Source organism: Cyanistes caeruleus, chromosome 8, assembly GCF_971803275.1.
Source record: "Cyanistes caeruleus chromosome 8, bCyaCae1.hap1.1, whole genome shotgun sequence".
Classification (NCBI taxonomy): Eukaryota; Metazoa; Chordata; class Aves; order Passeriformes; family Paridae; genus Cyanistes; species Cyanistes caeruleus.
The window spans coordinates 16242856-16465701 of NC_141708.1; the positions used below are offsets into that span (position 1 = coordinate 16242856).

The 222846-nt window shown below is 37.6% G+C and overlaps 4 protein-coding genes across 11 annotated transcripts; 2 read left to right on the forward strand and 2 right to left on the reverse strand.

Moving 5' to 3' along the window:
* The first annotated feature begins 280 nt into the window (after positions 1-280).
* PLCE1 (phospholipase C epsilon 1) lies at positions 281-139856 on the forward strand. 2 transcript variants are annotated; one of them, XM_086900675.1, is made up of 35 exons: positions 281-411; positions 23807-23976; positions 24265-25404; positions 63494-63785; positions 87911-88227; positions 97388-97533; positions 99292-99550; positions 100236-100444; positions 104660-105326; positions 105818-106000; positions 106849-106966; positions 107344-107503; positions 110675-110797; positions 110883-111019; positions 111921-112159; positions 113132-113193; positions 113389-113554; positions 115364-115471; positions 115882-115998; positions 116081-116239; positions 117273-117396; positions 118730-118771; positions 119553-119677; positions 120325-120442; positions 124652-124783; positions 125913-126203; positions 126965-127128; positions 128050-128311; positions 129186-129304; positions 130457-130585; positions 131327-131536; positions 133309-133470; positions 133626-133844; positions 134584-134794; positions 135880-139840. In XM_086900675.1, exons 2-34 carry the CDS (start codon positions 23851-23853, stop codon positions 134761-134763), a joined length of 7005 nt encoding a protein of 2334 aa, XP_086756801.1. In that variant the 5' UTR covers positions 281-411; positions 23807-23850; the 3' UTR covers positions 134764-134794; positions 135880-139840. The 2 variants fall into 2 exon arrangements, with proteins under 2 accessions (XP_086756801.1, XP_023785399.2); XM_023929631.2 differs by lacking the exons at positions 281-411; positions 23807-23976; positions 118730-118771 and adding an exon at positions 102975-103016 and having other exon boundaries at positions 24003-25404; positions 135880-139856.
* Positions 139857-140729: 873 nt separating this feature from the next.
* On the reverse strand, positions 140730-156843 carry NOC3L (NOC3 like DNA replication regulator). 4 transcript variants are annotated; one of them, XM_086900676.1, is made up of 21 exons: positions 156715-156843; positions 155332-155539; positions 154819-154945; positions 152973-153130; positions 152807-152863; positions 151716-151846; positions 151104-151265; positions 150266-150359; positions 149884-150059; positions 149541-149669; positions 148951-149082; positions 148495-148575; positions 147859-147959; positions 147321-147393; positions 147185-147248; positions 147026-147097; positions 145877-146058; positions 145514-145642; positions 144796-144893; positions 142971-143055; positions 140730-141237 (listed from the first exon to the last, which is right to left on the reverse strand). In XM_086900676.1, exons 1-21 carry the CDS (start codon positions 156721-156723, stop codon positions 141106-141108), a joined length of 2400 nt encoding a protein of 799 aa, XP_086756802.1. In that variant the 5' UTR covers positions 156724-156843; the 3' UTR covers positions 140730-141105. The 4 variants fall into 4 exon arrangements, with proteins under 4 accessions (XP_086756802.1, XP_086756803.1, XP_086756804.1 ...); XM_086900677.1 differs by having other exon boundaries at positions 156615-156721; XM_086900678.1 differs by having other exon boundaries at positions 156606-156721.
* A 33-nt stretch (positions 156844-156876) lies between these two features.
* Positions 156877-198443, reverse strand: TBC1D12 (TBC1 domain family member 12). Of its 4 annotated transcripts, XM_023929237.2 has the most exons (14): positions 197617-198443; positions 181159-181282; positions 174338-174394; positions 169462-169577; positions 167764-167846; positions 166037-166154; positions 165591-165697; positions 164906-164986; positions 163294-163388; positions 162553-162624; positions 160561-160689; positions 160136-160245; positions 158763-159021; positions 156877-158540 (listed from the first exon to the last, which is right to left on the reverse strand). In XM_023929237.2, exons 1-14 carry the CDS (start codon positions 198426-198428, stop codon positions 158472-158474), a joined length of 2232 nt encoding a protein of 743 aa, XP_023785005.2. In that variant the 5' UTR covers positions 198429-198443; the 3' UTR covers positions 156877-158471. The 4 variants fall into 4 exon arrangements, with proteins under 4 accessions (XP_023785005.2, XP_086756807.1, XP_086756808.1 ...); XM_086900681.1 differs by lacking the exon at positions 174338-174394; XM_086900682.1 differs by lacking the exon at positions 160561-160689.
* Positions 198444-209552: 11109 nt separating this feature from the next.
* On the forward strand, positions 209553-211244 carry LOC111930919 (D(1) dopamine receptor-like). The gene has a single exon (XM_023929236.2). It carries the CDS (start codon positions 209553-209555, stop codon positions 210924-210926), a length of 1374 nt encoding a protein of 457 aa, XP_023785004.2. The 3' UTR covers positions 210927-211244.
* Positions 211245-222846: the final 11602 nt, after the last annotated feature.

Here is a 222846-nt window from a genome sequence, read left to right on the forward strand (position 1 = left end):
TCTGCCTCGTGTCCAGGGGATGTTCCTAGCGACCCGTCCCGAGGGCAGCCATCCGGTGGGAGAAACTCGCTCTCCGCCACCGAATAGGGGCGGTCCCGGGGCAACCCTCCCGGGCGGCCCCCCGCCCGCTGCCCGCGGCTGACTCAGCCGGCGGCGCTGCCCCGCGGCCCCTCCCCGGCTCTCCCCGTCCCTCCCGGGCCCGGCGGGGCGGTGCGCGCCCGCAGCCCCCGCCCCCGGCCCGCCGGGGAAGGCGCCTCGCTCGCTCCGCCGCCCCGGGCAGCGGCGGCCGTGGAGCCCTGGCGAGGCGGGGGCGGCCCCGTCCCGCAGAGCGCTCCGCTGCCGCGGCCCCGCCGCCGCTGGAGTCACCGCCGACCCGAGGAGAAGGACAAGATGCCGAGGGGACGCTGAAAGGTGCGTCCCCTGCACATCCCGCCCGCTCTCACGGGCTCTTTCCCTGACTCCCGTGGCTGGCTCTCCTCTGGGGGCTCTCTGGGGCCGGGTCCCGACCCCCAGGGCTCTCGGGGGGCTGCCGAGGGCTGCCCGCTGCGGCCGTGCCCGGGGGCGGGCGGGGGCCCCGCTTTCGGCCATGTTCCGCAGCCCCCGCGCCCTCCCGGCCTGACCTTCATCTTACGGGCTCTCCCCCTTCCTCTGGGAGGGCTCAAGAAAACCCCAAATGCAAAGGAAAATTGGGGTGGGCTGCCGTCATCCCACATGCTAGAAACTCTTCTAAATTCATCCCTCGCTTTCTCCCGCTGTGTTTGTACAATCAATTGTAATTTTTACGTTAAAGTTTAGCAAAATTTAGTCCAGGATTGGTGCAGCGCATGGGGGATGTGGCGCTGGAAGGAGCCTGTGGCTGTAAGCGACAGGGGTGCTGTCCCTCTCTCCCCCCTCGGTGGGTCTCTGCTCTTTGGGGGTGCTGCAGGCCCTGACAGCCAGGCGTGAAGGGGTAATGCATTCCTCCCAGCTCCAGACTTCTCTTTGCCCCACTTGGTGAAGTGTTGTTGAGTTAGAAGGACTCGAAGTCTGCAAACACTTACAGCAGTAGTTTTGCTAAAGTGTTTGTAGGATCAGGACCAAAGTGTCTAGGTGTGATTCTTATCTGTTCTGTTGCACCCTCTTGGGATGCCACTAGCACAGGTGATAAAGGGAAGAGCCTATACAGGTGACTGTGAACTGGCTTCTTGTGATAAAGGAAATGAAAGAGCTGGATTGAAAGTGGTAGAGAAATGCCTGAAGGATCAGCTGTACTTCAAGGAACAGTAAAATATTTTGTTTCATAGTGAGGCATTTGTATGAAGAGCGGAATTTGCCTTCTTATTGTATTTATTATGCTAAAAGTTTGATAAAGTTTTCCAGATATTTCCATCCTCTATGTTAGTATGACAGAAGTTTGCTAAATATTTCAATTCTTTATGTTTGTATATTTGAAGGAAGATCAGAGAACCTGCCACTATGCCATTATGGAGCAGCCACTTAGTAGTCATTGCAGAGCAGTGACTATTATGTAGTTTAAGAAGTCATATTTTTCCAGCTACAAATAATCATCTTTGATCTGTGGTATCACATCCCTTAAAAAGTCAGTGGCAAACAAGCAGCATTTGTGATCATTACAAAAACACCAAAACAAATATGTGAGCAGTGAAACATACAGAATGAAAACAGAAACAGACACACTATGTTTTGTGTATTTGGAAGTGCTCAAGAGAAATTCCCAAGACATAAAAGAGTATGTCTAGTCTGCATAAATTTGCAGAGGATTACTAGAAGTCTTGCTTTCTTAGTCATCTACATAAAATTCATTCTTGCCATATTGAGGTAGTAATCTCAGATACTGTAATGAGTTCATTTGTGTTTTCATACATGGTAAAAAGTTTGTTATTAAGTTTGTTTTTTGTGACTGTAGATGAGGCAGTGCGGTTCCTGTCCTCTCAGTTAACGTTAATTTCATGTGGTACATTTTATGCAATAAAAGTGTGATGTTCAAACCAGAGTTACAAGACATTATGGAGGAAAAGAAATGCCACAAGGTAAAACTTTTAGATCAAGAAACATGAAAACCCTACTGCAGAATAAAAGATTTCTCAAAACTGTGTTTACTGGAGATCATAGAGCAAGTTCATGGAGATGATAAGTTAATTTGAGATTTGGGAGATTTGTAATATGAGAAAAAGAAATTCTCTGTATTTAGGTTATCCGAAAGAATGGAATGAAACAATTTGAGCACCATTTGTAAATATCCATAGAAATGAGTATTCCTTTTATCAAAAGGCTGTTTTGTTTAAGAGAAATATGAGTGTTAAGATCTACTAGTGACTAGAACCTGCATGGAAATCCAATATAGGAGCAAGGCACGTACTGAAAAGTGACAGTTGTGAGTGTTCATGAAAGATAGTAGATTTATAACCACTGGAAACATTTTGCTTAAGTTACCAGCTCTTCCTTCTTTTTTTGGAGAAGAGCAGCTATAATTTAGCAACAGTTCTTGGATTTGAAAGGAGAATTAGTTCAAGGAAAACTTCAGTTATTAAGGAGGTAAAAAGTAATTAATCTATTATTTCATCAGGAGCCCATGATTTGCATAGGGATTTTTAAATCTGACATTTAACTAAGAGATTTTTTTAGTGATCATCTTAATTTATGTGCATATTTACAAAAGCATTTCTTTAGGAGTGTTTTCTTTTAAAGCACTGATGACAGCACTTCAGAACATGGGTTGTCATTTTGCTTCCTGTTTCTACAGCACTTTGTGCAAAATGGATTTTGGGTCCTGACTATGACTCTTAAGTTTTATAAATGACAATGATACATGTTATTAGCAGTAATTCACATCTTTTTTGTTTATTTTATAAACTTCTTGAAAATAGCAGTAACTGAAACGCTGGAATGAATCATGCAGCTCCAGCATGGACAGACTTACTCTCATGTCTGTTCACAATGCAGCCATTGATGGTTTCATTGAGCAATGACTGTCATTTGATGGTGCAGACAACAGGTTAACAGCTGTCTGTACCTTTGATATGCAGTCTGATTCATTTGTAAATCAGGCTTTTCATCATGTCTCTGTTTTAGAAAGCTATGCTAGCATGAAATCCATGTTTTTCCCTAATTCTGTCCCTTCCTGAGCTGCCTTAATAGTTTAGAAGAGAGGTGCTGCTCATGTACTTGAGGACCTACATGGCTAAGTATGTATTATGTGAGAGCAGTCCAGCTTACTCTGCATACTGCTTTATTTGTCTTGACAAACCTATATATACATACATATATATGTGTGTATATATATATATTTATGTATATCTGTCTATCTATCTATATCTGCTTATGGGTGGGGTTTTGCGTAGTCATGGTACTGCCAGATATTGGTCATACTTCACTCCTTGATTTTTTTAGAGCAAAACATCCATCTTCTAAAACAAGACTTGTGTTTAAGAGCTGAGGATAAGGTGCTGACAGACTTTCTATGAATATCCTATATTGGGAGGTCTCTAATATTTTTATTCTGCTTTAAGGCACAGAATTTTGGTTTTACTAGAAACACAGAAGTTTGTAAGTATGTCAATATGGGACCAATCTGATCCTCTGGTCTCACATACTCCATCATGCTAACATGTCTGTGTAAGAGAATTAATGTCACTGATTTTAAACTAGGCCATCCTCAATACTTTCTTCTTAACTGCCCAGTCATTCATAAATAATCCAACATGTTCAAGCAAGAGCTTGATGTGGCAGCACTTAATGAAACCTGGTAACAAGAGCTTAGAGAAATGAGCTCAACTCTCCACCAGAATTATCCTCCTTTGAGAGCCTGCTACAGTGCTCCCATTTATCAAGTGTCAGTGACGGTGGCACAGGTAATACCAGCTCTTTCAGTAAATCATTTAGAGCAGCAGGAACACAAACCTTCTCGGGTATGTGACGTGCCCCATGGAGCTGCCTCCTGCATTCTTTATGTCTGAAACTTGTGTGTAGTTGGCTTAGCATTGGATCTTGAGACAGTGCAGGCTTGGGTCTTGTACAAGGAAGCGTATTCTGTGGGCCAGTGTATTTACTGGGGCAAGGAGTCCAAGGCATATCATAACAGTTAAATAGGCTGTCCACTGTGGGATACTTTTTATTTTACATTGCTATCAGTAAGTAATATTTAACAACTTGTTACAACATTTTCAGTAGTGCCTCCTCATTAAAGGAAAATTGAGTTTGCTATTGTATTTGTCATTTGTAACATTTCATAAGTAGTTAAAAAATTAAGTGCTCAGATATTTTCAGTGGTTTTTATGTTACTTATTTCAATGTTTTAAATGAGATACAAAAAGTAGAAACAGAGTGAAGTTGAAGCTACCATTTGAAAATATTTATTTTTGGGGTAATGGTTTTATCCTATTAGTATGCACAAGTGCTGCATAACTTGCATCTAATAATAGTGTGTTTTCTTAAACAGATGACTCTCCAGTTGCGTTGACCTTGCCTTGTGTAGTAGGACCTTGCTGTCTGCTGTTTCAGACAATGCTCTGATGTGAAATCTCTCCTCCCACAGTATTTTTCTCTGTCTGTGCTACAGCATACAGCAAGAATGCTGCTGCAGTGATCTTTGGTATTTGAGGTTTTTGTTACACTGCATCTTCTTTCAAACATTTTCATAATGCATTCCTTTACTCCAAGTACAAAACTCTTTTGCTTGGATTAGGTTAATTTCTTTCTGTAGAAGTACAAATACCTTTCAGCAGTGTTTTGGGGAAAACCAATGTGGTTTCCCTTTGGAATTTAGCAAGATAAAAAGGGGTCATCCCAGACCAGCTACTGCTTTGTGCACTACCAACAGTTCACATCAAAGAACAGCCTGTAGATTTCTTCTTGAGGAACTTTCTTGATGTGAATGCCTCCTTTTTAATTCCTTTAGGGTTTTTGATTTTTAGCTATGTATCAAATTGCAAGGGAAAAAGAAAACCCAGTGTTGTAATATCCAGTCTGTGTTGTGTTTTGAAGATGGTACTCTGCTTCTGTTCTAATTTTAGGTAATTTTCATACTCTGTTTTTCAAAGATGTATTTTCAACCGGTTAGTTATTGTTCAGTTTGGACAAGTATGTTAAAATGCATTTATAATCAGATTGCCGCATTGGTGAGCAGAGATTTCTAGTAATTGCTTGGTATTTTTCTAACTTCTTATAGAAAAAGTCACACTTCCAGTGACTCTCAAGTGTATCAGTGAGTACATGCATTGTTTCTACTGAAAGCTGTGGGAAAATAACCTCATTGCAGGTATTTCTTGTGAAAGCTTTACATTTCTGATCACTCAGTGTGCACCCATTTTATTTCAGCACACTTACTGGAAGCAGTAAACATAGAGGAGTATCTCTGCAAGGCTGGAAGCCCCTGAATTTCTGACTGCAGGAGGGGCTGGCAAACAGGCTGAGTCCCTGCTCAGTTCTGGAGTTAGTGTTCACTCCTTAGCTGTGCCACAGGCCATGGCTTTGTAACATATTCAGTGGCAGTGGTGTCAAAGAAGACCAGGCAGATAATACTTCTTGAAATCTTTTGTGTTATGGCACTTCTGCGTTTTTTAGGTGAAGAATATTTCTTCATAGGGCTCCTTTAGAGCCTTTGAAGATTTTCAGTGTAGCATATGAATAGTCTGTTGTTTGTATTTTTATGCCCAAACAACGTACAAAAAGGGGAGAATCTTGCATAGTTACCTTTGTTTTGTTATGATTGCACCTTTTTTGTTTTTTTCTTAATAATCAATTTATGGAATAGACAACAAAAATAGAAACAATAAAATCAAACAGTTGGATACCTGTTGGAAATATTTGTATTTTGAGAGCCACTCAGAAAGTTGCTGTCATTATTGATTTGAGTATACATGTCTTCTCATTCTCTGCTTTTATTTGGAAAAGTGTCAAGAAGAAGTTCAACTTCAGCGGTGGTGTTCACTCCATAGACTTAGAAATGAAATAGGGAGAAACAACATAAAAATAGATGGTTTCATATGTGTGTCATTTACTAAAACCTCCTTGACAATCCCACTTAGAGGCATTCCTTCTATCATTAACCTGGGTAATTTAAGTACAATTATAGGGTTTTCTTAATTTTGATTTTCTGTTAGATGGATTTAGAAAGTAGTTATCAGTATTCCATCATGTCATGAAATTATATTAGTTTAGGTTAAGCCCATGTAGCATTGGGTGCTTTTGTTTTCATTGTGGTACCTGCTATGCCTTTGTCCCCCTACTTAAAACAGATTTCAGAGAGTGTAGGACAAGATTCCAATACATGGTTAAACTAACCTGCAATATGAAACAGAATTGTTTATTATTTGGTTTTATTTTCTAATTATTTTTTTTAGATTTGTCGGGTTGAAGAAGAAGGTGTTTTTATTTAGCCAAACTAGCCTTCTTGGTACTTGAGCAGAAAACATTTGTAGATAAAGGTCTAAAGTTGAAAGTTGTTTGGAAATACAGTTGAACCCCCAAAATGCACTGTTCTGTTGTTTCCATTCTCAGCTAACTTTTCTAAAAGAAAATAAAATTTAAGTGTATACATTTTACACTGGTGTAGGAATGCTGTGATCATTAAAAATCTAGCTTTAGTAGTCAGTTTCACTGTGGAAAAGAGTATAATATTAATATTGTTCATACTTGTTTGTGTTGATACCATCAACTACCAATCTATATGTGCAGATAAAATTTGTTTATATATAGTTACAGAAACAATTTGGGTTTGCTATAAAGAAAGAATATTCTTGTAGAATGTTAATTTAGGCCCATGACTAAGAAGGCATTTATGAGTCTCTCAAATTATTCAATGCCTTTTTTTCTGTTCTTAGTGGTCAGCTGAAATTTTTTCTTGTTACAGCAAATTCTGAGCTTTGGTAAATGTTTTTCGCTGGATCTGTGTCACTCAATTATGAACACTTTTTGGAAGAATGTTTTGCTTGCTCTCATTACGTTTGTATAGCAAATTCTGGAACTCTGTCTTAAAACTTCTTATTTCTTTGTAGTAGGAGATACGAGACTTGAGTGGTCAGGGAAAATAGAGTCTTGTTTAAAATTTTGTAGATTTGTTTGTATAAAGCAGTATGTATTATTTTGTATAAAATACCTTAGAAGTCAGCAATATTTTGGGTTGTAAATGGTCCTTCTGCTTTACCAAGACAAGGAAATAGTAAAATTTTAGATTAACTTCAGGGAAAATTAGAAAAATTATGTGGTAATTTATGATATTAATAAATGGATAATGTCTACATTAAGATGTATTTTCACTATTTTGTCTAGTCATTCCAATCCATTCTTGGGACATGCCAACAAACTGATTTTGTTATGAAAAATGTGTTATTACCACCGTTTAGAGCATCAAATTCCAAAACCTCATTTTCTTTCTGTGGAACCTTCCTTTTTGTCTTAGAATTATTAAACCATTATTGTTCCCATTTTCATTTGGTTTTTACAAATAAAGGTTCTGTTTTTAAGGTTCAGATTATGAATAATTATATTACTAATACAGCTAGTACAGCTAGGGCTTCTGGAAAAACAGTGCCTCTCTGAATACATGACTGTTAGAATTGGCAATACTGGGAATCCTCTTCAGAAATTAATTCTTTATGCTTTGTGAACTGTGATTCTAGATTTGCAAGCCAGGTTCAGTAGTGGTGTGTAGAAATAAACAGTTCCCTAGACAGCAGGCTATAAAACAGGTCAGTGTTAAAATATGCAGTAACATCTTTCAAATGTCTGTATAGTATTAGACTACTATGCCTCCCTGAATTCTCTTTCAGGATTCAGATCATAACATTTGTTTGGAGTTTTGTTACCTGATAGGTGTAGGAATGGTAGAGATGCAGAGACAGTAAAGGGTTTTCTGGAGGTCTTTACTTCCACCCTTCCAGAAGAAGGAAGTTTGTGTATTTTCTTAAAATTTGTGAGTATCATTCTACTTTGCCCAAAGCTTAACTTCACGTTTGTGTCATCCCCTTATTTTGTTCCACATATTCTTTATCCTGCTATGCAGGTTGATAGTGTTTATCCTTAACAGTCAGTTGTCTTGTTGGCTAGGTACAGAAAGCTGGTAATGAGGCTGAAATTTCTGATTTTAGCCTCAAAAGATACTGTACCACAGCTACAAAAGTACAGCATAATATTATCCAGTGTAACAGCTTCAGTGCACCCCTGAACTTCATTTCAACTGTGGTGCTTTACAGAAAGCTGCATAGAATTGACTTATGAGTTAGTGGGAGAGCTGTAAAAATATTTGAGGAAGGTGTGTGCACAGATTTAAAGCAAAGAAAATTGTTTGGTATGACAGCATTGGAGCTCTGAGATTGCTCTTGAGCAGAATGGAAAGCCCTGGACAAAAGAAAAAAAATACAACCTTCACTTGCTGCTTCTTGCTTTAATTTACATTAAGCAAAATTCTCCCATACATTTTCTGTGCATTTGAGTGAAAGAAATCAGTGGATAATTAAAAATATTTAGGAAAAAAAAGCCTTTGTGTCCTGGTTTTCCTGCCTTACCCATTTTGCTTACAATAAAGCTCTATTCTGTGAGCAACTATATGCATCCCAATAAAGGTTTTAAAGTTTGAATTGAGACAGAGACTGTCTCAGCTTTTGGCCAGCAAATGCAAAGAAAGTTGGCCATGTTCCCTCTATTTGCCAGAAAAGCATGAAAGCTGGGGCCTCTCCTCTGTCAGAGAAAAAGGGAAGCTCTGATCTTTCTGCATACAGATTTTTGGGAGTATTGAGTCCTTGACATATTCTTGGTATGACTCGCTTGTCTCTTGCTTGCTAGATGTGACCCAAAGTCTCCAAGAACAGACCTCTCGTTTACAATGAGCTTGTATAGATTAACCTAGGCTCTTTCCTCCAATTATCAGTTTGGTGGTACCTTTTCCCCCCTCTAGTTTCAGTCCTAAATATCCACAATTAATTCCACATCCACAGAACTAGTTTTTTTGTGCATGTGGCTTGTCTCCCATACTACTAAATCTAAAGACTTAATTGCTTACTTTTTCAATATTTGATGTACATGTGAGTGTGTAATTAAAAAAGAATGGATATTGTACTATTTATTGCATGTTTGTGTGTAGACACTTCTAGTACTTGGTATTCTATTCAGGGCTTTAAAACTTCCAGTATGCAGATAATCTGACAATCCCTTGAATGATGTATGACTATATAAAATGAGAATATTAAGTTATGAAGGAGATTATCCATAAAATTTAGACTTATTTTTAATGTGCTCTGGCATGGTTCAAAAATAATTAATTATTTTCAAATATTTGAACTTAAAGTACTTAAAGTCAGAATATGGGTTTTAGAATTACATAATAATCTCTTGCACATTCTTTTTACCATAACTGTACCTAAGATTATGTAAATGTTGCTGTGTAATTTTTTTTCTGGTGAGTGAATAATGAAAACTAAGCAAGTGCTTTGGTTTTTATGGTTATTATAGGCAATAATTATGCACACCTGGATTATGTACAACTATTACTAAGTTATATAAACAATGTACACCCAAACTGCTGGCTTTTACTCTATAGTTACAACATATTTTCTGTAGTGGGTATAATTTTTATTTTTCAGAGAGGTCATATGTAAGATTGGAAGTGCTGCAATACATACATTGTATTTTCAGAAATATGTTGAAATGTTGTACTACTGGCCTTATTACTTCTGTAGCTGTTTCTACTTTTATAAAAGCATTAGAACACTTAAATAAAACAAACCAGCATTAATGAACAAGTAATACACCAGAAAACTATATAGACTTCTTGAATACTTCAGTGTGAAGAGTGTGCTCTCTGTTTCTAATTTAATTTGTTCTCAGATTACTCTCATGAACTGTTCTAAATTCGTCAAATACTTTGTGAGGTCTAAGGTAGATTTTGGGTTTGATGGTAGAGCTTGCTTTTCTTAGACTAAATTTCATTCTACTGATTTTATTTTTCTTAAAGGTGGGTATAAAGGGAAAGCAGATAATTTTGGAAATCAGTAAGAGGGTATATTGAATACAGTGGGTCTGAGTGAGACACAGTCCCCCCACTAAATTAACAGGAACAGGTCTATAAGGAGATACAAGATTGCGAGATTAGCTCATAATAAAATAAGAGGAGTATTGATAAAAAATTAAAGAACCAAGAAAAGAAAAGTCTAGAACTTGAAGGAAAAGATGGAAATGAAAAAGATCTGCAGGAGCAGCTAACTGTTTTGAGGTGTGGCAGTAGCATGCTTAAGAAGACGGATGAACAATATTTAATTTGAAATCTCAAAGGACAGGTTAGTCTGCATTCATTTGCGTGTACTGGTTTTATATGCTCTTTCTTCAGAGGTCATCTACTGTTATCCTTGAACTTTATGCTAGATGTACAGGTACATCTTTATACCTCATCACCACATTTCTCACACAACCTCGTGAAAAACTGACTTTTCCTTGCTGGGTTTCTATCAACCAGAAAAGCAGTACCCTCCACATCAGAAACTGTTAGTGTTTAAACAGATCTCTGTAGAGTATGCAAGATATTCTTTGGGAAAAGGGAGAGCTGCAGCCTGCCTCTTGCACCTTGTGAGTGCTGGTACAGGTCACACCCTCACTGAGCTACCATTTGTAAACACTTTCTCTTGATATCTTCAATGAACTTGACCAGTCGTGGCAAGTCACTGATAGGTATCACCTTGCAAACTGTTCTGAAGCAGATTTTTGGTTTTGTACCATTTTGGAGCATTACATAGGTTTTTGTTGCAAGCAGAGCACTGTTGCCAGCATCAGCCGTTGTTTTGTTCAGAACTGTGTAGACTGTGCAGACCATTAGTTTTTCTTGCTGCTTTGCCTCCCTTCAGGGATCTTTTCTTGTGCCAGGTATTACTTCATAACACACTCAGCTGCCTGCTGGGGTCATCACTGGTTTGAACGGTCTGTCCTGCAGGTGAGCCTCCTCCTGCACTGGTCTGTAGGGTTTTCCCCTCAGCAGAATGAAGTCATTGTTGTCATCTTGCCCAAGAGAAGTCTGATTACAAGGCCTTGGACTGCTCCTTATCTTTCAGTTTGCTGCTTCAGTACTGGCCTGATAGTGTTTGATTCAGTGTTTCAGAGTAACTTCATCCCTGCTCTCGGCGACATCGAAAAGTCCATATTCATAGCACTCTTTGAGTGTTAGTTGATAATTAGTTTCCCTCAACTTCTTTTTATCATTTGTGGTTGTGCCTGATGGTGAGACCAATGACCTCTCATGCTGGGGAGTTGCACGAGGGGTCAGGGGGAGGACAAGCCAAAGGCTTAGACTCTGCTGCAGTCCACCTGGGTCAAGAAAGGCACCAGTGGGTGAGCTGGGTCCTGATTCTGATCTGACAAATCTCATCAAATGGTCAGGAGCAGCAGAGTTTGGGGCCTGAGCCCAGAGATGTCAAGAACATAGCTCAGCCAGAGCTGGGGGCAGTCCTGAGGTAAAATGGCTCCTGGGTCTGCTGTAGGGGGGTGCAGCTGGAGCTGGTTATGGTATTTAAGGAGTTGGCATTCTCACAGCCTTGACAGTGCCTCTGATAAATACCCACATTGATCCCATCCTGGGTTAGCATCATGGGGTGCTGTGCTAGTTGCCGCATTTGTTCGATGTTATCATGCCCAAGTACGTTACAGAAAACAGAGTGGTTTGATCTTAAACTGTTACAGCAGAAATAACCTTGAGCATTTCAACATGCATTTGCTGGCTCATTATCTTTTACAGTCATTTTGTGTTCTTTGGCTTTGTTTAATTGTGGCACCAACTGTGCCACAGCTCTCTGGAGCTGTCCCTTCTCTGCTCAAGTTTAGAGCATGGATCAGGCATATGTGCACACCTCTTCCCGTCTAGGACCTTTTTGACCTAAATACAAGCAGAGTTGTATTGAGTTAATCTGTTAGCAGCAGGGGTGCATTATCAAATGGATGCAAACAAATCTTTCTGCTTGATTGAGAAAGTATATATGTAACACCCATTTTTACATAATATGTTATTACAGAGGCATATGAATATAAGAATGTATCCTAGGGTAAAAGAACCAAGATGATTTCCGAGCAGCGTTTTAAGGTTTTAATGAAAGAGTTTTGTTTGGATACTAGCAGACTCTGGCACAGATTGCTAGTTAAGTCAAAAAAGAAAAAAAGGTGTTCTGGAGAAGGAAGTGTCATTTTCCAAATTATGACTGCAGTTTTTAGCCTGGTTTCTTATGGAAATGACTTTGCAAAGCACACTACGTGTCTAGATATTTTCTTCCAGCTTTTAACTTGGCCTGTAGCAATTTGGTTTATTACAAAGTGCAGATCTTGAAAATGCTAGACTCAATAAATTTCATGCAGATGTTACTCAGGTACAGAAGAGAAGTTCTGTAAATCATTTTGGTGTGAATAGGTTGCAGATTAGTTGAGGGTCCATATATGAGAAAGTCCTTAGTAATACTAATACCTCATCTCTAAGAAAAGCTTTAGTTGCAAATGGCATCACGATTATTTCAAATTTATTTCTTTTAGGAGTAACTAAGGTATGTAATGCTTGATTATCGTGCATTCTCTTGTTTTAGATAGTACCTTTAGCTACTCTGTACGAACCTTAAATATCCTCTGAGATACTGTCCATCTATTTTACCAACAACTTAACTGGGTTAAAATTCCATCTATTCAGCTGAACGTACAAGAACTTTTAAGAAATGTAACAAACTTTGAATAAGTTATTGTTCATGTTAGATAATACAGAATCGGCTTTTGCCACACATTCTAATCCTAATTAACAGTATTATGTGGACTGAAGTAGACCTAATTCTGGCATAAAGTCTCATCTCATCAAGGGAGGAGATTTTCATGTTTAGAATTCTATATTACTACTCTTGAAGCAAGGAACTTGACTGGACTACCCATGAGTAACCTGTTTTATGATGACTAAACTTAAATTGAATACTTGGTGACAGTTGTCTTTTTATCCTAAAATAATGAGTGAAGTACAAATGCACCTTTATAAGCCACAGATTTTTACAAGTAGTTAGAAATATTTAATGGACTACTTTTTTAGAGTGTCTGAAAGATAACTAGGAAAAGCAAATAAATATCTCCTCAGCAAGGATGTAGGTGTTCACTACAATGATTTTAAAGGTTCTCAAATGAAAGATCACCTAAATATGTCAATCATTAATGAAGACATGCTATGTTAATCTTCAGGCATGTTTCTCCTTCAAATAGGTTAAGTTATTAAAGAAATGCAACTGGAGCTTAAGGAACATGGAATTTATTGTGTATTCATTGTGTTTGACTCCTTTATCTTGGAAGATGTGACAGTATATTGTAAAAGCAACTTTGTAATTTTGATCATGGGTATATTTCTGTCCTATTTTTTAATAGAGTGATTGAATAAATAGTATTTATTATTTGAATCACAATGAGGCCTAAAGGGGTTTAAAAGTATTAAAACATTTAATTTGAAATGATCACTGAAGGGGTCTTTCCGAGCATAATCAATTCTCTGTTAACATAATGAACGTATTGCAACATCCTGAAAAATAATTTTTAATTGTTAATAATAATTTAATAATAATATTTTAATTGCTAATAATAATTTAACTGTTGTGTGGTGACTTGCTGCTTGCACATTTAAAATGTGGCAAGAGCCAACATCTTAGAGATTGCTTCATGGCTTGAATTAGATGTCAGGGTGGGCTTTCTCCTAGAGAATGATATGACTGATAAAACCGTCATAGGAAAAAAATTAATGTAGTCTTGATTTGCTGAGCAAATATTATTTGCTATATTTGAGTAGAGCTGTTTTCAGTGTCACACTGCTTAATATCTAGGAATGTTAGAACAGTAATAGTAATAGTAGAATAATACAGAATAATAATAGTAGAAATTGTTTAATGTATTTTCAGGGCTGCTCAATCAATAGTTTTCTGAAAATTCCACATTTTTAAAGCAGATAATTAATCACAATCTAAGGAAATGGGTTGTTTGCTTTTGCCTTGTTTTGCTCTTACCCTGTTTTTTACTCTTACATTCTCTCTTAGGCCTAATAATATGCACAGGACATAGCAGATGTTAAAAAGAGAAAGAATAAGACATTAAATATTAAGATTCTTGAATGAATGGCATGAATAGATCAGGAGTGGTATACAAAGAAAATGTATTTTGAGAAAGGGGAATAGTAGTGCAGTAATTTAATAATGTCGGTTTTCAGCATTTTGAAATATATTTATTTGCTATTCTTTAGCTAAAGTGTAAATGCATAAATTGACAAATGACTGAACTATTGTCCTCCTACAGATTAACATTTAATTTTTATTTGAAACATATTACCAGGGTTTCAAACTCAATCTTGTTGTAGTTATGACAGCTGAATAGTAACATAAGTTATTCCATAAGTAATGTTTTAAATAGGACTACTGTGGCTTAGTTAGTGAGTGAATGTGTTAGCTTGGGTTTACAGAAGATAAACTGTAGTGATATATGCACCTTTAACGTAGCCTCAGACATTTTAGTGCTCAGAAATATTTTTATTACAGGCTTGTTCTGTTCTCACTAGTGTGGCTTGAATTACAGCTAATACAGGACAGCGAGAGAGAGGGAAATGAGAGAAGACTTGGCTGCTCACATGAGAAAAATGCTGTAAGGAAGAGCAAACAAGACAACTGAAGTGTTCTTGTTGCTTATTGTGTTATGCCTGGATTGGAGTAATTTTAAAACTTCAGCAGCTGTTGATTTGAAAGATTGTTTTCTCAAGGTGACAGCTTCTTATGACAAGTGCAGTTGCTGTTTATTGAAATGTATGTCAGTGTGGCACATTAAGTCCCTTGGAGCAATGGTTTCACGCTGGGTAGAAATGCTAGTGAACACACATGGGAAGACTACAGTCAGTAGCACTTTGCTGTTAAGCCTAACTAGGTGAGAAAGAGGATTACCAGGCCTATAGATTCCTGCTGGACGTGGAGTTTTGCTTTGTGATGTGAACCTCTCTGGTATTGCTTTGGGAAAAAGGAGAATTAGAGATAATGGTGTTTAGATATTTGGTAAATGGTTCATTACCTCAAGGCTGAACTGTCATTGTGTTACCAGTGTCCAGGCAAATAAACCTGCTGCTGTAGAAACTGATGTGCTGGTTTCTATCACTGTTGAAGTGTGGATCCCAGTACAGGGGGTGAAACTTTGCTGGGAGGCATGGGTGGTGCTCCAGGCAGGGTGTGCTGTGATACCTGAGCCCTGTCTGCTACTCCGAAAGGGTCAGCCTGCTGTAGGGCTTGGCCAATGGCTGGCTGACCTCTGAAGGCTTGGAGCAATTGACTCAGACAAATGTATCCTCTAGCTAAGGCAGCATCTCCAAAAAGGCATTTTTCACAGGTGTGGTAGGAAGAGAATGGGATCAGGGCATGAAACAGTTAATTCTGTCATTAGTGTGCCATTGTGAATCTGTGATTGGATGTTTTTGACAAGTGAAGGCCAGCAAGCCATTTCCTACTTACTTTCCCTTCACATTTAAGAATTCATCTGGCTTTCATCTGGCTTTCTGTAATTTTTCCTGCTCATGTACTTAGTTTGCATGCCTAATTTGCCTTTACTAATGACTGAAGAGAGTTTGATAAAAACTAGGATGGATATGGTATACCTTGTTTACAAATTACTACTACATTAGTATGTTGTCCCAGATTACTGTTGACTCTTTAGAGTCATAAACAGTTCATATTTTCAAGTGGCAGATTTTGAATGTGATCACCAAGTTCTCAGTGAAGTATTTGTCTATAAGCCTTCTATTTTGTATTAATGTTTTAAGGCCACAGAAGTGATTGGCAAATAAGTACATACTGTCATTTCCCCCATATTTAATCATGGCATTTTGATGACAACAATTATTTTCATTAATATTTTAACAAACATTATTTGCAATATTTAAAAAAAAATTGAAATCAAGATGTGATGTGCACATCTTTCTTTTCAATTCTTCATCTTCACTTCCATTTGATGGACTTAGAGCCTTGATCAGTAGAAAGGTCTCCTGTAATTTTTCAACATATTTAGTACTGGGTGGCCTTAATGAAGGGACTTAATGTGCTTTATGAGCTGAGGAGAAATGGCATCATTTGACTAAAGTGAAACCACACAATTAAGGGGGGGGCGGTGTGTAGAAGTTTAGAATTTTTTTAAGGGTAAAATGAAGATATGAATGATGGCATTGAGTTCAGGGGAACAATAACGTGTTCAAAGGTGGACAAAGCCTTGAAATAGGATGATGGCTGAAATATTTTAAAGTCTGAAGCTCTAGGTGTTTCAGAGGATCTGAATGACTGATGGATGGTACTCAAACACACACTCAATGTGTGGGCAGTGCTGTGAATGTGTTTCTTGATGTTCACTGCAGATTATGTGAATAATTCCAGTGAAGCAAAGGATAACATCAGAATTTTGAATAATGATCATTTCAGCTAGTACCAGTCTTGCTGTTTCTTAATGCATTTAAGTGATGGAACTGCCTTGTGGTCTTTGATTTGTTTTGGTGTGCCTTATTTTTTAGTTGTAGCTTGTGTTGCTTGAACCTCTCAGATTTTTATACTTACATGTCTATAATCCTATAGATTAATTTTTAGAATGTATCTGATGATTTATTTAAGCTGTCACAGTATGAGATGCTGCAGATGCATTTCTGCTTTGGCCTTGGATTCTCCCTTAGTCTCCACCCTGCTTTATGCTTATGCTGTCTCTGTCAATGTATGTGACTGAATTGTGAGCAGCATCAGGTAATTCTACCTGAAGACTCTCTTCCATTCTCAGTTAGTTTTCCTCTGGGTGAGTTGGTTCTTCTCCCTGCAGGACCTCCTATTCAGGAGATACCTCATTGAGAGTGACAGGGAACGAGTGATCAGCTGTTTTGGCTGGAGCCTGCCAGTAGGTTGGCTTAAAACTCAAACCCCATTTTTAATTGTGTTTATATTTTTGCATGGTTTTGCATTGTATGATTATTTTTTAAATCTTCAGATCTTAAAATAAATCCTGATGCACTAGTGCATTTTTTACATGCTTTTAAACAAAATTTTATTTTACTTCTCACTGCATTTCTTATTTTTCTTCTGTATAAGCATTATTTATCCTTGTCTCTTGTATAATATAGTTTATTAATTGTCAGTCATTTTATTTTCCTTCATATTTTGTCTAATCTTTCTGAGATCTACTTACCAGTGACAAGGCTGTTGAATTCTGTGCCCTGAAGATTTTTGTTTTCAATTGTGCTGTACTTTGTTCTCCTGTGAATGACTCAGTGTTTGAAAATCTTATTTGTGCATTTAAGAATATTTTCACGTTCCTCAAAAAATTAAGAAAAGTTATTCCAAAAGCACTTGTTCAAAGATGGAGAAGAATTATTCTGCCTTTATCAGCTGGAGTTGTCATGGATCTCAGGCAGAGGGACTTGCTAGTCCAAGTGTCGATGATGGAATTACAGCTTCCAGATAAGGTCAGTTAGCATGAAATTCGAGTAGCCACTAAAGAGAAAGTTTATTTAAACAGCTTATTGTAGATCAGATCTAGAAAGAAATACAGAACTGATCCTGAAAGTAAGATAAATGCAGTTTTGGCTTCTCTCTGTGCATCTCCTTGTGCAGGAAAGGAATTTCTGTAGAGAAATGAAGAGAGGAACTGGTATCTGGCAGAAGCTTCACATTCTCCCTGATGCAGTGATGAATGATGAGGCAATTGAGAGGGGTCACCATCTGGCAGACATTTGCATAGTTTGAGACATCTAATACACAATCATGTTTAGATAAGTATTCTAGAAATTAGAAAAAAGACTCTAACTTGACAGGACATATAAATACTGCAGTTCTTTGAGATTTTTTTGTTGTTGAAACACAGATGCTGGTGGTAAATCTGAGGTTCTGCATGATGCTCTATGCCAAATCAAATGTTGTTATAACTTGCTTCCAACTGTTCAAATAGGATTTGTGCACATCTTGAGTGATTCTTAAGAGTCTAGCTATTTCCTCCTTACTGTTTGCCCCTGGTTCCCTAGGGAGATGTGAGGTTTAGAAAATGGTGATGACATGTTGGGACCCTGTTCTTGTACTAGTATCTCCTGCTTGTTTCTGACATAAAACACTGTAATGGAAAACTAATAGTGTGCATGATACAGCATAAATTAAAGTGGACTTAATAAATGTGGTTTCTTACTCTGTTCAAGGAGCTGGTCTGGAATAAACTATGGCTTATCTACTAAAAAATAAAGCTTATTATTTTTATTTATTATTATTATTATTTATTATGATTATTATTCTTTTTTAATTTTAAATGGATAGTTCTAATATACAAAACATTTTCCTCATAAATCAGTTTTCTCCTTAAGATCTTGAATTGGGATTATAGTTGTCTTGCATTGTTTTGGGATTATGTGACCAAGATGATCCATAGTTTTATATCCACTTACCATGCCAAATTATTTCTGTAATTTGCTGTTTCCCAGGAATCTCTCACCAACTGGTTGCTTATGCCTTAGATACTATATAAATACATAGTAATTTGAAGTAATTAATAAAATTATTTGGTTGGTGGTGGGTTTTTTGTGCCAAAATATCTTTTGCTTAGGCTAGATAGTTACCTTGTATATGTAGCATACCATGTAGGATGAAGGTTGAAGAAAAGGTTAGAAATGTCCCAGTGTAGCCAGGGTAGAGGGGAGGATTGTCAGGGTGCTTGCATTTGCCCTTTATATGTTTTGAATTACTGTCTGTCCCAGTCCAATAGCAGTTCGCCCATGGAAACCACAGTATGTGTTTAGTAATGTCATATCTCTTTCAGTCCCCCTTATTCTCTGCATTCATAATCCTGGCCCTACCAGGCATTCACTGAATTTCCTGTGCATCACACATCATCCATACAGAATTGCATCTGGCATCACTGACAGCACCCAGCGTCCCTAAACAGTCCCCATGTTCACCTTGACACCCATCCCTTACTCGCCCCTCATACAGTTGCTACTTGTTTCCGCAGTCCAGACAGCATCCTCAAATATTGAGGATCATAAAACATAATCATCTTTTCCTTTGACAATTTAGAATTGAAAGGCTTTCTAACTTACCACATCATGGGATGGTTCTGATCCTTCATATGCCTTTCCTAAGACTAAATAATGCTCCTAAGTTCAACATACTGTATTTTGTTTTCACTGAAGCAGAATTCTGGCTGATTTCATAAGGAAATTAGGTTGAATAATGACTTATAGGTTAAACTGATAGTAAATTAATACAGTTTTGTAGTCTTTGATTATGTTGGATGTTTTACCTAGACTGTTGTAGACTTCAGTTCCAGATATCTGGGGAATAAGAAATCATTAAATGTTGATATTAATTGTTATTAATACTAATTAGAACCAGCTTGTACTTGAAGTCTTAAAGTGTATGCAATCAGTGTAAATGAAAAAAAAAGTAGACAAATTACTTTTGTGTCACATGTTTTCAGACTTAATACATTCTGTGAATGCGTGTGCTGAATGGTTGCCAGGTTGTTTATTTTAATTACTCATTTGTCTTTGTTGGCTGACCTCTGCATCCACAATGATTTGCTAATGCTGGATTTAGTTTCTTATATTTTTTTTACTTTCCTTTACTGATAGAAGGAGCACATTACATTTCTGACATAACTTAGGCCTTGTAAAATGAACCAGTGTAGTTATTAATGGATTTCATCAGCTAATCTAGTAGCTTTAGAAAATGTCAGCATATTTTGAATACAGTGCAGGCTTTGCTGTCTACTTCATATGCTTTTATGTTCAGATTTAACTGTAAGCCTAAATCAGTGTGGATATACAATGGGAAGAGTATGCTTTTGAATAATTTCAGCATTTTTATATGCAAGTGCATGTATATATTTGTTTGAGGATTTTATATGACGATCTAGGTTTTGGCCACCCATGTACAGACAGGCAAGTAATGGAAGCTGCAGGGAGTGATAATTCTGCAATTCTACAGTAACATGCAAAATACAGTTTTATTGGTTGAGCTTGTGAGTTTTATACTTGATAGCATTTATAACACTGTGTTAACACACTTCATAGCATGTGTAATGAATTCCATCAGTTTCAGGAATTTGCTGAATTGAAATCTGTTGATCGCAGTGGAAAGCAGACACTGAGAAGAGTATAACTTAGGACACATGAAACCCATGTCATCTGTTCAGCAGAGCCACAGCTTCAGATATTTTTGCAGTTGTCTGTAGATCAGAGGCTCTACCATAGTTGTTTTTACTTGCTATCTCATGAGGTTTTGCATCATACACTAGACATACCAGACTAAAGGAAAATTTGGGGTGCATTTAGACATCCTAGTAAACATGATCTAAAATTGAAGCTTCTGCTGAGACATATGGTCCCTACCAGACATTCCTAGTATTTTCTTTTCATGGAATATAGTGATCATGTGACCACCAAGTGTGTCAGTTTGTTTGGATGAAAAAAAAAATAGTTTTGTGACTTATCAGCCAGGTGATTCAGTTTAACTCTGTGGACTCATGATTTCCAGATGAGTGAGGTGGAAGGGATGGGGACGAAAAGAGAAGAGTGAGAGGAGTAGAACTACCAGTTTTGGTGGCAGCTAGATTGACATTGCTGAAACATCAAATTATGTTTGCAAATTGCAGGAATGTGTAAACCACATTTCCTTCCCTTCCCTGTGCTGCTTTTTTTTTCCCTTGTGCTGTTGTAGCACATTAGTGCAACCATAGGACAAACTAGATTGGGAAAATGTTTTAGCTGCGAGGTAACTTGAGTAAAAAGATTCTTGAGATGGATCACATTTGCATTGCAGTCACATTGCAGTGATCACAAGAGGATGGGAACAGCTGGACATGCAGTGGGAGCTTCTTATGCAGACATTATTCTTGATGAATTGGATTTCAGACAGGCACAGATACAGAGGAGTGATACTGGTAGAGAGAAATGGGCAGGTGTATGGCCTCAGCAGCTGAGAAAAGAGGTGAACCAACATAACCAGTGTTGTGGGAGATACGAGATAATTTCGAAAGAAAAGAAAAAGATCTGAGAGAAGCTGTTTGGGGAGGATGTGTGTAAACACTTTGGTGTAAGAGAGAAATGGGAAAACTGTGTAGTAGGAAGGAGGACTGTGAAAGATCAGTTGTAGTCTCTGAGTGAGCCCTGTGGATAGTCAGGGACATAAATGGGATTCTGGTTTTAGCAAGTTTCTGCTTACAGAAGCAAATCATGTGTGATTATTTTTCTTTTTTAAAGTTTCTTCATAAAAAAACAATGTGAGTTAACGTACATGGTCAATTTCATGATCTTAAAACCATTGTGAGTTGTTAAAGTTGCATAATAATGTTGTCTTTTTTGCACATTAGAGTGATATTTTATAAAAGTTTCATTTAGCAACAGTGTAACAAAAGGTATAATATTTGCAATGACAAACAATCCATACATTTTTATTATTGACTTAGCAATAATACAGGGAGTACATTTATGAATATGTTATGGTGGCAGGAAAGATTAATCAGTAGGCTAGGACATTTTGATAGATCACAGAATTCCTTGAAAAATCAATGCTGAAGACAACTACTAATACATATACATCTTTTATACCTTTTACAAAGAATTATTCTTACTTGATATAACAAGAAAAACTAAAGAGATTAAGAAAAAAAATAGCTGCTTCTCCTTCCTAATCTTTCTCCTTTGATCAACATCATCATATGTAGATTTGGACTGAAAGGCCAGTGGTAACGAGAAAAAATGAGATAGGATCCATCAAGTGTGTAGTGTCAAAAATTTATGTAAGCTGTCATTTGTGGATCTGAAGAGGAAGGACAGGGAAGAGGAATAGGAAATGGTAGAGTAAGAAAATTGCTGAAGTGCTTTTCTTTTTTGGGGTGTGTTTGTCATAGTATGGGATTTTTTCTTTCTTTTTAAAGTGATATAGGTGAGGTTGAAGAAAGTGGATTAAATTAAATTTCAGGGTACAATTTAAAGGTAGAGGGACTACCAGAGAATGTAGATTTAGAGAATTGTTTGAGTGTTGTCTTTTCATTTTATGTGCTCTACAGTTGAGCTGTTGCAGTATGTCACAGGGTGCTCTGTGAGCTGTGTTGCTAACATAACTCTGTTTTAAGACCCAATCTCACCACTCCATTGAAGTACTGCTATCTCCTTCTAAACAACTTTTGTATGAACTGGAGCTGTTATTTTCCTTTCTGGTGCTAAATCTCTCTAGTACAGGATCTGAGTTTACCACCTGGACTCTGCTCTGGCTGATCTGGCATGCACATGCGGTTTGTAATGGGTGGAGAATGTAAAACTGGTGTCTCTTTGCTCTCTCTGTCACTTTCCTTTGTGACCCTCCCTGTTGTTAAACCAGTAAAACTGAAATCTTGACTGGAGTATGAAATTGCATTTTTTTCCATGTGCTTGTGGTAGCTACTGTAGGAAGAAACTGTGCTGTTTGTGGCCTAGAAAACTTTTAAGCCACAGATTTGTAGCAAACTGTAACTTCTCTTAAATTTGCAATTATTTTTTTTTATATTTTTTTTGTGACACTTCACCCACCCTGGCAAAATTGATATATTTAGTTACACTTATGAATTTAATTGTGTGGAAAAGTAGCATGTCAAATATCCTGTGAACTAATGAGTGTGTTTACCTTTTGATCTATGTCATACTGCTTTTGGATGAAGGTTAGTAATCAGTCAAAATGAAAGCCAACACTCTAAAATGGATTAAAATAAAATTGTTGATCATAGTTACTTGAGAAGAGTATCAAAATAGATTTTACACTTCAAATTAATTATTGAGTTTTCCTGCTTTTTATCCCTCCCATAATTTCTAATTCTATCCAGTATGGATGATTTCATTATTATGTGTAGCTGAAACAATGATTTCATCATTTGCCTTAGTTTTCTGCTGTTTTTTGCTGTTGAAGCTTTAAAGTTATATTTCTTTTGCTTCTTTATGTTGAATTTAGACTGTTCTAGTAAATGTAGGCCTTAATATAACTGCCTACATTTTCCATGTTTTTAATAATACACTTTATGTTTTCCACTGGTAAATGTGATAAATTGAGGTATAAGTGCATTTGTTTAATTCACCATGATTTATCTAGGCATGTCTCTTTTAGTCTTCTCTATCCTTTGTTTGAGCTGTCTGTAACCTCGTATTTTCTGATTCCAAGATTTACTTCTACCATGCTGCTTGCAGGAAAGAAACTGAGAATTAATGACAATGCTGAAAGGCAGGTTAACTTTTTAGCTTAAGGCATACAAGTAAAAGAGTCAGAAGATTATTTGTATTTCAGTCTTACTATAATCTGTCTTCATGCTTTTTCAGTTGTAAACTTGTTTTCTTCATGATTTCATGGTAACAGCATACAGTTTAAGGAAAGCAAAAACCATGTAACACGAAAACAATTGTAGTTGTATTTCTGAAAAGGAAAGAATTATTTTAAAAGATGGTGGAGATTTAAAATTGATTGTGTTCTTCAAAATGTTTTATCCTATCTATGAGTCAGAAAAAGTATGGAAAATACATTTTCTTTTTTCTCTTTTTTATTTATATGTTCAATTTCATTGTTATAGCTTCACAATAATTAGTTTTCTGCAGTCATGTGGCTTTCAATAGGGAAGTGGAGAAAGCTATTTAAATATATAAAACATGACTCTGATGTTCCAAAACTCCTCTGTGAAATTTTAAGACAGATTTAAATGTGTATTTTGGAATTCTCTAAGTCTCAGTACTTGCATTGTTGTGTTTGTAGTTGTGATGGTGTATTTTGTGCTATGGACACTCTTAAAAATATCTATATATGTCTTTTCTTTACAGAAAACCAACTTTTTGGGTGCCCTGTGAGGAGATGCATCTGTGACATGGAGTTCATGTTTGGCTATCTACAATCTGAAGCAACAGTGTGTGTGCTATATATGACGGAAGAGTTAATTGTGGAAAGAGTCCAGCTGAATGGCTACCTCATAGTAAGGAACTGGTTTAAAAATGTTAGTGTCTCATTCCAGTAAGCCAAGTTTGGGAAAGCCTAGCAGCCCAACAGTAAAAAAAATTACTTTTTTGTAAAAGCCAGTTCAAAAAGAACAAGCAGTCGATATATATTTCAGCATGTGTTCCCTGATTCTCTAGCACTGAGTCTTTCATTACACTGAAATCATGGTATGAGGATTGGTGGAGAAGGTCCTCCCCCCAACCCCAGTACACATTCAGCAACTAAAGACTGTGTCAAGATGACCTCTGAGGAGATGACAGCGTCTGTTCTCCTCTCTGTGGTACAGGGTAAAGTGATAGCTGCCCAGTCAGCTGGAGATGAAAATACTGAAAATGCTTTGGACACCAGTGTTATAAGAACACATACTGCTGGTTCGGGAAGGCACACCACACACAATCTGTCTTACTTACACAGACTTGAAGAAGAAAGTCTTCAGGGCTCAGTGCCCAAAATATTCCCTCTGGCCAAAGAACAACTGACTAACGACAAGAGTAATGAAAACTTCTGGGAGAGGAACAGCTCCATCTCTGATTCAGTGGAATTTCTTAACATTAACTGTAACATTGTACAGAAGAACTACAAGAGCAATATCCCATGCAGCCAGCTGTATCAATCTTGTGCTCCTTTAGCAGGGGAAGAGGCGTGCCTGGAAACTGGAATTCCTGTTTCACTGGAAAGAGCCATGCTTGCTGAAATTCAGTTGAAAATGAATGGACCTTCATTAAGAAGCCAGACAGCAATAAATAAGAATGACTGCAGTGATCCTGATAAAGTGGCCTTTTTTCACTTACATTGTGCTAGTGAAAGGAATATATCAAAGGCTTTGTGTGGTTTACACAACAGCTTCATTTTGGATGACTGCTTGCAGCCCGTGGGTGATGGTGATGGTAACACCACTGGTTCCCCAGGCTGCACTTGCAGCATAATGCAGTTGACAAATAATTGTGAGAATGAAAATGGGCAGCAGTTGTATGACGATGCTTTACGGAATAAGTACTTATGTCTGGAAAGAGCACCACGGAAGGTTAAAGTGGCGTGCTCAGGTCACAACGTCTGTGGAAATAACTTTACTGGAAGAATGCCCTCAAAGCCCTTTCTGAGCCATTTTGAGGACTGTAATGATAACTGTGAAGAAGAGTTGGAAGAGGATTTTTTTAGAAACAAAAAGGAACGTTCTACTCTATTAATAAGACGTTTCTGTAAAAATGATAAAGAGGTTAAAAAATCAGTTTATACTGGAACAAGAGCAATTTTTAGGACTTTACCATCTGGGCATATAGGAACTGTTGCTTGGAATTATGTTGAGCAAAGGAGAAACAACAGTGGCATGAAGCTTTCTAGGATTACAACAGAACAGCTAACTATAATTCAGTCCCTAATAAAATGGAAATTTAATTCCTGTCTTGAGAAGTCTTTATGGTATGAGGTAAGCTTTTCATAGTGTTTTTTGGGGTTTTTTGTTTGATTCTTTTTTTGTTTCTTTGTTTGTTTTGATAATGTAATGATCTTTCCATTAAAAAATGACTTCAACTAGTAAATACTTAGTAACACTGTTGGGATATTTCACTTACCTACCTTGAACGACCCTATGCTGAACACTACTTTTAGAAAAATGTATTGTCATCTTCTAAAATTCCTTTGGTTTAAAATAGACACGTGGTAAATATGTCTATCACTATATGTGTATAAAATTTATCTCTATATATGTGTGTGTGTGTGTATATATATCTGTATAAAACATATATAAGTAAATATTTATACTTATTTATATGTAAATTTATTTATTGGAAAATATTTGCATATAAGAATATAACATACCTATATGCAAATTGGAAAGATATATGCATCTTATAGATATTTATATTTTAAATAAAAAGGAATATAATTTTTCTATGTATATTTGATAGGTGTATCAATATATATTATAGCTCTACACATTTTAATATATGTAGCATATATGTATCTATAAACATTTGATGGATATATTAATGATATAATTGTTCCATAAATATAACAACAACATTATTTGTCAGAGTATTAGATTACAGTGAAAAATTTGTTGCTCAGGAAAAGAAAACACAGTATTTCCCCAAGTTACAGGTATTTCTATTTCTTCTACACCTATTTTACAATAATAAAACAAGTAATACTTGAATAATATACATTAATGTGCTGATACTGCCCTGATTTGTGTTCTCTTAAGTTACATAATGCAAGGAATTCTAAGTTTAGAATGAAATCATGAATGCATAAATTATTATTATAGAAATTACATAGCACATTCTTAATATATTATTTTAAGTAGTAAAAGATTTTCTTTGCTGGTAGAAATTAAATAGTTGTTGATGTAATTTGACCACTGATTACTGAGCTTAGCAAAAAAAGGGAACTGTAGTTTTGCTCTGTTAAAATGTATGAAGAAGGTCTAGGGAGGTAAAGGTGTGTTGTCATATAAGTCACAGCTACACTATGCTTATAAATTGGTCCTGAAAAAATGGAAATATCTTCTGCTAAAAGAAATTTGTAGCACTTACTGCCCAGAGTTTTCATCAACTTTCAGTGTGACTGAAATGGATATACTTACATATATGGAATCACAGAATCATCTATCATTTACATTTATGTAAGATCTCAGAATCCTATGGTAATAATGATCCAATATGAAATTTTGTCAGTGATAAAGGAAGAGAGGACTCTCTGACTCCATGACTGTTGTGCCCTCCTGTAATATCCTCATAGAAATTATTATTTTTCCATTAAAAGAGTTAATTGAAGAGTTCTATGAAGACGTGTATGTCAGGTTTTTTACCAGGTTGCAGAGCTTTGTGGTACTGTTGATTATTGTGAAATTCACTACACTGGTCAGTGGAAGTACAGACTTGCTGGGACAGCAGATGCAGTGCAGAGTGCATGATCATTCTCCCATGAAGGGGTGAATATAATTCTGTGGGTTTACTTAACATGGTGTATGTGTGGTACATTTAAATATCATTGTAAGTTTTATGAGAGAGAGACAGGACAATCTTTTGTAGCTGAGATAGGTGAAGGGTGTGTTTGTATTTCTTGATTGGACATTTTTGATTTGACCTGAGTTTCTTAGCTTTAATCATGCTTGCCTGTTTAACTACTTTCCACCACCACTGTATAAGACTGAACATACAGCATTTTGGGGTGGGAGAGCTTTAATTTGAAGATTTCTTTTGTAGTCTATATATATGAACTCAGGAAAAAAGTTATAAGTATTCACTGAATAATTATTTAAATAGAAAAGGTTCTGTCTACAAGTCAGCAAAAGATAAACAGGCACTGTAAATCACTTTGCATAACTACAATGCACAGAATGTTTTCCTCATGGTCAGAAAAAGCTTAAAACCACATGTTTCTTTCTTCATCCAAACAGACACTGTTTTTCTTCTTATCAACCTCTGTATATAGACTCCTTATGTACATGCCAAATATTGTTTCTGCAATAATATTTGAATGTACTTATGGCTTATATTATTAGCATTACAGATGGATTTACACAAACATAGAAATTAACTTAATGGACGTGACAAATATATGGACCTGTTGAATGTATGCATTGGGTTAAAATAATTTAATAAATTATGGGTATTTGTAGGAATCTTTCATGCTAATAATCAAAGGAAGAAAGAAAAAGTAGTAAATGAATGTGGTAATTTGTTCTTCCTTTCCCCTTATCTCACCCTTTGAGCATGCATTCTGTTTGGAACAGCTAAGTGAACAGTAGTTCTGTTCTTCAAGAGGAAAAAAAATTGGAGAAATCAAGTTTTCATAGCAGTACTGGTGTAACATGGAACAATAGAGACCTTTATGTTTTAAAGTAGGAAAATCTGTGTCTCATTTCTTATATCCCTTACATAAAAATTCTAGCACTAATAAAGGAAAGACACTGAACTGTTGTCTTGTTGAGTGATTTTTTTCTTTTTTCTTCCTCTACATAGGGATGTGGGACTAAGGATTTGCTCTATATAGAAAATGCATGATGTTATATTTTTCTTCATGTAGCATATTATTACTGTGGATAGGTATTTCATAGGCAGATTTAAACTCCTCTGGATTTAATGTATGTGTTGTATGAAGAGAGAAGATTTTTATATAGAATATTTTTTCTAATTTTGCACTTAAGTTTTTGTAGCTAATATACAGTGCAGCATTTACCCTTATCAGACAGGTGTGTGTAACATGGCTGTTGTTCCTGTTCAGGAGACATTTGCTTGGCTCTGCTGGAACAGTACAAGCCCCTCACATGAGTACATGTTAAGGAAGTCACAAGCGCAAAGAATTTGCTGTAGAAACAGATCATGAGAGTGCAGGCTCTGGTGCTGGTTTTGCTTGGCCAGGTATCTACCGCTTGTGTTCAGCTCAGCTGCACCATGTTAGCAGTCTGACTAACCCCCATAGTCAGAGTTTCTGGGACCTTTGAGATGTAAGGTTCAAATACACTTTGTTTTTTCCTGATATGATGGTGGTTTTGCTGTGGTGATAAAGTAATGTGACAAAAGTAATGCTGTCCACCATTGACTAAGATATGAAATCTGGGCAGCTCACTAGATTTTCACAAAGTGATTCTCTCAAGCCACGTAAGTGACCTCAAGATCTGCAGATGGCAGCTGCAACAACATAGTTGCTGAATTCTTTAGTTAAGCTTATTTTGTAGGCGTCAGTACTATCTTTGCTGTGTCATTGCATTCCTGGTGCCAGTAGTTTGAGCTTTAAGAAGCAAGAACTCTGCTGCCTTGCTCAACTCTGCTCAGATAGAAGTTAGCACTCTAATATACCTGACATTCTTCATAGTTGTTAAGGCACTATTAAAATGCCAAATACTAATTAGGCAACAATTAAAGAAAATATTAATTGCTCCCACATCTGTTCCCAGGTAGTGATTCTATAATAGATTTATCTTGTGGGAGTGTTTCATAATTCATGTAATGATTTCATATAGTTGTTCAGCATTTGTTAGCATCAGGGTTTTGATTTTATTCCCTGTAGCATCTGTGGTGTTTTTATGGCTCCTGTGTTAAATGAATGTAACGCAAGGATTTATGATATGCATAACTAATGTAGTAGTCCTATGTTAAGATTTCTTTGTTTCCATAAAAGCTATAGTCAATTGTCTGTTAACAAAAAGTTAAGGAGAGAAAAAATATTTGGAGGTAAAAAAATTCTTACATTTTTATAAAAAATTAATAAAAAAATTATATTTTTAAATTTTTATTAATGTGGAATCTAAAATAGTAATCTTGGATAATATTTTTTTAAAAACAGAACTAGACACAAATTGTTATCTGTTTAACAGATAGTATTTTAAATTTTTTGTTGTTTATAATTGATTTTTAATTTTTAATATATTCTTAACTACAATAAATATTTTGTAATTAATATAAATATTGATTTTCATTTTGAACCTGTAGAGCGCACAGTTCCCTCCCTCTGCTGCCCTCCTCCCCTCCAGAGCTGTATCAGCAATTCTAGTCAGTGCATGCTTTTGTGGCATTTCTGAAAATACAGATAGATGATTTCACTATCAGTCACGGAAATAATGTCTGCTTAGGCTGTTTCAACAACAGTTGCACTAACCAAATGCAGCACCTCATTACTGCAATTGCTAGCACAGTATGAGCAAAGGGAGGGTTAGTAATGCTGTGTGTGTGTAAGAACATTTCTTGGTTGTTTTTCTCAGGTGTTGGGTTAATTGTGACCTTTAATTGTCAATATTTTGTCAGAATGAAGTGTAATCCTCTCCTATATCTAGTATCTTGGATGATAAACTTTTCCAATGTATTGAAAACATAATTTATATAATTAAGAAGCCCCTGTTGATTCTTAAGAAGCGGAAGAAAAACTTGAAAGCATCTGATTACCCTCTGTGCTGGTAGTAATAAGCAGCATGAGAGTCCCTGTTTATGTGCTGTGTTTCATTCAGATGACTAATCTGATTTATTAGACAGAAAGCTTGTAGAGCGTCCACATGAAATCACCTGGACATAAAGTCTTATTGGTAAAGTTATTCTACCAAACTCTGTGATATTCGCAACCACAAAGTAGCCTAAAAACATTACATTATTACTGACTTTCACTTCTGGGTTGTTTTTAATTGTTTCTGTAGCAATTTCAGGTCTGGATTTGCTGTCATATCGTCTTTCTGTTAGAATTATGTGTTTTTCTCATAGATTTTTACTTCTTGCTGCATATTTTAAAAGATGGAATTATTAAAATGGACTTTTACTCTCTTCCCTCACAGTTTTCCCTGGATACCTGAAATGTAACACTGCTCTTCAGGCTAAAGTTTATGCTGTACTTTAACAAAAGGAAAGGCTTTAACAAAAAAAGGCTACTTTGTCATTCTATGGTGTGGACTGCAGGCGGATTTGAGATTTGTTGGCTTTCCATTTTGAAATAAAATTTCTAGTCTAGCATGCTGAAAGGAATTTACAGGAAATAATGACATAAAGCAAATAATCTGCAAGTGGTTGGAGTGTTTCTCCACTCCAGCAATAATTTTTTTATCTGACTGTGCATGAGTATTTTGCCTGTTAAAATGCCATTGTGCTTTTTAGACAATAAAGGTTTATTTACTTATGGTAAAGTAGTTGGTAGGTAAGGACAAGCAAGTTTTTATTCTACATGGACCCTGTATTTCTTGTTTCTTTGTTTGAAGAAAAAAGTTAATGAGCAGAATTGACTATTTGGAAAAAAATCAGGGAAGCAGGAGAGAAGCCAAATAGGCATGAAATTATGTTTTCCCTTCAGTAAGTGCTGTAAAAATAAATTGAACTTTTTAAAATGAAGCTCTATACTTATATTTTCTTTGGGTTGAGTTACTCCAGTTTTAAAGGCTAGTTTTAAAAACAGAAAATTTACCCTGTCTGTAGAAGAAGTCATTTTACCACCATAATGTGATAGGGTTTGAGCTAAATAGCTTAATGCTTTGTATTATTTTACAATTGCCTTATACCTTTAACAACATTGGGCCAAATTATGAACAATAAGTTTTAGCTGTGAGCACACTTTGGTATTTAGAGCCAATAGTGTGGGAGTCTTGGCAAGAGCATTATATTATGCCTTCAGTTTTTCCACATTTTCTGACTTTTTTTCTAGTGACTGTTCATTAACTGTAAAGAAGCATGAAGGTCTGGTTTAAAAAAATCTCCCTGCAGCACATTAAAGTGTTCATTTCACAGTGTTAGAATTGGACACTTTTCTAAATTCTTTCTCAGTCAAAACTAAGTTATCTCCATTACCTGTATGAACTGCTGAAAAGTTGGATTGTTTACTCTGGTGTAAGTTAATAAAAACTGTGCCATGTAAAGATCACTCTGTTGGTGAGTGAATAACTAAAATCTGAATTTATGAGATTTCATTTACATTTTAATTTATCTTGCTTTTTCCACAATCTTTCCTAATCTTTTAAAAATAAATTATTCTACAATAGAATAAGCTTGGCTTGACAGCAATTTGTAGGCATATACCTTACCAGTATGATATTTCAAGAACAGTTTAGAGGAAAAATGTCTGCTGGAAAATTTTACTTGCTGCATATCTAAGGAATCTTCCATGAGATATGAGGCTATTTGATTCCTCTATGTGTGAAAAGTGACTGGATGATGTACAGTTATGAACCCTCTGGTCATGAAATTTTCCTGAAAATATGGACTGGTGACAACCTAAGAATCAAAATAACAATTGAACACAATACAGCCATTAAATGCCATCCAAGGATGTATGAGCTGGACAGTCAAGTGACAGGGGGCTCTGAGGGTGCTCCCACACCAATCAAAGCTAATGACACCAATGCAGCTCTGGAACCAGTGTGACAGCACACAGCCTTCATCAGGAATGTTGTAAGTGGGGCAGGGCTGGAAACAAGCATTTAGCCTTGCATTTGTAGCCACTTTTTTATTTTCTCTTTTTTAAAAATTTTTGTTCTCCTAATAATTTCACTAGACAATGATAGACGCTATAGACAATGCTTCTATTGTCCTGCAAATCATGTGAAAATAAAAATTTATTATTTTCAACTGTAACCAGATACATTAATTTTGGAATTGAAATTGAAGATATACGTGCTTTTAGTATAGAAAATATTGGAAGGTGGAGACCTACAGAGAAGGTTGCTGTGATAGTACAGAAGCATGCAACAGCATTGAAGAAGTTTATTTTTGTCTTGAAATCAGCACCTGTACTTGTTGCAAGACTCTGAATATACTAAAGAAGTCTTGTGAAAGTAGGGTTTTTTTCTCTTAGCTTTTCCAGTAACTAATGCCTATTGAGGGTTGCTACTGTTTGGACTTTGAATCCACAGCAAAATAATGTGAGCTTCTTTTAAGGTGATTAAAAGTGATTGTTATGTACTGGTTATTTGCATGCTAGTCTCTTAATACTGCAAAAATTTTTTTCAAGCAATCAGAATGGACCAACCTTCATTAGTAAAATGTGGGCAAAACAAAGAATGTATTATTTGCTGCTCTAGTTTCATGTTACAGCAGTCACAGTTCTTAGAGTGTTTAGGAATTCCCTTCAAGTATTAGAGAATCGGTGAAATCCTGGTCATACCATAATCTGTTTAAAATCTCCTATTGGGATAATGTTACTTGGAGGGAGAAAAAGAAGCATGTGCAGAATGAAGCTATTGGGTTCATGTGAACCCTAGTTTTATGTCAAATGTTTTAAGAGATAGACATGTGCCAAACTTAGATTAAGCATTTTTAAAACTATAGTTTTAGACTAAAAATTTTCCCAATATAAATATATGTCATATATATTCCCTGTATACATATATGTAATGAATTGTAATATCCAGGTGGATAATAATAATAGTAGCCAGGTGGATAGTGATAACTCAAGCGGGATCATTTATTTAATAAATAAAACTTCCCGCAGTCTCCATCAGTTGCTTATGCTGGTTTTTACTGTTCATGTTATCACACTGCTTGGAAGCCCTGCTTCTGGACTGGAATCTGTGTCCTAGCTGTTTTACAAACAACTAATGATCTCATCTGTTCTCTAGACTTAGAGGCAGTTAGTTGCTAGTGAGCTCACTCAGAGCTTGGAGAAGATAAACTTCTCCCAAACACTCTCCATATGCTGTGGCTAGATTTCCTTTTATTCTCAGCAAGCTCAGTAGTTGTGTGCTGCACTGCAGTCTGCAGAAGAGACATGTCCTCTAAGTTTCCAGTGAAGAGGACGGGGTGGAAGCCCACCTTCAAATTTATTTACCTACCAGTTCCAAATGCTAATATCAGGGAATTTTAGAGTTATGAGCATAAGAGCAAAGAAAAACCCTAAGTTTTTAATAAAAAATGTATATAACCAATCAACTATGAACTAGCCTGAATAAAGGTCTGAATGATAATTCTGAATGGTTTGTCCTTCAGCAAAAGCAAAAGAATGTATTGGAGGCCTGGAGAATTGTTCTAAAATTGATTTTGTGTCGGATCAAGAAAAATACTCCTGAGAGCAAACTGTCCTCAATCTCCTGTTTTAAATTAGGAATTTCTCTTGAGTAGCTTTGCAGGCTTAGAGCATCCTGCAGCATGCTTGAGGCCATTATAGATTTGACCCTTGCATATGTGAGATTTTTTTACTTTATATAAGCACATTACTGTTGTCGTGGGAGCTGTAACATTGAACTTCCTGTCTGTTGTTTGCAATCTTGGGATTGCACTGGTGGCTTGTGTATGTCAATGTATGTGTTTTCAAGGGAAAACATGTTATTTCATGAGCACTCAGAGTATTTCCTTTTTAGGAAAGTAATTTGTATTCTGGGTTACATATGTGTCCTTTTGAAACTTACCTTACTTAAAATACAGTCAGGGAGAACTACAAGAGTGCAAAACTTTTTGCTGTGTGAATGTTTCATAGATGCAGTGATTTGCCATCAGCATAAAGGAAGCTTTGGTCTATTCACACCAAGTCACTCAGCAAGGTCAGGGCTGCAGAAAAGGTAGAGGTTATCTGTAAGTATGAAGTATAACATGAACCATATTTAACCACAGTATATTAGTTTTCTTATTTTCTGTAAGTCTACAAATAGAAGGATTTTGTTTCTTTTTGTTTTTATTGTTTTCCTTAACCAACAGATTGTGGATAGATATTTATTGTAGTTCGAATGCATTTGAGCAACAAAGTTCTTTCATTGTTACTGGGCATTTGTGAATCATTGCATATGTAATTTAGCTTGTACAGTGTTTCTTTACAATTGGTTTGTAAAAGCTGCAAATCCAGCCTTTGTAAATGATGATCACTTTTGAGTCATATTTTTTCTAGTTTTGAATAAATTTCTCATCACACGTTGGTTTTGACCAGCTGTTTCCTGTTTTTCCTCACAGTGGTTCAGCTGCTGAGGAGATAAATGCATCAATGGTTTGCTCCAGAATTAAATTACCTTTATAAAATGATGGAAGAGTACAATAAATATGTTAGACACCATTACATATATGAAGTTATGCTGAAATTCAAGAGATTAAGTACTGTTTGCTATACCTTGATGTTTCATATACTACAGAGCTTTTGCTACACTACTAACTCACTTGATACAGAGGAATTAATCCAGCATCGGAAACACCAGGGTGAAGCTTTGTGTGGGGAATTTGGGTGTGCGTGATGGAATTTTTCAAGCAGTTCCAAGTTTTTGTGTTTGCAGGAGCATATTTTGATTTATCTGATATATGATCTACATAATTACCTGGCCATTACATCATATTTGTCCTGTTCTGCCACCCCCCAGGTTTTGGACTGCTTTGGATACATATGTTCTATATGTAATACTAATTACTTTGCAACTTTAGAACTGAGTTCAATATACATTTTCAGAATAAAGCAAGGCTGGTGTATCAGAGAAGAGAGGGAATACTTGGTAGATTACCTGTCTATTAGGACTTGCTTGTGCAGTGCACTTTGTTTCTGTTTAGTCCACGGTGAACTGACTCAATATCCATGTAGAGAGCAGCTGTGTTTTGTCCTTGCTTCAGACGTCTTTCTTTGCCACCTTTAAATGTTACTAACCCAAAAGGTGTTTATATATATAATAATGAAAATATTGCCCCCTATCTTCAGATTTGAGGTTATTTCTGTGAAGGATTGTGTAAGGATCACCTGTTGCCCTAGGTTTTTTTGTTCTAGAGTAGCAGGCTGTTCTGTGGCATCCAGCTGCACCTGTCCCTTGCGCTGTTTTAGTCCTCCCTGGAAAGCTGAGTGGTCAGACTTTATTTAATCTGCACCCTCTGGCAGATAGAAAAGCACACGGACAATTGGTAATATGTTCTCCCATCATCAGTCCCCTGGATTGAGGGCTTTAAATATTCCTTACCTGTTAGGTCACTGAGCTTCTTATCAGTGAGTAGCAGAGAAAGAGCTGGGTCTGTAGTGAAGGTCCCAGCACCAGAACCTCAGAACATGCATTTACTCCCCTGGAGAAGGTACCTCAGCTATTTTATTTGCCCATTTTTAGGCCTTATTTCATACCATTTTAAAGGTGCTGCAATCTTCTACTCATGCTAGCCCTAATAGTATTTACCTTAGGATATGATCCAGCTATTGCTATTTGGAAAAGACTGACCACTGCAGCTTGCACTCTTCATTTCTGTATGGTTTTCCAGGCTCCTTCTCCCCAGGTTCCTTTTGGTGGCTGACTCCAAGATGTGCTCTCTCTTTCAAGGCTTCCTCACCTTGGAAGTCTCCATGGGAATTCTGATTAAATTCAGTGATAGGAAGGGGAAAGCATTTTTCTCTCTCCCTTGAAAATTCTAGTTATTTTTAACTCCTCCTAACTAGCTTTGCTGTTTTTACTTCAAGCCTACCAAGTAGCTGTCTGATCTTGTCTTCCAGTGCTATTCTTGAACTTACACTCAACATGTTTACTGTTCCCTACACTGGTGGTCTTTATGGAGTCTTTCATTCTTCACTTTTTTTATAGAGAGAAAGAATTTCCCAATATATTTTCCTTTAATTCTCTACTATTAGATAGTACTTTTTTATAATATTTGCAATCTACATTCAGCCAAGTCTAGTATTTGAGGCTGAAATTCCTTCTTCATGCAATTGTGAGGTCTTAATGGCATTCCTAATTATGTAAGTCCAGCTTTGTAGAGCTCAAATTCCTATGTGGCATCTGTCCCATTTTTAGCTATTATATTTCAGTTTAAAATTTTCTTTTGTCCTCTTTCTTTTCATATTCTTCTTAGGCATTTTTTTGATATGAAGTTTAATTAACAACATTCAAATTTTACACTGGGTGATTGATATACAAATGTTTGTACTGTTACACTCTAGAACTGCAATTTGCTTTCCAGAAGAGCTGGTATTTTTGGCCAAAGTTGAATCCTATGAAAGCTATGATAGAGCATAGTACATTTGTAAGTACGTTTTTTTTCCTACTGTACTCATCAGGAAATAAGTATATGCTAATTAATATTTATTAGGCATTGATGACTAGATTCCTCTGATCCTTGCTGAATTTAAGTTTCTCCAGTCTGCAAAAAACCACAAGGAAAACAACAGCCAAGATGAAAGCAGATTCCCAGGACATACCCATGTAGTTGTGACTCAGTGGATCTAAGAGAACAAAACTTGAAAACCCCTTTTTTTCATTAAGTGAAAGACATGGAAATTGATTTAACAGTAGTGGGCGAATTTGCTAATGGGATATGAAGAGCAGTTAACTGAAAGAACTAATGAAAAGGAGATAGTGTTCTATGAAAAATTTGGAAGGAAAATAAAAGATAGTTGACAAAGCATCCTTTGAGTTTTGGGACTTGAAAAATGTAGACAGCAAAAGCTGACTAAATCTTGTTATCAAACCTAACCAGAACAAAGAGATTGGCTGGTTTTCTGTGGACTTATGACAGATGTAAACCAGTGCTAGTTGCTGTCATGATAGTTATGTACAGAGCTTGTACTTTCAAGTAGAAATATAGAGAAAATTAGTAGAATTTGGAGAGAGATTACCAGTCACTATTTGATTTTTTAAATCACGGTGAATCGAGACACTTTGGCAAGGCTTGATGTGACAAGGCCAAGCATGTGTGGCAAGGCTCAGTAGGTGGGCAATTTTACTACCTTCTTGGGTTTTTGATTAGATGAGATTTTATAGGATTTTTTTTCTCAACAACATTTCTGCTATGAAAAGTATTTGATCAAATTGATCATTTTAAAAATGGTTGTTAGTTTTAAAAAAACAGATCTTCAAGAAGAGTTAGAGTCTCAAGTTCGATAAAAATGGGTTTCAAATTCTTACCTGGTCAACAAATGAAATTAAATAATGAAATAGAATGACATGGAATTTTAGAAAGCTTAGAATAACAAAGTTTCTTAGAAGACTAAGATGTGAGTGGACTGAGGGCATTGAATCCCAGGGTCCAATGCCACTAAACCTGTGGTTTACTGAAACCTTACTGAGCTGGGGAGTTACTGCAGGGCCTTCCTCACACACCCTCCACATTCACCATTTAATGTTCACATTTAAATGTGGTGAAGAAAATGCTGTTCCCCCTGTTAGCATATCTTATCTCTTAGTCTTGTCCTGAATCACATCATAGAGCTTCCCTTTGTGCCTGTGTCAGTTCCAGCTGCCTGGGAGGGAATCCCACTGCTGTACCAGGGACCTGGAGCAGCTGCTAGGTGAGCAGGGGCTGGATAGCACAGCATGTCTGCAGGATTATCAAACAAGTTTCAAGGTTTACAGATATTTTTTTATAAAAACCTTGCCATGATGTTAGGCCAAGATGTTAAGATATTTAAGTCTTCAATACCCATTAAGACTGGGGAAAAAACTTCTTAATGACTTGTGAAGATTACCATTATAGGCTAACAGAGTGTTTGGGGCATTCATCATTTTGTAACGTGGAAACCCATATTATATTTTCTTCTACATATTTGCCTCATTATGATTTTTTTTTTCATTGAGAAACATTCATAAAATTGATTAAGCATTGACAAAATATTAACTGGAAATTTGAAAACACATTGTTTTTGAAAGACGCCAGTTTTGTTGCCACTGAGCATTCTGCAGTTTTAATTTTTGTACTATTCTAATTTTTGACTTCTTTATGCAAGCAAGCACTATAGGCAACTCACTGGTACCAGTTTTTTCTCTTGCACAGGAGAGAAGTACTTATTAAAACACTTTACCTGATTTTCTCTTCTATATGATCAGTAGTTAGAAGATCTCCTTATTACTACATCCATTAACATGGTCCAGTGGTCCAGCAGTTGATCCTCTGCATTTATTGACATATGGCTTAGGTAAGAATGAAGGGCGTAAAAGAAATTATATTTTATATGCCCTGCCTGAATCGGGTTTTATCATAGGATTTGCTTGGATTGAATACCTGTAGGACCATTAGACTTTGTACATCCCTGGTTCAACAGATGTTTGCATTTTGCTAATTGTTGCAAGTTGCTCCTGTCCAGCCAACTGTTATCATGTTGTCCAGCATAGTGCTTTTAATTTAGCCTAATCCATGGACAGATGACCAACTGGGCAGACTGACATCAGCCAAGGAAAGCACATGAAGGTTCAAACTATTCTAGAGTTGAGTCGTGAGAACAAGAGGGAGATGGTCTGAGAAAGTTTTGTTTATACAGTAATTCTCATTATACTTCTATGAAGTTAGTAATTCACCCTTTGGTACTATTCAGAAAAATTGCAGTCAACATTGTGTATTTAAATTAGACATACAAATTTCCTATTAGTCTACTGGATAAAATTACCATGATTTTCAAGATACTGTATGCCCTGTGTTCCTCATAATCAGACCAGCAACAGTTAGAAGTCCTAAGGGATTCACAAGTTTGATTTTTCGGAATCCAGTGAAAATTTGGGCTTTAGTTCCACTGAATCACTCTTTGAAAGTATTGACAAGACTGCTGCATCGTTGTCATCACTGATTTCCATTTACGCCTGGTTTGGGTGTATATATACATGCACATACATATATACTCAGGAGTAACTGTGAGTATGTAGTTACAGGTGTAACTTTCCTAATAGAACTGTGTTAGCATCTCTTTGCTAGGAGAGCAAAGACTGTTTCAAAAGAGATTTGTAGATAGACTGTGTGTATTTTTAAGTGTGGAAATTATCTCATTTTTCCCTACTGTGGTTACAGCACACATATTTTCATTATTTACAGTTGAAACTGTATAAATACTAAAATATAATTGAAATTAGTACATTAGAAGAAAAAGAAATAAGAAAAATCTGATCTTTGCACCTGTCATTGAATTAGTACTATGTTTGAAGTAAAATGTGAGGCATATGCCATCTGGTGGATAGAATAATTCATACAGTTTTATTGCTAATCTTGATCTATTTTCTCTGCTATATTATCACTTTTAATTGGCTTTGGTGGGTATTTCTTTAGTCAGAAGTAAAGGGGAAAAAATCTGAAAACTGAACTTGAGGCAAAACAGAATTCCAAGCTTGGCCCTGGTGTTTGATCAAATCAGACAACTGGATGCTTGGAAGAAAAACCCCAAAGCCCAAATGGTAATGAAACCATTTTCCCCCACTTCAAATACTAATTCTAAAGGTTTAAAATTGTGTACCAACTAGTGAAAGATCATACCTGATAGACCTTTCTCCATCCTCTGGTTTATTGCAGATTATGAGGGGTTTGCCATGATCTTTGCAGACAGATTGGCTGTTGCTCTGTGTCTGCACTGACACAGCAAGTGAGGCTGGGGCACTCTTTCTGAGCTGTATGCCCATGTCCTACAGTAGCATTCAGGTGCCTTTGCCTGCAGATCAGAATTACATTTTTCCACACATTTGGAGCACATTTTCATTAAATACCATTTTCTGCAGAAAGCCATGCTTCTCAAAGTGTTGGATTGCTAGTTGGTGTGAATGCAGAGGCGACTTGACTATTTTAAAAGCCTAGATTAGGCAGGTACAGTAAAGAGTGTGGCTACTGTTAAATATTTCTCTTTGCACACAGTGCTACTTGGGGGCATGACTTCATGGTACACATCTCAGGATGGTTTCTGGAGTAGACATAATAGGGGATAACAATGGGGCAATCAATGTCTATTGACAGAATTTCTGTTATGTTGGTGACTCGTTTTTATTCTTTGCTCTTTTATGGACAGAAAGGAATCTAACATTCTGTTATGTACTGGAAGATTGATATACAGCTCCCTTGTTTTTTTCAGACTAACCAAATATCAAAAATTATTTTTTTCAAAATTTACTATTAGCATATTAGAAAATAATGGAAGAAGTACTTCATAATGTCTTTCATACTGTCATTTACTACAGATTTGATTTAATAAAAGCAAGTTTGTGCATATAGTCTGAAAAGGAAGAAATTATTCAAATACATTGTAATCGATGCACGTGTGAAATGAAATTGTCATCACCAGGTTATGTCATTGTTCCACTAGCTAATGAAAAGGCAAGGAAAGAGCTGAAATACAATACAATGGAAAAAACAAATTATGCTATTGCTTCCACATGCTCCGGTTTTCCTAATTCACACTAGTTGAGGTGTGTGTACTGTGCTGCACATTCCCAGTTCTGGAGGTTTATTAGTTCAGTCATGGTGCACAAACAAGAGGGAGATTTAATTGCACATGGAAGCATTCATGGTTTGTTTTATTACTGGAAGTAACTGACTATTTAGAAATATTTTTAAAGGTTCTTCTTGACAGTAAACTTGCTTAGAGTAGACTCAAGAGACTTAGTATATGTGACTCCAAACTTCATGGCTCTGTTACTCTTCTTGTAACTAATTTATTTCTCAACATTCAAAGATAAATAAGGTTTAAAAATACAGCAGAACAAGTGTTCAGCTTATTTGCAAAAATTAGAGTTGAAATGTTACTTGCAGTGTGGTATATAAGAGCTTTTTTCTGAACTAAGGTGCTTCAGCACTTTTTTTGTGTCAAATATTTGGTGAAGAAAGAGCATTTACAATCTTACCTGCCTTTTGACTGTTTCACTGGTCAGCGAAACACATACTCAGTAGAACACTGCTAAAATGTGTACTAGTTTATACTTCATATGGTCTGCACTCTTGCAGAAACATATATATGCTATACTCAGAGTAAATTCTTTGGTTTGTGCTATGAATCTTATTGTGTCTAAAATGTTTTGTATGATTATTTACCCTCAGAAAGGCCACAGCACTTCAAAAGGTTCAAAAAACATTGGTGTCCAAAGTTGCTTTGAAAAGATCCTTTCCCATAATTTTTTAAGCATTTTTCACACTGCTGTTTTCTCCTCCTGAAATTCTGAATGACTTCTATCATATTTTTTTTTAAAAAAAGTATTCTTCCCATCCTGATTGAATGATGGTCAGCCAAAGGAGGAGCCCAAAAAAGATCATGAAAAAAAAGGGGCTTGTGTGTAGGTATATTTTCCTAATGATTGTTGAGATGAGTGTTTTTATGATATTTAAAGGGTATTCAAGGATTCCTTCAGGCAATTTGCAGTGAAGCCTTCTTCCACTCTCCCAACTTAAGAGTGCAGTTAGAGAGGCAGGTCTTCTTCCATCCTGTGGCACCAAGTAGCAGAGTCAGGTCTTTTCACAGGTTTTGTGATGTCATGTAGGTCACTTGGCCTAGATTCCATGTTTTTTTAGGACGATAAGGTCAATGATGTATATGTCAAACCTTTGTTTTCTGAGATCCATCCCTTTACCAGCTTGGGAATCCTCAGAAAATGGTTAAGGTTTAGTTTTAGTGTTTTTCTGACTTTCTTCTACAAACCAGACAAAATAATCTTTTCCTGAGGTGAAATTGCCCATCACGGAGCCAACTTTTCTGGCTTTTTGTGCTTATATGGCTTGAACAGAGATCATATTTTCTCTTGGGTAGTCTTATGCCATGACACTTAGGTTTATATGAATATAAACAAAAAGAAGTTTAATTTTGAGCAAATTATTGTAATATAAAAGATTTATTCAGTTTGCTTTTTGTTGTTGATTAAAATGACCTTTGTGTTCATATATGTATTTAAAAACATTTAAAAATATGTGTCTAGTAAAATGTTGCTCTTGGCAAAATGATGAAAAGAAACATTTTTTTCATGTAAAGAGCAGTACAAAACACTAAATAGAATAGATTGTATAAAAGAACAATTTAAAATTATTTTTTTTTCAGTCTTCAATATTATATATTTCAAACAAGTTTAGGATTTAAAGTTAGTCAAGCCTCAATACAGCCTGTGAATTTTAAAAAAAATGGAGTGTCACTCCTTCAACACTTTACTAGCAAATTTAAAATTAGATTCTTTGTTGAAAAAACCAATTATCCATTTTACTCTCTATTACTTGAATAAAATTGTGGGCAAAGGTTTTTTCTTGTTTATATCATTGTCAAGGTTATAGAAAACAATTTTCCTACCAGTAGGTGGAATCAGATGAAAATCTTAATTATTAAACTCAGCATGTAGCTATATTTTCTGATCCAGCCAAAAGAAGTCATCTGAGTAGCTCCAGTTTTGAAGTTCAAAAATAATAGCAGCTTTCTAAAAAAATATTTAGCTCATAAGAATACAAATTAGATTAATAGAAAGTTTATTTTTATATTTAAGAATAGTATGACTTTGACACTGATTCCTTACATGCAGTTTTGGAGAGTACTCCTGGATAGGTTAAAAATGTTGTGTGAAAGAAAGTTCTGTTACTAGTTAACCTCTATAGCTGTTCAGTAGGCCCTTATTCTTCTGGCAACTTTTTCATAAAACTTTAGAATTAAAATCTTCAAATTACAAATGCAAGTATATGATACAAAAATAATGTGGTGCCAAAAACTTATAAACATCTGGATTTCATAGACATTATTTTAGAAAATAATTTTGGTCACCTTTGTAATTTTTATGTATTAGATTTAGTCATAGACCTTTGCCTCTCAAAACTTGGCAGTATAATTTCTTCTATATGTCTTACAAGCATTCAGAAGAAAAGAGGAAATAAAGGTTTCCTGGTTGTATAGTGTGTATAAAGTTTTTTGGCAGTGTTAACTTTAGTTTTACATATAATTAAGGTAATAGGGTTGTCAAATATAACTCTTCTGAAAAATATGAGCTTGTGCACAAAAGTAACTAAGAGTGACTGATTCATACACCAGTTTATCTTCACCCAGCTGACTGAAAGAGGTATGAAATCCTTTGGGAAGCTGAAGCAGTAGAAAAAGGGCTGTTCAGCCAAATAATCATGGCAGTTGAGTGAGAGTTGGTCAGCAAAGAGCAAGACACTGAAGTTAGATGTTATAGATTTTCCTTCTGATTCTTCCTCTGAGTACTTTTCAGTTTAGAAATGTTATTTATGTACTTATTTTTCCCATGGGTTCTGTATTTGTAAACCAAGAGTAGTATTATGTACTGGTTTTGGGGTATAGTTTTTCCTCCAGGGTGTTTTGGAAAGTAAGTGAAAATACTCACCCACCCAGTACTTGTAAATTTTTTTAATAAACTTCAGAAACTAGGAATTATACTGGAAAGAAAATGTTAAGGTCTTTAGTGATGGAGAATGCAAATTTTCCAGCTGGTCTTTGGCGGGTATAAGAAGTGCAAGTTAGGCTTCAGTCTGTTTTTTAAAATTCTGCTAAAATGGTCTCCTGCATTCTTGCCTTTCGTCCTTCTTTACTGGTGTAATTTTATGTGCTGGAGAGTTCCCATGTATGTTCTTGGAGGAAATAATTTTTCATGGGAATGTTTTTCTCCTTTCACCAAGGAGAAGCTTTCCAGGGATGGGTTGGATCAAATCATACAGAATATTTGTGATGAAAAGCATAATTTACTGGAGCTCAAAATGCAGCTCACACTTTCTCAGTGAAAGGACCGGGGTGTTTAATGTATTGCAAATGCATGTCTTGGTATGGACACAGGTTCCAAAATATTTAAAAAACAGAAGCCTTTTGGGACAACCTACACAGACAGACTCATGGAAGGTATGTGGGACAACACCAGAGTTCTGCATCTGGGGTTTCAGCTTTGGGACAGACTTGGCAAGCAGACCAAAGGGAATATGTTGGCTGTTGTCATCTTTTTTTCTTTCCCAGGCTGTATACTGTAGTACAATTCCTTTCAGATACGTGCTCTCGCCACTTCCATTCAGATAGAGAAGCAGAAAGCTAGTGAGTTATGTATTTAAAGATTTGTAGGAAATAAGGAGTTTGCCTCTGTTCTATAGCACAAAGTTTCTGCTCTTTGTGGAATGTCGAAGAAGGTCACTCTGAAATTAAATCTATTTTAGAATTGACAACTCTTAATTAAGAGGTCATATAGTCAGTGTTCTGCAGAGATGGATTGTTCTCTTTAGAAGGAAAACAAAGCTGAGTAATAGAGCACCTTCACCTTTTTGTCAAGAAAATCCTGCAGCTGGGGACAATGTCACCTTCTCTAAAAACAGGTCACACCATATATGACTCATGCTGGCTCAATAAACTCTAAACTCTCATCCCTCAGGCACTTTGTAGTGGTTTGTTTACCTAAGATTCCTTGACATTATTGAGACAACATTGCTTTTCTTCCTTGGACTGAAAGAACAACAAACTCCAAAAAAGCTGTTGATGTGGGTTGGAGGGAACAGTGTTGTTCATCTCTTGGATTCCACCGATGAATGGAATCTCTTGTAAATGCTATTAGATCCATATGTTAAGACACTGAAAAATACATGAAAAGTGTATTTGACAGGAAAAGCATTTGTTTTTCTTGATGACCCTGTGCTAAGATGAAGAGAGCAAGGATGTCTTACCGTGCCTGACTCCTGACTGTTTTAGTCATGTCAGTACTTACCTCATGTCCTTCATGTGATACTGGAGTTCCTGATGGAAGCTTAGAAACATCTCAGAACTGATAATTTTAATGAATGTGGACTTGTCAGCTGCCTCCTCTGTCTCCCTACTTTGTGTGTGTGTGTGTGTGTGTGTGTGTGTGTGTGTGTGTGTATGTGCAGGGATGCACTTCAGAATGCTGTCTGTTTAGTTACATTGACAAGCCTTTGTGTAAAAACAAATATGTTCCAGACCATAGGGACATGATGATCTTAAATTCAACTGATAGAGAGCATTACCAGACTATACATGGAATTTAGATAGTGTTATGTTTTTCTACACAAACCCTAAGTCCCCAAAGAGGAGAGAGAATTTCATTGTTTATCTGCCAGAAGTGCACTTAAATTGTATTTGAATAAATCTGTTAGACTGTTGTTTTGTGGAGTCTGCCAAGAACGGATTGGCTGTCTTGAAGTATTTGCATAGTGGATCATGCTGCACATTAAAGAAGCTTAAAAGAGGAAAGCAGTTTCTGTGCTAGATGGTATCAGGGTTCATGCTTTGGATAATGATGTGGTGGTAGGCACTTAGAATGAAGATTTTATTATGGACACCAGGAGTTAGGAACTTTCAGTTCAAATGACATCTTTTGTTCAGCTGATTAGTTCTAAATTCTCAAAGAACGTTTCTGCAGCATTTGTGGAGTAGTAGCTATGAAAGACTGTGAGCCTTAGCAGCACACAGTGTATAGGTAAAGCAACAGATTATAGAGCTGCTTAGCTAAATCCATTGCATGTTTTTAAACTTTTTTTTTTTCAGTTACCTTCTTTCAAAACCCTTTTGCTAAGAAATCATTAATGTCTCCTTTAAAATGTCCATATACATGAAAGCATCAATACATTATGAACTAAATGCACATAGATGCCTTACAGCAAACTTCAGATTTATCTTGGAATAAATGTCCTTGTAATTAAGAAAAACGATTACAACTATTTGTCTGAACTTTATCATATTCATTCATTATAATAAGTTATTTTTTCATTCAGAACAATAATTGTTCCCCTACTTCACAGTGGAAGTAGAAGCTGCCACTGAGATTGGAGTGAATATAGTAAAGATGACTATATTTTCATTGATAATCTCCTATAAAAATAGTGCCACCTGTTATGCAGAAAGTGGTTTTGAAACAGGCTTGTCATCTGAGATGTAATTTTTTTAAGAATATTAGCAGGTAGAACATCTATTGATTTTTCTCTCTGTTTCCAGTATAACATTTGGCAGGCCACCTAAAGGAGAATAGCTGGGTTTTGTGACTTGTAGTTTAAAAACATGTATAATAATGATAAGGGATTTCTTTGAGGAGCTAATCTGTGTTGCATACCTCAGCATGGTTAGAAGTGTATCCACTGTATGTTTTCTGTAGGAGAGGTGTCTTTAAATATTTGTATGATATGCCTCAGTCAAAGACTCTAGATTTTGACAGATGCATTTCAGCCAGACTTAATCATGGGCAAGAAAGCAGAAAACTGTGTGTACCTCGTATGTTGTCATGCTGTGCAGAAACACTCGTTACTGGTTATAAAATAGGCAAGAAGAGACTACTGCTATTCTTCTCACTCATTAACCATATGGACTCTCCTTCCAGCTTTGTTTTACTGTTGCCCTTTTGCTCAAAATAATCGATCTGTCTCTGTCTCCAAAAGATGAAATTAAATTGGTATTTATGGGAGAGGTGTTTACCCTGTTCTTTTCAAGCTTGGGAATTCCAAGGGGTTGTTTTCTAGACACAAACCTGTATGAAAACAATGAACCAAATTTTAGAAGATCCTAAAATCATCATGCCGTGTCAATCAAAAATACATTTTCCCTGAATATAACCTCTAAAATATTCCAGCTTCTACCGCTTGAGAAAATAAACTGCAAATTGGTGTTAGGGAATTTGGATACTGAAGCATGTGTTAAAATATCAAGACAATACCAGAAGATCAGTTATTAAACAAATTATTTTTTTCTTAAGAAAAGTCCTTCACATGTAGTTTCTGTATGATGTTTCATTATTTTTAGAGGAAGGAAAGATTCTGTAGGAAAGTATATCATATGTATTCTAGGAAGTTTTATTCAACAAAAGCATGCCTGTGAAATTGTTCCTGCTTCAGTTTTGGAAGAATGAGAAAACTGTATTGTAATGCCAGAGCCTACAATACTTAAAATGGTTTAATGTACTGATCTTTGTAGTGTTTAATGACAAGAATTAAGAAGTTTTATAATTTTTTTTTTTATAGACTCAAACTACTTCCTGCTATTTTTGCATTACTTGTCTAAATGATGTTGTATTTAAAATTGATTGTCCTGATAAATACAATAATATTAAAACACTTGTTATGGTTTTTTTTCGGAAATCATTATATCTCTTTTCTTTGTACATAATGCTCTCTGCCATGTATCTTTTTTATACACTTGTTGCTGTTAATTATTGTAAGAGAATACTGAATGAAGCCATCATGTTTTACTAATAGTTGCATGTTTTTCATGCTTTGTACTTTCCCAGCATCCTAGCATGCAACTGTATCATATCTTTTAAAAGAGATTTTTTTCTGTGTTTTTCCATAACTTAAGGAAGGTATCTTAAGGACAGTGAGTGATGTGTCTTGTTATTTAAAAAGAATTCAGAAGATATGCAGGTCTCACATTTACTTCACACCTTCTACTACTCAGTGGTTGTTCAAAACTCCTGCTAGTCAGTGGCTTTCCTACTTTTACCTTTGTCATCATTACCTTTATTGCATACTTTGTTTTTTTTTTCTTTTCCATAACTTGTTATTCTCACCTATAATCTTTTTTCAATCAATGTTTGTCCACAGATCGAGTTACTGAGGAGCAATATTTGAGGGTTAACTAAATAGTAACAAGGCCCACTTCTGAGATAAAGTTACGCAGGTTACCTGATACAGAATTATTCATGTTTATTTGAAGTGGGACCCACTTTAAGGATCCTCTCTGAGAAAAGCCACAAAATACCCAGTGTGCTGTAGTATTTTCATGTTGGCTCTATGTATCTTTAATCACCAAAAAAAAATATGGATTTTTAAAGCTGCTTATTTCAGTTCCTGCACTAGCAAAAATTCTCCTTCATCAACTTTGTGTTCCTCTATGACCCTCTTAAAGTAGCATACAGTTGTCCATGGAATTTTTAGGCTTGCAAAAATGACTTGTGAACCAGGCCTTTCCTTTCTAAATTGTGCCCCCTTGTGAAGAGATTTGGTGGGTCAGTAGGAAGAGACACTGCAGCATGAGAGAACAGCAGTGTGCTTGGGAGCTGGTTCAAGAGGACTGTAATAAGAAATAATCGTCTTCTGATCATATAATTTGTCTCAAAGGTGTTTTTTTTTCCTATTAATCTGTGTATTTTCTGCAGTACTATAATTGCATTAGTAGCTTAGCGGTGAGAAATGTAATGTGGGAAGAATTATTTTACTTTCACTTACCATGAGTTTATATCATGCTAGTGACCTTATTTTTTGTATTTATAAATACATTTTAGAAATTGCTCAATGCCTGGCATTGCCAATTAATTTTTTTCTATAAATTCATACAATACTGAGAGTCCAAGGCAGTGCTTTCAGATAAATTTAGCATTGCATCATTTCATTTGCAGTAATGTAAACACAAACTCCAGTAGGTCTGCAAAATTAAACATTAAATGTATCAGATTTTATTATCTGTGTGTCTGTGATCACATTGAAATGCTTATGGAGTTCTTACAAGGAAAGAATTTCCACAGACTGTTGGGAAGTAAACTTGTAGGAGCTGCAGAGGTGAGGCAGCACCATGTGAATGCAGCAATGGGATTAAGATTTGGCAACACACTTCTTTTCTCTGCAAGCTCTTAGGCAGTCTCTGTAGACGGGAACAGGCTGTCATCTTGTGTTGCCGAAAGCCAACCTGCAGTTTCTGCTTGTGTTGGCTTGTTTAAATCTCTGTACCATTTTGTCATTTTTCCTGCCAGTTGATATGATATGGATATGGTGAAACACAAGGGAAAAAGGTATGGTTCATGCAATATAAGATGTTAAAAAGTTTTTCTTACTGCAGGGATAATAGGAAAGCTTTCCTTCGTCAGAAAGAATGCAGTGCTGGAAAAAAATATAGTCTTGCTTTATTAAGCAAGATATTTCTTTCTGGAACAACTTTCTTTTCAGTCAATACCCTGTAGATGTAAACAGTAATTTTGAAAAGTCTGTCTTGTTTCCTTTTTATTTAAAATAGACATACTGCATGTGAATGTTTACTAGTTTATTGTCTTTGATTGTAAAGCTACTTACAGAATTTTAGCACATAAAGTTATAAAAGTACAATTTTTCCTTAGTATTGGGTTCTAACTCTATAAATAAACTAATGAATTACTAATTACAGACTTCTATTTTTCTGGCTTTATTGTTTTGATAAAATACTTAGATGCAGTTAATGAAGTTGACATTAAAGCCCAGCAATGAATTTCTGACTCTTACTGTGACTTGATGAAGGAATATTGCATGTACAGTAAGGATTTATAGAAAACACTTGTTATTTTTTGTAAATTATATTAGAGTCATAAATGAAATATGTAAGACTTGTTTTTTTGACTATGCAGTAGTGAAAAAAAATTCTGTAGCTACTGCTTCACCCAGTGTAATCAATAAAAAACTGTTCAGTAGAAATGAAGTCAGGGTAACATTTGTTTATTATGTATATTTTTATAATTGCTAAAAATACTGTTTTGTCTTATTTTCCCATCATGAGCATGTGAAGCTAAAATTACACTACCCACTAGTGATGATAGAGAATTGTTTCCTTTTCTCAAACATATGTTGTGCTTTTAAATAGTCTAGGAAACTTGGAAATTGTCTGATGTTTAAATGTACTGGACTGGTCTTCCAGTAAAGCAGTATTCAGGAATTTAAACTGAACAGTGCTTTTGACTTGGGGCAAGCAATTTATTGTGTAGGTTGTTTAATGAGGGATCCAAGTACCTACTTGTAAAAAATAACACAATACTGTTCTTTTTTGTACATAAACTCTGATGATTAATGAGACTACGTTGTGATGGTTACACTTAATGAACATGAACTCTGTATCTCTGTGACAACTTGTCTTACTTTCACTTAAATAGCAGGAGTTTTACCTTTGTGATAACTTTGTAGTTTGGTTAGCTTTATTATGTTCAAAGCAAAGGACCTGGGAACATTATGGCAAAGCTTTGAGGTTTTCAGTAAAGGGTCCAAATGTCAATTTTTTTCTTTGTGCTGCTACAAAATCATAACACACAGCAGAACTAAAGGTTGATGCATTGCAAATAATGTTAAGTCATATATACCATGATAATGTCTGGCAGCATTAGGTTGTGGGACTTACTCTCCAAGAAGCAGAATAAATGCATAGGAAGATAAAAGTTCTTGTTTTAAAGTGTGTACACAGTGATAAAAAAGGTGAGTTGTGTCATATACAGATACGACATTTTACTAAATGACCAAACTGCTAAGTAGCATGTGAGTGTGGGTTTTTGCTTATATATTAGTAAGTCCAGGGCATTAATACCCTGTAAATGAATAAAATATACAGTCAGCCAGTCAGAAGCTTAAAAAAAAGAATGAGTTGCAGTTGAATTGCAGTCACACATTTGTCAAGCACATATTGAGGGTGCAATTAGCAAAACCATTCTTAGTTTATGGAATTGTTTTTGTTGCCATCTTTATTCGTTCTTACCTCTCTATTAATTTAGAGAGGATAGTGCCCAAGCTTTATATCTTACATTTTCATAAGTAGCTAGACCTCCATTGTTGCTTCATTTTGTTTTCATGTGGTCTTTACATTTTCATAAGCAGATTTCATTGTAGAAGAATGTTAGTACGGTTTGTAGAGTAATTTACAGAATATAAAGACTCAGTTTTAAAGTAGGTTTTAGAAGTACGTGTCCCAAATGGAAATTACTTTTTTTCACTCTGTGATTGTCCTTTTCAGCACCAGTATTGCAACTGGTTTATATATTTAATGTAGATTCAGCATTTGATGAGATTTCTGTTATAAAATGCATATGTAAACTTTACCCTCAAGAGAATAGATTGTCCTTGATGTGACTCTCAGAAAACAGGGGCCTGGAAATTATCTCTGCTTGTTTATTCTGTACTACAGTAAAGATCCATTAGATCTATATAATCTTTTAAAAGTACTATTTTTCCCTGTTTTTTTGTCCCCATGTTGCCTCAAGTTTTTATCGTAGCACTGTTTGAACAAGTCTTCCTGCTTATTCTCAGAAAGATGATGCTGTGACAAAACTGCCCTCTAAAGATCTTAAGAATGTATTTGTCAAATTGAAAGTATTTGGGACTTGAATAGAATGTTAAGCTACTGCTAGAGTTTCATGGAAACATGAAATACTTTCATCTTTTTTCATCTTTCTATAATAATTATTTAAATCAAGAGCAAACAACTATTTTTGCTTAATAGTTAACTGAAACATCCATTACAGATTTTCCTCCCTCAAGTACGTGAATAGTTTGTTACGTACATGAAAACTTGCTGCAGTTAATTCAAAACAAATCTGTACTCAGCTCTCCCAAAGCTGTTGAAGAGCACTATTTCTCATTAAGGTGAAGCTTTTGAAGTTTAAAGAATCCTAAATTTGGCGTATGTACTTACAGATAAATAAGTCAAAGTGTTTTCAGAACTGGTGTGATAGTGTGAAAGAAGCTTGTAATAGGAATCTAGGTTTTATCCTTCATTTTGTGAGGCTAAGCATACACACAGGTCACTTATGCATGTAATTCAGTGTAATATAATTGCAATTTATAAAAATGATTACACTGAGCAGAGTGGCTTATGAATTTTGGTAAGGAAGCTGTTGTATATACAAAGTTTAGTTGAAGCTAATGCTAAAGTAAAATAAATCTCATGGATGACTAAACTCTAGTCCCTGGGTTTGTAACAATCCCCAGAGAATAAGGAAAGTTAATTTAAAATATTTTTGTTCATCTGGTCTTAAGCCAGATGCCTTAAATTCTGAAAATCAAGCCTGCAGTGACATTCCACTCCAGTGGGAAAAGAAAGGAGAACATATACTCTGGTCCTGCACAAACTTAGTTCATCAACAATTAAGAAGTGCAATTTAAATACTGAACTAATGTGCTTTTATTCCTTCTCCCTTGTTCAGTCACTCTACTTTGTCACTCATACTCATTCTCTTTAAAACAAGGATATTTACCTTAAAAAACATGTTTTAAATGTGATATAGGAATTAGAACTTTTGAAAATTGCAAAATATTAGATTATCTATTTTGTGATTTTCACTCAAGTTAAACTGAACTGGAAATAAAATTAATGAATCCATGCCCTGTGTTTAGGTCTTGGGCTTAGCTTCAAAAGCTCCAATTGGAGACAGCATCAATTTTAACTTAATCATAATATTACCATCCTTTCATCATTTTAGCAGATTCGGATGATAGTCAAGAACTCTTTCAGTAACAATTACTTCCATACATTCAGTTTTATTCTAGTATACAGTTGTCTTAATGTGAGTATGGCTATCAGTGTATATTAGGTATCTATCATCAAAGTTGTGTCATAAACTAAAAATGTGATATGAAAATTGGATGTACAGTGTTCTGCAGGACAATTATTTAAAGGCAGCAGCTGAACACCCAGTTGGAAACAAGGAAAACAGGAACTTATTTCTTTAGGTTACTGCATTGTGTATTAGCTGTTCACAGTGTCTTCACATGTTTAGCTTTCCTACACTTAGAGATGCAGCAAAGTCTTCCTTAGTAGCTATTGACTGGGGAAGATGAATAGTGTTGAAGGTACTGTGTTCTTGATTCAAGAAACCAACATAAGTAAAATGTCTTCATTGTACCATGAGGGATTATTGTGATCACTTAGTTTTAGGCGAAATTTTTATTCTAAAAATTTACAAGATAGCCCTTTTTTATTCTTACCTTTTTGTGGGGTTGTTGTTTAATGTTCATTGTGAGCAGTGATGAATGAAGGCCCCCTTTTTTTCAGTAAATTACGATTAAACATGTAATTTAATAGCCAAGTTCGAAGTATCAATATTCTGCTGTGACTTTGGGCAAGGAATTGTGCCATTTCTATTTCTGGGTAATTTTTTAAAAAACCCCTTTAAGTGGAAAATGCCTCTTTATAGAACAAAGTTATTTTGTTTCATGAAATCATGTTCTGTATCCTGACCTAAAAGTCTATCAAACAATTCAGTCATGAAAACTCTGAGAATTTCCTGGCCCCTAAGTACTATCCAAAATAATCTTATAATTATTCATGTGACCCTATGAACCCAACAGCTGAAGTACAAGCAAACAAATAGGCATGGATTCAGTGTCTATAAAATTAGAAAATGAGAACTAGATTTCCTGTGCTAAGGAAAACTTGCTCTTTTATTAGCTGTATGCCATGGGTAGGATGCATAAATTGTAGAGCTGTAGTAATCTGCCTACAAGTATTTTACCGTAATATTAGTTAAAATTAGTTATAAATGAAAATATTTCAGGATACAGCAAGGTTCTGTTGCACTTTACATTTATTTAAACCTTAGGTTTCTGACTACAGATCTGAACTATAGACTGTTTCTGATAGATTAGAAAAAATCCACCTTTCAGTGTAAGTTCAGAATGTAAAGGACAATAAAATCCAATTATGAGCCTTTTTTGATATAAATAAAAATAGTGATCGTATAAAGACAGTTTTATTACATGTACTTTGTATCTGAGCTTTGGCACATTTACTGTGAGCTTGAGACCTTCTTAAGCAATTCTGAGCAGTTTCTCTGCTCGCAGGGATGCAGCATCACACCGATTAAAAAGAGAATTAGCCAGTTCTAAGATCTTTAACCCTTACTACTGGCTATCTTACGAATTTTAGCATGAGCGACATGGGAATGGGATAGACTGCTTCCTGAATCAGTTATGTAAGTATGCATATTAACATAATATTTTTGAAGAACATGTAAGGCTAGAGTTTGGCATAAGCAGCTATATTGAACTTTGACAAATAGATGAGACTGTAGAAAGACGTTGAGAAACCTCATGAGTTGAGACATGGTCTTCAACAGCAATAAATTTTAGGTTTTTCTGTTTCGTTCTAAGATGATCAAGTTGACAGGAGATCTCAAGTGTTTTTTTCTGTACTGTATGTTACCCCTAAGCCTTATTGTCAGGTTATAGTTCAGGGATATGCAACTAAGCTCATCTTTCAAAGTTGTTTAAATAATCAAGTTCACATGAGTGGGGATACAGCTATTTTTAAATGTGTGAGTTCTGTGGAAGCCTTTCCTCCAATGAGAGGAATACAGTTGATACTAAGGTACAAACCCATATATATTTCTGCTTGTATCTGATGCGTGTCTGGGGGTTTTGTTTGTTTTTTAGTGAAAATCTAGACTTGCACAGAATAATAAGTAAACAAAAGACACAGGAAGGGGGCTGTTGGGTTCCTCTGCTTTGAGTGCTTAGTATTCACCTGATTTGAATGTACCCGTCACACATCAGTGTTTTGGAAATTAAAAATATGAATGTCATGCCTGTTTGAAACCTTCAGTGAACTAATTGAATTAATTTTCTTTTTTCTACCTTTGAAGAAAACAGTCTTTCAAGGATGTATTAAATAGATTTTTCAGTGTCTTCTATTAGAATTTCCTAAAATTTCTTACTTGCATTTGGAAGATTTAGTGATCCATTGTAATAGTAGCATCCCATTATGGTTTGATGTACGAAAGACCTTTCTCCTACAATGAAAGGAGGAATTTAAAATGAAAATGTTCATCTGTCTTGAATTGAAATTATTTAATCATGACACATTTAATATTCTAACATCTAAATGGTTTGAGTGAATTATTTCAGTCTTTCTGACAGTTTTAAGCATAATTAGCCTATTTTAGATAATGCTCTTAGCTACATTAAAACTTCTGAATCAAATACTGAATCAAAAATTCGAGTCATCTTGTTTTAAATACTTTTTATAACGCACCTGTTACGTTTTATATGAATGCTTTTTTTATCAGTAAGGTGTATCAAAAGTCATTATTAAAATGTGTTTTTGAAAAGTGGCTATGTGTGTGGTACATATGTTAACATATTTTTATGTTAAAAACATAGTAGGTAATTTTGAAAGCTGATAAGCCAAGAAATTCCAGTCCACTCTATCAGGTGTTCAAAGGCATGACCCACTTCAGACTAGTAAAACTAGCAGCTTTTCAGGGAAAATAAACAAAGGTGTGCATTAGTTAGGTGGAGATTACAGAGATGTTTATTTAAAAGAGTAATTTAATTTATTTAGTTACTAAGGCAGCATATTGTTTGTAAATTATATCATTGGTAAAAGTTTGGAGGAAGTATATAAGCACTCAGGAAATAAGAATAATACCGGCTGCATGTAAAATTGACAAGAGTAGAACAGTAAACTGCTAAAAGTTATAAGTTGCAAAGTACTAGAAAAAGGTAAAAAAATATTTTAAACTAAGAAGTTAGCAAGTGAACTTGGTAAAACAAAAGTGTAAATAACTGACCCAGCTGAAGGTATTTTTGGGCTTTTTTGACTAAGATTACAGAGAGAAGTTTCTCTCACTGGCAAGGGCATTGTTCCACATTGCGGAAAAGCGATGCGAAGAACTCCTATGTTGTGTTCGGTGTCATCCTTCCATTTTCTCTGTAATCAACTTGAAATTTCAAGTGTTTATGAAAAAACTTTTAAATGACATTTAGTTAATGCCTTTGATCAGCCTCTGTTTTATATCTTAAGTTGATTCTTCTTTAGTAGTTATTTGAATCTGAAGTATAATACCTGCCATGAAAAGCAGGACTTTTTCAGGGTGGAGATACTGTTTTAAATCAGTGTCCCAATTGGATCACACTGCTTTTTTTTTTTCCATCTTCTAAATCTGTGAAGTGTGTTTTTCCTTTGTAAAGGGCTATTTAATATTGTTACCTTACAGAAATGGAAAATAAGTATGTAATAGCAACCAAGTTTTATCAAAATTGAAAATCATGACTTGCTGGAAGTTTAGACCTGCTGTTACAATTTCTGGTCATAAATCCAAATCTCAAATTAATTTTTTTTAAAATTGCATCATCATTTCCTGGTGATAACAAATGAAGAAAATTCTCCTTAATTACTAAAGGAGTAATTAAGTAATTAATTACTTAACTAAAGATACTTGTCAGATACCAGAACTGAATAGTCATGGCTAATAATATTTCTGAAGAATGTTGAACTGTATTTAAGGATTGCCTGTGCAAGATACATTGATCCTCATTAAATTCCGTTTCTGTTCTTGAACTTGTTTCATCCTTAACAGGATGCAATTCATAAGAAATATTGGCTGGTGAGGTAATGCACAGTCTGTAACTGCAGTCAAAGCTATAGAAAGTTCACAGAATATCACTTAATGAATATTAGTGTTTGGGCACATCTGTGCTTGATCGCTCTTTTGGCAGCCTTCCAGCTGCCATCGACAGTGATTTCCATGTTCCCAGGGTCAACTCATCTGTTTTCTGTGTGTCCTTTACTGCTATGTGCCATGTTACCCAGTTAAAACTTACTGTGTAGAGCTGAACACTCAATAAAACTTGCTGTTGAGTAAGTGAGTATTGTTGCTCTGTAGCATGGTACTGTTGTCTTGTGCTCTGTCCTGACAATCTATCCACGCCTTCCCAATCCTTGAATAGAGCACAAAAGTTGGAAAGGTTTTTGAGAGCAGACATTGTAAAAAGGATATTGGCAAGACAGCTGCTGGAAGGGTCACCACAGTGTTTCTTCTAAATTGCTAGAACCTGAAGATCATTTGCAGAAAAGGAAAATATCTGGGTCTCCCAAAGTGACTGTATCACCGAACATTAGAAAAGCTATGTGAGTATGCTGGAACAAGCATTGACTCCTATGATGAAGAGATGCCTGAAGACCTTTATTTCTTTCCTGTGATGTGTTCTTTCCTTCAGATGTGTAAGGGGGACTGGACAGACTCCAATGCACCTCCTCTGCCAGTTGTACATGTCCTACCCCAGGGAGGGCAACTTTTCTTTAAATTGGGAGATTCATTCCCACTGTAAGGAGAAAGTGATAGTATATGCTAGGCTGTATCTTGGCATTATGTCCCCTCCTCCCACCCCTCACCAGTTCCTGGGCAGTGGAGGGCGTAAAGTATGGTATTTGCTTTTACTCACTGCTGCAATTGCAAATGATGCAGGGTGCTGCTGCAGCAAACAAATCTTGCTGGTTTTGCATTCTCAAAGCAGTTCCTGTTTTTTCTTCTTTATAATGTCCCAGATGAATAACACCTGTGATCAATGCCACCCACACATGCCTTACAGCAGATAGCACGTTTGTCAAGTTCTGGGTGAAATTGTAGTGGTACATATTATGTATATGTATGTATTTTGAGGAATGCTTTCTCCCTGCCTCTGCCCCCCAGTCCCCAAGACAACATAGCATTCCTCATATGTTATGAAGTACATTTAGAATTATACCATGGCACTGTATCCTCTTCTTTTCTAGGCAGTTTTTTAAAATACAGAACAGTGTTTCAGCAGTCAAGGGATATTTTAAGGAACTTTTCCATTACAAAATCTAGCATCTCAGCAGGCAAGTTATTACATTTAAGCACCATGTGAAAATACACAGAAAGATATGATCAAGATAAAGAGAACACTGCTAATCCATGCCATTCTTTCAGTTTTTGCTGAATTGCATATATTTCACTGTCAGTATCTTTTGACAGCTCCAGCTTTTTTGCTGATTAGTTGTCAAAACAGCCCTTTACTGCTATTTCTTGAGCACAAATGCAAACTTGCACCAAATGGCTGTGTCTCAGCAAAATCTTCAGGTGGTGGTAGTTCTTGTTCTCCTGTTGGTAAAGCTGCAGGCAGGCAGGTGGCAATTGCCATTGCTTAATCTGCTGTCAGTTCTGCTTGGCAGGGCAGTTGTTGGCTTGCAAAGCTTCCTGAAGGGTGACGTTCAAATACATCTCCAAAAGCTGTTGAGTATGAAGAAAGGCATCATAATATGTAACCCTTTATTTAATTGTATTTTACTTTAATCTGGGATGGCTGCTCATACTTTGAGAATGTTGCCTGTTAGCCAAAAATGTTGGATCATGAGATGCTGGGAGAGGATCTGAGGGAATTTGTGAGTTTGATGCCAGCTTGCAAAAGTGCCAGATAGTTGTTTTTGTGTTTGCCACTGGGAGAAACTGCAACAGTGTCATGACAAACAACAGATCAGAGAAGCTTGGGAGAAGTAGTCCTGATTTCAGGTAGGGTAGAGCTTTCTTCTTAGTAGATATTACACTGCTGTTTTGTATTTGGAGTGAAAATATTGTTTCATCTTCTGCTGGGCTGGACAGTTGTCAGTCTGTCACAAATTTCAGTGGTGCTACAATTTAGAAAAGCTTACAGTTGAGTATTTGTAGTCATCCACGTCATCTGGAACAATAAGTTGGGAATTGAATTTAATTGAACACAGTTTTTATCATAAACTTTGCCCAACTTGTTATTGTAAAATACCAGAACTCAGTAAGACACATAACCAAAAATTTCATCAGCTTTTATTTGGTTACAGGCTGCTGAGTACCACCAAGAAGATAATGTTCTAGCACTCCAAATGTCTGGCGTTTGTACTCCAAAGACTGAAATCACTTACTAAAATGTTTGATTTCTTAAAAGGATTTCTGAAAGCCTCACCTATTTGATTGCTGAAGTGAACAAGACCTGTCAGTGAACACAGCTAAGAAATAGTCCTGACAGAGCAGATCTTTCAGCTGTTCACAGCATCCTGTTTGTCAAACACAGTAAAATCCCTTGGCTTTGAGCAACCTGCGCAACTGTTTGAGACATGGGCTCTGGCATGCCCTCTTGAGAATGACACATACACAGTAGGAAGAAAGACAAACATACACACTATTCTAGTGATAAAAACTGCATTCAGTGTTTAATGTATTTCAGTTGAAGTAGTTACAAGATTTTAGATTTTGAATTAAAGATTTGTACTTTAGCCATGATCTTGAAATATCATTAAGTAATCAGAGGGGGTATGGTCATAACCTGAATGAGATAAAGCTGAGAAAATCCAAAGTACTTCAGAAAATTAACTATCAGCATTACCTCTTTTTACATTTTTATTAATATATACTCCAAAGTATTATGCTGGAATGCCATTTTGGAAGGCATAAAACTGAAATATAGACCAATTGTGCATTAATGCCTCATTCACCCAAGTTCACTTTGCCTATTAATTTCTTTCTGCCAAAGGTGGTTTTATTTTCATAGCGGACTGTGCTTGTATTCCATGCTATAGATATCCAAATTAAAAGGTAGAATAAATACATGGAAAAGCTATTGGAATGGTCCTTGGTCATGACTTCCAAGAGATCACTGTCAGCTTCATTTGATCAGTGTTAGTAAGGGTTTTCTCCTGAAAAATATGGAGGGCCAAAATGAAAAATCACCATCAGAATTTCCTCATTTTAATGTAATTTTTCTTGGAACAAAACAAATTTGAAAAGAGCAGCATTTCCTGTGCTGTTAATTGTGTTTAGGCTTGTATGCTCTGTAAAACCTTTGTGTTTTCAAAGGAGATACTTAAGTGATCTTGAACACATACTGTCCTGGGAGTTATTACTTGTTAATATACCATTATGGCTTACAGGCATTTAAAAATACTTTAAAAGCATGCAACAAATGAAGGTAGGCTGCTGTCAGCAGCCCTACATCATAGAAACGCTCTGTAGTTCAACAGCCATGAAATCAGACTGAAATGTGTTGTACCTACTGAACACATACATACTCATCCTACATTTCAGTATTTCAACTTGATCATTCAGGATATCTTGATAGATGTGATAGAGAGGATTTGGGCAGATGCAGTGAAGTATTAAAACCTCATTACGCCCTATTTTCTCATATTTTTATAGTGTAGTAGCAATAAGCATAATTTTTCATTACTATTCTTTGCAATGAAATTCTTGGGTATACATATTGGTCATTATTTTAATAAAGTTAGAGAAATTAAACCTGCTGCCTAATAATGGGACATTTTTAGCCTGTTCATAATTCCAGTTTCTGGGGTTCAAAAGCACAGCAGCTGCTAGATGTTTGGCAATATAATATCATGCCTCCAAGTTCTAAGCTTAATACCTGAGGCAGAAGAAATATGAAAAGAGAAGCAAAAAAAGACTGCAGTAAGAGATATATGTAAGTTTAAGTAAGAAATGACAATTATTTTTTATGAACTGCTCTATCTGATATTTCCAGTACAGCAGCACCCATGAACTCCATCTTCATTTTGGGAGAATGTGTGTTAAAAACTGGGCAAAAAATGGCTGCAGTGTTTAGGAGTCTACAATTTCTACACAGTAAAGCTATAGTAATGTTGTGGAGAAAAGGGTATATTGCAGTTTGAAATTGTGTGATGATTAAAAGAAAAAACAGATTGAAAGAAAAAAATAAGGCTGCCATAAGCTGCTTGTTCTTATAGTTGTTTTTAAAGATAGTTTTAATATCTTGACAAAATATGTCTGTTGTCACTGTAAGAAAGTTTTATTGCCTGAAGGTTATCAATAAGTTAACTTGCAGATACCATTTTAAGTTACTAGAAACAAAACTGAGAGGCTTTTAAAAGTAAAGTTTTGATGATTTATTGCATACATTATTAAGAGCAGAATAATCTATTTTGTTTTCATGCATTTTCCAAATATGGACTTGATTATAAAGCTACAAGGATGGAATTCTGTCTGAATTTAATCTTTATTTTAATGCTGATTTTCATTTTTGAGTTGGAGGACAATTTTCTCTTGTAGAAATCAGAAATATTGTACTTTGCAAGTAATTTTTCTTTTCCTTTTTCTTTTCCTTTAAAATCTTAAAAAAAGAGGGGAAAGTGAAAACTATTGAAGTCATAGTATACTTTTATTGGAATACTGGTGTATTAGTATATGGAGCTTCCTGTTTCATCTCATTTCTTATTTTTAAAGTGTTGTGTGTTCATTATGGAATGTTTAATATTGCAGCATTTTTAGAGTCAGATACTGTCCTGAGTTTCTTCTGACTTACTGCTTTATACGCAGTAAGTGAGACTTGGCAGCATCAGGCTGCAGATGCTTTTGAAATCTTCAATTTGATATGTAAGGCAAAAGTGAGGCTTTGGTTTTTGATGGGCAGCTTTCAGTTTAGTGCTGCATTTTACTCTTTTTGGTTCACATTAATTTTTAATTACATTAGTCATTCTTTGGTATTGGATGGATCAATAGATCTGGATTCTGCCAGGATGAACTGTAAACCCTGGCTTGGAATAAACTTCTTTGTCTCCCAGGCAAGATTAAGTTTCCCTAATTGTCTGGTGCAATCTATCTCAAAGGTGGTTTCCCTTATCAGTTACCTGAGGGATTTGTTGCTATCCTGATTGTTTCAGTTCTCTTCATGGGCTGATAAGTCTGTATTTTTTTGTAACCTCATCTATGTGCAGCAGAGGTAACATGGTTAGAACTTTAACACATCAAAATAAACAGAATTTGGAAATGTTGTGTGATGTGCAAAATCTTTGGAGACAGCTAGTGCCCCAAAGTCTACTTTACACAGAAGAGATTAACACCATTATTCTATGTGTAATCTCTCCAGCAAAACACTGTCGCCTATTTCTGTCAACAAATGGTTTCTTTGCTTTGGCAGCTGAAAGAAATTTTAGTTGTGTAGGCAACAGAACATGCCTTTATAAGTTGCAGAACCCAATTTTAAAAATATTTTGGATGGTAACTGCAGTTTTGAGAAGTTAAATTATATTCATTAACTAAATATTTTTTTTTAACAAGCTAAAAAGACTTAATTATGTCTGCTGTGTGTGACACACTTGTAATCCAAAGGTTTACTATTTCACAGTACACCTTTGAAAAGGTACTTGCAGACAATTAGCTAAATAAAAGGTCTACATGCATCTTGTCCAGGTTGAAGAGCAACTTGAAGAGCACTTTTTCTTTCTGAATTAAGGTGATGATGTGTCTGTACTGACAGTCTAAAAGTCCATAAAAATGACAGGTAGCAAAGAAAAGAAGATGCAGGTGTAATATTTCTAGAAACTTCAGACCAAACACATTTCGGAAAATATGCAGGGAGAGGGGGGAAAAAGGTAGGTGCCTCAGCATTTCATGCTGTAGTAGTGCAGTATAGTGTAGTATTAGTATAGTAGTGCATTAATAGTGTAGTGCATCATGGTGTAGTGCATCACAGAAGATATATTTCAATGGAATTGAGCTATATATAACCATAGTCAACATGTGAAAGGTTTTTTTTTTATGTTAATAAATATGTCAGTGTTCTTTTTCAGATCTCTGAATTACTAGTTAATGAATTATTATATTTTTAATATAAAATTTTACTGTTTTCCTCCAAACATGGTTATTACAAAAATTAAAGCTAACAAATATCTATCTAATATGTTGGGTTGTATTTGATTTTCTGCAATTTGTTTACACAGATGAAAGAACCATGTCATTGTTCATCTCTTCTGTTAGTAGAGGGTCAGATCCTTCATGGAACTGGGAGTTGGATCCCTCCTCACTTACCTGGCAGGGTAAATTCCAGTCTCAGGGCAGAAGTGGAGGGGTGTGAGATCCCTGTAACGGGAGCTGCTTGGATCCCTCCTCGGATCAGTGGCGGGGCACGTGTGTGTCCTGTGGGCAGGGTGCGGGTGCCTCTGACATGTGGCGTGCACAGGCTGTGCAAACAGTTTCTTATCGTTTGACTGAGCACATGTGTGCTTGCTTTGTAGGACTGGCTGCAGTTTCTGCCATGTTGATGGATAGCTGTATTTTGTTTATATGTGGGAAAGGATGGCAACAAGACATGAGGCGTTAATGGAAAAAAACTGTCATGAAGCCATCATCTCGTTTCTTCTGCACATCTAAGACTGGTTGGGAACAACCTCATGAAAATGGTCTCAGCACCTGTCTTGGTGACAGTTATTCTGACCTTTCCCTGTGTTAATTTTTAGTTTACACTTGTAATTAAGAAGCACAGATCATTGAAACAAATTATTAATGTTAATCAGTAAGTCAGCATACAAGAATGCAAAGAATCAAGTCTCCCCTTATATACTAAATGAAGAAATTTCTTCCAGATTCTTGCTTTGATCATTAGACTCTTTTAAATAAGCAAACATTACTTAGTTGCTAAGCCACAGACTGAAGTTCATTAGTGTGTTATCACAAATACTGGAAAAAAAGTACTGAACCAATATAAGATAGAGGACCTGTGCGTAGGCTGGAAGTAATGCAATAAACGTGACACCCAGAACATTTTGAAAGAGGGTTCAAAGTGATTAAAAGCATTTCTATTTGCAAACCCCCACCCACTCAGCACGAAAAAGTGCCAACCCTGAGTTGATCTGGTTTTTCTGCTACTGATACCTCTTAAGGTTTTCTGGAAGTACAGCAGACCTAATAGTATTATAAACAATTTTGTGCATATTCTGTATTTTAAATGTTGATGAGGTGTATTGATGGGGGGTTGTTTTAGTCTCATGGTTATCTTTAGAATGCTTTTTAACACAGATTGAAAGCCAGAATGACTTCTTACTTAAATATCCTGTTTGGGAGCCTAACCCAAAATCCTAACAAACCAGTTTTGGATAAGTAGATATTACAGGTCATTGAACTTCACAAGAAGTTGTGGTCGTTTGGAATTGTTTTATATTCTGTGTGTTATCCTATGCAAATGAGCTAACAGTCCGTGCTTTTGCATTCTCCACAGATCTTCAGTGCAGTGAGAGAAGAAGAGGAAGGAGCAGAAGATATTTTTGAATATATTCCTCATCTTCTGCGAAAGCTCCCAACATCCGTTACAGACTGTGTATACAAAGGAGATGGTTTTTGTGTAAAACCATGTGTAACAGGTGCTTACTGTCAATATCGTGCCACTCTGCAGAGGACTGCACTCTCTAACTACATAACTGGTGCTTTACTAGAAGCAACTACATCATTAGGAGCAAGAAGTGGTCTTTTAAATATCTTTGGAGGATCAACTGGAAGAACAATGCTTAAAGGTAATGAAGTTGGTTTTTTTTTAATCTCTGTCCACTTTAAGTATAGGATAAGTTGCAAAATTATTAATACTATATGGTATTCTATAGTTTATATAGTCATCCATGAAGTTAACAGATAAAAAGGGTTTTAAGTTTTCAAATATTTTCCTTTGTGGTCACTATGTGTCATAATGAATAGCTATCTTAGTTTAATAAAGTAAAAATGCAGCTAAACTGAAAAGCATCCTATTACAAAACAAATGCCTTTTCGGGTTTTTTTTCTCATTGGAATCTTTTGTGCTTGCATCCAAATTTAATGCCTAAGTAATTGTGTTTAGGGTGTTTCTGTGTGTAATATTTGTCATTTACCAAGTGCTCCTGCTCATGGGCTGACTTGATTCAGAGCTAGAGAAAGGAGTGAAAGGTGGCTCTACTTGGTTATTATTGTTGTCATTATAATGTAATGTGTCCAGTTTTGGTAGGGTTTTCAGTTTTCTTTTGTTTGGTTTTTATTTGTTCTTGGGACACAAGTGCTTAAAAAAAATTAACAGGGACATTCCTGTGACAGCTCAGAAAGCAAGGTTAGAAGAACTGAGCCATGTGCTTCAGAGCTGAGTTCTGAAACTGAAGCAGCAGCAATAGTTAGCTCAGGCTCATCAAGCTGCTGATACAGCTACATCGTTTTATGGAGCCTGAGCTAGTGAGTGCACATGTGTGCTCTGTGTACTCCATGTTCCAGCACACTTTGCACTAGACTGGGGGTATCTTATGGCGACAGTATTACGTGGTGTGGTTGGATTCTGAGCCGAGGGATGTAAGACATTAAAAAAAAGCCAAGATTTTGAACTAATTTTGGAATTCCACTGGTAGCCTGTGTAGACAATGGGGATTGGATTTACTGTAGTGGTCTAGGCATGATTTACTGTGCTGGTCTCTGGTGAGGAAGAGGTGTGCTGCAGCTTTAGGATATTGACATTTTCTGGATGTGGAAGCTTCCTGTTAATTTATATTGTGGTGATGTATTATATCTGAGAAATGGTAAGAGTCCTCTCTAAAATCATTTATATAGTGTTACCTAGTGATGCGGCCAAGTCATTTGCATTAGCAAGGAACCCAACTGTATTCTGTATTCAGAGCTCTGGTCATCATTCATAGGTGTGTACCTTTTTAGAAATAGTCCTGTCCATACAGATTGATAAAGAGTTTATTTTCATTTGTCAGCATCATCTGTATGGCTGGATTTAACCTCAATAAGCTAACCTTATCTAAACCTGAGAAATTTTAATTCACATCAATAACTCTGTCATCAAATGTGATGGAGGATGTATCACAGGATGCAGAATGTCATGGGAACACTTCACTCAGTTGTTTGGAGGCATTGAAAAGGGAATATATTGATCCTGTGTGCTTTAATAGCTGCTGTTGTCTAACCCTGGTAGGTGGCACCCTCTTGCCACTCATTCCCCTACAATGAGATGGGAGGAGAATCAGAAGGGTAACAGTGCAACAATTCATTGAAAAATTCAGTTGAAGAGAGTTTAATAGATAAAATAAAAGCTGTGTGTGCAAGCAAAGCAAAAGAAAGAAGTAATTCAATACCTGCAGTCAGCAGGCAGGTGTTTAGCCCTTTCCATGAAAGTAGAGCTCTGTCACATATAATGACTTCTTGGGAAGACAGGCACTGTAACTGCAAATCAGTTGTCAACTAAAGAGTAAGTATTACTGCACTTCACATGATTTTCACGACAATTCTTAAAAAGCTTCCAAAGCAGAAGTAAATTTGTTTAATAGGACCAGTCTATATCATGAAGTTTTGAAAAGATCTCAAGGGCTGTTGAATTTGTGTTTGGAGAACCTTTTCTGGACTAGACAGCATTCCACACCTTTTTCTTTCAAAATGTTTGCAATTTTTGGAGACAAAGTTCAGCACTCTCTTGCACAGTGTGTTTAAAGACAAGCCCACTACTTTAATGGGGGAGTGCCTACATGAATTCAAAAGGAAGACTTCTCAAAAAATTAATGTCTTTAGTTAGGGTTTTTATATAATAGGGAATGAATATGTAATTCAGGAAATAGGGATTCTGCAAACAGCAAGTCCCTAATACTGGGACAGCCAAACCAGGATAGCCTCTTGTGTCTGTGAATGCCCAGCACCAAGCATTTTGTGAGTTCTTTGTGTTCAGTTTTTCAGGGGTTATTTAGTGACCTGAGCAATGAACCTTGCAGTCACAAGCTCCCAACTCCAGGGAATACTTTCTAAGGTTTTGCTTGGTAGCTAAGGACCTTAAATGCTCTGAGTCCCCAGGGCTAGGATGGTTTTGTGGGCAGATCAGCTAGTGTTGTTAGTTCCACAGAAGGCTTCCAAACATACCAGACCTTCTAAGCCAGAATTCCCAGTCACATGGATCTGAGACTGGGAGTTTTCAAAAAGTCATGTAGGGCCTGCTGTGTAGGAGAGTCATGTCTTGGGCCTGGAACAGGGTGCCTGCAAGCCCTGCTCTCTCAGATGGCTCACAGAGCTGTCAGACCCCCGACTGAGGGGCTGCGACTCTGGTCCTGGTAGCACAGGGACAGTCTGAGACTGGACTCCCGGGAACCACAGATGCCTGGAGTTCCCACAGCTGGTTAGTGACATTCACATCCTTGTCAGCATCTTTGTTCTTACAGAGAACATAATTTTCACATATGAACTCTGAAGACATTTAGGCTGCACTGTTTTAGTACCTCTGTATGTAACTCAGAGTTTTTGGTTAGTAAAAATTTTAAGTGTGTCTTTCAATGGGTTTTGGATTGAAGCCAGGTTTTTTTCATGTAGAAAGGAAATTCTGCTTCTTAGCCTGTTCTGTTTCTTACAAATTGATTGTTACAGAAGTTTGCTCACAGTTGTGAATGGGCCAAAACTTTAACTGGAATCATATTTGAAGGGCCAGTCATTGTCATTGTTCATATGGTGTTGACATTTTTATGCAGAAAGTGAAAAAGAATCATGTCTTTCATAAAGAAGGAACTAGTAGGAGTATGTGAAAATGTTTGTACTTTACATTTGATAGAGTTATCATTTGAAAGAAATGTACCCTCCACCCCAATTCTGTTTGTAAACTAAGATAAAGGGAAGGAAAGTGAGAAAGAGGTGCCTGAAGATGGAGCAGACTGCAAACATTTTATATCAGTATTCTTTTCACTTTAGCATCTTCTAAAATGGATGAGTCTGATGCCACTCTCTGTGGTATAAATTGGACTACATCTTCCAGAGAAAGCTTAACCAGAGTCATTAGACAGACAACAGCAGGTTTTAACCAAGAACATAAGGAAACAAATTTGTCATGAATGTGGAGGCAGACTGCATTGATCTTAAGAAAACCTGCATCATTCATCCCACAGAATTTAGTGATTACCCTTTTTTTACGATCAGACTTTGCCATCTGCAAGGCTGCACAGCAAACAGGTGCCCAAGTCACTGTGGCTTTTCTCACTGCTAATTCTTGTACCATTTGCACAAAGTGTGTTGTTACAATATTGGGAAAATTCCAGGATCCCTGAAGTTGGAGCAGTTGTCTGATAGCTGTATGTCAGAGTTGTGGGTGATAACAAGCTTGATGTGCATAGATTTAGAAAGTCCAGCATAATTTAGCTGGTGGGTTGTGTGTGTGTGTGTGTTTGTATATGTTTGGGCCCAAAGGTTAAGACCATCTAGAATGAGAGATAAAGCCAAATGAGCTGAAATTGAGACCTGAAAAGACAAAAATGTGTCTTAGGCTGACAGTCTGTGGTAAGATGTGTCAGGCAATGCACTATAGGAGAGGAAATCAGATACTGCAGACAGGTCCATCTGTATGTAGATAATGTGTCTTGAGGCAAGGGTGTGAGTCAGGAAGCAAGGATTTCATGCCTGCTGTGTTGCCTCCGGGATGTAGGTCAGGAAGAGCAGGAACAAGTGCGGGTAGTCTGGTTAGGAACAGAAAGAAGAGTGACATGGCAGGAAGCACAGATCAAGGCTGAGACATCAGAAAGGAGGAGGAAGATTGTGGAGGACAGCTGTAAGTCTAGGGACACATGGGACTGTCTGGAGCTGGCTGCAATGATTGTCCCTGCAAACTGTCAGAAGGGAAAGATTACTGAGGTCAGTCTCTGGACCTGCCATCATCTGGCCAGGCCTGGTTGCAGCCAAATTGGTCACACCAAGGGTAGTGGGAGAAGGGCTTAATGAGGATCCTTTACAACATTAATTTAAGAAAAACGTTCTTTAATCCAACATGTTTAATATATTACAGGGACAAAGATTTAAGTTCTTCCAGCTTAGCTTGTCTTGTCCTTACAGTTCTGTTTCCAGGAACAGTAAGGCATATTAGACACAAAATTAAACCAGGCAGAAGATTGAAGTTAAACAGTGTGAGTAGTCTTTTATTAAAAAGTATTGAAAGTATGATATTTAAGTATTAAAAGAATTTAAAATATTTTCATCTGTAAAATTGCACCTTTGGATATAATAGATATCATACTCCAGGTTCATGTCTGTATGGATCTGGATATCCTAACCTGTGTACAGGGCTAAGCCATTAAGCAACAGAACTGAGTTTCAGCTGATTTTATATAGATTTTGGTTCCAATAATACTGTGTGACAATTTTGTTATGCTGTTCATCCTTTAACCTGTGTATCTGAGTCTCAGCATTTAGCAATATTTTTGTTGGGAGTCTATACCTGTTACTTCCATCACACGAAAAAAAGAAGCGTTTGAATACATAAAATGAGTCTGTGTTGTTAGAGGTTTCTTGTGAGGAAGGTAATAAAGGACATGCTGGTGTCTATGAATGAAGGGCGAGAGAGCAGAAGTTTGTGCAAAGTGATGTCATTTTTATAATCAAATTTTTTGGTTTTTGATGACTACTCTTCAGAAAAAAATCAAATGGGATTCTGAATGCAGATAGTTAATCCCTGAACTGCTTATTATTGTTTGTTATTTCAAAGGTCTGAACATTTGTTTGAATGGACCTTGTAAAAGTAGTGTCCATGGGAACTTTTAAAGTGTAGAATGAAACTTTTTTGGTATGTTTATGTTAGCATGTCAATCATGAGCAGAAAACCCCAAGGACTAAAGCAACAAGATGACTCAAAAGTCATCTTTTGAAGCTTTGGTTTTAGGAAAAAAACTAGGAGAGAAAATCGAGTTATGTAGGGCAATGCTGTTCTATTTCTCTCCAAACACTTTTTTTTTTTGCTAAATTCTTAAGAAATAGTGTACAGTTTAATTAGCAGATCAAAGACATTCAGGTTTTTTTCCTTCGGGTTTTCAGATATTTGCTTTTATAACTAGTGAAAAATACTTTAGTATTGACCCTATAATGATGAGAAATGTTTAATTGATGGTTCATTTTGTATATTTGTAGTGAAATAGCATTAATAAAATTTCTATTTATAAATAAAATGAATTTTAAAGTTTTCTATTGCATCTTCATGGGCATCCTTATGTTATCATATTTAGCATGAATTTTTTTGGAAATCTAAGTGTCCTAGTTTCAAGCTGGAAGTTGGAAACAACACTAAATTGTCATTCTTCCAGTTAAGAAAGAATATGCTTGTGTTGTCAATAAAAAAATAATGGTGTGTTGGCCAGGTCCCATGGTCGTTATTCAGCAGAGATTTTTCAGACAAGACGTATATTCACCGTATAAACAAAGTGTCTCTGAGTGTACTGCTCACATTCCAGTTCTGCACAGACCTCTCTCAGACTTCCTGGGGAAATGGAGAAAGCTTTCTTGTTGCAGCATATTGCTTTTCAGTCTTGTGTACTCTAGCAAATTTCATGACTAACTTTTCAGTGATTTAGTGCTGCTGCTTGTAAAAAGTGGTGTAAACTGTGTGTAGACAAGGGTAAGGATAGAATAAGGAAAAGGAGTGATAAAAGTACCAAAGTCAGGTACTGACTATGGGGTAAAGGGTTTGGTTTCTACTTAATTTCTGAATATAGATGCAATCTGTGAGCTATGCTGTCTTTTTAATTCCCCCTATTTGTAATTTCTTCATAGTTAATCACATTTCTGGAAGCCTCAGGGAGGTTTTCCTCTACTTTGACTCTCAAACATTTTTTGGATGGTTGCCTAAGTCACAGCCCTTTTTCCCATTAAAACTAATGCTATTGCCTTTTACTAGTTATCAGCGCGGGGAGCATAATAGCTGTAAAGGTAGAGCATTTGTTAATAAAGAAACCCACATTGTGGTTTTTGTAATGCTTCAGATGAAGTTTCCTAAAACAAAGTAATTCCATTACTTTTGGCCTGTTTAAACAGCATTGATATAAATATAACTTGTACAAAAGCCTGAGTGTAGGGTAACTTATTTCTTAATATATTTAAAGACAAAAATCCAGCAGAATTAAAATCACTCTTGTTTATAACTCTGCTGTCAAAATCAAATGCTTTTAGTCTTAGCAGGATGTATGCTCATCCTTAATTTCTAAACTTCCTTCCATTTGAATCCGAGTGTTTCAGCTTTTATCTGGGGAGGTGGGAAACCTGACCTTTCAGTGAGCCAGCCAAATGCATGTCTTCTTCATGGCTTACACAAGGCATGTCAGTTATGCATTTTGCCACAGTTTGTAGCTTTAAACTGAGCAGCTGTTGCCTGACTGTTAGTTTGGACAAGTGCAGCGTAGAGACTTTTTGTGGTACTGAAAGTACCTGCTCTTCTGGCATTTTAAGAGGAATCTAAGATTCAATGGAAGGCACATTTGCTGGTAAGATTTGCTCTTCTGTGGCCAGTAGTACCGAGTTCTGATTACATACAGGAAGTTAAATCAAAGTGATAGTTTTATTTCCAGAGAAGTAAACTGGGTGACAGTTTTCTAATCATATGTTAGATCTATAATGGCTGCATTTAATAGTAGTGCTGTAAGGACACAAAACTGTTTCTAGGTGGAAAATGAAGGAAGGATTTAATATAAGCAATATGAAATAATGTCATAACTGTGTATTTTGTATTTCAGTGTATTTGAAATGGAATGCAGTATTTCAAGTAATTTAGGCAAATTGCTTTACATTTATTTGGTTCACATTGCAACTATTTCGACGTTAAATTATGTTCTGGGACATTCCTTTGTATCTTATTCTACAAAAAAAAAGTATCTGTTACAAAATTGCTGGACAAAATAGGAATTTTAGTACTTTAAGAAGTACTATAAAAAGGTAAGTATTTTTTTTCCTAAAGTATGTAAATTACTCAAATGTTACAAGTTAGTAATACGTTTTTGATTGTAAATGCATTGCTGCTTTTTTCTTTAGTGAGCTTTTCTTCCTGGATCTTCAGTATACAAAAGTTTATAACTTGCAACTAATATTTTTTTTGTGGTTGCTTAAGGGAGTTTACTCTTTTTTTTCCTTTCTGAATGTCATATATGTATAGCAGCATGTAAAAGCAATGTTTTACTCCTAACTGGTCATAAAGAAACACCTATATTTTCATGTTTTTTTTTAAAGTGGCATCTATAACTTGAATGAAGATTCATAATATTTTACTCTGTGAAAGGAATGTCTTTTATGTGCTAACTCTCCCATTTCTCTAATCTGGCTGTTAGCCAAAGGCTATGACAATCATTCACTGTTCAATGTGATAGCACCCCATTGCAATAGGAAGGTTGTCTTGGCTGTCAGCACCATTATTCTCACCTCAGTGATTTGGACAGCACAGAAAAAAAGCACCCTGATATCAAGTGTATCTGTTTTAATTGCAAAATGGTGGTGGTTTTGATGTCTCTGTTCAGTCAGTGATAACACATCTGAGATACCTACAAGTATTACAAGAAAGGGAGTGAAATTTATTTTAGTTAATTTCAGCTCAGACCCTGCCTTTTGGATGTTTTGTAATGTTTTTAGCTTTGATTTGAGGCAGAATGGTGTAAGCATTTTTCTAAAAATTAAGCTGATATGAGGATTTTTCTTAGGGCATAATTAGTTTAGCTTTCAAGAGGATTCATATTGACATTGTTTTCAAATGTTTAATATTTGCTTTTGAAATACTAGTTATGTATATAAAAGCATTGCTACATATTTTAGTAATTCTGAAATAAGTAATTTGCCAGGAAGATTTATCAAGCACAAACTGAAAATTTTTCAAAGCAACGTTTCAAAGCAACAGTAGAAGAACTAGGTTACAATATGATGCTAAAAGTACCAGTGAGTTTTTCTTGAGCTTGATTTTAAGGTCTTTGCACAACTCTACAGTAATTGTATATTTTTATCTACATTTCCCACGGACTCAGTGTGACAGATTTCATGCGCACTTTCCATTTTCCTTTTAAGTGTTGAGATCTTCTAGGAAAGGGATAGATCTGATGTTGTTGCATTAGGTCTCCTCTCTTTGCCCCTATCCACGGGCTGGAGTGGTGTCTTCTGAGAGCATTTTTTTTTTGAGGGGGGAAAAAGAATTCTCAATCTGGAAAAGCTATTGCTTCAAATGCCTTTTATTATATTAGCCTTAGAGAAGATTTGATCTGGAGTTGTTCACCTGTATTTCCTCGTTCAAATTTAAGTTTCAAAGCTTCGCCGAGAAACACAGCAAAAGGTGCTGTGGAGGGCCAGAAGTTGGACTGGATGATCCTTGTTGTTCTCTCCAACTCAGCAAGTGATTCTGTGAAAAATTTCTTTAACATGCAGAGTAGTTATTGAGGTATCATAAATATGCATAACATATTCTAAAACAGATACAATCTTTTTGAATAAATTGCTCTTGTTATGAGTTTCTAGAATTTTCAAGTTGGAATTCAGAAGAATTCAGATTTGAAACATCATTAATCTTTGGGACTTGATTCTGAAAATAGCTATACCTGAAAAGAATGCATTTGCCATATTTGCTGAAAAGAGTTAGGTCTGTTCTTGTGTTGGTGTAGGCACCTGGCTGATAAAATGTAATTAACATTTTAGAAACTTACTTGTGGTATCATACTTGAAAGCACCATGAAATAGTTCTGTTATTATTTAAGTGTCTTGAATTTGGAAAAAAAAAGGAACCTTAAAAATAGAATTTTCTTCTAGGCTTTAGGTCTTCATAATATGCAGTTCTGTAATTGCCATGAAGTAGAAGGAATCAAATTAAATCATATAGTTCATGTCTACTTCATAAGTACAGTATTTGTGAATATAAAATCTCCTAATAGCTACTAACAAACCTTTTAAATATGCACTGAGCACAAAAAAGAAGAGATGCTGCTTCAGGTACTATCTTGAAGATGGTGGTAGGATTTGCTTACAAGGTCAGTGTTTGGGAGAAAAGTTTTCAGGTGTTTTCCATAACCATATGTAGAATGAATTTCCCTAAAAAAGACATAAAGGAAAAATGAAAAGTAGATGTTGAATTCTTGTTTGCAAAGATAGAGCTAGAACTGTGTCAGTAAGCAGGATTTCTGTTTGCTTCCAAACCCACAAAATATTATATTTCCTTTTGTTCAAAAGAAACCGAGAGATCCTTCAAAAACCAAAACTTTTTTTGAACGTCAAATATTGGAAAATATTTCAGAAAGCTTGAGAAGGAAAAAAAGGTTTAGTGGATGGATGATGGTGAATCAAATTTGAGAACAGGAGGGCAGTAACAACATGTTTGGGAAAGTAAGAAAGCTCATAGAATTGCAAAGCCTAATGTCAGTAGAGACATTTAACTGGTCTGACATCCTTCTAAGTTGTCTCTATTCTAAGCTCAGTAGTCGAAAGGCAGCTGTGCTACTACAGCCTTCTGAAGAAGCCTGAGAACTATCATGCACATGCACAGCTTTTCCCAGTGGTCACTGACACTCTTAGACAAAGAAGGGTGGCACTTCTACTTCGTTTTTGTCTGTCATCAAGGACCAACCATTTGTTCATGTTATGCATTTTTTCTGCTGGATTTAATTATTTGAAATCTGGTATATTTCCCCTGTTGGAATGTGATTACATATCTACTACAGTCAAGCCTCCTCTCAATTTCACTTTATTGAAGTTATGCATTTCTGATCTAAATCTCTGGGTCTCTCTATTCAGGCCTGGAATGGTTTTATAGCTCTCTTTGCATACTCTGTGGTTTGTCTGTGTCTTTAAAAAATACAGGAAAGATAACTGTGTATTATTTGTGTCATCCATGGTCTATGCAGGAGGGCCTGTTTATACCAGCACCACCTCCTAAAAGCTCATAGAAAAAATTTCATTTTAGCATGCCATTGTATTTCTTCAGAAGCATGCCATTAACTTTAGGAAAGCAAAACTCCTTTTCATTTGCAGGATTTACAGTTCTTATGTCTAGAATATTTCCTATTTCAAATAGCTCTATAATGTATACTCTAGCTTGACTACTTGCTTTTCTGTTTAAGTCAGGTTTGATGGTAAAATGCTTAACTGCCATGTAACAGTTTTGGGATAATTTGGGTTGGTAGGGACTGTACTGGTCTTGAAGACAAATGTGCTTTATTTTCCCAGCTGTCTTATTTTCTTGCTATATAAATAATATTGTTGACACGGTTGGCCCTAACTCCTTTTAAAACCTTAGTTGCATTACAGGTAACAGTAGCACCAAAAGGAAGGAGGAGAAGTGTTAATTTTTGCTCTGTACTTTTACAGAAGGAATTAATTGCATTTGAAGTCTTCAGCTTAAGAGAGATTTCTTAAAATCTGAGGAAAGTACTAATTTGAGTTTGTTTTCAGATGGTAAAATTACTAGCTTTCAAAGTTTTCCTGTTAGGAAAAGACTGCAAACACCCTTTCTAATATAATCTTCTAAAGCTTAATGACAAAGACACAATTCATTAAGGAGTCTTGTGACTGTTTAGAACAGCTTTTATGTAGCAAGTGTACTAATCTTGTGAAAGCCAAATGTAATAAATACTTTCATTTTTTTACAAGATAGCTAGTTTCAGCAGTATAATACATACAGCTATACTCTGTTTGCTTGAACACAATCTTGTATAAAGGTATCTTTGTTAATTTACCTTATGATGCTCAAATGACTTAAATTAAACAAAAAGAATTATAGAAAATAGTTGCTTATAGAAGGGCTTAGTCTAAGCAGAATTATAGCAATTTACTAGTGAAGTTGTAAAAAAGCTTGCAAAGATGAATAAGTACTTAGAGATTTATATTTGAGGTAGGAAGAAGTAAGTAATATTGAGGCAAGTCACAGATGTTGAGATTGTTTAGATCTCTATTATGAAGTTAAGTTTGATTTAATACTTTGTGTAGTCTATTGTTTTACTTCTTTTGCCTTCCAGACATGCGCCTGCCCTGTTCTCTGCTGTCTGCTGTATTCCACTAATCCCTCTCTGGTTTAAACTCCTGCGTTGTAGAACAGATTACAGTTCTAAGGCCAAATCACACAGGCTCCTCCACTCTGTAATTTAAAAACATATGAAAGAATCAAAAATCTTTTCAGGTTTGACTTTTTTGGCAATTCTTGCTATTGTGATGAGATTTTTTCATTAAGCTACATAATCTTTTTGCTGTCTCAGTACTGCAGATTCTTAGACTTAAGAGTTTTATTAAGGTTATCAGCATTTCCTCTGCTAGCTCACCTGGCCATGTCTGTACTGCATAGCAAGCTGGGCTCTCTCTAAAATGGTGAGGTAGCCCATGATGCTGTTGGTCCTTCAGTCCTTGGTGTAGCCACTGAAAGTATATGACTCTGCATTTGTTCTGTTCTGTATGTCTGTGGAAGGACTTTGATTATATTGACCTGAGTTTTGCTGTATATTTCTCTTTACCACTTTAAAATGCCTCTCAGCATCCTTTGAGTTGTGCTTCTGGCAACAGCCTTTGTGATTCCAGAAACCTTGCTAAGAATAGTGGGCTAGTAGCAATACTTTCTTAAAAGAAAAATTGGCATGATATAATACTTATGTAACATCATGATCATCCCACTTACTATGATGGGAAGTTGTAAATTCATGTTAATCCCTTATAAAAATAGCATATGAATTTTCCTTAGCTTCCCATCAGCTTCCTCATGAGAAAAATCAGCTTGTTAAGGATGCAGGCTGTTTACATCCCTTCTGAAAATTTTCTGGTAATTGGCATAATTAGGTGTTTGCATTGAAAGATACCTTTCAAAATTACCTTTTAAAATTTGGAAATTGCATTCTAGAGTGAGGAATAGCTTCTTTCATTTAATTCTGTAAACTCATTACAGAATCCTTTCCTTCACTCAGTAAATTTAGTAGTGGTAATTGGACTTTGCCAAACATGTATTGTACTACACTGGAAACTTGCATTCAAATTGCAAATAAGGAAAAAATGTGAGACTAAGAGGATTGCTGCTATTCTAGGTAGAAAGATTGTTTTTACTCTTCCTGAATTATGAGGGGAAGTAATTTGCAGAAGAAAGAGCTGAATTACTTCCCTTCTGAAGAAAAAAAAAAAAAAAGCAAAAAGAACCAAAACAACAATATGGCAATAATTTTACTTTGTTTCTCTGTAGTTAAAGACTTTCCTTTTTTCTGGCTGGCTTCCTCAGTTGTATTTTAACCCTACAGGAAAAATGCTAATTTGACATATTGTGCATTTACAATACATATTCACCAACGAAGAACTTGAGAAAAGATTGTGTCTGAGGGAAGAGAAAAAGAACATAAACTAACACACACTAAAGTGAGCAATAAACATGTATTAGGAGAGCCATCTGTGTTTTGCCTGCATGGATCTCTTTGCATGTTGTGCATTGTAGTTTCTATCCATGAAGCACTTTCCAAATGAATTTAACTACCTACATTGGCTGACTCGTCTAGAGGTTCCCGCAGCTTTCGTCTGCTGCGTGTCTCCAACTGTTTGTTTCTTTCATATTGGAGAATCTGTGTGGAAGAAACATGATACTATGAATTTTTTTCCTTCCTTTAAAGTATCTGTTAAGTAGCATACCTTTTGTCCTGAGAGCACTCAACCCAGGATACTTACCCCATAGTACTGTATTTCTCAGAAATGGTTATTAATACTAGCTTTGAAGATAGTACACTTATAATTAAAACCACAAGGAAAAAAATGTAAATAATATGTAGAATACAGCAGTCCAAAACAGTTCAGTTAAAAGGGACCTACAGATCATCTAGTCCAACTGCAATAGCTAGCCTTAATTCTTTTAAACTAAAATTTAATAGTTTGTGCTTATTTTTATCCAGGAATACACATAAGGATTACAGCAAGGATGTCAGCTATGATTTTACCCCTGTGTTTGTGTGTGGTATAAACAGGACACAGGTGATATTTTTGTAGGCAGATGCCTAAGGAGGAGTAGCACAACTCTGGCTGTGTTGGGGTAGAGTGGAGATAGCTGACCACTGTGACTGCTCTGCAGGATGTGTGAGAAGAGCCATGGATTTGCAGCACAGAATTCCCAGTGGCTGCAAGTTACTGATCAGGTCTGTAAGCCATTAATGTCATCACCATAATATGTCATCATCAGTTAATGGCATCTTCATTTTCACATCTGAAATATCTCTCTCTCTTTTTGACCCAGTTTCAGTGAATACTTTTAGTATGTCTTAAAATACTTTTAAGCAATTTCTTTGATAATTAAGTGTGAGTGCTGAATGGTTGTGAATTATGAGTATTGGCTTTGCCCTTCACTGTGTTATGTAATCCATCAATGTATTTCCAGTTCATAATTTTCCTCCATTTTTGGCATCTTTTTCAATTAATGTCCTTGGTTCACTCATTTATTCTTGTGTGAGAGAATTTTTTCATATTTTCCTCTACATTGTGAATTTTGAACTAGGAAATAGAATTACTGCAGTATTTCATTTTAGCAGGATAGAACTCACTGTTCTTATTAACTGTTTGTTAAGTATCTATAAATGATGGTGCTGTCTTTAACAGCACTTTGAAAGGCCATATTGTTCTTATTAGATTCTTCCTGCTGTACACTGCTAACAAAAAACTACTATCACAGTAGTTTTTTGGTGTTCCATTACAGGTTTTTCACTGATGCCTTAATAAATCATGCAGTTTTCTCTAATGTGTCTTAGGGAATTTCTATGTGTATGTTTTTGTTTAAATACAGGTGTATTTCCTCGATTTTGTTTTTGTTAAAAATCCAAAAGTCTTAGATATCAAATAAATTGTAACTACTAGAATGAATCTCCTATTTATGAAATGTTATCATCAGGGAATATTCAGAGCACACAGCAGAGTCACTAATAGAATCCTCACCAAAACTAGGTGGTGAAGGTGTAGATTCTGTAAGTGCTTCAGTTATGTAGTGGTTGAATTTATATTATTCAAAATGAAATATAAAGTAAGTGAAAAAGGTTCCTTAGCAGATCGAACAAAGGTATTTTGTACACAGGTGCACAGTCGACAGTACCTGCTGTTAGTGGTTCTATTCTCTATCCATTTTCTGTGAAATAGTTATGTGGAGGACAGGTCTCGAACAAACTAGTGTTAGGAGCAGATTCTGTTTAGGTAAGTGCTGAAAGCAGACCAGAATGATGAAAACTCTGAACGTTTTTCAAGTGTATTACATTAATTTAAAATTCTTTCATGGCTAAGCTTCAGGGATTAAATCAGGAACATCTAATCAAGTGTGTTTTTTACTGGATGTGGCTTGGATTAATTTTGTTCCAACAATCAGTAAGAATAATAACCAAGACACCTTATGCAGCAGATTTCCCTGCTCTACTCTTTGGTCTGTGTGGAAAATCTGGTAGCATTTCTCATGCACCGGATTGTCTTTCCTTTGAAGATTCAAAGGGCAAGAAAAATGAATTTTAAGTATTGTACACTTATCAGATCTTACTTAATTCTCATGTTATTCTTTGACATAATTATACTTAAAATTAAGTTCTCATATGGTATTGCTAACACCAATGGCAGTTTTAGTTCTTTCCTTCACTTGATATGACACTGAACCCATAGGTAACTTGAAGGACTATATTTAATGATTGTTTTCCAGTTGAAATAGTTTTCATTTGAATAGTTATTTGAACTTGGGCATTCCTGTGCAGTATTTGGGAAACTGGACCAGATGGGAGCAGACCATTCCTCTTTCCCACCTATCCTTGAAGACTCACTGTCACATATAACATGGTCTTCAGGATAAGACCAAAGTAAGGAAGATGATGCTTTTTACAAATTGTATTTCTGAGGATCTTAAAGATAAAAATGAGTTTTAATTTGCACTTGTGATAATTTTTAAAAGTTGTGCAGCAAGGTGCAAACTGGAACAGATCTTTAATTAAATGCAGGGATTGCTGATGTCCAGTGCACTCAGGCTAGAAAGGAATGCCTCGAGGCTGAGGCTCTGAAACACTAAAAATACCTGTTTTTGCAGTTTTACAGTTATTTATATTATGAATGGTGTATTTTGCTGCAGCTACAGTTTATACAGTCTTTGAAAGTTAAGAAGTTCCTTAAACAACAAAGAAGAAAATATAGAAAATCAGAATCATAAGCCCTTGCTTTAATGGCTACCTAACTTTACATCTTTTTTTTAACATTCTTCTTTTCCATAGACACTTTTGTTTGCATTTTCTTCCATACTCACTGATTTATAAGAGAGTTCTTTCATTCTTAAAATTGAAAAGCTTCTGCATTACATAAATGGAAAAAACTAGAAATAGGATTTATTTTTACTGTCTTGATCAAAATACTCAAATATTGGCGCTTGTCTTGAGATTCTTGCACTCTGTGTAATCACTGGATATTTCTCCATTGCAGCATTGACTCAAAGTTGTATGCATTGTAATTTAATTTTGAACAGGAGCTCCTGCTTTGATTTTGGACATGCTTTATATCAGTTTTGGGAGGTGAGGTTAAAACATGAGTTCTGCTTTAACTCTAGCAGTAACAAATTCACTTTGCAGTGAGACTTGTACAGTTCTTTTTCTACAACACTATTTTCTTCCAAAGTAAACTCATAAATCCTCCCTTTTGACCATTTTGTTCTTATGGGCTGGAATTTATCTGGTAATTTACATGTACATTTGTTTAACATTTGAACTTAACATTCCATATGCTATGCTGTATTTATATCCAGATCTTAAAAGGTCTTGAGTACAGATAGTGCACAGAGAACCCTCCTGCTGGTGTGTCACTCAAGTCAAAGTCCTGTTAGTCTACCACTACGACAGCCTTTACAAGAAACATCTATGAAATTTATGTGAAAGGAATATTTCTGAAATCATTCAGGAGTGTTTCAGAGGAGGGGATTCGTTAGATGGGATTTCATTGGAGGAAAATAATGAAAAACCTGAAAACACTTAAACAGCAAGTTTCATGGTGTCATATTAACCTCTTTCCATCCTTTTCACGTGTCTGTTACACTGTGATATAAAGGTGTAGATTTAGAAGATCAGTCATTATGGCCCAGAATCCCTTTACCCAGCCTTCCTGGCAATATTTGCTTTAGAGGCAACAAAATCTTGTGTCTGGTCTTGCACAGTGCATGCTGCAGCATGCCACAGCAAGACAGATGGCTTATTGGTATCAAACAGCTTTTGCGAACTAATTTTCAACCAATCAACCAGACATTCACAGGCTATCTACCAAATTATAATTAAACCTTCTTCTGGCAGGTGTTCTGAAATCAGGATATAGTTTCATGAGTTACAGAGGTAGGTGAAGGTCCCCTAAAATAACACATTGCAAGTGGCACGTTGCCACACGTGTAGACTGGAAGCAATGAAGCTGTTTCCTGACTAAACATGTAGATGGCAGATCTCTTCAGACTTCTGGCAGCACTGCTGATTCATCTCTCCATAGTACTTAGATGTTTATGTTCAGCTAAACCCTGTGTAACACGGGGTACACTTTGTAGCTGAGCTATCCATTTGCTACCCTGCTAGCCTCGGGGTCATTTGTTAAGGCACTGCCTTCAAAGCCTATTACTTCAGGTGCAGAAGAAGTGTTTAATTGCTGGGGTTAACACACAAAAACCGCATTGATTCTAATGCAGATATTCTGGAGCCATTGCTAGCTGTACTTCTCTGCATGAGGATGCAGTCTCAGCTCTTTTCTAGCTGCCCTGAAAATGGAAAGGAATTGGAAAATCAGCATCAAATTGGATAAATTGTGTCCTGAAATCTTCTGATTTTGTAAAGTCAAAATTAATGTTACACATCCTACTCATTGAATCTTTTTTCTTGGGAGTTAACAGCCAGACGAAAACCCAGTGGATGTATTTATTATGGACAGGTCTGTGATTCTTTTTATCAGATGTAGCCAACCTGCATACAGAGGGGAAATGTTTGGTTAAATGTGTTGACAGTATATGGTAATTCAGAGAAAAGCAGCCAAGTTCTCTTGAATGCTCCAAAATATTTCCATGAATGACTCAGGCTAGTGGAGTGGTAAAAGCCTTTGGATACACTTCCAGAAATCTGAGCAGCAGTGTGGATGTAATTACACAGGGCAGTGTAGCTGTGCACTAGGGATGATGGGATGCAGGCATGACAGTTCAGGTGTGCTGAAATCATGGTGGTGCTTTGAATTCCCTTCATGTATTATGTCAGTGCTTGTATTTCATGGAGATTTCACAGCATATTCTGAGTTGGAAGGGACCTGGCAGGATCATTGAGTCCAGCTCTTAAGTGAATGGCCTATACAGGGATTGAGCACACGACTTTGGTGTTAATAGCACATGCTCCAGCCAACTGAGCTAGTATCAGTATATCTAGCCTAAAACCAGGATCTTCTAATCCAGCCATAAACAGAGTTTTACTAGGTTTTCAAGCTCATACTTATGGGTAGGAACTTCTGAAAAATGCAAGGAATGCTATGTAATTGTTAAGTCAAAGTTAATATATTATCTACTTCATGATAATCTCTAAATCAACTTTACGATCTTAATGAATGTTTTGTTGTGCACAGGTTTTACCCTGTGAAAATGTTTACTCAACTTTTGCAGTTAAAGAGAAAAAAATTCTTTCCCATGCATGAAATGAAAAGCACATTTCATGCTTTTCTATGCATGAAATGTGCATCTCAACTGTCCTAATAATTATGTCACTTTTTTAGACAACTTAAATTTGTTTCAAGTCAGAAATTATATAGGTAGGTTGTATCTCTAACTTCACAGTAACTTTTCAGGGTTTTTTTTCGGGGATTTCACATGATTGGTGCTATGATTGCAAAATGTAAAAAGTGTGTTCAGAGTCTGGTTTTCAAAACTGAACTCTTTGTCAGTTCCTAAAGCAATAAGTGATTTTAGGAGTTAGTGACTGTTGTTATAATCATTCCATATCTTTCTTTTTACTGAATTTCACTATTCAGTCAGTTAATGAGTGAGGATTTTGTCTATATAATGTAATTTAATTCAGTTACACTTCAACATGCTAGTTACCTTTTTAAAAAATCCTCTCCAAAGGTTTCATCAATCTGTTCAACAATAAAATCTCAGCCTCAGTAGAAATATCTGTGTGGTACATTTTTAGGGTGTTCTATTTCCAGCACAATTTTTTTCTAGAGGTGATTTCTACTTTTTTCCTTTTCTCTTTGTCCTGTAGAAACTATTGCTTTTTTCACCTGGCCCAATGTGGTAACTTGCTGCTGCTCCTGAAGAGATCACCTTCTCCAAAGTCTTGCTATTACTATGATTGAATTAAACTCAAAGCAGGAATTCTTGAACTAGCTGTGCAGTTTGCTGTTTCTGTTCCAAACCTGAAAAGGATCCTGTGCCCTCAGAGTGTATCAATAATCTTACTTGTTCCAATAAAAAAATATAATTTTCTCTACAGGCCCTAGCTCATCTTCCTCAGGTTATGTCTGTTTTCAGCTTGCTGATGCTTAGGTTATAATGAACTCTGGTTTTATTTAGTGCAGGTACCCTATAGATCAGAGCTCCCCTGCTAATAATACTTTCCCATGTGTGCTGATAGGCTGTTTTAGGAGGTATCCCATATTGCTAGAGTTAGGTATATGGAGAGAACCTGTGAGTCTTCTCATTCTTTGATCACTTGACTCATAAGCAAATTTAAAGACGAAACGGATCTATTGATTTTCAGTGGTTTCTACAGTGAAATTGAACTTGACCCTGTTCTATGTCAAGCTTCTCAGTAAGTTAAATATCAGGCTCTTTAATATTGGAGTGAGTTGTTTGCAGTCAAAATTGGTAGCAGTGAATTCATTAAGGGAGAGAGAGAGATATTTTTAATTAGATAGAAGAGAACAGGAAATTAACAAAAGCTTGTTGGTTTGGTTATTACGGTACCAAGGTACGTTGCATCCAAGGGACAGCAAAGCAATTCTGTTGCAGTTTTGCTGATCTTTACTGGAAGCTGATGTTCAATTAAACTGTTGTATATTGCATAGGTGGCTTCTGCTTGGGAGAGTTTTATTGTATTTTTCCTCCTTTTTGAACAGAACAGTTCTACATTTTATATATTGACAGCTGTTCATCTGTGGCTATTTCTTAACTGTTTTTTCTGTGATCAGTTTTTATTTTCTCACTATACACATAATCCAGATGTTCTCTTAAAGCATATGAGCAATTTGGAGGATATCCGTAGCATAGCTTACTAAAAAGGCTTCTATTATAATCCATTTATTGCAAGTATTTTTATACCAGCAGAAAAAAATAACCCTCTAAGATTTTTTTATACTTTCAGTTACATTAGTATAATATCATGGAAGCAAAGTCTATTATCAAAAAACCATCTAAGTTAAAAGATGTTATAATAGGTTGAATCATTAATTTTTTTGTTACAGCTATTGAAATCCATCTTTTGCTTTAGAACACAGTTTGTCATGATGTCAGTATCTTCACCAATAGTCTTATAAAGAGTTAGCATGTTGTTAGTGATCATAATTTTCACTTTTCTGCTTTATAACTGTTTTTTGAATGCAGAGAGAGAACACTTTTTTATCAAAGTAAGTGTAGAAAGAAAAGGACCGAGAAATAAAACTAAGACAGAAATCCAGTTATTGAATCTTGCAGTTCATCAAACTTTGTTGAAAGCAGATTTTCATATTCTAGGCAGGCTTACTCTATTGAGATTGCATTTGTTTAAAAAAAATGTAGTGACTTTTCCTTGGCACTCTTTATTTTTCTTAAAAAGATTATTCTTTTGTTAGAGAAGAAGAGACCTCTTTGTTCCCATGGGCATCAGCAATGATTAAGTCAGTCCACAAGTCCTTTGTTAAAGCTAAGCAGAGGTTATCTTGTTTTGATTAATAAAAGCAATACTTGCTATGTTAAAGATTATCTGCTTCAGCTGTTTATCAGCGGGATAAGCAAAGCTATTAATTTCAGCTTTAGGCAACCCACAAATGAATAGTCTGAGTCCTCATTTTCTTGCAGTATTTTTAGCATTAACTTGATGTGGTAGAACACAAAAACCCAGTATCATTTACTGCAACAGCAGCTAATTTTGTGGAGGATTGTATCTTGCCTTAACTGTAAAAAAACTACTGTGATTTTGGTCTGAAAGCAGTTCCATTCTGCAAGTTACTCTAAGGACCTGGCCATTCTTTGAAGTGCAGAAAGATATTATCTGTTTCTTGAAGAACATTAACTGAAAACACAAAGCTGGAGGATTTGTGTATGAGCCAGGATAAGGAATTTTATAGCAGAAACAGATCTGTTCCTGGAGTGAAAAATGGTAGAAGTCTGAAGCATAGACATAGAAAAAGGAAAAAAGATAGTCCAGGAAAAAAAACTAGTTTAATGCAGGCAAAGAGACAGAAAAAGGAATAGACTTTCATGCAGCATGTAAATCATGGGAGGTGGTGAAGTTGAGAGTAAGGATCCTGGGTTTTCTGTGATAAAATGCAGAAGACTGGAATGAGCAAAGAGAAAATATCTGAATCTGGAGAGGTAAATTATGCCAACAACCAAGACTTGCAAAGATGTGAATTATGGAAGAATTAAATATTTATAGGTGTAGAAAAAGTCAACAGAAATGAGTTATTCTACTTACTTAAATAAGTTATTTCTACTCCTTCAGTATTTATAGCCATACTTTAGCCATGAGCTGTGTGCCTTCAGATTTCTATTTAGCCTGTGTTCCTCTCCTTGGATTTCAGCTGCATTTTTGCTTCAGCAGCCTGTTCCATGGACTCTCACATTACAGAGAGAATTTACATAAAGTTCTTCCAGTTTAATGAAGTATTGAGAAATGCTAGTTTGAAATTCAGTGTTTTGAATCAGGAAGTGTTTTATTTATTTTCAATCTTTTTCCAAATCCAGCAATACTAGTGGCTGCTCTTGAATAATCTTGGCTTAGATTCCATGAAAAGATTTTGACAGCTTCATTTTTCTGTTAGAGTGAAGCTGGGTGGTGAAGATTTCATTATGAAAGGTGATAGTTCCATTAAAGGTAGTTTCATTAAAGGTATTCAAAATCCCTGCACTAGCTTTCTGCTGGATTTGATCAATGGGCAGTCAGTCTAGTGAAATCCAGTTCTAAAGAGATTTTTTACTCCTGATGGTTTCTGGCAGTATAGAGATATGCTTTAGAGCCAGCCTTTGCTGTGGTCACTTCATGGTGTTGAGCCTTGGTCTTAGATGGGATTGTATTAAGTGGAGCCTGAAGGGTGATTGTACTTGGACAAGGTAATGTGCAAAGGATCATGATCAGTGCTCTAGCCTATTGCAAATTCAGTGTCAACTTTTGCCAGACTTTGAGGTCTTTGTGCATAGAGTAGTTGGTACTGTGATGGAGAAGGTGAATTATTAGGAATGCACCTTTGAACCTCATCAGCAAGCAGTGTGTTACGGAACAGCTCATCTTCACTCTTACGTTATCTCTCTTTCATCAGTCAGTAGGCACTCCTTACAGAGTTGTATCTTCCTTTCCTGCCATATTGACAACTATAAGGTGTTGACAACTGTATTTACCAAATAATGCTGGATTTGCAAAGCACCAGTATCACTGTGGCATTGCTCTGTCCATAGTGCTTGCTCTCTGTCTCCTGTGGTATGTTATCACCTGCAGCTGAGCCATGATCTGAGCTGTCTGGGCCAACTACATACTCCAAAGACTGGATGTTTTTCTGACAGCTTCAGCTTTTTACCAGTTGGGATGTGTTAGTTGCCATCTAGGAGTGCATCTTCTTGTGCAGTTTTGTCTGAAAAGGATCCACTTGTTTTGCACTAAGACAAAAGTAAAGCACAGTAAGTGGGGATGCTTGGGAGATTCACTTCAGAACTCTATTTGTAATCTAAAATAAATGTACAACATAGACACAACCAAACAGCCTCAGTTTCAGTGGTGAGACACAGAGGAGGCTGGTGCAGGCTGTACTTTCTCTGTCTTTAGTGGGAAGAGCTGTCATGCATGCGGAGTCAGTGAGGCATTGTGACTTCTAGGGAGCAAATAGGTATTGGTGGGTTTTTGTGTCATACCTTCCATACCATCCTGTGGCAGTTCAGTCCACATGTGTAAAGCATGTATAAATACACAATCCTTCTAATATGGAATGAACATTGTATTTTGCATTGTTTTCATTTTGGCATAAACTTGTGTTCTGTTGCAAAGTCAAGAAAAGTGCACATGAGCTTTTAGTGCTTTTTAGTATGAAACCTCTCAGAACAGTTCTGTGCAGATGGAAGCAGGAAACAGAATTGAGATCTCACATAGAATTGAAGCAAAGGACGACTGAAAGGGAGCCCAGAAGCTCACTGCACTCCACCTGTTCCCCAAACTAGCAGTGGCATATCAGTGGTGTTCTAACTGGCTTTTCCCCCTCAGTCTTTCCTGCAGGTGTTTCAGTGACAGAGATTTCTCAGTATCTACAGATATTGTGCAGCACTTCTACATTATGACCCAAGTTATATATGTTCCCCACTATATAACCAAGATACAGCTTGTTTCAAATTAGGCCCATTGCTTTTTTTGCTTGCTAGTCTAGACAGAAACAATTTGTCTTTCTTCTTTCAGAAGTCTTTTCTGTATTTGAACATTTCTCCATAGGCTCTGTTAGCCCAAAGACTTTATTTAGGGCTACTGCAATTTATCATCATTTGGTTTTCAGTAGAATATATTAAGAAAAGCCGATTTTCTGTCTTTTTAACTTTCCACTGATTAATATTGATTTGCACAAAATGTCTAAGAGTGGAAAACCCATGTAGCATATTTTATGTTTATTATAAGGGACTAAATTTTAATCAGTCATTATAAAATTGTGTTTTTCTTTTTTAGAGAAAAAAAAGGACATTTGCTCCCTCTATCAATATCAATAATATCAATATGAATAATATCAATATCAATAATATATATATATATTAAAAAATTGGGTAAGAGCTAGATCTAGGGTGTACCTCCATTATGTGTAGAAAAAATCTCTGAAGATATTTCATGAAGCAATGCAAAAAAATAAACTATGTTTTCTGAGAATGATGAAGGGTATGTAATGTATGGCTGTGAATGTTTTTACATTTAAGTAATTCTTGAAAAATTGTTCAGAGAACCCATTCTAAACTTATCTAGTAAGAAGACTCACTCACTATTTTGGAATCATTGTGTTGATGTTTCATGCTTCCCGCACGATCTTAGAAAGCTTGCCTTCTTCCTTCTTAGGAAAAGTTTTATTTTTCAAGAGATATCACTGCTGGGGTATTATAAAACTTACATGAATGTTTTGTATTAACGGATAAATCATGCATACTCCCAAATATATGCATTTTCTGAGAGGAATTAAAAATGTTTTGTAGCCTTGGACGTTTGGTTTCACGAGGCAGCAAGCTCAGATACAATTTATCTTTATAGCAAGTGGATTATGATGAAAAATTCTGACCCACATGGGTTTTAAATTATCATTATACATTATTTCTTGGGGGAATAGGGTCTCAGTGCCCCAGTCAAGGCCTCAAACTGCTTTGCACCATGGCTGTTACATGGAGGCAAAGCAGAGGCACACTCTGCCAGGTGACCTTTTATTTGAGGCTGTGACAAGGCCATGGGTGCTGGAAGAAGGTGTTTGGATGTCTCTGGGAGCAAGTGTGTTTTAGCAGGTGGCTTTACAATCTTCTAACATTAGTTGCCCTCTATCTTGCAAATACCAGATATAAAGACACGCAGGAAAAAAAAACTGTGTGAAAGAACATACTAGGTTGTTTAAATAGAAAGAAAGTATTTAGAGTACTGCATACTGCTGAGTAAATGAATGAACAGTTTAACAAAACCAAAATACCAAGTTGTCTTGCTTTTGCACAGCACAGTCCAAGAATTAAAGGCAAAGCCTAATGAATTTTTCATTTGTTTTGTTTTAGAACGCCAAGCGTGTACATCTATGGCTGGATCCAGCGTCCTTCCCTCCAGCGCGGCCGGTATCAGCAAGGAGCTGATCGAACTGCAGCACCTCATCCAGTTCCCAGAGGAGGTTGCCAGCATTCTGACTGAGCAGGAGCAGCAGCTCTACCGCAAAGTCTTACCCATCGACTACCTCTGCTTTCTAACCAGGGATTTGGGTAATGCTGAGTGTCAAAGCAAGCTGCCATCTATTAAAGCTTCCATATCTGCTACTATTCTTTCTTCTCCCAATGGCGAACATAATGCTGTAGAAGATCTTGTGACAAGGTTTAATGAGGTAAAACAAAACTTTTAAATTGCTTTTCATAAGGGTTATTACCTGATGTGTGGGTTAGTTATTTCTACTTTATCTCTCAGAGCTGAATTTAGCTGTAACAACAGATTTTTAAAATACGAGTTAAGATGACCAGGGATTTAGCTAAATAACTTACACTGAATTTCATAGGAGCTATGTGACCAATTTGCTCTGTGAAGCTGGGAAACAGTGGCCTTTTTCTTGCACATTATAAAGTAAACATGAAGAAAAAAAATTACAGTTTTCTAATTCTTTGTGTGCATACTGACAGTATGGGGTACAGTTCCAGTCAGTTTATTATTTAGTTTAGGCGCTGGAGTTCTATTTATTTTTTTTTTGGATTATATAGGCTAAGCATTATCTTAGGAGTCAGCACAGAAATATTGTAAACTAGAATTTTCTGTATTTTTTGTAATATAACTACACTAATCTGCACTATTTATTTATTTAATCACTGTGTGTGCCTTGAGCATTGTTATACAAAAAAAGTGTCACTTGGCATGACATTTTCACAAGCCAAATGTTGAGTTCTTTAGTTAGATTTTATTTTTAGGAAGATGGTCTTCTGACAAGTTTAATAGAAAATTGATTAAGGCTTGAGAAAATGGTAAAAAAAATCCACCCAAAATCCCAACCCAAATCAAAATCAAACCACCTAAATAAAATCTCATGTTTTAGATACAGAAACATGGAACGGTTGTTTCTTCTTTTTTTTGGGGGGGGGAGGGGGGTGAGGAGAGGGCGGTGCAATGCTATCAGTTAGCAGTTTCTAGAATTGTAGAAGTGGAATAAAGTGAAAATATAGTTGATTAGTGCTTTTTTAGTTTGCCATCCACTGCATTCTTACAGTGGGTGAGATGAAAATCATACAGGTAGCAAAAAAAACAGGATAAAATTAAGTAAATATAGAAGAATGTGTATTAACCCCCAGTGAACATTCTCTGTGTTAGGCAAAGAAGAATCAGTGAGTGAATATTTAACATGTTTCAAAGTGTTCCTTATTCTTGCATGTTAGTGAAATTTAGGACCTAAATTGGGGTAAATACATTGGGTTCTCTCACCTCATTTAATTATGGGAACATACATAAGAGTTACAACTACAATATCCAGTCTTTAAACAGAGCCTGAAAATAGTTTGAATTAGGACAGTAGCAGTACTCAAGAAGACTGTGGCTGGTGTGTGTGGAGAGGACTGTAGGTGATGACCCAGCTGGGCCCTCCTTCCCATGGAGCTTCTCTCACAGTGATCACCAGGCTGAGGCCAAGGGAGATGAGGTGCACTGGCCAAGCTGTGCTAAAACCTGGTGAAGCACAATACCAGGGCAGTTTCTTGAGGTTTTGTTGTCATCAGCTGCACAAATTAGACTGACTGTGATTGTGTTCTGACATTGAAGCGTCACAGGATTGGAAAGCAAGTAGGTCCTGAAGAAGTCTTGTCAGAAATGACTGAGTCTGTTCCATACCAATGAAAACTTTAGAATTAAAGTTGCCTTGTGATAAAATACTCAGCATTATTTTTTTAGTCTTAGAGGTTTGTGACTTTGCAGTTTTTGTTGTCTAGCGTTCCTTGTTTGGTAATGGTACAGGATAGTTTTTGATATAATTTGAATTAATTCCCAAATATTCAGTGCACAGATTCTTTGGTATTTAGTGCAATAGATTATTTGAAGTATAAGCTGGAATAACTTTTTAAAAACATAGATGTTATATGTTTAAATGGAGTTATTGTACAATATTTACTGCTTGTAATAAATCACTGTTTTGCTATACACTTTATCTTATGGTGGAGTATATCAGTTGCCATAGCCAATCATGAGCGTGAACTCTCAAAATGTCTTTGTTTATAAATGGAAAGAAAATTCTTGTATGAAGAGTCATGATTTTGTTGGCAAAACTTAGTGAGCACTTGCTGATTTTTTTGGCATTGCCTATAGAAATACTGAAGTGTATTTATAATGTGGGAGCCAAAATTACTTTTAGGATGACAGACTTCTGATACATGATGGGGGGAAAACAATTTCATGTCATTGTTCTGCTAAATTACAATTATATTATTTAGAGTATTTTTCATAAAGCAAAATATTTTAGTATTTTTTTCTGACAATATATATTAAGGAGGACTACTTTATAATACTTGTGTAAAATGCCAGTTAATCCTGAAGATTTTGGGCTACATCCACCATGTATCATGAGCTATAAATATAGCCTGTAGTCTTTCAGGTTTGATTAAAAATGTAATTGCATGATAGTGGAGCCTTGGGCACAGCACGTACTCAACGGTGAGACACAGCTCATACTTCATTTGCTGCTAATAATATCCAATTGATCTTAAAGTCTCGTCAGAGCAAGACTGTAGACCAAGCTAAAGACAGATATTCTTTCCTGTTACTAAATGTAATTAAAAACTGATTTTGAATTAGTGGCTAGTGTGAGAGGATTAGAGTAAAACACAGTAACATTTACCTTTACAAAACTACTGGCTCTAAGTCTCTAAGACTGTGCACTTAATAGTAATATATTTTTCTGCTCTGGTGGAGCTCTGACTATAAGACGTTTAGTTTTCAAGGATGTAAAACTGTAGGAAGAAACTGCTGAGATTCTGCAGAGCCCTGGCAGCTGGCAAGTTAGGAAATGGTACTTAAGTGTGCTTTAGGACCCTAACCACTGTAACATACTTTTTTACCATCTCTCCTTGTTGCCTACTGTGCCTTTCTCTTCTTCATTTAGTTATTTTTTCTCTAATTCTTGTATGACATGAGTTCACCCTGCTTCTTTACATGGAATGACCTGTGCTCCTTCTTCAGTGTCGTATGCCACTGTCTTCCCGGGATTCTGTTTCTTTTTCTGTCTCTTTACTCCCCAGGCTCTTGCACCTTTATGACTGACTCCCAACCACTCTTTTGCCTGTCACCAGCAAAGCAACCACAGAGACACAAGCACAATGTACATGTTTTAAACATTTATATTTATGTAAACATTTAAAATTATTTCAGTCATTGCTTTATATAAACATGAGAAGAGTATCTTGTAACTTGATCTTTCTGGCTTAAGCTTCAAGTAAAAGAAAACCAATAAAACTTTAAACAAACTGAAACATTTAATTTTCCATGCTGAGATATGCATACAGAGCAATTGTGAGTTCTTAGATTGAAAGTTGCACCAGACTGGAAGATCATTCAGATCATTCAGATAGCTGACTGAAGGTAGTCCCACTACTGAACTGAAAATGCAAAATAATAAGTCAAATGCATAAGGTGATTTTCTTGAAAGATATGGTTGCCAAAAAATAAACTAGAAAGGTAAAAAAGTTTGAACACTGCCCTGCGTACTGGAGTGGGTTCATCACTCACTAAATCATTCTTAAATCAGTAAAGTTAATTAAAATACGGTTATTTAGGACACTTGGTGATGTTAGTTTCATTTCTAATTGTTAAATTTTGTAAGGTTTTTTCATTGTTCATTCAAAATACAGATTTAAACCTCACTAGCAAAACAGAGACATATCATTTAACTGAAATAATGGAATGTAAATAAATATTGCACTCTGTCTCTTAGTTCAGCATTTTTTTGCAATGCCTAAATGGGTTTGCATAATGCTTTTAAAAAGATTGTGTTTGTACAAATATCAAACTCTTTCCAGTCCTTGTTTGGAATAGTGTTTAATCAGATTTAAAATGGTAAATGTTCTCTGTAAGGTTATATAATTTCACCCAAGTATGTAAAGTAAACCATCTGTTCATAAGATATGCAATTTAAAATATTCAGATTTTAAAAATTCATGTGAAAATTATTTTGCATATTATACCAGGAGCCAAAAATAATTAATAATTAGACCTGAGTGAAACCCATGTAAAAAATTCCAATTCTGTTTTATACACAGAACTGTGTATAAATATATACACAGATATTCATCAATATGATCTGACAAGTTTGTGCACAGTTAGCAGTGCAGAGGAACTTACTGCAGCCAGCTATTAGTGCTTTTGCTGCATACTGCTAGTGTTTTTTAATTACTGCTTTTAAAGGGAGGCATTGGACTCTCCTGATACACTAAGAATTCTGCTTTTTAAGAAGATGTTTTTCCCTCTTGCTATAATTACTGTGTGATATCTGATGAAATTATGTTTCGTGTTCTTCAGATTTTACTCAAATTTCTTGGTCTTTATCAAACAAAATTGCAAAAATCAGAATGACTTTGTTAAATGGGTTATATATTGCCATGCTTATCCTTTGGATACTATAAAAATAATTTTCCTGTTTTGTATGCAGAGACTTTTCATCTACATACTTTATTTCATCAGTATTAAAGTTTCTTGCTTTCTTGCTCCAGTGTAGTTAGTATTTAAATCAGGTACAATTTGTTATAGAAAGATATCCATGGCTAATGAATGGTATGTACTGTAATCTTATCTTGTGGTAAAGCAGAAGATTTTGTTTTACTTTCTAGCAACAGTAATTGTTAAACTTCAGCCAGGCAGCTGTGTTTGGTAATTTCACCTCTGCAAGCTGCATCTCTCAAGTATTATGAAGTGCCTAAAAATGTAATATAAATATAGAAGGCATCATTTCTTCCATGTAGCATCACCCACTGAAGTACGTCTCTTGGGAGTTGCTGTAAAAGTTTTACAAACTGAAGCGCTGGCGAAATGAGTGTAAAACACTGCAGATGATAAAACACTGCACATTGCAGGTGGAAATTGGTAATCATTTCCTCCCTCAATAGCATCACTACATTTACAGTCTCTCTAAAATATAAAAATAAGTTAATTCCCATTTTAAAAAAATCACATAATACATTCTGTGAGAGCTATATAGAGGACAGTAAAGAATTTATCTGTATATAAATATAAATGAATATATATATTCATATATATGTGAATTATTGTAATATTGAGTATTAGAAGACTAAAATAAGAGAATGAGTGAAGAAAATCCATGGCAAATTTAAGGATACAGTAATAATTCTACATGCATTTAATGCTGTTCCTTCCTGTGTACTACATGGAGTGAGGTTCCCATAGAGTGAATGATTAGCAGTCCTGTAGGTTGCACTTGTACGGAGATTTAAGGTCATGTACCATAACTTGAGGATCAAGTTCCATCAGGGGTGTCTCTTTCACGTCCTTTTTTTATTAGTAAAAAAGGCTGAGCCTCAGTAATAAGCTATGTCCTGCCCCTAACCAATCAGGAGATTTTTGCCTGCATATAGATTTGACTTGAAATCAGTGATAGTTTAAATAATTAGGTTATCAAAAACAGGTTCATTTTACATTTTTAGTGTCTGATATATATCTCACATGTTTAAAAGTAAAAAAATAAATGTAACACTGAGTAAAAATATGCCTTTTTCAAAAGCATTAGCAATAGCTCACCTGAATTTACTTGAAGTCTTTGGTCTAAGTGAGATAAGCCAGAAAAACTTGTTAAAAAATTAGTTATTGAATACAACAGATTTTGGTGCAATTAAAGTAGTAGAGGTGATATAAAAAGGTAATTTCAGAAAACCTGAAACTCTACAGATCTTTTTGTACTAAATTGTAGTACATACTGCTCAGTATAGCTTGCATTGCCAAGACATCTGGTGCAGGTCTTTTGGGCTCAGATTCAGATTTTAAGGAGACTTTTCAAATGAGGCTACTTTCTATGTATCTGAACTTAATCTGGCTCGATGTTGTTAGTGCTTCTATTAGGGCACCAGAAAATATTTAAATCTTACACAAACATCTACTCCATTTTGCTTGTTTAGTACTTCATATTAGTGTCCAGTAATCCTGAAAGACAGTTATTTTTTATCCATCTGAATGAAAAGACTGATGTTGCATCAACTTGTTTAAGTGGATTGTGTGTTAATGTATTACTTTTCTTGTGTCTTGCAATCATGTGGGTTATCGTAAGGAAGCCAGGATACATTTTCTCATGCTTTTCAGACTCATCAGCAGTGCAGCGGAAATCTAATAATAGGTTTGCTGTGATGATTCCTGTTCTGAAGGGAGCTTAAAATGAGTTACATAAACAGAACTATGTAAGTCAAGTGTGAAAAAAAAAAAAGGTCAACTAAGGAAATAATGATTACTTTGTTGATACGTAGATTGTGATCTGATGTTAAAGTGCTCTCCAACACAAAAACTTAGTCCAAAAAGCTTTACTGCTCATTCTGACAAATACTTGCAATGTATTTTGATCTCCTTGGCAAGGCTACTCCTGTGCACTCTTTGGCTGGGATGTGCTGTGTGTGTTCAGGCACTGCCTGAGTCCTGAAGCTCTCGTGCTGCTGTCCTGGCAGCTTGGCACCGAGACAGCTGATGGTGCTTCATCCTCAGGTCAGGTGTTCTGGCTGGAAGGTGGAAGGTGGATCTGCAGGCCAGCCAAGAGGGAAGTGCTGCAAGAGGAGGGGCTGTTCTGTGTCCACTTGGCTGGGGTGTCCAGAAGTCAGAGCTTGCCAGGGTGGCGCTTCCCTTTGCTCTCTTGCCCCACTAGAAAATCCCTGGGTTTAGCGACAGAGAAATTGTGCCACATCAGAGTACTGGCTGTGCTACTTGCTTGCCAAAGTGGAAAAAACAGAATTCTGAATTCAGCTTCCAGGTGAATTCCATAGCCACCAAGAAATAAGTAAAGTTCTCTGCTTTTCCTTTGTGTGAGGTGCATCTAGCTCAGCTGTACATGAATAGCATCTGAGGAAACCCACTTCTGAACTTCCATTTCAATGAAAATTTGATAAGTTTGTTATTTCTTGAATAACAGTCTACCATCTGTTCCTGATTTCCAGGAAAAATTAAAATACCAACATTTCTAAAGCAGGCATGTTCATTATTTCTCAGGAGTGGTTTATATTTTAGATGCTCACTTCTGTCCCCTGATTCTGCCCAATCTATTTGCCTTTGCCCATTCTATTTTAAAAGATTCAGACACTTTATTTTACTTCTTATTTAGTGAAAGATGTTTTAAATGTTTTCTACTCCTCTATTGTTGCCCTGCAAGAGGAGTGAGCATGAACTTCATGGTGCCTTTTGTACCCTTCTTTTGCTCTTACATGTTAGACAGTATCTCAAGGCTGCAAAGGCCCACCCATGCTGCCCTTTATATTTTTTTTTGTGTTTACAGATCATAAAAGTTCATCATACTGTTTATTGTGGTCTTAAACTCTCTATTAAATAGAATTTCAGCAAGTGGCTGCCTTAGTTTTAAAGGTTTTCTCTTAATGGAGAGCCTGAAGTCAGTTGCCTTTTTAGACATTCTTTCTCAATTTTGATACTGTTTTCTCCTGATCATTACCTCTTTCCTATCTTAGAATAAAATGTATCTGTTTAAAATTATATGATTCTTTAAAATTTCTAAAACCATATTAATCAAATCATTACTACATTTGGTATCTCATAGCAAACAAATGGTAATTTTTTTGTGAGATTGCATATTTAGCAGTTGCATTCCCTAACAGCCATTTTGGGAAAATGAGAATAGTATCCAAAAATAATATGTCACTTTATTCTAGAATACAAAAACAAATCTGTGCCACAGATCTGACTGTTCTGTTTCACAGTTTCTGATTTTTTAGTGAATTGATTTTATTACCTTTTTTTCTGGTTTTGCCCTCTTTGACTCCCATGCCATGCAGTGCTATGGTGGTTTGTATTTTCCATACCTTCCATATTTTTCATACACTTCTTTGTTGATTGAGTTTTTATATTTTAAGAGTAAGTAACTGATCTCATTAAATAAAATTTTAGCTGAATTCAGATTCTCATTCTGAGCTGCTGCGGTGGTTAATGTGCTGCCCCTGATGCTCACAATGTGTAAGAGCATCTCCATAGTCATTGTCCTCACTCCTGAGTATGTTCCCAGTGAAGGAATTTCTTCAAGAATTCAGTCCTAAAAGTATGATTTTTTGCATATAGGGAGTATGACTTTTCTTCTCATCTGGACATTTCTCATTTATTATTCTTGATTGATGTGGCCATCAGACAGGTTAAATAGCAACTTAGATTCTTCATACTCTTTGACTGTCCTCCCTCAGGAGTGGGTGGCTTGGAACAGCACCTCATGAGTCTGTATAGACTTGCATAAATAGAAGCCCTACATATATTCAGTGGGGTTATTTTCCTGTTAGTACAAATGCATTTACATTGTATTTCACATGCTTGGTTTTTAAAATAAATGTCTATGGCCCCTGAGGGGTGAACTAGCATTTTCCAATGTTTATAAGTCTCTCATCACAGTGGTATTATCTGTAAAGACTTGAGTCCTTCAGGACCAAAGAATGGAACACAGTGTCAGTAAACAATTCACGTTTATTGCCTCCTAAGTGTTTACACAATGACAAAAACCAAGCCTCCAGGGAGTCATATTGTAAAAAGAAACAGTTGGTTTAAATTAGCTTTCCATGTGAAATATAGCTACTTTTTATGGATGTTGTGGGAACATAACTGAAAGAAAAATCTGCACACTGATAATTTGTGTTGATTTTTATTTGTGTAAATACAAAGAGAATTGTGTACTAAGTTGATTTCTGATTCCGGCATTAATTAATTACCAAAAATAGGTTGGTAGTATGGGTGTACTTTGGAAGATGGGATTTCTTTTTATTTAATTTGTGACCTTACAAACAGATATTGCAAACTAGCTGAAATGTTCAATGCATATAGGAATTAACAGAATTGTGCATTAAATGCATCTAGTTTTATGAAATGAACCAAAACAAAAAAATTCCAATTTATCACCTTTCACTGTTCCTATTGTTAACAAGGGTTATTTACTGTGGGGCTGAGATCTATAAGGCATGTTAATGAGAATTTATATTGCAGATCTCTTCAGCAGCTTTAGAAATTAGTGCCAGCTGAAACTGTCCATTTTCTTCTGTGACATTAATGCATATTCAAAATATTTTATATTAAGAGGCAGTAGTTTTTTTGTTTAATGAAAGTTTTCCTGGACTAGTTAATGATTTAACTGATGTGTTGTGAATATGTCACTGTGTAAGTTGTGTTTGCAATGCATATGTGATTTGGCTATGAGTGTTTACATGGAATTTTGACTGATACCCTCCTGATGGAAGAAAGGAAACCAACCCACATTATCTGTCAAGTGTGCGTGAATGCTCCAAGTGACATTGCTTTGGCTGACCCAGTTGTCTGTTTGGTTTTACAAGGTAAGCTCATGGGTTACCTGGCTGATCCTGACTGCAGGTTCTATGGAGGAGAAACGAGAAGTCTTCTCATACTTAGTACATGTAGCAAAATGCTGCTGGAATATGGGCAACTACAATGCTGTAATGGAATTCCTGGCAGGACTAAGGTACTGGCAACTCTTTTTTTTTAAATGGCTTTTCAGTGATAGGTTACACTGCAGCTTCTGTTAAGCAGATGTCTCTGGAGGACAATGAAGCTAAACAAAAATCCATGGGTAAGCCACATCATCTCATGCTGTGACTTTCTGGTAATCCTTTTTGGAAAAAGGAAGCATGCTAAACCCTTTTATTTTCTCAAAATGCTCTGAAGACTATCTGTTTTCCTGGTAAATGCTGAATATGTTGCGTTAGAAAACTTTTCTTTTTTTTTTTTTAACCTGAAACTTTTTAAAAGTGTAAAAAGAAGGTAGGAAAGCAGTTGTGGTTTATCTAGTGAGCTATGACTAATGTAGCTTGGTATTGGAGTCTCCAGAACATAAATGAAACATAATGATGGTGATGCTCTAAAGGGATCAGTCTTAACTGTGAAAAGGAAACTACCCCAAAATGACAAAGAACCCCCAAAAAGACCAAAAAGCCAAATCTGGTTTTTAACTCCTCTGATTTACTTATACAGAGTGACATTGGGATCTCAAGCTATCATGGTCTTAGGTAGAAGGACCTGCATTATCTCAAGGATGAGAGAGCAGGGGCTCAAAGACAGCTCATTGTGTGCTTTCCTCTGGAATGACAGGTTCGTGTAGGGCCAGGGGAGCAGGAAGGCAGTGCATTAGTACTGGCAGTTCAGAGGGCAGCAAATGGGACTGAACAGGGAAGAGTTAAGATCAAGTTTTCCATCTCTTGGCTTTGACCCTCATTGTATAACATGTTTGTGTAACAAAGCTCTACAGTGTTTGCATTGCTGTTCTTTGTGGTTTAGTAAGGATCTCATTGAGCTATTTGTTTATGGTTTTGGTATATAAAGCTCATTTGAAGCACTCATAGGCATGGGGAGTATATTTCAGCAGAATACGTCCACAGTCTCTAAGCCACGTAAGTTATTAGGGAAAATGCAAAGCCAATTAAGGGCTCAATTTTGTCTCTAATGCATCCACACAGCACAAGAGAGGTGAGGAAGGCTGATGAGCAGCACTTCCAGGACAGGGATGGCAAGTGGTGTTAAGGACAGTCTGTTGTGAGTGTATCTTTGGATCTTTTGGTATGTCTGAGGCCAGGGGTAGGAAGAAAGGCCATATGATTACATGGACATACAGCTCAGACGGTAATAGAACTCCCAGAGGTACTCATAGTCCTTGGGGCTATTTCTGTTGGAAATCAGAATTTCTTTTTAGCTACAGCTGTGCACTGGTGCCTGAGAGCTTGAACATGGTTCTGACTTCTTTATTTCTGTGAAAGTAAATATTTTGTGAACAAATTGGGGAATAAATCAATGTAATTTTTTAGTAGTAAATTTAATTAAAACCTCCCAAGTTTTTCTAGCTTTATGGATTGTTCATAATACAGCTGAAGGAATTTGTAAGAAACACTCTGGTTTATCTTTATGCTGTTTCCTTAATCTTTTCGTATTTCTTTATGGGCCCCTAGAAGTTTTATGCAATGACACAATAAAAATGTTAGAAAGCCTGATGGTATGTTTTATGCAGCTGGGCTTTTATTAAAATGTGAAATACTGCTCCAGTAGATCAGACTTCTAGTTTTTCATTTTTAGTTTTGTTCTTCGATAATTCAAAGGGGGGAATTTTCATGAAAATAATTGCCTTGATTTCATTATAATTTCCTCTACTACATATATGCTGTGGGTGTTGGACTTGAAGGTAAATTGTTGAAATTTTTTTAATAAATGTTGTGATCTCTTCTTGCAATAGGTCAAGAAAAGTTTTAAAAATGTGGCAATTTATGGACCAGTCTGATATTGAAACCATGCGAAGTCTGAAGGATGCTATGGCACAACATGAGTCATCATCTGAATACAGAAAAGTGGTCAACCGGGCACTCAATATTCCAGGCTGTAAAGTTGTTCCTTTCTGTGGTGTATTTTTAAAAGAGCTCTGTGAAGTTCTGGATGGAGCATCAAGCCTCATCAGACTCTGTCCCCGATATAATTCCCAGTATGAAACATTAGAGGTAAATGAGATGAATATTCTAAGATGTTATGTTCTTAGCCAATGCTTTATTTTATATAATCTTGCACAAAGGCATGATCTAATTAATACTTTCTAAACCAGACTTTTACTAGACAGGTCAGTTATGTGAACCTCAATTTAATTCTCATAGTTCCTTAGCAATTTAGATTTGGTTGTTTCTATGTAGTTCAGTATCAGAGTAATGAGAAATCAGCATTAGTAATAAAGGATCTTGTTTGTACTTTGGACTAAGTATGTAAAGCCTGAAATGTGTAATTATTTTCTGCTTAATACTCTGACCTTCTACTTAATTCACTGGGAATTGGAAGTGTTCAGTTCCTTAAAAACAGAATTTCGAAGCTCAGCAGATCAAGCTTTACCTTTGTGGAATGAAACAATTCTTTTAAGTTTTATTACTGTAGTTTTGGTAGAAAAATGCCCCTGTTAGATAAAAAATTAAAGACTGAGGTTTTTTAAAGTTTTCAGGAGTTACTTTAACTTGTGTTACTTGATTTATGAAATTTTTTGGTCTGTTTTGGGTTACAAGTAGGCACAAAAATCCCATGGGAAGCAAGCATGTAAGAAATATGCACTAGATATTCTTAATAGTAAAAATTTCTACAGTGAGAAGTAGGTGACACAATGTTCTATTTGTATCTCTACTAATCTTTTAAATATCTCTGTAGTTTGTTTCAGATTACAGTGGACAAGATAACTTCTTACAACGAGTAGGCCAAGATGGTTTGAATAATCCAGAAAAAGAATCAACAACAAACAATATCTTTCAAACTATTCGGAGCTGCAATCGCAGTTTGGATTCAGAAGAGGGTGAAGATAATGTTAGTGAAGGGAGTGATTCAAGGAAAAACTCTTTGAAGGACAAAAACCGGTACCAGTAGGTCTTATTTTATTTACTGTCATCACGTGTACATATAGTGGTTTTGATCTTCTTTTACCAAGGCTTGCTTTTAGAAATAAGAGCAATTTCAACATCTTCCCTTGTATTTATACATTTCCAGTCCAGAACTTTTCTCCCCTGATACTCAACTACTTGGAAACTCTTCTGTATAGCTATATTTTCCTCATGATGTAATTACTTCCTCTTATGATAAGGGTAAATCCTTTTTGTCTTACATAGAGAGCTTTAAAAATCCACAGTTACAATTACAATTTTGATCTCTAGTGACAGGAATAGCACCAGGACATATTTGTTATCAGAGCTCAGAACATTATATTCTGCATGCTCAGGCAGTGTTCTGGCCCTTTCAAAAAAAAAGGTTATTTATTATCCTTCAAAAGACTTCTTCTTTTAAGGACATGTTAGTTTGAGGGGTTTCAACTTTGTCCAGAAAACATTCATGTGTGAGAACACGCTTTGAATTTTCAGGTTGCTGTAGTCCTGCTGTTTTGCAAGGAAGTTTACTTCATTGTGCCCTGTGTAAAAAGCCGAGTGTTCAGTAATCTGACTTCACTTTGAAGACCACTCTTGAAGACTGTACCAGTCACCAGCAGGAAACAGCAATTGCAAAGTTTAGGACATCACATGATCATCTATAATGTTGGTTTGCAGAGAAGTTTCATTGTAAAGCCCATATAGACATAGGTGGGTCAGGTCAGCTTTCAACTAAGTAACTGTTAGACTAATTTCAGATTAAATACCAGGATTGTACTGCACTGAGGTGAGGCACTGTAAAATTATGTGAGGGCTGCATAATAAAGAACTATGCTTAAGTCACTGCTTGAGTTATTTTACTGATAGTGTGTGTCAAACATATCAATATGTTCAGAACTATCCAACTTATTTCAGCTACTTAAACATTAAATCTAATAAGTGACTGCCTGAGACTGCAACTACTGCAACTACTATCTTCCTGTTTAAAATGCATTTATTTCATTAACATGTAATTCTAAATTTCATTTCAAATAAATAATCATTATTTCCTGAAAGAACAGTTTCTAATAGAATTATTCACATCTGGCTTTAGTTGCTTCTGGGAAGTGGTGCACTAGATTAAGCCAGGAAGGACAGATCCACTTCTCTGCCCACATGTGTTATCTCTTGACTTACTTCAGTCCTAATACTTTCTTCCAGGAATTATTTTTTGTTAATTAATATGCCTTAAAATCAACTTGAAATCACAGTTCAAATGGCAAATAAGCTAAGCATGTGAACATTTCACTTGGATGAACAAAATAGAAATTAAACTGATTCCCTTTTTTTATGTGTTTATGAAATAATTTCTTGGTAAATTACTCATGCTTTATTCATAAACATAATCTAGTAAGTTGCACTCTGTTTTAAAGTAGGAATTCAGATTTTTAAAAATCCCAGTGTGAATCTGAAATGAAAATTTAAAATTTAAATGAAAAAACCGGGGATAGGTAATTAAAGTTATGTTTCCTGATTCAGGCTACTAACTACTCAGTTATGAGTATCTGTACTTCTGATGCAGTAAATACTGATTTTAACAGTAAAATACTTGTAGAACACTTCTGAAAGTACTGATTTAACTCAAGTATCTCACAGGCTTTGGAAATTCCTTATTCACTTGCCATGTCTTTCCTGGGCAGGAACAGAGCTGGGTGAGGCGCAGGAGCAAATTGCTGCAGAGGCAGAAGGACCACGTTCTGTTGTACTTGGATGGAGGCCGTGTTTGGTTTCTTTTTATTGCTATGAACAGCTAAAGGGTTCTAAGGAAGAAATTTAGTCTTTTTTGGTTTGAGACCTGCCATATTTGCATACAGTGTTATAAAATCCAAATTATATCTTAGTTATGCATTATCTGGTAATTGTAGTGTTGTGGTCATAAAGGCAAAGAAATACACTGCATAACATGTTTCTCATTACTTTATAATTGTAAGAAAGATTTTCAATTAGTTTTTCTTTTGATGATTTGGATTAGTATTGTGGAACATGGATGCACCAAAGCTGGTAGGTTAATTTGATTTGAAGAAAATGAAAGGCATCTAATAGAATCAGTGGGCAATGGGTATAATTACTTTCCTAGTTATGTTAGCAAATAAGCTCTATCACTCTGTAGTCAGTGACCCATCTAACTGCCCTGGATTTCTGTGCATGTCAGATAAATACCAAACATTAATCTTTCTTAGAACTCTATTCTGACAATTAATAATTTTTTTTAAAATAAAGGTAGGCAAGAAAATGAAAGAAAGAAACAAACAAATTTGAAATATAGTTTTTATGGAATTGTTAATTATTGAGTGACCAGTCAAGATACTCCTGACTTTGAATCATTGCTTCATTAGCCTGATCTTACCTTCACTTTTAAGCTTTTCCAGTTACAGTAAATAACATGTAAAATAATAGGGGAAAACCTCCACTCTTTTTGTTTTTGTATACCCTGCAATTTTCTCCTCTAAATCTGTCACTGTTTCCTTTATCTTTTCTTTTCCTTGCCTCTCAGTGCAGCAAATGTAAAGAAAGCCCCTGGTCCAGCCCAGGCTCTGTAAGTGCTCTCAGTAATTGGCAGCGGTGTTGCTTTTGGCAGCTCATGTCAGAGGCTCCATTTCTGTGTGTGGTTACCTGTGTGTGCTTGGCTTACCTGCTTCTTGTACATTTTAATCTGCACCATGCTACATGTGGAACAAGGCATAAACAAAGCTCTGCCATTTCTGTCTGTGCTATATTAGACTCCTCCAGACATGCACAGCTACTCTCTGAATACAATTGTTTGATTGTTTTAAGGGCATAGGGGAGAAAGAGCTGCTTCAGTTGTTTGTTTAATTTTAAAACGTTAATTTTATGTAATACAGGTAAATGTTTCAATTTACATGTGTCTGGTGAGACTCTAGTAAGACATTTATATCAGCTCAGTTAAAATATATGACCTTATTTGTAGGAATATTTCTTAAAGAAACAAATCTACACTGAAGACTGATGCAGTTATTTTGTCAATCCCTTCACCACAAACAATAAAACTTCAACCTATTTGCCATTTTTTTATAGATTTGAAGAAGAGGCAGAGATCTCACCAATTAATAAATTTGTAGAGGAATCATTGCTGTATGGAATAAGGGAAAAATTCAGATTAATTTGCCCAGGTAGAGGGGAGTTTAAGGAAAAGCTGATGGTCATCTGTGCTGTTCAGCACTGAGGGAGATGGTGTATGTGACTTGGAAACACGAGTCAGCTTTGGCTTAATTGGTAGGTAAGGGGCAGGAACTGGACTGTGGTGATAGGAAGGGGATGCAAAGAGGGTATTAGGACAAGGTGTCTTGAAGGATATGTAGCGGAAGATGGTTTGGATTTTATTGTCTGGATATCCTTAGGAAAATGTGCTTTGTTAGTTCTGTTGTACACAGAACAGTTTGTCCTTTTTTATGTTCACTGAAGTACCCAAATATTGAACACTTGTGCATTCATACACGTTAGAAGCTTCTGCAGGGAAGATGTTTCGTTTAAACTACCTCTTCTATTAGCTCAGTACTGTTGCTCTGTGTCTATTGTTTCTAATTCTGCCAAAGTCTTTCAGAAATTTTAGTTGCTGCATACAAGTTTTACGTTAATACTTTCCTTAAGTAAAATAAAATTTCTTATTGAAAGTATCTGATAAAATTCCTTATGCATTCTTACGAGGAAGGTATGTATTTTAACCTGTATTTTACTAATTTTAATCAAAATTTTCTATAATATGAAAGGTCTGCACATTAAATCAGTAATAGAACAGAGATTAGAAGTGAAGTCCTGTCTGAAATGCACAACATCCTGCTATCAATTTCCACATATGGTACTTAATATTTCAGCTGAAGCAATCTTGCACAGCAGATTTAGAAACTGGAATCACTTGGCTTTAAGAAACAATCAGACACTTATTATTATTAATGCAAAGTTTGGAAAGGTCTAGGAAAATATAAGCATATTGTTTCAAGAGTTAGAAGTAATTGTAGCAGCATCTCTTAATAGATACAAAATTGCAATAACATAAATCGTAGTACTTCAAAAACTACACAAGTTCCTGTAAGTCCCAATTATATAGTGATGATAGTGTTCCATTTATTTAAACTACAGCAGAAAAAATACTCATCAAGCGTAGCATAAATCAGCACATGTATCACTAAATATAAATCTCTCATCTTTGCTCAAATGCAGATTTCTCATCGGAGATCTTTCAGATTCGGAAAGTGACATATTTGAGCAGTTGAAAGAATGGGACGCAAGTTCAACGGAAGAGCAGCAAAAGGCTTTCTGCCATGGGATAGAACTCATTCCCTGGTACGTGTTGTCCATCAGGGCTGATGTCCATCAGTTCATGCAGCAAGGGGCAACCGTCATTCATTATGACCAGGAGACACATCTCTCAGCTCGTTGCTTTCTTCAGCTCCAGCCTGACAATAGTACTTTGACTTGGACAAAACCCACTACAGTTTGCCCTGCAAATGCTAAGGCAAAGCTGAGTGTGCTGGGCAATGCTGCTGAGCTTGGTAAATACCAGTTTCTTGGTAATACGGGACTGGTGGAAGGCTTTTTGGACTTGTTTTCAGCCAAGGCTGTCTATATGGGACACTCGGGCATTGATATGCACACTGTGTGTGTTCAAAATAAACTTTGCAATATGTCCCTCGAAGAAAATGGTATAACACTACTTTATGGACTTCAGACTACTGATAATAAGTTGCTGCACTTTGTTGCTCCAAAGTACACTGCCAGAATGCTGTATGATGGATTGCTGGAATTGACTAAAGCTGTAAGAAAAATGAGGAGATTCCCTGATCAAAGACTACAGTGGCTACGGAAACAGTATGTCAGCCTTTACCAGGTAAAAAATGCTGTGATTCTCTGTAAAAAAGTTCAAAGATACCAACAGTTTAATGTAATACAATTAGTTTCTATTATAAGTAAGATTAGATTAAAGGTTAACAGTAAAGCTCCAACTTTGTAACATGGCTTCAGCAGCAAGATCTGATTCTCCACACAGTGTTATCTCAAACCTTGCAAGTTTTCAATACACTGAGGTTAAATTTTTTTCCTTACAAAGCTCTTCATGTGTTTGAAGTTTTGGAATAAGTATTTTATCAAAGAAAAAAGCAAGGACTGTACTTAGAAAGGGCACCAAAATAATGAGTGATAATACTTAGGGCCAAAACATCCCCAGAGCAGCAAACAAAGTAGCCTTGGGGAATTCACTCAGTAATCAAAAATTTCCTCCTCTTGATGTTTCTTTCCTTGGCTCCTCAGAAATGTCTATATTATTGCTTTAAAAATGTGTCCTTATTATCCTTGTTTTGTTAATGCTGAGAATCTTTGTAGGAAGATGGAAGGTTTGAAGGCCCAACCTTGGCTCAGGCTGTTGAGCTGTTCGGAGGCAGACGGTGGAGCGCAAGAAGCACAGGCACGGGATCTCTCACCAAAAGCACTGAGAAGCCAAATGTGCAGAGAAACAACACCCTGGGAATCAGCACAGCTAAGAAAAAGAAGAAAGTACTCATCAGGGTAGAATATTTTGTCATTCATGTGTTTTGTTTCCTTCCTTTCTGCAGTCACTGTGTAGCTGTGTTCTGAACCAGAGAAAAGAAGTTAGATGATGATTTAAGACTGTTTATTGTAGTTTCAGGTTTGAGGGTTATTGTTTCCCAATAGTTTGTTCTTTTCTCATGCTTGCAGCATTGCTAGGACCGTAGGTGCCAAGGCTAGCAGAATGGGACAGAATCTTCTTACAAACTTTAGGTGCTACTTCAGTATAAAGACAAAATACTGGTGGTAATAAAAATCTTAACATGCAAAGTGGTGTCTGGAAGTTGGTGTAATTTTTTTTAATCCCTTTTGTTTTCATGTTTTGAAAACACTACCATAGTTGTTCCACATCGCATTAGCACCCATTTTATCTTGTGTGGGTGACAAAAACATGACCTAGTGTGGAAGTCTCCTCTCTTTTCCTGGACAAAAATGCTTTCAACAGTGGGCAGGAGAGAGGAAAATGCAGGACCAGCACCTCTACACTACCCACATTTTCTAGAACTACTTTCTAGGTAGAATGGTTCTCAAATGACAAGATCCATTCTCTGTAGGGCTCCAGTGCAGCAGTGAAACAGCGTAAAAGCAGCTGCAACATTCTAGAGGGGCACAATCATTGTGGTATTCTGTGTGATGTCAAACTGAGGTGATGCCTAATGGTCCCTCGCTTGACTGTGTATCAGTTTAACTTTTTCTGCTGGTATTGGCCTCATAGATCTGTTTCACAAAGAATTCCTGATTTATGTCATGGTTTTGTTATAGATTGTGCTGAAATGAAATGGAAATAGTGGGTTTGGGATGTTTATTATGGTGCTCATTATTCCTAGGGTGAAAGCGGAGAGGCCACTGATGATGAAATGGCAACTCGGAAGGCAAAAAGCTGTAAGGAGTGTCGTAATAGAAGTGGTTCAGATCCTCAAGATATTGATGAACAAGAAGAGCCAGGTAAAGAATTGCTTCAGTACTTACAAATCTGTCAGGGTTTTGCTCAAAGCCTTCTTATGCAGACATTATTCGTAGTGTTAAAAATAAACTTATAAAGCTACTTTTGCCATTGAAACTCCAAATCTGTGAACTCTGAAATTAATTTCTTTAGTTGTTTGTGATTGTTCTTTCATTTAGTTTCAGTAGCATTCCCTTTCTATTCAGATAAAATTAATTTGTAAGTGTCATTCAATATGTACTTCTTTGACTGTGTCGGGACAAATCTAGAATTGTGCTACTGTCTTACTATGTTTTAATGGATTTTCATATAGATCTCCTGGACAAAAGCATTTTCATTGGGACAGATGTTGTGATGAAAACTTTTGTTTTCTCCTTAGATCAAAATACTATTATTAATGCTTCTCCATCTAACAACCTGCCATCAAGAAGAGCTCACTCTCTGACAGCATCTGGATCTCCCAACTTAGGAGCTACATCATCTTCACCAGCAAGACCAGTCTCCTCTCCTGTAATACCATCAAGCAAAACTCAGTCTAGGTAAGGTCAAAATCCGTGCTTTGGTTTAAAAGGAAAAGAACTACTATTACTTACTTACTATCAAATGTGGGGTTTGTGCCAAACTGGCAAAATCTGACAAAAACAGTGCCAGAAATGTCATTAGCCTTTTTCTGGGTATCTAAAACACATTGTAGAACAACACAAGACATTTAAGCTGAAATGCCATGAATCTGAGGATGGCTTTGTAGCAAGTCCCTGAGCAGCATATTTCAATTTATATCTGTTACAGAAGCAGATTGGAATGCTGTTCCAAAACTACACAAATACAGAGTTTAACTCTTTCTCCAGATCTTCTCCAAAACATAGTTATAGGCATTTTCTGTATAGTGAAAATCAACAGAAGTGTTATAGATGTGTGAACTGAGTTCTGAGGTTTCTCAGCATAAATAATTTCTACCTGGGGGAGTAATAATTTTGCTAACATTCCTGGTGATGACTGCAGTACTGTCTTGGGAACTGGAGGAACCAATTTGGAATCTTTCTCTTACAGGCCTCTTTTTCTTGAACATCCATCATTTTTGTGCTGCTTAGGCAGTGTAAAAGGTTATGCTGTTGCAATATGTCAGTAACAAAGTGCAGTTTTATATTAATTCTGTAAATACTAATGGTGATGGTAGTAGTAATTACAGTAGGAATAATATGTCAGGGATATGGACAGTACTTTATGACATACAAGAAGACAGTCTCAACAGAGGCTTTCCAGTGCCTTTCTGGAGAAGGAATGCTGAATATTATTATGAGTATGAATCTTGGGGGTTCCATGAGAGCAACAGTAAACAATAAAAGATTACTGCTGCTGATAGAACATTATATTTGAAGAGACATGTCTTGTGCAATAGTTCCTGTTGTGTATTTGTTGGGGATTGTATTTATACTTAAAATAGTTGGATTTGGCAACAGGTGTGAGCAGTAGAGCCAGCTGTGAACGTGTGGTTGGGTTAACACTGCTTTGTGAGCCCCTGTGTATTGTCATTCACAAACTTGGATTTGTCTTGGTAAGCTAGTTTTGTTATTTTTTGTAAGGGCGAGAACAACTTTCTGTTACATTGAACTGAAGAAATACTGCTTTACTATCTCTGGAAAAAGATTCTGTGTTTTGCAAATCTGCTTTTTGCTCTTTATGCCAGAATAGTAGTTGTCTCTAAATGAGATTAAAAGGCTCAATGGAGAACTTGCATTTCCTGGAAAAGGCCAGCTGATGTTCCTTTAAATCCTCTCAGGACCGGGTTTCTGCATGGATCTGTGTGTAGCTGAGCACTGTGGACCTCCCCCAGTTATTCCAGGTTTTCCCTGGCAAAGTTGTCTGGCAGCTCCAGAGCATTGCTTTGCAGAGCAGTCCCAAATTTGCTATGATCCTTCTTGCGCTAGAACTTCCTCAGGATGTAGCTTATGGCTGTTTCATCTGTCCTGAAGAAGTCTTCTCAGAACAGATTTACATGTTTTTACCCATTATCTTGACCCAGTTCTCATGAGCCATTAAGAAATTTGGAGCACTGGAGAGAATTTTATTCTGAGTTACAGGTATCTTGCAGCTGCTATTGTCATTCCTTCAAAGTAGATGGGCATCTGATGAACTTCCAAGTTCCTTGGAAATCTAGTGCTGCTTGTAGGGTGGAGGAAGCAGGAGGATGGTGCTGCTGGGACACAGAGCAGGATACAGAAAACTAGAGATGGGGGATTTTTGGGAAGGGAGAGTAAACCTCCTGTCTCATTAACTATCTACAGGTGTAATCCAGACTGCTACTAATTGCAGTTTTGGTTGTTGGTGATGGTGGGGTTTTTTTGGGGGTTTTGGCTTTTTTTTAAAAAACCTTTTTGTTCGTATTTATTTCCATTACTCTGGAAGATAATCTTTAGTGATCAAATTGGGTGAAATGCTGAGCATTTTCTTCTGCCCTTGTTCTCCCATTTGGTACTCTGCAGTTCCAATCTGCCTTCTGGAATCTAGAGACTTTCCTCATCATGGTTTATTTTTCCTGTCTGATAAAAATGCTAGGAATTATTTTAGCTAAAAAAATTTATATGCAGTATGTCAGTACTTGCCATAGTGAAGTCAAACAAATTGAATGTTATCAACTGAAGTAGATGATATTTTTTAATACTTCTAAATCACATTTTGTTTTCAATTGCATGCATCCATCCCGTGTCAGGAGTAAACTCAGGGATCTGGTCCAGCATATTTGTGTAGAAGGTCACCTGCTTGCAGGCATGTCTTTAGGGACACTGAAAAACAAGCTAGTCCTGTTTTTCCATCACAGCTGTCAGAACTATTTGTTCTGACTCTGATGGCAAAATCAATAAAAGAATGGATCTGTATATTTGAACATCACAGAGCAATAAAATCTGACACGTGGTCTGATATTTTGAAGGAAATACTGTAACTTGTGCAATTAATTATGATTTAAACTGGACAGTTCTTGATATTTGTGTTGTTGCTTAGATCCTGCCTTTTTCAGGATACTGTTGCTGACAGATCCCATTCCTGTAATGTGTGTTCATTGGTGTTTAGGTCTAGGAAGGGGCTCAAGAGCTCAGCTCCTCATTTCAAGTTACTCTATGTAGTTCACTAAGGACTTGTTCATACTGTTCAAGTCACGGCCTAGCTGTACTTATTAGTGTAAATCCTCTTGAAGCCTAAAGATTTTGGGATGTGACTTTTGGAAATGTGCTGGTTCTACTTCAAAAAACTTGTTCAACTGCACAACTTAGATTAATGATTGCAGTTACAGAACAATCTATTTTATTACTTCATCTTCAATGAACCTTAGACACAGCCTGCATTAAAAGAATCCTGGCATTGTGGTTTTTAAAGGGAAAATAAGTGCTTCCATTTGTGCCATGTGTATCAGGCCTTTTTCCACATGAAAGTTTTAAATTGTATAATATACATTATTCATTCTGACAAAGTTTGCCATTGTCTTGAAGAAAAAAAAATAGCTGCTATAAGAAGGTAAGAAACATCACTATGCATCTTAAAAGGTGGTGCTTTATTTGCTTCTTCCAGATACTGGTAATAAATACATTAAGGAGAGCACAAATAAACTGTTGATTCACTAATGCATAATGTATCAGTTAAGTATAATGTAAGTTTACATTATAAATACTAAGTTTAATGTAGCCAAACTACAGCAGTCTATTTTTTTGATTTAGCACATGGAGCAGCAGTAGCTGGCATGGCCGTGTCAAAGGAGGAATGAAGGGATTTCAGAACTTCATGGTGTCTGATAGTAACATGACTTTTGTGGAATTTGTAGAGCTTTTCAAATCTTTCAGGTAAAATATATTCTTTTTCTGTACTAATTTTGTTCATCCAGGTTCATAAAAGAGCAAAAATTGAACTTCTCCCCTCTTTTTGCAGTGTCCGTAGCCGCAAGGATCTGAAAGATCTTTTTGATATTTATGCTGTGCCTTGCAATCGATCAGGCTTAGAGCCCACTCCACTTTATACTAATTTGAAGATTGATGAAAATAGCAACGGATTCCAGCCTGATTTAGGTTTGTTAAAGAAAAAAATGCAACTGAACAACTTCGGTTATTTGCTTTAATAAAATGTGTCTCAGTCAGTCTCATTATCAGTTATAAGTTTGAGTAGAGGACTGCTGCCATGTCTCCACTAACACTTAGTTAGCAGGATGTAAGACAAAAATGAAGGAAAGGAAAAGTATTCCAGCTTTTCATTAGCCAGATACATTTGTAACTGGTAATAGCAGAGGAATAAACTTGTTGCTTAATGGCTGAGCCCAGGGAGCTGTACAGGTTGCAGGAGCTCTGGAAGGGCTAAAACACTGAGCAAGTATTGGGAGGAGAAATGAGGAGGATGTGCCCTGTGTCTCATTTGGCTGTTTTTTCTTATCTAGTTTCCTAGTGGATCTGCTTTATGTGGGATAAAGGGGAAGGAACCCTCTGTCCTCCTTTACATTCCTCAGTTACTATTAAGTCTGGGACTTTGGCCACATGTAAAGAAAACAGTCTTTCTGCCAAGCAGCTTGTGGGGAAGGTGCAGAACAATCGGCCTATGAAACTGGAAGAAGATAAAGGGTGATTGAACAGGAAGGGTGTGGGGTTGCACACAGTGAAGGAAAGGCTTTTAGGCTGTTTGTGGTGCTGAGAAGGGAGCAGGAGAGTCCTGGGTTTGTAGGAGGCTGTGGATCCATGTTATAGGTTCCAGGATTTCATTCAGAGTAACTGGACACCTGTAATCCACTCACGTGCATACTTAATGCTCTTTCTTTTATTAGTGGATAGAAACAAAATGGTTTTCTTCTAATTTACTGTGTCAGTGCTAAAGCACCCAGTGAGATAATTGTGTATTGTATAGTACATTATATTCTATACAGGATATGTAATGGACATGATTGTTTAGCTTATATTTTTATTTCCTCATTTTTCTTTTAAGATTTGTTGACTAGAAATGTTTCAGACCTTGGTTTGTTCATTAAGAGCAGGCAGCAGCTATCAGACAACCAGAGGCAAATATCTGATGCTATTGCTGCTGCCAGCATCGTAACCAATGGTACTGGAGTTGAAAGCACATCACTGGGAGTATTTGGAGTTGGAATCCAGCAGCTTAATGACTTCCTAGTGAATTGCCAAGGAGAACACTGCACCTATGATGAAATCCTCAGTATTATCCAGGTCTGTAATAGAAATATCTTGCATTTCCTTTTTAATAGAACTCCTATTACTTCCATTTTCTCCATTAACATTGTATGCTGTTTAGAATAGCATCTGTGTTGGCATTTCCTTTCACACTGATGTTGTCTCTATAGTTTACTTGAATTTAAAATTTAATACTATCTTTATTTTCGGCTAGAAAATTGTATGGATGCCCATAAATATATCCATTAAAAAATGCAAATAGTTTTATTAGCTATGTGTACTTTAACAGGGAAAGGATGTTACCACCTAGGAAAAGTGTTCATGACAATTCTTTTATTTCTCTTTGTCTGGGACCACGTTTGATTGAACATAATCTTACTTGGGAACTTTAAAAAGCACCATTTCCACATATTTTTATTTTATTGTAAAAAAAATTACCAGAGCAAGTGTGGACATTTTATTCCCTTATGTACTATGGCTGAAGATTCTAGAAAGTGTGTAGAAAAACTTTTCTTCCTCCAAACATGTGTAATTAATGTACTCCAAAACTAAGCCCCAGTTTAGCCATCAACAAAGGCTAAAAACTATCTGTAACTATCAATATATAAGATAGGATTGCAGAGTTTAAAAGACAGAAATTATAAAGAAACTTCAAGTTGGAGTACCACAACTCTCATTGAGATGGTGGTATGTTGTATTAAGCACAAGAGTAGGACACCTGATCATAAATCTTTCTTAATTTCAATTTAATTGCTATCTCAGCTTTGAACAGGAAGTTGGATTAGGTGATCTCCCAACACTCCTTTTGACCTAAATGGTTCTTTTGATTTATTATTATGATCTTAGTGTTTTGTGAAAACACATTTTGCAGGCATCTGATTGCTTTATCCACAAAAAGACTGTTTACATACTAACTCTTTAGTCCTGTGAGCTACATACATATAATAGCAATTCTTAGAAATATGTCTTTATCATGTTTTTCTATCTTTGATTTCTTCCTCCTTGTAGAAATTTGAACCTAGTGTGAACATGTGCCAGCAGGGGCTGCTATCTTTTGAAGGATTTGCAAGGTATTTACTTATGTGCTAATTTATATATGTGTATATAAACATGTATATATATATATATGTATGTATGTATGTGTATATATATATGTATATTAAAAGTATATCTATAAAAAGATGATACCAGTGTATTGGTGTTTCTCAGAAAGTCACAAAATTCTCAGCACAGCATAAAATTTCCTCACTTCTTCTCACTTCCAGATTTTTAATGGATAAAGACAACTTTGCCTCCAAAAATGATGAATCACAGGAGAATGCTGAGGACTTGCACTTTCCTCTCTCATATTACTACATAGAATCCTCACACAATACTTACCTTACTGGCCATCAGCTTAAAGGGGAGTCCTCAGTGGAGCTCTACAGCCAGGTATGCAGGATTGGATTGTTGTGTAGTTTTCAACATGGACTTGTTTGTTTTACTGGCAAGTTTCAGGAGCATGACCTTTTTGCTTTGAAAATCTAGATGTCCTAAACCCCTGCTTGCAAAATGTTGGAAAACATGATGTGTGGGAAAGCTGCCTGTAAGCACAGTTGTGCTCAAATGCCTTTTCTAAGGCAAAAAATGGGTTTAGTTTGAGATTCATAGCATTTAGACACCAGTCGGTCTGACCCAACCTACTAAAATTAGACTTTCCCACAGGAAAGACCGATCTAATATTTTAGTTCATTCAGATGTCAAAGACACTAGTGAAATACTGTACATTGCACTGCAAAGACAAATTTCAAATAGAGCTATAACTTCTAAAAACATTACTTCTAGGAATATTCTACAGTTTTTAGACCTTATGCCTGATTGGTGGTGATCAGGGAAGGAACAATTTCTCCCTTGGGCTTTCAGTTCTGTGTTTGTTTGTATATATGTATATATTTGTATGTCTGTGTGTTTACAAAATGCTGGAGAAAGCATCAAACTTCCTGTCAGTAGTGGTTTTGTTATGCTGAGAGTTAATGACTCACCACTGAGAAGGGACTCATCTGGTGTCCCATGTGCTCCTTCACCTGGTGCTATAGACAAAGAGGTGAGGCTGTGTTAGGAAATCCTGAATAACATAAATTCACTGAGTAATGCAGTTGCAGAGGTTCCTGTAGTAGCACTGCACAGTGATGCTAGTATTGTGTTGGTAATAGATGGGAAGTGAGATAGACAACAACAACTGCCTTCAAAGTCTGCATGATTAAGAAAAGCCTTTTCCTGTCCCTCAAGTAATGTTTCCAGCTGAAGGGGTACTTGGTTCTGGTTCAGTGTGTCTGGCTCTCACAGAAGTGGTGGAGTGACAGCTTTGGACACAACTGTCTGAAATCAAGTTATTCCATTTTTGAGTAGACATAATTATTTCTTTGTTCATGAATGGTTTTCCTGGAAATGGGTTTGATTGTTGAGATCTTTCTATTCAGTAAAATACTAAATTGTAGTACAGATGACAGGCATGGTAAATACTGATAGCAATAATAAGCTGATCTACCAAAAGATGGGTTAGCTAATCTCTTCCTTCATCCTTTTCTTTGCTTCCTTCATTGGTTTTTATAGCAATGGTTTTCTGAAATAAATAAATAAATGAATAATTAAAACATTGATTAATGAATTGATGGCTGTAAATTAACTTAATATTTTATCAAGATGGCCTGGCACATTTCCATTTTAACTATCCCCATAGAGGTTTCTTAAGACTTCATTTTCAGACTATCTTTTATTTATAAAACTAACAAAAATTAAAAAAAAAACAGAAAACAAACTGCAAGTGCTTTCCTCATATGATGTCATGGGAGCAAGCTGAAATAAATTGCCATGTTGCTTTATAGCTGTTTTTGCAGGTAGAAATACAGGAATGTTTCTCTCAGAAAATTAAGCTATTTAGTAAGAACCACCTTACTCGAACAGATTCCATGTGTCCTGTACAATGCCATGAATTTCAAAGCTTTGTGGTAATTCTCCTGAAGAACATACATGCTTTGCTTTATTTTCCCAGTCTTTTTCAATGGGAAATAGGAGTTCAGTTAGGGAATGCAGTTAGCTGGGGACTGTACCCTCTATGGACTTTTTACTTCATAGACATTGCCCTTTCCAGCAGTTTTGTTGAATCAGTGGGCTTTCATTCAGCTCTGCAATGTCTGCCTTCTGCTTTGATGGCATGATACTGTGGCTTAGATGTGCTTACACAGTTCAGTTGCATTGCAGGTTCTTCTACAAGGCTGCAGAAGCGTAGAATTGGACTGCTGGGATGGTGATGATGGGATGCCTATCATTTATCACGGCCACACTCTTACTACAAAGATCTCTTTTAAGGTATGCTGGTAATTGCACATGGAAACAAAAAAATGAGAAGTTATTTTTTTCTGTAACAAAGGGAAAAAATAATTGCCTACTAGAAAAATACAAATTCTAATGGGCTAAATTCTAATAGAATATAAACTATAGATTATGTCAGACATGAAATTCTCAGTGGTAAATATGCTTTCAAATTAGTTTTTGTAGCATATGTAGTGCAATTTTCTGTCTTTTTTTACATAAATAACAAAAGTAGGTGTTACCACTTGTGTTGTAACAAGATGCCAGCTTGCTTTGAAGGCACTGTGGCCTCTTCCCTCTCACAGAGGAAAGCAGGTGTCCCCCCTCTCAGCTAGCAGTAGGTTAACTGAAAGCTGCAGAATGCTCCCATGTTCTTTCAGTGGGCTCTGTCTCTCTCTCTCTTGCAGGAGGTGGTGGAAGCCATCGATCGCAACGCGTTCATCACCTCCGACATGCCGGTCATCATCTCCATAGAAAACCACTGCTCGCTGCCCCAGCAGCGCAAGATGGCCGAGATTTTCAAGGTAGGCCAGCAGCTGCAGTGAATTATTACAAGCATGTGCTGTGGGATTTTCCATTATACATCACCTGTTCTTGATATTTCAGAATGTATTTGGAGATAAGTTGGTGACAAAGTTTTTATTTGAGAGTGACTTTTCTGATGATCCCATGCTGCCTTCCCCTGGCCAACTGAGAAGAAAAATCCTGCTTAAAAACAAGAAGCTGAAAGCCCATCAAACACCAGTGGATATATTGAAACAAAAGGTAAAGTCCTTCCTTTAGCAGCAAGCAGTGAGAACTACTTGAAAGTGAGAACTTTCTAACTTGTTAGAAATAGTTAATTTGTGTTTGAAGTTTTTGCTAATCCCATGTGTACAGCAGAATAATGCAATGCACATTCATGCTTGGAAAACTCACAGTAGATTGCAGTGCTGTCAAGTAAGTAGACAACACATATACTAAATTATAGCTAAAGCTTAACTAAATTTTAGTGTATATTAATTTTATAAACTTCATAATATTATGATTAACATCACATGTCCTGTGTGACAAACATAAATGAATCTTTTTCTCTGAGGCTATAGCATTTACTATTCATGTTTATTGAGAAGCAGTGATATGCATTCTGTATGTATGTGTATTTACAGTACGTAGTAATTTTTGGTAGAGTTCTGCTTTGTTTCTTTTTTCAGTTTCAAACCAGGCAAATAGTTGATTTTTTATTGACTTTTTGTGAGGGACTCTGCTACTCAAATAGTGTTTATTCCCATGTGAGATTTTTTTTTTTATTTCAAATAATTAGGGCTACATCTTAAGTAGCCTCCATCTAATAATGTCTATGGTTAGTTAGCAGTTCAATTAAGTCCTTGAAAACTAATTGCCATTACCCAAAATGTAAACACAATTGCATTCGACTTAAATTCTTGTCATCAGATAAGTAAATCACACTGATCATACCAGTATATGGATATTCTCCATCTTCTGAAAAGTATTTAACTGTTTCTGAAACAGTGTACCTCAGACTGGAAAAAGGCAGTCTTAAATGATGTTCAACTTGGACATTTTCCCATAATTAATTAGGTTTCATATCTTATTAAGTGTTTTCCTTGCAATACAAGTTCTCTTTACATTCAAACCCCTAAAGTGGTATTTTAGCTTGCTCTTAACAATCTTACTTATTTCTCACTTAATATATTCAGTGCTTTCATATAAACAAAATGAGATGCAAACAGTGATGAAAACTGTTTTTCTTTTTAAAATTACTTAGCAATAAAGTGTGTGTGTGTTTCTGTTGTAGGCTCACCAGCTGGCACACTTGCAAGCACAGGCTAGCAATGGTGCTAGCAACCCCACGCCTACCAATGAAGAGGAAGAAGATGAAGAGGATGAATATGACTATGACTATGAATCTCTCTCTGATGGTAACTATGTTTGTTTGTTTGTTTGTTAGTTACAGTGCTTTTGTTAGAACTGTATTAATAATACATGAATATTCTAGTTCAGGAATGAGCTGGGTAAGCAGTGTCCTTGCACAAGTGTGAAAAGGCTGAAATTCTTCAGCTAGTAGAGAAGAGGGACTGAGGGGTGAATTGGGAACAGGTTTACTAAGTCATGAAGTGGTGGATTAAGAGAAGCACAGAATGTTACTTATTAGATCTAGCAGGTGCTCAGTGAAACAAGTGGAAGTTCACTCTAAAACAGGTAAAATATTTGTTTGTGCAGCTGGTAGTAATTCCAGTATTCCACATTCTGGAATGTGCTGGAATGCACTTCTGGAATGGGAAATTGCAGAGACAAATGGCACCAGCATATTAAAAAAAAAAAAAAAAAAAATTGGACAAATTCCTGGACAGATTTATAAGCAGATGTTATAGGTAGCAGTATTTGGTCCAACATCCCTATTTTTCAGTGATTGTGGTTGTTGGGGTGTTGATTACTGGCTGGTTGCTCTCTTGGCACTGTTAGAAAGATTATACTGGGCTAAATGGACAACTTGTCTGACACAGCTGGGGATGTTCTGCTGAATGAACAGTGAAGTACTTCACTTTCATTCTGGTGGGGACCCATTTAAGTTGTATGTGCCATGTTCAGAGAGGTGTAAGGCTCAAGCATGTCCTGCAGCACAGGACTTCTTTCCAGGTGGTCTCTTGTTTACATTAATTGCTTCTGTGTTTAGTGATTTAAAAAACAGTCACAAGATTAATGCAGTTCAAGACTTGACACTGCTTCTGGAATAGCAAGGTTATTTATGAGTTTGATGTCAGTGTTACCTTCAGTTGTGTTTTGCCTGAAAGTTGGCCTAGCTGGCTACTTGAGTATACTCTGTGAAGAACGAGATAGTGTAGATGTAAATTGCTGTGAAAACTCAAATCTTTGCTAACAGACTTGCCAAGAAGATTTTGCAAACTGATTACAGTAAGTGATTTTTGAGCACTGCTTTAGTTAAGAGAAGGTTTTAGAAACCTGAAGCTAGCAAGAAACATTCACATCTTCCAGCATATGAAGGAACCTGCAGCATGGTTTACTACTTTATTACAATGATTATTCTTTGAAATCTTTAATTATGTTAATATTTTGTTAAAACTAATCTGAATTAGTTTTACTAGATTATTAGATTCAGTTTTATTTTTCTTATCAATACATATTTTTTGCATAAGGCTAATAGTTTTACAACTGACACTTATTTTTCATTTCTCTGGCTCTAAATCTTAATTCCCTTTACTCTTATTCCCTCTCTCACTCATTTCCCTATAGCTGATGTCCTTAATGCTTCTCCTGCTCCTAACAGCCAGGAAGGTAAAAGCCACTTGGATGAGCATTTTAACTGCATGAAATCAGCACTGCATTAATCTGTTGTTCTGACAATTCAACTGCCTGTTCAATGTGACAGTGTGAATATATAGTTTCTACTTCATATTATAAATGCAAGCAGATATTCTTATATGGCATTGTAAACTGGTCAGGGACTGTTAGAAGCCTGCATGTGTGACACTTGTTATGCATAAAAAGAATATGGTCAAAGCATCAGGAATATCAGGAATAAATTGAAACCATTTCTTTTGTGACAAGTGCAGTATTTTGGTCCCGAAAGACCACATCATTATTAGGCATACTATTCTCTGAAAAATATGTAGCTTTATAGAGGTATTTCTATAGGTGTAAAAAAATACTTGTGCATGGTGAAAATAAGGAGAGGAAAGCAAAAACTTGTTGTACAAAATGTGTACATATTTGATGGGGTCAATTGTGCTTGGACTTCGGCATATTTTTGTCATTCGGGAATATCAGTTGTTTTCAGATGGCAAACTTAATTCATTAGATGGTTTGGTTTTAAAGATCTTCTGAGCACAAAAGGATGGCCTTTAAAAGAAGGGCCAATATCTTAACCAAACCCAAGCATTAAATTTTTAAACAGGTTATTACTAGAGGATGATGCTTTGACCAGTAAATGCATTATTTTAGCATCTGATTATTCATATAAGATTCACAGCACTGTCCACAAATATTGTTAATTCAGATTAAATTTCCAGTTGAAATGGTTTGGCTTTATGTTTATTAAAATCCCATTAATTTTTAGATAATATTCTTGACGACCGACCTGAGAATAAATTATCAAGTGATAAACTGCAGTTTGAATATAATGAAGAGACTGCCAAACGACTAAAGAAGGCTGATTGTGCTACTTACAATAATAAAGGAAAGGTAGTTCTGCTATTTCCCCCTTCTTCTCAGCTGCACTTTGATATGTAACCAGCTTCAAAAGGATTTGGACAGTTTAGGTAACTGAGACATCAGATAGCAAATGTGCTTTAATGAAGAGAAGCAATAGAAAGCATGGAAGGACACCAGAGAAAATAGCCTAAGTAGAACAAGTGCTCAACATACTGTTCAAGAAAAGTCCTCAGAGGTTATAGTGTATATATAGGCTGCTTGGCTGAAAATTTATATTGATGATACTGAAGATCTAATCTGAAACTTCAGCATCTTTGTATTTCAAGATAAGTTTAAAATACCACACTCTTACAGTGTGGTAATACAGCACCTCTTATTAAGTCATCTGAAAAAGGAACCAGTGTGTTGCTGTTTAATGTATTGTAGATTCTTCTCAACATGGATGTGTTTTGTCCAAATGTTTGTAGGACTGGCTCTGAATAAGACCTTTACACACTACTCCAGAATCAGCAACAGGTATTGATCAGAAATGTGCACACAGGAGGGAGGTTTGTTAGGGTAACAGAAACCATATAGGAAGAAAGAGATAAAATATTTCAAAGACTTAAGTAAGATACGCAAATGTTCTTCTACATTCAGTAATGCTATTATTAAATGTTCTTGGTGTTGCCACTCAGGTTTATGACATGGAGCTGGGTGAAGAATTCTATCTTCCACAAAATAAGAAGGAAAGCAGACAAATAGCCCCAGAGCTATCAGATCTTGTCATTTACTGTCAAGCTGTAAAGTTCCCGGGTAAGTACACTGCCCTGTTTTATTGCTTTAAGCTTTCTAATTCCTGGAGACATTATGTTTATGTTTTGAATTAGTTTGAAGTAGTCGAGGAGGTTCGTTCTTCATGATTTGGTAGTCTTCATAATAGCAGCTCCTGGCTGAGAAGTAGTGCTCATAAATTATGTGAATACACACTGTTTGTCATATTAAAATGTTTACAAAAGTGAAATTTGCCAGTCTTCACAACTTAGACAACTGCTTCATGCCAAATGCCAGTTGACAGAAAGCTTTATCTTAAGTGCTTTGAGTTTCCATGTAAGGACCTACTGAATTAAGAAGGAAAATACTCTTTAGACCTTGAAGGTAGAGTGTGTCACACATCTTTAAGTGACCTCTGTTTAGTGTATTGCACCTTTGCCTACAGCTGCATTTTCTGTTCCTTCCCAAGTGGACAGGAGAGGACCCATTTGTCAAGGGGCAAAACACCTTTCCATGGGGTAGGTGAGGGCAGCTGCTTGCACACTCAATCTTCATGGAAACAGTTACAGAAAATCTTCTGTACAGTAGGAAGAATAACTTTTGCAGAGAAAAGGAGAGGGAGAAACTGAAGAGATCACTGATAGGCACTTGTTCAGTACTGAAATATGATGTTGGGTATATTTTGGCTCATACTGTGTACATAAATACTTTTAAATTGAGAATTTATTGTTTATTGATATGTTTAATGTTTTGAATGAAAAATCTGCTCTTTAGTGGAATGGTTCTCTGTGGAAAAGTTAACAATTCTGCCAAATCATGATCTTATACAAACAGAACTATAATCAGATTAGAGAAGCTAACCAAACATAAAATAGTGTCAAATAGGCAAGATAAACATACTGAAAAATGGACAGACATTCTTTCATAATCTTTTATAACTTTAAAAATTGTAGGTCTCACTTGTAAAAATAATGACTTCTAAAAATTCAAATCTGATACTCTTTTTAATGAAATCAGAAATGAGATATCTTTCAAGTAAAATATTTCTTTTAAAGAAAGATATTCAAGATTAAACAGGGATAGTTTGGGTTGTTCCAAGCATTTTGACACATAAAAAAATTCTGATGTTCTAAGACAACTGTGAGATACTTAATTTTTAATGCAATACTGGCTATTAAAGAAATACCTGCTTTCCTTCTCAAAGGTCTTTCTCTTGCTTTAAAGGGATCATGAATAGAACAGTTAAGAAAATTATCTCCTTTGATAGAAGAACACATAAAGCTGTAGAAATTACTTTTCCAACAAACTTTGTGTCCTTTGAGACAAATGCTGCCTCTTCTGAGGTAATGTAAGCTCCCATGGCCACCAAGCCACTGGTTGGATTCCTCTGCTGGGCTGGAGGGCACAGACGTGGTGCAGTGCCCAGTATTGTCCATTCATGATGGGAACAAGCTGGTAGATCCATGACCCTGCAGCTGTAGTGCCTGTGTTCCTAACCACCTCAGAAAATGCAAGAGTTTTGGAAATAGGGAGGGCAGGATTCATGTCAGTGTCTGATCAATGGTGTAAATACTTTATTTCTCCTGTCTTCATATGTTTGTGTTCTGTGTTTACACTTGCCTACGTCCCTGAATGTTAATCACTGATTTGTAACTATAAAAAAGGACAAGGACCATAATGTTCACTAACCTACTGGGTAACACAGACTTCCCTAAGTGTTCCCTGGTCAAAACAGAATTTATCATGTGAAGAAAATAACATTTATTATTTATAAAACCTCTGGAACCCGCCATGGCACTTGTTGTTTCTGTGCCCTTTGACCTTACAGTCCTTGCTTAACTTGAATTTCAGTGTGTTGGATATCATTACACCATTATCTGAGAGGCTGAAGGTCTGTTCTTTGGGGTCACCCAAGCTGAGGGCAGTGGAGCACCCCTGAGCACTGCTCCTTGCACATGGCTCGTCACCTTGGTGTTGAGATCCTTACACAGTGAGCAGAGAAATTGAGTACATAAAAGCAAGATTTGCACAAACAAGTGGTGGGAGCAGGGAGTCACCTGAGCTCATGACCATGAAATTTGGTTGCCATCTCCATCACATCAGATTATCTGCCCCTATGGTATCACTTTTCAAGAAATTAAAGTGAACATAAAAAGAGGCACCCTACGAACAAAAATGCTGTAAATTCCCTTTTAAAGTCTGCAAACCTACAGGCTTTCTGCTGGTCTGAGACACATGGTGTGGTGAGAAGGTGGCAATTACAGTTTAGCCTGTTATGTTAGTATGGTGAGAAGGGTAAGGAAGCTTGCAATCCTCTGGATTAAGTCTAGGAGCAGTGAAGCAGTGTGCTTATATCTAACACATGAGATGGGCACTAAAATCTGTATCTCAAAGAACATGGCACAGGGCTTGTAGGGAAACAAACAATTTACTCTGACACTGTGGTAGTACAATAGGATTTATGTACAGAATGGTGGGATCTAAGCTGGTCCTACTTTGACCAGAGAGTTGGACCAGGTGATTTCCATATCCTTGTCAATCTCTATGATTTTGTGAATTGATGATTCTGTGAATTGGTAGAGCTATATTTTGAAGTGAAATGTAAATCAGAGTGAAAAATGAAGCTTGCCTGTGGGAAGAGATGTGTAAATGCAAAGCATGGGAAAGACTGAGAGGAAACTCCCAGCTGCAGTGTACCCTGTGGCCATCACGCTGGGTTCAGCCAGCCCTAGGGCTCTGCACTGCACTTCCTGGTGATTTATGGGGTTAGTTTGTTTCCTCAGTGACTGTCTCCACAACAGGACTTTGAAACCTGGATCTTACTTGCCAAATCCATTTGATCCATTGAAAACTGGGTTTAAATAGTGCTGGAAGCACACAGTGCAAAACACTTTATTCTTCTAGTCAATTCATATTCCTTGATCCCAGTTTCTACCATCTTCTGTGGTTTATGTGTATGTTTTGGCCCAAAGAGACAATACATCTCCAACGTGGAAAACATTTATGTATATTCTGGATTTTACTAACCCAAGCAGTTCCATTGAAACTGTGTGCATAATTTTAGTGAGTACATGTACTTGTGCCATAAAGACTGAGAGCTGAAAATTTGCAGCTGTGGGCAGACTTCAGTCAGAAAGAGGCCAATATATCCTATTTGTGATTTACATTTGTATTTGAAATATTACTATTAAATTCAGAACTGTCTTTAGGGAGGTGTGAATTAATGTGGAACGTTTTAGGAGTCACAGTTAGGCATATAATAGGTTTTTGTTCACAAACTTGTATCACAAATACATCTTGGGTCTCTGAGAGCATCCCACATCTCACTACTGTGGGTGTCGGAATAATTATTGTGCACTTTAATTTTGATCTTTAATTTTGATTTGTGTGCTCTCTCCAAGCCAAAAGAAAGAAATTGACCTTAAGTGGGATTAAGTCTGTTTACTTCACCAGGACTCATGTCAAGATTCTAATGATTATGTTTCTAGAATGCACAAGTTTGAATAATAGCTATACTAGAGCTTTCCAGCTCCACTCCTACTACATATTGGCCGTTGAATGTGTAATGGATTTTGCACACCTAACTGTATTTCCCAACACTGAAATACAAATAAATAGAAGAAGATGCCTCTGAAAACATTTTGAAGTTAAACTGTTTAACCAACAGCATTTGGACATTGTTATATTAATTATATTTATTATATATATTATATTAATTATATCTTTAAATCATAATAGTGCATTTATTTATGTAGGTATGGTAACCTAGATGAATTCCATGATATTCACTACTGTACAGATTTATTGCTTCTGTAGAAAGTATTTTTTTTAATCCTAGGATGAATACATTGGACTCTTACTGCAGATTTTTTTAGTATCAGTTTGGACCATTTAGTAATTTGAGAAAGAACCTTTAGTTTCCTCAAGCCATAGAGTAAAATGAAGAAAAGTTATATCACAGAGAGAGAACTGTATATTGTATTGTTTTATATGGGTTTCTATATACATTATATAAATGTGTATATATATTTATGCATTATATATAAAATCATACATAATATATAGACATACAAAAATATGTATATATGTAAAGATGTTAAAATTAAATTGTGGAGAAAAATACACTGCTTGTCCTGTGTGCTATATAACAGGAGCATTCATGCCTTCCAAAATAGTGTAAAATATGGTGGAAAATGTCATGCCCTCTTGGTCATGTTTTTTGGCTCATTTCTTTTACATTTATGGGAACAGGCTTGTCAACACTAAACCCATCTGGCTCTAGCAGAGGAAAAGAAAGAAAAAGCAGGAAGTCCATTTTTGGCAACAATCCTGGCAGGCTGAGCCCTGGGGAGTCAGCTGCTCTTGCCAAAGCATCTGGAAAAGGTAAAGTTAGCATCTTCTTTCTCCAGTCACGTGGAATGACAGTGTAATCCAACACATGTACCAGACCAAGTCATTAAAGATCAAATGCTTTGTAATGTGTAAAACATTAAGCTTTGGAACGGTTTTTCATTAGCACAGCAGCTATTACAGTAACACTATTACAACTGAAGTGGTGAGTATGGAATATTAGGATTACTTGGTCAGAAATATGATGGCCCTAATTCATAAACAATTCAAAACTAATGTACATTTAAAGTATCTTAAAGTTTATATTTTTAAAGATATAAGTGAATATTTTCAAAGTACAAATGAAAGCCAGGACTTTTGGGCTGGTCCAGAAAATAATATTTATTGTCTGAAATAGAATTTAGCAGCCTAAAATTCAGCCAAGTCTGAACGTGTAATGGTGCAAATTAGACTCTGAACAATGCAGAGTGATTCAGTTTGTGAACCTGGAAATTGTGACTCTGCCTATGAAGAGATGTAAAGAAACACAAAGAAAGTACAGGAAAGTTTCTGGTGCAGGAATAAGACCCAGATCCCCTGCCTTTCAAGTGATTACCATAAACAGATATTTTGAACTCATTTTCTCCTTCAGGGAGGGTTGTATTTCTTGCAGCCCAAGGGCATGACTGCAGCAGACAGGAAAGATTTCCTTCTAGAGGCCTGTGTCTTAAAAGTGAAGAAGTGTGATGCCTAATTCTAAAGCATATAAGTATTTTGCTGCCTTTTCCCCCTAACTTTTGCAGTCTCTGTAGATTGTCTGTTTGGAAAATTAGCAGTTGGCTTTCAGTCTTGCCTCTCTTCCTCATGTAAAATATATAAATGAGAAGAAGGGAATTTTATTCCAGTATTTTATTCAGGCAAATGCCAGTTAGGTATTTATTAATGAAAGTGCTTGTTAGCACATCTAATCATGGTATTATTTCAGTACTTGGACATTGTGTTTCCTCTCATGGATTATTATTACTGTGTGAGAAGGATTGTGACACTTGGCCTGAGTAGTGGCATTTTCCAGGATCACCTTCTTCTACCGTAACCAAAGCACACAACGTACTCCACTAGAAAACTGAATTTTTGGAGTCTCTGGACCTGTGGCTGTACCTTGAGGGCACTGTTTATTTTCCAGGCCCTTTTGATGCGATGCGGCAGACCTGGGAAGATCCTTGCTCTCCTTACAACTCTCCAGCTTCCCTCAGTGCCATCATAAGGACACCTAAATGCTATCACATCTCGTCCCTGAACGAGAACGCTGCCAAGCGGCTCTGCAGGCGCTATTCCCAGAAACTGATCCAGCACACCACCTGCCAGCTCCTGAGGACCTACCCCGCTGCCACGCGCATCGACTCCTCCAATCCCCACCCCCTCATCTTCTGGCTCCATGGTGTACAGCTCGTGGCTCTGAACTACCAAACGGATGGTAAGGTTACACAGACACAGGTTTCAATATGTTTGAAGTGTGATAGAAGATCTTAAGCCATGAATTTGTATTTTTCCTGTTTACTTTTCCCTGCTCTCCCGAGGGGACCTTCCTGTATCTGCACCCAGCACAAGCAGGTTCATACCACAACAGTCTGGTCCTTGTGAGCAGAGTCCAGGAGCTTTATGCCAATGAACCAGGTCCCCTGATAACCCAGACATGCCTGGACAGCAACACTTCCATTTTTATATTTATTTTATTGCTGAAGGTTGTTTTTTTTCCCCACTTCAGTTAACTGTTATCCCTTTCTGATTTCAAACATAAAAATGTACTGAACTATTTTTCACTTGGAAGTGCTGCCTTGGGTGCTGGTTTAATGTTGATCAAAACATTTTTGGAATATTTGGTGTTCTATCTTGTGTTCCCTCACATTTTTGGTGAGGAGTCCTTTAGGTCATCTACAATGCTCTTTCATTCCGCAGTTCAGGGCACATTCCTAGAAACTTCTCAGAGAACTGGTGTAGGCAAGCCCTACAGTTCAATAAAGACAATGAAAAGGAAAAGAATGAACTGTTCTTAGAATTTTGTGTAATTACTGGATAGATTGGACACATAAATCACAGCTACTTCTGAAAACCAGGAATAGTACGCAACTAAAATATTTTTTAAAAAGATACTTCAACCATGACTTTGTCTTCACTGTTACAGTTTTTCCATTGTACCATTGCTCTCTGTCAGTTTTGGCTGCCTTAATTTCACAGATCTTCCTCTGCAACTCAATGCAGCAATGTTTGAGGCTAACGGTGGCTGTGGATATGTTTTGAAACCTCCGGTTCTGTGGGATAAAAACTGTTCAATGTACCAGCAGTTTTGTCCATTGGAAAGAGATCTCGATAATAAGGAGCCAGCTATATATTCTTTAACAGTAAGTACATGAAAAGGGAATTTCATACAGGCAAACAGATAGAAGTAGACAATGTCTAACTACAATCTAACTACAGTCTTTAACCAGCATTACAGTCATGCTTCTAAATTAAAAGATTGAATCTTTAAATGTTGCTTCCAAAGGTCAGCCAAACTAATAGAAATTGGAGAGGAAAGGAACAAAGATTTGTCTTTATTTTATTGTATTGGCTGATTTGTATCCATAGTTACTTCCCCTGTTTCCTTCACAGTATTTGTTGAAACTCAGTCCTGAAAGCATTTCCCTGGGACTACACTACTGTGTAAAATTACACATGTGCATTGATGTTTTACACATTTGTGAACACTTGAAAAGCTGCACAAAAGCCATTCTGAAAAGCTGTACTGAATCTTGAAAAAATACATTTTGTAAGTTATATAACAAGGTGTATAATTCATGGATTTGTAGCCAAAAAAATGTACTCTCAGAAGCTAGTCCTTTCCAGGAAATGTGTCAGAAAAGTGAGATTCATAAGAATCAGGATTCTCCCAGCTGTGGTAATTGCACACTTAATTCTTGTGTTGTGTGTGCCAAAGTAAGCCAGAGCTCAGTGCCATCACCCCCGAGTAATGGAGAAGCAAATGTGATCCATTTTGACTACATTACTGGTACATTATTTCTGGATTAATGTTCAGATGACTTGAACAGTTGTATAGTGTATTTTTTCAGGGGAAATATACCATAGCAATGGTGTTGGGGGCGGGAGGGTCGAGTGAGCTCTGCTTTTGAACTTACTGCCCTGGCAATCACAAAAGTGAGCGTTGCAATTAATTCAGCATGTTAACAAATTGTGCTTAGGAGTGTGCTGAGCAGTGTTTAGCTCAGGATCCTGATGGCATAGGGCTTTCTCCACTAACTGTTCTCTGTATTCCTCGGCTGCAGATCGTGTCTGGCCAGAACGTTTGCCCCAGCAATAGCACAGGCAGCCCCTGCATCGAGATCGACGTGCTGGGGATGCCCCTGGACAGCTGCCACTTCCGCACGAAGCCCATCCACCGCAATACTCTCAACCCCATGTGGAACGAGCAGTTCCTGTTCCGGGTTCACTTCGAAGATTTGGTCTTTCTCCGGTTCGCAGTTGTTGAAAATAACAGCTCAGCTGTAACAGCTCAGAGAATCATCCCCCTAAAAGCGCTCAAGAGAGGTACAGTATAGTTTGTGGCGGCTCCCTAAGCCAGAACGGTCCAGCAGATTCCTGTGCTGAATCCTCCCAGAGGGAAATTTTTAATCCATTGCATTTTTCTAGAGGAGACAGGGAGCAAATACCAGACAACACACCACGGCCTGGCAGTACAATGCCAATCTAAGGCTCCCTGGGAGCTGGCAGCTGCCCCAGTGACTTGTAAAAAGTCCGATCCTGTGCTGTTGTGGAGGCAGGGGCATGTGGTACACATCTGCTCAGATCCTGAGGGTGCTCCTGGGGCTCTGTTCACCAGAGCTGCTCCCTTAGGAAGCTTGGAGTGATTTCACTCCTGCCTTGTCCTTTGCCCAAGAAACTGCTGTAACAGCTCATCACTGCAAAGGGGAATTGCACTTCTTGCAGCCATGGCTGAAGGGGAGTTGAAGAAAGGGTGAATTAAAGTGCAAGATCAGGAAACATCACTAATTGTGCGACATGTGGGAGTGCGAGTTTCTGTGCTGCCAGTAGCTCTTTGACACTTGGCTTTGTGCCACCGTGACATCACACAACTGTCTGGGTTGGCATGTGAGGGGATTTGGCCATACACATGCATTTTCCAATGAGAATTTGACCTTACTTTATTCATATTCTGATATTTAGATGTTTTACGTATGACTATATTGAATATTATGGTAAAACAAAGGTAGGTTGCTCCATGAGCCACTCAGCAGTAGGATTTGTGTTACACTCTTGAGAGTGTTAATGCAGTGTAGAGTGCTTCAGATCCTAACTGTGTGGCAAAGTGTAGCTATAAATATGGCAAATTTGAGCTTTTCATCTATGAGACTTGTATCCTAGGATGTGGCAAAGAATTTACAGAAAGATTTTTCCTCTTTAGGCTACAGACATGTTCAGCTCCATAACCTACACAATGAAACATTAGAAATTTCCAGTTTGTTCATAAACAGTCGGAGAATGGAAGAAAGTCCCTCTGGAAACACCCTGCCTGCATCTATGGTAATTTAATTTTTGTTTGTATGCAAGTTACCTGTATTCTTAGTTTAATAACTACTATGATGTGAAGATTTATAGGGCCAGAGTGTTCAAAGATGTTAGCCCTCAAACCTGCACATTCTTCAGACATAACCTTGATGCCTACTTTTTTTTTTTTCTTTGGTAGAAGTAAGGTTATCCCACCTGGATAAAACTGTGGGAAGGTAAATCTTTTCAAAGTCTGGCTCCTCTGCTTTATTTAGGTATAGAACAAGAAATGTGCTCCACAACTGGGTGAATGTGGATGAGCAGTCAGGTTCAATGCAGCCTCATGCATTCCTTTGTGCATGAATTGTAAGCAAAGCATTTGAGACCAAAAAAAAAGAGGAAGATGCAAATTACCAGCACCTTTGAAATAATGAGAGTAAAATTGATTTCTATTACAAGAAAAGATGAACTCTGTAGTTCCATAAATATATACAGATTTATGTATGTGCGTGCACATCCATATGTTTGTACGTGCAAATATGTATACATACAAATAGATATTTGTATCTCTAAAAATATGCATACATAGGTGTGATTTTTGTTTGAAAGCCTTTACTGTTAGGTTACCTGGGTTACCTGTGCTTTGGCAACTTTAAACATACATTTTTGTCACTTTGCTGACTCCTGGAGTGTTAGATAAAACCTTCTGAGCACCCGGGTGTGCAGCAGATGTGTTGCAGATATTACCTCCTGTGAATACATGCCAAACTTGTATCTTGGTAAAATACTAGGGTAGAAAGGAAGAACAAATAGTTTGGAGGTTAAAACAAAGCTATAGCTTTACAACCAGTAATCTGTATGCTGAATCTAAATATCTGAGCTCAGCTAGAATGGGGAATGAGTGATGGAGGTTGACCCTTTGTCCAGTGGTAGTTGATGTATTCCCACTGGAAAACTTCCTTTTTCTTCTTTCTCTTCAGCTTCAAGATACTATAGAGGCTTTTGGAGGGTCTGTTGGGGGGTTTTTAGATGCTTCGATCTGTAGTGTAAGAAAGAGCCATGCATGACCTGAACAGCTTTGCTTTGTCAAGGCCCTTACAACTTGTGTGTACAGTTTCTTTTAAGCAACCTAGAAATAACATGCCTGTGTAAAAACGTCCAGTAACCTGCTGAATGTTGTCTGAACAGTTGTTTAGCCTGGGAGAAAGGAAAGCTGCTGTGACTTACAAAGTGACAGTTCATGGAATTCCAGGCCCGGAGCCTTTCACTGTTTTCAGTGTAAGTGCAGGGACCACAGCTGCACAGCTGCTCCATCAGGTGAGCTTCCTGCTGAATTGCAGGCTCTTCATTGCCAGCATCCCCACTAACATCCTTCTGGATCCCTGTCTCCCTGCGCTTCTCACACACAGGGTCATTGTAGTTCATTCATCACAGCAAGTTAGAAATGCACTGCTGTGGAATTAATTACACGGCAAATACAGAATATAATCAGTGGATTTTTTCCAATCTTGGCTTCAGAGAATGGGTTTATAATCTTAGAACATATTCCCTGTTAGTATTTTAATATTTGGGTATATGCAGATGAGAAAAACAATCTCTCTAGTCAATGGGGGCAGTGGTTTCTCCTTACAACAAAGGCAAACATTTCCACACAATTCTTTGAACTGAAGCACCGTAGGAACAGAGAGTAAAAGTTAGAGGGCTAAGTTCATGAGCAGAAAAACCAGTTAACTCAGCAGGGATTGTTATTCTAGCAGTGGGAAAGGACTGTACTGTCCTGGGATTATGAATAAATTTTCTGGCCAGCCAAAAAGGACCAAAATAAGCTTAAATAGTACTGCCTTGTCTGGAATAGTTGAACTGCTTGGCTGGGCTAAAGAGAACAGGACATTACCCTGGAGTAAAATATCTGAATAATAAATAGCACATCAGAAATCCTGCCTGCACTGTCAGAATAGTTACAGATTCTGAAAGCTTCCTTATTCATTCTCATTTATAACTACTAATTATGCAGTGTTTATATTTAGCATTCTAATTGTTGTGTGTTGTCTGTCTTAGCTCTTGGCTACCATAAAAGGCACAGAGTCATGCGCTGCAGACTATTTTCTGATGGAAGAGAAAAGTTTTATATCTAAAGAAAAGAGTGAATGCAGAAAACCACCATTCCAAAGAGTGATTGGTCCTGAAGAAGGGCTAGTGCAGCTTTTAAACAGTTGGTTCCCAGAAGAAGGATATGTCGGAAGAATCATCTTTAAAACTCGAGAGGAAGTAAGTCTGTTTCAGATAAATTATTATTTACAAAGGTAGCTAAAAATAGCTCTTATAACCACAAAAACAAAAGGATCCAGTATTTGTTTCACTACTTGGTGAGTAATGTCAATGCTGTGTGCATTATTTAAAAACAAACATAACTCTTGAGTGAGAAGCACAACTGGACTTTATACACCTGTGTGACACCAACTGGACCTCCCTCAGCTCCAGTATCAGCTGTGTGGTGTTTATTCATTATGGTTCAGTGACTCTGTTAGGAGTGATAGTTCTAATTTAATGCAAATATAGATTATGCCATGATAGAAAATTAATAGAAAGACAATAGTTAATACCAAAGGATCACAGATAACAGAACTCCAGAAAACCACCATCAATTCAGATGGCAGCAACTTCTCATCTGTCAAAAAGATTTAGAAATAATTTTGATATTAAAAAGTCTTAAAAAGCCTCAAAGGATAATTAAATTATCAATTATAGACTTAAATAATGACTTAAGTGATTTCTTTTAATTTAAAGGAGGAAGATGACTTCAGTTTACACTAAGAGCAAAGCATCTAGAGCTTAAAATATGTTAGTGCCTAGGCTTGTGAGACAGAGACAAAAAAGCAGGAATAAAACACTTAATAATCCCATTTTCAGAGGCACTTTCTTTGGTCAGTTTAGCAAATAAAAACACTTGCTTAGTAAACAAATTTTACATATATGACAGAGTTCCTCTGGTATTCTTTAAACTGAAAAACATCTATTTTGCATATTTTGAGAGAACTTTTGACAAAGCTTCAATTTGACAAATTGCTATTATATTACACAAGTCCACATTTTGGTTTCCTTTATATCTACTATTTGGAACAAAAATGACAAGGTAGAAATTTGTTCATGGAAATAGTGGCCTCCTGAATTCCACTGACTGCAGCACTGCCTCTGTCAGTGTGTGCTGCCACACGTATCCTGCCAAGCCCCATTCCTTCAGAAAATGGGTTAAAATCTGCCTGAGCACATGTGAAAATTATGCTGTTACTCTGTCCTGTGATGTGAGTACCTCAAAGCACTGTCCATAAATTTGAGCCTTTCTGCAGACAGCAGCACCTCAGAGCTTGGAGCTGGAAATGAAGCTGCAAATCTGACTGGAAAAACAAGGTTCAGGTCCAGTGACAGGGTGAAATACACAGCCCATATTTACAGTTTATAATCCAAGGTGTGTTCTAAGTGTTCCAAGGCGTTGGACAGAATTGCATTCTCTGAGAGAAGGCTCAAGGAGGAATTTTGTCTAAAATCTGCAGCAGTTATTGAAAAAGGAGAGAGAAACGCGCAGCCTTTCTCTTGTTCCACACTACAGGAAAATGCTTGTTCACATTCTGGCTCTCTAAATTCTTTTGGCTTTAGTGCAGGGACAGGAAAGAAAAGAACCCTCTCCACCATCTCCCGTTGTACTGGCACCATTACATGACAAAACATAATTTTGTATACATAAGGGAAGGATTTAGGGGGTCATTTTTGTAAAATATGATGCTATGCAAATATCTCCATTCCTCGCCTACTTTGAAAGGTATTTCAGATATTGATTTTAGAAAATATGGGTATTTACCAGCATTATTATTATTATTTATTAGCAATAGTGGCTTGTCAAAACTCTCTTATAATGCATTTAACAAAATGGAGCTGAGGCAACCGCAGAGCCTCCAATTTCCATGTAATAAAACCCTTGTGTGACCACCAGCTATTAGTTACCTCACTAAAGTAAATGAATTTGTCTGTCATTTTCTCTGTAGAATTTAAATGAGAGAAATGTCTTTCATGAAGCAAAGGAAGAAGCAGCCATCAGCTCTGAGGATGACAGCTTCTTTGTTCAGGTACACGATGTCTCCCCAGAGCAACCACGCACCGTGATCAAAGCTCCACGGTTCAGCACAGCTCAGGATGTCATACAGCAGGTAAGGGCACGTGCCCACCTCAACATGTGGGCTGGAAGTTGGTCTCAAACAAGCTAAGGTGGAGTTTGTTCCCAGCACTAGCTGATGAATTGGTTTAGTAATGTGAATCTGAGGGAATGATTTGTTTTTTGTTTTGTTTTTCTGCTTTTAAACAGACTCTCTGCAAAGCCAAATACTCCTACAGCATTTTGAGCAATCCAAACCCAAGTGATTATGTGCTCTTGGAAGAGGTGACAAAAGAGCCAGCAAACAAAAAGTCTTCAACATCTAAACCATCTCAGAGGATTCTCTCCGATCAAGAGTGTGTGTTTCAGGCCCAAAGCAAGTGGAAGGGAGCAGGAAAATTTATCCTTAAGCTCAAAGAACAGGTTCAGGTAAAAGATGCAAGACTTTACAGTAGGTGTTACAGATGGTGTGTGATCAGCTTAATGGGAACCTGCTTTCCATGCAAAGGAGACACGACTGGCATGAGGGGAGGTGGAAAGGACAGACTACAGCAAAAAGCAGATTTCCTCTTTTCTCTGAACCTCCCTTATTTTTTCCTTTGCAAAACTGCATCAGTTACATCCAGAAAAACTATTTTCTCACAGCCTGCAAATCCACAACCACCTTTATCTACTACCAGCTTTCTGTTCCTCAAAACCTTCTGGCTGTGCATGCTATGTTCCCTGTAATAACAAAGGACTGTTCAAATGGGCAGAACTTAAAAGCTACTGGAATAAAGTCCCCTTTATTCCTGCCCAGTGAAAAAGTTGTTCTGTTGCTTTATCTCAGGCTTGGAAAAATGGCAAGAATGAAGTACATGCTTGCTGGGAGAAGGAGCTGTGTTCTCCTTTCCAGCAAACACCACCAACCCACAGCTGCTGTTGCTTTAAAGTACCTGTATTACAAGCACAGATTACCAGATTTGCTAAACATATCTTTAACAGTGCATAGTTTAAATTGATTTATTCAGAACAATCAGAAGGAAGTGTCTGGATGAAAGCACAGCCGTACTGAATTCCTAAAGGGAAGCCGCTTAGCAGCATGTTAGGTGTTTTCGTACTCGTTCCTTACCTCCCAGCAAACAAGCAGCTGTTAAACCACCTCTATGATCTTTTTTAATTTTTACAGGCAGCACGAGATGACAAGAGAAAAGGCATCTCCTTCACCAGTGAACTGAAGAAGTTGACCAAGTCGAGTAAGCAGTACCGGGGCTTCGTGTCGCCGCCGCTGCAGGTCCTGTCGGACAGTCCCCAGGGCAGGGACGAGAGAGCCGCGTGCGCCTTGGCCTTCAGTGACATCATGGAATAGTCCGGGCTGCTGCCACACAAGGCCTGCTCAGGTATGAGACACTGACCCGAGCACTGAGCAGGCATTCAGTGCAGCATTCACAGAGCAGTCCTGCTACCAGGCTGTAGCTGATCAAACCAAGTGAGGTACAAGGACTGACAGAGTGAGCCATAAAAGCCTCATACACTGTTGTGCACAGCCACGATGACATCAGGAAGGTCTCCAAGTGAATCAGAATGGTGGAGTTTTACCCACTTTCCCTGTCCATTTAATGCAAAAATGTTGCATCCCGGTTGATTTTGCAGTACTCATTTTTATCAACAGCTGTGCTTAAGCAGTGATGTTCTGTTACTCTTTTGCTCTGGGCCGTGGCAAATGGAAGTGAGCAGTAGAGATTTTATTTTATTATATCTAGATAATAAAATCATCAGGATTGGTGATCTCTTTTTCAGCTAGAACAAGTTTATAGTGTTAACTTCTGTCCGTGGAAATTTTGCCAGACATGTTTAAACATTTACACTACCCTTTCTGTATCTCTTCAATTTCTTCCATCTTGCTTGACTTCAAACAACTGAAATACACAACAAAGACCATCCTGTTTATATGGAGATAGTAAGTGCCACTTGCCCAGCACTGTACACTAACCAGACACTTGCTACTACAGCACTGTGACAGCAGCTGGGAAGTTGCAGCTCATTGCAAATGAAGAAATCTTTCTCAGTGTTGATAATCCCACCTCACAGATGGCAAATTTAAGATTACATTTCTTGTTCTGTATGCATCTAATTCTTAAAGCATTATTTGACATGCATTGTAATGCTGCTAAGTCACTAATTTAACAGAATTCAAGCACTGTTTCCATTTGCAAGGTATTTCAAATGGGAAAGGATGAATTTGATAGCTTATTTCGAGGCTGCTATAAACCCTCTCCAATGCATTAAAACAATCTGAATTCAGGGAAAGCAAAGTAAATTATGGGAAAATCAGAGTCACTTTCCCTCTTCCTCATTTGGTTGGGTTTTTGTTTTGCTGGGGTTTTGTTTTGTTGGATATTCTTGTTTGGTTGGTTGGTTGTTTTTTTAACTTTCTTTTCCTAAAACTCAAACCTGGAATTTACATGACTGAATCCTTCTGCAGTGCCTCTGAAGGATCCTGCTGCGGACTGAACTGGTCAGCAACTCTGTGCCCTGTGCTACAGATGTTAATGCTGGATTAGCATCCAGAATCTGGGAATCCTAAATGGGATGCTGTAGATGGGAAAGATGCCTGTTAGCTCTTGGAAGATTCCTCTCTTCCTGTACCATCACATCTGCAGATTCTCCATAGGCGGATGGAGTTTTCTTGGACTGTGTGTTGTAAACAAACACGTGTCATCACCCTCCCGTTTTTAAACAAAAGATAATTTTAGCTTGTTGCCTTTAAGGAATCTGAAGGCAGAGAACCAGAGTGTTCTTTTATGTGTATTATATTAAAATAACGCACTTTTACCTGAGGATTACTGTTAAACACTGTGTTAAGTGATTGTAAAGAGATTTAAATATACTGTAACTTCCTTTGCATATCTGTTTAACTTTGGTGAATATACACAAAACCCTCAAAATAATTTATGATTTATCTTCATTAACAAAATAATGTACAATAGCTGAAAACACCTTACTGGTAGTGAGACCTTGGCAAAGAACAACATTTTCTTCTTAAAAATTTTAGTTTTCCAGGCATGTGTTTAAAAAAAATATTTATTATCATGTTTCAAAGTACATGCCAGTGTATAGTATATTTATCCAATACTACTTTTTAGAAAATTAAGACTTTTTTATCTTTCTCTGGATTTAGAGGAAAAAAATATTAGAACTTTTCTGGTTTCTTTTCAGCACAAGGTGTATAATACCCAGTACTGACCAAAGTCAAAACAATGCATTGATAAGTGTAATTAATATTTCAAAATTTTGAATTCAAACCACATTTTTCCCTATAGTCAAGAACTGTCCTTCTACTTGTCTGTTAAACCCAGAGAGTATAAAGAACTTTATAACTCTTGACAATTCTGTTTACATAGAAACACTGTTGGGAAGTTTTACATGTCCTGAATTCATCTTTTGTTATCTGAATTAGTTGTGGTAGTCTCTTTTTTTTCCCTCCACAGGAGTTACTGATGTGTTTAGTTATTTAAAATAATCCATTACAGGGGCACAAATTACACAACTGCTGCAATCAGACATCCCTTTGATCTCCCACAAGAAATGTGTCTGTAGGGAACAAACTGCTCAGCACATGTTTTTGTTTCACTAGTGCAAACCATAAACAGAGGAAAGAAGTTACAGGCAGTAGTCTCAGGACAGCTAATGCCCCCCCTATGAATAAGAAAGTGAAATAAAAGTAAACCAAGTAATTAACTGGCATATAAACAAGCAGACAGAACATACATTCTGTCACCAGAAACTGATGTCTTTCAGTGTCTTTCTATACACTACAGAAAATGCCTATGAAATAGCCATTTACCAAAGCAAAAAAGTGCCCTCTTGAGGTCACTTTCAGCTTTCAGGAAAAATAACCACAGACATTCAGGAAAGTCAAATTTCTCAGTGGCATATCCTCAGAGAGGCCATGCACTTCCCACTGCTTATCTTTAACAAAAGTTTTGAACTTTGTGTACCAAAGCAGCATTTTGTAAATCAGCAGCATGACCCAACTCAAGCCCCCAGCCAGCTCAGCCCATCACTAATTACCAATTCCAACAGCAGCCCCTGTGAGGGACATGTGCTCCCTCCCCCCCCTGCCCAAGGCAAAAACTGATCCCAAGCAAAATGTTAAGAAGTGGCAATTTACATATCATTTTATATGTACAGTTTGCTTTGGAATGCTTAGGAATTACTGGGAAATACATCAACCTGCTTCACAATTCAACTAATGCAACCATTATTTTTAAATGTTAGCTTCGTTCTCTCTGTTATTTTAACACAGTAGCAGTTTGACCTCACTGAGAATTTTTTCATTTTGGTGTTTTTGTGGCATTTTAAACAATGCTTAATGTCCTTCAGTTTGCCCTTACCTGTTTTCTTATTTGTTGGTGTGGTTTTTTTGGGTTTGGGGTTTTTTTTTATCTTTAGCAGCTCTGAAAATTATTAATATCACCTGTAATATCACAGTAGGCTACCAGACACCCTTGCTAATTAATTGGATTCAACATAGAAAGTTCTTATATCCATGTTGTCATCCACTAGTGCTTTTTTATCACACAGATGTAAAAACAAAGAACAATCATGGAGAAGCAAAGGGGACATCAGTAGTCATGTCATATTGTGCACCACAGGCATAGCACAAGCCTGAAGTCTTGTGGCCATTTAAATCAGCAGTTTTGTACTATTTCTAACACAATTTTTCTAACTGTGGGAATAGCTTACTAGTGTATCTTTATCATCAGTCACAGTCAAAACCCCCTTCTGCTGCTATCACAGTGAAAGAGAACAGCAAAATAATTTGGCTTTTTATTTAAAAACCCTAACATTGTAAGCCTAGAGACATCTGTAACTGTGTAAGGCTAATGAACCTGTTCCAGTATTTTCATTAATGTACATGCAGTCACTTAGTTTAAAGTTCAGGTATTGGTAAATACCCAGGTAAACTTTTCTTGGTGAAACATGATACACTTTGGGGTGAATTTGGGAAAGAATTGCAGTGCCCTTCCTCTTGCTGGTTCCAAGTAGTGGAAATACAATACCACTTGAAGCATTAAACAGCAAGAGGGAGTTGTTAGCTTTTATGAAAGCCCAGTTTCATGTGCTAAGTTATTATGCTAATAGGAATGTTTATTCTGTTTAGCCACAGATTTTATTTCTGCAGGAATCTGTCCACACATTCCTATGACAAAACTGACAAAATAACTGACAAAATGACTTTGTCCTTTTCCATGCTTTTGGCGGAGTATGGACATCAGTTAGGAAAATACATTCATTTTTACATTACAAACTATTTACAGGAAGCAGCTTCCAGGATAAAGTCTGAAAGAAAGGAATGTAAATAATCAACATCTTCCACAAACATGCAGTCTCTGAGCAGTAGCAGGCCTTGCACTGCACACTTCACAGGTGGAAATCTCTTGCTTCTCCTGCGCTGTTGCTTATTGGCAAAAACACAAAAGTATTTTGTTCTGTACTATTTAAAAACTGCTACTTTTCTACCAATTTCTTACCCTTTCCCTGTGCAGCATGTGCTGCTTGCAGAGTGTGACTGTATGGGCCAAAAGCTGGGCAGTCCCAGCTCCTGTGTGCGTGCACAACCGCTCTGCTTGTCAGAACTGGGGCACTCCAGGAGCTGCTTCCTCTACTGCCCAAAGGGCTTCCTGTTTCTGTCTTGCTCACCCCAGCAAGAGCAGTCAGAACACTAAAAAAAACTCTCTCAGTTTTCATTTTTTTAATCCTAGTGACATTTTCTTTCTTGCTTACAAATATTACTAGGTGAGGTGTCTGAATAGCTGCTTTTAGAAAGGTGTTTGCTTCTAGAACTCACAGGCTTTCGAGAATTAAACACTTCAACACGGAAATATCCAAATATTTCAAGAACACTTTCTTAACATTCATAGTTTATTTTCAAAAAGAGAAGACCCTGCTGGTAGCTTTACAGGCCAAGTCTGAAGCTTCTGAAACACGACTGCCTGATCTTCTCTTCAAATGCTTCAATTAACACCTGTTTTTTAATCACTGTCTGTTACCGTTCCACTAAGAAACTGAGTTTACTCTTAGGGTAGCCCACTAAATGTACCAGTGGTGGCAATTTTTTCCTGTCTGTGATAAATATTTTGTAACTTAAATAGTGATAGACATTTGGCAGAGTTAGCAAATTAAATACAAAAATAAATAGCAGTAAATAGATTTTGCTCCAATAGATGTATAAGCTCTTTCAGAATGACTTGTACAGTTGTCTTCTTCTGCCTCTTCAAGCATGTCAGAATATTCTGACAATGCAACATCACTATGTGCCAGTCTTTATATGTTTGGAAACTATGTAAAATGAACAATTTTAAAAATTACTTTTCCACCTGGACTGTTTTCTCTCTGCTGACTTGAATAAACTGTATTTGTATATGTTGTAAAAAAATAAATGGTTTAAGATGTTGACTCTTTTGTTCTTGCCTTCCTGAACTGACAAAGGTATTGACAAATGGCTCCCTTGGAATTTTGCAGAATTTAAATCACATCTCTATTTGCACACACTTTACAACTAAACTAGAAAGAACTACTCAGAATCTATGGCAACGACAGCCTAAGCAGACAGAAACACTTGTATAACCACCAGTATTATTAACAGGTTTGCAGTCTACATAGTAAATATAATACATAGGTAATTTATATGTATAATATAATACATAGGTATTTTCTAATCCCTTAATACACATGTCCTAAAAATGTTTGTAAATTTATGTTTAATTACTTGGAAGTTGGTGAACTAGTGTGATCAATACTGAAAACATGTATTAAAAGAGAAATAAATTAATTGTAAGACTATCTAAGAACCATAAATCAGGATAAAGGTCTAGAGAGAAAAATACCTAAATACCCTAGAGAAAAAAAGATATTTTCTGACTTAAAGGAAGGCTTTGCAAAACACACACACACGTACCATTATCACAGATTAAGCACCACAGAAGTGCATTAGCTGGCAGCTAATGGGACAGCCCACTACATTCCCCTGTACAATGGAATTCACATTAAAAAAACCCCATCAACATTCTTACCTTGTTTTTGTCCAGCATTCTTGACAGCAGTGCTTTATTAAAGATACTGCAGTAGAGTATTCAATCATGACGATAATTTAGAACTGAAATTCAATATTCTTAATTTGGCAATATCAAGGTTCATCAGAGGGGAAAAAACCACCAAATATAAAATGAATTCAAGATGAGATAAATTGTTAGAAGATAAAAAGAGAAACAGGAAAAATGCAATTCATATTCCAAATGTCTGGGTAACTTAAACATCAAAAAGTCAGTATTATGTTAATATTTTCAAAATATTTATTAAGTTATCAACACAGCCGAGTGAGCTCGCAGAAATACATATGTCAATATTCTGTTATAAAAATTAGAAAAATACATAAACAAAAATACAATTGTGCATGGTTGCAAACAATTCTTAAATTACTTAGGTTTCTATGTTTTTATGAGAGTTCACTGATTTCCCCAGCCCCCTGAACAGGGGCTGCGTGGTTGGGGGACAGGCCTGTAATTGTGAAAAACTGTTACATTTTTTTGCGTTTCTACATTCACACAAAAGCCTACTTGTATACCTTTTATGATGACTGGTGATTTCTTTCACCCAATCTTTCTTTGTAATTAAGAATCCAAATGAACTTGATTGATAGGTACATTTATGCCAAGGATGATTCCTTCAAGTGCTTAGCAAAATCCAAGGGTGTGTGAGCAACAGTCTCACTGATGTGTTGTTGAAGCTGTTTGTTTAGTTCTTCATCTACAAATGAATCCATTTGCAAGAAGGTATCCTGAAAATTACAAAATATGAGTTGTATTACTGAACAAGGCCATGTTTTCTATGCCTACCTTAGTTTAGCCAGTCTTGTTTCTCTCCTGTGGTCCCAGTCTAGACCAGACCTGTTCAACTGGCAGCTCACTGCTCCTGGCCTGGAGGAAACCTCCCTTGGCTGCAAGCAAACATCATGTCAGGCAGTCCTTCATAAGCTCATGGTTTTGGTGAGGCTTTTTTGGTTTGTGGTAAGCTGGGCTTTAGAAGTAGGGCTTTTACCTACTACACACAGCCACGGCTTTAAACTGTGTGGGGGTTCACACACTGCCTCCTGTTCAACACACAAATACAAATCAAGCACAGCACAGGTGACAGCACACATTTATAAATCAAGCACCTCTGACCAAAAGGCCAATGAAAGCAACAATGCTTACAGCACAGGTTTTAAGTCAGAAAGGAATCCCCTGACCCTTCTGCCTCCAGCCACACCTGGAGCCCTGCATTTTTCTGGTACTTAAATGAAGAATGATTATGCACAAGATTTAAACTTCCCTGTGAAAGTCTTACAATTCCCAGAGTCAAGTACTTTGTGCAGTCACAGAGAAATGGGAGCCTCTCTTTAGTGGTACACAGGTGCTCCAGTTTGGAGCTCCTGTCGAGAGCAGAGAGATGCTGACAGATTGGCAGCCTGGCACACACAGGATATGCAGGACACAGAGGGTAAAACTCAGATACTGCCAAAATCTGTTAAATAAGCCAAACAACCATAGAGCAGGCAAGACCCCAAGGCAATTTTCCCAGTTAGGTCCATTACAGCCATCTATGGACACTTCGTGATCTTGCTGTTCCACTGTTTCTGCTCCCTAAAGGAGCTTGTGCATTTCCTTTTTCAACCCAAATTTCTCTCCCATCTGCTGTTTTTCGGCCTTGCTCTCTCAGAGCTGCTCATGTAGCTCCATAGCAGGACACACGTATCAAGGGGTCATTATAAAACAACTGAGTAAGTTAAGTACAAACACATTTTCAGAAGTTGCTTCTCTAAAATGGAAAAAATAAAATTGTGCTCCCAAGGCTTTAACTGATATTACTGAGTTACAAAGTGGAGCACTGACAAGCTTAATAGGTTATAATGTTTGCATTACAAACAAGGACAGTTATCACTTTTTAAAGGACACACCACTCACTGGACATTTAATGGAGGCTGGCATCTGGAACACATCCAATGCTGAAGATAAAAACACACTTCCACCATTATCTCCTCTTTTTACATTAACTCTTTGTTCCCCTCAAATTTCCACTTTAAAGCTGTAGTGACACTAACAGGGATCAGTATTCCCTCAACACACTGAATCAAATGCTCTGGAAATCCAGCTGTCTTGGCAACTACCCACTATGGGGAAAGAGCTGGCTTTTTATTATTGCTTTTTGAACAAACATTAGTTCATCATTACAGAAAAGAGCCAAGAAAACTGCACTGAACCACTGCAAAGTGCAAAATAACAGCTACTGTATTAATCTTGCTGTTAACTGATGCTGTGGGAGGTAGGATTATTTATACAGCTATTTTTTCCTTCCTTATACTCAGTCCTATCTTATGCCACTAAAAAAAATATACTTGATGCCAAAAGTACAGAAACCAGAATGCCACACTGAGTGTGCCAAAGCCTGGGCACTGCACAGTGAGCTAGCAGATACAGGTTATATTGTTGTGACACATGGTTAGAAAAGGACACAGAGAGACAAGAACAGTACCTTTCTTCTGGGTGTTACTGATGCAACAGGAGGATTAAAGGTCATTTCTTTCATACAGTATGTCTCAAAAAGTTCTGTAGCAGACCTACAGTAAATAAACAATGAAAGAAAAATGGCATTAGTTAAATACAACTTCAGCTGATCTATCACCAATCTGAGAGCAGCATCTCACAGGAACTCCACAATCCCCCTCCATCACACTTTAGGGGAACCCAGAGAAATGAGCATCACCTGGAAAAGATCAGGAGCCAACGGCTGGGAAATACTGCAAGTCAAAGAAAGTAAAATACGTCTAAACAAACACAAGAAAACTGTTGTCTGCCCAGAGCTCTGATCTGTAGGTATTTGAAAAAGGCAGGGGGAAAGGTAGGTTAAGATGGTCTAGCTGACACAATCTGCCAGAATTCCCAATTCCTTGCCAAAAGGACATCCATGGGCAAACAGGGAGGAACATCACAGAAAAAAACTGGTTAAAAGACAGGAAACAGAGGACAGTAGTCTGTGATCATTTTTTGCAATGACGGGAAGACACTGAACTTCCACAAGGTCTTTTCCAGGACCTGCACTTTTCTACATGCTCAAAAAAGAGCTGGAGAATACCAAGTGCTTTGTAGTAGTAAGAATGAGCTGCCTGTAGAGAACTGCTGACAGACTGTATGAGATGATCAGCAAAATGGCAAATGAAATTTAGTGTTGGAAAAAGCAATTCTACATTAAAACAGTAGTCTGTGAGCAGGTCACTATCACTTAGAGAAAAATATCTTCTTGTTATGACAGCTACTTTTATGGGATTGTGACTTCAGTGCTGTTTGGAGTTGAAAAGAAGCAAAACACAATAAAAATTAGTTACATCAGTGTATAAATCCATAGATCATCCACACCTCAAATATTGCAACTGAGTCTCCAATTTCATCTTGATATGCATAAATTGGTAAAAGGTCAGGAACATGCAATAAATTGTATGGCAAATATGGAACAGCTCCTGTGTGAGGTGGACCCCTCCATCCAGGAGAGAGAGTAGATTGAAGTATGATATGATTGAGGTCTGCCAAGTCCTGTGAAGGACAGAAAGTGTGATTGAGCAGGCTGTGCACTTCAGCTCCCAGAGCAAGAACCAGGGGCTGTTAAATGAGGCAAACTGGCACCAAAATGAAAGAAAGCAGATCTTACCATGGGGAGCTGTGGATGCACAGAACCCCTACTGCATTGCTGCATTTGCAAAATGTGTGCTGATTCAAGGCACATTGAACAGTTTTGAAAATAACTCCATGGAGAGGTACTAACAGAAAATGGTATCAGGTTCAGGAAATCCACCAGGCTGAAACCTGTCAGAGGCTTGCTCAGAACACGTTTTATGTGTATGCCCTGGTTTTACTTTTCACAGGGCACCTGCTGCCAGCCACTGCCAAAGACAGGGTGCTGAATTAGATCTTGTCTGAGCCTGGATGGCTGTTCTCATGTTTCAACCTACTACTACACACCTTACACTGCAACTTGGGTTCTAGTTTCCACTGGACAGCCCCAATTCAGTGATCCTGATTCATACTCAGATCAGGGCTGCTACTGAAGATATTTTTCTCCTGGGGGAAGAAAACACACTGTATTTTGAAATGTTTACCCTTGTCACAGCCTGGCAACAAGTCTCAAAAGGGAAAAGAAAAAAGAAATGAAAAGGCAGCCAGATTTCTACGTTCTGTACTGGCAGAAGAACATAGACAGTTTGAAGAACAGAATCTTTAATTTTATAGATAATTGTTTTTAGGCATTCCTTTAATGTAGTATAAGCAACAGTATTTAGAAAAAAAGGAACTCTTTGGTAACTCACCTTTGGCTCAAATCAAGCGGAAGAGCACCTGAGCCCTCAGCTGGAGCTCCAGCAATAAGGTGAGATGCAAATCTTTGCACTGTTGGATGATAATGTCTCTGAAAGAAAGGAAGAATGAAGGCAGTAGACAGACAGTAAGGGATAACGTATTTATCTATAGAATTTCATATTTATTTCCATTTCTGTACAATGGAAGGTCTGCTTTTATTTTAGAAACTGAGTACCTCAAAATCAGTCAATTTGTGGGATTAAGTGAATGAGAACTCCCAGTCATGCATTTATTCCCTCCTATCATGCTGTGAGCATGACTCTCCACAGTTAGATAATTCCCATTCCCAGAAAAAAGGGACAAAGGGCAGAGGAAGCCCTCTCCAAACCTTGACTGGAATGACAGATCAAGGTGTCAGTTACTCTTGGAACAAGGACTGGACTGCAAGGGAACTCAACATATCTAGAAAGTCTCCAAAGGAATCTAATAAGGCAACCTGCAGTAAGAACCAGTGTGGTATTGTAATAGGGGATGTGTAACACCCCCTTCTGAGCTCATCCCTCCATACCACTGTGTGGGTCTTCTCCTTCCACTCTGGTGGAATAGGCTCATGTGGGCCAAGATTTGACAGATAAGCCTGAAGACTTCTGTTCTCTATTTGTAAAGCACCTAAACATTGAGCAGCTACTTACTGCTGTCACTTTCCAAATCCCTGAGTTACTCACAAACCTGCAGTAGATGCAGCTCCCACAGGGCTGTGTTCTGGGCATTGCAATGCTCTGGTTCATCTAATTCTGGGAGATAAACTCCACTGCCTTGAGATTCGTTGTCTAGTAAGAGGTCCATCCTTGGGAATGTCTACAACACAACAAAACCGGAAACTGCATTGTTTATACTACCAACCAATTATAACATGGTTAAGTCAGTTTCAGGATTCATTCCACTTCATTCAGTTTAAGCAGCATTTAAGCATATTTTGTTCTCATCATTCTTGCTAAAGATACTTTAAAAAAATTTGCACAAAATCATTTTTATCAAAAAATTCAATAACCTTTAGCCAGTAAGCTAAAAATTTGAACAAGTAAAACTTACTTGCATGAACACCCTGTTTGTTGCCAAGATCCCAACACTGGAATTTGGAAGCACATGAAGAGCAAGGATGGAAAGTCTCTTTAGGAAAGCAAGAGCTCGTTGCTGGGAGATTTGCTTTCTCCTCTTGGCAAACATGACATCCAGGCACTGCAGCACAATCCCTATGTCTTCATTGGTGCCACCTCAAAAGCAGAATTCCATACAGAGAGTAAAGAACCACATCAAGGACATACAGCTGGACACTGGAACTGAGAACAGCATGAAAGCTGGGAAGCTCAGACAACTCTCATATGATACAGACATTAAGCATCCACCCTTTTTTGGTCAAAATAGTCCAGCTTTGAACAGAAAAAAATGTACCATTGTTTCTGTGCTCCTTTCCAAGAAAATACTTGTTCCATCTAAAATATCTAATCATTGAACATAGGTACTGTTTTAATCCTAAATGCATTCATTGTATCATTTTCTATCAATTATTAAACAGTGAAAAGATCTAGTGTTTTACCCATGCAGAACTGCAGAATGTTTACTCTTAATCCTAGAGAATCTACATTTCTGAAGTTAATTAAAATTATGTTAATTTCAAATTTTATACATCTCTTCTTTTATCAATTATTCAACTTCTCAAAATTACTGGAAAACTTAGACTAGAACATAAAAATGTTATCATTATAAAAATCAGAAATATATACTAGAAAATTTTAAAAAACAGAATTTAAATTTAAGTTATTTTTAGAATTATATTGGGAAAATCAGGTGGTTTTTCTTTACTGGAGTGAGAATTAGAGAAAAACGACAAGAATTTTTAAATTGCCACTGAAAGAAATAATTATAAGGATGTAAAAAAATTTAAACTGAGGACAAGCTAAATGCTTATCCAAGATCAAATACTTGGCATTTCCTAATGAAATGACATGATTAGACCCTGTTACCATGTATTGGAATAATAATTCAAGTATTTGTATTGTAGTAATGCAATGTGCAACTCGAGAAAAAAACAGTAGATTAAACCAGACAGTAATCTCAGAAATTAGATACCTTTAAAAAAGTGTATATTAATGTTTATTAATTCTACATAAAGGCTTTGATAGCAAAGAAACAGAATAAACATTATCTAGGTGAACAGTGAAAAAAAAGATCTGGAATTACCTGCATGTAGGCTGAAGAGTGTCTTGTACAGATGTGTGTAAAATTTCATTGGATCAATGTTAAGAACATCACCTATAAACATAATCCCAAATAAACACGTTTACTCCATTCATTTATCAGGCAATATTGAACAAAAGTTTGGTTTTAAAAATCTCCTACCTTGACCAGAGAGTATATGAAAAGCACTTAGAATGCAATGAAGACTCTCACGATAGCTCAAATCCTAAGAATACAAAACTGATTAAGTACCCAAAAGAAAGTAATTTTAAGAAAACTCTAATAAAACTCAACTTACCCCAGATGCAATAAGTGAATGAAGGACAATCAATAGGTCATCAAAAAATTCCACATTTATGAGATGAGCAAACCTTGAATCAAAGAGATTTGCATTTTTTAATTATAGACATTATCTGTAAACTCAGTTCAAAGTGCTCTGAATTGCCAAGATCCACACCTTAAAAGCAGGCTAAATTAAATGGTGAACATTTATTATCTTCACAGGAAAAGAATAATTCAGCCCCCAACATGCTAATCATGGCTTTTCTAGAGCATTAACAACATACTTGTGTCCTTTAGCAATTAATCAGACAAAATAATGGAATCACATTAACACATCCTGTGGCATTTGCACCACATCAATTCTATCATGGGAAATTTGAAATCACATTGAAATGGTTTTGGAAATAGCAGAAAACTTCAGCGGATAAATAGAAGAATTTCAACTAATTTGTCAGGGACTATCTTTGCTCACTCTTTAATTCTCTTTCAGAGACAAAAATTTCTTTAGTGCTTTATGTACTTTCCAACACACACAAAAGGCGTTCAGCTCTTACTTTGCAAGACCTTCTAGCACAGCTGGCAAAAGTGGAGACTTCTGAGCTTTCTTCAAGATCCTGAAGTAAGTTACAAATACGATATTCAAGGTCTCTGTGTGCTGAAGGAAAGAAAACAAAATTAAATACTTAATCCTGTAAAACAGACATTTCTATTTCACTTAAACTCAACTGAAATGCTTTTCTCTGTCCAAGCCTGCACTCAGGCCTTCCAAAACAGTCCTGGCACTGCCATCTGTGCTCATACAATGAAAAGCTAAAGTCTTGCCATGCTCTCCTGCCCCTGGCTCTCTCCTGGCTGCAGGCACACTCCTCCTTTGCCTAAAGGCCACTCTGAGAGGCTGTAACACCCACTACACAGTGTCCTATGGAACAGGGCACCTGGAGGACATTTGTCAATGGGTTCAATACCATTCTGAGCAGGCAGCAAAAGGGAACAGGAACGGTTACATTGGCCTTCCTGGCTGAACTGAGAGCATGGTTTACTAAAACCTAGATCTCTGCCATAGGCAGAGTGTTTGTATCCCCAGTCTAGAGATATGGAATGCTGACAAGTTGGGATGGAGGGAAGACAATTACAAAAGGTTAGGAGCTGCCACTCTGCTAAAATAGGGAAATAATCTCTAAATTACTTACCAACTTGAGTTTCTTTTCTTTACTTTCTGATGCTTCTGCTTCCAGGAGCTCTCGTTCCAGTTTCTCTTCTGCTTTTCTCCACTGAAAATATAAGGTTGATTTTAAGACAACAGATTCAATGTTTCCAACCAGTCTGGATATCAAGGTTGAAAAGATACCAAGAGAACAAAATGTCCATGCTTGGTGAGTTGCTTAAGTCACCCTGTGATTCTACAGGGTAACCCTCATCCTATCAGAAACAACCAATCAAAAGCATTATCAACACAGGAAAAAGGAAAAAATAGGAAGATAATTAAATTCCCTGTAGAACCTTATAAATGTTCAAGTACAATGCAAAAACTGATCACCGATGCTGAGAATTAACAATAGCAACAGCAGATGTGCAATCATTCCTAGAACAAATTGCTACATAAAGTAACAGAAGTAGAGCATGAGAAAGACACAGATTCGTCATACCTTTCTTTGCATCCTGGAAAGATTTTTTCTTTTCTCTTTGTAAGTCATGAACTTTTTCTTTGGTGCAATGTCTTCAGAATCTTTTTGTAATTCTACTTCCTTAATTCTTAAGTGAAGAAATACTTTTAATACCTATTGTAAAATAAAATAAATACAATGAAAGGTCATCTATAACCTGATAGGAACTAAGGGTAAGAAATCCTGAATTCCATTACAGCTAGTGGGCTTTGCTAGTCAAAGGTTCTCATTTACTCCTCTCCTGTTCCTTCACACCTGTATCTCTTGATCCCTGCTCCCAGTTCCTTCCCCAGCACTGTCCATTTCTATCCATTCTTCCATTTACCTCTCACTTCAAGTCTCCCTGCCTGACTTAAGCCATGTCTCTGGCAGAATCTGATCTCCACCTCCCAGCCTCCTTCCCTTGTCCCATACCTCTCTAATTCTCTGTCTCAGCCTAATGCTGAACTGTGTCTGACAGAGTGAGGAAATTCTGCCTGTCTGCAGCCAGCAGGTGCCGTAACTTTAACATTTGGGGTTTTTTGAAATTTTTGACCTAAGAATACTGTTAGGTACAACAGAAAGACTCTTACCTCAGGTCTGACATCATAATTTCTACCCCTCACAAGGCCAGAAATTACTTTAACTACACCAAGTGAGGCATAGCCCAACTTGTCCTGCTTGAAGAGCTTCTTAACTGCCTCAACACACAGTTCAGAAATCTGAAAAGCAAAAGACAGAAATTGTTCTGTAAAGCCACATCCACAAGAACAGCTAGTAACAGATTATTTAATGGTATTTACTAATTATAAAGTGTCCACACCCTGTAAAACAGTGAAAAGATATAGCCAAAAGATCTAGATATTGTGGAATATAGCTCAGAAATTATTTTTCACACAAAACAAGAACTCTTTCTCTTATCAGAAAATCACTTACCATTTTTGATGGATCATTCATGAGCGGAACAATGAGAACAATAATGTTATTGTGGAAATTGAAGTGAGGTAGGGCCACAAGGAGCTCACACAGACACTTCACTGCTACCTCTGCTAGGCCTTTATATGCCTTTAATGAGATGACATTGCTTTTCTTCAACTTCCTTTGCTTCCAATCTGCACAAAATATTTTTAGTGATTACTCTTCAGAATGATGGTCATCTTATAAATATTAAAATTTTTACTGATTGCAGGCATAATTCATGCAAGTGCTATCTCAAAGACAGAAGGTACCATTCATTCAGAGGAGGTTTGCTGCATTCAGAGGAATTGCTGCAAACAATTTTGCCTTTACTACAAAAAATGGGAAGTGTTAACTGTACCTTTAATTGCTTGTTCCAGATTTTCCAAGTAAAATTTATACTGACTTACAAGGCCTTCTTCAAATTCTCTCAGTTTCTGTGTTTCTTTTTTAACCTGTAAACATAATTGAAATGAAATTTTATTTGGAGAGCTAAATAACTGAAATTAGCCAATGGTGAAAAAAAAGTTTTAAAACAAATATCAGATATCTAAGTAGTTTTTTCTTCTAGACAGACATTCCTAGAAATGTATTAAAAATAAAATATTTCTGCATTTTTCTATAGACATGTTCAGATGGCCTTTTCCAACTAGGCTTATTTAATTTACAGAGCTTGAAGTAACTTTATCAACTAGATGTTATTTTAAAACCATGACTCTAAACTGCACTAAACCTACATCCAAAAATCCTTCTAAGAAACTGGTTAAGAACAAGCTCCAGAAAACCAATTACTCAGCATTTGTTCTGCAAATTGTTGAACACATTTCAAAGAAATCTACGCCAGTTAGGTGACAACATCGCATAATTTGCCTTCTTTATAACTCTTCAGTGCAGGAGCTTATTCCAAGGTTTATGAAGAAGTCACCCAGGTTTGGTATACCACTTTCAAACACTACTTTTTCCCTCCATTACCACCTGCATGCCATCTACCTATTGAAGGAAGAATGTAATTAAAGGCTCAAAACCAAAACCTCTCTTCCTGAAAGTATCACAGCTTCAGAACTTCCACAAGTATTTGTGTCTTTGTCCCCTTTGCTCAAAACCATAAATTCATATTGAACAAATCAGTGTTAGTATCTGGCATACCTGAAAACATTCTTAACTACTCACATACACTATAAATAGATTTGGTATTTCACCTTGGTAGCCTTTTCTGCTTCGGTCAGAGGCCGAATTTTGTACGAAGGTGCAATATCTTTGAATATCTCCATCAAAGACACCATGACCAGCTTCCTAACAATCACAGCCACATTAGGATCCTGTTCCATCAGCATGGCACGCAGCTCCTTCAGCTTCTTAATCTGATTGAAGAAAACAGGCAGACATCAGATGAAGAACAATTGCAAACCAAGAGACAAACACAATGTACATTAACTCAGCAGTTACTCAGACTCTACTTAGTGCTGCACAACGACCAAGGAAATGACAGATAACCCAACAAAATTTCAGTCTCAGGAATATCAAAATATCCTGCTGTTACAAATTTGCACAAAATTACAAAAAATTATTAGTGTATCCTGAAGCATTGGGAACTATCAGACACAACCCTGAAACGAGAGCTTACATAAGGGTCATGCTTATGGAATAAGGCAGCTTGTACAGAAAATAACTAAAGTGATACAACACTGACCTTTTCTTAGTTCCACTCATATATTATTGTGGTTTTGCTGCTGTTAGCTCATTCAGATCTTTGTTTCTTGACTTAGTGCACAACAGACACACATACATGCAGGTTAAGTAAATGTACCTACATTGCTGTCTGGCTCTGAGAGAATGGCAGATGCTAAGGCAGCTATGTGCATCTTCCTCTCCTGCAGCTTTTGTCTCCTTTGAGCAGCCATTTCCTCAGGACTGAGAACAGGCAAGGGTTCCTCATTAACGTCTGTCACAGATGTGAGAGTTAGAAAAGTGGGGAAGCCACTTACAGATACTGCATTTCAAACAGGTACCCTGGTAAGGTCACACAAGAGTAACACAAGAAGTTCCACAAAGAAGCTTTAAAAATTACTTTGGTAGATCTTACATTAACCCACAGATTCATTTTTGCTCCACTTCAAAATCTTTTGCTTGCAACAAGAAGTGGACTAAATGTTTTTGAATCTGCCCATGATGTTCTTTGAGTACAGTAGCAATATATCAACTCCACATATTACCCCAACCATGCCAAGAAACTGCAATGCTCTGCAATTTGTATCAAATTATTCATCATTCACTTTTCCTTTTAAAAATACAATTGTTTTTGTTAGTGCTTTCTGAGTATTATTTTGCTACAAGTATCTTCTTCCTCAACTTCAGATTATATTTAGACAGTAAGGGCCCAGAAGTTACTTGAAAATGACCATTAACTCAACAGCCAACTGCAAATGAAAATCTCCGTTTCCTGGTATTGGTGTTTTAAATAAAAAAAATTTAAGACAAAGACAGACACTTAAAGCCTACAAAAGTTTGTGTCCTGAACTGCATTTCAAAATGATCTGGGAGTAATCAAAACAGAACCACACAGATACTCCTTATGTAAGACCAGTATTTCCTTCTTACTAGCAAATACAACAGAAAGGATAAAAGCAACTTCATGCAAGCAGTAGTTCCAGGTGAAAAATCAAAATAATTTTGAAGAAAGAAAATCTGAAGCCAGCCATTCCTGAGATTCTAACAGGTAAGAGTGCAAGCTTTGAATAATGGTTATGCTTTGATGGCAACATGGTAATGAACATATTCAAAAACATCCTGAACAAAATACACTTCAACTGCAAGCTCCCTTGGGTAACAGCAAAACACTTTTCAGGTGTGCCAGTGATTTGAAAAAAAAACCCAACAAAAAGCAAACAAAATGTTTTATTACCCTCTGCTTCCTCCATATCTTCTGTGTCCTCTTCTTCCTCATGTGCATCATTGAGAACTGCAAAAACAATGCTTAGTGTCAAGCACGTAATAAACACTGTGAAATTTTAAACAAATAAATTATATACTTCTTGGTTATTAGACCAGTTCCAGAATCTGTGCCTTACCTGGCTTTTCCACAGCTTGAGGAATTATGCCACTCTTGTCTTTGATGGGGAGCAGATGGATAAGCTCTTTTTCTGGCTCTGTTTGCAAACGTCTTGGCACCTTCTCATACTTCTCAATCACACTTTCATGTTTTCGTTTTTTGATGTGAACAGGTTCACTGAAAAATACAAGGCAAACTAAATGAACCAGCCATTTAATTAGACAAGAGCTATGCCTGACCAGCTGAATTAAGTGTCTGCCTCTCACCCAGGCCACGGTGCTGTGTCCTTCCTCCCCTTCTGTGCTTTACCACAGCAGAGCAGCTGCCCTGGCAGGGCTCAGACCCGTTAAACCACCCCAAGCAGCCCTGCCATAAAGGACTCCACCAGCGACCAGCAGCACTAGGATCCTCTCACTGGGCAAACAGTCCAGAGCCTTCCTTAACATGTCCCACAGCCTCTCCCTCCCTCACTGTGTTTTGACCTTCCAGGTGAGGCTTAACTAGGATGTGACAATGAGTGAGTCAGTGACCATTTTTATCTATCCTACTCCATGGCTGCTTTTCACCACTATTAATGTCACTCTTCTACTCTGCCCACTGGCAAAGCCTGTGTCACACACCACTCTCCAATGAGAACAGCAATAACACAGCATAGTGTGCCACTCATACACTCACAGGTATGCTCCTGAGCTACACATAAGTGTACAAGAGGGTAAATATTTAGTCTGTGCTAATATGAATATCTGACAAGTTTTTAAGACAAATTGCAGCTGACCAAAGTAAAGCAGATTGAAATGACAAGTTCTCGAATTTAAGGGAGCACTATGAAAGGAATTAAAAGCCAGGAACAGTAAAACAGGTAAAAGAGCTACCACTTCCACCATTTTCCTTCCATTCTAAAAAGCCTCTGGCATAATGAGTGTAATACTCATTCTATCTAAGTTCTATGTAAGACACAGAACTACATTTTGCAAAATATCTCTAAATAAAACCACACAATAAACTTTGAGTTTTGCAAGACTTTAAACTTATGTCACACCCAGTTAATTTCAGGAAAGGGGAAGGTTTAAAACAAAATTCTTCTAATTCAAGAACTTGCAGTGTAACTACAAGAGGCCATGCAGCATAACTGCAACTTTGTAAATAAAAGTCATTTACTACTTTCCTTCAAAACTAAATTATTAATTACTGAGCAGAATCAGCATTACCAAATTAACACCACCCTACAGCAGCTAGGCATTGAGAGTCTTTTCACAACCTTCAAAAAAGGCAAGCTAAGATTTGCAATCATGTAACCAGACAATTCTGTCAAAGTGTATTTGTGAAGACTATTCTACAGCTAGGAGCACTACCTTTCTGCATACATCACTGGGAAGTCTACCCAATGCCTTGGTCCACAAAACCGGTAACAAATTTTTTTGTGTGAGTATTTTGGTGTTGCATGTGTTGCAGACATGGCTTACAGAACTCATCTTTTTTCCAGCAATTTGCAGTACAATATGTATAGTGGTCCACAGTCCAGGGAATGTCTTGAATACTCTGTATAGAAAAAAACCCCTTTGTTTACAGTTTAAAGCATTTATTTCAGTTTGAGGGATTCTACTCATCTCGCAACCAAGGACTTCCCAGGAAGGAACACTGCAGAAGGAGTATCCTGAAGGTCAGGCAGAGCAGTAAAGGGAATGTACGGATACACATCAATACATTAATACTGAAGTACTGACATGCTGAGGAAACACTAAAGTGGAGCTGCAAAGAAACAGCTGACTGAAAGAGGCCTCCTGATAAATGCATTATTTTAGGTATTAATTACTTATTAACCACACAAGGCTGAATTAGTATGAAAAGGAGACACTGCAACTCACTTAGAAGAAAGATCTCTGGTTAAAAAAGATGCCTTTTGAGCCAGATCCTCCATTAATTTTAAGTCATCTTCATCCATCATGTCCAGTGGAAGAGCATCTTCTTCTTCTTTTTCCTCCCATTTTCTAGCTATTTTAGAAGAATATGTTTACAGGTTAATATCCCATATGTATAGTCACCCTTGAAAACCTAACCCTGCCTACACTTTTGAGACCATTTTATGCCGTACTTTTACCTGGAGCTCACTGACCTTCATGCATGTGAGTTTTGTTATCCCAGAAAACTGGCCCTTTACTATGACATCCAATAATGATCACTGCAAACACATTTCTACCATCTTTAACTGACAGTTCTAGGTTCCAGAATGGCTACATTATGTATTTTTTACAAGTCTCCCACTCTTTCAACAGGAACAGCAACTATTTGTATACAGAAAATAAAGTGTTGTTTTCTCAAATTTTACAACAGGAAGCAGCAGCATATTCAGTAACCCCCATACCTGAGCAAACACTTACCAACTTGTTTCTTCTTGCATTCCTCCAAAGGAAAAGGCTTTCTAGAAATAGCATCTCTGACAGCCTCCCTTAGCTTCTTCTGCTCTTTACGATACTTCTTAGCAGCACTCTTCTGCTTGTACTGTTTATTCTTTAATTTATTGTCAAGTTTTATTTGACTAGTTCTCAGTAACTTGCGAAAACTTGGAACTCGCTTTGTGTTTTTTCTCTAGAAAACAAACAGAGCTACAAGTCACTGACATGTTAACAGCCTTTGCAAAATTTATTCCACTGTTTAAAATCTCCGAGTTCCTATTTCTATCAGGACTGAACCATACGTTTCCTGCTAACAGTAACATCAGTTAGGCTCTATTTTACACAACTGTGTTACACCTTTGAGAAGAGAGCACTGTGACAAATGTTTTACGGAAATATTCTCTAACAAACTTTTTTATTAAACCCTATGTCCATCACTTTTAGACACATGGACACTCAAGGTATGGTACACAGCTAGTTTGGGTGCAGTTCTTTGTGTGCCCCCACCCCCTATGTTTTTCTCAGGGTTCTGCCGTTTCCCAGCACACAGTAAATTACCTCGGGGGCTTTAACATCCAAGGGCACAGCCTCGGGCAAATGTCCTCCTTGTAGGACACCTCCCCAAGCTGAGCTTTGGTTTTCTCCTGCCTGAAATTCTCCCTTCCCAGCAGCTGCAGGGCCCTGGCGAGGCTGCCTGCGGCAAGGCTCACACGAGCAGCTGAACCCGAACAGGGTTAGCGGGCCCGAGCTCGGGGGCACGGCCGGCTGAGAAAGCGGGCTCGGGGAAAGCCGGAGGCGCGGCTCAGTACCTGCGCTCCGTGCCAAACCTGCAAAGCAATCCCGAGGGTGCTCGGGACGGGAACGGACACGGCCAGGACCACCCGAGGGGCATGGGAAGGCAAGGCTGTGCAGAGAAACCGAGCATCGAAGCGCTGTTAGGGCTGATGTGTCCCTTTACAAAGGGAACAAGTGGATCAGTGTGGGGTTCCCCGAATCCTTATCTCAGCTGGTTGGAGCATCGTGCTAATAACAGCAAGATTGTGGGATAGCTCCCTGTACGGCCAGTCACTGCAGGCCTGGGCTCCACGATCCTGCGGGCCCCTTCCAACCGACAACATGCCGCGAATCTGTGAATCCGGGATTTTTGTCAGCCCAACTTAAGCTTCCCTTTCTATGCTAGATTATGGGGAGGACGCTGAAAGGTTAGCGTTTGTCTCGGGGTGAGAGAGACGAGCCCGCGCTGCGCCGCCGCTGCCCACCCAAAGCACCCGCACTGTTCTGCCGTTCCCGGAGCCCCGGTGGCACCGTCCGCTACCGGGCACGGCTCCCCTCCCGCGCCGCCCGGCCCGCTCCCCTCACGGCCCTTACCGGCTTCATGGCGGCGGCCCGCGCGTGCTGGCCGGCGGCGGAAGCGCGCCCCGCGGCGCGCCCACAGCGGCCCCTGGCGGCGGAGGCCGAAGGCGCCGTGGCTGGGGCCGGGCCCGCGGGGAGCGGCCCGGCCACAGGAACGGAAAGGAAGCACAGCCCGCATCTGCTGTAAGTTTTATTTACACAGGAATTGTTACTAGTGGTCTTAAAGGAAGGTTTGATCCTTCTATTTACAGTTATATACAGATTTATAGTTGAAAAGTAAGAAAACTGTACAAGATAACACAAAAATATAAGACAAATTGGATCCAATTAAAGTAGTGAATACATAAGTTAAGAAAAATCTGACATTTACATTTCAAATTTTAATGTTATGAGTAGCATATATGTAGTTTTTAAACCAGATAGCAACGCAAGTTACACCACACTAAATCTTTACCCCGATTATGCAGACTGTTTTTAAAACACCAGACAACTGGAAGCCTCCTGCACTTAAAAATACATAATGGTAATTTTTACTTGATTTCCAGAGGGACCAGTTACAAAAACCCACATGTAAGGAATTTATTTACATTAAATATTAGCAAAAGAATGGATCAAGAAGAGTGCAAGTGTTCCTCACCTGCAGTGCTATCCATTTTAAATTTCTGTCCCCTACAACCACAGGTTGTTGTACAGCATCTTCAAGAACACGAAATGTTTGAAAATATTTGCCGTGACACATACAGTATGACTTTATGTCTCACAGTTAAAAGATGTTAAAGAATTAAGTATCACTAAACCAGATGCTTTTTGGATTTCAGTATTGCACACTAATAAAAAGACAGTTTCAAAAACAATTCTGTGTCTGCATTATTTCCAAGTGTTAAAAGTGGCTACTTCTTTGAGAACACAAAAGCCTTTAGATAGCCTTGTCATTTTCTAGTGTTCACCATTACATACAAGTATTTTTTTAGTTGGAAATGGCTCGACAATAAAAACCTTCTGGTGGCAAAACCCTTTCACAGAATACCCACTCCATTTACTCCACAACCAATACACCAAAACAAATGCTTAAACACCACTTGCTTTGAAAGCTGTACAGTGAAAATAGCAGCCCTGTTCTTACCAGAATTCAAATTATTTTTGCTCTAGGTTTGGGCACAATACGTCTACAGTTCCTGAGTTAATTACATTTGCCCAGACTGAAGAATGAAGCTGCAACTTAAAAAAACCAAACAAGTAAATAAGACAATACACCTTCCCAAATCTTAACCACCTTGCACATAAACATACCAAACCACCTTATTTGGTCCTCAATACTTGCAATTTGTTAATTTTGGAGGTAATGTATGTACCAAAGCATTTGGTTTGGATAGCAGTTTTGGGGCCCTAAGATTTAGCATTTCCCTCATCCCCTCCAAAAAGTGCCTTTGTGGTATTTGTAAAAACAGTTATGCCTCAAAAATTTGTTTAAAGTACCAACAGAAGTTATTACAAATGTTTATTGCATTGAGCTGATTCTTTTAAAGTATTAAATATGAACTCCCCGCTTCTCAGTTTCATAGGTTTTAGTATTCTCTGTGAAATCAGATCTTCCCATGGCAAAAACTAATACTGGCAAAAGGGTGAAGATTTCATCAGTTCATAACTCCACTGAGAGCTGTGTCTTTTTCCATTTCATTTTCACATTTTCTATAGTGCTTATTCCACATAGAAGTGATGTGAAGACTTCTTTGTCATCAAGTGGTTTTCCATATTTCCAACAGACCTCAACATTAGCTTTTCGGTGCTGGGCTATGGTTCTTGTCCCCTTCTTTGTTGTCCTTCATCAGTGACGCAAACACCTGGAAAAGTAAATTATTTCATGAATATGAAGAGTGCCAGTGTGATATCAATATTAACCACCACAAAATTAGCATGGAGATTAATTTCTAGAATGAGACACTAGAAAGGAAGTGCCCATTGCTCAGGAGTCAGACAAGCAGCTTAAATAATCATGAAGAGAAGTGCCCCATATATTCATGTGCTGACTTGTATGATTTGATACACACCTCCAAGAAACTCACCTGTGCCCATTTTTTGTTACTATTCTGCATCTGAATAGCTGCAATACAACTAAAAAGCTTTTCTGATGTAATATCTTCTGGAAGTTTTGTTAGAAACTGTGCTATATGAATGAAGTCCATCTGTAGGAGAATATCTTCATATAACCGAAGGATTCCTAATCCTGTCCTAAACAAAAATTCTTCTCCATCTCTGCAGAAAACATCCCAGACACGACAGGCTAGATCAAGTGGTAATGACTTGCTGTAGAGTGTAAAAATCCTACAGATGAGTCAAAAACAAACAAAAAGGAAGAGTTACAGCTCATTTCAGAAAAATTAAAAGACAACTTCCTTTAAATCTCAGTTACTTTAGTTCAGAGAAAGCAGATGACAAGTTGTTTTATATACTCTTATTTTTTCCCCCATTTCAATGATCCACAAGACTCCAGTTCTTGAAGTCAGAACTTGTACTCTGAAATCCATCTCTTTTTATGCCACAGGAAATCTTCCCATTTGAATGCCATCTCCTTTAGAAAGCTTTGGCTAAAGAAGTGACAAATATTTTCCTACTCAGAGTATAATACACACATAAGAACTTAAGCAACAAAGATCACAACTATGTAACTTAACCTTTCCCATTTAAGCCATACAGTTTAACAGCTCTGTTCATCATTGTTTCCTAAACTAAATCTAAAGCCACAACTCATCTCAATTGAGGGCCACCCCACTAACGTACTAAATCAATAGCTACATTTTTGTGATACATTTTTGAATTTGTTCACATTAAAATCACAAAAATCTAATAATAATTCTAAATGAAGCTCCCAGTTATGCACACAGATAGTCTGCTTTTGACAGCACTACCACACTTCAAGGGTGCCAGCACTACTGCTTTCCATTGCAGACACACAGAGCTTGCTACTCTCAGCTTTAGAACATTTGTTACTTAAAATCGTTCACTGTATTTTAAAGTTGATCCCTTTTCAAACCAGGTCCTAAATTTAATCCTCCCTCTGCTTCAAAGTCTCTATTCCTATAGTCACACTTCCTTCAGTAGCTGACTGTGCCCATTTCATCAAGTCACAATCACAATACACCATACTACTAACAGTGTAGGAGCTTCCTCTCCCCTACTTACATCACACAACTGCAGCAACAAGAAAATGAACACACAGAACTCCTGTTTGTCTCATTTTTTAACTGAATACATGCCTTTTAATAAAGCTTGAAGCCTGCCAGAGCAACTGCAGTTACACAAAACTGTTCATCATGATTTCACAAGACCTACTGAATGCCTTTTTTTATGCTTTATTTCCAGTGCTGAAAGACCTATAGCAAAATAGAAAGTGTTCCAACAGTTCTAAGGTTAGGTTTTCTATGTTCTACGAACTCACCAGTCTATCAAATATATGTCTGGAGTAAGACTGTATGATTTGAAATGAAGAAACAATTTAGGAAGATTTTCTTCAAAAAACACTTCAAAGGCTGCAAAGTATTTCAGCATCTGTAGGGATAGTAAAGCACATCATAAGCAGTCATCAAAAGAATGTTTGATTGTTAACCAACACAAACCCCACTAAGAACTGAGGATGTCAACACAGCACAATATGACTCCTTAGGACAAGTAAAATGATTAAATGTTTCTAGAGGAGAAATCACAACATGAGAATGCGTTCTGTGGATTAGTACCTGGTATTCTCAGTTTTGTAATCACAAAGTTCTCCACTATTCAATAGGACAGAAGGAAGTCATCAATAAAACAATTATGCTTCAAGTCAAAAGAACTTTACGGTCCAAAACCAGAAAACTCTGTGCATACCATGCTGTGATCCACACGGAAAAAGGCCAGCTGGCATGGCTTGTTTAGAAGGTTAGCAAAGGCAATGAAGGCATCTGCCTCCTCCAGATTGAGAATGAGCACAGCAGCAATGAAGGACATCCCTTGTACCTTCAAGTGGGAAAAGCATTGGGCAAATATAGGTGAGTAGGTTCAGTACATCTTACATCTTTGGAAATGGAAATATTTACAGTTTGCAATTTATCAAGTACCATTGCATAACATTTCCAGATGAATAGAAACAATGTGGATACATTATTTTTATGCATGCAATCAATTTGATTTCAGCAGCTCAGATGCTCTGGGAGGTCTCATGATCACAAGTTCTCAGGAATTGAAATACAAGAAGTTAAAACCACACAGGGTGAATGCAGAGCTCATGAGAAACAAAACCTGGCCTCAAGTTCATTGTTAAACTATGGGAAAAGCAGTCATGGAGAAAAAACTTCACATATGGGACAGTTTAGACCCAGACAGATACATTGGAACTGAGACAAATTTCTGTTTCAGAACAGTCAATACATGTCTTTCCACTTGCCAAACCGTATTTTTTTCACATATATAAAATTACTTCTAGGTGGTTAGCTGCAATGCAAGTTCACATTTTTTCACTATTACTCTCCCAAAAAACACTTTAGCCTGCAATAAAAGTGAAGAGCACGATTCTTGTAAAGTGATGATCTTGTAAAGTGATGATCTGATCTCGTTATGCTAACAATAATTTTACCAATTTCAATTGCAATCATCTTTATTCCACTGTCTCTAAACATTCGTGCTTTCTGTTCTCATTAAAAAAAAACATGCACTCGGCATTTTACCCAACTAGGAAAAAGAGTATTGATATGCATCAGAAACAGTCTATCAGCTTTCCATTTCTGGGGGATAACTAGGTGTGGAAATAAGGTTACATTACATTTACTACCATATAAACTTTAGAAAAATGTGATAAGAAGTATCAAGACTAGCTGTATTTCTAATGGGAAAGAGAAGAATTATCCATTAAATTACTTATTTGCCTTTTCAAACTCCACCCTGGGAACAAGCAGTCTCAGAACCTGCAGAGTTTGTAATCTCACTTAAAAAATATGGGAGAGTCTCCAAAAATGAGGTCACAGATGACAGAATTCAGGCTTAAAAACATTTGAACTTGAAAAACTGACTAGTTATTTATGCAGAGTCCCAAGCATATCTGATTTAGAGAGGAAGACACACCCTGTGCTAAATAATGCTTTGTTGCATGGATGAGATTTAAAACTTTTCAAGTGTTTTTGAGCCCCAAAGCATTAAAGCTTGTGAAATATGTTCCTAGATACCCCCAGGAACAAAAAAGAAAAAAAACCCTTCTCTTCATTATTGTTCATTATTTAACTGCTTCTGTAAGCTAACACCATTCAGAGGGATGTTAGTTTTAGTTGGATTGTTCAGTGGGTTTTGACAGTTTTTTTAATGGGGTTTTTTTTGCTTGCTTTTTAATACTGCAATGTTTGCTGAAAACTGTCTTATCTTCACTGTACTCAGAGGGTGTGATTATTCTGTGCCAGCAAGATATGAAGAAGGAGTTTCTGGATTTTAGGACGTGCACCAGTTAGGCAGGAAGTATCACTATGGAAATGGTAACAGGGGAAGCAACACCAAGGCAGAACAGGTGACATGCTAAGTGGAAGTCCACTAACATCTTCTGGATTTTTTCCTGTGGATACTCTGTCAGAACTGTAATGTCTTGTGAACACACCCATTTAAAATTTTCCATGCAATCCAGATACTCAACACTGACATTCAGTACATTTTCAGCTATTTAATTGTCTCTAAGAACTACCATCATTGTGACTGCTATGAAAGAACTGCCAAAGTTTAATTCTTTTTTTAAGTGCTAGTAGCATAAAGTTAAGAACACCTATTTATTTAATATACTTTAATACATGACATCTTAAGCTAATTTGCCATGTTATAAAAAAATTCACAGCAAATACTTACATATCCCACATCTGGTCTGTAACATGTATATGCTCCTAAAACACTATGCAGGAGATCATGATAAGGACCACCCTAGTAAGAGGAGAGGGCAGAAAGAGAAAAAAAAATATTTATTTTCAAAAAAATACAGGAAAGGAACAAGCTGATATTTTAAGATGCAAGTGAGCCAGTGAATTGTTGCTGTATTCATATCCAGAATAATACCATTTCTTACTGCAAGCATTACAACAAATGTTTTTGAGATGTTAAAAGAAAAGTAACAATAATCCTATGAAATAATTAATCAGAAATCAGTACATAATAGAAAATAAGGATATCTGACACATATCCAAGGCTGGTCTTTCCTTTTCAGAGACAATGGCTATTTTAATTCTTAGTAGCACAAATTACAGTATCATAATATTTCATGTTATTTTATACACATGTATGTACATATCATAGCTATATAAAAATCATAAAGCCTGAAAAGGTGTACCAGGATGTATCAAGATTGCTGTAGCAGTGGGAACACTCTCATTTCTGCCTGTAGCTTCATAATCATTAATAGGAATCTCACACAATTTTTCAAGGAGAAAAAAAACCTCATAGTCCATCACTGAGTGTCTCTACTTTATTCTCATTTTAAAACATTTTAGAAGTCCAAACAACTTCCAAAAACTGTTCCATATTTGGCCAGTAATGTTTCTTGTTTAACTATTCAGAATTTTAAAGCTATTGTAACTAAAGTTAAAGGCATCTCACCTTCTGGAAAATATAGAGGGATGGAAATGTGCGTGATATATCCAACTTAATTAGCTCCAGACTGGCCTCACGATCAGCAACAGATGCACCTGCATCTGCAAGCAAAACCAACACTTATTAAAGCTGATAAATTCTATAAAATTCAGAACAAAACTTCTGTAGGCACATAAAGACAAGGACGGCAGGATTCACCCAAGAGCCTCCAGAAGAAATTCTGCTAGCCCTTGAACTATCTCTGTCCAATCTTCTCCACAGGGACATGATAAAAACACTAGTGAAAATGTAGGAAAGAAGACAGCACTTGGGGAAAAGTCTCTTTCAGAGGGCTTAAATTAGACAAGATTTCCAACTGGAAAGCAGAAGATGACAACTTGATAAACAGGCTAAACAGAACCTGCTCTGCTGAAGCTTTGAAAGCAGCATTTCATTCCAGTCTTCCTAAAACTATGATAGAAGGTCTTTCAGACTCTGCTACCAAAGATTAGTAATAAGCACTGTCAGCTTGCTGGCTTTTTAACATGAAAATTCTATCACTCTTCAGTTTTCCTTTATTACTACATTTCCCAGGACATCTGGCACAATTAAAACAGCTCCTTCTCCCTTCATTCCCCTCCAGAACTATTACCTCTCAAAAAAACAAATTACCTAAGCTTTCCTCCACAGACAGCCCACACCCCCACAACAAAAGAAAAAGCAAACCATCACTCCACAGACCAAGGGGCATTGCAAACATGTTTTCCTAGGATAAGCATATTTACAGTCATGTACACACAAAATTTTTTATAAATTGTTTGTCTCAAGACAACCTTCAGATGAGTCACAGGGCTATCCCTAAGGAAGAACCAAATAATTTGCAGTCAAAGTAAGCAAGTAAGTCAGGACTGGCTGTGGCAAGTGCAAACAACTAAAGTAATGGAAAAGACACCATCACAGGACAGCATTTTAAAAAATATCAATCAACAGCACAAAGAGTTCACCTTTATAACAAGGATACATCTAACATTAAAAAACATCACTGATACTATTTTTAACAGAACATCCACAGGAGACAGCAATATGCCAGTGAAAAAACTGCATTCTTCAAAAGAGTGCTAGCATCCCTGCTTAATAGATCTGGGAGGAAGGGCCACCTGGGCAGGCAAGGAAATACAAGTGGGATCTGAAATGTATCATGCTTCATATTTTTCACCTCTCAGTTTCAGAACTAAAAAACAGAGGATATTCTTTTTTCTTTCCCAAAATCATGGAAGGGACACCAACTAAGGAGAAGCCATCTAAGAAGAGCTAAGCAAGCGCATGTACTGTAATTTCATTTCCTATTTCTTCTCTTTGTATTTCATCTAATATTTTCACGAGAGCCAAGTCTTCATATTTTAGAGGAAACATTCATTTGAAAGTAGCACATGCAATATTTTAATCTGTCTTTTATTGATACAGTAAGTACTGCCAAGCCCCTCGCTCACTGACTTGTTATAAGACAGCAAACATTTAAGTAGGGAATGACTTTCAGAACTTTTAACAAGTATTCTTAATGCTAAAATTGCAGAGGAACTTGTGGGACTTCCTGGGTTTGTAAAAGTGAATAGGAAGTTGTTGAACATTCAGATCTCACCTTCTATGTCATTTTCAGAACTTGTCTCACTGAAGCTTTTCCATCGTTCCTTAGCTCTCGACAAGAAGATTTCATAAAGTTCTGCAAGAAAGCAAAACAAAACCAATAACCAAAAAGGAAGGAGTAAGAAAAGCACCCATCCAAGACAAAAGCATGCTAAGCATTCTTGACTTTGGTTACTTGGTTTCATCACTGGGGGCAGTGATGTTAGATGGTTACCATTATACAAAGTTTATTGCGTGCACTGTATTGTGCTTTCCGCTGCAGTGAACATGCAAATTATGACAAGGAAATCATGTCTTACATAATTCAGATTTGTATTTTTGTGAATAGAATGCTTACAATTCATCAACCATTAGTTATAAAATAAAGCAATTCCCTTTTTCACCCCCTTAAGAAAGCAAAGCTACAAATTCTCAATTTTAAACAATTATTTTCTGGGGGACAGCACTACCTTTATTCTTAAAATACTAAATGTTTTTGTAAGCAGGTTTTGAACCTTGTTTCCATAATTTATGAGGCTACAATGTCTAATTGTAAAACACAATTGCTCCTAACCTTACAAAATACATTTCCTTAGAAAGAAATGTACCCTGATTTATATTTTTTTTAACAAAAAGTTACATTCTTCATTGAAAATAACCAACTTAATTTAGCATTAACATGTGATCTGTTAGGAACATACCAGGAGTGATGTTTAATTCATTTCCCACAGCTAGACTCCAAACCTTCCCACGTACACTTGGGGGCAATCCCTGCCACCACAGCTCTCGAACTCTTCGGGTAGCACGCCTAATATATAGAAGTAAGGAGAAGGAAAAAAAAAAGGGGCACATATTGCACATCTTGTTTTCTAAAATCACTAGGCAATTTACAAGCAAAATAACATACTGTTTACCAAATCAATATTCAAAGATCTCTGTTGATGCTAAAGTCCCATTAAAAACCCCAAAACATTCAGCTCCCAGAAAGCACATTTCATGTTGCTCTGTAATGACCTCACACTATATCATGGCAACAAAAACTGACTTCTTGACAACACAGAAAAGGAAAATAAGGTATGTGGGTCCTCAGTTTCCAGAGGAGAAACAAGCCACGCTTGCCTCATTTACACAGTAGAACTTTACTTACATGCCTTCCCAGTTAGGTAGTATTTCATTGACCCAAATCACCATAGCACTAGCGATATTCTCTTCTTGCTTGAAACGCTCTCTCATTATTTTTTTCCTTTTATGTGCTTCTTTAATTTCTGTTAGGCATAACATGTTAATAATTCTGTATTAGTGTATAAAAATTATTAGGTAAATTATTCAGCTACTACCCAAGTATTTAGATGTCTAAAAGATCGAGGATAAATTACAGTTGCATGTACTATTTCTGTTGATTGTAGGTGTATTTCTCTGGACATTTTTTAATTTAAGCTAAGTTGTTCAAATACAGTCATTTAGACAAGCAAAAATCAGGCTAGAAAACTCAGAAAATTCTCTTCTGCAGTACACAGTATAACGAATAAGTGAGCACATCATCAGCGCTGTTTTTCCTCTCACGATTTTCATACCATATTCTATCTGAGCCTTATTTTTTCATTAGATTAATCAGCAAGATTTATGGATGATTTTATTATTTAAAAGTGCAATTCTACATCCATTTTAAAAGTATTCAAATTTTACTGAAGCTTCCACCTAAAAGGATTCTGTATTTTCTTTTCTGGAAACAGGACCTAAAGACCTAAGACAAAGTCACAATGCTGAACAAGAGAACAATGTCCTGCCTTCTGTGAAAAAAAAAGATCATTTGTAGATTCCTCTTAGTAAAAAGACTAAAAGAAGGACAGAGCAGTGCTCTCCCGACATCACTCAGAACCAGTGTGAAATTGCAAGACATTTTCTATTTAAGCATGCACTGGACACATCAAGAGAATAAACATGCCCTCCCTGATAAACAGAAATGGCTGACCAGCTTCATCAAGTTTTTACTGAAGCTTTGGGGGTGTAGCAACAGTTAATAAACCAGGGCACACACATGAAAACACCACACACGGCTGAATTTCCAAAGATGCTGGTACTAAAAATAACACAGACCACAGATCACAACTTACAAGACATACACCACAAGAGCAGAGTGAAATGCATTGTCAAATGTCTTGGATTTCTTACTGCATCTCTCAAAGTAAGCTGCCACAGATCCATAGAGGATCAGTCAGTTCAGAAGCTTGTATCTCTGACAACAGCCCAAGTAAAACATGCAGCACAGATTCTTAAAATAGCCTATTCCCTGAATACTAGGCACAAGACTACAAAAGTCCTTTCAACAACTATTCATAGATTGACACATGACCAGATGCTACAGATCTGTTTTTTTAAAATAATTATGTCTAATGGGAGTAAGAAGGTTCACACAGGTAACAGCTGACTGGAAAATAACCCCAAAGTTTTCATCTCTCTTCGCACTGAAATTGATCTGAAATTCTTAAGAAATCAGATCTTTAAACAGTCAGCTTTATTATACTTCAGCTCTTAGTGGCAACTGCAGAAACACAGCTTGAAAAAAGAGTCCAAGTACCCAGAAATCTTCTAGGTGACCACAATACACAAGTATCTTTAAAAAATTAAGTTTTTCCTTAAAAAGTAAATTGCAAAAATAAGGAAAGGTTAAGTTGCATTCTGACTAGCTACATTCACTGTAGCAGAATAACAATTTGACAACGGAGTTCTGTTTTAAACTGCGTTCCCCTATGCACCAGAGAATAACCCAGATATTAAACAAGAAGTTCTTTAATGTGGCCTATAAACCAGGGTTTAATTTATTTTTGCAGCATAGTTGAGAGGAATTAAAGTTATTGTTGGCAGTAGACATACCTCGTTTTTTTGCTTCTGCCACCATCTCGTCATATTCTTGTCGATGACGTAAAGCCTCCTCCACCGATTTGGCAGGAAGATTTCTGAAAACAAGTTGTTCCTGAATTCAATACACACAAATGACATTCTGGACCATTTCAGAACAGGATTAAATTTGGTTTCTCCCTTAGGTAATCTTTAGGGTTACCATACTGCCAGTGCTCCAGTAACAACAGTAGAGAACTACTATATGTTTGCTGCTCCTGTTTTTAAGTTCTCCTAGAGCTTCCCCCAAAGTAAGTTTATTAAATTTTTTTAACACCTGAAATGATGCTCAAGTGAGTGACAAAAGGGAAATGTTGATATACTATCTAGTTAGTTAATGCATTGCATTTCTGCCCATGAGTATTTTAATCATATGTTCATATGAAATCTATGGTGATGTGTTTTCAATAAAAGGTAAAAATTCATTGTAGTTAGCCCTTTAAAACTCTCACCAAAGAAGGTAAGTTTCCCAAAGGAAGAAAGGATAGATGGCCACTGATGTCAGAGCTAAGCCTAAGGAAACTTGGTGCAGCCTAAAAGTTCACCAGATAAAAATGTGTTTGTTTTTTGGCTGCATAATGATCCCCTAATTGCCAAACATACCTCCTCTTGACCAAGGAGACTCACTTCAAAGCAAATTAAAACACAATGCTTCATCTCAACTTCTTACCTAATCGCTAGTCTATTTTGGTCCAAAATAAAAACAGTTTTATCATTTTAATATAAAAAAAAAAAATTCCTGTCTCCTCTCATACAAGCAGACAAATCGCTTATTAATATTTTCAATGAAAGTGAGAGCAGAATATACTTTCAAAGTTTAGACTGTGGGAACACACTTGGGATGGCACTCCAATTTGAAATGTCATTTGCAAAAGCATATTTATCCTAGCTTGTGAATTGTAATACTATTATAGCAAAGAAACATCAGCAATCCAGTTATTACACACCTTACCCTGTACCATACAGTAAAAGAAATAATGTATTCATGAAAACAAATACCTATAGTAATCCATAATTCCATTCAGGATATTTCTGTCTTGGCACAGAATGAGCTTATATACTCCTAGAGAGACTATCCAAACAAACACTAATACGTTCTATTTTCCATTTCCTAATTGGAAGTAATTAGAGAAAAGATGTAACGGTGCTATCACAAGCTTCATCATGGTGCAATTTTAAATCATTGCTCCATTTGTTTTCCTCAAGCTCATGTTACTAGTCAGCAGGTCTTTTCTCTTTCCTTCAAGTTGCTGTGGGTTATTTTACATCTTCATCTGCTGTTTCCTTGCCTTCAGCTGCACTTTGAGATATTACCTATCTAATATGTTTTTAAGTTTCCAAAATAGGGGAAAGCAGGAAAAGGAAGAAGGAACTGTACACTGAGAAAGCAGTGAAGAAATCAATCAAGAAAATTCCTGAAGACTTTGAGGATGCCCAGAGCATAGTCACAGACAGCTGTGAGATACAGCAGATTACAGACTGGTGACTCCATTACAGTGAGAAAGATTTCCTCATATAGACTGTGATACACTTAAAAGCTCTTCTGGAAGTATTTGTAAGGCTATTATGTGGGACAGAATAATCCAATTCGTTCATATAAGACTGGTGAACTTCAGCTCTTCAGAAATGTATCTAAAATTCAGTCCTTCAGTTGCACAGCAGAATCATACTTACGCTGGTCGATCCTCCAGAATCAAAGCAGTAGTTGAAAGTGGTTCAAACTCAATATTTTTACGTCTTGCTGATGGGGGTGGAGGTTTATACATTCTTCCTGTCCGTGCTTCATATTCCTAAACAACATTTTTGATAAAAATTAAACTTCCACTTTCAGCCTCACTCCAAATTAGAAAGCATTATATTACTTAATGCATAAATAATTTCATGTTTTAACATTACTTAATAAGACAGCAGGCACCTAACACTACAAGTTGAAATTGCTGATAGCAACAGTGCAGCTTTCCAGGATAGCTAAGTATATGATTTATTCTAGTTCAATATTTTAACTGAACATCTCAGAATCAGGTATTAAAGAAATCTACCTAATCTACCCAGCCTAGCTAGTGCACAAGTATATTTAAATAATATGTGAAGCTGACAATAAAAAACCCATAACTAACAAAGACCACTAATCAAGAACAGGTGTCTCTTTCCATTTCTTCCTCTTGATTCCAGCCCCCCTTATGATCCAGTACACCTCACATTCCTGAGGCCTTTAACACCACCATCACATCCACATTAACCAGAACCACCTACACTACACTGAGTGGCAGTACACCAGTATTTATCATTACAAGCCTGTTTCATATAATTTCCTTCCTCCAAGGTTAAAACATGCAATCTACTTAGAAATATTTAACTGCCTTTAATACACACAAGATTCTGAAAAAGAAAGAATTCTAATCTTTTTAGCACAGTAGCAACTCAATAAAACAGAAATATGACACAATCCTTAGGAAGAAACTAAAACCTCAAATCTCACGTCCCCTTCTTCTTTGCCACTGTAAATAAACATTTATTGCCAAGTTAATGGAATACTATGCATGAACACCACTCAGCACATTGAAACAAGTATCTTGAACAACAGGACACAGGATTGGTAGAATTTTGTTGTAATTTACACAAACACAAGAAAAAACAAAAAAATCAATGCTCACCATATGAATGAATACATATATTCTCAAGCCTAAAATTATTTCATTCCACTTAAAAACAGAAACAACATCACTACTCCTGTCATGCTATACACCTCAAGACATTCCAGTACATTTGTAAATTCGGAATGCATCCTGTGATAACAGAGATCAACATCCAAGCTGCAGTACAATAGCAATGCCATCCCTCCTATTCTTGGCAGAAGTCCTGATTTACTTCCATATTCTCCCTTGTAACAAAAGTCACCAAATCAAGTTCATTTATTGGTCAGAGATGAGGAAGCTCAAACACCAGCAACCTTTTCAACATCTCTACATATCTAACTTGTATGCAAGTTAAAAAAAATAGGAAAAAAAAGATAAAAAAGCACTGCAAGATGTACATCCAAAATGAAGCTGCTCTTACCTTTTTTAATACAAGCAATACATGTGAACAATGCTAGTGCTCCCGGCTATCACCTGTGCTAAGAACTGATACACTATTTCCAAGGCAACAGAGAAAGAAAAAACAAAAATTAAAAATTCTTCAACAGAGATTTTCACAAAAGGCAGACCTCATCATCCACCCGTGCTTCTGAAAGTAAGTATACATCATGAACAGTTGGGTTTTGTAAAGAGAGATCACATGGGCAAAGAATGAAAACTATAATTGTTACCAGAACGAGTCAAAACAGACACCAAAATAGCCTCAGGCTCAAACTGTCATGGCTGGACATTCCCCAAATTGATATACATTCCAAACTATCAGAACCTTTCAAAGGAAGAGGCTTTTTCCTCAAGAAGCCTGTGCTCTAGAAAACCTATCTGAAGATTAGATCCCACAACCATCAGATATGTAGAAAACTTGTGCAAATAAAGTATCCATTTTTTTCTGGAATACTTTGTAAGACTAGATGTAAAGACTCCAATATCCTTAACTGTGCATTTGATGAAGAATCTAAAAAGATTGAGCTGACAAAAAATTTCACTTTGAAAGATGTGAGCTAATATTCTCCCATAACAAGGTAAAAATACAATTTATAAATCAAATTTTTTGTCAGATGCTTAACATGCAGGGCATGTGCCAGAAGACAGAATAGTTGACAGCTAAATGTAAAACCTGTATATGTAAAAAAAAAATATTTTGGAGGTGTCACATGTATGATTTCACAAGCTTAGAGAAGGTTATTTTAAAAAATCTTTATTGCAACATATCGGGCATTTATTGAAAATTCCAGAATACTTCATAATTCCAAAATAAAGAAAAACAAAACTCAGCTTTTATAAAAAGTAAAACCAGTTATCTTCTTACTAAGTCTGGAACTGCATCCTGTTATCCACTGCCAATAATTAACCCAGTTAGAAGCTAAAAGCACGTTTTTCCTGAAAAACACTGACAATATACTTAAGAGTGCTTCGATATGTGGAGGGACTTGCATTTCTGGTATTTATTCCTGCAGAGACACAGATAAGCCTATTAGCCTACAGACAGGTAACTGAGGCTGGGAAAACATCTTTAGCTTATAAACTGCATTTGTTTAAGAAGATAGAGATATCTCAAATACTATCTTCTTATAACAACAAAAAACCCCACCCAAAAACCAGAAACCCAAACCCAAAAAACCCCACCCCCTACCACCCCAGCAAAGAACACCAAAAAAATGCCCTGGTGTTCTAAATAATAATGGAAAAAAAGTGAATAAACCCACAGAGGTCTTTATTGCTTGCACCTTTTTGTTATCTGTTATCTATCACGGAAAGCTTGCAAGCCTGAAGTTTCCTTCATCCTCCTGCTGTAGTACCATAAAGAACAGTCAGACCTTGAGAGTTAAACCACTGAGAGTAATTTTTGACACTTCTAAACAGTACTGGATTGCTCTGTGTAACATACAACTGCTCACAGCTTCTTCTTTCAGTACTTAAGCCAACAACCTTACAGAAAGAAAAAACAGCTGCATTGCAGCATTCCAAAAGCATTAGTAGACCTGAAGTAGGGTATGCTTGTGGGGATAAAGTATTTAGCTAAGTGTGAACAGAGATTCAGTATTAGAAGACAAATTTGCACCTACACAGCCCAAACTATACAGCTGTAAAGGAATAAACACCAACCATAAAATTCAACATGAATCTGGAAATAAGTTTGATCTACTTATGATCCAACAACAAAAGGTGAACTCCTGGGAATGAGTGATAAATGCCTTTGGTTACAAGGACTATGGAAGTTCTCACAGTACCAATTATACAGACAAAACACCACACATCCAATTATGTTGTAGGTATGCTGGGGGAGAAAGGCATCCGATGTGTAGAGAATTTATGCAACTGAATAAACTTCCCCTATCTTAAGGACTGCCTCTATTTTAAGCAGATGTCAAGGCATACTAATAGTCCAATTAAACATCCTGTGTATGACAGTTTCTTCTAACAAGCTTTCTCCTCTCTAAAGCTAAGTCTGACACTAAAACAGATTTTATTCAATTAACTGACTTTGCTGAGGAAACAGAATAGGGATTGTCGCATATTGTGCAAATGGTTTTAGACCTCTCTCCCTTCTACATACACGTGACTGGAGCAGATGGGTCTATGAAACATCTATATGATTATCTTCATGATGTTGTTCAGCTAACTAGATATATCATCAGAAAAATTATATGCTTTTATTTGAATCAGAGCTGGTCATCCAAGAATAGAAGCATTAATAGAATCACCTAGGAGTGCATCCATGTAAGAAGAATTTTTGCTAATGAATAATCCTACATCAGCATGCATGTTGCCTCCAGGTTAAATGTTAAAATTGCTGAGCTAGCACTGGCTACAAGGTGATTATAAACAAAGAAGTGTTTATAGCAAGAGTAGATGTCATTGAAAAATTCTGAGTCATAAACTAGACATTTTCCCAGAAATAAGGATTCCAGATGCTGTCAGGACAGGCAGAACAGTACATTCTTGCCTAATTTGCAGGTGAAATAGAAAGAACAGATGTATTGATGGAGAAGAAATACTAATCTTCACAGAGTACAAAAGGACAACCGAACAGACACTCAAGAGTTTCTAGGTCAATCTTCCAAAGTTAACGCCATCCACCTCCAATTCTTTGTTTGCTGTATTTTTTGCTCAATTGGATATTTAATAAGGTGCTTCAAGTTTCATCTTCTTTTGTTTACAAGAAGTGACTGGCCCAGGGCCCAATGAAGACATGACAAGAGTGGCCAGGCCATGTAATGTGAACCACAGGCATCAGAATCAACCAGCAGTTTACATGACTGCTCTGTTCCACAGTTCCACAGAACTAAAATGCCAATGTGTATTATTCATGTTTAACACTGAGTGCAGAAGTACATAAAAAGTTTACAAAGTAACGGGCTTGCACAATTTCAGAAGGAAGCTAGTCACAGCAAACGGATCATGTAAAATGTAACAAAAGTTTCAATAGCTACACTTTTCTAGGTTTCCAATTTCACACTGGAAATAATGATTAAAATCATCCCGAGTTCTGAAGTGCCACTGTTAATAGCATGTGTGGCTCAGTGACAAAGACGATTCTAGTATATCAATTTTCAAATTTAATAAGGTGTTCAAAAATATTACAAATTAAGCCTTTCAATGATGTTTACCATTAAGCAATGAGGCACAGCAAACACAGAAATTAAATTATTGTCAAGCTCTATGATTACCTATTTCTTGCTATTCAAGAACATGCAATATAAACAACAAACAATAATACTCTATCATTTCAAGTTGTTAGTGAGATTCACGTGTGAAACTTATTTTACTAATGGCTTTTGATGAGTTGATGGTTAGTGCCATAAAATATTCATGCTACTGTGAAAATGTGATGCTTGTACTATTTTAATGAGTGCTACACAGTCCCATGCATGGCATCAAATACAACTAAAAAAAGTATATATTAAATTTCATACCCCTGCGTTTAATAGACTGAGAGCAGATATTGACGCAAGACTGCCAGAACTGTCATCCTAATAAGAAAAACAGAAGCAGAACCTTAGTGAATAAATGAAGGAAAAATATCATTACAAAATAGCAACATTCAAGCCAAAATTTAAATACACATATAGAGTATTTATCTTGTATGTTTAATAAAACATGGGTGTGTCTGTTCTTCCTCCTTTTCCAGCCCTTCAATAGATACACATACAAAGACTTCCCACTTGTGCAAGATCTGTACAGACATTGACTGGATTGTTGTTCTGGTTTAATTGATGTTTTATATTTTCAGCAATCAGATCTTTTGTCCAAAGGGAGTTTTTTTCCATGGTGCTTCTCAGGTGCACGACAAAGGTGGTCCCTGATACACCCCATGTCTCCCTAGTACACACCACTCACAGACATTAGACTGACTTAACCACAGCCTTGGAAGGTACATGCTGTTAGAAAGGAAAAACAAAACACAGTCCCCTGCCATGTTATCATTAGTATTTCTTAACTGAAAGCTCAAAATTGGGCTATACCTCAGCCTTGCTGGTGAGAACAGAGATGTATTTGTAATGCCTTAAGCAATAGCCACCTCCATTATAAACAGGATTCTAAGCACCACTCAAGCAGCAAGGCAACCAGGTATAAATGCAAGCCCAGCTACAGGAGACCCTGTACAACCACAGCTCTGCACATTTCCAACCAAAAGTCAAAGTTGGTTTTATCATGGAAAGATAAGCCAAGCTAAAAGATGGAGTATAGGAGAAGTGACAAACAAAGCCCACTGCTTTGGCTTATTTTTATTCAAGGCTTTTAAGCCTTGAATTATAGTGCCTGGAAGAAGGAAAAAAGGGTTTTTATCATGAATTCAACACAACATATCTGCAGTGCTCAGAGTAATAGAAACCATTTTAAAGGCTTTCTTCTCCCTTGCCATACTATTTTTCCTTTTCAGTACTGAAGGACCATGCCATCAATGGAAGGATAAGATTCATATTAAAACAAACCAACAAAAAAGCCCCACAATTTCACGCTTTAAATAAATGCCCATGATAGACAGCAGATTGACCACCTGAACCTATTCTTTTGGAATTCAATACAGCCTGTCAAGATGATGATTTTGCTTTCTCGGCACCTCAAGCTCAGAAGCATGTCTGCTTAATCTGCAAATGCTTGTTCTCTGAGAGAAGAAAAATCCTATGTATCCTGCTTCACTAAAGAAATTCAAAGGCCCAATAGAAGGAGAGGGATCCCACAAAGAGAGAATCCAGAAGACTAAAAAATAAAATATTATGTCCCACCAAGTCTAAGTAAATTAAGTACTACAATTTTTATTACCTCAATTTATATTATTTGTTTCCTCCAAATCCAGCAACTTTCAGGAACAGAAATGAAAATTCATACCTATGTATGCCCACACTTTCTTTTTCAAGCCTTAGGAAAAAATCAGTTGCTTAAATACTCTCTGTAGTTGTCCTTTAAGACTTTGTTTTTTAAAAAAAAAACAGCAATCAGAAGAATTCACATCAGCAGATTCAATACTTCCACGTTATTTTCAAAACACTGATCCCATCTCCCCTGTAAGGAGCTCCCCTGAAGATGCATTTGTGCCGCCAGCATAGCACTGACATCATAAGAGGTTCTCCTTAACAAGTTTCCCTTGTCAAAGGAACTTAGGACATCCTAGCAGTAGGAACTGAACTGTATTTTAGGGCCTTTATGCAAAACAAAAGAAAGCATGTGTGACTGAAGTCCTACCAGTTCCACTACCATTTTACTGACAAGATAATCACTGAAGAAATCTAAAACACTGGTGAATGTCTATGGTTTTCCTCTAGAATAGATATTTAGACTACACAGATGATATTTAAATATAGATCATATATCTACATTTAGATATGTAAGACTACACATAGGATAATTGAATGACGTGGGACATTTCTTGAGAATCTGAACTGCTACAGCATCTACAATGAAAACCATCCCAGACTTCTCACTGCTTCTGGTAGGGAAAAGTGTAATTCAGGTGTTACAGGTTCCTTTCAGGGCCAAACAGCCTCATTTATTATTTGTCTTGTTTCAAGGCAGTTAGTTACCAACGTATTCCTGCCCTGTATCTGGCAAACAGGCAGAAGTCTTGCCTTTCTTTTTTCTCCAGTAGTAGTGCAAGGTGAGCCAACATAACGCAAGATAATCACATGACCTCTCTACTTAAGAACCACTCCTGTAAAAAAGCATTCAACATCTTCTCTGAGATAGTCAGTCCTTGGGTTTGTTTACAAACACATATACACATTTTATAAGCATTAAGACCTTTGCACACCTTTAAACTCTAACAACCAAGACTGGTGGGAAGAGCTAATACTGCAAGCCAAAAGGTTTGAGTCATATGAAAACTGATTCAAAACACATCTGTTCCTCTGAAGAGAAGCCTCTGAAAACCCTTGTCCCTGGGAGACCATGGGAATTCTGCCGAATCAATGACTCCAATTTCTCCATTAGATCTCAGACTGGGGATAACAACATTGGAAAAATATTCAAGTGAAGACACCTAAGGTTTTTTTAGCCCCCAAGCAGTTCTTTTTTGTAAAGATTTCAAAGCCACCCCAGCATATTTTCAGAGGTTACATGTACAACAGTGACTCAGTCAAAGCTAGTATTTAATGGACTGTCTAAGATTAAAACTTTCCATTTTGTACACAAGGTGACAGCTATTGGAAAAGATGTTTTCACTTCTGAATAAGCAGTCATTTCTAAAATCACTGCAAGCTTTTAATGATGTGGCAGATTTAAGTAGAAAAGAAGTTTTTTTTTTCCACTTCATTTAAGGCTGCCACTGCGAGAAGCATTATTAAAACTGCTGATAAAGCAAATTTGGTGTACATTTTGCTTGTTTCTTATCTTGCAACGTGTAATTGCATATTTTGAGTTCACTTTAATTCAGGCATATGAGGACAAAACCATACTGTTTTAAATACATTAATAAAAAGTATGTAGACCTGCTTTAATAAAATAAGCTAAACTTAATGACTTGATATTCAGAAAACTTTTTATCATAGATTAAAAGCTCTTTTCTTTAACCATAAACACAAAAACTGAAATTGAGTTTGCATTTTTAAACAGAACTTGGACTTTAGTCAATACATTCCAAAATGCTATATATCAGCCCACAAGTCTGTTTTTGCTTTAAATGCTTCTGCATTAAAGTATTTCAGCAGTCTAATATAAAGCAGATTTAGGTACAGACTGAAAAGAATTTACCAAACTGATCAATAATGACAACATGCTTCTTATAATAGCTAGTTTTATTAGCTGCAGTTCATGAAAAAAGGCACACTTCCTAAAACCATCAAATGCGTTTGACATTTGTAGTCCTGGGGAGTTGTTTTCCCTTTTCAAAAAAAACAGTGAAGGAAAGAAGCCCAGAGGAAGGAGATGTCCAGCAAAAGAGTTGGCCTCAATCACATCCTGCTTGGGCAGCTCTAAATCCAAGGAGAGATGAGCGTGCCAGCAGCTGCGAGTGGGGAGATGCAGCTGCCAAGAACTTTCAACCTCTGACCCAGTTTGAAGGAGCGCATCTCGCCCAAGGCGGCGCAGCTGCAGGGACTGTGCAGGCAAACCCCGCAGGCTGCTGCACCACAAAAACATTCATCATCTTCTACACGGGCTAAGAGACTTGCAAAGAAATTATTTACAATAATATTCGTTAGGTGGTCTCTGAAGGCACAGCTGGCTGGCATCCTCATCTGAAAAATGTCTGAAACAGTATCCCAAATTAAGTTTCCAGATTTTCTTGGTTATTCAAGATATTACAAGTACTATCTGACTTCTCAGATAGTACATATCTGAGAGAGGAGAGGCACATACAGCAGTGTCTAGCTGACAGACAGTGACTGGGACAAGCCACAAGCATTCATATGAATGTAATCTGCAATTTACTACATTATCCTTGTCACAACAAAAAGAACAAAGGGGGCTCCTTCTTCAGCCAGGATGGAAAAGGGGCACATAAGCCCTACAAATCTTTTGGCTATAAATCTACAATGATGCAATTTTTCTCAGTTTTACTAATAGGAAGGTACTTCATGCTTCATGGTATTGCCATAAAACTTTGATGTAAGCATTATCCTTATCCAAAAGACTTCCTCCTCCTATTAATTGCAAAGTTTTTCCTGTTGTGAGTTAATTTTTCTTGCAACAGGACTTCTTAAGATCTCATCTTTTACACGCAGGATGCTGACTCATTACTGAGTTTCCTTAATCAAGGGTTTATTTGCACCCTCCCAAAGCTGGCCACTGACACCAGCAAAGTGAAAGGATCATGTCCAACCACAAAAAATAATGTTCAGGAATGACAAGACTTGTGGCTAATAATAAACTACTATAAACTCCCTCACAGGCAGCTTGCTTACCTTTTTCTAGTCTTACACCTAAGGTTCATTTTACAAAAGCTGGCTAATAAGAAGTAAACACGGTTCTTACCATAAAGAGCTAAATTAATTCCGCAAAAATGAGGGGTTTCTGTTTCAAACATATTTGATCCCTCCACTCACAATTAGAAAGTTGTAGTGCAAGTTTGGAGAGACATTACATGTAGGTTATGAAGTAATCTGACAGGTTCACAGAACTGCATGTGAACAAAACACATTAAGCTTTAATCATATTTCTGTCAACTTCTTAAAGGCATTCTATTCTTTTCACTCACATCTCCAGCCTAGTGAGGGATTAGTCTAGAGACTATAGTCAGCCATTTGAAGTGAAGATGCTATTCCTCATTGATCTTCAATAGCCAAGTGTGCCTATGTTCATTCTGACCCATCACCATCTCAGCAAATTTGAACATTTTTTGAGAAAAGAAACCATCAGCTTTTCTTTAAAGGCATATGCACAAGGAGCTATATAGAAAATTTTAAATACACACACAAGACATTTGATGCATGCTAGTTGTGGGGACACTTAGGGCCATTTCTCAATTTAAGATCAAATTTCCTTAGGTATGCAGCTTAACTGTGTGCAGGGCATACTGTCAAGCTGGTTACCCTTTTGGTAGCTGTACCTCTTAGCTCATGAGGCTTTATCTAAAGACCATGCATGCTTTAGCCAAATAGAAAGCTGGAACTATTAGCTATTACTGATACTTTACTCAAGATTATGTAAATCCAACAGTGACTCTAATCTGGAAAACATTATAGCACAAACCACATGACTAGGAGCAACTCAATTATAGTTAAGGATTGTTGCATTACATTTGCTTTTCTGACACTTTGGAGGAGTTAAAAAACGGGAACACTACATTTTAAAACAAACACAACCACTGAGGGACAACAGAATAAGAAATTAGAACTGTTTCTTCAGATCATCATCTTCAACAGGTTGCCCAGGAAAGCTGTGGATGCCCCATCCCTAAAAATGTTAAAAGATTGGACAGGGCTTTGAGCAATCTGGTCTATTGGAAGCTGTCTGCCCACAGCAGGGAGAGTAGGACTCCCTTCCAACCCAAACCATTCTATTGTAACACGATCTCCAGAGCAAATTACTACAAAACAGTAAGGAGATGACAAGTAACATTGTGCAGGTTCTCCATTTCACTGGATGGAAGAGACATCTGGACCTCACCACAGTATTTTCACAGCACAAGGCCAACAGCATGCACCTGCAAGCAAACCAAGAATGCTTGCCTCCTCTCCCACTCAAAGAGGAAACCACTCAAATAAGAAAACTCTATTTGAAAATGTAGAAAAAGCATTCTGTTTACTTCACAGTACAAACCATAGAGTAAGTTGGGCTGGAAGGGACCTTTAAAGGTCACGTAGCTTCAACCCACAAGACTGCACTTTCTGTAATCTCATCATTTTCTTGCACCATTTCATTGTGTGACAAGTCCCATTGCATTAAAGTCCTTCAAAAAGATCCTCTTGTTTTTCACTTTGGTTGGTCCCAAAAGGCTCTCTTTGCTACAAAGCTCTTTCTAGGAGATAACTGAACACTGCTTCATTCACAGCCATTTGCACCTGCCAAACACATCAGCTTATTTGGAATTTAAGAAAGGAGACAGAGGAAGCAGCCCTCAAGAGATTACTGTTTTAACCAACACAGGGGACATTCATATTTCTTATGTCAACAAATCTTTGAGCTTCAGATTTGCACGCTAACATTATGTTAATGATGCATTACCAATTACCTTTGAAGACTGACATTTTAGGTATTATTTGATCAAAGACAGATTCCACAGGATCAATTATATGGAAGTGCAACTTTGTAACACAGCAACAGAGGAGGAAATCAGAGGTATCTTTGTGAAGAATTACAGTAGCTCTAAAGCAAGTTTAATTTATAGTATTATTTTGCAACAAAGTATCTTGAGTGAGATTAAAACTTTAAATTAAAGATGACATGTTTCAGAATTCTAAGCAATTTATCACAAGTTGCCTACATAGGAAGTCTTCCATGCAAGGATGACAATGGAAAAATGGGTCAGATTGCAGAATACCATGTTAAATATGATAAAATTTTATGGGAAATTAATGCAAGTTCTAATGTCTTGACAAAAACAGCTTAGATGCTTTTTGAACATATATCACCTTTCTGTAAGTATTCTTTAAAAGTACTGACATGTACTGAAGGATGTACAAGATAATAATAAAATGCAAATTCCTTAGTAACTACTATTACTTAAACAAAGCCCTAAAAGAGTGTTCTCAGAGCACCCTGTGGTCATATAACACCAATGTGGATATAACAGCAGAGGAATGCAGTACCTGTGTGTTATTTTTACAATTTTCCTATCTAGAGTTGTGTGTTTACTCACCTGCTGAATAATTTTGGAATCTTTTGGAAGGTTTTCCCTGGGTGGGACTTTTCCAAACAACTTCCAACCAGGAGCGCTTTGGACAGCAGGTTTGAGTTCCTTTGTCCTTTTAGTGAAAAAGTTTCTGAAAAGACAAGAAGGTTTTTGTTCTGTTTATTATAAGCATATAAACAAAGTATATTGTGCCTACTTACATTTCTTCAATTTCTCCACCAGTTCACCACTTGGGTGAAATGTAGAGATTTACTGCTTAGGAAATGCATAGTGCATTCTACTTTAAAATAATTAATTTGAAGTGGAGCATCTTTCATTACGTGTGCTTTAATGCTAATATTTGTACTTAACACTCAACTTTACCTCTAAACTACTTAATGCAATATCAGAGTTTTTCCTAGTAATAGCACACACTTTCTTAAATACAAACAGCATGCAATAGATTCTCAAACTTCTGTTTGGGGTTTGCTTTAAGTGTTTCTTTCTCACTTACTTGGAGACTGAAATGACAACAGCTGAAAAACCCTGTAATTTAAGAGATTTTTTTTTTTTTTTAATAAAATAGGTGAATTATTACTTCTATCAATCTTCACACCTTCAACTTTCATAGCATGGACTAGAAAAGCAGGCAAGAATCACACAGCTTCAGTTTAGAAGATAACATTTACCAGTGCCTAAAGCAATTACACCCAAAGAGGCAGATGACTGAATTGCTCTTACTTCTTCGAAAGCCAGCCATCACAAGACCACGTTAGTGACCACTGATCAGATACTCAGCTGTACTATTTGACTCCAATCACAAGCTCTCACAAAGCATGTTACGTACAAGTGCTTTAAAAATGAAAGAAGTGTATTTATTCTGAATACTGGAAAGTTACTTTCCAGAAACTCATAACACAAAAGGATTAAAAGCTCAGTAGCCTGTTAGGTTATTTCTCAGGAAGCTTACCAACTGACCTCAGAGAACAGAATATAGGAGTACTTTTGATGGAAGATGTTTTTGTACAGTGTTAACTAGCTAATTTTACACTCTTCTTCTGGAAAGAGATCCCCCAATTTATTCTTCTTAAGCAAATACTTAAAGTATTTGCTGTATTTTAAAACATAATTCCTTTTCAAATTGGAAGCAGTCACATTTGTGCACAGCAAACAGACTCTTAGCCTTGCCCAGATAAAAAGAGCATGCTTCAACAACCACAATCTGTCTGAAAAGTGCTCAGGGCTCTTAAATTCCAGCGCTGCCAGGGTTTCTGGCCAGGCAGCATAGTTTTACAATTAGAAACTGTTAGTGTTTGTAAGATGTTGTATGGTCTTCAAACACAAGCTATCTTTTTAGTTCCCAGAATGCTTTCTGTTATTTGGGAAACAAGCAAATGCCTGTCAAAAATCACACTTTTTTGTGCAAATTTGCATGAATGAACTCTACAGACTGTGGATTTGTGTGTAGTTGAGATTTAGCCACCAGCAAACAGCAAGCTGGAGAGATAGAGAAGTAGGTGCTGATAGACCATGGAAGCCTCCCAAAAACTCCCATAAGCTCAAGACTGGTGGTCCTGTGGAATCCAGAAAAAATCAAGAAATTCAGAACACCAAGATTTCTTTCACTCTATTTGAGGCCACTGTCACATCTACACACTACCATCATCAACAGCTTGTCAAAAACATTTTAAAAGACTGCATTCAAGAAAACAGAGTTGCTATAGACAGGAAGGGAGTACAGGATTACACACACACACCTGATGAAAGAGAACACCACAAGAGATTATTTTGGAACACCCAGATAGAATCTGTTGGTACCCCAGTACACTGTGCCACTTCTGTGGAGGTTTCCCAGATGTTGTTCCAATACAATTACTGGGAAAGCACGCTTGGAGAATAACTGATTGCATGATTTGAATAGTTGTTTGCCATTAATGGAATTGAGTCATTGCTATTAATAATAGTTTAATTAATACAGATTGTTCTAGAAAGCATTGTTGTGATTCACACATCCTACAACTCTGTCCCCATCACAGGAATTTGTAATATCTTAGTCCATCCCTGTGGGAGCAAAGTAAGCACTCAGAAGCTCCAAGACATTTGTTTCTGTTTTATAGCCTAGAAAGGAGGAACAGTGAAAAAGACCAGCCATGGTACCCATGCCTTTAAAAAACACCATCCTCAGTCAATCCCAAGACTGCACACCATTAGTGAAATGAACAGATCCACTCAGTAAGACAAAAAAAAAAAAAAAAAGTATGCTTACATAAATAACACAGGCTTATTTCATAAGGACACTTTTCACAGTGCTTCCTTTACATTGTCTTCAGGAGGGAAAGCAGAGCATTTGAAGAATCAACAAAAGACAGAAGTTTTCTAAAGACAACATGTCACTCTGCACTACCCCACAGCCTTGCCCTTCAATCTGCAACAGCTGTATTTGAACTTGATTAGAGAAGACTTTTTCCCCCAAAAGCAGGTATGTGGGAAGGTACATTCTGGAGTACCTTTCTTGACTTCATGAGTGGCAATAACCATCCAGTCTCTGTACATATTATGGAATACCACCAGGATTACTTGGCAGTTGAACTCCACTGCTTCTAGCATATGTAGAAGCTGAAAGATGCATTTAACATTGATGGCAATCTGTCACTGTATCAAAGCCAGTTCATTATTAACCAGGCAGCTGGTAGATTTTTAAAAGGAAAAAAATGTGTAAACATACAGAAGTTTTCAATTAATATTTCTATACAAAAGATTTAGGCATGCTCATGGCTTTTACAAGATTTAATTTTTCATTTTACTAAAACAAATAAAACATTAAAACAAACCGTCCAGAATGCAGTCTGGAAGGAAAGAAGTTTTACTTTTATGGAGCACACATTCAATGAAGTCTGTTTCTTGTGAAGGCAAAAAGCTGGTAAAACTTTGTATCATGTCAGAATAAACTTCACATAGGAATTCTAATCCGAGGGAAATTAATGAGAGACCACAAATAAGCTTTGATGAAGATGGAAGGACACTTTTTAATTGTTTTGGCATTGTTTTGGCAGCTAACAGTATCGCATCTGATGTGTTCTTGACAGCAGTAAAGCCTTACAAAAGCCTTGTTAAAGAACAGCATCTGTGAATGCTTACAAGTTGCATTCACTGAACTGCAGGAAGTGTACTAGATTTGATGTATTTGTTGCTGCTTAGAATATTCATGAGTCTCGCTGGTCCCAGGAAGAGTCAACTATTGAAATAGCTGAAAAGTCAATAGCAGTTTGGTACAGAATCTCAAAATGCATTTGAAAACCTCAAAATTCCTTAAAAAAGAGCCTACACTTTAGAACTGAACAATTCTTTCTGTTGCAAGGACCCATGGGATGGAAGTATTAAATTAGTTCATTGATTTAAGCTCTGGTTTACAAAAGCCCAGGGGAAAGCTGCAAGGATTCTTTTTTTCCCCTGCTTCTTTTATATAATACACATTAACACTCTCAAATGACACTCCAAAATGTTTCAGTAGGTGCCTTGAAGAACTCAAAAGCTAAATGAAGTGCCACAGAATAAGTTATTGGCACAGATCAAGACATCTTATTGCTAACATGGTTTGGATTATGCTGAACAAAAGCCTATGGGCTGTGATCACACAGCTACAACAGCTGTAATGACAGCTATGACTGGTGGTTTTCCCCCTTATTTTTATTTAGTGTTTTCCCCCTTATTTTTAGTAGTGTTGCTTCAACTATTCCTGCCTGTGCCCAGGGTAGTCTGTGCAAATTTCACCATACCGGTGGTACAGCAATTCAAAACTGTTAACCACTTCTACAGATGACACTAACATTATGCTCTACTAATGAAATTGCTGGTTTCCACTCTGCCTTTGCTTTTAAATTCACTTTTGTGATGGTATTTAAGATTAATTACTGTAGTCTAAATGCAATTAGAATTAAGTTTCAGGGGGAGGATAGGTGGAATGTGATACTTTAGTGAATTTTTTTTATTTACTTTGGGGTTTTGGCTTCCTCTTCCCTCCCCCCAAAAAAATCTCAACACAAAAAACTTCTTTTCAATTTCCAAGCTAGTTATAGGTCAGTCCAAGAGGATAACAGATTTCCAAGATTTAGAGGAAGTTACCAGAAAATATGAGACAATTACTTCAACCTTGATATTAAATTTTATCCAAAACCAGACTGTGCTATATTTGCACAGCAGCCACTCAAAGAAAACTGAAGTGCTTTGAACAGCAGCATCCACGAACATCAGCAGGTATGAAAGGCTCCAGGGTAGACACATCTCCAGCACTCTGCCTCTAGGTATAATTGAGTCAGTTCTCCACAAGAACAAGAGTCTGACAAGAATCTTTTGTTTGACCAAAAACATCAGACTAATCTAGTTTCAAGCTACACATCATTTTGTACAGTTCTTTCAACAAAGGTAACATATATGAATTTTCCCTTTGTACAACTCCATTGTGTGCCACAAACAACAGGTTATCAGTATTCCAACTGCTGTGAGCATCCAAGCAACACCTTAAGTAGCTTTTCTTCCCAGTCACTCAATCATTACAACTCCTTATACAGGCTCAAGCTTCACCTATTCTGACACTTTTAGCAATCTACAGGCAGATTTCAGGTGTAGAAGAAGGTTGGGTGTTACAGCTGAGCCATTTAGGATAAACATCAGTATAAAGCATACTAAAAATGAGACTACTTTTTTCTAATTAATTTATTTTGCACTACAGAAAAATGGCAAAATTCAAGTGGTCTCAGAGGAGAGCATAAACCTTGTGATCATCATTACTGTTATACATGAGGAAAGTATGTTTCCTTACAGTTCACATTAATATACAAATAAATTTAATTTGAAATGGTGCATTATGTTAGGAAAAAAGACAAAAACAAAACAAAACACACACCCCAAAACACAACACAAACAAAAAGGCAGAAAAACCCAAACAGAAGAAAAGGAAAAAAAAAACAACCACTGAACTATGGGCATTCTTGGCAAATACACAGTGTGGCACCAAAGAAACATTTTCTTTCTAAATAAAATATTCAGAATTTAGGATTATTTTACAAATAAATTAATGCTGTTTATATCTCAGTGCTGAAAGGTAAACTACTATTCTCTGATTTCTCATTCTTACAAGATAACGTCAAGCTTGCTCAAAATGTTTACTCATCAATTTACATATAAAATAGCTCCAAAAAGAGACCTCAAGTTATACTACCACAGTAAAAGTTACTTTTTTTTAGAGAAAAAAGCTAACTGTCAAAATATTTTTCTGACTTTCACTTTACACACGACAATCTGGTTTACTTTAATTTTCCATCATCAATCATTTCTTCTCATTGCATCCATCTTTCAAGACCTTTGACAACAGGGAAGTTGTTATGCTTAGGAAACAAGATTTGAAAGCCAGGAGAACTGACAGAGGAAGTGAGGGCTGATTAGATTTTCCTTTTGATTAAGCATCTAGTACCTGTTAGTAAACACTGCATAAGACAACTGCATCATTTTAATTCCAGGGAAGCAACACACAAACAGGAAGGAATCGGCATCCCATCAAGAACATCCTCACTCTGTCATATATAGCTTTTCCTCACAGAATCACAGAGGCTCAGGAAAATCCAGCATAGAAGTAATGCTACAAATGAGCACCAAGTTGGACCAAAAACCAGTACATTTCCTCTGTGTTTTTAATACAGCTAAAAAAATGCCCTGAAGTTAAATTCCTCTGCAATAACATTAAAAAATCTACTGATTCCAATAAAACCTCAGAACATGTAAAAGGGATGAAGCAACAAAATTCATTAAAAACTGCATTTGTATTACAAAACAACTGATTTTGCATCTCCACAAAGAACAGAGTTCTGCTTGTACATGCAATCTGCTCTTGCTCCATCCACCCCATGCTAATTTTTTAATAAGCTTCATAGGCATACAAAATAGGTGTATGATTGAAACTTGTTGAAATTTGAATTAGCTGGAAGACAAGCTGATAAGGAAATTACTTATTTACTCAACAATCTTTATCCAGAGAGCTGTATCAGTAAAGAGTTAGGAGAGGCATGTTCCAGGAATTGCTACAAATAGAAAACACTAAAATGAGAAGTTTTCCCTTTAAACCACACTTTTAGAACAAATTCTGAAGACCTCTACAAGCCTGCAATTCCATATTCTGTCATGACTACAGCCAAGTACGTAACAGCAACTATTATATTCATATTGACATCTCTTTACTAGGCATAAAACACAAAAGCTGCTTAGGAACACAGCAGAATTCTCCATACTCGAGTCTTGGTCATTCTGTTAAGGTCTCATGTGCAATAATTTGGAAATAATAGCAGACAAAAAACCATTGCTTTATGAAGCAGAATTAGTCCCTCTGCTTTAAACAAGGCTTTTCAATAATTTACAGATTATGCAGAAACAAAAGTAACTCAACTCTAAGCATAAATAATGAATCATTGAAAGGAAATAAAACCTTTTTGGTTAGCTACTTACAAATCCCGCAGAGCAACAGGCATTCTACATTTTTAATTTCAATAGCTTCAAGTGTCACCCCATTTTGATCCAACACATTTATGATTGCTCTCAGCACAAGTTTCAAAATTCTGTCCTATACTGGAAGAGATGTGACCCAACTAATTTTACAGTTTACATGTTCCACCATTTTGCTACAAGCAGCAGCTAGATACAAGCTTCTCTCTTAGTTTTATTACCCCAACCACATATTTATTACAGGAAGTTTCTAGTTTTAGCACCTTCTAGATGTAAAGATCTCCTCTTTCTCTCTGCACCAAGACAACCCAAAGAATATCCCAAACTACCCTCTCCACAGAAGCCTCAATGTGTGTAATACTCTAAACCCACAGTCTTAAGTGCTACACAAGCAAGCTTTTGGCCTCTCTTCCCTCCCCACCAAAAAAATAAAGTAAGGAAACGTAAAAACCCTACCCAGAACAACAACCATCACCAGCAAGATCAAGCTTGTAGTATTTTTTTTAATTAAATATGATGTCTCCATTTATATTAGTGGTCAACTAAAGCCTTGGCTACAATTAGGTATACCTGAAATTTAATGAACAGTCAAGGACTAGCTGCTAAGGATTGAGAGGTTGGGAAGGAAGTGGCTTCTGGCATCTCGGGAAGGACAGAAAGATTGACAGAACTATCAAGGAACTGCACTGATGAGACTAAATTAGATCAACTCTCTTGTCGAGCTCCTAGCGGATACCAGTCCCAAAGTGGCTTTACAAACTCTGCTGGCAGAACAGTTTTACTACAGGTACACAAACACTTGGGAAGTTTTAAGAGTTGAAATTGTTAAGCAGTATTACAGAACACTTTGTACAGAACACTCACCGATAAACAGTATTTTACCACACTACATTATACTCCTAACAAAGAGCTATTGCACAGGTCAGCTTTACAAGCAGTTCAAACATTCAAAAACAAGCAGACACATAAGCAAGGTAACTGATGGGGTTAATTTTCAAAATGGTTTATTACAAATAAAGGAAGAGAATCAGCCTTTACTTTTCAGAGTGAGGTAGCAAAACAGAGCTTTATGCTATATGGCTTTATGCCAGACTGTTCTAGCATCTATAAAGCTATTTTGACATCAAACACTATGGTCAATCTTCTCTAATAATGATCAAATGTCACCCACAGTATTTAAAACAAAGTCTTAGATGACAGCTGCAAGAAGTGGAGAACTTTTACCAGCTGACTACAGATATTCTATATATCTGTATTTTCTGGGCTTTTTTTTGTATGGCCAGGAAATCTACTCCAGCAAAGTCACAGCAAGTTAATGAGCAACGTACTCCAAGCAAAACAGTGCTAGAGGAACAAGACCCCTTCCTCCCACAAACCCACACAATGGGGAAGCCCATTTCTCCTCCTTGCACAAGTAACGTCCTACAAACCCTTCTGCTGCATCAGTTCCAAGACTCTCTATACCTTGCAAGCCAAGCCAACTCACTAGTGCCACAGAAAACCATCACCTTTTCACTCTCCAGCTTAATGAGCTACAGCACCTCACAAAGGATCATATAAATACCAGAAGTAGGGATGAAACATTTTCTTTGTTTCCTGACAACAGCAAATTCTTCAATCAGCTCACCAAGATGTCTCACAAAGTACAGCTTAATTAAACAAACCACCTGAAATTGTTCTAGAGGTGACCCACTTTAGTTAAGGCAAAACTAACCAGCTTTATCAGGGCAGTCATTATAACTACAGTTCAAATGTTTCCATACAATGTGCTTTTAAGACAAAGGTGATGAACATTTCCAGCCTTTGACATGGCCTACAAGTCTGTGAACTCTAAGTTCAAACACAGGGCAGAGTTTTATTTTGAAGACTGTCTCAGGGGTGATTGGAACTCTGACCAGCCTGGTTAAACCTCAGTTAATATTTTTCCTTTCTGGTGCCTGACAGAGTGCCTGACAACTACCTGATTGCACAATGTAGCACTACAAGCAAGGCATTACTGTAGTACTTGGGCAGTCACTCTGCACCTTGGGTTTCAGCTGCAACTAGCAATTCACAATATATTTTGTGTCATTGCTTCAGTGATCAATTGCAGAAATACTACAAAACACAATAATTAATTTTTGATCTATTAGCTGATATGAGAAGGCAGGGGACTGATTTAATTCAGTTTTGTCTGATAACTTTTTTCCAGTTGGAAGAAATTTTCCAGTCTACCACTCTGCTATTTACAGAATTTGAGGAACAGCAAGCAATTTGCAAAACACAATTTACAAGAAAAAGGTAAAAAAAATGAAATAATTTAGGTTGGAAAAGACCTCTAAGATAATTGAGTCCAAACACTAACCCAGTACTGTTAGGATCACCACTAAACCATGTCCTCAACTATCACACCTACAAGACTTTCAAACATCTCCAGGGATGGTGGTTCAACAACTTCCCTGGGCAGCCTCTTCCAATGCTTGCCCAGCCTTAGTCATGATGCTTTTCCTAATATCCAACCTAAACTTTCCCCTGCCACAACTTGAGGCTGTTTCCCCTCATCCTACCACTTGATATCTGGAAAAAGAAACTGACACCCACATCACTACAACCTCCTCTCAGGTATTTGTAGAGTGTGACAAGGTCTCCCTTCAGCCTCCTGTTGTCCAGACTAAACCAGCCCAGTTCCCTCAGCTACCTAAAGGCAGACAGATGCCAACCACACAAATACCTCTGATAGCAAGTGGATTGAGTTTTAAATCATCTTGGCATACAAACTGCTTCATTATTGCCCAGCAGCAAGATAGACCAGATCCTACATCAATGAATACATTAGGCAACTGAAGCAATACAGCTAGAACAGAGCTTTGCAAGGTCTGAGGCCTGACCACAGGCAAGCTTAGATTGCCTATTCCTACAGCTGGCCTTCAGGAAGTTTAGACCAACAAATGTCACAGGCAAGAGGAGCCAACAAGGAAGCTTTTATTATACTACATGATCAAAAGACATTCTTTCACTTACCCAAGAGCACATTAAATAAAACTTCCCAATATAACAATGGAAACTGAACATAGCTTCTTCTTAATAAAGGAGTACCTTGAAGAAGGGAGAAAAATTGTAGGGATGAACTCCTCTAGGCTACAGCTATTCTTTTCAGTCAGGCCATAAGAAAGCAAGAGAGGAATTTAGAAGAACATCAGTCTGTTTGGATCTCAAAAGTTCTGAAAGGATAAACTCATCTGTGACCATGAAAACTAGTTTTCTACTAGCTGAAGTAATAAGTTCACCCCCCCACACACAAGAGTTCATCCACACTCTTCTTTAGACTGTTACTCCAATATTGAGCCAGAAGCAAAATACTCTGCAGGTGGTTTGCACAGCTGACTGGTTTCTGAAAATACAGAATACAGCCAAATTACCAGTCATTTTTGCAGGCTCTCCTTGTGTTCACACTTCATTCAAAAATCTGTAGGATTTTTATGCTGGAGCTCTCAAACTCTGAGAGGTTTGACTGAATCTGGATAACAGGCTGCAGTATTAGAGAGATGAAGCAGAATCCATGCTTCACTTCGTTAGAAAGCAATAATAAAAAGACAGATGCACACACAGAGACTGGGAAGTTTAAAGTAATGCCAATCACAACAAACAACACCAGTTACGATAAAAAAGAACAGATAACATAACAAACATCTCAGTAGTTCCAAGAAATTTGAAGAGAGAAGTAACAATTTTTGTATCCATGTGAATGAAATGTGACCAAAAATCCTTAAACTCCTATTTTATTCTTAAGCAATCAGGACAAAATAACCTAACGAATAACTGAGTAGCCAAGAGAGCAAAAGCATAAAACTATCATTTTCTTAGAGGCCAGCTGTGATTTAAGTGATTTCCTTTGGTTGTTATTTCCCATATAAAACATTCTTCTTTTAATCACAGCTTATTCAGAAGAGAGGTCCCATTCACTCTGTCACACTACTCTCAATATATTCTGTAAGAAACCCTGTGACCCCAAATAAGCAAGAGACCAAGGAAGGAAAAGGCCTTCTGCAAAATGAAGAGGTGGGGGATGAGAGAAGATGCTTTCAGATTAAGTTTAAATGCCTCTGTAGAACACTCATTAGCAAAACAAGATATGATTCCAACAGTTTGTTGCATACAAAGCAGCAATTTAAGCTGTTTGGCTTAAAAAAAACCACACAGCCCCCCCCCCCCCCCCCCCAAAAAAAAATAAAATCCAACATTAGTTTAATGAGAACTTCATGAAAACTCCTAGTGCAAATATATGCACCAGTGTTGATTATAACACTGTCCATTACACTATCCACCAAGGAGAGTAGAAAAATTGCTAATAATACTTTAGGGCATTATCGATTGGTGAAGACTGTACATATGGCTCTAAGGTTTTAGATCTGACATCTATGTAGTCAGCATTTTCTCCTTGAGAGGGTAGCTGGGGGAAGACTTGCTGCAGACAGAAGTTGGACCAACATGGCCTTCTGAAACCTATCTAGAATCATATCAACATAACATGCTTCTGCTTGAACTCCTGAAATTTAACTTTGATTTGCTAGTCAACAGACATCCTAACCAAACTGATTCTATGAGCAGCTAGCATCTTATCTATGGTGAAACAATCACTGAAAGCCAGCAACTGGCCAACATGTCAATACAACTTCACAAAATAAATCATTCTTCATAAATGTGAAGGAAGAATCTACAGAGGAGCTTCTCAATTTGATAATATGAATGTCATTTCCTATTTTTATCAAGTTACTTATGTTTCTAACTCAGGAAAAAAGAGTACTGTTTGAAGTTGCCCACAGATTTGGGTCCAGGCACTCTTGCTTACTTTCTCTAGTCAGTTTTAATTTAAAGCAATTATATGTATCCATTTGTTCACTGAGGTTACAAGATTACTTACAGAAAGCAAAAACAACTCTGCCCAAAACCAGAAGGGTGAAGGTTGCCCTCACGGCTTCTGGAGGAAGCTTTCATGTGTTCCCTTAACTCTTAACTCTTCTCTCTAATTATCTTTCCAATATATTGACAGCATATCTATACTTAATTTCATTTGGTTTGTTTTAATCTGGACAATGTAAAAACTACATCAAAATCAAAAATAAAACACACAAGTCATTTCAGTAAGATCTGATGAAGATACAGGCACAGACAATACCACAACAGAAATTAAGCACTGTGAAGTGACCCTATCAATCTGTTCTCTCATCTTTACATGAACAGAAGGTTTAGAAGACCTATCACAATGAGGACAGCTCATTCCCATTTGATTAATTTTTGATCAAAAGTCCACTAAACACATTTCTTCTCCATAGGTGCACAGTACATCCCCAAAAGCTTCATGATGATTTATGTACGCAGAGCTTTTCTCTAAGAGAAACATTGATTCTGGTATTAAACCTTCACAAGACCCATTTAAGTAGATGCCTATGTACTGAAAAAAACTGCAAGTGCTACTTAGTGATAAACTGAAACAAACTGCAGAGCTAGAGACACTACTGTGTACTGAATAACAATACTGAGTGAACCTCCCTGCAACCCTCCAATCTCTGCCAAGGACATTTGTAAATGCAAGAAGATTAGCAGCCTTTGAAGGACTTACCTACTCATGGAACCACAGGGCTGTGTTTACAATGAGGGAGACAAAGATGCGAGTTTCAGGGATTTCTTAGTGCTTTGTGTCTACAAATACTGACTTCTTTCCATCATCTTCTCAAGTGAATATTTTTCAAAACTTCTGGACAATAGACACAACCACTCTGGGCAATGAAGGAAGTGTGAGACTAAAGCCAGTTTCCATGAGAATACGAGTGCCAACTAGCTATATATGCTTATAACCCCTTATACCTACTTCTCACAGCACACTCCAAAGACCTACAAGGAGTGGCAGTTATGAATTAATCTCAGTCTGAATCTTAGGTGAATACTGGAACACAAGTTCTTGAGAAAATGGTGCTCTACTACAAAAAAAAGCAAATATCACTGTTGTCAACAGTAAGCTTTGAATAAGAAACTTTACCAACTACCAGATACCTAAATTTGTCTAGCAAATACACAATTCAGGAAAGTACAATATCTACATAAACTGAAAAGATGCCTGGAGCTACCTACAGAATTATGAAGTAGAACTCATCTTTAGAAGAGATTCAGAATCACTGGGTCTTTACCTCAGCCCTGGATTACTTGCTGCTGCTTGACCTTTTTGGTTTACTGCTCTGCTCCGTCCCCTAAAGCAGCACATTTAGAGCATACTGCAGTCAAGGTAATCATCATGGTTTAATTCTACTGTCCATGCAGTGTTCCTGCTCACTGAACCATCCTGCACCAAACAACAACCCACTGGGGCTACCCAAAAGTGATCCAATAACCCAAGAACAGAGCATTGCCCTTTTAGGCTGCTATGTAAGACCACAAAGCACAAGAATTGTTCTGTATGTGGCTGCATTATGAATCATACAAAGGACTACAAAGCAATGACAGGTGACTTGCAAGAAGCCATTTATTGCTCTGACCAAAACAGTAGCACAGTGGACACAAGTGACCATAGCCATGCAATTTTCCTTGCCATGACACTCTGCTCCATAGACTGATCTACTTGTGGCACCTCACTTCACATGTGGAGAGAAATAAGATGTAGAGTAAAACCAATTATTTTTCACTTAAAAGTTGGTAGTACTGATTTGACAGGTTTAATGATTTGGCACAAATACAACTGAAAATCCCAAGGCCATATATCATACCTAATATTCACCTGAAAAAAGGGTTCTAGTCACCAATGCAAACTTTCCCAGGATATTAAAGTAATTTTTAATGACAATCTCAAGGGCACAGCCACTCTCCCTGTCACAGAGTTTGGATAATAGGCATCTGATGACAGCTTGATTTTTCCCCCACCTCACCAGTTTTATCTCTGGTTCAGTGAATGAAGACAGACAATTAACATGGATTATTTCAAAGAACTATGTAGCAGGTCAGGCTGATAACTGAAGAGCTGGGAACAAGCTGGAACAGCTGGAAACAGCAGCCTCCTAACCCAGATCTGTCTGATCAAACTGTTCGACCACAGCAATTACAACAATAAAGCTGGAGGCAGCAGGACCTCCCCCTTGCCTTCTCTCTCTTTTTTATTAAGTATCTGCAAGAAATGTCCAGCTTTTGGTAGAATTTCCATATAATTATGGCTATTAGAAAAACACAATGCGAGATACCAAATTTTAGACAGTTTGCAAACTCAACAAAAAGCATTACAAGCACAAACATCCTATATAAGATACTCCAGGTTGCTGGGCTGTGTAGCATATCCAGTACCTTTTATTTTTTTTTTTTTTACATTGTGGGAGCAGCTACACACTCTGACAAAACACAAATTAGTTGTTCTCTCTCAGATACACAGCCACTCAGTACAACTAAAATTCTGGGGAGCAACATCATTTATGAGCCTGTGCATTCAGAAATACCAGCAACCTTTTCCTGAGAACTTCACAAGGAATTAAAGTTGCTACAAACATTCTAACACAGGACAATTTGTTATACTATTTCAGTTCTCATTACTGACATCCTCTTTTTAAGAACTACAGGATAACCCACTTACCCTGGCAACTGTCAGATTTGAATGTATCCAGGCACTTTAAAATAAAGTCTAAGAAGTCTAAGTCTAAGAGAAGTCTAAGCGTCTGAAATATCGGTTCAGAAGACAAGAACTAACTTCTGAAAAAGTTATAAAAGTTTTATTACCACTTTTCATAACAATGAATATTACCCACTCTAGTATCTATGTATCTAGAGACAAATCTATCAAGCAAGATGACTCTGAATTTGTTTTTAAAGAAAATCAATGAAAGTTTTCATTAGTCAATCTCATTTTGGCTGATGAGATTAAATCAGCTGTAACTAAGGCTCTTCTATGGATGTATAGGCAGAATTGAAGGTAGCCAGTACTGCTCACCAGGCCAAATGCACCAGAGGCACAGCTAGCTAGGCCAGTCAGCTGCTGTGAAATGGGATTTGCTGAGAGCCACTCTTTCACTGAGGTGTCTGTACCATAGCTTTTGTCAGGATAGAAGCAATTAAACTTTTTCATCTGTTACCCAAGCCTTCACTAAAACCAGCAAGTATCAGTGTATATTGACAATTTCTACTGCACAGCAAGTTCAGGCTTTTCTATTGTCCTGGTTTTACCTGGGATAGAGTTAATTTCTTCTCAGTAGCTGGTACAGAGCTCTGTTTTGGATTCAGTACCGGAGGAACAATGTTGATACCACACTGATGTTTTGTTTGTTGCTACGTTGTGCTTATCCTAAGTAAAGGATTTTGTGTCTCATGTTCTGCCAGTGAGGAAGTACATAAAAAGCTGGGAGGGAGCATAGCTGGGACAGGTGATCTGAACCGGCCAAAAGGATTCCACGCTATAAAACCTAATGCCCAGAACATAAACTGGGAGAGTTACCTAGAAGGGGCTGATCAGTGTTGGAGACAGGGTCTGGCATTAATCAACAGCTGGTGAGCAATTGTGTTGCGCATCACTTGGGTTTTCATTTATATTATCATTATTTTTATTTTTTTACAATTACATTCAATTTTGTCTACATGATCAAATTTTTCTTACCTCAACCTACAAGTTTTACTTTTAGTTCTCCCCATTTTTCTGGGGGCAGGGGTAAAGAGGGTAGCTGTGTGCTGCTTAGTTGCCACCTGGGGTTAAACAGCATCTATAAGGAAAATGCTCAAGAATTTCAATCAGTTATTATTTAGGGGCAAAAAATAACAATACAAATGTTACTGGTCAGTGTGTTCAAGGAGTGAGGCAAAAGGAAAGTACTATCACAGAATATTCTGACTTGGAAAGAACCCACAAGGATCATCAAGTCCAACCCTTTCAGTGAATGGCCCAGACAGGGATTGAATCCACAACCTTGGCATTATTAGCACCATGCTCCAACCAATTGAACTACTCTCATACAACATACTGCAGGGCACATAACATGGGGAAAAAGAAAAAAAGCATGAGAGGGAAGACCACTGATATGGAACAGCAGAACATCTCTCAGCCCATCCCTGAAACAAAGTGGGTAGATCAAACTTAATCTTCAACTGCTGCTATCCTCATCCTCAAGCATCTATCTCTCCCTTTCCTGTGAGTTGGCAGAGGGACTCCATTTCTCAGTTTGGGATCCCACTTTGAGATCAAACCTCCCCCATCTCAATTCCTCAATTAATAGATTCATCTTATTCTGTCATCTTAAAACACTTACATACCTACTGTCCTATCAGAGTGACTTGAACAACAACTATAACCCCTCGGTTTGGGAGACTACAAACTGCTGGAAATTAAACTCCTCACTTCAAACATAATAAAGGTAATATAGACTGTGCAATAAATTATTACAGTCCAGCTGCACCTCCTGTGTAGTACACTGAAGAATGAGTAATGCCACAGATTCTAGGCGAAAAAGCTCAGTGTCCCACAGCTTTCGGTTTTGTACTAGAAACTTAACAGAAGTCAATTGAAGCACAAAGCATAGGCCTTGAAGTTTTCAACAACGCGCTTTGAACTAAAGAAGTAAACTCTACACCGTCAACAAGTAGCAAATGCTTTGTAACACTTAGCAATTTCCACGACGATTTGAAATGTGTTTCCAACACTAAAAACTTTCACTTTATTCTCCAAGCGGTTTAATGAGTACCACTGTGATCATTCCGTGTTATGCCCTGGTACAGGAAGCAAATTCCAGTTTGAAGTCCATGTAGCTCGCAGCAGTAAATGGACCTCTATCATCTTACTGTCACGTCAAAAGCCTCTATCCTGCCCTAGAAGTATCTGCTTGCTAGAGAAAGTCCCGTCAGGGTGGGAGTCTCTCCCCGTGTGAGCCGCAGTCAGGCCCTGCTGACCCGACACACGTTCCTGCAGACCACCCTAAGCCCGCCCGTGACTCGCACTCCCTTCGCCCCCAGCTCTGCCGGGGACGGCCTCACCGGCCCCGCTGCCGGCTCCTTTACCTGGTGAAGAACTCAGCGAAGCTGCTGCCGGCGCCGGCGATGCCCACCCGGTGCCGGGCCCTCTCCGCGGGCTCCTGCGGCGGCGGTGCCGGCTCGGCGGGCGCGGTCCCTCCGTGGGGCAGGTGCTCCGGGGCGCTGCGGCGGCGGCTCACCTCGTACGTGTTGCGGGAGTTCAGGTTCACGTCCGTGAAGCCGAGGGGCGCCGGGGGCAGAGCGGCGGGCTCCGCCCGGTCCCGGCAGCTCCGCGCGCCGGGGGCGGCCGGCGCCCGGCTGCCGGCGTCGCCCCCCGGGCTGCGGGGCGGCGAGGGGCTCTCGGCCGCCGCCCCCCCGCGCCGCTCCGCCTCGCTCCGCAGCCGGCAGCTCCTCAGCGGCTCCTCCAAGGCGGTTCCCGAGGGGACGCCTCCCGCCGGGCAGGGGAGGAAGCCCCCGTTCTGCAGTTTCTCTTCCTCCTCCTCCGGCCCCGGCTCATCCCGTCTTGCCCGAAGGGGCGGCGGCGGTTCCTGCGGCGGCAGCAGGAAGCCGACGTCCCCGTTGGTCATCCTCCCGCAGGGGCCCACGGCGCAGGCGGCTCCGTTCGCGGGCTTCTCCGGGCAGCGCTTCCCACCCGCCGCCGCGGCGGGGCCGAGCGCCGCCAGGTACCGCTGCAGCAGCCGGTCCTGCCCCGGCCCGCCGCTCCGCCGGCTCGAGCCCCGGCTCCCATCCCGCTCCCCGTCCTCCTCCTCCTCCGCCGCCTCCTCCTCCGCCGCCTCCTGCCGGCCCGCGGGAAGCACGGCTGCGCCGCCCGGAGCTCCGGCATCGTCCGGCCCCACCATTTGCCGCCGCGGAGCCCCGGGGGCGCGGCGGGGGCCGGGGCGCGCGCCTTCCTCCGCACCGGCGGCGCCGCGAGCGCTGGCAGCCGGCGCCGCTCTGCGCGTCGGGCAGCGGCCTCGGCGGGGGGCGGGCGGGCCCGGCACACGCAAGCGCGCGGCGCCGGCGGCGGCCCTTCCCCCCGGAAAGTCACCATAGAGAGGCCGGCAGGAAGCACCCGCCCGCTCGCCCTGCCGGCAGGGCCGCACCCGGAACCATAGAGACGCCACCCAGCCAGGCCCTGCCCCCCGGAGGCGCTGAGGAAGCGCTGCCCCGCCCCTCGGTGCCGTATTCCTCCTAAAGGCCCTCGGAGCGCAGCACGGACCGTGTTACACCGATGAGCCGCGGCTACTGAAAGCAGTCCTCACCCCTCCGTCCCTGGCCCAGAGCCGCCCCTGCTGGGATTGAGCGCTCTGTCCCGGCTCGCCGGGAACCGGGCACACGCTCTGCGCCCCGCGGGCTCTTAGGAGAGCGGCCGAGGGCCCAGAGAGCCCAGGCACCGGTGTCCCTGCGGGGCCGGAGCTCTGGGCACCGGGGACGGGCAGGGCAGCATCGCTTTTTGGAGGAGACAGGACCTACCTGAGCTTTGGGGGAAACGGCACGGCGAGAAAAGGGAAATGAGATCGGCACTCCGAAATCCTGGGGTGCATCCTTTCCCGACCAAGGGATGGGATTGTCATAACTCCTCAGGTTAACGCTGGGGAGGCGGATGGAGGATATTTACAGGTCCCATCAGCTCTGTTTCCCACCACATTTCTCAGAGAAAAAGCAAGTTATTACAGTCCCTTCGGCCCCAGCAGGACAGAAGAGAGCAAGGCCACTGGCCACACGCAAAACAAGAGGCAAAGGGGCTTCAAGTCCCCAGAAAAGCAGTAACAGCATAGGTGCTATGCTCGCTCGTGTGGGCTACCCCTCATCCTAGACAAACACAAAAAACAACACTCCAACCCAACAGATTACTTATGTATTCCAGCACTAAATAGTCACAGTTCGTAGCATGGGAGGTGCCATTCTCCTGGAAATCCTTGACCAAAGAATTTCTCCATTTAATAACCTCACCTTCTAAGGCGTTCCAGCATGGTGGAGGGCCTTGCTTTTAAAGGCAGGCAATGGAGCATCCCCAGAGGGAGGTGTGACCCACCAAGGGAAGGAAGAACCTCTTTTTAGTTTTTTTCTTTCTTTTTTTTTTTTTTTTTTAACCCTTAAAATTGTGAGCATTTTGGAAAGAAAGGTTTAAGTTGGGATTCTTCATCTGCGTAAAAAGTTGATGGTTTTCATTGTGTTGTGACTTCTTGTTAGCGCTTTGCAATATAAAGTCTGGGCTTCGCTCAAGTTGATAAAAAACCAGTAATTTTTTATTTTCTTGTCATCTTGTAACCGTACTTTTGAGGTTAGAAGTGCAATACTGGTGTAATACATGCAACAAGGAAGTCTCTTCTCACCCCTTTCAACTTGAGTAACTGGCAAATAGTTGGGATCTCAAATCTGATTTGACTATCTTGATAGCAGGCATGCAGCCTCATCCAGCTACAGCTGTGCCAAAGACAATTTTTGACCTCAACTGCTTGCAAAAATCCCCAGTAAATACATTTAATAAATAAGTAAATACCCTATCCTTTGGATAGGCTTGTGGGAACACTTTGTACCCTACTTTGGTCAAAAGAAACCATTAACAAAGATGAACCAATTAAGCTTTTTTTTTTTTTTTTTTGTTAGCTAAAGCTTTCTAATTAAGGTTTTTGCTGTAACTAAGATGGTAGGCTTTTTGTTCTCCACTGTGATTCAGGGCATCTCAGACACATGGAGACTGATCACTGCCTTCTGCGTGAACATACATGCTGGGAGCTATGGAGGCTCTCTTGCCTTTTCCAGTGAGGATTTCAGGTTTAAGGAAACACTCAGATCCAGACAGTGTCTGTGTTCATTCTCTCTCCACAAAGTGTTCATTGTTTACCTGGGCTGCTCTACGGCAGTGTCACCCTTGAACAGACTTCAGTGATTTCATTACTGCAGCAGCAGCAGCAAAGCAGTACCAGATGTTAAACAAGCTAAGCAAAATGAAGACTGGCAGTGAGGGCTTGTGGTGAACTGATTTCTGTCAGTTGGTAGTTACTGCCAGGGGTTCCAAAGGATAGCACATTGTGTTGCACAAAATAAGACCATTTGGCTCATTGGATTTGCATTGATTTCTACCTCCAGGACTGTTGTGGTTTAATCCCAGACAGCAACTAAGGCCCACACAGCCACTCAATCTCCCCATGGGATGGGGGTGTGAAAAAATGAGAAAATCCATAGGTTGAGTTTAAGACACTTTAACAGGTAAAGCAAAAGGTGTGTACATAAGAAAAACAAAACAAGGAATTAATTCAGCACTTTCCATCGTCAGGCAAATGTTCAGCCAGTTCAGCTCAGTCTGATTTGAATGAGCAGGGATGAGCAGGTAGTCTGCAGAATGTTGTGAGCTATCCACTGGGAAGAAGTAGGACTTCTAGCAGATTATGAATGAGGAAACTGTAATTTATAATTTGTTGCCAAAGACTGAGAAAAAACACTAGTCTGTAAAAAAACTCAAACAACAAACTGTACACCTAACAAGCCAATGCCCATCACTAACTCCTCGTTATCGAAAGGACAGCATAACAAGGACTCCAATATTAGTCTAACTCTTGTGCCAATCAATGCTGCTACCTCAAATACCCGCTTAACAGGTACACCCATAACCAGTATGTAGCTGATGGTTTCTCAGAGCTGTTTCATTACTTCTCTAATTAAAATATGGAATGGCTTCCTCAAATCCATGTATAGGAAGATCTAGGGCTCCCGAAACCTCAGATGTTCTTCTGTTTGCAATACAGTTGTGATCTCTGGCAGTTCACTCCCTTTGAAGGGAGAAGAGGCTTTCTCTTCTTTGCAAATGTTGCTTTGGAAAGAGCATCTTGCACCCCACTAATAGCAGTTTGCACTTTTAATACAAACCCCTCTGGACAAGATCTCATCACAGAGCGTAACTAACAATTAATTAAGTTGTTTGGCAGACTCCTGCACACTGAAAGCTTTTCCTTGGCACACTCCCAGTCCTGCTGCTGTTCTAGAATTAAATTACACTGCTTGTGGATCAAACATGCTGTATACCTGTATTAAGACAGTTCAGTCTGTATTGCTTTGCTTGTGTGTGTTTTTGCTTGTGGTGGTTCAAACAGTGCTAAAACCACCCTGAGCACTGCTGTGGGCTAAGCTGTACTTATCATTGCTCTGTTAGGCACCAAGAGCCTTTCCAGGTTATTGACAGTCACTGGAAGACTCTCCTTCCATGTAACCTCCATGTTTGCCACTGCCAGACAGGGCTGATTAGATGATATGCCTATATATAGACTTCTGTTTCCTTCTGGCTATCACCATCAAGATACAGAAAAGCCAAAGACTCCAGTGTATCCAAATTCTCCTGGTTTAAATGTCCTTAGAGCCATATGGACAGAGAGTTACCTGGAAATCAGAAATCACTCCTATCTGAAATCAGGTTAAAATAGAAACAAACAGAAGTATTTAATACCACATCCAAGACAGATTTGTAATCACACAGGTTCTTAACAGTGCAGAAGAAATTAATTAAAGAAATTTAAAATCCACTTGGTTATGATCCAAAAGTCTTTTGCGTTCCTCTTTCTATCCAGTTAAACAATTAGACGCTTACTTACCTGGTCCACAGTGTTAGGTATGTCCATGTCAACCAGAAACCTCATTGTGTGTTCACAAAGACTTCAAGTTTTCTCTTTCTTTTTGTTGAAATTCACCCTTTGAGATGCACAAAAATGGGCAGAGAACAGACACAGATGAAGTGGAAGAAAAGGAACAAGTAAGTGCCAATGGGCAACGCAGGACTTCATGTTTCTCAGCCTGAGATTGTCACTTGGTTAGGCAGTAACTCTGCGTTGTCAGGGGAGGCATATTTTTGGGGTGAAGGAAAAATGGGGTCACTGTAATGAGGAGGAGATCTGAGCCCTTTTCTCCTTTCCCTGAGAACATTTTGGCCAGCTGTTCTCCACCTACCTCTTTTGGGATTTAGAGGACCAAGAACAATTATTCTCTTACATAATTCATCAACTAATTTTGAATCACATATATTCAGTCTCAACTGGTTTTGAAGGTTTTAAAAACTTTCTGGTTTTTAGGCAGGAGAGCTGTATGGTTCTTAGCCTACAGCAGTATATATTTTTTCTGAGAGCTCATTCAACTGCAGGGATTTTACTTTACACTTTTCCTACCAACATTGGTCACGTCCAATGACAGTGTTTACTTTTCTAAAGTTAATATGCTATTGATAAAGATTTGTTAGTCCTCCCATATGGTAATTACAACAAATTCCTGTCTCAGTCTTGTGCTGTTTGCTTACTGTGTCATTAATACTAATAAAGTCACTTCTATGGCTGATAAAGCAAAAACAGAAAACAAAAAAGTGATTCTTGGGAATTTTTCTTTATTTTTTTTTTTGCCAAGTCATATTTTATTTATATTATGTAATAAAAAAATTAAAATAGTGTTGTAATACACATTGAGTCTACAAGAATAGGAATCTGTCTTTGCATTTTCCAAACACATCCTCTTCATAAGTTAAGTTTACATTAAATATTTAGGAATAATCTACTTGATCTGATTTTAATCTGCCCTGAACCTACAGATGCTATGTATGAATATACAGCATGACTCTAAAATGTTGCCCAGGCTGAGTATCAGGTCCTGGATGCTCTCAAATTTTGTCTAATAGTGGCAGGGAAAGTCCTCTAAGAAAAAACTCCACTAAGAAGAAACTTGAAAGAGTCTTTCCTGCTGTACTCAGTGAGAACTGAAAGGGGCTTAGGACTTCTTGCAAATGTAAATTTTCAGTTGGATTTTATTATAAATTATTTTCTTGAGATATGACCAGCATAGAAGCTTTCAAACCTTACATAGAAAGTTGAAGAAATTGCCACGGAATGTAAAAGAGCTAATGAGTGAACAGTTTCCTGTGATAATATTGGTGTGAATTGATCTTATGGATAAAAAAAAAAACTTTTTTTTTTTTTTTTAGTTTTTTTGACATAACTGTCCTATCAATTATGTTGATTTCAGAGCACATGAAGCTGTGTAGAAGACACAGATACAGGACTAAAAAGCTGGAAGCAAGAGCTGCATTCCTCAGTTTACAAAGCACTGCTTGTGAATGTTGAACAAGGTCCTAAATAATAGCAAAAAGAAGTTTGTCCTTAAAAGAATGAGTCTCCCTTATCTTGGGCAAACAGAATGAGATGGAGTGGTTGGAAAGTTGGAAAGGGTAAGGTTCAATTTACTGCTGTGTGTTTAAACTGCACTGAACTGGCAGACAATCCCTCAGGAAATGCTGCAGCCAGGCACAGCCAGTGGGACTAGGACTAATCACAGGCAGTGCAACAGGGGAGAAACTTTTAAAGTGTATTATCTATTAAGGACATTTGTTAATAATATTTGCTGAGGAATGTTTGTTTATTTGTACAGAGCAACATTTGGAACCATGGATGGACAGGAATGAGGGAAATGAGAAAAAAAAAAGGAGAGGCGTATATTTACTACACAGAAATATCGCCTTCTAATTATGCAGTGTTGCATCCTACACATATCCTGAGCTATTTTCCAGACAGCACTGAGAGCTTGTGTTGCTGAATTATTCTATAAAGTTTTTCATGTTATGCTCATCAGTGAAATGTCCCAATCCAACACTACTGTAAATTGAGCTATTAGATGATGGCTGTGGCTGAACAATGTGACAGTGGAACATTTCTCATTTTTAAGTTCCAAGGGCATAACTTATTTTATCCTGACTCAATTTTAAGAACCAATCACACATCCTGCCTCCACTTCCCTGTGTAATTGCTTGCATGAGGGAAGAACTGAAAGTGACCTGTCCCCAGTCTAAACAGGGGAGGTCTCAGGGAAAGTTCCTACCATGCAATCAAGCTATAGCCAGTGCAGCTGATATTTGGCATGTTCTACCACGGGAAAAGAAGCATATACTACAGACAAAGGCTTTTGTTTATCTGTTTTTTATTCAAACACAAGGTTCACTTATGCTAGTTCTGGGAAATAAAAGAAATAAAATAATGATAAAAGAAAGCAATGAAATGACCTTATCACTGAAAAGCAATTTCAAAAGCCAAAAACCCCAAGATGGCTAAATGACTGATGTCTATTCAAAGGTAAACCAAAGTGCAGTTCTCATGAATTCTGGGATCCAGCTCCAAACCTGAATACTGAGAACAACCCCAGGAACAGTAAAATATAGCAGAGAGAGAATAAGAAAGCAATTAGAAGGGTTGGTAAGGCTCTAAATGACTCTGTGCATTTCCTGTATCACTAGAGGGTAAGGGGGATAATCAAGGAGGATTTAGGCAGTCCTGAGAAGGGGAATATTTTCTTCTCTATGTCAGTAGTAAACTGGAGGACATGATGGGAAGACAGCTACTCTTGCTCTAATCTTTTCAGTAATGAAAATGAAACTTTCTCTCAAGCTGAAAAGTACCTATAAGATAAATCAGAGCAATCCTATAATTTTAAAATGTAAGAGTCATCTTGTCTAGATCGTATACCCATGTACTCTGAAAGAACTTACACATTAAGTGGTTAGGTGCTAGAAAAGATATGCAGCTTTCATGTGAGAACTGAAAGGTCAAAATAGTGCAACTTCCCTTTATCTCTCTAGGAAATCAGTTCAACTGCTTGGTGGTCCAGCCAGCAAAAGGTGGCATCTTCACAGCTGAGTACCCCTTGTGCTGTGATACCAATAAGTGTTGTGGAAAAGCTATTTACCTATAGTTTTTGTTCTCCTAATGCCCTTACACTAATTGCAAATAGAGTCTCTCTAAATAAGGTCATAGAAAGCATCACAGGACCCTTACAGACCAGAGTTCATAAGCTCTCATATAGTAATGCTTGGTGGGGCTTCCCAAAAAGTGAATTTGGTATCTCTGGCCTTTCTATTTGGAAGAGAACACATGCCCAAGATTTTCCCAGAAAAGTAATTTGGTTGGATATTACATATTTTTAATTTGTCCTTACTTAACTTTAAAGGTATTCCAAACTCAAGAGATGATTTGCTAAAAAGCTCATGGTGAAATCACTGAGAACCATATTAACTTCAAAATATGTGAAGAGCTACAGAGTGGACTCTGTATTGGATGACACAAATTCAAATTATTTCTCTTAAGTCTGAGCAGACTAAACAAGTTTTTGATACTTAGCTGTCAACTTAGTTAATTTGTCCTCTAACTTCTCTAGACAGTTTCTGAAACAATGAATTATTCATCAACTTCCAGTTCACTCATACAGCTAATCCATATCTCTAATAAACTACTATTTTCAGCAGTAAATGCTGGATCTGCTATACACATGGATTAGCAGTCTCGGTATACGATCAGGTTCACAGAAGTCACATGGCATTGAAAGCATGAAGATAATATATAAAGCCAAGATTATAAGTGTACAGACTCACATATATGTACAAGATTCTTTAGCTATGCAGAGATGAGTAGACGGATGGACAGGTGATCATACTGGTTTCAGATGTAGCATTACTGCTTTCAATGACAATTTTCCAAGACATTTAAAATCAGTCCCCAACGGGAATGTAAAGTCACCAGAGCTAATCCCAAACCTCAGATTAATCTGATTCACATACTGTCAATGCCTTTTCAGAAAGATGGCTCAGCCACAGCATCGTTTTACCAGTGCCTCAATATGTTTTACACAGCAAGACCACATACTAAAAATTGACACCACTTCCCAAAATTTGTTATAATTATCCTCTCCCTATTTGGACAAGATCTCAAAATTGAATTAGCTGTTTAATTAACCACCGTTGGTTACATTCATGTGGCAAAGCAGAAATGCTGACACTGGATCGATGTGGCTGCAGCCTCCAGTTGCTGTCTGTATGAGCGCACACAGCATCAGTGACACTTGGCACTAACCCTGCACACAGCTCCCAGGCACAGGGCAGATCCTGCCAGTCACCTGCTGGAGGCTCATTTCCCTCAGCCAGCTGTGGAACCACGGCACAGGACTTGACAACAGCAGTGCCCTTCCAGGAGGCACCGTGAGACTTGCATTGAATTATCATGTCCTGTTTGAGCACTGAGTTTTAACTTGCCTCAGTTATGCAGCCACATGTCAGTGAGCTAGACTGAGGCATGAACTCCAAATGCAGTCATGGTAAACACTTAAAGGCTCAATTTTACTTTCTGAATCAGGTCTCCTTTTAATCATACATGCTATAAAACGTGTGAGCACTTAGTCTAGGATAACATAATTTTACAAGGGAGAAGTGAAACAAGGAGAAAGAAAGGGGAAGAAGAGGAAATTGATTTTAGTTTCTTATATACATCTCTTCATGGAGGGAGAGAGATTTTAAATGCTGTGATTGCATTTAAAAGACATACAAAATCAAGCCATTATATACATATTGCAATATGTCTTACATATATTATCTGGATAAGTTTATCTTTTTCACAGATGGAACAAGCTCGTAAATTTTCTGAGGTCATGAGAGGCTGATTTATCCATTCCATCAGTATTTTTTTCCATTATTTTGCCCAGAACTTTCCTGTTCTATCCCAAGTACGATAAATTCAAGAAATAGTTAAAATCAAAGCTTACAGCATTTGCAACTCACTTCACACACTAATTTTCACACAGTGTTGTTTTCCCCTGTGTTTTTCTTTCCTCCCTCTCCCATAAGCTTACTCAATCCTTCTGGCCCAATATAGGAATAAAAGCAGGGCAATGCTTCTATTTCTGTCTTTGCCACTGACTGACTCACGGTATAGTTTCTTAAGCATTTACATCTTCCACTTGGATCCTCTGGTATCTAAGAAGATGAATGTGTCTGTTGATGTTTTCTTTATGGTAAGAGCACCCACAATGTCTCCTTCTGTGCAGAATCCATTGCACTTAGTAAGGGTTGAGTCCACACTACAACCTTCCTATCAGTGAGAATATTAGTAGGGGTTCTGACTTCAACCTAGATGCCTACTTTAATTACAACAGTTGGAAATTTATATTTTGAGATTGGTCAGTCATATTTTACTTCAACCAACAGCCACAAAATTGAGAAATGGCACTCACAGATAGGCACACAAAACAGCATCATCATATACACTCTCCTTTATAATGCATGCTAAAAAGGAGTTAGACATATTCACAGAGCATAATGTGATCCTGGGAGCAGGACATACACAGAGTTATTTTAATATGGAGAATGCTGGCTATCTTGTGCTACAGAGCCCTGCAGCACTACTGTCTGCTGAATATGCAAACACATTGCTCTTTCCTTTTCAGTGCTGTATTGCCTTAGGTCACGCTACTGTCCCACTTACAGTCCTTCACAAATATATTCTGTTCTTTAGGGTCATTTTATTGATGGCTAAATAAAAATAACTGCATCGAATCAAATTAGCAAATGTGTAGATAATTCTTACAAGCTAAGATTTAGTCCTTACTATTGGAATGAACATCAGACCCCTACTGTGGTTTTCAAATGTTGGCAAAATCCATGTATGTGGAACTACAGAAAGTGGAGCTGGTTCTTACATGCCAGCCTGTTATTTTTACAGCTGCTACTGCTTTAACAAAGTATATATTTAATTAGAGAAGACTCTCCAGCAGTTGTCTGAATTATGAGTTAGCCTTGCAGATAAACACATTAGCAAGAAGTGTATTCTGATTTTCAGTATCATAGCAGGAACAACACAGTGGGCTGCTTCATGAAGACTGTGATGTCCAAAGCACAAAGAAAATAGGATCTTAAAAAACAGGACCAAATGTTAACAATCTGTTACGAAATGGTACAATCCAACTACTTTAGCTTAAATACCCTGATTTTTTTTTCACAGGATAAGCTGCCAGCTATGCTGTTCAAGATTTATTTTGAAAATTTCCATTCTCTCGACTAATTACCAAAAATATCATGAGAGTACAAAGGAAATCAGATACTTACTGCTTGAAAATTATTTGTATTGGAACTAGTGACTGGATTAGTTTTAATTAAAAGGCAAAGAAATAAAAAAATACCTAATGTAAAAATAAATACTTATTTCCCATGTTAATTAATTACATTGATTGATATTTTCTATTCACATCCAGTGAAAATTCAAATCTCTTTTTTCTCATGACATGATCGCTATACAAATTCTTCTAAAATTAAGGATTATACCCTATTTGCATTTGGGTACTTTATTGAATGTAGGCTGTAATATGTGCTGTAATTATATATGTATGCAGATGAAAATATGCATATTATTATAATAATAAATAAAAGACTGTTGAAATACATCAGAAGACACCTTTGGCTGAAAAATAAAGAGGCAGGGTTTGGGTGCTGTGAACAAATTATTGCCAAAATGCAGCAGATCCAAACTAGAGATCTTAGGTTTCTGTGGTTTGGCTTCATTACATAAAATTTCAAAACAAAGAATAAACGGCACAGTAGTATTTTGGTGAAAGCAGGTTCTGACAGCCAGATTTGAGCGCATTCCCGGTGTACGTAAAGCGACACGAAGTGACATCCTGCTCTCTAACCAAACTGAGATGTGATCGAGCTCTCCAAAAGGAGACACTTGGAAAGCGCCAGGTGCTGCCTCGCCCCCGACACTCGGCCAAGTGCAGGAGAGGGCTGGGACGCGCTCTCCGCAGGGGGATGCGCTGGGAGAGCTCCCGGCTGGCGCTGGGGAGAGCGCTGGATGCGCGGGGGCTGCGTACACGGCCCGGAGCCGCTCTGTCCCGGCGCTGCGGGCGGAACGCGCGGCTCCCCCCGCGGGACGGCCCTCGCTGCGGCCCCGGCCGGCCGGGAGGCGAGAGGTGAGGCCCCGGCAGCCGGCGGGTGAGTGAGTAGCCCGGGCCAGCCCGAGCCGCCCGGGGCACGCCGAGGCGGCGGCCGGAGATGCCCCCGCGGGCCGCCGCTGCCCCAGGCGCGGGCGGCTCCGGCCCGGGCGGGTCCCGCCGCCGCCTCGGGCGCTGTCCCTCCGGCAGCAGCGGCCGCGGGGCCCCGGGGCAGCGGGGCCGGCCCTTGCGCCGGGGCTGCGCCCCCGATGGGGAGCGCGGCGCCGGGGGACGGCCCGAGGGTGCTGCGGGCACTCACCGGGTGCCTGCTGGGCGCCCTGGTGCTGAGCACGCTGCTGGGCAATGCGCTCGTGTGCCTCGCCATCCTGCGCTTCCGCCACCTCCGCAACAAGGTCACCAACTGGTTCGTGCTGTCGCTGGCCGTCTCGGACCTCTGCGTGGCCCTCTTGGTGATGCCCTGGAAGGCCGTCACTGAGGTGGCTGGAGGCTCCTGGCTCTTTGGCAGCCACTTTTGTGACACCTGGGTGGCCTTCGACATCATGTGCTCCACAGCCTCCATCCTCCACCTCTGCATCATCAGCCTGGACCGGTACTGGGCCATCGCCAGCCCCTTTCGCTATGAGCGCAGGATGACACAGCGCCTTGCCTGTGCCATGATAGCCATGGCCTGGGCTCTCTCCATCCTTATCTCCTTCATCCCGGTGCAGCTACACTGGCATAAAGCCAAGGACAGTAGAGATGCAGGCTCCTGGCTACTTGGGACACCCCGCTGTGATGTCAGATTGAACCCCACTTATGCCATCACCTCCTCCCTTATCAGCTTCTACATCCCCGTGGCCGTAATGATCATCACCTACACCAGGATCTACAGAATTGCCCAGGCCCAGATCCGCCGCATCTCCACCCTTGAGAGAGCAGGGGGGCAGCGGCCGGCTCCTGGCAAGGAGTCCACCTCCTCTTTACGGAGCTCCTTGCACAAGGAGACCAGGGTGCTGCAGACCCTTTCTATCATAATGGGAGTCTTTGTTTGCTGCTGGCTGCCCTTCTTCCTGCTGAACTGTCTGCTGCCCTTCTGCCAGCCCAGCCTCGAGGAAGACCCTGAGGGACAGTCACTTTGTATTGGCCAAACCACCTTCAACGTCTTTGTGTGGTTTGGCTGGGCCAACTCTTCAGTGAATCCAGTGATCTATGCTTTCAATGCAGACTTCAGGAGAGCTTTCAGCAATCTCTTGGGCTGCCGGTGCTGCTGCTGTGGGGCACCCAAATCCCCTGTGGAGAGGGTCAATTTCAGCAATGAGCTGGTTTCCTATCACCGTGACAGCACCTGCCAGAAGGAAGGAGCTGTGGCATCCTCAGTACCTCCTGCTGCCGTCACTGTCTGGGTGCAGCCCGTGCCCCACACCAAAAGCCTCCAGGGAGAGGACAGCAGTGAGATGTCGTCTATGGAGAAGAGGGTTGTGACTTCTCAGACACAGACTGCCCCTGGCAGCAGCCCCAAGAGTTGTCAAGTGCCAGCTATTTTGCAAGTGGATTGCAAGGCAAAGCCATCCCTGGAAACTGTTGCCCCCTGTCCAGGACTTGGTCAGTGTGAGGGACCCCATTGCCTTGTTTCAGAGGAATGAGTGATTAAACACTTCTCACATACACAGCCACCACACAGGGAGATTCTCCTTCTCTCCATGTAAGTTCCCCAGCAGCAAAAGTCTCACACCAGAGGGAGGGAAAAACGCTGCTCTTAGCACAGAGGAGTGATAGGCATAGGGAGTCCATTCCAAAGGCACATAGCAGCCACACGCTAACCCCTTCCCATGGCCACCTTCACCCCATTCTCACAGTCATTAGACATCTCCCATGCATTTGTTCACCCCCATTCTGCAGTCAAATTTGAGGTATGTATTAAGAATAGTGAGATAATTAGATCAAAGCAAAAACAACTTATAGTTCAGGCAGCCAGTCCCTCCAGAAAGTAGAAATATAATATGATCCACAAAATAAAGAGTGACCAGGTCATCTCTGTCAACCCATTTCACTACTTGTAAATACGAAGAGCAATGAAAGGCAAAGCAAATAGGTGTTGGATGGCTTGCAGGAGAGAAAATACTGGGAAAAAATTTATGATAGTTTCTATGTGTGTAGAAGGGTTCAGCAGACATTAAGGCAATACAGTGGTACCTCACTGTCCTCTATTTCTCTGTCCACTACTTAAAGGTTCTGCTGCTGACCATTTAATATGTGCCACTAGCCACCATCCTTACCCCATCTTTTCTGTCTCTCATCTATGATGGATTTGCTCTGATTTATCTCAGGAGGAAGATGAAGATGCAACTGTCCAGAAGAGACAGCAAGAATGCTTACACTGCAAGAGTTTTTTGGGCATTGTCTCATAGATGGCACAGATGATATTTTTCAGAATAGTGATTCGTGCTGAAAGGACAGCAGCAGAAGAGACTCTCCTCCCAGTGATCCTCCTCCCTGTGATTTTAAACCATGTGTAGTTTTTAACTTCCTGTATGCATTTTCCCCATCATTAATTCTTATGGGAAAATATGCTCTTGCTATGCTGCTCTTTTCAGGATTGTGTCCTTGGGGAATACTTGGGTGTGACTGCAATCTGTTCTTCATGGGCTACACTGGCAGGACAAGAAGTCATGGGCTGTAAGGAAGACCAAGGCAAGAATTTGGAAAAAACTTTCTAAGAATAAGGATAATTAAGCACTGGACTACGTTCCCTAGGTAAATTATGACATCTCTCTCAGTAAAATGACTGTAAGCCTCTGTCAGATATGACAGTGACAATATTGATCCTGCCTTGGGGCAGAGGCACAAAGCAATGGTCTCTTGAGATAATCTCTAGTCCTGCTTCACTATGACAATGTCTCCTTAAGAAGCATTGAGCTTAAGATGTTTGGCTGTGGGGTTTTTGCATGCAACTATCCTGAGATATTTTCTTGAAAGCAAAAAAGGTACAGATAAGAATTTGAGATGCCATTGCTATACTTTCTTTCTTTTAGTGATTATTCATGTTTCTGAGCTTTTAACAACTATGATTCAGCATGCCTAGCTCCTCCTCTGGAGAGCAACCCTGAAATAATCCTGGTGTTGCCTTAAAAAAGATTCAAGGTAAGTTTTTTTTTGTTTTGATTCCCATTGTTTAGTTTCTAGGTGATCATATATGAACTGTACATGGATTCAGGTGTTCGATTTGTGAGAGTATTTTCCTCAATACATGTCTTTCTTCTTACTCAGAACAGAAACACAAAAGAATGTCAAAATCTAAATCCTTAAAAAAAACCAAACAAAACAAAACCCTCAAAAATTATATCTTCAAGTTCTAAGAGACATCTTATCTCACTTTCTCCACACTAAAACCCATCCTGGAGAGATACTGATAAACCTGACAAGATACTATCCTGAAGTGTGACTCCCCCATTGCCTGCTGCCCTTCTGTTTCTGTTGCATGAGCTTCAGCTGGCTCCATCCCTCAAGGAGTGAACTGTCCCTGCCCACACACATCTTCCAGCACATGAGCAGGCACTCTTCTGGCAGTCAAGGACACACATGAAATTATTATGCACAGAATATAATTTTTTTTTTTTTTTTTCTAGTATGTGTAGAGTCTCATTAGTGATAAAAGATGTTAATTAATGGAAGAGAAAGATTTAGCTTCTCATGAGGTTTGCCCTGCTATGGGGGCTGTCTTGCCCAGGAATTAGGCTGCACTTACTATTTAGAGTGATGATGAAAATGGTGAAGGGCAGAGTGGGTAGCAGAAATTAAGCAATGGATATATTTGAATAATGTTTTCTCTTGAGAACAAACAAAAATGCATGATAGCTTCAATCTATGAAACTATATTTGTGTTAAGAATGGAAAAAGCTATTTGTGTCAGTGCTTGTGGCCATAGTTTAAATATGCTTCATTAACAGGTCAGATTGCCCATGAAAATAAATGTACATTTTCCTGAAGAAAAACTCCTTGTCTTTACTGCAGCTTTTTAAAGTGACAACTTGAAATTGGTTTTTGTAAGTGATGCTGGAAATAATTGTTTGTAGCTAATGGTTATTACTGATGTGCAGATGATACACATTACAGTAGTTTACAGTTGTAAGGTCTGCTGCAATAAGTGCAGTGCAATGATCAAGACTGCAATAAATCTCAGAAATTTCATATTATAAACTCTTTTTCTCATTTTCAGTAGCGTATTACTGGAGGTTCTTCATATGAAACTACACCACATAGCTATTCAGACTACATCTGCTGTTGCTGATTTAATAACATAAATATTGATACTCTATTTAGTTTTATTTTCTTAGAATGGGAAGCATTCTAGAGATCGTACACTTTTGTGAAGAGTAAATGAGCAAGACTTATTTTTCCTAATAATTTTTTCGCAATGATTAACTGTGACTTCTGACTGACATTTTTCTCATGACAGGGCAAGCTGCTGTGTTAGATTACACAAGATTAATAGTGTTAAATTCAAGTGTGATAAGAGATATTAAAATTATTACAATAAGCCAATGTTTACTTCAGGAGAAATAAAGCAAAATTATTTCCTATTTACACTATTGCAGCCACTCAAAAGAAGTAACTTTCAAAGCAAAAACTTGGCAGGGCTTTGTTATCTATTTCTGGGTCACAACTTGGCTTGGCAGGGCAAAATAAATCACAAACAGTAAAGTTATTTTTTTAGGAAGATGTGTGGCTACTCCTCAAACGAAGTTTTTATAACTCAGGTCACCAAATCCACATTATCTCCTTATGGATTCACCACAGTATATGTGAGGTATTTCACTGACTAAAAGCAGTTCATTTCCATAATAATACCACATCAGAGTACCACATTTACAATACCATTAACATCACAGTGACCTAAAAATAGCTTTGAAATAGCCCTGGTGTCAAAACAGTGCAAGTCACAGATACTTTATCAAAACACTCTTATTAGCCAGTGCCTAAATACCTGAATCAAAACACAGTTCAGTGCAGCAAAGAACGAGTGGTGGGGTTTACAACGTATAGCAAATGCCTCTTCTATTCAAATAATTCCTGCTCTCTTTCTTTCTGTCAGTCTATAAAGTTCTCAACCAGATGCAGGTCTTATTTCTTTATTATATACTTGAGGTAAATACAAAATTCTTGTGGTCATAGAAAAGCTCAAGTAGCTGAGGTTATGAGCAAATGAAGGATCCAGTGGAAATATCAATGTAAGGAAAAGAAGATCACACTTCAATTGTATGTATCACACTTACATTTTTTTTCTTATCCCTCTGGTTAGTGCCAGATGCCTTAACATTTCAGTTAAACTTTCAGTGAGAAACAGCTGACCTAGGCTGCAGAAAGAGAAACCTGTTACACAACTCAGTTGTCAGAGTCATCTGTTGCTGCTCTGCTTTTGCCAAAATCATGAAAAATGATTTAGCCAAAATCTTGTGCTGGATTTCAGATGAGGCACCTACACACACACCATATTAAGCATGCTTCAATCACTTGAATATCAGTAAAAATTGTTTTGTGAAAAAGTCTTTATTCTTCATAAACTGTTTTTATGGAGGTTGAAGTGGCTTTCTGGGTATGAACCGTTATCAGTCCCATCTCCCTGGACTCTGGTGTACCTAAGTGGTTTCATCACCATGGCTACACACTCCCAACATATAACGTTATCTCACTGAAAAATAGTTTGACTCGCTTTCCTGAAACCTCTTGCCCTTCTCTCTGTAAAGAGACACAGTAGGATGCACCTCCTGGGCACCAGCTCTCCTCAGATTTCTAGTTCTCTTAAGAACCAATTTGTATTTACACCAAAGAAAGGCACAAAGATGTTAAACACCTGTTTGGGGTTTTTTGCATATTTGGCTTGAGAAAACTTACTGTAGTCGTGATCTGACCTTTTTATTCCTTCCCAGCCTCTACTTGTGCTAATCATTGAAGACATTTTAAAAAAAATAGGGCTTATGAATGAATTTCACATTTTTCTGAAGTTAGGTAGCTGCATGATAGGAAAACTGCTAATCAGGGGAACTACTGACAGCAATGAATGATGCTAGGACCTGTAGCCAAGATTTTTCACATGTGCATAGTACAAAATGAATGAAGATGCTAGGGAAAATGTAGGTTTATCTTCATCAACAAGAGGAGAATTTCATCTTGAGACAGTTTTAGTTTACTTTAGGTAGTGAAAAGACATTTGTAAAATTTGCAGAAAGTGTTGCTAGGTTCCCTTTCTTTTGTTAAAGAAAATTTTCATGGAGTTTTCTGCAGTTCAACATTTTAATAGATTTTTAATTAATTAAATTCATCTTTGCTCTGACCCTCAGTGAGAGCACATCACTTCATTTTACTCTTTTCATATTTAAATCTGAACTGGCTGAATGGAGTCTATATACACTATTTCATGGGCTCACATCTTGAGATGACTTTTGCATGAAACATGTGAGCAAGTTCTCTGAGCATTTATTACAGTCAGGAGAAATCTAGGCCAAAGAGTCAAACATGTCTAGAGCAATTTATTGAATCAAGTGATTCAACTTTCTTCAGGGTAAGAGGAAAAACTGGCTAGACTGGCTAGCTGATGGGGAAAAAAGCCAGTGATGCGGGAGAGTAAGGGAATAAGGGGAATAACAAGATCCAGTGCTCTAACAAACTAATTGCAATTTTTTTGCTGTTGGTAACAGCCTAACCAGCTAGAGATTTTAAATAAAAGAATGCATAAAACAACACTGAGTATAGAATATTTACTAAAGCCCAAGTCCTTAACATAATCATCAGAGATAACATCACAACAAATGTCCTTGATGCATATTTGCTAATGGAAGGAGAGAAATACATAGAAGAGCTGAGTTTCAAGAGATGAAACTGGTAATTAGACATTGCCTCTTATGTTTTGGATTATAGCAGAATATCAGTACTTCCAAACCACGTTGTGACAATAAATTAACAGATAGTGGTGATTAATAACCCTTATTTCCACTCTTAAGAATGTTTATCCTGTAGTACCATGCATCCAAGCTATGAATTAGTTTCACAAGACTGATACTTAGTGCGCTACCAGCCTACAGTTTTTAAGCTCTTCAAGGGTTTAAAAGAGTTTAAAAACCACAAACACCTGTTACATCAGAGGTAACACAGAGCAGCTATTACTGGGAACAAGAGGGCTTTGGGGACCCAGCAGTTCACTGCAGGCTTCTTTCAAAAAGGAGTTAGATTTTCACTTTATTGCCGACAGGTTGTGCTACTGAAAAGGTACAAAGTAGTTTGCATGATGTTTGTAGTGGAACTTGCTTCCTTGAAGTGTGCTACTATGATGATCCTTAGAGGCACCACCTCCTCACACATGGGGTGAGTCCAGGGACAGGGGAATAGAAATAAAATAGAATGCCTTTTGTACTGATCTGATATCTGACAGTCCAAACTGATTTTATTTGCCACACAGGTCACTGCACACACTACTACCATCACTTCTGGTTCCAGATAATGCACAACTGTTGCTTATCTGAGTATGCAATACATTTTATTTTTTTTTTATAGAAGCAGCATTTTATTTTGCTTCTGAATAACCCCCTTTGTGAATTTAAGCCTAATTTTCAGTGACAGGCAAGCTAGACAGGCACAAAACTTGAATTGTAAATGCTTTGTTGAGCTTCAACTGTGGTTCAGTATGCATTACTTTATAAAGCTGAAATGTGTAATATTGGAGTGGCACAAACTGAGCTCAGACGATGCCTCAAGTTATATACCTCCAAATATATATTTTTTCTTTAAATATTGCTACAACATTCCTGTTCCCAATCATGAGAGTCATTCCTGGGAAAAACGCTGACCAAAGATGAAAGGAAAAAATAAAAATAATAACCTTGGATGTAGAATACTAGTACAGGGGAAAATTTTCACATAATTTAATGCCATCGATTATTGACACTAATTTTCTGCACTAATGTCACTTAATTGACACTAAGTTTCTGCATTACTTAGAAAAATCGTAATTTCCTTTCAAGAAATGCTCATTGCTGTCTCTGAGCCTCAGCTATAAGAATGTTCCCAATGAAACAGGATTTTTTTAGCATTATATGCTGACTTACACTATAGGATTTTAGAGGCAGAAGACCCATCACCCTTGGCAAGGGTATCACATGTGGTAAGAAAGGAGAAAAGCCCTGCATGGCATGTTGCTCCACAACAAACCCTTTATAACATCAGCCTAGTGAGACAGTTTACCACAGAAAACACAAAGAACTGCAGCACCCCCAAGGGGTTAACTGGGGAGAGCTGGGGATGTGTTGAGCAGGTGTCACAGGGATTATGATAGCCCTTGGGCTGAGCATCTAACATCATGCAATCTTGTACCACAAAACAGATTTTCCCCACCTTTCAGTCTGCCTGCATGCAATCCCACTGCTCTCTAGTGCCTGCTACCGTGCATCTTCCAGGCAGCTCCTTCCCTGCCAGACGCTGCTATTTGCTATGATCCTGTTACTGCCTGACCCAGTAATTCTAAAGGTCTCATCATTATGCTCTTCTAATCAGCCAGGGCATAGAAAAACTATTTGCCACTTCTAATTGAGCCTTTTAGGCCCAGAGAGACCAGGATGCAGAAAGGAGAAAGCAGCTTTAGCTGCCTAACACAAGACACAAATCTGACTGTGTTGGATGTGGAAACTCAGTGGCCTTTGTAGTGACAAGGCAAACACAAAAGAGCAAGACAATCAACTGCCTTAAGTAATATTACAATTTTAGGTTTTTTCAGTTGTTTTTCTTTGATGCTTCTTTGTTATGGTGTATGTTTCTTTTACTTATTTGATATTTATGCAGAATACTTAAGTAATACTTCTACTTAAGAAACACAACATCAAGCTTACCTGAATTTTGTAATACAAGAGCCACCACTTGTATGCTGACAGAGTATACAAGGGCTTGTATAACCTGTGTATTTCTGCCCCATAAAAATCACTAGAATTTATAAGACAGGGTCAACTTCATTTATAATAATATTAATTATAATACACCAGCATTCTCCCCACTATTTTGGAATTTCAGATAAAACCACAATGTAAAAATAAACATAATCCATGAAAAATGGAGTTCCCTTAGAAAAACATCCAGGTAAATGACAGGTAAATGACATCTTTCACAATTATCCCTTTTGACATTTACTTTTTGCTGTAATAGTTTACTATCAGCTCCCACCATGGAAAACCAATCTCCAGCCTTCAGCAAGTGACAAAAGAATTCAGTCCAAATAAACTGACTGTCTGGGCAAGCTAAATGTCTGAACCTCCTTCAGTTTCAGGGGAGGTGTTTTACTGTGGAGATACACAGAAAGCACTATGCATATTGCCTTTTTATCAATTACAAGAAATGGACTATTTCTACTAATTTTTATGAAATAAAATTAAACATACCAGGACAGCTTATTGTTATAAGTTTTATAAATTTGCCACTTAGGTTTTCTGGAGTTTTAACTAGAATGTGGTAGCTCAGACCTTTTGTTCTAGAATTTTTTTTTAACTTGTATTCCAACATACAGCCTTTTTACTCAATTCATAAGACATTTAAAAGAACCCAGTCTTCTGTTTACAGTTTGGTTGTCAAATAATTATGATTTGTTTCCTCGTTAAAAAGGTCTATATTTACATTTTCTTAATGAAACCCTCAGAATTTACATTTCCAGAATGTGAAGTTTCCTTGCATTTCACGAAAAGAAGAAAAGAAAGAAGCAGTCCCATCCCTGTGAGTTACCTCAGTGATTTTACAACATTTCCTCCCCTGTGTGGTGGGTGGGGGGCTCAGTTCATGCCTGGTACCAGGTTTTCCATCCCCAGCCGTCTGCTCTCCTCAGCTGTGCCTGCTGCTTCTGCAGTAACAGTGTGCTCTCACACCATCTGATACAAGCATTCTCTGATAACATTTTAATAGCTAATCTCCTGCACCACTGTAGCTCCCCACACCCTTCTGCTCTTTAGCTCTTCCTGTCACTTAAATTATGAAATAAGCCTTTCCTGGTGTGTTGGTCACCTCCACCACACTGCAGCCAAGAAATAGCGTCAAGATGCATTTGTTGAGCTAATTATAACACTTTATATTTCTATAAATGTTCAGATTAAATGGATTCCTCCAATCTTTCTGTCTGTGCCTAAAATAAGGGGACAAGAGCAATTCAAAAGGGAGCTCATTTTCCTTCTGCAATACTAGCATGTGGTTTCAGTTACATGTAGGTCTGTATGCATGCTGCTGCAGCAAAGAGTAATGCATTTCCCACTTCTTCAAATTGACCATAGGATGACCAGCAATAAGTTCTACGAAAGGAAATGGTCTTTTTGACATTCTAATGGAGTTCTCTGTGTAGTACGAGATTAAATAAATTCCTCCTGTGATTTTCTTCACTATCATTTTGAATTACCTTAAAGAATGGAAAAGGCAAAGCTGAAGTTCAGCCTTTCACAAGACTTAGTTTTGATCAGCTGATAGAAAAGCCTGGAGCTCTAGGGGTGTTCTTGCAGCTCCCATACCCAGCTCCACAAGGGGCATTCTCAACACTCAGGTCAGTCCATTCATTGCACAGTGAAGAAGGAAGGTAGGAAACTGTGGTCATGTGGGCTCTCTGCTAATGGAGACAACAATGACTCTTTGACAAACATTTGAGAAGCAGAAACAAAAAAGCTTTCTAAGTTTGTTTATGAAAGTGAAGAATAAGCATGGCAACTTTTACTTTTTATCAGCATGGCTGATAAAGCATCATCCTCACAGTGGAAAGCAGATTGCAGAAGAGAACATTTAAGAGGTGGCTTCTTAAATATGAAAAATAACATGCTTTAAAAAAATAGCATGTAGTTATGCATCTCTAATCAGAAACACAATCTGAGCTGAGAATATACAAGCCAGCTGAAGAAAGGAGTACATACATGGTGTGAGGAACAAAGCGGTTCCTGTGGAGCAAAGGAACCACTACCAAAAAACTCAATTCTCTAGGATTTCCTGACCTGGGTGGAAACACAGCCTTGGGGAGTAGAAGGCAAATGACTCAGACCAGCTTGTGAAAAAGCCTGCAGGGAATGCAAGATGGAAAAGATGGTGGAATCATATGCAGAACATTTTCTCTTAAAGCAAATGAACTGAGGAGAAAATGTATTCTGGGATGACTCTGAAGAACTGCAATGTCCTGGCTTCCAAGGGAGCATTCAGCAGCAGCACGATCTGTTGACTCAGGATGGGCATATGGATAATTTCAAACCAATTCTGCATCCTAAGAAATTTATTTATAAATCTCTTGATCAATCCTATGCAATTTGTTTAACTTTTCTATCATTTTGCAAAAAGCTACCTCCTAAACAAAAGGTTGGGCTGAATTTCTTCAACTGCAATTTCTTCCGTGAAGTGGCACTTGATTGTCAGGGAAAGAAAGAAACAACACATGAACAGGTCAAACACCTGGACAAAGGCATCAGTCTGACTGTAGATAAGTGCTTAAACAGGATCTAGAAGGTAATTGAGAAGGTCAGTCTATCTCCCTGTAGACACATTAAATATGATGTTATTCTCTTGAGCCAGTACCAAGAAATTGGAAGATTGATAGCTCAGACAAGAAGGTTAAACACAGACATGGTCTTGTGTATTTAAAGCAATTTCAGTTTATGAATCATAAACATTGTTTACACTACCCACTTCTCTGAAAAGGAACTTATAATGACAGGGTTGGAAACTGTGACTAGTTTCTACTTGTAAAGCAAAACTCTTTCACAATCATTTACAATTGTTGTTGCAATCCTAGAGGCTCAAATAAGAGAAATGGATATTATTCTTCATAGTCACTGGAGTTTTTATAAAATACAAATAGTTAATTCAACTGAATTTTTAAAGCTCAAAACCCTGAAGTTAAAGCCCTAACACAGTTGCCTGTGCAGTATCTTCAAAGCCCACAAACTGGCCTATAAACAGAATACAGGTTTTTTCAGTTCAGAGTTAAAACCTAACAGGATAATTTATTCATTGACCAATGAAAAGTGTGATTAAGGCTATAATCTGAGCTTCTAAAATAAGAAGATGCATAAGGAGATAGCTTTAATCAGTGATTCAATTTTTACCATTTGCTTTCTCAGTTATTTTCTTTGTTAGGTTAACAAGCCCCTTGTTTAAATCACCTCACCATAAATCAAGTTTTCTAGGTCTGTGATACTCTCATTGCTCTTTTACAGACTCAGTTCAGTTGACCTTTATCTTTTTTTGTAGAGTAACGCTTAAAGTGGATACAATGCCCCACTCAAAGCCTGGCTTCAGCCCATGCCTTACTTCCTGTGTCATATGGCTGATACCTTTATTTATCCATTTGTCTTTTCTGCAATTGTATGACAGCTGTTGTCTCACATTCAGCTTGTGGCTCCTGTAGCCTTTTATGCTTTCCTGCAGACCTATTACTCCATCACCATCCATCATCTTGGCTTTGTGCAGGTGTTCCAGACCAGAATCTTGTCTCCACAGAACTGAGTCCCACACTTTAGGTTGGTCCTGTGGGAGTTCACATTAACTTTGGTTTAGAATCTGAAGTCTAGATTACATCCAACATGGTACATCTGTAACTCCTCCTAGCTTAGTCTCATTGCAGAACTCACATGAAAAAGCACACTCTTTATTTCATTTGCTCAGATGGACAGGTCCATTAACTCCCCAGGGATTTGTTTCAGGCTCTCTGCAGAGGCAAGGGAAGTATCTGCCACAGTGCACACTAATCATGTTCTCAAAGATAACTCCATAAACCAGCTACTTCTGGGGCTATAAAGGTTATTCTAACATAGGGGGACAGTAAGGAAAGAGCAGTCAAAACCCAGTTACAACAGTAACACAGACTAACTAGATTTAAACTGCAAACACAGAACAAAAGGATGAAGTGATTTTAATAATGTAAGAAAGATCTTCACCACACTGTAACTCCCTTAAATCCAAGACAGAAAATTGTAGCTTGTGCAGGAAAATTCATACTAAAGCAATGAGCAACAAAGACTAACACCTGCTTTATTGCAAAAGAGAAGTCACAATCTTGAAGGGAAATGTGTGTGAAAATATAGGTACCAGGAGCAGGAGAACATGGCAAAGAATATTAAGGAAGATTAGTTATTGTATCGGTAGGCTAGAGAATTCTCATTCTGATTTATTTTCTTTCCTCAGTTCCTGAAGTTTAATGACTTGTATGAGACTTAAAGTAAATTGTCCAAAAAATATAACAGCAATGTGCTCATTAAAACACATAGTAATATTTTCCTCCAAAGCTGATACACTTAGGATAATCTACTATAAAAATTATTTCAAACATATTAAACAACTCCATTTCACACTGCATAAATGGCAGCAAGAATGTGAAAAATGGACAGAGATCTCAGTGTAATAATATATAACAATTACAGGTGGTCAGAACTTAATTTGAAAGCAACTCCAACGTTTGGTGCAATAATAAGCTAAGGCACATGATGTGCCTTGTGCTCACTGGAGCCATAGAAGATTTTAAAAGTCACAATGCAGTCTTTTACGATGCCTCACGGTACCCACAGCCCTCAG

What these genes read in the sequence shown, in the direction of transcription:
- PLCE1 (XM_086900675.1), top strand. Translation starts at nt 23,851, where the DNA reads ATGGAGTTCATGTTTGGCTATCTACAATCTGAAGCAACAGTGTGTGTG. An exon ending in AGAAGTCTTTATGGTATGAG is followed by an intron (nt 25,405 to 63,493) that starts GTAAGCTTTTCA and finishes CATTCTCCACAG; the next exon opens with ATCTTCAGTGCAGTGAGAGA. An exon ending in TGGATATATTGAAACAAAAG is followed by an intron (nt 116,240 to 117,272) that starts GTAAAGTCCTTC and finishes TTTCTGTTGTAG; the next exon opens with GCTCACCAGCTGGCACACTT.
- NOC3L (XM_086900676.1), bottom strand. An exon ending in TCTCAGAGCCAGACAGCAAT is followed by an intron (nt 151,266 to 151,715) that starts GTAGGTACATTT and finishes TTCTTCAATCAG; the next exon opens with ATTAAGAAGCTGAAGGAGCT. An exon ending in CAGTAACACCCAGAAGAAAG is followed by an intron (nt 141,238 to 142,970) that starts GTACTGTTCTTG and finishes TGTAATTTTCAG; the next exon opens with GATACCTTCTTGCAAATGGA.
- TBC1D12 (XM_023929237.2), bottom strand. Translation starts at nt 198,428, where the DNA reads ATGGTGGGGCCGGACGATGCCGGAGCTCCGGGCGGCGCAGCCGTGCTT. An exon ending in TCAGTCTATTAAACGCAGGG is followed by an intron (nt 169,578 to 174,337) that starts GTATGAAATTTA and finishes AATGTTGTTTAG; the next exon opens with GAATATGAAGCACGGACAGG. An exon ending in GTAACAAAAAATGGGCACAG is followed by an intron (nt 158,541 to 158,762) that starts GTGAGTTTCTTG and finishes TTACTTTTCCAG; the next exon opens with GTGTTTGCGTCACTGATGAA.
- LOC111930919 (XM_023929236.2), top strand. Translation starts at nt 209,553, where the DNA reads ATGGGGAGCGCGGCGCCGGGGGACGGCCCGAGGGTGCTGCGGGCACTC.